Source organism: Patiria miniata, unplaced genomic scaffold (assembly GCF_015706575.1).
Source record: "Patiria miniata isolate m_02_andy unplaced genomic scaffold, ASM1570657v1 HiC_scaffold_29, whole genome shotgun sequence".
Lineage (NCBI taxonomy): Eukaryota > Metazoa > Echinodermata > Asteroidea > Valvatida > Asterinidae > Patiria > Patiria miniata.
Window position 1 is genome coordinate 953,702 of NW_024037068.1, and position 260,538 is coordinate 1,214,239.

General features: G+C 40.9%; 10 protein-coding genes and 1 long non-coding RNA gene across 14 annotated transcripts in view; 7 read left to right on the forward strand and 4 right to left on the reverse strand.

The window, feature by feature from the left end:
* The first annotated feature begins 32,865 nt into the window (after positions 1-32,865).
* LOC119736291 lies at positions 32,866-37,443 on the forward strand. Its single transcript, XR_005272301.1, has 4 exons — positions 32,866-32,912; positions 34,514-35,287; positions 35,833-35,911; positions 36,679-37,443. It is a non-coding gene; the product is annotated as an uncharacterized LOC119736291 (long non-coding RNA).
* Positions 37,444-40,723: 3,280 nt separating this feature from the next.
* Positions 40,724-51,989, forward strand: LOC119735368. Its single transcript, XM_038209065.1, has 6 exons — positions 40,724-40,789; positions 43,299-43,436; positions 44,511-44,645; positions 46,954-47,148; positions 47,891-47,995; positions 48,760-51,989. The coding sequence occupies exons 1-6, from the start codon at positions 40,783-40,785 to the stop codon at positions 48,921-48,923; spliced, it is 744 nt and encodes a 247-aa protein (XP_038064993.1). The 5' UTR covers positions 40,724-40,782; the 3' UTR covers positions 48,924-51,989.
* Positions 51,990-60,131: 8,142 nt separating this feature from the next.
* On the forward strand, positions 60,132-63,960 carry LOC119735825. The gene is made up of 4 exons (XM_038209762.1): positions 60,132-60,191; positions 60,965-61,090; positions 62,779-63,354; positions 63,712-63,960. Exons 1-4 carry the CDS (start codon positions 60,132-60,134, stop codon positions 63,958-63,960), a joined length of 1,011 nt encoding a protein of 336 aa, XP_038065690.1.
* Positions 63,961-64,913: 953 nt separating this feature from the next.
* LOC119735607 lies at positions 64,914-78,036 on the forward strand. The gene is made up of 6 exons (XM_038209373.1): positions 64,914-65,059; positions 67,424-67,522; positions 69,709-69,846; positions 71,630-71,854; positions 73,918-74,010; positions 74,531-78,036. The coding sequence occupies exons 1-6, from the start codon at positions 65,035-65,037 to the stop codon at positions 74,650-74,652; spliced, it is 702 nt and encodes a 233-aa protein (XP_038065301.1). The 5' UTR covers positions 64,914-65,034; the 3' UTR covers positions 74,653-78,036.
* Positions 78,037-85,457: 7,421 nt separating this feature from the next.
* On the forward strand, positions 85,458-92,979 carry LOC119735608. Its single transcript, XM_038209374.1, has 6 exons — positions 85,458-85,837; positions 87,164-87,268; positions 88,576-88,710; positions 89,820-90,017; positions 91,930-92,004; positions 92,540-92,979. The coding sequence occupies exons 1-6, from the start codon at positions 85,813-85,815 to the stop codon at positions 92,617-92,619; spliced, it is 618 nt and encodes a 205-aa protein (XP_038065302.1). The 5' UTR covers positions 85,458-85,812; the 3' UTR covers positions 92,620-92,979.
* A 3,595-nt stretch (positions 92,980-96,574) lies between these two features.
* Positions 96,575-129,051, forward strand: LOC119735708 (DNA ligase 1-like). 2 transcript variants are annotated; one of them, XM_038209590.1, is made up of 24 exons: positions 96,575-96,931; positions 98,395-98,460; positions 99,025-99,259; positions 100,360-100,483; positions 101,688-101,827; positions 102,245-102,359; positions 104,465-104,620; positions 105,040-105,229; positions 106,416-106,514; positions 107,272-107,501; positions 108,089-108,153; positions 108,364-108,465; positions 108,949-109,025; positions 109,712-109,803; positions 110,979-111,069; positions 111,787-111,988; positions 116,173-116,286; positions 117,595-117,762; positions 120,581-120,725; positions 121,548-121,630; positions 123,350-123,502; positions 125,139-125,336; positions 126,537-126,629; positions 127,080-129,051. In XM_038209590.1, the coding sequence occupies exons 1-24, from the start codon at positions 96,699-96,701 to the stop codon at positions 127,167-127,169; spliced, it is 3,261 nt and encodes a 1,086-aa protein (XP_038065518.1). In that variant the 5' UTR covers positions 96,575-96,698; the 3' UTR covers positions 127,170-129,051. The 2 variants fall into 2 exon arrangements, with proteins under 2 accessions (XP_038065518.1, XP_038065519.1); XM_038209591.1 differs by having other exon boundaries at positions 100,363-100,483.
* A 7,901-nt stretch (positions 129,052-136,952) lies between these two features.
* LOC119735952 (protein Tob2-like) lies at positions 136,953-142,476 on the reverse strand. Its single transcript, XM_038209927.1, has 2 exons — positions 141,978-142,476; positions 136,953-139,877 (listed from the first exon to the last, which is right to left on the reverse strand). The coding sequence occupies exon 2, from the start codon at positions 139,824-139,826 to the stop codon at positions 138,765-138,767; it is 1,062 nt and encodes a 353-aa protein (XP_038065855.1). The 5' UTR covers positions 139,827-139,877; positions 141,978-142,476; the 3' UTR covers positions 136,953-138,764.
* Positions 142,477-161,712: 19,236 nt separating this feature from the next.
* Positions 161,713-183,565, reverse strand: LOC119735997 (uncharacterized WD repeat-containing protein all2124-like). Of its 3 annotated transcripts, none has more exons than XM_038209983.1 (9): positions 183,488-183,565; positions 182,898-183,113; positions 181,446-181,626; positions 179,968-180,074; positions 179,123-179,272; positions 177,541-177,621; positions 176,446-176,658; positions 170,112-170,265; positions 161,713-162,453 (listed from the first exon to the last, which is right to left on the reverse strand). In XM_038209983.1, the coding sequence occupies exons 2-8, from the start codon at positions 183,096-183,098 to the stop codon at positions 170,146-170,148; spliced, it is 1,053 nt and encodes a 350-aa protein (XP_038065911.1). In that variant the 5' UTR covers positions 183,099-183,113; positions 183,488-183,565; the 3' UTR covers positions 161,713-162,453; positions 170,112-170,145. The 3 variants fall into 3 exon arrangements, with proteins under 3 accessions (XP_038065911.1, XP_038065909.1, XP_038065912.1); XM_038209981.1 differs by having other exon boundaries at positions 183,484-183,559; XM_038209984.1 differs by lacking the exons at positions 182,898-183,113; positions 183,488-183,565 and adding an exon at positions 182,079-182,164.
* A 2,635-nt stretch (positions 183,566-186,200) lies between these two features.
* On the forward strand, positions 186,201-219,000 carry LOC119735566 (sphingosine kinase 1-like). The gene is made up of 5 exons (XM_038209320.1): positions 186,201-186,855; positions 206,506-206,655; positions 212,294-212,388; positions 214,757-214,872; positions 215,690-219,000. The coding sequence occupies exons 1-5, from the start codon at positions 186,363-186,365 to the stop codon at positions 216,693-216,695; spliced, it is 1,860 nt and encodes a 619-aa protein (XP_038065248.1). The 5' UTR covers positions 186,201-186,362; the 3' UTR covers positions 216,696-219,000.
* An 18,614-nt stretch (positions 219,001-237,614) lies between these two features.
* On the reverse strand, positions 237,615-240,052 carry LOC119735999 (octopamine receptor 1-like). Its single transcript, XM_038209985.1, has one exon. It carries the CDS (start codon positions 239,738-239,740, stop codon positions 238,610-238,612), a length of 1,131 nt encoding a protein of 376 aa, XP_038065913.1. The 5' UTR covers positions 239,741-240,052; the 3' UTR covers positions 237,615-238,609.
* Positions 240,053-244,916: 4,864 nt separating this feature from the next.
* The window catches only part of LOC119736000 (UPF0764 protein C16orf89 homolog), a 16,939-nt gene continuing 1,317 nt past the window's right edge, over positions 244,917-260,538 (reverse strand). The window contains exons 2-8 of the mRNA XM_038209986.1: positions 256,994-257,149; positions 253,089-253,251; positions 252,304-252,412; positions 251,024-251,201; positions 249,938-250,072; positions 249,087-249,152; positions 244,917-247,151 (exon numbers count right to left, since the gene is read on the reverse strand). Coding sequence (XP_038065914.1) covers positions 247,039-247,151; positions 249,087-249,152; positions 249,938-250,072; positions 251,024-251,201; positions 252,304-252,412; positions 253,089-253,251; positions 256,994-257,149 — 920 coding nt within the window. The 3' untranslated portion in view covers positions 244,917-247,038. The remainder of the gene's footprint in view (positions 247,152-249,086; positions 249,153-249,937; positions 250,073-251,023; positions 251,202-252,303; positions 252,413-253,088; positions 253,252-256,993; positions 257,150-260,538) is intronic.

The following is a 260,538-nucleotide window of genomic DNA, read 5'->3' on the forward strand; positions in this document are numbered from 1 at the left end:
TCCCATTCATCCGCTATCCAACAAGCTATAGTTTGTCAAAATCCATCCATGTTAAGGTACATTTAGACCGAGACACATGAGGAGCCATGTCGGCTGGCGCTGACAGCCCTTGCTATGGGACTTACTGCACAAAAACGAAACTGGGGGCATCATGTGCCTACATCTGGGCTCACTCCAAAAGTTTCAGGTCTGAAGCCTTGACGATTTGTCGGCTTGTTGGCCATTCATCCGCTATCCAACAAGCTATAGTTTTTTCAAAATCCATCCATGTTAAGGTACATTTAGACCGAGACACATGAGAGCCATGTCGGCTGGCGCTGACAGCCCTTGCTATGGGACTTACTGCACAAAACGAAACTGGGGCATCATGTGCCTACATCTGGGCTCACTCCAAAAGTTTCAGGTCTGAAGCCTTGACGATTGTCGGCTTGTTGGCCCATTCATCCGCTATCCAACAAGCTATAGTTTGTCAAAATCCATCCATGTTAAGGTACATTTAGACCGAGACACATGAGAGCCATGTCGGCTGGCGCTGACAGCCCTTGCTATGGGACTTACTGCACAAAAACGAAACTGGGGGCATCATGTGCCTACATCTGGGGCTCACTCCAAAAGTTTCAGGTCTGAAGCCTTGACGATTTGTCGGCTTGTTGGCCCATTCATCCGCTATCCAACAAGCTATAGTTTGTCAAAATCCATCCATGTTAAGGTACATTTAGACCGAGACACATGAGAGCCATGTCGGCTGGCGCTGACAGCCCTTGCTATGGACTTACTGCACAAAAACGAAACTGGGGGCATCATGTGCCTACATCTGGGGCTCACTCCAAAAGTTTCAGGTCTGAAGCCTTGACGATTTGTCGGCTTGTTGGCCCATTCATCCGCTATCCAACAAGCTATAGTTTGTCAAAATCCATCCATGTTAAGGTACATTTAGACCGAGACACATGAGAGCCATGTCGGCTGGCGCTGACAGCCCTTGCTATGGGACTTACTGCACAAAAACGAAACTGGGGGCATCATGTGCCTACATCTGGGCTCACTCCAAAAGTTTCAGGTCTGAAGCCTTGACGATTTGTGGCTTGTTGGCCCCATTCATCCGCTATCCAACAAGCTATAGTTTGTCAAAATCCATCCATGTTAAGGTACATTTAGACCGAGACACATGAGAGCCATGTCGGCTGGCGCTGACAGCCCTTGCTATGGGACTTACTGCACAAAAACGAAACTGGGCATCATGTGCCTACATCTGGGGCTCACTCCAAAAGTTTCAGGTCTGAAGCCTTGACGATTTGTCGGCTTGTTGGCCCATTCATCCGCTATCCAACAAGCTATAGTTTGTCAAAATCCATCCATGTTAAGGTACATTTAGACCGAGACACATGAGAGCCATGTCGGCTGGCGCTGACAGCCTTTGCTATGGGACTTACTGCACAAAAACGAAACTGGGGGCATCATGTGCCTACATCTGGGGCTCACTCCAAAAGTTTCAGGTCTGAAGCCTTGACGATTTGTCGGCTTGTTGGCCCATTCATCCGCTATCCAACAAGCTATAGTTTGTCAAAATCCATCCATGTTAAGGTACATTTAGACCGAGACACATGAGAGCCATGTCGGCTGGCGCTGACAGCCCTTGCTATGGGACTTACTGCACAAAAACGAAACTGGGGGCATCATGTGCCTACATCTGGGGCTCACTCCAAAAGTTTCAGGTCTGAAGCCTTGACGATTTGTCGGCTTGTTGGCCCATTCATCCGCTATCCAACAAGCTATAGTTTGTCAAAATCCATCCATGTTAAGGTACATTTAGACCGAGACACATGAGAGCCATGTCGGCTGGCGCTGACAGCCCTTGCTATGGGACTTACTGCACAAAAACGAAACTGGGGGCATCATGTGCCTACATCTGGGGCTCACTCCAAAAGTTTCAGGTCTGAAGCCTTGACGATTTGTCGGCTTGTTGGCCATTCATCCGCTATCCAACAAGCTATAGTTTGTCAAAATCCATCCATGTTAAGGTACATTTAGACCGAGACACATGAGAGCCATGTCGGCTGGCGCTGACAGCCCTTGCTATGGGACTTACTGCACAAAAACGAAACTGGGGGCATCATGTGCCTACATCTGGGGCTCACTCCAAAAGTTTCAGGTCTGAAGCCTTGACGATTTGTCGGCTTGTTGGCCCATTCATCCGCTATCCAACAAGCTATAGTTTGTCAAAATCCATCCATGTTAAGGTACATTTAGACCGAGACACATGAGAGCCATGTCGGCTGGCGCTGACAGCCCTTGCTATGGGACTTACTGCACAAAAACGAAACTGGGGGCATCATGTGCCTACATCTGGGGCTCACTCCAAAAGTTTCAGGTCTGAAGCCTTGACGATTTGTCGGCTTGTTGGCCCATTCATCCGCTATCCAACAAGCTATAGTTTGTCAAAATCCATCCATGTTAAGGTACATTTAGACCGAGACACATGAGAGCCATGTCGGCTGGCGCTGACAGCTTGCTATGGGACTTACTGCACAAAAACGAAACTGGGGGCATCATGTGCCTACATCTGGGGCTCACTCCAAAAGTTTCAGGTCTGAAGCCTTGACGATTTGTCGGCTTGTTGGCCCATTCATCCGCTATCCAACAAGCTATAGTTTGTCAAAATCCATCCATGTTAAGGTACATTTAGACCGAGACACATGAGAGCCATGTCGGCTGGCGCTGACAGCCCTTGCTATGGGACTTACTGCACAAAAACGAAACTGGGGGCATCATGTGCCTACATCTGGGCTCACTCCAAAAGTTTCAGGTCTGAAGCCTTGACGATTTGTCGGCTTGTTGGCCCATTCATCCGCTATCCAACAAGCTATAGTTTGTCAAAATCCATCCATGTTAAGGTACATTTAGACCGAGACACATGAGAGCCATGTCGGCTGGCGCTGACAGCCCTTGCTATGGGACTTACTGCACAAAAACGAAACTGGGGGCATCATGTGCCTACATCTGGGGCTCACTCCAAAAGTTTCAGGTCTGAAGCCTTGACGATTTGTGGCTTGTTGGCCCATTCATCCGCTATCCAACAAGCTATAGTTTGTCAAAATCCATCCATGTTAAGGTACATTTAGACCGAGACACATGAGAGCCATGTCGGCTGGCGCTGACAGCCCTTGCTATGGGACTTACTGCACAAAACGAAACTGGGGGCATCATGTGCCTACATCTGGGGCTCACTCCAAAAGTTTCAGGTCTGAAGCCTTGACGATTTGTCGGCTTTGTTGGCCATTCATCCGCTATCCACAAGCTATAGTTTGTCAAAATCCATCCATGTTAAGGTACATTTAGACCGAGACACATGAGAGCCATGTCGGCTGGCGCTGACAGCCCTTGCTATGGGACTTACTGCACAAAAACGAAACTGGGGGCATCATGTGCCTACATCTGGGGCTCACTCCAAAAGTTTCAGGTCTGAAGCCTTGACGATTTGTGGGCTTGTTGGCCCATTCATCCGCTATCCAACAAGCTATAGTTTGTCAAAATCCATCCATGTTAAGGTACATTTAGACCGAGACACATGAGAGCCATGTCGGCTGGCGCTGACAGCCCTTGCTATGGGACTTACTGCACAAAAACGAAACTGGGGGCATCATGTGCCTACATCTGGGGCTCACTCCAAAAGTTTCAGGTCTGAAGCCTTGACGATTTGTCGGCTTGTTGGCCCATTCATCCGCTATCCAACAAGCTATAGTTTGTCAAAATCCATCCATGTTAAGGTACATTTAGACCGAGACACATGAGAGCCATGTCGGCTGGCGCTGACAGCCCTTGCTATGGGACTTACTGCACAAAAACGAAACTGGGGGCATCATGTGCCTACATCTGGGGCTCACTCCAAAAGTTTCAGGTCTGAAGCCTTGACGATTTGTCGGCTTGTTGGCCCATTCATCCGCTATCCAACAAGCTATAGTTTTGTCAAAATCCATCCATGTTAAGGTACATTTAGACCGAGACACATGAGAGCCATGTCGGCTGGCGCTGACAGCCCTTGCTATGGGACTTACTGCACAAAAACGAAACTGGGGGCATCATGTGCCTACATCTGGGGCTCACTCCAAAAGTTTCAGGTCTGAAGCCTTGACGATTTGTCGGCTTGTTGGCCCATTCATCCGCTATCCAACAAGCTATAGTTTGTCAAAATCCATCCATGTTAAGGTACATTTAGACCGAGACACATGAGAGCCATGTCGGCTGGCGCTGACAGCCCTTGCTATGGGACTTACTGCACAAAAACGAAACTGGGGGCATCATGTGCCTACATCTGGGGCTCACTCCAAAAGTTTCAGGTCTGAAGCCTTGACGATTTGTCGGCTTGTTGGCCCATTCATCCGCTATCCAACAAGCTATAGTTTGTCAAAATCCATCCATGTTAAGGTACATTTAGACCGAGACACATGAGAGCCATGTCGGCTGGCGCTGACAGCCCTTGCTATGGGACTTACTGCACAAAAACGAAACTGGGGGCATCATGTGCCTACATCTGGGCTCACTCCAAAAGTTTCAGGTCTGAAGCCTTGACGATTTGGCTTGGCTTGTTGGCCCATTCATCCGCTATCCACAAGCTATAGTTTGTCAAAATCCATCCATGTTAAGGTACATTTAGACCGAGACACATGAGAGCCATGTCGGCTGGCGCTGACAGCCCTTGCTATGGGACTTACTGCACAAAAACGAAACTGGGGGCATCATGTGCCTACATCTGGGGCTCACTCCAAAAGTTTCAGGTCTGAAGCCTTGACGATTTGTCGGCTTGTTGGCCCATTCATCCGCTATCCAACAAGCTATAGTTTGTCAAAATCCATCCATGTTAAGGTACATTTAGACCGAGACACATGAGAGCCATGTCGGCTGGCGCTGACAGCCCTTGCTATGGGACTTACTGCACAAAAACGAAACGGGGGCATCATGTGCCTACATCTGGGGCTCACTCCAAAAGTTTCAGGTCTGAAGCCTTGACGATTTGTGGCTTGTTGGCCCATTCATCCGCTATCCAACAAGCTATAGTTTTGTCAAAATCCATCCATGTTAAGGTACATTTAGACCGAGACACATGAGAGCCATGTCGGCTGGCGCTGACAGCCCTTGCTATGGGACTTACTGCACAAAAACGAAACTGGGGGCATCATGTGCCTACATCTGGGGCTCACTCCAAAAGTTTCAGGTCTGAAGCCTTGACGATTTGTCGGCTTGTTGGCCCATTCATCCGCTATCCAACAAGCTATAGTTTGTCAAAATCCATCCATGTTAAGGTACATTTAGACCGAGACACATGAGAGCCATGTCGGCTGGCGCTGACAGCCCTTGCTATGGGACTTACTGCACAAAAACGAAACTGGGGCATCATGTGCCTACATCTGGGCTCACTCCAAAAGTTTCAGGTCTGAAGCCTTGACGATTTGTCGGCTTGTTGGCCCATTCATCCGCTATCCAACAAGCTATAGTTTGTCAAAATCCATCCATGTTAAGGTACATTTAGACCGAGACACATGAGAGCCATGTCGGCTGGCGCTGACAGCCCTTGCTATGGGACTTACTGCACAAAAACGAAACTGGGGGCATCATGTGCCTACATCTGGGGCTCACTCCAAAAGTTTCAGGTCTGAAGCCTTGACGATTTGTGGGCTTGTTGGCCCATTCATCCGCTATCCAACAAGCTATAGTTTGTCAAAATCCATCCATGTTAAGGTACATTTAGACCGAGACACATGAGAGCCATGTCGGCTGGCGCTGACAGCCCTTGCTATGGGACTTACTGCACAAAAACGAAACTGGGGGCATCATGTGCCTACATCTGGGGCTCACTCCAAAAGTTTCAGGTCTGAAGCCTTGACGATTTGTCGGCTTGTTGGCCCATTCATCCGCTATCCAACAAGCTATAGTTTGTCAAAATCCATCCATGTTAAGGTACATTTAGACCGAGACACATGAGAGCCATGTCGGCTGGCGCTGACAGCCCTTGCTATGGGACTTACTGCACAAAAACGAAACTGGGGGCATCATGTGCCTACATCTGGGGCTCACTCCAAAAGTTTCAGGTCTGAAGCCTTGACGATTTGTCGGCTTGTTGGCCCATTCATCCGCTATCCAACAAGCTATAGTTTGTCAAAATCCATCCATGTTAAGGTACATTTAGACCGAGACACATGAGAGCCATGTCGGCTGGCGCTGACAGCCCTTGCTATGGGACTTACTGCACAAAAACGAAACTGGGGGCATCATGTGCCTACATCTGGGGCTCACTCCAAAAGTTTCAGGTCTGAAGCCTTGACGATTTGTCGGCTTGTTGGCCCATTCATCCGCTATCCAACAAGCTATAGTTTGTCAAAATCCATCCATGTTAAGGTACATTTAGACCGAGACACATGAGAGCCATGTCGGCTGGCGCTGACAGCCCTTGCTATGGGACTTACTGCACAAAAACGAAACTGGGGGCATCATGTGCCTACATCTGGGGCTCACTCCAAAAGTTTCAGGTCTGAAGCCTTGACGATTTGTCGGCTTGTTGGCCCATTCATCCGCTATCCAACAAGCTATAGTTTGTCAAAATCCATCCATGTTAAGGTACATTTAGACCGAGACACATGAGAGCCATGTCGGCTGGCGCTGACAGCCCTTGCTATGGGACTTACTGCACAAAAACGAAACTGGGGGCATCATGTGCCTACATCTGGGCTCACTCCAAAAGTTTCAGGTCTGAAGCCTTGACGATTTGTCGGCTTGTTGGCCCATTCATCCGCTATCCAACAAGCTATAGTTTGTCAAAATCCATCCATGTTAAGGTACATTTAGACCGAGACACATGAGAGCCATGTCGGCTGGCGCTGACAGCCCTTGCTATGGGACTTACTGCACAAAAACGAAACTGGGGGCATCATGTGCCTACATCTGGGGCTCACTCCAAAAGTTTCAGGTCTGAAGCCTTGACGATTTGTGGGCTTGTTGGCCCATTCATCCGCTATCCAACAAGCTATAGTTTGTCAAAATCCATCCATGTTAAGGTACATTTAGACCGAGACACATGAGAGCCATGTCGGCTGGCGCTGACAGCCCTTGCTATGGGACTTACTGCACAAAAACGAAACTGGGGGCATCATGTGCCTACATCTGGGGCTCACTCCAAAAGTTTCAGGTCTGAAGCCTTGACGATTTGTGGGCTTGTTGGCCCATTCATCCGCTATCCAACAATTATAGTTTGTCAAAATCCATCCATGTTAAGGTACATTTAGACCGAGACACATGAGAGCCATGTCGGCTGGCGCTGACAGCCCTTGCTATGGGACTTACTGCACAAAAACGAAACTGGGGGCATCATGTGCCTACATCTGGGGCTCACTCCAAAAGTTTCAGGTCTGAAGCCTTGACGATTTGTGGGCTTGTTGGCCCATTCATCCGCTATCCAACAAGCTATAGTTTGTCAAAATCCATCCATGTTAAGGTACATTTAGACCGAGACACATGAGAGCCATGTCGGCTGGCGCTGACAGCCCTTGCTATGGGACTTACTGCACAAAAACGAAACTGGGGGCATCATGTGCCTACATCTCTGGGCTCACTCCAAAAGTTTCAGGTCTGAAGCCTTGACGATTTGTCGGCTTGTTGGCCCATTCATCCGCTATCCAACAAGCTATAGTTTGTCAAAATCCATCCATGTTAAGGTACATTTAGACCGAGACACATGAGAGCCATGTCGGCTGGCGCTGACAGCCCTTGCTATGGGACTTACTGCACAAAAACGAAACTGGGGGCATCATGTGCCTACATCTGGCTCACTCCAAAAGTTTCAGGTCTGAAGCCTTGACGATTTGTGGGCTTGTTGGCCCATTCATCCGCTATCCAACAAGCTATAGTTTGTCAAAATCCATCCATGTTAAGGTACATTTAGACCGAGACACATGAGAGCCATGTCGGCTGGCGCTGACAGCCCTTGCTATGGGACTTACTGCACAAAAACGAAACTGGGGGCATCATGTGCCTACATCTGGGGCTCACTCCAAAAGTTTCAGGTCTGAAGCCTTGACGATTTGTCGGCTTGTTGGCCCATTCATCCGCTATCCAACAAGCTATAGTTTGTCAAAATCCATCCATGTTAAGGTACATTTAGACCGAGACACATGAGAGCCATGTCGGCTGGCGCTGACAGCCCTTGCTATGGGACTTACTACTGCACAAAAACGAAACTGGGGGCATCATGTGCCTACATCTGGGGCTCACTCCAAAAGTTTCAGGTCTGAAGCCTTGACGATTTGTCGGCTTGTTGGCCCATTCATCCGCTATCCAACAAGCTATAGTTTGTCAAAATCCATCCATGTTAAGGTACATTTAGACCGAGACACATGAGAGCCATGTCGGCTGGCGCTGACAGCCCTTGCTATGGGACTTACTGCACAAAAACGAAACTGGGGGCATCATGTGCCTACATCTGGGGCTCACTCCAAAAGTTTCAGGTCTGAAGCCTTGACGATTTGTCGGCTTGTTGGCCCATTCATCCGCTATCCAACAAGCTATAGTTTGTCAAAATCCATCCATGTTAAGGTACATTTAGACCGAGACACATGAGAGCCATGTCGGCTGGCGCTGACAGCCCTTGCTATGGGACTTACTGCACAAAACGAAACTGGGGGCATCATGTGCCTACATCTGGGGCTCACTCCAAAAGTTTCAGGTCTGAAGCCTTGACGATTTGTCGGCTTGTTGGCCCATTCATCCGCTATCCAACAAGCTATAGTTTGTCAAAATCCATCCATGTTAAGGTACATTTAGACCGAGACACATGAGAGCCATGTCGGCTGGCGCTGACAGCCCTTGCTATGGGACTTACTGCTGCACAAAAACGAAACTGGGGGCATCATGTGCCTACATCTGGGGCTCACTCCAAAAGTTTCAGGTCTGAAGCCTTGACGATTTGTCGGCTTGTTGGCCCATTCATCCGCTATCCAACAAGCTATAGTTTGTCAAAATCCATCCATGTTAAGGTACATTTAGACCGAGACACATGAGAGCCATGTCGGCTGGCGCTGACAGCCCTTGCTATGGGACTTACTGCAACAAACGAAACTGGGGGCATCATGTGCCTACATCTGGGGCTCACTCCAAAAGTTTCAGGTCTGAAGCCTTGACGATTTGTCGGCTTGTTGGCCCATTCATCCGCTATCCAACAAGCTATAGTTTGTCAAAATCCATCCATGTTAAGGTACATTTAGACCGAGACACATGAGAGCCATGTCGGCTGGCGCTGACAGCCCTTGCTATGGGACTTACTGCACAAAAACGAAACTGGGGGCATCATGTGCCTACATCTGGGGCTCACTCCAAAAGTTTCAGGTCTGAAGCCTTGACGATTTGTCGGCTTGTTGGCCCATTCATCCGCTATCCAACAAGCTATAGTTTGTCAAAATCCATCCATGTTAAGGTACATTTAGACCGAGACACATGAGAGCCATGTCGGCTGGCGCTGACAGCCCTTGCTATGGGACTTACTGCACAAAACGAAAACTGGGGGCATCATGTGCCTACATCTGGGGCTCACTCCAAAAGTTTCAGGTCTGAAGCCTTGACGATTTGTGGGCTTGTTGGCCCATTCATCCGCTATCCAACAAGCTATAGTTTGTCAAAATCCATCCATGTTAAGGTACATTTAGACCGAGACACATGAGAGCCATGTCGGCTGGCGCTGACAGCCCTTGCTATGGGACTTACTGCACAAAAACGAAACTGGGGGCATCATGTGCCTACATCTGGGCTCACTCCAAAAGTTTCAGGTCTGAAGCCTTGACGATTTGTGGCTTGTTGGCCCATTCATCCGCTATCCAACAAGCTATAGTTTGTCAAAATCCATCCATGTTAAGGTACATTTAGACCGAGACACATGAGAGCCATGTCGGCTGGCGCTGACAGCCCTTGCTATGGGACTTACTGCACAAAAACGAAACTGGGGGCATCATGTGCCTACATCTGGGGCTCACTCCAAAAGTTTCAGGTCTGAAGCCTTGACGATTTGTCGGCTTGTTGGCCCATTCATCCGCTATCCAACAAGCTATAGTTTGTCAAAATCCATCCATGTTAAGGTACATTTAGACCGAGACACATGAGAGCCATGTCGGCTGGCGCTGACAGCCCTTGCTATGGGACTTACTGCACAAAAACGAAACTGGGGGCATCATGTGCCTACATCTGGGGCTCACTCCAAAAGTTTCAGGTCTGAAGCCTTGACGATTTGTCGGCTTGTTGGCCCATTCATCCGCTATCCAACAAGCTATAGTTTGTCAAAATCCATCCATGTTAAGGTACATTTAGACCGAGACACATGAGAGCCATGTCGGCTGGCGCTGACAGCCCTTGCTATGGGACTTACTGCACAAAAACGAAACTGGGGGCATCATGTGCCTACATCTGGGGCTCACTCCAAAAGTTTCAGGTCTGAAGCCTTGACGATTTGTGGGCTTGTTGGCCCATTCATCCGCTATCCAACAAGCTATAGTTTGTCAAAATCCATCCATGTTAAGGTACATTTAGACCGAGACACATGAGAGCCATGTCGGCTGGCGCTGACAGCCCTTGCTATGGGACTTACTGCACAAAACGAAACTGGGGGCATCATGTGCCTACATCTGGGGCTCACTCCAAAAGTTTCAGGTCTGAAGCCTTGACGATTTGTCGGCTTGTTGGCCCATTCATCCGCTATCCAACAAGCTATAGTTTGTCAAAATCCATCCATGTTAAGGTACATTTAGACCGAGACACATGAGAGCCATGTCGGCTGGCGCTGACAGCCCTTGCTATGGGACTTACTGCACAAAAACGAAACTGGGGCATCATGTGCCTACATCTGGGGCTCACTCCAAAAGTTTCAGGTCTGAAGCCTTGACGATTTGTCGGCTTGTTGGCCCATTCATCCGCTATCCAACAAGCTATAGTTTGTCAAAATCCATCCATGTTAAGGTACATTTAGACCGAGACACATGAGAGCCATGTCGGCTGGCGCTGACAGCCCTTGCTATGGGACTTACTGCACAAAAACGAAACTGGGGGCATCATGTGCCTACATCTGGGCTCACTCCAAAAGTTTCAGGTCTGAAGCCTTGACGATTTGTCGGCTTGTTGGCCCATTCATCCGCTATCCAACAAGCTATAGTTTGTCAAAATCCATCCATGTTAAGGTACATTTAGACCGAGACACATGAGAGCCATGTCGGCTGGCGCTGACAGCCCTTGCTATGGGACTTACTGCACAAAAACGAAACTGGGGGCATCATGTGCCTACATCTGGGGCTCACTCCAAAAGTTTCAGGTCTGAAGCCTTGACGATTTGTCGGCTTGTTGGCCCATTCATCCGCTATCCAACAAGCTATAGTTTGTCAAAATCCATCCATGTTAAGGTACATTTAGACCGAGACACATGAGAGCCATGTCGGCTGGCGCTGACAGCCCTTGCTATGGGACTTACTGCACAAAAACGAAACTGGGGGCATCATGTGCCTACATCTGGGGCTCACTCCAAAAGTTTCAGGTCTGAAGCCTTGACGATTTGTCGGCTTGTTGGCCCATTCATCCGCTATCCAACAAGCTATAGTTTGTCAAAATCCATCCATGTTAAGGTACATTTAGACCGAGACACATGAGAGCCATGTCGGCTGGCGCTGACAGCCCTTGCTATGGGACTTACTGCACAAAAACGAAACTGGGGGCATCATGTGCCTACATCTGGGGCTCACTCCAAAAGTTTCAGGTCTGAAGCCTTGACGATTTGTCGGCTTGTTGGCCCATTCATCCGCTATCCAACAAGCTATAGTTTGTCAAAATCCATCCATGTTAAGGTACATTTAGACCGAGACACATGAGAGCCATGTCGGCTGGCGCTGACAGCCCTTGCTATGGGACTTACTGCACAAAAACGAAACTGGGGGCATCATGTGCCTACATCTGGGGCTCACTCCAAAAGTTTCAGGTCTGAAGCCTTGACGATTTGTCGGCTTGTTGGCCCATTCATCCGCTATCCAACAAGCTATAGTTTGTCAAAATCCATCCATGTTAAGGTACATTTAGACCGAGACACATGAGAGCCATGTCGGCTGGCGCTGACAGCCCTTGCTATGGGACTTACTGCACAAAAACGAAACTGGGGGCATCATGTGCCTACATCTGGGGCTCACTCCAAAAGTTTCAGGTCTGAAGCCTTGACGATTTGTGGGCTTGTTGGCCCATTCATCCGCTATCCAACAAGCTATAGTTTGTCAAAATCCATCCATGTTAAGGTACATTTAGACCGAGACACATGAGAGCCATGTCGGCTGGCGCTGACAGCCCTTGCTATGGGACTTACTGCACAAAAACGAAACTGGGGCATCATGTGCCTACATCGGGGCTCACTCCAAAAGTTTCAGGTCTGAAGCCTTGACGATTTGTCGGCTTGTTGGCCCATTCATCCGCTATCCAACAAGCTATAGTTTGTCAAAATCCATCCATGTTAAGGTACATTTAGACCGAGACACATGAGAGCCATGTCGGCTGGCGCTGACAGCCCTTGCTATGGGACTTACTGCACAAAAACGAAACTGGGGCATCATGTGCCTACATCTGGGGCTCACTCCAAAAGTTTCAGGTCTGAAGCCTTGACGATTTGTCGGCTTGTTGGCCCATTCATCCGCTATCCAACAAGCTATAGTTTGTCAAAATCCATCCATGTTAAGGTACATTTAGACCGAGACACATGAGAGCCATGTCGGCTGGCGCTGACAGCCCTTGCTATGGGACTTACTGCACAAAAACGAAACTGGGGCATCATGTGCCTACATCTGGGGCTCACTCCAAAAGTTTCAGGTCTGAAGCCTTGACGATTTGTCGGCTTGTTGGCCCATTCATCCGCTATCCAACAAGCTATAGTTTGTCAAAATCCATCCATGTTAAGGTACATTTAGACCGAGACACATGAGAGCCATGTCGGCTGGCGCTGACAGCCCTTGCTATGGGACTTACTGCACAAAAACGAAACTGGGGGCATCATGTGCCTACATCTGGGGCTCACTCCAAAAGTTTCAGGTCTGAAGCCTTGACGATTTGTCGGCTTGTTGGCCATTCATCCGCTATCCAACAAGCTATAGTTTGTCAAAATCCATCCATGTTAAGGTACATTTAGACCGAGACACATGAGAGCCATGTCGGCTGGCGCTGACAGCCCTTGCTATGGGACTTACTGCACAAAAACGAAACTGGGGGCATCATGTGCCTACATCTGGGGCTCACTCCAAAAGTTTCAGGTCTGAAGCCTTGACGATTTGTCGGCTTGTTGGCCCATTCATCCGCTATCCAACAAGTATAGTTTGTCAAAATCCATCCATGTTAAGGTACATTTAGACCGAGACACATGAGAGCCATGTCGGCTGGCGCTGACAGCCCTTGCTATGGGACTTACTGCACAAAAACGAAACTGGGGGCATCATGTGCCTACATCTGGGCTCACTCCAAAAGTTTCAGGTCTGAAGCCTTGACGATTTGTGGCTTGTTGGCCCATTCATCCGCTATCCAACAAGCTATAGTTTGTCAAAATCCATCCATGTTAAGGTACATTTAGACCGAGACACATGAGAGCCATGTCGGCTGGCGCTGACAGCCCTTGCTATGGGACTTACTGCACAAAAACGAAACTGGGGCATCATGTGCCTACATCTGGGGCTCACTCCAAAAGTTTCAGGTCTGAAGCCTTGACGATTTGTGGCTTGTTGGCCCATTCATCCGCTATCCAACAAGCTATAGTTTGTCAAAATCCATCCATGTTAAGGTACATTTAGACCGAGACACATGAGAGCCATGTCGGCTGGCGCTGACAGCCCTTGCTATGGGACTTACTGCACAAAAACGAAACTGGGGGCATCATGTGCCTACATCTGGGGCTCACTCCAAAAGTTTCAGGTCTGAAGCCTTGACGATTTGTCGGCTTGTTGGCCCATTCATCCGCTATCCAACAAGCTATAGTTTGTCAAAATCCATCCATGTTAAGGTACATTTAGACCGAGACACATGAGAGCCATGTCGGCTGGCGCTGACAGCCCTTGCTATGGGACTTACTGCACAAAAACGAAACTGGGGGCATCATGTGCCTACATCTGGGGCTCACTCCAAAAGTTTCAGGTCTGAAGCCTTGACGATTTGTCGGCTTGTTGGCCCATTCATCCGCTATCCAACAAGCTATAGTTTGTCAAAATCCATCCATGTTAAGGTACATTTAGACCGAGACACATGAGAGCCATGTCGGCTGGCGCTGACAGCCCTTGCTATGGGACTTACTGCACAAAAACGAAACTGGGGCATCATGTGCCTACATCTGGGGCTCACTCCAAAAGTTTCAGGTCTGAAGCCTTGACGATTTGTCGGCTTGTTGGCCCATTCATCCGCTATCCAACAAGCTATAGTTTGTCAAAATCCATCCATGTTAAGGTACATTTAGACCGAGACACATGAGAGCCATGTCGGCTGGCGCTGACAGCCCTTGCTATGGGACTTACTGCACAAAACGAAACTGGGGGCATCATGTGCCTACATCTGGGCTCACTCCAAAAGTTTCAGGTCTGAAGCCTTGACGATTTGTCGGCTTGTTGGCCCATTCATCCGCTATCCAACAAGCTATAGTTTGTCAAAATCCATCCATGTTAAGGTACATTTAGACCGAGACACATGAGAGCATGTCGGTGGGCGCTGACAGCCCTTGCTATGGACTTACTGCACAAAAACGAAACTGGGGGCATCATGTGCCTACATCTGGGGCTCACTCCAAAAGTTTCAGGTCTGAAGCCTTGACGATTTGTCGGGCTTGTTGGCCCATTCATCCGCTATCCAACAAGCATAGTTTGTCAAAATCCATCATGTTAAGGTACATTTAGACCGAGACACATGAGAGCCATGTCGGCTGGCGCTGACAGCCCTTGCTATGGGACTTACTGCACAAAAACGAAACTGGGGCATCATGTGCCTACATCTGGGCTCACTCCAAAAGTTTCAGGTCTGAAGCCTTGACGATTTGTGGGCTTGTTGGCCCATTCATCCGCTATCCAACAAGCTATAGTTTGTCAAAATCCATCCATGTTAAGGTACATTTAGACCGAGACACATGAGAGCCATGTCGGCTGGCGCTGACAGCCCTTGCTATGGGACTTACTGCACAAAAACGAAACTGGGGGCATCATGTGCCTACATCTGGGGCTCACTCCAAAAGTTTCAGGTCTGAAGCCTTGACGATTTGTCGGCTTGTTGGCCCATTCATCCGCTATCCAACAAGCTATAGTTTGTCAAAATCCATCCATGTTAAGGTACATTTAGACCGAGACACATGAGAGCCATGTCGGCTGGCGCTGACAGCCCTTGCTATGGGACTTACTGCACAAAAACGAAACTGGGGCATCATGTGCCTACATCTGGGGCTCACTCCAAAAGTTTCAGGTCTGAAGCCTTGACGATTTGTCGGCTTGTTGGCCCATTCATCCGCTATCCAACAAGCTATAGTTTGTCAAAATCCATCCATGTTAAGGTACATTTAGACCGAGACACATGAGAGCCATGTCGGCTGGCGCTGACAGCCCTTGCTATGGGACTTACTGCACAAAAACGAAACTGGGGCATCATGTGCCTACATCTGGAGCTCACTCCAAAAGTTTCAGGTCTGAAGCCTTGACGATTTGTCGGCTTGTTGGCCCATTCATCCGCTATCCAACAAGCTATAGTTTGTCAAAATCCATCCATGTTAAGGTACATTTAGACCGAGACACATGAGAGCCATGTCGGCTGGCGCTGACAGCCCTTGCTATGGGACTTACTGCACAAAAACGAAACTGGGGGCATCATGTGCCTACATCTGGGGCTCACTCCAAAAGTTTCAGGTCTGAAGCCTTGACGATTTGTCGGCTTGTTGGCCCATTCATCCGCTATCCAACAAGCTATAGTTTGTCAAAATCCATCCATGTTAAGGTACATTTAGACCGAGACACATGAGAGCCATGTCGGCTGGCGCTGACAGCCCTTGCTATGGGACTTACTGCACAAAAACGAAACTGGGGGCATCATGTGCCTACATCTGGGCTCACTCCAAAAGTTTCAGGTCTGAAGCCTTGACGATTTGTGGGCTTGTTGGCCCATTCATCCGCTATCCAACAAGCTATAGTTTGTCAAAATCCATCCATGTTAAGGTACATTTAGACCGAGACACATGAGAGCCATGTCGGCTGGCGCTGACAGCCCTTGCTATGGGACTTACTGCACAAAAACGAAACTGGGGGCATCATGTGCCTACATCTGGGGCTCACTCCAAAAGTTTCAGGTCTGAAGCCTTGACGATTTGTGGGCTTGTTGGCCCATTCATCCGCTATCCAACAAGCTATAGTTTGTCAAAATCCATCCATGTTAAGGTACATTTAGACCGAGACACATGAGAGCCATGTCGGCTGGCGCTGACAGCCCTTGCTATGGGACTTACTGCACAAAAACGAAACTGGGGGCATCATGTGCCTACATCTGGGGCTCACTCCAAAAGTTTCAGGTCTGAAGCCTTGACGATTTGGGCTTGTTGGCCCATTCATCCGCTATCCAACAAGCTATAGTTTGTCAAAATCCATCCATGTTAAGGTACATTTAGACCGAGACACATGAGAGCCATGTCGGCTGGCGCTGACAGCCCTTGCTATGGGACTTACTGCACAAAAACGAAACTGGGGGCATCATGTGCCTACATCTGGGGCTCACTCCAAAAGTTTCAGGTCTGAAGCCTTGACGATTTGTCGGCTTGTTGGCCCATTCATCCGCTATCCAACAAGCTATAGTTTGTCAAAATCCATCCATGTTAAGGTACATTTAGACCGAGACACATGAGAGCCATGTCGGCTGGCGCTGACAGCCCTTGCTATGGGACTTACTGCACAAAAACGAAACTGGGGGCATCATGTGCCTACATCTGGGGCTCACTCCAAAAGTTTCAGGTCTGAAGCCTTGACGATTTGTGGGCTTGTTGGCCCATTCATCCGCTATCCAACAAGCTATAGTTTGTCAAAATCCATCCATGTTAAGTACATTTAGACCGAGACACATGAGAGCCATGTCGGCTGGCGCTGACAGCCCTTGCTATGGGACTTACTGCACAAAAACGAAACTGGGGGCATCATGTGCCTACATCTGGGGCTCACTCCAAAAGTTTCAGGTCTGAAGCCTTGACGATTTGTCGGCTTGTTGGCCCATTCATCCGCTATCCAACAAGCTATAGTTTGTCAAAATCCATCCATGTTAAGGTACATTTAGACCGAGACACATGAGAGCCATGTCGGCTGGCGCTGACAGCCCTTGCTATGGGACTTACTGCACAAAAACGAAACTGGGGGCATCATGTGCCTACATCTGGGGCTCACTCCAAAAGTTTCAGGTCTGAAGCCTTGACGATTTGTCGGCTTGTTGGCCCATTCATCCGCTATCCAACAAGCTATAGTTTGTCAAAATCCATCCATGTTAAGGTACATTTAGACCGAGACACATGAGAGCCATGTCGGCTGGCGCTGACAGCCCTTGCTATGGGACTTACTGCACAAAAACGAAACTGGGGCATCATGTGCCTACATCTGGAGCTCACTCCAAAAGTTTCAGGTCTGAAGCCTTGACGATTTGTCGGCTTGTTGGCCCATTCATCCGCTATCCAACAAGCTATAGTTTGTCAAAATCCATCCATGTTAAGGTACATTTAGACCGAGACACATGAGAGCCATGTCGGCTGGCGCTGACAGCCCTTGCTATGGGACTTACTGCACAAAAACGAAACTGGGGGCATCATGTGCCTACATCTGGGGCTCACTCCAAAAGTTTCAGGTCTGAAGCCTTGACGATTTGCGGCTTGTTGGCCCATTCATCCGCTATCCAACAAGCTATAGTTTGTCAAAATCCATCATGTTAAGGTACATTTAGACCGAGACACATGAGAGCCATGTCGGCTGGCGCTGACAGCCCTTGCTATGGGACTTACTGCACAAAAACGAAACTGGGGGCATCATGTGCCTACATCTGGGGCTCACTCCAAAAGTTTCAGGTCTGAAGCCTTGACGATTTGTGGGCTTGTTGGCCCATTCATCCGCTATCCAACAAGCTATAGTTTGTCAAAATCCATCCATGTTAAGGTACATTTAGACCGAGACACATGAGAGCCATGTCGGCTGGCGCTGACAGCCCTTGCTATGGGACTTACTGCACAAAAACGAAACTGGGGGCATCATGTGCCTACATCTGGGGCTCACTCCAAAAGTTTCAGGTCTGAAGCCTTGACGATTTGTCGGCTTGTTGGCCCATTCATCCGCTATCCAACAAGCTATAGTTTGTCAAAATCCATCCATGTTAAGGTACATTTAGACCGAGACACATGAGAGCCATGTCGGCTGGCGCTGACAGCCCTTGCTATGGGACTTACTGCACAAAAACGAAACTGGGGGCATCATGTGCCTACATCTGGGGCTCACTCCAAAAGTTTCAGGTCTGAAGCCTTGACGATTTGTCGGCTTGTTGGCCCATTCATCCGCTATCCAAAAAGCTATAGTTTGTCAAAATCCATCCATGTTAAGGTACATTTAGACCGAGACACATGAGAGCGTCGGCTGGCGCTGACAGCCCTTGCTATGGGACTTACTGCACAAAAACGAAACTGGGGCATCATGTGCCTACATCTGGGGCTCACTCCAAAAGTTTCAGGTCTGAAGCCTTGACGATTTGTCGGCTTGTTGGCCCATTCATCCGCTATCCAACAAGCTATAGTTTGTCAAAATCCATCCATGTTAAGGTACATTTAGACCGAGACACATGAGAGCCATGTCGGCTGGCGCTGACAGCCCTTGCTATGGGACTTACTGCACAAAAACGAAACTGGGGGCATCATGTGCCTACATTCATCCGCTATCCAACAAGCTATAGTTTTGTCAAAATCCATCCATGTTAAGGTACATTTAGACCGAGACACATGAGAGCCATGTCGGCTGGCGCTGACAGCCCTTGCTATGGGACTTACTGCACAAAAACGAAACTGGGGGCATCATGTGCCTACATCTGGGGCTCACTCCAAAAGTTTCAGGTCTGAAGCCTTGACGATTTGTCGCTTGTTGGCCCATTCATCCGCTATCCAACAAGCTATAGTTTGTCAAAATCCATCCATGTTAAGGTACATTTAGACCGAGACACATGAGAGCCATGTCGGCTGGCGCTGACAGCCCTTGCTATGGGACTTACTGCACAAAAACGAAACTGGGGGCATCATGTGCCTACATCTGGGGCTCACTCCAAAAGTTTCAGGTCTGAAGCCTTGACGATTTGTGGGCTTGTTGGCCCATTCATCCGCTATCCAACAAGCTATAGTTTGTCAAAATCCATCCATGTTAAGGTACATTTAGACCGAGACACATGAGAGCCATGTCGGCTGGCGCTGACAGCCCTTGCTATGGGACTTACTGCACAAAAACGAAACTGGGGGCATCATGTGCCTACATCTGGGTCACTCCAAAAGTTTCAGGTCTGAAGCCTTGACGATTTGTCGGCTTGTTGGCCCATTCATCCGCTATCCAACAAGCTATAGTTTGTCAAAATCCATCCATGTTAAGGTACATTTAGACCGAGACACATGAGAGCCATGTCGGCTGGCGCTGACAGCCCTTGCTATGGGACTTACTGCACAAAAACGAAACTGGGGGCATCATGTGCCTACATCTGGGGCTCACTCCAAAAGTTTCAGGTCTGAAGCCTTGACGATTTGTCGGCTTGTTGGCCCATTCATCCGCTATCCAACAAGCTATAGTTTGTCAAAATCCATCCATGTTAAGGTACATTTAGACCGAGACACATGAGAGCCATGTCGGCTGGCGCTGACAGCCCTTGCTATGGGACTTACTGCACAAAAACGAAACTGGGGGCATCATGTGCCTACATCTGGGGCTCACTCCAAAAGTTTCAGGTCTGAAGCCTTGACGATTTGTCGGCTTGTTGGCCCATTCATCCGCTATCCAACAAGCTATAGTTTGTCAAAATCCATCTATGTTAAGGTACATTTAGACCGAGACACATGAGAGCCATGTCGGCTGGCGCTGACAGCCCTTGCTATGGGACTTACTGCACAAAAACGAAACTGGGGGCATCATGTGCCTACATTTGCATCCGCTATCCAACAAGCTATAGTTTGTCAAAATCCATCCATGTTAAGGTACATTTAGACCGAGACACATGAGAGCCATGTCGGCTGGCGCTGACAGCCCTTGCTATGGGACTTACTGCACAAAAACGAAACTGGGGCATCATGTGCCTACATCTGGGGCTCACTCCAAAAGTTTCAGGTCTGAAGCCTTGACGATTTGTCGGCTTGTTGGCCCATTCATCGCTATCCAACAAGCTATAGTTTGTCAAAATCCATCCATGTTAAGGTACATTTAGACCGAGACACATGAGAGCCATGTCGGCTGGCGCTGACAGCCCTTGCTATGGGACTTACTGCACAAAAACGAAACTGGGGGCATCATGTGCCTACATCTGGGCTCACTCCAAAAGTTTCAGGTCTGAAGCCTTGACGATTTGTCGGCTTGTTGGCCCATTCATCCGCTATCCAACAAGCTATAGTTTGTCAAAATCATCCATGTTAAGGTACATTTAGACCGAGACACATGAGAGCCATGTCGGCTGGCGCTGACAGCCCTTGCTATGGGACTTACTGCACAAAAACGAAACTGGGGGCATCATGTGCCTACATCTGGGGCACTCCAAAAGTTTCAGGTCTGAAGCCTTGACGATTTGTCGGCTTGTTGGCCCATTCATCCGCTATCCAACAAGTTATAGTTTGTCAAAATCCACCATGTTAAGGTACATTTAGACCGAGACACATGAGAGCCATGTCGGCTGGCGCTGACAGCCCTTGCTATGGGACTTACTGCACAAAAACGAAACTGGGGGCATCATGTGCCTACATCTGGAGCTCACTCCAAAAGTTTCAGGTCTGAAGCCTTGACGATTTGTCGGCTTGTTGGCCCATTCATCCGCTATCCAACAAGCTATAGTTGTGTCAAAATCCATCCATGTTAAGGTACATTTAGACCGAGACACATGAGAGCCATGTCGGCTGGCGCTGACAGCCCTTGCTATGGAACTTACTGCACAAAAACGAAACTGGGGGCATCATGTGCCTACATCTGAGGCTCACTCCAAAAGTTTCAGGTCTGAAGCCTTGACGATTTGTGGCTTGTTGGCCCATTCAACCGCTATCCAACAAGCTATAGTTTGTCAAAATCCATCATGTTAAGGTACATTTAGACCGAGACACATGAGAGCCATGTCGGCTGGCGCTGACAGCCCTTGCTATGGGACTTACTGCACAAAAACGAAACTGGGGGCATCATGTGCCTACATCTGGGGCTCACTCCAAAAGTTTCAGGTCTGAAGCCTTGACGATTTGTCGGCTTGTTGGCCCATTCATCCGCTATCCAACAAGCTATAGTTTGTCAAAATCCATCAATGTTAAGGTACATTTAGACCGAGACACATGAGAGCCATGTCGGCTGGCGCTGACAGCCCTTGCTATGGGACTTACTGCACAAAAACGAAACTGGGGGCATCATGTGCCTACATCTGAGGTTCTCACTCCAAAAGTTTCAAGTCTGAAGCCTTGACGATTTGTCGGCTTGTTGGCCCATTCATCCGCTATCCAACAAGCTATAGTTTGTCAAAATCCATCCATGTTAAGGTACATTTAGACCGAGACACATGAGAGCCATGTCGGCTGGCGCTGACAGCCCTTGCTATGGGACTTACTGCACAAAACGAAACTCGGGGCATCATGTGCCTACATCTGGAGCTCACTCCAAAAGTTTCAGTTCTGAAGCCTTGACGATTTGTTGGCTTGTTGGCCCATTCATCCGCTATCCAACAAGCTATAGTTTGTCAAAATCCATCCATGTTAAGGTACATTAGACCGAGACACATGAGAGCCATGTCGGCTGGCGCTGACAGCCCTTGCTATGGGACTTACTGCACAAAAACGAAACTGGGGGCATCATGTGCCTACATCTGGGCTCACTCCAAAAGTTTCAGGTCTGAAGCCTTGACGATTTGTCGGCTTGTTGGCCCATTCATCCGCTATCCAACAAGCTATAGTTTGTCAAAATCCATCCATGTTAAGGTACATTTAGACCGAGACACATGAGAGCCATGTCGGCTGGCGCTGACAGCCCTTGCTATGGGACTTACTGCACAAAAACGAAACTGGGGGCATCATGTGCCTACATCTGGGGCTCACTCCAAAAGTTTCAGGTCTGAAGCCTTGACGATTTGTCGGCTTGTTGGCCCATTCATCCGCTATCCAACAAGCTATAGTTTGTCAAAATCCATCCATGTAAGGTACATTTAGACCGAGACACATGAGAGCCATGTCGGCTGGCGCTGACAGCCCTTGCTATGGACTTACTGCACAAAAACGAAACTGGGGGCATCATGTGCCTACATCTGAGGCTCACTCCAAAAGTTTCAGGTCTGAAGCCTTGACGATTTGTTGGCTTGTTGGCCCATTCACCGCTATCCAAAAGCTTGAGTTTTTGTCAAAATCCATCCATGTTAAGGTACATTTAAACCGAGACACATGAGAGCCATGTCGGCTGGCGCTGACAGCCCTTGCTATGGGACTTACTGCACAAAACGAAACTCGGGGCATCATGTGCCTACATCTGGGGCTCACTCCAAAAGTTTCAAGTCTGAAGCCTTGACGATTTGTCGGCTTGTTGGCCCATTCATCCGCTATCCAACAAGCTATAGTTTGTCAAAATCCATCCATTTAAGGTACATTTAGACCGAGACACATGAGAGCCATGTCGGCTGGCGCTGACAGCCTTTGCTATGGGACTTACTGCACAAAACGAAACTGGGGGCATCATGTACCTACGTCGGGCTCATTCCAGAGGTTTCAAGTCTGAAGCCTTGACGATTTGTCGGCTTGTTGGCCCATTCATCCGCTATCCAACAAGCTATAGTTTGTCAAAATCCATCCATGTTAAGGTACATTTAGACCGAGACACATGAGAGCCATGTCGGCTGGCGCTGACAGCCTTGCTATGGGACTTACTGCACAAAAACGAAACTGGGGGCATCATGTGCCTACATCTGGAGCTCACTCCAAAAGTTTCAAGTCTGAAGCCTTGACGATTTGTCGGCTTGTTGGCCCATTCATCCGCTATCCAACAAGCTATAGTTTGTCAAAATCCATCCATGTTAAGGTACATTTACACCGAGACACATGAGAGCCATGTCGGCTGGCGCTGACAGCCCTTGCTATGGAACTTACTGCACAAAAACGAAACTGGGGGCATCATGTACCTACATCTGGGGCTCACTCCAAAAGTTTCAAGTCTGAAGCCTTGACGATTTGTTGGCTTGTTGCCCATTCATCCGCTATCCAAAAAGCTATAGTTTGTCAAAATCCATCCATGTTAAGGTACATTTAAACCGAGACACATGAGAGCCATATCGGCTGGCGCTGACAGCCCTTGCTATGGGACTTACTGCACAAACGAAACTCGGGGCATCATGTACCTACGTGTGGGGCTCACTCCAAAAGTTTCAAGTCTGAAGCCTTGACGATTTGTCGGCTTGTTGGCCCATTCAACCGCTATCCAACAAGCTATAGTTTGTCAAAAATCCATCAATGCTAAGGTACATTTAGACCGAGACACATGAGAGCCATGTCGGCTGGCGCTGACAGCCTTTGCTATGGGACTTACTGCACAAAAACGAAACTGGGGGCATCATGTACCTACGTCTGGGGCTCATTCCAGAGGTTTCAAGTCTGAAGCCTTGACGATTTGTCGGCTTGTTAGCCCATTCATCCGCTATCCAACAAGCTATAGTTTGTCAAAATCCATCCATGTTAAGGTATATTTAGCCCGAGACACATGAGAGCCATGTCGGCTTGCGCTGATAGCCCTTGCTATGGGACTTACTGCACAAAAACGAAACTGGGGGCATCATGTACCTACGTCTGGGGCTCACTCCAAAAGTTTCAGTCTGAAGCCTTGACGATTTGTCGGCTTGTTGGCCCATTCATCCGCTATCCAACAAGCCATAGTGTGTCAAAATCCATCCATGGTAAGGTACATTTACACCGAGGCACATGAGAGCCATGTCGGCTGGCGCTGACAGCCCTTGCTATGGAACTTACTGCACAAAAACGAAACTGGGGGCATCATGTACCTACGTCTGAGGCTCACTCCAAAAGTTTCAAGTCTGAAGCCTTGACGATTTCTTGGCCTGTTAACCCATTCAACCGCTGTCCAAAAAGCTATAGTTTGTCAAAATCCATCCATGTTAAGGTACATTTAGACAGAGACACATGAGAGCCATATCGGCTGGCGCTGACAGCCCTTGCTATGGGACTTACTGCACAAAAACGAAACTGGGGGCATCATGTACCTACGTGTGGGGCTCACTCCAAAAGTTTCAAGTCTGAAGCCTTGACGATTTGTCGGCTTGTTGGCCCATTCAACCGCTATCCAACAAGCTATAGTTTGTCAAAAATCCATCAATGCTAAGGTACATTCAGACCGAGACACATGAGAGCCATGTCGGCTGGCGCTGACAGCCCTTGCTATGGGACTTACTGCACAAAAACGAAACTGGGGGCATCATGTACCTACGTCTGGGGCTCACTCCAAAAGTTTCAAATCTGAAGCCTTGCCGATTTGTCAGCTTGTTGGCCTATTCATGCGCTATCCAACAAGCTATACTTTGTCAAAATCCATCCATGTTAAGGTACATTTAGACCGAAACACATGAGAGCCATGTCGGCTGGCGCTGACAGCCATTGCTATGGGACTTACTGCACAAAAACGAAACTGGGGGCATCATGTGCCTACGTCTGGAGCTCACTCCAAAAGTTTCAAGTCTGAAGCCTTGACGATTTGTCGGCTTGTTGGCCCATTCATCCGCTATCCAACAAGCCATAGTGTGTCAAAATCCATCCATGTTAAGGTACATTTACACCGAGACACATGAGAGCCATGTCGGCTGGCGCTGACAGCCCTTGCTATGGAACTTACTGCACAAAAACGAAACTGGGGGCATCATGTACCTACGTCTGAGGCTCACTCCAAAAGTTTCAAGTCTGAAGCCTTGACGATTTCTTGGCTTGTTAACCCATTCAACCGCTGTCCAAAAAGCTATAGTTTGTCAAAATCCATCCATGTTAAGGTACATTTAACCGAGACACATGAGAGCCATATCGGCTGGCGCTGACAGCCCTTGCTATGGGACTTACTGCACAAAACGAAACTGGGGGCATCATGTACCTACGTGTGGGGCTCACTCCAAAAGTTTCAAGTCTGAAGCCTTGACGATTTGTCGGCTTGTTGGCCCATTCAACCGCTATCCAACAAGCTATAGTTTGTCAAAATCCATCAATGCTAAGGTACATTTAGACCGAGACACATGAGAGCCATGTCGGCTGGCGCTGACAGCCCTTGCTATGGGACTTACTGCACAAAAACGAAACTGGGGGCATCGTGTACTACGTCTGGGGCTCACTCCAAAAGTTTCAAATCTGAAGCCTTGCCGATTTGTCAGCTTGTTGGCCTATTCATCCGCTATCCAACAAGCTATACTTTGTCAAAATCCATCCATGTTAAGGAACCTTTAGACCGCGACACATGAGAGCCATGTCGGCTGGCGCTGACAGCCCTTGCTATGGGACTTACTGCACAAAAACGAAACTGACCACTGCTGACTCCAAACTTATAAGAGAATGTAGCCACGCTAACTAGCTCCACATCCGTGTCAAAATAGTTGGATGATGAAGTTTTTGATGAAGAGGGCACTTAAAGTCGAGATATAGTAAGTCACGTCATAGCTGATTGAAGGCCAAAGTTAGGCAGTCGAATAAAAAACCGCAAAGAAATAAACTTGGCCAAAAACATAGTTGCGTCAATAAGTTTCCCATTCATATTTGGGCTGACGACTCCAAACTTGTGGGAGAATGTAGCCACTCTTACTAGCTCTATATTCAAATTTCAAAATATTCTGAGATTTCTGAAGAAGGGCACTACATGTCGAGATATAGAAAGTCATGTCATAGCTGATGGAGCGCCAAATAATAGGCAGTCAAAATGCAAAACCGCACAGAAATAACCTCAGCCAAAACATAATTGCATATCCCTAATTTTCTCCAGTTATATTTAGTCAGCCAACTCCATACTTGTGGGAGAATGTAGCCACATTACCTAGCTCCACATCCATGTCAAAATATTTCGAGATTTCTGATGACAACGCCACTGCCATATTCATGTCATAGCTGGCAGAGGGCCAACAGACTGACGGAAGGCAAATGGAGAATACTGCACAGAAATATAGTCGGCCGAAACATCGATACGTATCTCTAATTGTCTACAGGTATCTGCCGAATTCAAACGTGTTGTATAATGTAGTCACACTAGCAAGGTCCCTATCCATGTCAAAATATTCCAGAATTACTGATGGCAAGGGCACTAAAAAATGAGATATTGCTAGTCACATCTTAGCTGGAAGAGCATCAACTGATAGGCAGTCAAATAGATTGTACATATATTGTACATATATAACCTTGGCCAAACATGGATGCGCATGTCAAATTATCTGCAACTTTGTATTTGATCTGCGGACTTTAAATTTGTTGGGAACTGTAGCCACAATATCCAGCTCCCTATCCATGTCAAAAATCCGAGAATTTCTTTCTAAAAAGGGACTCATACTCGAGATTTAGCATAAGTCATATCATAGCTGGCCCAGGGTTCGCTGACAGGCAGTCAAATAGTGCACAGAATTAGTCTCAAACTAACCGCATATGGATATGTCAAATTATCTCAACAAAAGCAAATCATCCTATTGCCTTTATTGTCGTATGGCTTGGAATATACATTGAGGTAAGAGCCGTTATACAGGGTGAGTCAGAAAAGCGGAACCCAAATCCCATAAAATATATTTCATATTTAAAAGAATATTTAGCACCGACAACAATAATGACTGAAAAGCCAATTTCATAAGCTACTTTTTTATTTTAAAAATATATACAAATTGCTCAATCCGTTCAAAGAACATCACCATTTAAACACAATGACCCTAAAACCCGTCTCGTCCAAAAAAAGCCATTCATTGTGTGTTTTGACTGTTTGGAACAACAAAGAAAATGACACAGAATACATATATCAACAACTACTACCAACTGTAGCATATCTTTATTAACAAACCTGGCAAACAATTTAATGAATAAAATATACTTTTTTTAAAGGACGGGCCTTCGAAGGGATTCTGTTGAATATGTTTTATCGTTTATACTGAGATTTAATCGCCGGTGATGTTTGAAGAAAGATGCGACGACGATTCTTTCAATCTCATTTGGGGGGGACGAGACAGGTTTTAGGGTATTGTGTGTAAATGATGATATTTTCTAAACGAATTGACTAATTTCAGTTATTTTTTTTTCATCAAACGATACCTTGTAAAATTGGCTTTCCAGTCATATTATTTTGGGTGCTGCATATATGAAATATAATGTTTTGGGGTTTGGTTCCGCATTTTTTTTACTCACCCTGTAACATTATTAAAAACAATAATTCAGTAACATAAGAAGTGCAAACACTTACCAGACTCAGCAGTGTTGAAGAATTCCTTGAGTAGCTGCGACGTTGAACCACATCAGCTTTATCAGCCTGCCATGCATGATAGCGTCCGAGGGTCACAGGAAAATTGATGAACGGATGCCCGTGAAAACCCTATAGCTAGCAAAGGCAAAACGATCAAACGGGTTTTTTTTAAAGGTGTTGTTTAAACAATTTTTAACAATGTTCATTGCTTCCTTATTCAAGGCCACTATCCTATATCACTTCTCCAATAAAGGGCCATACAGAAGGTTAACACCTTGAGGCCATTTCTTTTTACAATAAGCATGTTGTTTACAAGGAAGAAAGTGAGCATTATCATGTCTAAAAAAACATCGGAAAGTCGAAAGACGCCGGTATACAAATATAACAATTAACATGTTTAATTTGAGGATGGACAGTCGATATTAGCTCCAACAAGTTTTGGAAGTTGATAAAATAGTTCCTAAGGCGAAATTAAAGGGGCACTGCGTCCTGAAAACCACGAAATGTGCATGTTTCTGGCTCTGGTTCAGTCAGTAAAATTCACTCAGGAATATCACACTAACTTCTGACCTTATGTGTAGATGACCTTAGTAAATAGCCTTACATGTAATTGTCCATGTAGTGCTTGAATGCCCTATCCTTGAATGCAAGTAGTGTCCTAGAGTTGACGACGTTTGCTGGCAACTTCTTCCATCCTGTAATTGTTCTCGGGAAGAAAGAGTTCCAGTAGGCTTCCTTGGTTGCATGTCGTTTGTAGAATTTTTGTTGGTGCCCCCTGGTATTTCTTGTGTTTCAGTTGAGGTGATCTGCTCGTGAGATGTAAACCAGCCCATGATTGATTTTGTAGAGCACTGATAGCCTTTGTATCTTCCTTTGCTCTTCCATGTCTCCCCACTTGATGTGCTCCAGGATTCCAGTGACTGTTCCCTCTTCCTATACTGTAATTTTTTTGTGCAGAATCTTGTTGCATATTTTGGACTCTGTCCAGTGTTACGGTATATTACACTCAGTAAGCAAATGTGATAGTACAGCACTTCGATGGATTAAAGTTCATGAGCCATTTATTCTGCCATGATTCGAGCAACTTGAGATTGTTTTGTAGAGTTGAGGTGTCCTTGTTAGGTGATATTTGTTGGTAAACCAGGCAATCGTCAGCGAATAGTCTCATTTGTGAAGTCAACTTGCATATTGCTCGGCAGGTAAAGTCAGCAGTAGTGGTCCGAGCACAGCTCCTTGCGGAACTCCTGATGTGGCAGAAGTCCGAGAGTCCATTGAGGTTTAATTAGAATATCGGGCACAAAAGGTTTGATGGTGGCAGCGAATAGGGGTGTCCAACTTTCAAAACCGTCACTCTTAAGTGACACACCCCGTGCTTTTCGGAGGGGGCACCACCTAAAGATCCCCGAAAATTGACTTTTAATTAGAATATCGCGCACAAGCACGGTTCCAATGCGAAAAGATAGTTTTCGAATAATTTATCAATGACCAGTAACTTAAGGATGAGAAATCCCGCGTGCATCCATGTCCATGTTTAAGAATGGCCTAATTAGCACTAATTATTTACCGTTAATTAAATTTTTGAGCACAAGAGCGAAACCTTCACTATAAGCTGCTTGTGACTATAATGCAAGATCCACAACTTTTAAGAATAGCTTTTCCCGTGCATTTTGTGCTTAAGAACGAGTTAAAGTTCAATAATTAGCCGCCTTCTAAGGAGCTTCTTGTTTTATGTGTTTAAACATTGAGCACAACGATCATTCCAACACCAAACGGTAGTGTACGAGTCAGCGTTTGCAGAATGTCAAGTTAAGAATAAACAACTCGTGCAAAATCTGCGAACGGCTTTATTTACCGCGAAATAACGCAAAACAGTAACTCTTTTTGTGTGAAATGACGTAATAGCATTGAGACATACGTATCAGTTTGCAAAACAGCCCCCAAGAATCGCAAAATACCGTGACAGTAATTTTAAAAATAAACACGTACCGTACACGTGTACTGTAAAATAACAGAGTGTTACACAGTTTTGGAATAACAACGCATTATTTGTGAATTATTCATTCTTTTTCAAAAACTTCTAAACCCCCAGAAACACTCCCACTTCCTGATCTCACGGTATTGTAGAGGTTCCGATTTATGCATATGTATAGGCCTCATTAGTACTTTTTGCATCAATCATTTAATTCATAAACAAATACATATAGGTTTCCCCCTACCTCCACTTAAAAGTACACATTCATTACAGTCCAATGGTCTATTTCGATCAAAATCAAAGAATGTCTTGAATCAAGAATCACTCTATACACTGTTAAAAATGTCCGTAAATTTACGGACTCCGTAAAGTGAAATATTCCGTATTTTTGCCGCAATTTTACGGACTTTCCGTAAATGCAAATATTAATTATGCTAATTAGCGTGATTACAATCAACCACATTTGACCTACACATAATAAAGTACATCTAGGCCTAAGTACATATTGTTATCTCACCCACAACCGTGTACACATGTCCAAACTCATGTTAAGGGTCTGTTTATTTTACGGAATGAAAAAAACTTTTCCGGAAATTTTGCTGCAGGAATACGGAACGGGACGCTATTTTTTTTTTTGCTGGCAGCAAAATTTCCGGAAAAGTTGTTTCATTCCGTAAAATAAACAGACCCTTAACACGAGTTTGGACATGTGTACACGGTTGTGGGTGAAATAACATTATGCTTCGATGTACTTTATTATGTGTTGGTGTTTGGGCCGATGTGGTTGATTGTAATCACGCTAATTAGCATAATTAATGTTTGCATTTACGGAAAGTCCGTAAAATCACGGCAAAAAATACGGAATATTTCACTTTACAGAGTCCGTAAATTTACGGACATTTTTAACAGTGTAGACCGTATATGAACCATTATACACATGAATGTATTGATCTGATGATATATGAAATATTGCGGGTTCATTTTTCGTTTTTACTTTCTTTTTTCAGAAACTGTGCGCCGTTGGTTGGAAAAGTTTAACACTCCATGGACAGCTGTAAAATGTGTTACATGCCCGTTTAGAACAGCGCTTCTTTGGTGTGTCCAATTCAATAGCAGTTTTTAAAGGGGAAAATCATCGATCCCGGCCATTTTGTATCATCCTTTTTTTAAGCCGAAAAGGACTCGCATCAAACTGTGGAGAAAATCCAAATGTCCCTTAGGGTCCCCGGCATACTTTTTCGCCATATCATACATCCTAAATATTTTGCTTGCTTTCAGGCCTTCATCGTAATTTATCTCTCTTTAATAATTCAGGTTCCGTCATGAGTGAGTCTGCTTTACTTACAGTCCATTCATGTATCAGGTAGGCTTTGATACATCGTCAAAAAATCTAAATACCATGAGAATTGACTAACTGGGCCATAACGCGGACATTTATTTCTTAATAACGTGATAGGTTGCATTATTGCGTAATTCGCAAAATCATGACTATCTCGAATATTTAGGCCGGCATAATATTAATGCATAATATCGCATATTGCACTATGTTACATCGCAGTATTTTGCAATGCAGTACGTGTGTAGCGATGCTTTCACGTGGTTGTTTACTATCAGCATTTGTGCATATTTCGCTATGACAGTATGTTTTTACTTTTTAAGCCATGCAGAAATCGGCAACTAACTTGCCGTTCTTAAGTGAATTTTGCACGGGATTTTTTATTTGTAAGTTGAAATTCTGCAAAAGCTGACTCATTCATTACTGTTTGGTGTTGGAATGATCGTTCTAATGAAAGACATAAAAAATAAATTTAGGCGGTGTCCCCTCCCAGACGCACGGGTATGACACTTAAGAATTACGGTTTTGAAGGTTGGACACCCAACCTACTCGCTGCCACCATTAAACCTTTTGTGAGAGACCTCAATGGGCTCTCGGATTATATGGGTAAAATAGAACAAGGAAATATTTGAGAGGATTTCCGACCAAGAGGATACCGCAGAAACGGCCACTATTAAGAGCAGGAATTTGAAATCCCCCAACAGACGCAAAATGCTTTGAATGTTGTAATTCCAGGCCTGATAGCAAATGGGATTGATTTCGCATCAACGCTGTTTCTTTCAACGGCCTCATAATGTACAATCTCCGTAAAAGTGGGGTGCAGAACAATGACTGCGGTATATAATGCCAACCTTTGGAAATTGCCCAACTATAGGCCTATTGGATTGAGAAAAAAAAACTATTGCCTGTTGCAGCCGATTTTTTGTTTGTTCACGCCATTTGCCCCTACTGTTTAAAAATATGGCCAACTCCCAGCAATGGCAAAATTCTTGAATTATTTTATTTTCACTTGGGTAAGCAGCTCCATGGGTGAGCTGGCCAAATGCAGAAAAGAAAGGAAAAGGTGAAATCATCGGAATCGTTCTTTTGCCGGCGCAGCTCCCAACTTTTTAACGTCATGACCCGCCCCTAAAAGGGTCAGACAAAATGGCATTAAATGGTTTTGAACTTGTTGAAGTAGGCCTAGGCTATATGTGTTGGGAGAGAGTGTACCCAAAATTGCATATGAGTCCGCCCCACTAGAGCCCATAGGAAAGGGTGCGCAGTGACGGTTGTTGCAACTATAGGCTTAGTACTAGTACTTTTTTTCCTGGTCGTCAGACAACATTGACATAAAAAAATGTTGATATTTACCCAACTGCATGAAGACCATGATTTTGGAAATTTTGGAGTTGTGAAGTGAAGCTTGAGGAAACTGAAGATCGGAAGCCTGCGTCTCCATCTTGTCTCTCAACATTTCTGACATCTTCATGATTTCCTTCCGACCCGGATACAGCCAAAGGTGTTGTATTTACACCGAAGCGGCGGGTAAGACATTTGAGAGCGCCTGCCACGTGCTTCTGGAAAAGATGTAAACGAGCCGACCGTCGCATCAGCAGGGCTGCACCACCATTCCTTGCAATTGGCATAAAATAATCATACGGCCATTGCAAATTGACATGAATTGGATATTTGTACATTCCACACGCACAAAGATGGAAATGTGGTCCACATTGTAATGTTTTGTAAAATTGGATACACACAACAATACGTATGAACCGCGGCCCGCTGGTCCTGTCAAAAGCGCCTTTGAAAACTTTATTAACTTGGGGCGCCTCGCGCGGATAGAGCGCCCCCAAGAGGCATTCAAGAGTTTTTTGTAAACACAGTATCTTTGGCCATATTGCGTCAGCGCGGTGATCATCGCTCGCTTTGAAAGGTAATTATGTTGTAGCATGGAGGAATAAAAACAGGCATGACAGGTAGTAGGCCCTAAGTAAAAACTCGATTATGAACGAAACAATCTTAAATCGAGTACAGCCTCTTCCGATCGGATAGGATGGGTTTACATGGACGGACATTAGTCGACATCATTCATGCGTATTGGGGAAAAATGTTGTAACCTGACCATGCTTACCAAGCCTGTCATGGAAACGTGGAAATCCGTGGTAGGTTATCGTGGAAAGGTGGCATTCCGTGAAAGGCTATCATGAATAAGTGCAAGTCTATGATTATGCTATTGTGGAAACGCGCCCAAAGATTAATTATTGCAATAAGCAATTGTACACAGCCGACAAACATGACAAAAAAGTGTTGTGTTTGAAAGAAGAGTCCGAGTTTTGAATCTTGATAGATCTCCGTGAAGTAAGTGACTGATTAATTAAGAGGAATAAAGGAAAGGAGAGGGTGAGAGTAGAGGAGGGAAAGTGGAGGATATAACCGTAAAGGATGCAATTTTTTGGCGCTTGAAAATTAATTAAACAAAACAAGTGGAGGATAAATTAAGTATGTTGGCCAGTTTCCCATACTGGTGGCTGTCTTCTTAAAGTAAACATGTAGTCATGACAATGGACATGAGTCATACAGGGACAGTGTCTTCAAGTGTCTTAGAAACCAACAAATACTCAAATGCCATCTTTCCCATGGTTGGGGGGGGGGGGGGATAGCCCCACTAGTGTGGCCGCGGTATGCTGCGCTGAACCTCTGGCCACACACCGTGGTACCACACACTACTGAGGACGAAGTTTTCATAAAATTTACAGGCAGTTTCTTACATATGGTTGTATTCTATAATGTCCCATCTATCACATCTGGGATGCTTAGGTGTAATGATGTTCAATTTTCCGAGATATTCTTGAATCTTTCTGGAGCTCATATGCACTCGTGAAACGTCTGGTGATGGCAGCCATTTTGAATGTGACAAGAGATGACCTCAAGCTGTGACGTCGCGTTTATGCCAATTGCTTGTCGAGCGAGGGCGCAAGTTGCAAATTTATGCGACGGCTGTTTCCAGTTCCAAATAAAAATTAAAATAATACCCTGCGCATGCACTGCGTGGGCTTCGATGTCGACGGCTTGGACGACGCGCGCGACACAGGAAACAGCCGTCGCATTTGCAACTCGCGCCCTCGCTCGACAAGCAATTTGCATAAACGCGACGTCACAGCTTGAGGTCATCTCTTGTCACATTCAAAATGGCTGCCATCACCAGACGTTTCACGAGTGCATAATGGGCTCCAGAAAGATTCAAAAATATCTCGGAAAATTGAACATCATTACACCTAAGCATCCCAGAAGTGATAGATGGGACATCGTAGAATACAACCATATGTAAGAAACTGCCTGTAAATTTTCCGAAAACGTCCTCAGTAGTGCGTGGTACCACGGTGTGTGGCCAGAGGTTCAGCGCAGCATACCGCGGCCACACTAGTGGGGCTAGGGGGGGTCGGGGGGAGAGATAAAGGGGATATATAGAAAAAAACAAGTTAGTGCAAGTCAGACTTTTCACTGAATTCATTTTCATTTTCTGTTTTCTTTCAGCAAGTGAAGTTAGCTTCCAATATGTAAAATAACTGGGATTTTTACACAAGTCACACAGCGACCCCAATAAAATGGAGCCTCTAAAATCATCAGACAAATCTGGCAGGCATAACCCACGTCGCAATCACTCCCGTCATAGGCACAGACACGGTGAACGTGAGCCCAAAGACAACATGAGGGACACTTCATATGATGGCAGGGACAGCAGGCAGTCACGTAGACGCAGGGCAGACTAAAATGATGATTCTCAGTCCAGAACCGAGAAGCCTCCCAGCCGGGGTAGAATGCCCGATCGCCAAAAGGATAAGAAAAGAGCCTATCATTCCTCCTCCTCAAGGTCAAGACACAGGAGCAGAGACAGAACCAGAGCTTCATCCACAAGAAAGGGCCCTTCAAAAAGCAGTGAGACGTCCCGTGGGAAGAAACGTGGGAAGAAACGTGGGAAAAACGCGCAAGGAAAAGAAAGGTTTCCAAAGCTTGGAATCTCTATGGGTAAATTCCTGTGCCTGAGAAATCAAGCGGGGATGTTGAACATTCCAGCAGACAAACTGATCTTAATGCAGATGAAGGATTGTCTAGAACTCACCAATGGGACGAAGATAGGACTTTGAGACCACAAGATTCTAGACACGAGTCTGGAAATTGTTCTTCAAAAGAACACCTTGAAGTAGAGAAATCTTCCAGGGACAACAATGGCATGTTTGACTGGAAGAGGCACAGACGGGAGCTGGATGCAATATGTTTTAGGGATGACAGTACACATATTATCAAAAGGTAATTGAGCTTTGGTGATTTCATGTCATGGAATTTGTCAATATCTGTGTAATATTGTGTGAAATGCCAAGGTTTTTGGTTGTCAATTTTCACTGTATTTTACCACAGGAAATCCGAAGATTAGGCGAAGTAAAAAAAAAAACATGTTTAGCGTCCCCGCCCGCTTCCTTTTGAGAGGCCGCCTCCTTTTTTTTTTTTTTTTTTTTTTTTTTTAAAGACAAAAATTGATAAATTTTAACGATCTCTAAGAAATCGTATTTTTAGACTTTTATACCGTGTATAAAGATGTTCGGTTCTGCATAGTTACATCATTTTGGTCTCATTTTCTGTTGCATCTTGCCCATAAGAAGCCAATATGTCATTTCCTGAGTCCAAGTGGCGGCCATTTTGAAAAAAGCTGGTAACCATCTTGAAAAATAGCCCGGCTGCGTTGTCTTGAAAAATGTGTCGGGCGGCCATTTTGGAAAAAAAAAAAAGGGCCTCCTCCTTCCTTTTTGTCAAAGAGGCAGGACGCTAAACATGTTTTTTTTTTTATTTTGCCATAGGCCTACCATGATTTTTGGAAGTTTCTTGAGCGCTACCAAGATTTTCAACTCAAGCTGAGTGCCAGTGAGCCACATCGAGGTAATAACTACAGTTATACCTCCAGTAATGCCCTTTGTAAATTTATGTTAAATTTCTGTATTTCATATCTCCCTGTACTGTCCTAGCATCTCTCTTTCCACTATCCCTGATAGGATAGGCCTAAATCTTTCAAGAAAAAAAATTATACCCAGGCTAGTGTCATTGAAGTGCTAAGCATGTAGATTTTGTAGTTCATATGTGTATTTTTGTGTTAAGTGACAATTGCATGGATATGAAATTGAGACACATCAATACTCAAATAGATAAAAAAAATTGCTTCAGCAAAAAAATTGTGTCTGAAAGTTTGTACAATCTTTTGAGTATCACCTTAAGGTGAAATTGTTTAGTGATACTTTCTGTTCTATTCCTGTGAAATTGTACCTTGCTAGTGCAGACAACGAGATATTTCAGTCACTGAAAAGCAAAAAAAGTGATTGACCAGCAAGAAAGGTACTGTCAAAGGCTTTAAAATGCAAGAAATGGGAACCGGCTTAAATATGCTATTCATTTAAGACTGACATCGCTATTGTTGAACAGTATAAATTAGGCTGACGTACAGCAAGTCATCCTTAGTCACAACTCTCTTGAAAGACTTGCTGCAATTGTTCTCATGTCATGGGTTCAAACCCTGCTCAAAACAGACTGATACTATGTCACCAATAAATATGTACTAAGCTTTTCCAGCACAAGAAAATAATATTTTACCAGATCTTTCTTTTTACATTTCCTTTTTATTTATTTATTTTTTTTTAACTTGTTTTCAACAGATGATGAAGATGAGTTAACCACTGAACGCATCAAGAAATTCAGTAAGGTGCTTGTTACGAACCCACTTATGCTATAATCCTTTAGTACGGTTTGCTCCTGCACTAGAAATTTTGGTATTTAATGAAATATGTTATGGTGGCTACGTGCGGGTAAATACCCTATACATGTATAAGCACTGACTGGCTTTTATTCGCTCTCAGTTGGTGCCCATGTACAACCATTATGTGCGATTTCCATTAGCGCGTCGTTGAGCCAGCATATCCCGCCGTTCCTACCGAGCTATGTACCCCTCATCGCTGGATCGTGGCCGAGGCTGACGGTACTACCGGACGGAGACCTGGACTGTCGTGGCCCGCCTGATGTGGCAGACCTCCTGGGCTTCAACGCCGACTATTCTGTGGCTTGGCTGATCTACGGCCGGGTGCGGAGATGTTTGGTTTGACGGTTTCGCTAATACCGTTGTGGGCACTGGCTGGGCAGGGCCTGTTCCTGCTACTGGTTCCTTATTGGTAATTATACTCGGCCGAATACAACTTGCCTTTGTTGTTTTACTTATTAACTCTATTTTGCCGGCTTGTTCTTTATTGTATTATGCCTGTTTGTGTAATTTGCTGCTTTGCTAATTTCTTTGTAATTCATTTTGTTTGCCTATATGATGCCTTGGGGTTCTTGCATGAAGTTGCAGACTAACTGAGAAAGTTTGTTGTATCACACACTGTCCTATTGATTGATTTGGGAGAATTAATTAAATTTTGTTAGTCATATATTGGTCTCCTTTTTGCCTTTGATTCAGAAGTCATGATTCCTGTTTTTATTACTTATTTCTTTCTGCCATGCGTTCCCCGCACGTAACAGAATCTTTAGACTGCGATACATGAGAGCCATGCCGGTTGGCACGGACAGGCCTTGCTATGGGATTTACTGCACAAAAACGAAACTAGTGGCATCATGTACCTACATCTGACGCTCACTCCAAAAGTTTCAAGTCTGAAGCCTTGCCGATTTGCCAGCTTGTTTGCCTATTCATCCGCTATTCAACAAGCTATAGTTTTTCCAAATCCATCCTTGTTAAGTTGTCTATCATGACCAATCACTAGACGCAATTTCAATTCAATACAACAGAGGTATTTCTCGAGTTATCGCTACAATCACGAGTGTTAGTGGGGCTGTTGAGGTCAAATATATGATACAATTGTGCACTTTGTGACTAAAGCACGAAACTTCGCATGTTGGTTCGTCATGCCATGAAGAAAATTTTCAGATGTGGAGACATTTCATATTTGACCTCTGGTGACCTTTGAGAGGTCAATGAACTTTACATACACTATATATAATAATTGTTCTTGAAAACACCACTTTCCTACGACCCCAGTCTATGTCATAGGTCTTCAGGCAATGGAAAAAAATGATCAGATGTGAAGCCGGTGAGCTTTTAAGAGGTTAATGACCTATATAATTATACAGTATTTATAGTTATTTATAAGATTAACACTTTAAACCCCAACTTTATCAAGACCAAACTCTAAAAGTTACGTGTTCATGCTATGAAAAGCATTTTCATATGAAGGGCATTTCATATCTGACCTCTGGTGACCTTCAAGAGGTCAATGAACTTTGTATGCCCTATTTAAAGATATTTATAAGATTTACTATTTAGAACCCCACTTTATCTATGACCCAAGTCTAAAAGTTGGCTCTTTGTGACATGAACAGAATTTTCAGATGTGTGAACATTCATATTTGACCCCTGGTGACCTTAATGAGGTTGATAAACTTTGCATACCCTATTTGCCGCTATTTATCATATTTAATATTCCAAATTCCACTTTTTCATGACCCAAGTCTAAATAGATCAAAACAAGTGTATTTTAAGTATTATTCTACAGCATGTCATGAATTCAGACCCCAAGGACAACTTTGTAATGACCTCTGATCTCCATTTCCCTTTTTGAAGGGTAGACGGGGGCAAAACAGAATACAAAAGGTATATTGGACAATAATCTCACTCTAACAATGACCAGTGGGCTTGGTAAAAAGGTGAAAAATGTGGTGAACAAAGTCCATCTAGATGGAGGCTTGGGTCACGAAAACAAGGCGTTTTGACGAATAAGTATAAAAAATAGCGAAAAATAAGGTATTTAAAGTTCATTGACCTATTCAAGGGTACCAAAGGTCGGATTATTATGACCCCATTATCTGAAAATTCTTTTCATGTCACAAAGAGCCAACTTTTAGACTTGGGTCCTAAAATAGTTGGGTTTTGAATAATAAATCTTATAAACATCTATAAATAGGGCATACAACGTTTATTGACCTCTTGAAGGTCACCAGAGGTCAGATATGAAATGCCCTACATGTGAAACAACAAAATCCTAGCATGAACACCTAACATTTAGACTTGGTCTTTTAAAACGTTGAGGTTTATAAAGAGTAAATCGTAACGACAAAATATGTATACAAAGGTCATTGACCTCTGGAAGGTCACTAAAGATCAAATATTTTTTTTGTTTCACTCTGATCTTTATTTTCATGGCCTGAAGACCTATGACATAGACTTGGGTCATAGGAAAGAGGTGTTTACAAGAACAATTGTTATAAATAGTGTATGTAAAGGTCATTGACCTCTCAAAGGTCACCAGAGGTAAAATATGAAATGTCTCCACATCTGAAAATTTTCTTCATGCCGATGATGAAGAATCAACATGCAAAGTTTCATACTTTAGTCACAAAGTGCACAATCGTATCACTCAACAGCCCCACTATGTGTTTATTTTGTTCAGACGCAGATTTTCAGTAGACGTTGACTTCAGTCAGGCAGATCTGTGTTCGATGCTTTGTGGTGGGTGACCACTATTTGTGTGACGTGCCCTCTATTGAAAGAAAATTCAAGTAGACCGCTCGACAGATTTTTATTTTCCATGCGAGACCACTCTTTTATTTAACGGGTCCTTTTTCTACAAAACTTTAAGTGGACCAAAACGTTTGGGTAAAATGCCCTTGCAAAGTAGTCCGACAAACCGGAAATTTAAATTTAATGAAACAGTCTTTATTTCTTCCTCTGCTAAACGAATGTGTTCGCTCGTACCCCCGCCCTACAACTAGGCCGCTGGAAAGGGCTAATCTCTTTGAGCTCTCATTGGATAGATTTTGCGTGACCTGTGACGTTGAATGCAGCACACATAATTATAGCTGTTTATCATACGTAGGGGGTACGAGCAAAACCGAATGTGTTGCTTTTGTTCCAAGAAAGTTGACTGTCGTCGACAGAAACGAGATACGTCCCAACGTTGGTGGCGCTACCCATGGGCGCCGCCAGAATTTTTTTTCGGGGGAGCACATTTTTCCCAAAAATCCTGTAGGCCTACTTTCTGTACCATATTATTCTCAATTGATCATTTTTTTTTGGGGGGGGGACATTAATTTAGCCACCCCACCCCAATTGACACCCCTGCAGACGCCCATGTTTGTTTAATGTGTATTAAACTAATAGCAACTATGACTTCAAGTTCACACCTCTTGTTTTTCCCCGTTTTTTCGGTTGCTATTCTGGGGGGAGGGAAGCGCCCTCCCCCTTGCCCCATCCTTTCGACGCCGATGGCGATACCCATCCGTTACCCCGACCTCTCCACCCCACTTACCCGGGTGAATGTATTAGATCGTGCATTATTCAATGCATGATAGAACGAAGCGAATGCACATTCTTTTTTTTTAGTTTTGGTCTATCCATACTAGAATATTCACGCTTGGTATAGAGCAAAAACTTATAATGTTTGTAGAAACAAGACAGCGTTAACAATTTCCGTTAACAAAGGGATATTCCCTTTGTCACAATTTACACACCCCTTTGGTACGAGTGGAAGAGGCTCCATCGTTCGTACTCGGCTCACAAGCCCCCCCCCCCCCCCCCCCCGGTCCCCGGCAAAGGGCGGCGCGTGTTTACAGTGTGACGTCGACGGTATGTCAAGTTCATGATTGCGCAATTACCGGCAGGGGAAGTCCCACAAACAAAAGCAATTATGCAAACGTATTAAAAACCGAACGAGTGTCGTATGACGGCCGAACAACACAGCGTACTTTCAATGAAACAACACGTATATTAAGAGATGACGCGTAAGTTCTATTTTCCGTTTGTGGTTTAATGGTGGGGTTTTTTTGGGGGGGGGGGGGTTGTGAGGCTGTTTATTATTTTATACTGGTTCCGGGGGTGTGTTTTAATGTGTGCCTGACTGATTGGTTGGACTCTCAGTAGTTGACTGGTTGTAGGCTGGTCGAGAGTGCCAGGTAGATTCCTCCGTATAGTCCGTAGTGCCGTAGACCATATGAAGATCATGTATGAAAAGTCTTCCAGTGAATAGCCATTCTGAATCTATTGAATATAATTACTTGTGCTCTGAAACACTGCAGTACTTCGCTTGTCTTGTTTCCAGTCGTGTCAGCCTATATACAGGGTGAGTAAAAAAAACACGAAACCCAAATGTCGGGGGGCTGTACAGTCCGACGCCTCATAGGTCCGACGCCTCATAAGTCCGAAATTTCGAATGAACTCTCATCAATCGCGAATTCATTGCGCCCGCTGTCGGTCTAATTGCGCAATTTGGATATATCGTCTATCTAGCCCCCCCCCCTCCCCCTCCCCCCCCCCCCCCCCCGCCACACTGAAAAATAATAGTAATAAAATCATTGTTAAAAAAGGTGCTCGTTTATTAAGAAACCCATGAAGTAAAATATCCAAACTGATTGGATATTTCCAATGTGAAAGCCCACGAGCGAGATGACCGCCGCCCGTCCACGAACACATTCTCGTATTATTCTTTTTGATGAGGCTTGCGGTTTTTGCCGAAGTCAATTGAGCGTGGCCGTCTGATAGGGTCTGCATTTTGTGTAGAATCATGGTATATCCGGTACCAACTTTTACGGCAATGTGTCAGTAATGGAATTAACAAAATAGTAATTTATGGGTCATCGTGGCCATTGTCACATGCATCGCGGGATCTCATTACCAGTCAGTAGCCGTGTCACGCACACAGCCCTGTTTGACCTCAGTTTCTCGTCCCGAGGTCAAGCACGCATGGCCCAAAAGCGTACGCGAGATTTTACGAGATTAATTTGAGACTACAGAAAAACACAAAAAGTACCTCGATACATGCACTGTTTGGCCAAGATGGCTAAATAAGTGAAAAGTTGAAATCGTGTGCTTTATTTTGATAACAAAATTAACTGCTTTTGACAAATATTAAGTGTTGTTATGGCCTGTCAAACAAAATCATATTTTTTATTAACAAAATCGAGGGCCGATAGTTTTTAGGTGTACATTCGATTCTTAAAAAAGGCCGAAACAAATGGCAAGGCTTAGTAGATAGAGGAAAGTATACGCTTCATTTTCATGTGAGACACGTGCAGGAGACTTCTAATGTTTGGTCCAAATCGTCGGTTGAAAAATGAAGACATTTGCGAGATTTCATGATTTGCAATCACATGTACGCGTGTAAACGAATGTAAGTACGCCGACGTACAAAATGTACATGTACGTTGGCCTGAAAACATTGTGAATAGCACGTTCGAAAGCGCAATAAATGACATGAATATTAAGCAGGCCCATACTCGAGCTCGACCAATCAGTAGGCGTATGGGTCACAAGGTCACACCGTGTTTGGGTTCCTCGCTCTATGCTTTACAATGGCGACCATCTTTTCGCGTTGTGAAAAATGGAAGTTGTTGGAAACATTAGGTGTACATCGAATTCTTAAAATATTAACGACATCACGTTCACGAGTTTTTTTGTAGATGAAGGTTCACTCTTTGATTACCTGAACATTTGGGAGACTTTCGTCGTTCTCGAAAAAACCCGGAAATGTCATGACCTAATTGAAATAATATCGTCAAAATGCATCGAAATCCTTTTTTGAGGAAAGAAATACCTTGATAGATGTATGAAGTAGGTCTTTAACTACCTAAAACAACTTTGTTTGTTTGGATCGGTTATGGTTTGCCATGAAAATTGCGAATTTTCTGAAGCCATTTTACGGCCATCGTTCGCTGGCCTGGCGTTGCTATCAGTTGTGTGGACGAGAAAATAGAGGAGCTACGCGTGACACGGCAACTGACTGATTACCTTTTTGTAGAGTGCCATTTACAATTTGAAATTTCCACACTTGGAACTGCGTATATAATCTGAAGCTCTCTCTCCTCCAACCTTATGCTGGTTTATATATTTTTACCCGGTTGGAAAGATATTCCAGGTTACTTTATGTGCAGATCCAGCAGAGTGTGGTTTAAATGTAGCTTAATGTAGCAGGATTTCTAGAACATCTTTTTGAGTTTTGGTTTTTTAGAAAGAGTTAAAAATAAATCATCAGCATAGCTTGTTGTGGTTAGAGATGGTGGAGCCCTCCATGTTTTTATTGCCAAGTCAAGATATTGTTTTGCTACTGGATATTTAGTGTAGGCCCTATTCTTACTTATTTTACCTAGCTTATCACCTCTATATAAAGTATATTTCTTACAAGACCACGATAAGAATAGAACGGTAAAGTTACCATTAAATTGCCAGCAGATATGTAGGACCTGATCAATAAGCAAGCCCTTTTATCATGTGTAGTATTTTGTCTTTTATCTGTAGATTCAATCTTTTGTCTCAAATCACCGCAAGTGGTGATTCCTCTTCTTTGTTGTTTGGTTATCGGGATTTGTTCACCTGTACCAGGGGATTTGCCAAGGCGCAAACTCAGAAATACAGTCGGAGAGAACATCGGTGACGGTAAACACATACATTATTATTGATCAACAATCATGGGCGTCGCGAGGGGGGGGGGGCAAGGGGGGCACTTGCCCCCCCCCCCCCGGCCCCCCGCTGGAAAAGCAAAAAACAAAAAACAAATGGAAGAAGAAAAAAAGAAAAAAAAAAGAAAAAGAGGCGCGAAGACAAAGTGGTGTAAATTTAATGAGTGGGGGGGGGGCAAAATGTCCCTGCCCCCCTCTAAAACTGATAAATCGAGAATGTGTAGAGAAATACAAGCATTTTTTGGCAAAAAAAAATGTTGCCCCCTCTAGAAAAAATCCTGGCGACGCCCATGTCAACAATATAGTGTCAGTTAGAAATAAGTGGATACATTTACAGAGCTATCGTCACAACTGTGGCTCCATAGATCTTGTAAGCAGTTAAATTTTGTGTTCAGAAAAAAAATCAATAGAGATGAGGACCACGCCTTCGCTCCCAAATATCAAACCTCCCTTTCCTGAAAGCTAGATCCGCCCCTGCTTGCAGACAGGCTATGAAGCAAATATTTCAAACGATTGTGCAATATTTCCGTTTGATTGTGTACATTAGTTTGTGTATTTTTGTTCATCCCTGTAAAGTTCAAGGGAAGGGCATGCCGTTCCGCGTAAAGGGCCAGGGTCCGCATTCTGCATGTTTTGCACAAACATTTCCCAGTACTATTGTCCTCAATTGAAAACCAGATCCAGTCACTCGTGGGCTTGAGATATCAGTGTGGATGACACAATTAGGGGAGAAATTTGGACTTTGGTCTTTTCTGATTTCCGTTCGAGATTTAGTTTCCTTGAACAAAATATATATAATCGAATTATTGGAAACAATTACCGTATATAATTAACGTGTGTTTAAACTTAAAATCCGTTAATATTTTTCCCAATCCTTCACCGCACAATAGTAGTATACTTGCAAATTTAGTAAAATGAAATTGTCGTCCAATTGTTTAAATTCTTCTGATGTCATGCACATTTATAATGTCACAGCAATTCTGTCTTATTCTGTCAAGTCAAATGTTAATGGTTTGAACATGGAATGTTTCTCTTGAACTTTTTGTTTCAGAGGAGAAAAACCAAATATGTAGTGACCATTTCGGTTCTCAAGAGTACATATGGGTTCCCGAGCCGTTAAATAAGTGTGAGCCATGCAGCTTTGCGTGTTCCAGATCGACAGAGGCCTATTGCGAAGCATGCCCAGGTAAGTGTAGCTATGAATGCTGGAATCGGAGAGATCGTTTACCATGACTATCAACTAGAACGTATACGACATCTGTGAAGTGAAAAGAATGACACACAAGAGGTAAAAGCAACAGCAAAATTCAGGCGCGTAATCTAAATTCATAGAAATTCCTTACAAATAATGCGAAGCCCCCTCCTCCCCCCCCCCCCCTTCCGCTCTGACACCCAAACAAATTATACTGGTAATAATGTCCGCCTGTGCACAAATACGAAAAGAGCCAGCTTGGTTAGGGGTTATTTGTACACTATTCTGTAATATAGTCTTAATAATCGTTGGATTTGAACAGCGCCCATTGAAAGTATGGTACGAGCCCTCCCCCCTCCCCCCCCCCCCCCCCCCCCCCTACTGATTTTCGGAGGCCAAGTGTCCGGAGGAAAAAACCTGTCTACATTTCAGAATTTTTTCCTGATGAACCCCCCCCCCCGCGAAAATTCCTGGATCCGCCCCTGATATCATACCAACAGACTTATAGAACGACATCAGCTAACGCACATCCATTCTCTCACAGCCTCGGGAATGAACATGATACTTTTATATTCCTCCAAGCCTCAAGTAAAATGATTGACACATTTAATACAGTTCTTTTGTGAGTATTGGAATGCTGAAACACCCGTATCCTGATTTGTTTCCTGAAACCACTTTGGTTTGGACATAATTATTTAGTTTTTGGGAAGGAAACATTTTGTGTGAATATTTTTTTTGTATAGCTGTTTTAGATAGGAATGGATTGTTTGCATTTTTGTTCATGATTATGTCTGTGCCAGGCGGTTCCATGGATAACGAGGAACAAAAGAGTATCCAATACGCACTGTCCCACAATGGGGCAAGGTCATGTCCATGGTCCAAATGAAACAGGTGGTTTCCTGATTGCGAAATGTTGCAGGGAGAATCCCTATTACCGTATTAGGACGTCCTTTGTATTTCTATGGTTCGCATTTTTGTTTGCCACTGAAGTAGGGTTGGTCGGATGAAACATAAAAGAATTATTATTATATTTATTTTTTTTTGCAGTTGCACCCGTACATAGTAAAACGAAATGATGCACAGTGGGTATTGTCTCCAGTTTTATTTATTGCAATGACTTTATCATGAGTTGATATCACTGAATGAAATAGTCATATTTGGCAAGATATTGTTGACTTACCATGGGCGGATCCAGGAATTTTCGCAGGGGGGGGGGTCATCAACCACAAATTCTGAAATGTACAGGTTGTTTTTTTCTCCGGACACTTTCCCTCCGAAAATCAATAGGTGTGTGCGTGGGTGTGTGTGGGGGGGGGGGGTGGGGGGGGGGGGGGGGGGCTCGTACCATAATTTCACCGGCGCTGTTCAAATACGACGATTATTTACACTATACATGTATTACAGAATAGTGTACGAATACCCCCAACTAAGCTGGCTCTGTCCGTATTTTGTGCACAGTCACGCGGACATCATTACCAGTATAATTTGTTTGGGTGTCAGAGCGGGGGGGGGGGTCGCATTATAATGTACACAGTCAGAGCTGGGGTGACCCCCCCCCCCCCCGATCCGCGACTGCTTACATTATAACTGCACCAAGTAGCTCACTAACGTGTAATGTTTTGGCTGTACACAAATGTAGTGACAACCGTGACATACTAGTAAAGGTATGACACCTATGATGAGAGGCAACATCCTCTGGGATTCCACTGTTCGCTATACGCCGTACTTCACCTAAAATACAAATCTGATAATCGTTTTTAATAGCTTTTCAAATAACACAGAGCCTGAACTTTATTTTAATAAATGAGGGATGGTTAACGTGTAATCGAGCAGTTTCCAAGTATTTCAGGGGTGAATTGGGGATATTTTTAAAGGGATGGAATGGCGGGTGAGGTCTTGAAGTCTAGGATTTTTTTAGAGGGAGGTGGCGAGGATGCTAACCTAAAAATCAGAGGGGGAAATTCATAGAATTCAAAGGCGTTATACAGTGACCAGAGAATTGCATTATGAATGGACAATTAGGGACGAGGGGGGTGGGTGGTCAGTTGAAAAAGCTTGGTCAATATCCGCCCCATTTTTTTCCTCTAAACACAGCCAAATTTTTGGTGTGATACAGACTTTAATTGTTACACTATTATAATGCTTGTCTCTTTCAATATTGCAGCTTAAAAGTGTTGACTTTACTGTACTAGGCTGCAGGAAATAACGCTTTAGAAACCGTTTTAGACTGTCGTAATTCATGTTATTTTGATTTTATTTATGTATTTATTTATTTTGGGGGTAATTTCCTTGATAAATGAAGGAGCCACCACTACACAGGCACCTGCGGAGACGACCTCCACGGCCCCGCCTACCCAGGCTGCTACGACGGTCCAGACCATCATGGAAGACCCGATTCTACCAACCGCATCTGATCAAGTTGTAACCGGGGGATCTGTGGCTGATGCAACCACAACCGAAGCAAGAACTGATGGGAATGATTTGCCATCAAGAAAATGTTTGTTCCTTAAAAATCGTATTCCTTATAAATGCCTTTTAGACAACTTAATATTGAAGTTTACTTGATTTAATCCAAATTTTGTCTTTAATGTGTTCTATGTAGGCCTAATATAGCCCGAACAGTGCACATAGAAGGTTTAAGTGGCAATATCCATACAGATGTCTGTGTTTGAAATTCCGAGCAAAATACATGTATGCTGTGTTGGCAACCAAACGTCGGTCGGTCGCATAAGTTTCCCACAAAATATAACTACCAAATTTTAATTTTCAAAAAAGCAAACAAAATAAATTGAATACTTAACAAACATTTCAAATAAAAGCAAACAAAATAAATTAAATGCTAAACAAAAATTGTTTGTAACAATTGGGAAAGATGTTTATGAACAGTATGTAAAATGGAGGCAAAATAATTATGTGCAGTAATATTATAGTCACGTGGTATTTATTACAAATCGCTATATATCTAGTTATATATCAAAAGTGTGGTGCCCATATGTGCCATCGGCCTCGCATTTTTTGGCGTCGCTTTTTTTTGGCGTCGCATTTTTTGGCATCACATTTTTCAGCTCTTGCAGGGCCCATCATTTTGATAAATTTAATGCAAGAATTTCATGCAAGATGATCAGAGCTTATTGTGCACTCGCCCTTGTTTTGCATCGAAGTGCTCTTGGAACCCTGAAGGTTCGCTTTGGCGATTTTGTTTTATATTCCATTTTCGTTGTGCTTTTTATTCTTTACAGTGAACGTCGGCATGGTGGTGGGCATTGTCATTCTGCTAGTAATTGTGTGCATCTTGATTGTGTTCCTGATCGTATGTGCACATAATTGGCTGAGAAACAAACGAGGTATGATGTTCGCACTTGCAACTTAACTATCTTCACCCCTTTTCACTAATATTTCAGCCGAGGAGCAGCACAAATCCAATACCAGTTCTTAAGATACTATTGGTCCAATTGTTTTTCGTGGGCAAATGGGTCCACTACTTGAAAAGAGTATTTAGTGTATCATTAAAGGCCTTCGAGCCGGAGAGATATACTCAAAGGCAGATCAAGAACATAATTTGGTTTTTTTGGGGGGGGGCCAAAAAAAACGTGGTCCCCAAAAAGTGGGTCCAAAAAAAAGTACGGCGTGGGATTCGGGGCCCGTTTAAGGGCCCCGAACATTTTTTTGATTCTAGATGCTCAGTGGTGCGATCTGAGGCAATTTCTGACCACTTTAACCATTTTTTTTTAAGGAAAAGATGGTGGTGTACTTATTGGCTGACTTAATTGCGATGTCACTTAAAAAAAAAAAAAATGGGTGTTTTTTTTTTTTTGGGGGGGGGGCATGGCCCCCTGGATCAGCCCTTGGATATACTCAGCACGATATATGACAGAGGGGTACAACACAATCTCCCTATACACATCCTAGACTAATGTTACCTAACACATCCCCCATTCTCAAAAGAATTTCTGAGATTCTAGTGAACACAATGATCAACGCACAAAGGAGGGGGACCGTCGTTCCATCTGTCGCATACTGCGCTACACTGGGGAGAGAGGCAAGCCCACGCATACACCCCAGTTACACCTTTTCTATTTATTCCATTGCATTCCATGTTATCATGAAGGCGCTGGAGAGCCAGAGAGTCGTGATGAGCCCAACCCAGAGGAGCTGCCATTGTCAGTCGAAGACAGCCACCCTGCATCCTCCAACCACCCGTGGTATTCAGACCTCAATGGCGTCACTGCCGACCCACGCCCAGTTGGCATTCTTAACGAATCGGAAGTCTAATACCATCAAAGGGTAGTCATTTTTTTTTTACACAACTATAGGGACCACAATAGAGAATTATAATAAAAGACACCATGGGAAATGACGTCACTTCCATCCTCACAGGACTAAGAATTTTAGACGCAACTACTCTGAACGTAATGATCTCGATTTCACCACACGTAGGCCTATTGAACTTTTAAAGAATTTTTTTTCTAAACTTTTTTTAAAAATTGCTTTTAGTCAATTTGACTATTGTTGGTTTGGATTTTTAATTTTTTTTAGGGAATACAAGTCCGGAAACCTGTCCTGCAACTCTTATGGCAAAGTAAACAGAATCCCTAGATATAGATGTGTAAAAAAAAAAAAAGGATGCGGAAGGGCGGATCAATGAGACAGGCAAAATGAAACAAAACTGAAAATCAAAAGAAAATTTTTAAAAACAAAGACTTCAGTGTTCTTTCGAGAGGGTGGGGATGGCTCCTGTAAGAAACCTCGAACAACCCTACCCTTCTTAGTACGAGGCATAGTATTTGCTAATTGCGATGCATATTATGTTGATGCACGGTCGGTACATAATTATAAGCATTACTTATTGAGAGACTTATACCGACACTGTGGAAATTGTCAAGATGACGACTACAGACAACTGGTCGAAACGGAGGCCAATGTTGCATGTTATGTACAGCTGCATGCCTCTGAGAAGAAAACAAATCGTCAAACGGGAGGTCTGGGGGATTGGAAGAAAAGGTAGACATGACACGTCTCCTATCCGACCCCCACTGGCCCAAGACGATACTAAGAGAATTTGAAGCAGTGGACCATGGAGGATAACTTGTTGTCCTTCAAATAGGCAAATAAGCCATATTGCTTCATTTTCTAAAGTGATATTATACGAAACTTTAATGCTGTTGAATAAACAGTATTATACAAGACTTACTGTTGAATTTCCCTCGGCTGTGCAAGCTGAGGGAAGGTTCAAACATTGTTGAGAGTGTACAGTCTTATATAGGCGGTATTTTAAACTGCACTTTTTGATGAAATCTGGAAGATAAATTTTGATTTTGTCGAAAAACTTTGCTATTTTTGTTTGCTTATATGAGTATGATAGGAATTCTATATTATTGCAATTGGCAAAATATGGAAATGGTTTTAGTTGCATGCTGTTGTTGTTTGTACGAGGGTACGTACTTATTTTGGTCTTGAAGTTTCCTGATACAATTTTTGTAATTGATGAAGTTTTGACATGGATTTCTGGTTACCTTGTTTCAAAACAGAACAATAAAAAGCTGCAAATGAAGAAACAAAAGCAGCGGAAAGCAAAATGAATTTTCAATCGCTCAAAAAACAAACAGAGGTGTTATCATTTTAAAAACAACAACACCAACAAACTTACAGCACCAGTAACAACTCTTCCCTTAATTGCGTTGGATCAGTTATTCGAAACTACTGTGGTGTAGACCTGTATATTAAATTTCTTAAAAGCGATGAATTATGCATTTTAATACTTAAAATGAACATTGAGCTTTGAAAAAGACAAAAATATTTGTCTCCATGCAGCAAGTTTGAAATTACAATGGCGAATATAAATGTTTTGTACTCTTCTAGACTGTCTAGCCTATAATGGTTCGAAATTAAAAAAATTAAAAAAAATCCCAGGAAACAACCACTGAAAGCTTTAATAAAAGTGTCGAATAAAAAAGAAAAGAAAATTTGAAATACGGAGGTAAAAAAAGGAGTTTCGTAAGGAAAATACGGACAAAAACTCATGTCATTTTTTTCTTTTCATTGTGAAAAAAAAAAACAGACAAAAGCGCTTGTACATTGCTTGTAGTAGACATAATGACTTGGTGTTTCTACAGGTTGGTGCAAAAAGAAGGAAACCACTTTTGACAGGAACGTTAACCTAATTACTTAACTTATTTCAACTGCTTATTTTTTTAATAATGTAGTGAAGTATAGCTCTTCAACCATACATGGTGAAAACATCTTTTACAAAATCGCAACAATAGTGTTGTTATGCTAATTTGAATACAAGTCACCAAAATCACTGTTATCCACGTGTTTTTTTGTCTTCAAATCAATCTCTGGAGCTCAGTCAAGCGGATGGAATAAAGCTGTCCGGGGACAAACATGTTTGGCGCATGAAATTTATTATCTCAGAGACAAAATATCCATTTGCAATCATTTTTTTCGGCACTTATGTTTAAAGATCAATATTTTAATACTATTAAATTGAATTTTTGAAATATGCTCAACAGTTGAAAATTGCTGTCTAAAGTGGGGTTCCTTCTTTTTGCACCAACCTTTTTACTATTTTTGAAAGATTAATCCAAGTTCAAGGAAGGAAATTGCATGAAATGTCTTTTTGCCCTGCAGTTTTTGAATCAGCCACGTTAATTTTTAAAGCTATTTCTTGATATTAGCTCTTTTGGGCCAATTTTAAAAAAAATCAATATCAAGCAATGTCGATAAATTTCGATAAAGATAATTTCATGCAGTCTTGTTTTACATCGCCTTCATTTAAAAAAAGGTAGAATAATGCTTCAACTAAAAAGGTTTAAGTATGACTTATACATGTATAATGCTCTTTTAGTTAGATCTGACCCAAGAGTAGAGTAGATACAGAGAGTAACACCACGCAAAATAATCATAAAAACTGTCCAGAATTTTTTTTTTTTTTTAACTCTAAAAAGTGAGAGGTACACGATTCGAAATTTAATGTAAAACGAAGCCTTACTTTGTCCTTTGCACCAACCACCATGCATGGAAATAATTGGTCAACTCATGTCTTTTTGGATGGAAGGAAATGTCTGAATAAAGGCCCTATCAGGATTCAAGTTGAGAAAGTTAAAATTTCAAACCAAATCATGGAAATCTTTGCTCAAAGTTATAAAATCTGAGGGGCGGCGCTAATAAAGAATTTTTTTGGTTAGGGGGATCTCTCTGTTGTCACAAAAAAACCTCACTGAACTCAATTCTTTTTATCCTCTTTTGTACATAGTTTTATAGCTTGCTTGCCGATGTAGTGCCACATTCATTGTGCAATATAGTGCAATTCTAATAAAATAATAGTGTAGCAGCCCAGTTTTTGAAATTGCTGTTGGTAATTTGTGGTTCTTGTTACAGGGGCGGATCTAGGAATTTTTGCGGGGGGGGGGTTCATCAACAACACATTCTGAAACGTAGACAGATTTTTTTCTCCGGACACCTGGCCTCCGAAAATCATGTATAGGTGGTGGTGGTGATGGTTGGGGGAGGGGGAGTATCGGGGGTATGGGGTGGGGGCTTGTACCATACTTTCAATGGGGGCGCTGTTCAAATCCAACGATTATTAACACTATATTACAGAATAGTGTACAAATAGCACATAACCAAGCTGGCTATGTCCGCATTTTGTGCACAGGCGGACATTTTTACCAGTATATTTTTTTTCAACGGGGGGGGGGGGGGGGGTGACCCCAACCCCCAAACCCTGGATCCGCGCCTGTGTTACTTTGCAATCCCTTTGGTTTTTAAATCAATACCGACAATCTCTCTTTTAGTTTCAGTTGTCACACTTGTTGTTCTCATCACAACTTAACTGATTAACATCCGAATGGCGAGAAGTCCGGGGGCTAAATTTAACACAAAACTTCAACCTCAATTTAACAAAAAAAATCAACACAAAACGGATTGAGCAGGGCCGAGGTTTCTCAAAATTGAAGACACATGTTGAAACTGTTTTAAGATATTCCTACAGTATCTTGGTGGTATATGGTAAAAACGGCGTTGAAAATAAAGCTCGTTCGAAAAATAGCAGCCCGGCCTTTACAGAAAAATGGTCACTGTCCATGTCTATGGCAGTCATGTAGACCTAATTACAATAATTGCAGTTCTTTGCAGTGCTATTGGTGTTGACCAGATCTCATAGGGCCTATACATAGACTTGAGTGTAGCCGGACTTGTTTTTGACCTTCTTTCTTGACCATCGCCATATTTCTTAATTTAGGCCATTTTTTTCAGCGCCGTTTTCACCATATACCATGCATGCAGGAAGATGCTGTAGTTTAGGAATATCTTGAATTTTTTTAACATGTCTCCCCAATTCCCAGAAATCTGCATCCCTGAAAAAAGTGTAACCGGTTTTGTTTGGACCACCCTGTATAATAATAATAATAATAATTAACACTTATATAGCGCCCGGATCCATAATATGCTCTTAGGCGCTGTACACATTAAAAAGATTTTAAAAAATTACAGCATAAATATGTTTAAAAAGGTGAACATGTAGATCAATACATACAATTACATTACAAGTCCAGTGAGGAAAAATTAGCCATTAAAAAAAACATACTTTTTCTTTTAGCATTTAGCCATTTAAAAACCGGTTTTGTGTGTGTGTGGGTGACTACAAATTCGTATCCTTGTGGAGACACACACACAATAGGGAACAAAATATTGTAAAGGTCTCCACAGGGCAATTTCTATAGATGAATAGGTCTCCACAAGGTTTTCACGAAATAGATATATGGGTTTTACTCAAAAACTAGGAATTTCCAAGGTGGGTTGATATGTCGCAAATGGAAGAGTTTTAGAAAAGGGATATTAAGTCCAAATTTCAGCCAAGGAAACTAATTCTGGTTAAAATAAGAGCATTTTGGAACTTCACTTTCAAAATTGAACACTTTACTACACGAGAACAAAGAAATGTCTCCACAAGGATACAAATTTGAGAAGGTGTGTGTGTGTGTGTGTGTGAGCGTGTGTTTTTGGTTTTTTTTTAACATACATTATAAACCCAGCAATTAAAAACCGTAACCTATGAATTAAAAAGCCTGCTTAAAAAGGTATAGATCAATACATTAAATAATTTACATTAAATTTATACGTTATAAACCCAGCCAATACAAAAACCCACTATCCTATGAATTAAGGAAGGCTTGCTTAAAAAGGTGAGTTTTCAAACCCGACTTAAAACTATGTACACTGGAAGACTCCCGTAGGTTAATTTCAAGCTGGTTCCACAAGTTCAAGCTGGTTACAAGTTCAACAAAGAAAATGCAAAGTTCTTGAAACCACAATACACAAAACAGACAAAAAAACTTGCAAAGACGACTTTAGTTGCGCAATCATCTGATTGCGAAATATATTTAGGGGAATCCTCGTTATGTCATCGTACGAAGGTGTACGAAGTCTTTCTGGGCCACTGATCTCTATTGTGGCCCCCGATAGTACGGTGCTCGCTGTGTATCATGTCTAGTATAAACGACTTTGGACGGTTTTCATGAGTGAAATGCATATACGCACTACGTTTCCATGCAGATGGTTAATGATGGACCACCCTAATGGGGATATCTTTCACTTGGTGGTCGAGGCACACTTTTTCCCCTCTGTTTTTGAACAATGTTCATTAGAACACTGGTAAATTAGAGAATACAAGTCAAAATCTTGTTTTATTCGGAATAAAAATAGCATGATGGAATTAACAAACCAAATTAGCTTTCACCCCTCGAGCAAACTATTCGCTCCAGGCTGTGTAGTCTGGTTCTCAGACCAAAAGATTCTGACTATTCCTGATGAATCTTAGGTCCCAACCTCGTCCCCAGGGTGTCGCGCAGTACGCGCACACCACTACCTGCTCTCTCACCCTGGTATTGGATTATTTGCATGTGCAAGATTTTTGAGCACGTGTGCAAATGAGGAATAGTCTGGTTCCTGCCTGTGCGTTACATTTGCGTTTGTTTTTGTATGCGGTGTCTGGGGTAAAACAGAATCAATTCGTCGCAGTGCGAGCATGGCATGAGTTACGAAAATACGATCTTAACGAGACAACATGCAGTATCACATTTCATATTAGTCAGAACAAATTGGAAAGGAAATTAATGTTTTCGAGAAGGCGTAGACGAATGATCGCGAGAACACGTACTGCACGTTGTGAATAACAAGAACAACATCAAGTATATGATATAAATTCATTTCTAGCCAATTGCGGTATCGAATCAGGATACAGGAAGAAAGTTTCCTATCCAGGGTTTACTACTATGTTGGAAATAAAGTAAGCACTGGGGACGAGGTTGCTTAGATCCGGTAGCCTCCGGTAATACATTGTATTACAATTAACATCACGATGATTAAAACGGGAGGAATACCTCCTTTTTCCGAAAATGTCCGAAGTTTGCTGAGTTCATTTCGTCGACAATCGGATAGCGCCCGAGTATTTCCGAGTATATTATAGTTTTAATTAACTGCTAATTGCTTATTAATTTTTTTATGAGTTGATAATTAATATTCATTGCTTTCATTAAGAAACCTTGAAGTTCAACGACGATTTTGTGCATCAAGTATACCCGGATCGTATGGGCGAACTTTTTGCTACGTCATGTACTATTTTGAATTTGACGATCGTTACCGAGATGTTCTAAAACTCGGTCTTCATTCGGCTCCGCCTGCTAACAGTGCTATAATTTGGGTGCCTAATTTTGAAGATTCCAGATCAACATTAGTCAATGCTATCTTACAGAAATATCAAACTGTATTATCATAACTGTATGAAGCAAGTGATTTATTTACAAATGTGATCAGAACATTAAAAGCTATCTATACTATAATTCCAGGAATCTCTGTGTGTGTCTGTCTGTGTGTCTGTCTGTGTATCTGTACGTCGATTATCTCCAGAAACGGGCACCGTAATGAGTTTAAAAATCGGCGGGTGTGTAGCTCGGGACTCCAGAATGTGCAGTGTCAAGTTTGAAGTGGTTTGGACCAGCCGTTCTCGAAAAAGCTGCAAACTAAATAGCCTTGGTCAAGGCGCTATAGTAATTGTTATTCATCCGGCCGTTGTAGCGTGGATTTACGTTTCTATGAAAATCGGACTCATTGGTAATACTGCGCATGCGTGAGTATGATGATTAGGAAAGTGACCGGTCACGTGAGAGGGATTAACCAATAAAATGGAAAAGGGGTCCGATTTTCATAGGAGTCGGATTTTCATGTGACACCGTAACGCGGTAAACGATATCTTCGCTAGCGCTATGCATGCAGTCATTATGTCTATGCATGCAGTGCATTAAAAATACAGCACGAACAGTGACCTCACGCGGCCACTATTTTTTATGCAAATCAGTTGGACCCAATCTAGCGCCTTGGTTGGTTCAATCGTCCTTGTGAGGTTTTGGGGGTGGTGCTCATTATGTTAATAGCCTTAGCTGACCTTAAATGTCGTTTTCTTATTGGTCGATCGTTGCATGGAAACTTGCATAGTGAAACGTGGCACCGTACATAATCCATTACACGTACACGTTGTGTGTCTCTGCACACGGCACCAAATGCACGAAAACTGTGGTTCCTGTCACGTCCGCAAAAGGCGAATAGCTGCAAATAATTTGATGACGTCCGGATTTACCAAGGTGTGATTGGACACTCCACATATAAGCCCCGCCTATACTTATCTGTATTCGCATACGAGGTCGTGCTCTAGAAAACCAGCGCAAAATTAAGAAAAACATAAAGCTTTTGCTGACGATTGAACCAAGGCGCTAGATTGGGTCCAAATGATTTGCATAGAAGTGGTGGCCGCGTGAGGTCGCTGTTCGCGCTGTACTTACACGGCATGCATAGCGCTAGCGAGGATATCGTTTACCGCGCTACGGCCGGTGTAGCGTGAATATCCGACTCCATGAAATGTGGACTCATTGGTAGTACTGCGCACGCGTGAGTACGATAATATGCTATTTTAAGGATCGTTTCGGGAGAGTGACCTGTCACGTGCGAGGGATCAACCAATAATAGGGAAATAGGGGTCCGATTTTCATAGAAGTCGGATTTTGCATGTGACACCGGGATGAATAACAACTATCGCCTTGACCAAGGCTACAAACTAAAGTCATATTTTCTGAGGCAAACGTGGCAGTATAGCCTAGACCACCACGCACTGATGTTCTTTTCAATTGGTTTATGTCATGTTTAAGCTAAAGCGTGCGTGCTCAATATGACGCAAACAATATGCAAAAAGGACGGGCACGCGCATATGGAGGACCAAAAGTGGACATCCCATTTTCTCCATAACGCGCATTGTAGGGCGATACCATTGTCCAGTATCGGTGAATAGCATCGCATACCATGTTTCCGTATGTACACGTACGTGGTGGCTGCACGGGCACATTATTTTTGCAGTCGACTGAGCGACCATTGTAGGCGGTCGGTCGACTGAGCAAACTTACTACAGGGCGATACCATTGTCCATTAGGGGTGAATATCTGCGCTATTTTTTGGCAGCTTTTTCGAGAACTGCTGGCCCAAACAACTTCAAACTTGGCACAAACTTTGACGTGAGTGTGCGTTCAACCTGTGAAAACAACACCATTGAATCCCGTGCGTTGTTTGCACGAGCAGTTCTCAAAAACTCTGAAAGCACGCAACCAATACCAGCCGCAAAGCAATTTGCGCTGCCCGAACATGCACATTTTGGACGGGCATTGCACTGCCACTGAGTGATAAAGCGAAATCGGAAACGAAGCCGAGCTTTGAAAAAGGGCCGTCAATGTCGTCATGTTTATTTGTAGCTAGCTAGCCATGGGGGTGCACACCTGTAAATAGGCCTAAACCCATCCGCCGAGCTCATGAATAAAAGTATACCTCAATTCTATATTAGAGAGTTCTGAGAGCCATAACATTGGGGTATTGAAGAGATATGGCAATGAACATCTGGCCCGGACTCGTGCTTCCAATTCTGAGTATTTTGGATACAATTGGGCTCGAAAGTGGCCATGGGCGTCGCGAGGGGGGCGGGCAATGGGGGCACTCCCCACCCCCCCGGAAAAGCGGGGGGGGGGGGAGAGGCGCGAAGACAAAGTGGTGTAAATTTAATGAGTTGGGGGGGGGATGTCCCTGCCCCCCTCTAAAACTGATAAATCGAGAATGTGTTGAGAAATACAAGCATTTTTTGGTAAAAAAACATGTTGCCCCCCTCGAGAAAAAAATCCTGGCGATGCCCATGAAAGTGGTGCTGTTTTACCATGTTGTGGAGGATCGTTTTTCAAGATTGCTACCATTCCGCTTTAGGGAAAGTAGTGGTCGTCTTCTTTGGGCGAAAATTTCTCGAAAAGACAATGGTCAACCCACCAAAAAATGTAAAGAAATTGAAAGATGACATGTCGATCATCATTTTTCTGTGCAGCTTAACGATAAAGGGGCGGGGGGGCCGAATCCGTCCCCCCCCCCCCCTCAACATTTTCCGTGATAGCTTCTAAAAAAAAAAAATTCGCGACCCGAGCTGTTATAACTTTTTAGCCTCGAGCTTTGCGCATCTTTTGATACCAAAAACATAAAAATCGGACCACGGGTTGCCGCGTAGCGAAAAAATTTCCGGCGCTACGTGCCGTGAAAACTGAATTGTCGCCTATTATTACGTCTTGTACACAGAGCATAATTGGCATTCGTACATATATATTGCCATTCCTACATAGTCATGAAATTTCTTGGGTATGTTTAGGAAGAGTTGCTCTATGCATGTGGCGAGTTTCTAAATTGTTCGTCACTCGATGGCCGAGATCTTAGGGGGGGGCGGAATCTGCCCCCCCCCCCCCCCCCCCCCCCCCCCCCCCCCCCCCCCCCCCCCCCCCCCCCCCCCCCTGAGAGAGATGGTCAAAATAACCCGGCCCTTTTAGGGTTAAAAACCTGTGAGAGTTCTGAGTATTTTTAAAAGATTTTTGAAGTATGGGCATTTAGCACTAGTGGCTATGGGAATTTTTTTGCACTGTTGCACGAGGCTGTTTGACCTACATTTTAGACGTGAGCGTTGGGAATAATTGTCAGGTCTAGGGAACCAGACCAAAGATCCTATAGCGCCGCAATCGGCGCTATAGGATCTTTGAACCAGACTATCGTAAAATGAATTATACCATGCAAGAAATGGGGTAAAACATTTCGCCACATGTGTTGAGTAGAGCTACAAGCACTACTCGTACATTTCCAACGATACGCTCTCTGTATCCGACACCATGGACCATGAGTATATCACTACTCCATAAAACTGTGTACAAACTAAAAATGCTTCTTTGGAGGGGAGATGAAATCACTACTCACTACTCCATAGCACGTGTACAAAAAAGTCACTACACAAGTCCTACACGGCAGGAAAATAACTACTCCATAGAACTGTGTACAAACTAAAAAAGCTTCTTTGGAGGGGAGATGAAATCACTACTCACTACTCCATAGACACGTACAAAAAGGCACTACACAAGTCCTACAGGGCAGGAAAATCACTGCTCCATAGAACTGTGTACAGACTTAAAAAGCTTCTTTGGAGGGGAGATGAAATCACTACTCACTACTCCATTGACACGTGTACAAAAAGTCACTACACAAGTCCTACACGCCAGGAAAATCACTACTCCATAGAACTGTGTACAAACTAAAAAAGCTTCTTTGGAGGGGAGATGAAATCACTACTCACTACTCCATAGACACGTGTAGAAAAAGGCACTACACAAGTCCTACACGGCAGGAAAATCACCACTCCATAGAACTGTGTACAAAACTAAAAAAAGTCCTACCGTACGGCAGGACTTGTGTTGTGACTTTTTGTACACGTGTCTATGGAGTAGTGAGTAGTGATTTCAACTACCCTTCAAAAAGCAGCTTTTTTATATATATATATTTGTTTTAATGTACAAAGTTCTATGGAGACTGATTTACGCAGTGGGCTAGTGGTTCACAGATTCTACCTCGTTCTCGATATTCACCTCGAGACCACGTGAGATAGCGCGGCGTGACCAAGCGTGTTCATTGTGCTGCTGAACCTCGCGACGTTCAGACGTGACTTATTGTCCGTGGCGAATAGTTTTCTATATTTTACGCACAGCATGGCTGGACAACCGACTTGAGCACGGCGAGTTGACCCTGAGCCCGGAGGATGAAGATCTGTTTGCTCTCCTCTCACCATCCTGTAAGTTGAATAGTCCTCGGGGCTCAGGGTCTCTTGACGGGCTCTCTGGGTTTCCACCCGCGCAGCCTGGTGGTGGCCAGGAATGGCGCACAAAAACAGGTAATACTGTTAGTAAAAAAGGGAAGTTTCCTCAGAATAAAAAACGAAGCTATGAGGAGAACACCAACGAGTCGCAGTTGGATAATTCCGAAACTGTACAAAAATGTTCCCCAGACATAATGGCTTTAGGCCAAATGATGAAAGGTGCAATGGAATCAATGCAGACAAGCTTCACTAAACAATTCCAAGAATTTACCCAAATGTTCATGGCCGTGCAGCCACAGTCTAATGACGAGGCTGAGAGCGAATCTGCTCACAAAGTAATGTCGCCGAAACGGCGAAAAATGGATGGTGGAAATACTAGCCACTATGACCATGAGTCTAGCGTTGCAAGACTACTTGAGGAAACAAACCCTGATACCGCCAGCACAACTGCTGCAACACCAGAAAATAATTCTGAACAAAACGAGTTACTTGCAAATATTGCACAAGATTTTCAGATAGATGAACAAACTTCTGATGCAGTACATGCCCAGTTGGCATCGATTGCAAACTCTATAATGCGGGACAAATTGTCCGACGACAAAGTAAAAGACATGTATAAAACCTATAACAGACCAAAGAACTGTGAAAAGGTGATCCCAACAAAAGTGAACAAACTCATTTGGGACAATATGTCGAGCAGTACCCGCTCCCAGGATGTCAAATTTCAAAAAATTCAGACATCCGTCATTAAGTCAGTTGTACCTGTGCTTCAGCTTTCGGAACAACTGCTTCAAGCATCCAAAAAGAAGGAGCTTGATAAACTTGACATAAAACCACTGCTGCGTAATGCAACAGATGCGATCGCACTAATGGCTAATGCCAATTATCAGTTGAATATGCGACGCAGGGAATTTATCAAGCAAGATATTAATCCCAATTTTAAACATCTTTGTGATACTACTGTTCAGTTCATTGAACAACTTTTTGGGGATGACCTACCCAAACAAGTCAAAGATATGTCAGAAGTGAATAAGGTTGGCTTAAAATTGGCAATCAGTTCCCGTGGGGGACGTGCGAGAGGTCGGTCGGGGCACAGGTCATATGACAGAGGTGGCCACCAGTACCGGGGCGCAAGAGGCGCTGCAGGCAGGGGTTTTTTGTACTCCCGCCCGTACAACAGCCGCCAATCTTGGCACAGCGGCAAGCAGTCGAACAAGAACAAGTAAAACAGGAGGTAAGACAACCTTCAAATCAATGCCAAATAGAAGCCAATATAGCAGGTCGTTTAAAGGACTTTATTTCGTCTTGGAGGAATATTACCTCAGATAAGCAAGTTCTTGATGCGGTTCAAAATTGCCATATTGAATTCGAGGAAGGGTGCCGCCCTTTTCAAATATGGCCGCCAACAGAAATTAATTTTCATGAGACGGAGAAAATAAGTCTTGATTTGGAAATAGACAAGCTCATTAAAAAGGGTGTTATAAAACATTCCTTCCATGAAAAGGGACAGTTTGTCTCCACAATTTTCCCCAGACTTAAAAAAGACGGCACTTATAGAATGATTTTGAACTTGAAACAGTTTAACAAATCAGTTGCTTATCATCATTTCAAGATGGATACACTAGTCTCTGCAGTGCGACTAATGAAACGCGACTGCTACATGGCCTCTATTGACTTAAGAGATGCCTATTATTCGGTGCCAATTGCCCAAGAGCACCAACAATTCTTAAAGTTTTCATGGCGAAATAAATTGTATCAATTTACTTGTTTGCCAAATGGCCTAGCGTCAGCCCCAAGAATTTTTACAAAACTGCTGAAGCCAGTTTATTCAACCCTAAGAAAGAAGGGCTTTTTATCAGTTGGTTATATTGATGACTCCTACAAAAGTTTACAGGGAGACACAAAAGAAGAATGTACCGAAAATGTTCGGCATTCAGCCTCATTGTTCACCAATCTGGGGTTCCGAGTCCACCCCGACAAATCCGTATTCGAACCAACGCAACAATTAACATTCTTGGGATTTATTCTGAATTCAAATAGTATGACTATTCAACCAACAATTGGCAAAGTTGAAAAGGTCTGTAACCAAATTACATCTGTGTTAAGCAAAAACCTGATTACCATTCAGGATGTTGCGTCCACTATTGGCGTCCTAGTAGCCTGCTTTTCAGGGGTTGAATACGGACAATTGTTCTATAGGAGCATTGAAACAGACAAAATAAAAGCTTTGCAAAACAGAAAAGGTGATTTCTCTGCGCTTATGCGGTTGTCTGAGAAATCCAAAGAAGAGTTAAACTGGTGGCTTACTAATATAGGGGGCAGTGTCAAACAAATTTCTCATGGAGAGCCAGACTTGGTTATTCAGTCAGATGCATCCAAACTTGGTTGGGGTGCGGTCCATAAATCACTCCATGCAGGAGGCAAATGGACAACCACTGAGGCTACTCAGCATATCAATTATCTTGAATTGCTAGCAGCATACTTGGCTTTACGTTCCTTTTGTTCCTCGTCAAGGAATGTCCATGTGCTTATCCAGATGGATAATACCACTGCAGTTGCTTATGTAAATTCTATGGGTGGTATAAAATCTAAGCCATGTAATGAACTCGCACAAAAACTTTGGTTTTGGTGTATAGATCAGAATATATGGGTATCTGCTTCTTATCTCCCAGGATCGCAGAATGTTGCTGCGGATAAGCAGTCCAGATTATTTAATGATAGGACTGAATGGATGCTTAAACCCAAGATTTTCAATCGCATTCAATCCCTTTGGGGCGATATAGCAATTGATTTATTTGCATCCCGACTAAATAAACAAATCTTGCCTTATGTTTCATGGAGGCCAGATCCGGGCGCTCTCTTTGTAGACGCCTTTTCAGTGTCATGGAAACCTTATTTTTTCTATGCGTTTCCTCCCTTCAGCATGATCGCCAGGTGCCTTCAGAAGGTAGATCAAGAAGAGGCAGAAGGGGTGCTGATTTTCCCGCTCTGGACAACCCAATCGTGGTTTCCCAAGCTCATGGCGATGTTAGTAGACAAGCCAGTACTGCTGCCAAGACAAAGGGATATGATGACCCTACCAAGCAGCGATCAACTTCATCCTCTACGGAACAAGCTTCGGCTGGTTGCCTGCCACTTATCAGGAAATCCTTCCAAATGCAAAATGTTTCTCAACAAGCAACCGAAATCCTCATGGCCTCATGGCGAGAGGGAACCCGAAAACAGTACTCTGGCTACCTCGAAAGATGGCTTCGCTTCTGTCGTCAAGGACAGGTTGATCCAATATGTCCCCCTGTGAACACAGTTTTGGACTTTTTGGCAGAATTATACCATTCTGGCCTTGGCTATAGTGCACTTAATACCGCTCGGTCTGCACTCTCAGCTACGGTAGTGACTAATAATTCCACTACTGTTGGTAATCACCCTTTAATTTGCAGATTTCTTAGAGGTGTATTTCAGTTAAGACCGCCCCCAACAAAATATACAGAGGTTTGGGATGTAAGTATCGTCCTAAGATATTTAAAGAGTCTTTACCCACTACAGGGGTTGACTTTAAAAGAAGTGACTTTTAAGTTAGTTACTCTAATTGCTTTGGTCTCGGCACAAAGATGCCAAACTTTTCATTTGATGGATATTAAGAATATGACAGTAACTGATTCGGTTTATACCTTCTTTTTTGCTATACTTAAGCAGAGCCGTCCAGGTCTGCCCAATGTTAAGGTTATTCTGAAGCCTTATTTGACTGATACAAGTCTATGTGTAGTTAAGACTCTGGAAGAGTACTTACGCCGAACAAGGCCTCTCAGAGGAGAGGAAAGTCAATTGTTTATTTCTCATTCTAAACCTCATAAAAAGGTTACCAAGGAAACCATAAGCAAATGGATTAAACAAGTATTGTCAAACTCTGGCATTGACGTGTCAGTATTCAAACCACACAGTACCAGATCAGCTGCAGTGTCTGTGGCAAAAAGGGCTGATGTTACTATAAATGACATACTAAAAACAGCAGGCTGGAGCACAGAAAGCACGTTTGCTAAGTACTATGACAAAGCTATTGTCATCCCAGCAACTGAGTCTTTTGCCAGTGCTGTACTTCAATTGTAGAGAATTACTTCCTTGCATAATATTATACAGTCCAAAAAGTCTGTTTAATATGCAGTTTTATTTATTTGAAAACACATTTACAACCTTCATGATGAATGTTTGCATAATAACGTTGTCGGTGTTGTTATTGTAAGAATGTGTAATTAGTATATGCTTCAATAAGCTTGAGAGATTAATATAGTGGAGTGATGAAAAACAGTTGTAACAAAAGCACTGAACGAGAAATGCTAGTAAAAGCAGGTGAATTCAATAAAACATTGCAGCAAGATTTCTGCTGAACTGAACCAGTATGAAGTTGTGTGAATACAAAGCTTCTTTCCGCTGTACCTGGCTCATGCATTATCCTGCTTTGAAATCTCACGTGGTCTCGAGGTGAATATCGAGAACGAGGTAGAATCCTAAAATTAAACGAAATGAAATTGAAGTTTGATTGGGATTCTATCGAGTGATCGATAGAACCGAGGGATCACGTGCCTTCCACAAAATGATAAATCATAATTATATTCCATGGTCCCACCCTGGTTGGGGGGGGATAATGTATTCGCCGTTAAAAAATGAACACGCTTGGTCACGCCGCGCTATCTCACGTGATCCCTCGGTTCTATCGATCACTCGATAGAATCCCAATCAAACTTCAATTTCATTTCGTTTAATTTTAGGATTATTCAGTGGTGTGCGTATTTTAGGTTGTGACCGGACACTAGTTGTGTAGGGTTCAGTAGCTCTACTGAAAACACCTACCGACCGAGAACCCCCCATTTCGTGCACCATTTGAATGGCGCAATGGCGCAATGGCGCGATGATCGAATCGGGAAAGAACCTCGTCGTGATTGCTCAATCTATCTAGAATGACATAGGGCCTAACATCCGTTTCGTCACACCGGATATCCTGACGAATTGCTCTCCCTATCTTGCGGTTAGTTTGTGTGAGTGACGATTTGTGTTTTTTTAATTTGCGGCGAGGTAGGCCTAGGCCCACTTAACTTAGTTTACAATTACATAAATTTGTGTAGTGTCAGTATCATATCATTACCAATACCTGATTAGCTATTCTTGCAGTTGCACGAAGTTGACATGATGGTGGATCTTCGCGTTAAAGGTAGGCCTATGTCATGTGGCGTAAAATATAAAGCTAAGATGTAGGCCTAGGCCTATGTAATTCCAAGAAATTTTAAGGAATTTTGGACGATCACTTGACTTTGTGTGTTCTCCCAGAAAATGAAATGGCTCAAGCCATGTAAGCCTTGATCGCACTCCTAGAATACAGTAGAAGGCTGTTTTCTGCATGACAGAATCGTCGGTACTTCTTACTTTTAGGACCCGTTCCTATATAGTATAAGGTTAAACAACTGACTTAAAATGACACTCAAAAGTAGCTGGAGTTACCCAGCCCTGAGTTTTATCATTGGGTTGTCATCTCCCCAATGATAAAACTCAGGGCTGGGTAACTCCAGCTAACTCAAAAGTGATATTTCTGGCGATCGTGTAGTGTAGGGCCAGGTTCCTATATAAGGGAACAAAATCCACTTTAGTTTAAAATTATTGGACCTACCAAACTAGTTAGCGACATTCTCAATAAACAGCATGAACAGGTATGTCATAGATAGAGGGCAGGGTTTAGATTTTTTGAGGGAAATTTGGGGGTAAAATGACGATGACAACACGCGACCCGAAAATAAAGATGGCGATCACCGCGCGATGTACCCTGAGCACGCACAGCGCGATGAATCGCAAGGCACAAACCGCGCAGGAAAATTGTGATTTCTACCCAGAGATCTGTCAAAAATTGCAAAACAGGTTTCATTAGAATTGAGAAAAGTCAGAACAGTTGGCAATAACACCTTCTTGAACATCGGCAGGTTTAATGTTGTAGAAAGAGGGCAGGGCTTTGACTTATTAAGGGGTTAAAGACGACGATGACAAACAGAAAATAGACTTAAAAAGCAAGATGGCGAACTGCAAAAAAGGGTAGGAAAGACACATTTTCTTTGAAAGTGCTTTCAATTTTACAACTTTCATGAGTTTATCTGAAGAAAAAAAGACTGCTTCAGCTAGCTTGAGAAACTCTAGCTGTAATGTTTAATATCGCATTTAAGCATTTGAGCTGGAAGTTACTCAAGCAATGCTTCAACCTGCCAAAGTCACTTTGGTACTGACAGTTATCTGTAAAAGTTATTTTTCAACAGAAGTGGCAAAAAATAGAGGTGTCCTAAAGATAAGGATTACCGAAGCGTCAACGCAGCGTCAACGTCTCCAAAACCGCATTCAAATTGACAAAAGCAGTGTTCAAAACTGTACATTTTGGACTAAAACCAATTGGTTAAATGTCTGAAAATTGCAATTTTCCATTCAAGAAAAATTGGCTCTCCGTGCAGCTCCGAGATTGGCAGAGCGCAGTCATGTTTCCTCAGGGGCAGTGAGGACCATACCAAATGCTAAAGTGGTGAAAGCATTATACAATAAATCAACAGAGGGCGGTCATTGCGAGTAAAGCAGCATACATGTACGTTATGATAATTTCACAATACCTGCACACCCATTTGGTGTAGTCCAGGCTCCTTGCGAAACTTTAGAGATCTATCATTTTGTCGCATAAAAAAACCCTATTTTTTCGTAAACAAAATGTAACCTCTGACCCACCGAAAATGTCTTTTAAGTCTAAACTTTAGGCTACAGAGTTCTATATCTTTTTTGTCAATTTAGAATGCGTTTTGGAAGTGTTGACGCTTCTATTACATGTATGTGTTGATGCTGTGTTGATGCTTACTATAGTACCCACACTAGTTAAAGCACTTAACATGAAGGTCTACAGTATAAGGCCAAATAAAAAAAAATTAGCATCCTACCTTTTAGTTTAATTCGGCCTAAGAAATTAAATTTGCAACTCAGTCGAACGAACGTGTAGCATGCTCGACAATCCATTACGACGATGTTGTTCTAAAGCCTAGAGGATTTTTCCACCTTTTTACACACATAGAAAATTAATACTGACACATCTAAAATGACAAACATGGGTAAATAATTGGTGAATAATTTCTGTTATTACGCACACTGTTGAATTGTCCACATCTGACACTGTGGAACTGCCCATTTATTAAAAGAAAGCTGGCACAGCCAATAGGCCTATGACTGTGAGTATGAGACAGGCTCCATGAAGATAACATTTACCAAAAGAAAAACAGAACCGGTCAAATATCCACTGCCTCAAAAAAGCAAAACATGATATTCAATTGCAAATTTTCCAAACCTACTGATTAGTGGTTATAGTGCATTGATTTCATCCACTGCCAAGTTCTATTTTTAGCCTTATGAACTGGTCATCATACTACATGTACTACATGTATTTTGCTTGTGTAAGATCTTAGTGAACCCTAACAGTCCTGAATCCTCCAAATTCAATACAATTTTGCACACCCCCTAGGGAGTTAAAGTGAAATGTTTCTTCCCTCTTGTTTTCATTCAGTTCGAATTTGCATCAGCCGTCCCTCCTCATGGCTATGGCTGTTACTGGTGTTTCATTTCATACTGCAATCCGCGACGCTGCCTGTAACTACACCCCCAAGTAAGTAACCAAAGTTTCAAAGAGGCCTGTGTGTGCTGAACTTGAAACAAGGCATGGCAAGCCTAGTAAAGCTGGTCTCACAGCACACACATTTCTATTCCATTGATTCATAATAGCTATTTGGCATATTCAGTGGCAGATTTTTTCATGTGTCAGTCACACAATTGGCCAGATTCAGCCCATTCATGGCATAACTCCAGACTGGGACTAGTCTATGTAATAGACCATGGCAAAATCTATAACATTTGAGCATATTCGCTGATTATAATTATGCAAGACAACCGCATCTTGACCTGTAGATTTTGACCAATCAGCAGGCGCTTTTTATATCGGGTCTTTGGTCATTCACCGCTGTCGCGTCATAGACACATGGAAAAAAAAAAATACCCTAGACACAGCAACAAAGGCTGCGGTCACGCACTCTGTATTATTTTATGCAATACGTGCCCGGCTGTTGTTGTATTACAAAACACTGCCAATTGGGCAATTCCATTGGGCAAAGAAAAGGTCCTCAGTATTTCACCAACCAAGTTTGCAGACTCAACTCAATTTTTAAAGGAGACATTTCTTCAATATTTTGCACGTGAGGGAAGTCAAGTGATTTCAACATGAGGCTTAAGAGTAAACTGGTGCAAGTCCAATCATGGTCCAACTATTTGTCATGTAGTTTTAGTATAGTGTCAATCAGTGTCTGATGGCTGACTATATGGAGAAATGTGTAGTAAAGAGACTAGCATGTTTCTTTTTCACAGTTGATTGATGCAGTACTGAAGTGGTGTTGGACTGATTGTTTCATGTGCCAGTCTATTTTCTTGTATTGCATGCTTTCAGTACTTTAGGTCTTGGGACTCTCATACACTGTATTGAGAGTCCCAAATTTTCGGATTACATGTAGCATAATCTTATACAATAGCACTGCCCGGCTTACAAGTGATGGTGAGTGAGTCAGTCATTTAGTCAGTCAGTCGGTCAGGTAGGCTATAAATAGGACTACATGATAGGCTGGCCATTTGGGAATTCAATGGGGACCAGCTAGAAATTTCACTTCGATGCCCCTGTGACCAGCATGTACATTTCAATGCCCAAAGATTTTTTTTTTACTTCAAAAACTTGTATATTGTACATAATGTCATGTAGTTTATATCTGTTTACCTGGTGATTTTTTATAAAGTGTTTGTAGCTGCTGGATATCTTCATGTCTCTCCGTCAGTCCCTCAGCCCGTTAGTTAGTAACAAACGTTGACATTGTCTATTGCTCCTACACATTTTGACCGATTTCAACCAAAAGTATCAGTAGCCCAGCCCCAACATGTCACATGACCAAACTGGGGTCAAACGTCATTATTGGGTCACTGGGTCCAAAAAACACTACTCATTCCAGAATTTACATGGCTCAATCACGTGACTCATGCATGAACACAAATTTGTTGGCCAGCAGCTCTTGAGATATTTTTGATCGAGCTTGTTACATACTGCAAGTATCCATCCAGAAGCATGGATAGGTCATTGGAAAGTTTTTTACATCATCTTTTGTTGACTTTTAGTTTTTCACGGAAATGTAATTTTATTCATAACATATCAACTAATATCACTTGATTCTTTCAACATGTGAGATGTGCCATCCACCAGTGACTCTATGTTAAATGTGACCTTTCATCACAACATGAGCTTAAAGTCAGACTATTTAAGAACTGAGATACCTGCATTTGTATTTCTGGAGAACAAGAGCTTTCGAATGGTATACAAAGTTAAGAAGAGTTCAGTAACGGAGTTCAGTAACGGAAAAGAAGACCACCAAGTTACTTGAGGTTGTACATGTTCTCAAAAATCAGTTGTACATGTACATGTACAACCGATTTTTGAGAACAATTTTTTATAGATGTTTGACAGAACAAAAATGTTGGAGAAAGGTAATACAGGACTTAATTGTAGAGATTATATTAACGTTCACCTGAAAACAAAAAACAGACCGCCCCTTCAAATTTTAGCTTTGCCCAACTGTACTGAGAAAATCACAATTTCCATTTTGTTGTGGCAGGTCACATTATCTCACATATGAGTTCATTGTTATTGCTATGAAACTTAATTCACAGAGGAATTGAGAAAGTTAATATCATTCATATTTGTACATTTATCTGCATGTAGATGTGTTATAAGGATATTTACTTTACTTTTTTTCCTCCCAGGAACTGAAGCTGACTTAATATGTCAATCCAAGTTGGGTGAGATTTTTGTCTATGACGAGGGAGTGGGGATTTGCGTCTCTTGCAGAAGTTGTCAGTGTGCATACATCACAGGGAATCCTCACTGTGTGAAGTGCGTAGGTAGGTCTCACTTTTCACTGCATTGAGATCCCAGTTGTTGTCAAGTTGATCAAATGTGATACCACAAGTAAGTCCACAAGTACATGACGATTACAAGCATATCGATATTGCTTGATTATTCAATATTATTTTGAAATCATTCGCTTATTTTTTTTTATAGCAATTTTTTAATCAATTTGAAATACATGTATCGAGATTTTCGATATTGAGGAATCATATCGAAAATATCGAAAATGCATCAGATTATCGTCAAAATAAATCTCCCGTGTGTGCTTTTACTTTGTGTTTATCGTTTGCTGTATAATGAAATAAAACTTGGTGGCAACTTGTGCTTGTGACTCAAAAATAAAAAAATTGCAAAATGCCAAGCGGTGTCGCTTTGTGCTCTGCATTCGCTGGAATTCGTGGTCTCCTCCAATGTAAAACTGCCTGTTCTGGACAAACTGTCAGTGCTGATGTTCGCTTTAAAAAGTTTGAGAAAGCCCTGGAAAATTGGGACTTCAGATTTTTTATTTTTTTTTATTGTTGTTGTTTGTTTTTTTTAATCAAAGTGCCATCTTTATTGTCTTTAACTTTTGCATGGGTTAATAGATATATCGAATATTCTCGATATTGGATTTCCGATATATACATTATTGACAATTCTGATATTGACGGTGCTTAATACAGGGTGAGTAAAAAAAAACAAGGAAACCCAAATGACGCCCCTATTTTTTTTAAAGAAGTTGTGTATGTAGCCCAGTCAAGATCTAGGATACAAAAGCCAAATTAGTAAGCTTCTTTTATTAAAAATATTGATCATATCCCTCATGTACATGTGTACTTTTCAAGTTATCGACTTTTACATGTAAACATAACATGGTTTTATATTTTTGTCCACGGATCACAATAAAGGTAAGTGATATTTCAGCAAAACGAAAACCATTCACATATAAAACAAAACACTCTCACCACCACACACATTGGCATCTATCATAAACCTTTTAATATCTGCTTCCAATGTTCAAACAACATGCTTTATAATGTCAGTGGAGACATACATGTACAGGATTATTCCGATATCATGATGCGACATGCTTTTATTTTACTGTTATGTCAAGTACAGTACCTTAACCCTGCTATGCCCAGTGCAGTTGGCAAAGAGAGTTATCAGACCTTTCAAAACATTTAAACTTTGCCTCCCTAAAAGGGTTTTGAAAGGTGAAATAGTGCTGGAACTTTGGGACATTTCGAAAGGTGAAGCAACTCTGTGGGCAAATTCAGTAAGTTGCATTTCAATACCTTTCGAAAGGAATTGAAGGTGTGGTAGTGCAGTAACACTAAATTCTGGAGGATTTTAAAAGGTCCAGCATTTTTTTCCCTCCAATTTGCCAGCACCCAGATTTTGAGGTGTTTTTAATGGTCTAACTACAGGAGAGCTATGTGTATCTGTGATAATAATAAAATAATAATAACACAATTTAAGCGCACATTTTCACAAGTGTCGATGCGTGACTAAGGACAACTCCAGAAGACAAATTTTAAAAATTGTGTTTGTGTCCAAAAATTCCATTACTTAAAAAATACATGGGTGATTTGAATGATTCTTGTACTAAAAGAAAGCTTAGTTTGTGGGCTTTCACATCCTAGATCTTGAAAGCCCTACATGCAGAACTTCTTTACAAAACAGGGGGCGCCATTTTGGTTTTCATTTTCTTGACTCACTGCTCGGACAAACAAAACAATACTCAGTTGTTGTTGGGAAATTGTTACAGCCGATATGTCCCTTTTTTATTCTGTGTAGACTATGGCATTCTACCCTGTCAAACTACTACTGCTCAGGTGACTGCTCAGATCACTGCCCCAGTCACTGGTACTCCGCTGCAGGAATCCACCCCATCCCTGCAGACGTCCATGCAGACCACAGAAGAGACACCATTGATGGCCTTTATGACAACTATGCAGCAAAACGATACTGCCGAGACCAATGCGAACAACGTGGAAAAGGCAACCTGGAGTACTGTAGTAGGTAGGAACGTTGTAATTTGTCCCAACACACGTCACGGTCGCCCCACAAAAATAAAAGTTCTATTCCGTGGTATTGCATTACATGTTTCTGCCTGTGGTGGCACACGAATACAATATGTGAGAATCTCCGTTTGTTCGCAATACAGAAGATGAAAAAACTTGTTTGTGATGCTGACGCTGCTAACACAAAGAAGCAAGTAAAATATGCTGGCAAACGATAAATGTAGGATACAAACATCCACACAATAATCCTTCTATAGATTGGGCGCTGTTGTAGTATTATTGTGTTATTCGTGCGAGAACGATGCTCGAGGTCCACTTTTTCGACCCCAAAAAGTTGGGATGTTTGTGTTAGTGGTGAATCTAGCCGTAAGAGTTCGCCTTTTGCGGACGTGTTAGAAATCACATTTTGTGCTTTAGTGATTGGTCACTGCTGTTTGTGTGCACTGTGCTGTGTAATACTAGATACACACAACGTGTATACATACACGTTGTTTGAAAACGACAGGGAGCGTGTATCATACTCAGTTGTGTCCGATGTAAACAATTGTTTTTTGGTTTTTTTTCGTCTTTCCTCGGGAACAGTAAGACATTAGGTTGGTTTCTTTTCAACCAGATGTTTGAAATAGGATAAGTAAACATGAAATTTTCAGGGATTTTCAGGACGCACCTTGCCCCTTTTAAGTAGCCTTTTGCCATGCCAATTGTGGTTCTACAGCGGCGAAGCTGTGGAGCTGCGGGTGAATGGAGCGAAGACCAATTCAGCATGCATGAGTGGCAAAGCTGTGAGGCCTTTTCTAACTCTATTATACATTTTTTGTTGCATTATTCATATTTTTTATGCAAATAAGTAGAGTGCTGAAAGGTTAACCAATCACAACGCGGACTTCTCCTAGTTGCATCCAGTTGTGAAAGGAATGTAAGCAGTGCAAATGTATTAAGCGGAAATAAGTTCAGAAAAGCAATTATTTCATACCCTCATAATCTCTTGAAATACTTTTATAAATAAAACAAACAAATGAAAGGACAATTACTTGAGCATAAGCTGGAAAAAATAGTCTCAAAGCTATTTTCCCAAATAAACAATATACAGATCCAAACTACACTGGTCGATTGTTGTCATGAAAATCGCCTGTGCTTGAAATATTTTACCGTATCCAGTGGGAAAAAATACAAATACATCATTCCTTGTACAACTCCTTCAATCGCCTGATGCTGTGTTACAACTGACAATGTAGTAACCAACAGATAATGTATCACCAACCGATAATGTCACACAAATTGACTGATAGTGTAGAAAATATTGAAATTGCATTGACTTTAAGGTCAAAACTGGGCTTCCAAATCAATTTCAAACTCAAGATATGGGTCCTTAAAGTTCGCTGCTCTGTCTGGTAATACCTGTTAAAGCCACAATGAACACTATGTATAAAGTGCTTAAAGGTAGGGTACATGCAGATCATTCGTTTGAAGCAACAAAAGTGCTCAATAAATGCTGTAGTATTCTGAGAAAACTATATTCTAGGATATTGGTTTCAATTTAAAAGTTGCCGAGACATGTTATTGTTTGTTTTGAATTGCACTCAAATTCAGCAGCCGGGTAACGATCCCTGGCGGGCCCGATTGCAGCTACGCGATGTCAAGCACTGAACTGACACCTGTAGCAATCAAACGCCAGTGGGCCTCATGGCAACACACACAAGCATACACCCATATTCAAGGATTTGCCAAATTACAAACAAACCGTAATAATGGAAATTTAAAAAAATGCGTCTAGAAATGGCCTTTTATTGTTTTCTTCAAAATTTCAGCATGCCAAAAAAGATTAATTTCACAAGAAAATTAGTGCCATTAATATCTGTAAACCAAATAAGCTATTCATGAATAATTTCATTAGTGACTTTTTGGATAGCTGCAAATGATCTACTCTACCTTTAAAGATGAATATAAATGAGGTAAGTATAGCAGTATTTCATTCAAGTTTGAGGGAGTCATATCGCAACATCTCTAGCAAACCTTGAAACAGATTTTATTTGAAACCTATTGTGCTTTGATCCCATATAGGCTTTCCATTGATAGCTGTAATGGTAACAGTCGTCGGTGTTCCTAGTCTTGTGTTTGGGGTTTTCATGTGGAAAAGGAGGCCTAGTACTAGTGGTATGTATCCAACATTATTTCTAAATTTTGATTTTGATGGCGCAACCAAATTTCCAGCACCAGTTATTTTTTTTCTCTAATCTAACACCCAGATATCTGATTATAATTATTATTTGTCAGTAGTTGTATTAGACCAGACCAAGGTTCCGGAAGTGATGCGGCGACGCGGCTTTTTTTATTTTTTTTTATTTTTTTATTTTTTTGCTTTTTTTTTCAAGCTTGGATTGTACAGACAAGGTGGGGTACTATTTTGCTTTTTTGGTGTCCTCATGTACATTGGTGTCCTCCATAATTTGCCTTGGTGCCCTCGATCATTTGCCTTGGTGCAATTTCCCATTCCTTGGTGCTCTTTGGTAAACAAATTTGAGGATGTGCAGCAATAGAGTGTGCTGTTGGAGCTACCGCGAAACATTTTGGAAAAAAAAAAGATTGATGCGCATGATTAAAATCAACAAAGAGCAAATGACCTACAATGTACATGTATGTACTGTTAACATGTATATTTTTGTCGTACTTTCAGGTGCAGCCCGCCAGCAGGTGCCTACACAGGAGACCGGCAAACGGGAACCTCACCCTAGCACCGACCTGACGGGTGTTATACCTCCTAATCATGAGTTTTCTGAGAACGAGTCCTGTGTTTAGGACAGGCAAATCCCTGAGGCTTCCGATTCCATATCTCGTAGACAGAGTCGCCGTTTGTCTTTTGTGTAAAAACAAACCCTGATCATGATATTCACGGAACTAAAACTATAACAGGGGCGGATCCAGGAATTTTGAATTTGTTCAGGCCTGTCATATTTTATTTCACGTCTCAGTGGCGTAACAAAATCATTTTTAGTTTGGGGTGGGGTTGGGGTGGGGTAGATTAAACTTTCGTTAAAAGCGCACTCGGAAATCAGTGCTGAATTGTAGCCAGATTATTTTCCCCGGACACCTGGCCTCCATACAATCAAAAAGTACATAATACGTGTGTCTGTGTGTGCTATGTTTAGGTTAGGTTGACTCTTGTCAGCACAATGACTTGAGAAATACTTTACTTAGGGAAGTTGAAATTTGGTTTGTAGGTTGTTCTTGATAGTCTTAAGGAGCCTGTTGCTTTTGGGGCCGACAGGTCAAAGGTCAAGGTCATTCTATACTTAAACAACAGAATATGTTGTCAGCACGAATGCTTGAGAAATACTTTATTTAGGAACTTCAAATTTGGTTTGTGGGTTGCTCTTATCCAATCTTATCAAGCCTATTGATTTTGGGTCGAAGGTCAAGGTCACTTTTGCTAAAACAATAGAAATGTTCCATTTTGGTTAGGGACACTGACTTTATAAAAACTGCCATCATGCCAGGGAGATTGCGCAGGTCTCACTTGCATTTTAATTCTTAAAAGTTTGTTTTTGCTTGCTCGTCCTGGTGTATTAAAGCATAGACCTAGAATGCATGCACAATAGATAAATTGCATAATGTTCATGTTGTTAATAATGAGTGTAATAGGCGCTAATAACACCTAGCCACTATCGCATCATTGTTCTTTGTTCTATAAGGCACAATGAAGCGATGATATATGCCTACCTATAAGTACAAAGGAATAATACTTGACATTTTTGAATGAACTGAATGCTGATAGGACAATCTTTTTCTGCCATGATGGTGTACTGCCAGCCTAGCTGCTTAAATGAATAGGGTGTGATTACCTTTCATTTAGAAACAAACAAACAAAGAACCCAACAAACGAACAAACCATACCCAAGAAAATGACTGTTGAAAGTGACAGCATCGAACACTAGTCTGTGTACTTTATACCCTTTTAGACTGGTGTTCCGAGTCACATGAAACTGAACTATTTTGAAGGTTTCCAACACATGAGTTACTTCATGTGCAAGTCTTTGAAAGATTGAGTGTTGGATCGACTCCTCAGTCTAGTCCATGGTAATTGTGACATAACCTTTGCCCATCAGATACTAAAATTTGTTTTGGTTGACTACAGTTTCCTTGGGCATCGCGAGGGGAGGTGGCAGGGGTGTGGGAAAATGTCCCCCTGCTCACCCTCGAAAAAAATTGAGAATGTTCTGGAAATGTACAGGGATCTTGGGGGGGGAGAATGTGCTTTGCCCCCACCCCTAGAACAAATACTGGGGACGCACATGACATTTGCTTGTTATGATTTCTGAGTTGGTGTGATTCTGGAAAGCCAGTTTATATATTTGAAGTCAACACTCTCATTGTCACAACCTATATTCCGTCATGAAAGTCACCCAGCTGCATTGGAGTTTTCTACATTTTGAGACAATGCTCAGTGCTCTGATGATCAATATCTTACATGACAATCCATGAAGTTGACTTTACTATAATGCAGTCAGCAGGAAGCACTAGCAGAAAAAAGATTGTCTTACATGCAACCAATATTGCTTAATCCCATCTCTGGGCCCATATAAGTATATGCCAGTTCAATATTTTCCTTAATTTTGATTTTAGAATTTATCTCTTTTTTGGGGAATTATTTTATGATCCACCCAATATATGAGTGACTGGTCACCAAAGCTACACATTTTTGCAAAATGGAAATCAAGAGGAACTACTAACATTTTCATATTCACTCAAATGTTAAATAGAGTGATATTTGAATATGCCCTATTTCTTTAAATTGAAAATTAACCGGTTAGGGGGAAAAAGTTCCTTTAAACTCTGTTTTTTGAGGATCCAGTCACAATATTAGGACTTTGCCTTTCTTCCAGTAGGTCCTGCGATGGGATTAAGTGGTATGATTGAGGCAGGTTTTGTCCACTTTATTACAAATTGAAGGGTATGTCTTGCTGGTTTAAGAACAGATGTGATGTCTTGGACGTAGATGGGCAACAGTTACAGGGGCCTTATTGAGTGGTAGTGTCTGTTTCTTGCAAGCCATTCTCCTTCCATGTTGTAATTTTGTTTGACATCCTGCAAAATGTTAATAGATTTCCTTGAAGACAGCAGTCTTCAATGAGGAACCTTATTATATTTATGATGGCAGACTCCCCGTGAATTTATCTCACAGGGTGTCATGGGATATTAATTAATAGCAATTATCAATAATGTTGATAATTGTTGAAAGATGGATTTACTTTCTTTTAACTTGTCTTCACAATAACATTTTCAAGTTGTGTAACATGGATCTGGTGACCTTCTTAAGATGGCACCAAAAGTTGCTTATACTGCAGTTTTGGGTTTATGCAACCTGCTCCAAGGCTGCATTCTTATTGTAACTTTGTTTTACTCCTTTTATGTAACCCATGCACACACAGCAATTTTTATTAAAACTCTTTGTTTTAGAGTTTATATAACAATTATGTAAACCTTTACATAACACAAAATAGGGCTATATAAGTGAGAGCAAAATAAGTCTAAGGCAATATTTTGAGACCCTTGGCCGGAAGGACTGACGCAAGAGACCAGAATCTTCAATTCTGCTGGCAAGATTGCCAGATAGTTTCTACCGATGGACCAAGACATGGAGATCGACCATCGAACTCAAAACTCAGCTTAACTTTCTGTAGCTGAAGTTTTGGATCTTGGCATGCTAAAATTGGCCAAGACTCGTCTGTGTACAAGGCAGTGCCATCGCTTCACTCAAGGCAGCAGTCCAAGAGTCAAGTCAAGTCAAGAGCTACGGCAACGAGACCGCATCCCGAGGAGTCGTCTCTTCACCAGTTCAAGCAAGCAAGCAAGCAAGCAAGCAGCTAAGTACATGTACATGATCATGAACTCAAATGAACAATCCAATGCCGGCTCTTGCTCTCAATTCAATGACAATGTTTCTACAATGTTTTGTAAACTGTTATCTGAGTAATGTATATTCACTGTAAATATGTAGTTGAAAAGGTTAAAAGAATATAACCGATAGTAATAGCAAAGTACCTTTCTTTTGTTTATGTGTGATGATTTTGTTGTTGATTGCCAAGCGCGCGGTCATTATGGATTCATGCGTAACACAGGGAAATACTTGCTTTTGGATAGGCTTGGGTAATTCCAACCCCCACCCCACCCTACCCCCCCCCCCCCCAAAAAACCCCAAATCCCCCTCAAAAACAAAGTAATTACTTTCATGACTTTGGAAATAGATTGTCGGCTGTAAATCCTTCCTCTTAATGACCATGTTTTAGTGATAGGTTTTATTGAACTTCTCCCTATTTTCCAAATAGTGTTTTTGCTATGGATGCAGGCCCATCGCCAGCCCTGAGCGACAGGGGGGAGCCATAGTACCAACTAGGGGGGCCCACTACCATAAAAAAAAAAATACAAAAATGCATATGTCTCTTGCTGGGGGGGGGGGGGGGGGGGGACTGCTCGCCAAGGGAGTCCCGGCCCTGTATGGATATTAGCCATGGGCCTGCATGGATATGAGGTGCGGTTTCGGAACAGAGTTCTTACTCGGGGCAGAATCTAAATCAATGCCCCCTCTTCCCCGCCCCCAAATTGGAGTTACCCAAGCCTATATCTTTTCTTAATGAAATATTTTGTAAAGTAGTAAAGTGCAGGAAACAGTTGGTAAAATGGTGAAATGAATTTGTATCCTCTTTAGTAGATAACGAGTTATTATTTTTATCGACGAATATCATCATGTTCGTGAATGTTAAGAATTATTGGTGTTGGTATACAAAATAAATACTGAAATTACAAAAATTCACTTTATGTACTCAGTAATTTTGTGGATATTGTTGTGTAATGTTGTGCTTATCTGTCTATTCCTGCAGTTCTCTAGTTAAAAATGTGGAAGTGTAAAAATCGATTTTATTAACCCATTTTTGTCAATAAATCCATTATTTTTGCCCCAAATCGTCCAAATAATACGTGTCAGAGTATTAAGTGAAATTCGTCTGGCATCAACTTGCCTTTCTATTGTTTGGGAAAATTACATTTTTTGCCCACATTTTATCAAAACAGAACTTATAGTTTTTTAACTTTTCAGCCGAAAAAATTCAATTTCCTTGAAAAACACAGGGCAAGTGCTTAATAGGCCATAAGACACAAGTCAATATCTGTCCAGATTTGCCATTCAAAACAAAAATTGTGTTGAAAATGTAGTGGAAATTATTATTTTTTTTTGCACTAAATGGATTATTAAAAAAAATAATAATAATAATTGGTACGGTGTACGACTATGACATCATGTTTACCTATAGCACAGACGGGCCTCTCTAGCTAGCTTTGCGTTGTTTGGGAAAATTTAAATTTTTGAACAAAGTTTTGATACTAAAAATGTTATCGGTTCAAGACAAATTAACAGAAAGTGAAAGAAGGTATTTTAAGGTTTAAATCGATGTATGTCTTGATCACCTGCGAGACTTTGGAGTCTATTTCCCGATCTTTTTAAAAGTTTCATTGATAAATATTCGACATGGATTCAATTCACACTATTTCACAACAGAATAATAAAAAGATGAACATTAAAATTGAAAGTCAATTATCAATTTGTCAAAAACAAATATTTGTAATTTTGAAAATATCAAACAAACTAACAGCAACAACTCTTCCAATGAATTCCATCTGATCTATTATTCGAAATTACTGTAGTGTAGACCTAGAATTTCACTTTCTTAAAAGCAATGAAATATGCATTTTGTACTTGGATCATTCTATAAATTAATGCGAGGACCAATTTCTGTGTGTCCCTGTATGTTACATCTGATATAAGATGTTTTAAATTCAGGACACATTCTTCAATGCCTTCTATCTCTGAGAGTGATTTTATGTAAAGCAAAGTACCTGCCGAACGAGTAGTAAAAGTTTGAAGTCAATTTTAATGATACTTGCGTGGTAATTTAAGCAGGTCAGATGTAACAGAGACACACTTTTGGACCCCAGTTTTATGGAATGACCCTCTTTTCTAATAAGCAATGATATTTGAAAAAAAAGACAATGAATATTCGCAGGCGCGGTTCTACGGGGGTGGTAGGGGGGCTGTAGCCCCCCCCCCCCCCCAATTTTGTCTAGCCCCCCAAAATAAATTCCATAAAAAAAATGCATTAGCAAAAAGAATGATTGGGTTGTTTATGCGAACGGTCTCCCCCTAAAGAAGAAATAGCCGTGACAAGGATGCATTAGTTAATATATTGTGAATGATTTTAGGATTTTATTGACGCTCCCCATTGAAAATATGGCATGAGCCCCCCCCCCCCCCCCCCCCCCTATTGATTTTCGGAGGCCTAAGTGTCTGGAAAAAGAACCGGTCAACATTTCAGCACGCCTCCCTGAAAAAAATTTTTGATCCACCGTGCTAGCCCCCCCCCCCCCCCCCCAGAAAAAAATATTGGTTCTACAACCGCGCCCGAATATTCGTCTTCATGCAGACAGTTTGAAGTTGCACGAATATTATTCGTGCAACTTCAAACTGTCTCATAAAAAATGGAAATTTGCGCTCAGATAATCTATATTCAGATAATCAGAAAACAGCCGATGGCTTTAAATAACATGTCGAATTAAACAATGAAAATTAAAGTTGGAATGAGGAAGTAAAAAGACACACTTTTGCGCTCAGATAAGCTATATTGTTCGGAACAAAAACATACATCAGAAAACAGCCGATGGCTTTTGTCGAATTAAAAAATGGAAAATAATAGTTGGAATGAGGAAGTAAAAAAGACACATTTTTTATGGGGAGACAGGTATGGGCAGATATTCAAGTCATTTTTTTGTATTCATCGTGGGGAAAAAAAAGAGAGAATAGCGCTTGTACATTGCTTGTAGACATAATGATTTGGTGTCATGTATTTTGTTCACGTGTAGTTTCCTCTATTAATTCTTCCATGAATTCACCGTACATGTACATGGGCGTCTCCAGGATTTCTGTCAGAGGGGGGCAAAGCACACCCCCCCCCCCAAATCCCTGTACTTTTCCCAGCATATTCTCGATTTACCATCATTTGTACATGTATGTCATCACATTTCTTTTAATTATCTTTTAAAGTATTAAAGAATTGTCCAAGGTCAAGTAAGGAATGTTGCATGAAATGTCTTTCCCCTGACCCCAAGTTTCTGCATCAACTACGTTCATGATATATTTTTCGCTTTATTTCTTGATGTATGTATCCTTGGCCAATATTGGGCCAACAAAAAAAACTTTATAAGCAAAGAAGGAAAAATGTGTTCTCTTTTCCTCTTGTAAGGAAAATCAAGATTTTTTTGTCTTACTTCGCTTCATTTTGAGAATAAAAATAGTGTAGATAAATGCTTGGGCAATTCTTGAATGCATTATTTGCTGCTGACCTTATTCATCCATAAATGCATTATATTGCATCCGCATTTTTTCAATTAATTTTTGGAAGAATAATTCAAGGTAAAGTAAGAAATATTGCATGAAATGTCTTTTCCCCGGTTCCCAGTTCTGCATCAACCACTTTTATTATATATAAAATATATTTCATTTTTTTAGCTACATATCTTCATACTTGGCCCATATTGGGTCAAGTTGAATCCAAAATATATGTACAAATTCACCATCAAGCAATAAAAAATGATGCGTTTCTTCTTCTCTTGAAGAAAAATCCAGATAATTTCGTGCAATTTTTGTTTAACGTCACCTTCATTTTAAAGAGGAAATAGTGTAGATAAATGCTTGAGCAATTCTTGTACAAGTTTAATTGACTAATTACTTTAATTCTTCCAAGAATGTCGCATTTCTTTTCCTATTATTGGAAATATAATTGAAGGTCAAGTAAGAGAAATTGCATGAAATGTCTTTTCCCCGATCCCCACTCAACCATCAACGTTTATTATAAGTTATTTTTTGAGAATAAGCCCATATCGGGGCAATTTTGAAAATTGAAAAAACATGAACATCACGCAAAGTGTTCCCTTTTCCCCATTGTGTGGAAAGTTCAGATGATTTTATGCATTTTTGTTACTTCACCTAATGGTAAAAAGTTAACGTAAGTATAGAAAAATGCTTGAGCAATTCTTTTTAGATGCACAATTTACTGCTTACACGTACCAAGGCCGCACTTTATTTGTATACTCTTCGAGATACAGTAGTCTTGTATAGAGAGTTACATGATTCAATATTTGCTCTTTGGTCCGAAATTTCAAAAGTTCACATTGAAAGGAAACTAAACTACTATTTTGATCAAATATTAAAGTTCTTTTTTGGGGGGGGGAGTGTAAAAATGTCTGAATTATCATGGCCCAAGGGATTAATTTGGACTAAAATTAGAAACAATCGAACCGAATCATGAAAACGTTTGTATATAGGCCTATAAACCTGCAAACTTGTATAGGTTTTATCATGAGGATGACTTAGCTCCCGTTGCCCCACCAAACCTTCCTGAACTCTTTTTTTTTCAAATCCTCGTTTGTACTTCCTTCTAATTCTCATAAGCCTGGCCGGTTCGCTTGCTATTTATAGAGTCACATTATCTTTGCGAATAGTGCAATAATTCTAATAAAATATAGTGTAGCAGCCCACTTATTGAATTTGCTGTTGGTAGATTGTGGTTATTAGTGTTTAGTTTCCAATCTGGTTTTAAACCCGTACCTATTTTCTTTTTTGGTTGGTCACTCCTTCTTATCATGCACAATACAACATCCGATTGCGGAGAGGTGGGACCAAAAATAGAACACGACCTCTTCAAAAACATTCAACACACAAAAATAGAATAGTGCGCTGATCTCAAGTTCAACAATGGAAATACAAAGTCCTTGAAACTATATAATGGACAAAAGCATTTAGTTATAACTAAACACTTTACCTAGAAAAGCTGAATTTGCTATGACATTTCGCAATATCAGATTACAACATAGGGGAATTTTCGCACATGCATCAGGCGCGGTTCTAGAGCCAATATTTTTTTTTGGGGGGGGCCTAGCAGGGCGGATCCAGATATTTTTTTCAGGGATGGCGTGCTGAAATGTAGACCGGTTATTTTCTTCGGACACTTAGGTCTCCGAAAATCAATAGGTGGGGGGAGGGGGGGGGAGCTAGTACCATATTTTCAATGGGGAGCGCCAATAAAATCCTACAATCAGGCACACTATATTAGAAAACAAAGTGCACTCTCCCACGACTATTTCTTCAGGGGGAGACCGTTCGCATGTACGTCACATTCCTTGTTTTTGCTAATGCAATTTTTATGGAATTTTTTAGGGGGGGGGGGCTAAACAATTTTTTTTGGTGGGGGGGGGGGGGCTAAAGCCCCCGCTAGCACCCGTATATATAACCGCGGTTGCAAAAATGTCTGAATGATAAAGGCCCCAGAAGGGATTAATTGTGACAAAACTACTCTTCAAACCAAATAATGGAAATGTTTGTCCAATCATGAAATTTGAGGGACGGTGCAAGTAGGGAAACCTGTAGATTTTTAACAAGAAGTCCTTCGTGAACTAATTTGTCTAAACCTCGTTTGTACTTCCTTCAAATTCCCATAAGCTATATATGGCTCGCATGCTGATACAGACATATTATGCTGACTTTGAATGATGTATGACAAGATGAATGCCAAAGGTCAGAGCGGCCCGAAAAAGACGTGTATAGCCTACGTACAATGTCTATGTGATTTGGAGGGAACAAAAAGTAGGGATATGAAAGAAAAAAATCAAAACAAAACAAAAATGTTTTTCGCAAATCGGCGAAAGAAAGCCTGCACTGACCGAAATTTTCTCAAATGAGGTCATTTTTCACTTGAGTCCTTTCGTCCGTCCCCTCCCCCTGCAATGACGGCTCCCCCGGCAGTAACCTCTGTGGATATGATCCGCCCTTGCTTGTTTGAAACACTGAACACCACTAAAAAACTATCACTTTGAGCTTAGAAAGTATCGCCAAGTTATGCACTCCATTTTTTATATTAATAATAAATTATCATGAAATGAGCTGAATATCTAGCAGAATAAAAAAAAATCTAAGACAAAATGTTGCCGATTTGTTCTGAACCAGCTTCAAGTTCAATTACATGTATTTAAACCAAGCCATTGGACCTAGTACTAGACAGCAGAGTGACCGTAAGGTCAGAGCCAAATTCTGCTAAATGCACATCAAAAGTCTGTCAGATTTATCAAAAATCTGCCAAATTCCCCAGAATTAATTACTCAAAATACACTATAAACACTTAAAATCACATGCAGATTGGTAGTATTGCCTTAATAAAGATTCAAATTACATAATAAATAATGTAGTCAAATAAAGATGTTGTGAAATTATTGGAAAATTTCGGGCAAAACGCGGAGTCCAGCCTTCGTCCGTTTCCCAGTGAACCTCAGCCAACCTCTCCCATTATTCAAGGGTTTGTTTGAAAGGATTGAAGCTTTTTTAAAACAAATGTACACTTTTTTGTTCAAATTTGCTGATTTTCTGTCAAATATAAACAATTTTTGATGAATTCTGCCAGAAATCTGCCAAAAAATCCATACTTTCAAATTTTCTGTCAAACTCGTGGTTTTTTTTTTTTAATCTGTCAAAGTTAGCCGAAAATCGGCTAAAACGGTCACCCTGCTAGACAGGCGTACGCCAGCAGATTTTGCTTATTGGGCTATAGTTAATATGGGTGTCGGACGCTTCGCCCCATTTCCACGTCGCCCCATGTCACTTCGCCCCTAACCACTTCGCCCCATCCCCACTTCGCCCCATCCCCACATCGCCCCATCTCCGCTTCGCCCCATCCCCACTTCGCCCCATCCCCGCTTCGTCCCATCCCCACTTCGCCCCATCCCCACTTCGCCCCAGTAGTATGAAAAAGGTGAAGGCTAGGGGTGCAGACCAAATAAACTGCCAAAGACCCCAGATAATAAATGCTCCCAATTCTAGAAACTTAAGAAAAAAACAAACTCTTTGATGAGGTGCTCGAGACGGATCGAGACACAGATGAGAGAAATGATGGCTCTATCCCATTCAGAGACGCCTCTCCTATTGGCTTGTTAATAAAATCATCAGCCGCTGGATTCAAAAGAATCCGTAGGTATGGGTCAGTGAGTTAAAAGGAACTCACTGCCTTGAGGAAAATGTTCCGTCAAAATTTGTCTAATATGTGACACTTACAACTTCATTTAGATGAGATTGGTTACTCCAACAGTGAAATTAGGATGTCAAAGGTATTGTCGTTCTCAGATAAGTGGGAGACGGGTTGGTATAGCCGGGTTGGGAACAATTAAAGTTTGATCTTTTACTTAAAGCTTTTTTTCTCGGTAGGGGAGAGCCTATAGCTTGAGAGGTTGGTTATGTACGTATTGTTCATTTGGTGATGGGCTAATTCTTTCCGTTGGTTAGCAATTAGTGAATCTGTTGAAATTGTTTTTTAAGCCAAAAAAAAAGATGAGATTTTTTTTGCACGTAACGGCTGGGGCGAAGTGGGGATGGGGCGAAGTGGGGATGGGGCAAAGTGGGAATGGGGCGAAGTGGGAATGGGGCGAAGTGGGGATGGGGGCGATGTGGGAATGGGGCGAAGTGGGGATGGGGCGAAGTAGTTAGGGGCGAAGTGACATGGGGCGACGTGGAAATGGGGCGAAGTGTCCGACATTCGTTAATATAGCCCTCAAGCGCCCCATATATCGAGTCGAATAATGGCGCGATGATCGAATTGGGAAAGACCCTTCGTTGTGTTGCTCAATCCTGAAATCGACCGATTTCGTAACACCATGCATCCATGGAGGTAAATAGTAGTTACTGGTTTTGGTGTGACGTTTCGTGTTTTTCATTTGCGGCGCGGCGCGACGCGACGCGAGCTTGGATTAAATTTTGCATTGCAAAAAGTGGGCCAAGACTTTTGACTTTTGTGTATTATCAATAGATCAATACATTACTATTAGACCTAGTATTATCATGATTATAGGCTATTCTTGCACGAAGTTGACATGATGGTGGATCTCCCCGTTAAAGGTATGTGGCGTAAAGTAAGAGTTAAGACGTATGTAATTCCACGAAATTTTCAAAAATTTTGGACGATTTGTTGATTTTGTTCTCCCTGAAAATGAAATGGCTTGTTCGAACAGTAATTTTGTTGATGTACTACTAATCTGTGCATGGTGCGGCCCCTAACCGGAACCGTACCAGCTAACGTCATGAACGTGGCCCCCCCCCCTTTGATTTTTTGCCATAGCGCCTAGCCCTAGCATGCCTAGCTAGAGCTCTTAACTGAAATTTCACAGAAAGTGAATTTCCATCAAGTTCTAAAAATCACGAGTTTATCCACGGCATCCATTACGAAGAACATTTTATTTTGCCTTTATTTTCCAATTTAATTTTGAAGTGCACAGCTCAGTGAACTTTTTGAAGGACCCCAAAAATAGTCAATAATTTTCTGACAAACTTCTAGTTGGGTATGTAAGTGGAGATAATTGTTTATAAGAATTCAGCCGATTTGTGCCCAATTTCCGGACGCCACAATTTTTGAATTTCAGATTAAATTTCATGAAACCAAAATTGTTCTCAGAGGTTAAATAAGGTACATTTAAAGGTACGGTTTCAGTATTTCTCTGAATGAATTTGAAGTTTGTCAACAAAGAAGTTTGGGTAATCCTTACCTTTCGGTCCCCGTTCCTATATAAGGTTAAAAGACTCACCAAAACAGCTGACTAAATGACACTCAAAGGAGACATTCTGATATTTCTTGACACATTTGAACAGTTGGCAATGACACCTTCTTGAATATCAGCAGGTTTAATTTTGTAGAAAGAGGGCAGGGCTTTGATTTATGAGGGGTAAAAGACGATGATGACAACCAAAAAATATATTAAAAAAGCAAATGGCGAACTGCAAAATAAAAGGTAAAAAGGTCACATTTTCTTTGAAAGTGCTTTCAAAATTACAACTAACATGAATTTATCTGAAGAAAAAAGACTGCTTTAGCATGCAAAAGTCACTTTGGTACTGGACAGTCATCTGCAAAAGTCAGTTTTCAACAGAACTCGTAAAAATAGAGGTGTCCTAAAGATAAGGGTTACCGAAGTTTAGCAACACTGATGTGGAAAGTCAGGGTAAACGTCAAAGTGCGCCATGTTAGGGAACACCACTATAACAAATCGGGATAGGCTAATGTCGTGAATGTAGGCTGATGATTGATGAGGTCAATGGCATAATTCATACACTGTATTTCATACTTCCTTTTTTGTTTGGCATTACATATGAATCATCATACTTGTACTTTGCTTGTGTAAGATCTTAGTGAATTGAGAGAAATGTTTCTTCCCTCTTGTTTTCATTCAGTTTGGATTTGCCACAGCCGTCCCCCCTCATGGCTGTGGTGGCTGGTATTCTGTGCCTGTTTTCTACAGTCTACGTCGCTGCCTGTTTCAAATCAAAATGAACCAAGTAAGTAACCAGTGTAAAGAAGGCCCGTAATGAACTTGGAAAAAAAGGATCCTCAGATGTTCATATATATTTCAGGAAAGATTTCCATATATACGAAGTTCACTAATTTTCCTCTGTATTGACTAACAAGCCCCCAGATAGCAATTTCATGTCATCAAAGTAAATTTGAGCAGTGAGAAAATATAAGCATTTTCTTAGAAAACACTTAGAATTTTTCAGTCCAATCTCATAGGGTTTGTACACAGGGTGTTGAGTGACCTTCAGGGAAATCTTCCATATTTCATTCCACAGTTTTTAAAAATATTTTTGTTTCGGCCAAAAACAAAATAATCGGTCTCTGGTCAGACCGAAGTTCTGGAATCGATGCGGCGACGCGTTTTTTTTTTGGTGGTTTTTTTTTTTCTTTTCAAGCTTGAATTGTACAGACAAGGTGGGTACTATTTTGCTTTTTTGTGTCCTCATTATACATTGGTGTCCTCCATAATTTGCCTTGGTGCCCTTTATCATTTGCCTTGGTGCAATTTCCCCATTTCTTGGTGCGCCTTGGTACAAGAATTTGAGGAGGTGCGGCAAAAGAGAGCACTGTTGTAGCTTCCGTGTTAATTTGAAGAAAAAAAAGGTTGACGCACATGATTAAAATTGACTTTTTTTTTTTGCCTTACTTCAAAAACTTGTTAAATGCACAGTATTATACCGGTACATGTATGTGACCTGACTTGTCACCACTAAATGAAAAAAAAAATCATTAAATGAAATAAAATATAAATGAAGAAGCCATTTTGCAGTACAGAGAGGCAAAGCCAACATTTGAAGTGTGATACTTTTTGTACCACCCGATTTAAATAAGGACTTTTCATCAACTAGCATGGACTACAAAGGCGGTATTTTTTAACATTGTCATTTTCTCAAAATTTAACTGCAGTCTACATTTGTACATGTATGTACAATGTATTTCCTTTTCTGAACTCAGTTACATGTAGGCCTGCCATCAGAATGTTGTTGTTCCGGAGAATCCAAATATAAAAGTTATCAATTCTATAAAAAACATCAGACTTATCATGCTCATATTGTTGTGTGGGTCACATTGTTTATCTCTGTTCATTTGATACTGATAGTGCTAGTCATATTTTTTTTTTTTTTGTATTTTGAGGCGTTTAACACATTGCAAGTTGTACAATTTAAGAAGTGGATGGTTTTTTAAATGTTATTCTGTTACTACATTGGTGTATGTACATGTAAACTTCACTCACCAAATTTTTGTCGTATTAATTTTTTTCCTTGTTTTTTACCCCTGAATGGAACTGTAGGTGATGAAGACAAAAGATGTTTTTCCAAGTTTGGTTCCAATTACGTATATGAGGAGGTACTGGGGACGTGTGAATCATGCCGCACCTGCGAGTGTGGTTACATTGCAACGAATCCGCACTGTGTGAAGTGCGTAGGTAGGTCTCGCCTTTCGCAATGGTTAAACAAAGCAAACACTTATCCAGGCAAGAACCACTCCAGATTGTAAGTTTCAGTTCATCATTTGAAAGACATGTACTGGGTTGCAAGACCTACTATTGGAGAATTTCATGCCAAAATTACAGAACTTTACTTTTATTATATCACACCGTAAACAACGTGCATGTTTATAGGGTGGCATGGGTGGCTTGTGCGTAAAGTGTTGCCTGTCGATCACCACTGTGGCCCGGGTTCGATTCCCGGCTCGGACCACATTTGTTGATTCTCGCCTGTGCCACGAGGGTTTTTCTACGGGCTTTCCGGTTATCCTCCTGCAAAAATCAACACTTTCGATGTCTGGCTGTGTTCCGTGGTCAAACATGGGTCGTGCATGTATGGCGACTGCCTAAGGAACCTTTATGTGCCTTCGGGCTTCGGCTAGACCACATTGTAGCTGCATTCTTCACAATAGGCCCCTCTCAAAGGACGCCATCTTTGTAGAAAATTACAAAGTTAAGTCTGCGTATTCAACACCATCAGGTGCATATATGTACGTGTTCTACATAGCCTCGGATGACGGACACACAAAGGGAGAACAATAGATCCTTTCAGTCCTCGGGAGTTGGGTCTTTTGTTGAAAACGGTCCCCTGAAGTAGGTTTGTGTGCTTAGTCTATGGGAGAGTGTTATATTACAGGGACAAAGGGAAACACAAAGCATTGTCCTCAGGAGTATAGTAAAACAAGAGTGCATGCGCCATTGTGTAAAATGTTCTAAACCTATGCGCGTGTTTCTCAAAGTTTCTTCGAAATATAATGCAGCCGATGCGCGTCACGAAAATTTGACGCACAAAATGCCAATGCATTTGGCAATCTGTAGGGTGGTTAGCCCCCCACCCAATTTTTATAATTACTCTCTAAATATACATGTACCCCAAATATTGTTTAAAAAAGTTACAGTTAACTTATGATTGCAGTAAAATTAACCAACTGTTAAAATTGCAGGTTACATTTATTATTTCACAAACTATATAGTTTTCCTGCACAAGCCCTGTTTCATGCTAACATTTTACAATTTCTTGCATTCCTGAATAACTTATTTTTGTTTAGATTTTGGAATTCTGAACTGCCAAACCACTGCTCTGGTCACTGGCACTACACAGCAGGAATCCCCACAGACATCTATGGAGACAATGATTGAGCCAACATCAACAGGGTCGACCACTTTCATGACAACAACACTGCCAACACTGCCAACATCCACTGCCGAGACCAACGAGGGCAACTCAACCTGGAAGATTGTCGTAGGTAGGAATATATTGCAATTTCAGTTGTTTAGCCTAAGCTGATTCAGTATTCGCTCGTACTCAATGCCCCAACAGGCCGCTGGACAGGCTATTTTTTTCTAGATCTATGCATTATGTAATTCCTTGAAGCCTTCATTGGATAGAATTTGTTTGAACAATAACACTGGTCAACCTAGCCCAACTGCCTCTGGCTGTACACTATCACAAGCGCTTGTAGTGCAGTACTTTGCTCCCCTACACACCGAAGCGATTTTGCTACCGATTTTGATCGAGATTATCTTCTCATCCAGGACAGAAATTTCCAAAGTTAGTGTTCCTAATCCTAGTCATAGAGGAAGTCGTTTTCGAAAGCACGTTCCTAATATCTAGAAATCTTCATCCATCTGGCCAAAAAAACGATGATCAGTCTTCAGCTTCCACGAATATTGTCCAAAAAATGTGTCAACACTCTACATGGGATTTCCAAATGTCGGACGCGTTGTAATGTATGCATTATGCAGGCGGGCTTGGGCAAGGTTATGAATATATGCATTGTATAGTTCATGACCTCGTGTTACGTCGGGCGCACGGCGCGGCTGACCATACAAACGCAAGGTCATGAACTGATTGTCGTTTTTTGGCAAGATGGATGAGGATTTCTAGATAAAAGACCGTGTTTTCGAACAGGTATGAGTTCCTCTATGATAGGTACCCTAACTTTGGACATTTTTGTCCTGGTAGCAAAATCGCTACATCACTTTTCAGTGTGTAGGGGAGCAATGCCACTCTGACCGTATTACAAGAGCTTGGGATAGTGTACGGCCAGAGGCAGTTGGGCTAGGGTCAACCCTTCGACCTGTGTATGATATGTGTGCACAGAACGTACATGCAATGGATGTGGCAATTAGTTCCTCACAATGCTTTGCGCGCCTGGTTTTTTTCACAAAATTTTGTGAAGATTAGCCCTCGTTAAGATTAACCCTGTTTACGGGCGACCAAAGATTCGGTATTGCAACTTAATGTAGGAGGTCAAAGGTCATTTGGGATAATCATAAATAAACCAAAACCTGCATTTGTTTTTGAAGGTTCTTTCTGCCATTGTCATCTGTTAGTGCCACATTTAACGTGTACTTGTGCATCATCTCTATCTCGAATGACCTTTGACCTCAACTACATCAATGAGCGGGAACGAAATGCCAAATTTACTTATTTAGGATGAAAGTGGAATCAGAGGTTGTTTATAACACAAGAATCTAACCTGTGGCATCTGACATTGCATATACTAGTGAAGTTCCTGTTCTAAATGTGCCCGTTCTGATCCGCCAAATTGCTTGGACTGCGTTAGACCTACAACGTGGCGGTATAGAGTGCAGTTCCCCCTAAAACAGTGCGCCGTATCTACACCTTACCGTTCCGTGATGCTCCCCTTCAAAAAATGGCTGAGGCCCACCTCACCATCTTCCTCCTTCAAGAAATGGTCAAGCCCATTCAGTCAACCACTTTTTCCACTTGTGTTAACCTGACATACCTGTGGCGCGGTAAAGTGCAGCTCCCGTTCAAAATGTGCAGCAGTGTGTGGCAGGTCTGTATACATGTTTGTATGATCTAGGCCTCCGAAAATGACGCATATTTTGCAGCTTTTTTGAAAACCCATCATCCAAACAACTTCAAACTTGGCACTGCACATTCACAATTTTCAACTTCATACAGTGCCCGGTTCTGGAGATAATCGGAGTACAGACAGACAGACACACAGAGATTTCCGGAATTATAGTAAAATCTAACATGCAAAGTGAAAGTAACAGCATTGATTCAACACATATTTGAATTGAACTTTTGTTGACTGATGGTTTCACAATCTCACCAAGTCAACTTGTCTTTGACATTTTGTTTTCTCAGTGTGCATACTTTTGCCTCCTTTTTTTTTCAAACAGGAGTGAGCGTTGGAGGTACCATTCTTGGGATTGCAGTCCTGTATGCAGTGTTGAAATGTTGTCGCTGTAAAAAAGGTGATATTGATGACTGAATAATTTCCAATATCTTAATTTACACCATTGTTTTGTTGTTGTTCTGAGATATGTGTGTTGCATCCAATGAAAGTTCAACCCTGTGAACTTGTGGCATGCTGCAGATTGTCTTTCATTTGCCCCTTGAGCATGTTGAGGGAAGATGCAAAATAGTGCTTGAGTCATGTGCTTTTTTTGCTTTGTTTTGTGGGAAATCTAACATACGTCCAACCACATGATGTACATGTACAAGGTCGTTGAGGTGGTGGTACCTTAGTTTGGTTTGTAATAGTTTTTTTTACCCATTGGATGTCACATATTAGGTGATGTATCACATTCACTTTTTCAACAGCAGCTCATTAAAGTGTCTGACATGTACGTCCAAATGTACCGAACTGCCCTTGGCTTTTTTTTTTTCTAGATAGAAAGTTGTGAAAACAACATGCGCATAACCATCTAATAAGTGCAAAAGAAGTGAGAGTAGGCTGAATTCAACATGTGTGTGTGTGCTTTTATTTTCTTTTACGTTATTTACTAGCACCCGGGGGTACACAAGAAACACAGCCCCCAGAGGAGACTCATCCGATGACAGGCCGCCCTCAGGAATCATCTGTCTAGGTTTGATCAAATCTGTCTCAACTGTACTAAGATGAGGAAGACAGCGTGGGATACCACCCAACTTTCTGCCAAATTACGTACTGTAAAAATAAGTTGACAGTTTTAACAAAGGGATTATGGTGGACAAAATATTGTGAATAAAATAAGAAAAGTTAATGTTCCTTCAATTCATTGTGCAGCTGTGCGCCAAACAACTCAGTAAATCATTAGAAACAAAATACCAAAATAAAAAGCTTGCTTGGATTTTACACAGTTTATGCATACCTGGAAGTTGACATAATTCTTTATGATGTTAACAGTTTTTGGTTCTTGGTAAATGCCTGTCTTACTGAAGCATGTACATGTAGGTCTAGAATTCATGTGCAGTAGATATAGATTGCGCAATGTTCATGTTTCTGTTACAAGTGTAGTAAGCTCTAATAACACCTAGCCACTATCACAGCATTGTGCTTAAAAAGCACAGTGCAGCGATATATGCCTACCTGAAGGTAAAAAGGAATAATGCTTGAAATTAGGGTTGTCCTGAATATTTCGAATATTCGATCATCGACTGAATATTCGAATAGCTTTTTGCCACTTATTTATGAATATTTGGAAAAAAAAATACTATGCATATACACACACTACTGTGATGTTACTCTATCATAAAGTTGCAGCGTTTCATTGTCACGTGCTACTTTTTTGGCTGACGGTAACTTTTTTGCTGACGGCTGTTCGTTGGTTCTATTCTTTTAGCAGGTAAAGCCACGGACAATTTATAGTACTTATTGAGTGTGTTCGATAACTTCTCCTAATAATCAAACAGCGTTCGATTTACCTCTCACATGACTTCTCGCGCTTACTCAAGCCTGGCCCAAGTAACCGACTCGCTGAGCCAGTTACTTGGTTAAGTATCCCATAAGGCCATGCAATTAAATATGGCTGCCAACGTGGCGTGCGCCTCAGGCCGTGTCCGAAACGGGCTTCCAGAGCTACGGCTACGTCTATTGTCAGCGCGTCCCCGCGTATTTTCAATGGGCGCGGACCTATACCTAGCTCTAGACAACATGATTGGGATGCAGCCTCATTGTCATGTCAAAGTTCAACTTTCCAGCCCTTGCACGAAACTTTACCTGAAACTGTTTGTTTATTTAGCTCCACTGCGCATGTCTGTCATCACGCGAGGAGCCAGGCACGAGTAAGCGGGGGAAGTAATCGAACGCACTCTATAAACTGACATACAGATCCGTATCATTTGATTGGTGGAACTCACATCACGTGACATTCATTATTCACTGCCATTCACGCCAGGGCTCAAAAAGTCCCATTCGCCCATGGGGAATGGGATTTACTAGATCATCCTTGTTCCATGGCGCAGTATTTGTGTGCAAATGCATGCTGGTGTGCACATTGAGCGACGCAGTGGCAGCTGGCAGTTTCGAATATTTGAATATTCAGTCAAACACAGTTTCGAGTAATCTAATCTTAATTATTCGAAAATGGACAGCCCTACTTGAAATATGTAAATAAAGTTTATGCAAATAGGACAACCTAGTAGAAAAAAGGTTGCCCAATATTGTTTAATCCCATCTCAGGGCCCTTACGCTGATTTTTTTTTTAATTAATTTTTAAATCTTGTTTTTTTTAATGTTGTTGACGAGTATGGTGACCCACTCAACAAATGAATGATGGGAATCAACAGGAACTGCCAACAATTTTACATTCATTCAAATCTTAAAAGTTGCGTTCCCTGTGCTCTTCAACAATTTTTTTTTTCTATTAATAAATTTTCATCTTATTATGTTTTATTTCAACCAATTAACCTCTTGTTTTCCCCTTTTTTTGGATGTCCGCCAAAAAGGTTTTGTTTTGCTAGAAAAACAGCAGTGCAGAAAATTAATCTCTATTTCTTCACAATGAAATTTAACTGGTGGAAAAAACACACTTCTTTGAAACCTCGTTTTGTGGCATCCAGTCGCAACCTTTTTACTTGACCACTACCAGTAGGTCCTGCGATGGGATTAAGTGGTACGATTGAGTCAGGTTTTGTCGGCTCAATTACAAATTGAAGGGTATGTCTTGCAAGTTATGATGACAATATATGAAGGGATTGTCTTGCTAGTTACAATGTATGATGACAAGATCAGATGTGATGTCTTGGATCATGTAGAAGGGAAACAGCTACAGGGGTCTATTTGATGGTAGCGTCAGTTTCTTGCAAGCTGTTCTCCTTCGTGTTGTAATTTTGTTAGGCAGCCTGCTATGGAATTAATAGATTCCCTTGAAGACAGAACAAGTCTTCAAGATGGAACTTTGTTGTACATGTGTATTTCTGATAGCAGACTCCCCGTGAATTTTTCTCACGGGGAAATGCTTCTCGATAGGCTTTGGTGACTCTGAATAAAAACAAACAGACTACTTGTACTACTCTTTGGAAGTAATTTAGGGAGTTAATCCATCCTTGTAATGATCATGTTTTATTGAGGCAATAACCAGTATATATTAGTGGATTTGATTGAACTTCCCCCTCCCCCTATTTTCCCGATATTGTTTTTGCTGTGGATATGTGGTGTGGTTTTGGAACAGAGTTCTGACTCGCGGGGCAGAATATAAATTAATGCCCTCCCGCACTCCCCTCCAATTTGGAGTTACCCAAGCCTACAAATGTATATATTCTTTTCTCAATGTACGGTACTTTTTAGCAAATAGTAAATGACAATCAGTTTGAGCAGTTGTAGGTACTTGCTGTACAAAACTTGGATGCGAAAAATATGGGAATGGTTGGTAAAATGGTGGAATGAAGTTTGATCCTCTTTAGTAGATAATGAGTTATTGTTTTTTCGGCGAAGATCGTTGTGTTTGTGAATGTTAAGAATTACTGGTGTTGGGGTACAAAATAAATGCTGAAATTGCCAGATACAAATTCACTTTATGTACTCCGTAATTTCGTGGATATTTTTGTGTTCTGTCTTGCTTATCTGTCTAGCCCTTGCAGTTCTCAAGTTAAAATTGTGGAAGTGTAAAAACAGGTTTTATTAACCCATTTTTGTCAATAAATCGATTATTTTTTGCCCCAAATTGTCCAAATAATATGTGTCAGAGTATTAAGAAAAGTTCCTTTTGCATCAACTAGCCTTTCTCTACATTGTTTGGGAAATTGACACTTTTTGCCCACATTTACCAAAACTGAACTTTTACTTTTTTAACTTTTCAGCCAAAAAAAATTATTTGCTTGAAAAAAGCAGGGCAAGTGCTTAAAAGGCTCTATAAAGACACAAGTCTATCTCGCCAGGGAAAGATTCCCATATCTGGCCATCAGTTTGCACCCTGTGCACAAACCCTACGAGACTGGTCTGAAAAAAATGTTTTCCAAGTAAATACTTCAATATTTTCTCTGCTAAATTTGACTTTTTTTTAGGACATATCACTTTCTGATGGCTGTCTTGGGTCTCAGGGCCCTGATGGCCATATACATGTATATGGGACAGAATCTTTTCCAGGCCAGATTTGCTATTTAAAACCAAAATTGCGTTGAAAATGTGGGGGAAGTTATATTTTTTTTCGAAGTAAATGGATTATTTTTGAAAAAAAAAGGTGTCTGATGACTATTACATTTATACAGGCCTCTGCATTGTTTGGGAAAAAATTTCAATTTCTGGCAGAAGTTTTGATATTGAAAAATGTTACAGAATAATGTTGATGACACAAGACAAATTAACAGAAAGTAAAAGAGGGTATTTTAAGGTTTAAATCGATGTATGCTTTGATCATCTGCGAGACTTCTGAGTTTAAAATTTAATTGGGGGATTTTATCATTGGTGCCGTAGGCTACATGGTGTGCACCCGTACCCGGTACCGGGCCGTAAAAACAAAAATAGCGGGTCAAATCCTGATGCACAGCGCCCTCTAATAATAAAAGTAGTCAGATCCCCTTCTTGGGAATTGATCACTGCGGTTTATTGCGTATGTCTACAGGGAATCCAACACACTTACAATCGTTACGCGCGGAAAATATAATTTCCCGCGAAAGTTAGCGAGTGATTGTCAACAACACAAGTACACCGTACACGTCCTTTAGTGGTAGGCCTGTTTGTATCTGAATGAATGGTGCACTTATCATCGGCAGCAGGGGATTTGTTTTCAAGCGGAGGGTTTGTGATATATTCGTCCGGCTTCAGACGCATCTATCGCAGTACAGAAGTACACGTTTCGCGGTACAATCGCAGTGGCCTTGCAGCTGCAGACGACGAAGTCTAACTGAAATTGAAGCGAGTTCGTTTGTTTTCCGGAACGCTCCTATCCTCACGTTTAACATGGCTCAGCGATCGATAATGTAAGAAATGGCATATGAATTAATATGATATCTGTTTTCACATTGCCACACTTGATACAATTCATTTTAATAAACAATTTAATTTACATGATTTGAATCCTGTTTTACGTAACCTATCAAAAATCATGCCTGTACTGGGGCTGGGCCAAGTTTTACCTGGCTAAGTAAGATAACACATGTAAGACTGCTGGTGTACCTATGCAAAGGTTGAAATGGACTAGACTTTGTGCAGAGCTTTGTGTGGAAAGAGATGGTGGCTACGTTGAAGGCATTGGAACATGAGCATGATGAGGGGTTAATGTCAATTAAAACTTAAAAGCACTTACTAAGATACTTATGTTAAATCATTGTGTCATAATTCAATTAATTGGACATGTTGAATAAATTGTTAAAAAACAAAGGATGTCTTCTTTCTAGTTTAAATAAGGCAGTGTATATTTTGCCGGAGACGGCAATTACCTTTAGTAAACGTTAGTTTGCCGGATATGCACTGAACATGCGCAGTTACTGTTTTTTTGTACATTTTCCGGTGACAAGTTTTAGTCTGGCTCCATGCCAACATTATCGTTGTTACCTCGTATTCACAAGATGGGATTCAGACCATTTTATAATTTCGGACTTTATTTCCCTTTTAAAAAAAATCCTCCAGAGCCACAAATCTGAAAAAGAAAATGTAATACTCTGCAAAAACTGTTTGAGACATGTCAAAATAATAAAAGAAGAATATTCTTATTTATTTGGGGATGAGAAATTTTTTTTTTAAATGTGGTGCGGTCGGAATCGAACGCGAGTCATCCCGCTTACTAGAGCCTTTGCTTAACCATTACATTTACACCAAACGTGCTACACAACTTTTGGTGGGAATTTAATACATGTTATAATTCAGCCCTATTTTAAAGAGTACAGCGCCCTCTGTTGATATGGATTGCCGCCGGCAAACCTTTAGTAATCGTTAGTTTGCCGTCATTACCTCCGGCAAAACATCCACTACCTTTAAATAAAGCCATTCCACATGCCCAGAATACCAGTTACCCTTTTGCACAAACTTGGCCCAGTGTAGGTTTTGACCCTTGACAATGACAGAATAACAATGAATGCTCAGTCATCTGTGGCCACAGACACACAATCAAGATATCATTGGAAAGAGGACACATTGGCATTGCACATGATCTTTAACTTATTAAAGAATAATTATTAGATTTTTTATACATTTTGTACCATTTTGTTTCCCTTTTATGATACACCCTGTCTTTGCCTACATTTAAATGTGCGCATGTGCAGCTCTACATATGTGCCAACACAAGAGTGGCTCTATGGCCGATTAAAGAAAGGCTCGGTATAAATAACATTTACAAACAGAAAATTGGTGTGGCTGTCTGGGTCTTCATCAGTAATACTTCAGCTATCCTACTAGGGTACACAATCAATACTTCCAAATTTTATTTGTTCTTCATTTTTCTCAGGTCGTTTTTTAGTCCGAAGCGGCAGATTGGAACAACTGACAAGGCAGCCTCCACTGGAAAAACAAAGTGAGCGGAAAAATATATGCAGTTATATATATATAGCAAGAGAGAGATTTTACACTGCCTGAAAAATAAACTTACAAATGTTTTGTTACTTTGAAAACTGTTAATAATCTATACACCAGTTTTGGTTGGGTTACATTAATCAGTGAAAAAGTATGCCACCAAGTTGTCATTGGTAGCTCCATGTGTGGTGTAAGGCCTACCATACGGTACCCTAAAACATATAACAGGCATGCAACTTTTCATCGGATCTGCTGATTTCCACGTTTTTTTTACTTCTCATGAATGCCATTACAAATTGATGAAAAACACTGTACGGAGTCTTGTGTGCTTTTGAATTTCCTCGTTTTTTTTCTTCTAAATTCCCAGTTGCATGCCTTTTATTAGGACCATTCATTTCAAGAAAATAGGTCTGAGAACTACATATGACATTATAAGAACTTGTGGGATGTCTGTTTGCAGGTACTTTTTGAGCTAGGAATAGAACATGAATTTCAGTTTCATTGTGGTCAAAAGAAAGGGAGTTTTAACATCATAACGGCATTGATTTTCTATCATCCATCAAAGGGATGACAGATCTCCTCTGAAAGTGAAGAACGGCACAAGCCTAGAATCGCCAGTTCAGCAAACGCACAAGAAGTCGCGCCGCATCCTTGACAGCGATGAAGAAGACAGCAGTGAGAACGTGGGCGGGACCTCGCCCACCAAGACCCCACCCAGAAAGACCACACCCGCAAAGACCACACCCGCTAAGTCCACACCAATGGAGGACGCGCCCGTGGAAGACACGCCCAAAAGAAAGGTCAGCAAACTATGGAAACTTCATTAGTACAGCATCTGTGCATTCTCATTACAAGCTTCACAATTTATCTGGAAGTTGGACTTCCAAATCCCACCTGGTCAATCAGCAGATCAGCATTTCTGAGATATGGTGGACTCATTAGGTTGCTTTTTGGAATGAGTGAAAATCTTTTGTATTTAGGTCAAAAAAAGAAATAGTTCTGCTTCCGGTTTCCCTACCTACCCTATTCTGAGAGCCCCTACCCTATTTTTTTATATGGGAAAAATGAGGAAAAAACACCAAAAGCCATCAATTTCTACCTTTTGCCCTTGACTACAAGCGGACGCCTCCATGTGATCGTACACAAAAAAAATGGGGAAAAAAATCCCTACCTACCTACCTACCCTATTTTCAAATGCCATGTAATTGAAAGCAGATGTATTTTTTTTGGGCCTTACCCACATTCATTACATGTAGCTCCAAATTTTCCCTTCCAAATATGTCTGTCATATCCCAAAAATGTAATTGTCTCCGTTCAACCCAAAGGTGATTAAGAGAGAACCCAGTCTCCCCATTCCCATTTGTTTTGTGTTCTTGGGCTAGACACTTTACTACAATTGCCTCACTCCATCCAGAAGTATGAATGAGTAAATTCTTTTGTATTTACCCACATTCATTAACTCTAAATTGTTCCCTCCTATTATTTCTGTCATATCTCAAAAAGGTTAACTTTCTTTGTCCAACCCAAATGTTATGAAGAGAGAACCCAGTTACCACATTTCCGATTGTTTTGTGTTCTTGGGCAAGACACTTTACTACAATTGCCTCTCTCCGTCCAGAAGTATGAATGAGTAACCGTGAGGGTAGAGACCAGAGTGCGCTGAGCTTGAGGTGCTGCAGAAAACTGGTCTCATGGCATCATGAGCAGGATAATTACATGTAGTTGTGAAGTGCCTTGAGTTATAAAGCACAGCATAAGAGCCACAATCTATTGGTATGTGTTCAAATGGCAAAACTGCTTGACAATTATTACGAGAATGGCGGAAGGTTCTTGTTGAAGCATTCAGCATTTAATTTTACGACATGAAATAATTGACCTTGTTTTATCCTTTTTTTATCAGCAGGCCACAACTGCTGAGCAGATGACCTCTGACCCAGTGCCACCATCACCCGTGACCCCCTCACAACCCATACCAACAGCCTCACCGATGTCCACACCAGGCAGTATTCCTCTCAGAAAAACTGGTACGCAATCTTGGTTTGTACCATCCGGATGATTGGGGCCAAATTTCACGACTCTGTTAACCACAGCTTTCCGCACTTTCGATCACCATTCTGTGCTTAACGCGATAAAAAAATGAGCTGACCCAGTAAGCAAAATGGACCACACTTTTTAGTTCATTGCCTGCACGGGGACCCATCATTTGTCAAGAAAAAGGTGAACAAGCCCAACATTTACAGATAACTTTTTCATGTTGTAATATTGTTTTAGCAAATAAACTAGTTTGTTTTACAGGCATGCAACTTTTCCTCGGATCAGCTGATTTCCTCTTTTTTCACTTCCAATGTTTGCCATTGAAAATTGAAAAACAGTGAACAACGTCTTGGAAATATTTGAATTTCCTCTTTTTTGTGACTTCCCAGTTGCATGCCTGTGTTTTAGCACACTCAAGTATCTTGATGCATAACGTTTCACAAATAAAGTATTAGTGATGAGCTGTGCACTTATAAAGGTGGATAATTCTGTTTTGTCATTTCTATAATTAACCCATTATTAAATGTGATACATTAGTGACCCCAAAAAAGTTGTGCAAGCAGACATCTTTAAATTTCTCAAAAAGTAGCCAACATCAGCATTTCATGTTGATGGAGCATATTGTTTGTACTCCTGTGTATAATCACAGCAAAAAGTTGGTGAAAATGCATTCACACAAACCAGAGACACAACAGATAATAAATGGCAATGTGTTTTTCACCCGTTCCAATGTGATTTGCACAGTTAATGAAAAGACCCATTGCAGCGTGCCGGTTGAGCGATTTCCAATGCAGTGTATAATTCCCATTGGAATGGTTGAAAAACACATATCCTTTTTTAATCTGTTACAGCTCTGGTTTGCATGAGAGGGTTTCCATGACATTTTCACTGATTATGCACAAGAGCATAATTAATGTGCTCCATCGAAATGAAATACTTGTGTCAGGTACTTTTTGAGAAATTTAACAATATCTGCTTGCACAACTTTTTTTGGTTACCCTGGCCTGTAGTACATTGTGTTTATTCCTTGAATCAATAAAGCCATAGAGAGCTGGGTTGGTTGGGGCAGTAGAGGGAGTAACAGACAGGGCGGTTTAGGGCGGTCAAGGAACCAATGGAACAGGGAAATCAACAGCAGGGAATTTGTACAAACATAATTTTGACAAAGATATTGCATTGTTTGTTTGTGAGCAGCGAGGAAACACATGCGAAAGAGGAAAGCAGAGGAACAGAAAGAGGAGGAGGGAAAGGATATTGCCACGCCCATCAAGGGGGAATCGGAATCTAAAAAGATCAAGACGGAGAAGTCGTTGACCCCAGTAAAGGCATCAAGTGTAAGGAACAGAGTATTTATTTTGCTTTAAGTTTCCTTGTAAAAAATACAAGAATACAACTGTTAATTTCAAGTGGCTGTTTTCAGTGATTAATTGGAGTAAAATTTAGCATTTTTAATGTGGTTTATCCTTTGAGAAAATGCTTTTTTTTTTAAATATTAAGTGATTAACAAAATCTGCCCCTTCTTGAAAGGAAACTTTGTGAAAAAAAAAATGTATTGAGAAAAGAGCTCTTGTCAAAATACTGTTTGCCTTATATATGAGGTCTATTTTGGTCAAATTACCGGTATATTTTGCGTAGCCCCACAACATTTGACAGGTTACAAACAATCCACTTGAAAATGAAAAGTCGAAAAATAACCAGGTAATTCCTTGTCATTTCCCAGCATTAAATTGAGGGATTTTTTTTAATTACAGAAAGCAGCTGAAAGCAGCACAGAAATTGATTCACCCGTGTCAAAGGTCAAAGACGAAATGATGGATGGAGTTGAGGAAGCAGATGACGTGACAGAGGCAAAGGCTAGCGAGGAAGGTGAGTCTGATGTGCAGTGTTTAAACAGTGTTACGATGAAGTGAAGTCTATCACAAGTCCAGCGACAAATAAATCACAAGCATTCGACTGGAATCAACCATGGGCGTCGCGAGGGGGGCACTTGCCCCCCCCCCCCCCCCCCCCCCCCCCCCCCCCCCCCCCCCCCCCCGCCCAACCCCCAGAAAACAAAAACAAAACAAAAAAGAGGAAAAAGGAAAAAGGACCAAAAAAAAGGAAAAAAGTGCGAAGCCATATTGCTGTTAATTTGATGGGGTGGGGGGGGGGAGGTAGGGCAAATGCTCCCTTTGGGGAAAAATTTGCTTTGCACCCCCCCCCCCCCCTCCCCCTCCCCTGGAAAAAAATCCTGGCGACGCCCATGGAACCAATAAACTGACTAGACATTAATGTTATCACCAGCTTCTATTGCAAACCCTTGTGATGGATTTGTGATGGATTTGTGATGGATTTGTGATAGACTTGCATAGCTGCCAACTGTTACTAATTTTTCGTAATTATTACGAATTGTTTGTTAAATTACGAAAATACGATTTGCCACTAAAACATTACGAATTTCCTATTTTCTACCTAATGAAAAAAAAATACTTGTAAAGTATCGTTTTTGACCGAAAACTTCTGGCGAAATGTCGCGATAATGGATGGACTGGTGACAAGTCTATTAAGAATGCAGTCAAGCACCTGATAGACATCAATGTAGTGTGCACAGTGGAGTACTTGAGGACCAGACTAAAACTATTTTTCAATGGTGTGTCATTTGTGTGCATCTCGTGAATGTGTGACTGTGTGTACTGTATGTGAGTACTTTTCAGTGACGATCGTGAGCACATTTGGTCGCTTATTGCCGGGTTGAGACCCATCAGTGCGAGAATTTAATCATGGAATTTAATAAGAGTATGGTTCGAATAATTGGTATTATAGTTTGAGTTTGTCACAACGTCCAGAAAAGATAAATCAGCATGCGTTTGCAAGGTATGTTGGCGGGATATTTCTATTGCATACGGTCATGACGGTGGCCCTAAATCATTGTGTGTAAAAACATTGATACGAACTCGAAACTCCACATCGATAGCATGCATCTCAAAAAAATATGCGCACATTTCATTATTGTTATTATTTATTTGACTCCAACAAACGAATACAGACATTAAAACAAAATAATTAAAAAAAAATAAAAAAAAATAAAAAATGTAATTTTTTTTTTTTTTTTTAAATCTTTTGGCCTACATTACATTATTATTCACAAGAAGAAGGGTATGCACACGTATGTATGTGTACATGTAAACCATGTACCTGTACTCGATGTTGGTAAAGCTTTTGATAAAACGAGCAGTTGAAAATGACTGCGCGGGTTGATTACTAATTGGGATTTTGAAATGTTGGCAGCTATGGACTTGTGATGGACTTGTGATACGCTTGTGAACACAATTGTAAACATTGCTCTTTCCCGTCATCTTTGGTCCTTCAACTCAAGTGGGATAGTTCAAAGCTCTGCATAGTCTTTTGTTTAGTTGTCAGATTCATTTTAATGGATACTACTATCAAAACTTCAAAATCTCTGCAAATTTGCTTGTTTTGTACAATGATAAAAAGTGAAAACGAAGTGATCCCATGCTTTTCTTCCTCACTGGAAGTATAAAGCATGCTATCATGCTTTTCCCCATGGAGGATTTGAAACACGCCGTAGGCTTGAGCTGTTAATGTTGATTGGTTGGTTGGTTGACAGTTTGCTCGGCCATATATTGTATTCATGCAACTCGAGTATTACAGCTTTGCTTCCGAAGGCCGGTTTTGATAACACTGATGTGCATGCGTCTAATTTGCATATTTTTGCATATTAGATCACGCCCCAGTCGTTTTCGTTTTCTGTACTCTCGAGTACAGAAAACGTACCAGTACGGCCCGGGTGTGCGCACGGACGATGCCATATGCCGTCTTCACAGGTTACCCGGCCGCCATTGGTTGTACCACTTGGTACTTGTTCGTCATCAAGAAGCAATCCGTGTTCGTAAATTGACATCGCTGTGATAAGCAAATCTATCTGTCCTTTATTTTGTATATTTGAACTAAGTTTTGATCATTTCATGCAGTCAAAGTTGAAGCCAAACAAGCAAAGAAGAAAGAGAAATCTCTCAAGGTCAAGAAATCTCCTGAGGCAAAAGACAAGAAAGCTGAGACGAAAAAGACCAAAACGCCACCGAAGAAAGGCTCCAAACGTGAAGTGCTGAAACCATCAACAAATAATGGTAACATTCCAAAATGCGATAGAAGAACATCATTTGAACCGGGCATTGGTGCATTCCAGTATTTTTTTAAAAAAATTTAAAAATGAGTCAGTATGTCAGTATGAGTCAGTGTTTTGTAGTTAAGTACATTTCCATGAGGAGTATCAGTACTTTGCCATGACTACGACTTTGAAAGGTCAATATGGGTCATTTGAGGTCATTTGCAAATGCACACAAAAAAATGCACAAAATTGGACTGTTTTAAGAACACAAAACATATAGGGATCGAACGCAGAAAAAGGGGACACGTGCGGTCCACGGACTGTGTAACAACACATTCTTTTTGCCAATTACTTTTTATTAACTCTTATCTTATTCTCTTTGTTAATAATATTAACAAGTGATGTACCGTAACTATCTATTGTTTTCTCATTTTGTAGATGAGAAGACCAAAACCAAACCAGAAAACTCAGAGGACAAGACAGAAACGGCAAAATCACCCAAAGTGAAGAAAGAACTTGCATCCCCCACAAGCAGCAAGGCAGCTAGTAAGAAAGAAGAGAAAGGGGACAAAGATGAGAAAACTCCTGTGAAGAAAGAAAGCAAAACACCGGCCAAGAATGTGTTTGGGTAAAAGAAATGCTGATTTTTAAATTGCCACATAATTTTGTAAAGCACTAGAAGGTCCACGAAACTTAACCCTATTCCAAAGTTATAACCCTCCATGCCGAGCCTCAAATGTTAGCATTCACCACTAGTGGCGGGAGAAACCGGAGATTTAAAAATCCGGTTATCCTTTTTTTTTTTCAAACCAAGTAACGGTTATCCAATTTCACCAGAAGCTCCCGCTGACGAGCTCACATTCATGCCAACAAAAAGTGATCAGTGAGGTGCCACACGCAAAGTCCTCAATGATGATTGGGTATAGTTTGCAGGATTCAATGACCTCTTGGCATTTAAAGCTATAGTCCATCATTTGCAGCCATCCGAAAAAGTAACTGGCATATTATTGTTGAAAAACATACTTGGTTGAAAGATAGTAAGTGGACTAAACTCCCTGTGAAATTAATCTTTCTGGCAAGCTATCATGTTGAAGTAATCAACGAAAGAAGGCCTTTCCAACGGTGCATCTTAAGACGCACCGTAGGAAAATTTAAATTAGTAGTTCGTTTTGTTATTCGGCGCAGCGCGCGCAAGCATTGGCACGACGCACACGCGCGCGCGGTTACTATAATTCGTCGGATCCGTGCGCGACATCGTGTAGCTGCAATCGGCTCAGTGAGAACGCGTCTCGGACGCTGAATTCAGGCCCAATTCAAAACATGATTCAGCAACCTTTGATTTGAAATCGAGATCCTGGAATGCTGTTTTTCTCGGAATATACAGCTGAAGCTGAGCTGAAACTTCATCAGGTTAGTTGCTCAGTATGCTTCATTAGATTTTGAACACTTTTGTTGCTTCAAACGAACAAATGCACAAATTACAAATGATGGACTATATCTTTAAAAAACACTCCAAAGCTGAAGTGGTGAAAAAAATGGGTGGGAACTCTCTGATCAGTCGAATGGGTAGGCTATTCATCAACCAAGAATACCACTAGTAAGTGAATTATGTTACAATCAGAGACTGTGGAGCAAATTGGGGGATGTTCCAGTTGTTTTCTTTAGCCTCTGTCCCAAAAAATGGAAGGCCAATACAAATTTAAGGTCGGTTTTGAATATCGGGTTTTTGAAATCTAAACTGAATAGTGGAGTTGGAAACCAATTTTACAAAATTTGGAACTATTTAAATCTTTCTTTATAATAATAATCCACAGAATGTTTTCTAAGGCAGCTACATCAGACAACATGGAGTACAATCCCGGGGCCTCCCGTTATCATCCAGTCAACGATGCTTGCTGGAAGCAAGGAGAGAGGTACTGTATATTGAACAATTGTTGACTGCTGTGATGTGGGATATGGCCTTTTTAACACCAAAGGGGAGGGGCGCATAGCACCTTAAATGAAGCACAGGATACCGATGTTGTGTTGTAGCAAACTTGAGGCACAGTAAAGATGGAAAATCGCACGCTGTTCACAAACTTTTCAGCGGTTATGCTATTACACGTGCATGCAGCAGGAATGGCATGTGCAACTTAGAATAGCGCATTATGTGCGGAGCGCGATATGAACCGTAGAGTATGGGATAACATTACACTGTTATTCAGTGGCGTCACCAGACTTTTCAGTCTGGGGGGGCACAGGGGGGGCACCAGCATTTGATGGGGGGGGGCACTTAGGTGGATACGGATCGCCGTCCTGGGGGAGGGGTCTAAGGGGAGGGGGTGCCCCCCTCCCCTTTGGAAAATTTTCGCATACGGAGGATGGGCTAGATGCAAAATGGTGCCACATTTGATGCTAAATTCGATCTGAAGATATCTCCAGAAATTGCTATTTAACCAACTCAGATGATGGGAGTTGAATATAACAAAATATATATATATTTTTTTACCAACCCAAATCTCAGATGGGGGGGCACTCGGGGGGGCACTAGGTTTTCCAGGGGGGGCACGTGCCCCCCCTGGCCCCCCCTTGGCAACGCCACTGCTGTTATTGCCATGGATCGACAAATCAGGATCAAGGATTCAAATTTTGCTTGAGATCCCATGTCCTGTACTTTGTGTGTTTTCTCAGGGTTCCATACATAGCACTGGCCAAGACCTTTGACATCATCGAGGCCACCTCCGGCCGGCTGAAGACCATCGAAATCCTGACCGACTTCCTCACGTCCGTCATGGTGCTGAGCCCCAAGGATCTGGAGATGTGCGTGTATCTGTGCCTGAATAAGATCGCGCCAGCGTATGAGGGGATAGAGCTGGGCATAGGAGAGACGCTACTCATGAAAGCTATCGCTCAAGGCACAGGTAAGACAGGAAATGTAAAATGATGTTATCAGGTGAAGAATTAGTGGCAATGACGTATGCTTGAACTCTTACCAACAATTGAATAAGGGGATTATTGTGTGTTGGAGCACTTGTAAAAGTGTGGTTTAAAAATGGTTAGGTGCCTTGCTGCCGATAGCCATAATCTGCGATCAGGACCTTAACCGATTTTTAACATCACATTTATAAATGCTCTAACATTTATCCCCATTCTTAAATAACTTTTCTTTTAAAATCCACAAAAAAGAAGAAAGTGGATAAACTTCCAATGATTTTCGTCTACAATTTTGCTTAATGTTCGAGGCCACTTAAATGCTTAAACAGCAGCGTTAACACTGACCGGTGTCTAAACGCTAGTTTAAGACTACCCGCATGACGAGCTCTTGACCAATGGGAATAGGTAAACTGTCTCAGGTTTTTTTTTATCAGAATTAAAAACTGTTGTAAGGGTATAAAAAAGGGGCAAGGTTGTTTGACAAACTGGAAAATGTATGGCTCTTCATAAAATACACTGAATCCATTGTACTGTTTGTCATAAAAATATTAATGAATTTTATGGACCATTTCAGGGCGTACGATGGAGAAGGTGAAAGCGGACGCAGCACAACAGGGAGATTTGGGACTAGTTGCTCAGGTTTGTCCAAACTAAAAACTTAAGCTGGAGTTTTTTCTTACAGCTATTCATTTCTCAATTTTAGTTTAATTAATTTACCCATTTGTGGGGGGGGGGGTCATAGCTGGGCGAGGATGCCAAAAACTTGTAATGTTTGTAAATAGGTCGTATTTTCAGGCAAATGAGGACACAGATTGAATCTTAGACAATCTTTTTTTTTGGAATTAACAGAGCAGCCGTAGCAACCAGCGTACTATGTTCACCCCGGCGAGACTGACTGTGCTGAAAGTCTTCAACACATTGAAGGAAATCGCCACAATGTCTGGCAATGCTGTAAGTTCACTCAACTCATTGGGAATGAAAAATTGATTACTTGAATTTACATTTCTATTGCTTATGCACAATGTATCGTTTTGTAAATTCTGATTATATCTTTTTATATCTAAACCTGTGAGCACCTGTACTACATTGTATTAATTCAATGAAGAATCCATAAAATCAATGAGTGCTTAGGCGGTAGCCCTGTGCGTGATACGATGGTCGTGACCAAACAAATTTATTGAAACATGGCTAGGACACGGGAAATTAAAAAAATTGTGGCTCCAACCTTGGATCACACTCACACTCCCATCCCCACCCTGTCCTCTTCCCATCCAAGCTGTGGCGTCAAGTTTATCACGTGCTTATCCCGTGCTTGCAATAAGAAGGTCTGGGTAGGCACTGTGTAAGCACTGCATAGACGTAGGAGACTTGTGAGTGAATTTTGTGAATTCCAGTTGCATGTCTGTCAGTTTCATATCTTAATCTTTGTTTCAGTCCATGTCTAGGAAGATTGACAAGATTAAGGGCCTTCTGGTTGCCTGCAGGGATTGTGAATCCAAATACATCTTCAGGTAAGATTCATTTTTGGATAATACTCAACATTTGAATTTTTACTCCTTCACGGCCTGTGACATTTATGAATATTGACACAATAAAAATGTTTTGCCAGAATAAGTTTTTTTGTAATTTATTTTTTTTTTTTCCTTCAAATTAACCACAAAAGGAAACTGAGTAGGGGCATTATGAATAATTTTAAAGTCTCAGTTGAGCTCAGTTGGTAGAGGACTGGTACAGCAATCCAGAGGTCGCATGTTCAAACCCAGCTACAGTCAATTTCTTTGTTCAACTTTATAATTAGTGCCAGAATAACTGTTAAAGTGAAAAAATACATGTATGGGCCAGTGGCTCTCGTCTATACAGAACTTTAACTTTTTATGCTTGTTTTAAACATTTTCGATTTGCTGCACATGTTCCAGGTGATTGAATGTATATCATAAATTTTGAGACGTTTCATAATTTAAACTTTTCTACCCTCTATACTGTTTTATTCAAGAAATTTATTGCAAATATGATCTCAATTCTCAGGTTTTAGGGTTAATTTATTTTCTTTTTAATTTCCTTACTTATCCGTGATGATAATATTTCTGTACTAGATTTCTTTGAGCACTGAATAAGTAGAGTTTTGTGTGGAACAGATATCAGCCAGTTTGAATTTAATCCTATTTGTCTGACTTCCTGGTTTTTTTTTCACTTGTAGATCATTGGGTGGGAAACTGCGAATTGGCCTTGCGGAGCAGTCGGTTCTTGTTGCTATTGGTCATGCAGCCGTCATTACTCCCCCTGGAATAGGTATGGACATTTTAATTATTACTTTTCCTCCCTCTGAAATATAATTCTCTCATAAAAATAATACAGTTTTCTCCGAGCGTTTGTGTATTTGCAAGTTTTGATTTGTAAGAAACTGGAAATATACCATATGTGACCCGCTCTGCAAAAATGAGTCTGATGTCGCATAATTTGAATTCAAGCTTTTGCCATTTTGAAATGGAAACAGTAAAAATTTGCTCAAAATTTGGATTTTTTTGTTTTTGTTTTATTTTGGTTGTTTGATAGTTTTAGTTCAAATATCTTACACAAAAATGTAAATATTGTAAGAAAAAGAAAAAAAATTATGAATCTTTGGTGCTTTTCTTGGTTAGTTACAGTGTATTCGTCATTTTTCAAAGCCCTTTTTCTCCATTGAGACACTTCTAGCTTTGCAAAAACTTTACAGAATGAAACAAGCACAACAATTCAACCAAATGTCCTAGAGAGGTCCATGATATACCAAATGAAAGCTTATTTCATTCCCATTTTATTAATGTAGTTAACTCAAAATGTCAGTTTTGCCACAACAGACTCATTTCTGCAGAGCGGGTCACATATGTGGAACAGTCATAGAATAAAAGCAAAATTGTATTAAAGGGAATATACAACATTTGCAAACATCGAAAAATAAAACTACCAAGTTTTTGCGAAATACCTTAACAGGATGTTGGTAAATGACAGTCTAAAGCATCCTGTAAAATTATGGCACCTGGTATACTGTCATTTTCAAGAAAAGTGGTATTTTTGTATCAATTTCCAACGCTGATCGGCCGATCAGCGTTGGAAACAACTGGCTTTTTTTCAAATACTGGCCCCAATTGACCATTGCACTTGTTTGCAATCGATTACAAACCTATGAACGGGTACGAGCAAGCTAGACTGGTTCCCTGACCTTACAATTCCCCAATGTATGTAAACTGCTCTGTTTCTTCTTATATGGAGTCAGGGAACCAGACTACAGGAAAATGATCGTTTTTCTTGGTTTTTATAGCATTTTCGAACCCAAAATCTCCAAAAAGTCAGTGTAACTATATTTGCTTTATATTTCCAACCCCCCAATTCCATCCATTTCTGAAAATTACAGCAAAAGCAAATGATGTATATTCCCTTTAAAGGTATTTTAGTTTTGGAAACGTCTTTGTTTAAATTTGTTCCAGCTTCGGATAGCGTTTCATCAAAGAGTAAAATATCAGATGCAATGAAGAAGAAGATGGATGATGCTGCACTTACCGTCAAGACAACATATTGGTAAGATGGGAATAATTGCCTTGTGCAACAAAAATGCTGAACTTATCTGGCAAACTAAATTGGAAGCCATTACTGAAGTGGTATCACGTGTGTGCCTCTTTGCAGAGGGCGCTCTTTCAAGAAAACGGAGGGCATTTTATATTTCCGGATCTCAGGTTGCGGACAAAATTCTTGTTCACATTTTAACATAATGTTTTTGTTGTTGCTTTTTTTGGTTTAATGTAAAGATAATATCTGTGAAATTTAATTGCCTATTAAAAAAAGAATGTCCGATAGTCACTCTTCAGGCGGGAAAAAAATTGCGTGATTACAGTACCAAATTAACCAACCTCAAAACTTTTTGGCCAAAAGAAGGACAGACCTTGCTACCTAACTACCTATCATTTTTAAGGCATGACTGTAAACACGCAATTATGTTTCTCTGCCTCTTCATAGAACTCTTTCTTGAAGTGTCATTCACGCCTTAACACTGAGTATAAGAAGCTTGTCATGACGAATGAGGTACTGAATAGTTTGATATGAATTTATCTTCTTGTTAGCTACATTGTGAAGTGGGTACACAATATGAGGGTGGTAAAAACTGTAAGCAGGGCAGTAAAACTTTGGTAAAGGGACTTGGAAATTTACAGGATGTCCCATCGTTTCAAAACCCATTGTGGAGAACACTGATTCTACTATTAATAATTCCACTTGTTTTGCTTCCTGAACATTTTGTAGTGAGCTTCCGAACTACGGCGCGATTATACCCGCCATGCTCGAGCATGGTTACGAAGCCTTACCCAAGCACTGTAAGCTGACCCCTGGTATACCCCTGAAACCCATGCTGGCCCACCCCACCAAGGGGGTCTCCGAGGTGCTCAACCGCTTCCAAAATATGGCCTTCACCTGCGAATACAAGTATGATGGAGAGAGAGCACAGGTGAGTTAACAATAATGTCAAAGTTGAAGCCAAGTCCTCAAAGGTCATTCCAAACTTATTGAAATGAATTGTAGCAGTGGCATTCTTTTTGCTTTGTCCATCCCCTGTAACTTTTGACCTAACTTGTGATTTCACTTGAGAATGACTTGTGCTGGACTTACAGGCTATAGGATAATTTGCTTTTCAGGCATTTTTTTTATTTCCAATAATAATATCACTAGTAATCTAAAGAAAATTGTTCAAAACCTAACCTGTTGAAGTGGGGTGCTGTGGTCCAATGGTTACGGTGTTCGACTTGTGTGCCGTGGTACATGGGTTCGAATCCTGACCGTGGGAACATGGTGCTTGTACTCTTGAGCAAGGCACTTTACCATTATTGCTTCGTCCTTCGGATGGGACGTAAAGCCGTAGGTCCTGAGTGTTGTGTAATGCACATTAAAGAACCCAGTAACACTTATCGCTAAGAGAAGGGGTTTTCCCCAGTGTTTCTGGCAGTGGCTGCAATATGCGCCGCAGCACCTTGTAAACCCTTATAAGGTGCTACATAATGGGTCTCATATTTCTCATAAACTTTATTTACCTTTCTTTAATAATAGACATATCTCCAGCGCCTTGAGTACCTAATAGTTGGTAGATACGTGCGCTATAAAAGACTCCGATATTATTATTTATTCCAGCTCAGTGGATATTAATTACACTTTTTCTAGAAAACAGTGAAAACCGTGCATAACCTTTTGACCACAAAACACAATTTCGTCTCGGCACTCTTTCCAAAAATTTAGCCGCTTGACTGATCATTGGAACTCGCCTACATTTCTTGATTTCCTCTAAATGACATCAAACCAGAGGGAATAATCTCATGGGGTAATACCAGTACAATCTTTAATTCAAGTGAGCTTTTGATAATAATTTGTTAGGTAATGTAAAGCTGTCAGATTCAGGAACGGATCCCGGGAAACTTCGTGTGAAGTGTAGGAGGGGAATTCAGTCTTGTACCAAAAACAGTGAGGATACTTAAGTTGTGTGATGTTACAAAACCTCTTCCGACTTTATTACAACTGTGCCACAATTACAATGTACATCTTCTCTCTTCCATCGCCAAAAACCAACTCCCTTCCATTTTTAATCACAAAAAACGAATTTCTTTCCCAAAATATTATTATCGAAGTATTTTAGCGTACGCACGCGTGCACACGCATGCACCTATGTAACGCAGCTGTTCACATGCACACCTGTTCTTGTGCGCACTGTTCACGCGCCATGCATAATTATAATTACTTTTCACATCACTATATGCAAATGATCCTACATGCCTTAACTACCATGATGAAGAATTTAGCATTTAAATATGTTCCCAGTTTTGACTTCAGTGTTAACTCCTGATTCCCTTGGACAAAATACTTAAAAGCCATCCGAGCACAAAAATGTGATTTCATGTGTGTGCTCATAAAACCTATTAGATGGAAAGGAATTTTGAATGATGTTGCTCTAAAATGCAATCCCACAGTGCAATAAATGTGGCTACATACGAGCGTTTCCTATTACTACGAAACCTGTGGCGCATAACGTGTCCGCACACCTGTTCTTTGTGAAGAGCAAAGTGACATGCTCATTTACTGGTTGGGTGTTCTTGGCATATCAGCTATTTTTGGCATATCAGCTTTGATAATGAAATGGGAATCAGGTTGGCATAGCGGTACTTTCCTCGCCTTCCATTGCTGTGACTAGGGTTCGATTCCTGCCCGGGCCAATATGTGGATTGGGTTTTCAGTCCCTGTCTGATTCCGTGGGTTTTCCTCAGAATATTATATACTCTGGGGTTTTCCTCCCACATCTAAAACTGTAACTTTTTTTACACTGTCTTTTCTTAACTTGGCCCTATGGGAGACCAGTGGATTCCACTGAACGGGCTTCCCAGTTAAAATAATAAATAATAAAAAATAGTAAATAATCTTTGTGGAATACAAATGCAGATATGAAAATAGCTGGACAGAAAATGCACAAACATCGATGCACCCACCAAGTTTCATTAAGGCCAGTTAGCAATATTATACAAATATTGAATGCTTCGAGTGGTGTAGTAAAACTAGCTTCCCGAGGTGATCCATGGACCATTCTATTTTCCCGATGCGAAGCCGAGGGAAAATAGAATGGTCCATGGATCACCGAGGGAGGCTAGTTTTACTTCACCACGAGGTAAAGCATTCAATATTTGTTTTATAACACTTCACCCACAGATTCTGCTTGATTTCAATATTTTAAATTATTTAAATCTGAACACAGTTGAAATAAACTTCAATTGCAATACAAAATTGGTGGAAAATGTATTTCTCTCTTAAAAACTACCCCTTCACGAAATGTTTGAACCCAAGTCTGCGGCGCGCTCTCTATGGAATAATACGCGCTACGCGCAACGCGCACACCAGCATGCATTTGCACACAAATACCGCGCCGTGGAAATAGTACTTTGGTTGCTAATGGTATAGTACTTTGGTTGCTATGCGCATAGTACTTTTGGCCGTGCACAGAAAGATAGCAAAATTAGAAAGTGACATGTGACTCGCTCTCGGCCAATCAAGACACAGAATCTGTGGGTGAGGTGTTATAAAATAAGTTATATAGATCTCGGTGTTATGCATTCTTGCATTGCTGTGTTTAATCATCCCTGTCAGATTAATGTTTTTTGAGTGGTCGGGCACAACCCGACCACTCTTTGGATTTGTTGCGATTAATCTTTCTTTCTTTCTTTCTTTTCTGCATAGCACGTTTCCGCGGGTTTTCTCCTAAACGGTATATGATATGAACTTGTAACTTTTAACATATATTGAACCTCATTTCGAGTGGTGCATATTACACTGACGTCACTATGACGTCATCGGGTGTCAAATTACAAGCGATTTTCGTTGAAAAAATGACGATCTTCTTTCATCTATAACTCTTCAACAAAATGATCAATTATGCTCCAACCTTGTAATCAGATAAACCATAAATTGATAAACATTTTTTGTTGTGTAGGTGAACTCGCTTGACCTTTACTTCCGGGTCTGCCGGAAGGTCAAATTTAGGTGAATTCAAAATGAAGACATTAGCCTGAAATCGAAACAAAGCACAATTTCTTCCAAACGGTTTACGGTATGATCATAAAACCTACTGTGAACTTGTACCATGTTACGAAGATGTTATAACTGTTGTTACGTCATCATGACGTCATCAGGTATCAAATTACAAGCGATTTGATTGCACGATTTGACAAAATACTTTGACCTATATCTCTTGAACTAAATAGGGTATATTGTGTTCGTTTTTTCGTGAGGTTGTAGACGGTGCCTTGAGCAACATTTCTTATTCCCGGGCACAAAACTGCTTGACCTTTACTTCCGGTGTTACCGGAAGTGCAATAGAAACTGAATCTAACTCTAAAACGGAAACATTTTCGTACAGACAAATACATTACGGAAGTTAAGTGAGGAATGCCAATCACATAAACATTATTTTGACGTCATCCACGAAAGGGCGCCCTCCAGCGGCACATGGAAAACAGTTTAATCTTTTAAAACGTTAAAACCCTCAATCAAATTTTTATGATATAATTGCCCCTATATATCCCGTGAGCAACCACAAATGAATTTGCAAGGTTTCATAATCATGACGTCATCGGACCGGAAGTTACTGTAGGGAGAATTCAACAATGACCATTTTATTTTTAAAGTTAAATCCATCATTTGATCCCTGTCTCATGACTTTGTTTTTTGCCCCCCCCCCTCCCAAAAAAATGACATCTGTTACACTTAATATTGACCTTTTGCTTCCAAATACTGTGACGTCATCAAACTGGAAGTTAGCTGTTATTATTACATACATTTAATTTCCATATTTCCATGCGTTATTTTTACTTAATGATAAACAAGTGTCCTCCCTTCCCTGTTTTGACTGATGACGCCATCAAACCGGAAATAACTTGTACTCAAACTGTTTACTGAAATTTATCATACCTTAAAAGACGCATTCTTTTCGTAAAAAATAATTGGTACTGGAAATGTTGAAGTTCTTGGTCCTTTTTTTCTGACATAAACATATTCATAACTTAAGTGGACAATTTGTATAATGAAATGGTTGTCTACCCGACCACTCTGCGTTTGTAACAACAAACGCGAACCTCTAGTTTTATTTTTTTTTTATTTTAGATCCATCTCCTTGGAAATGGTGAGATCCACATCTACAGCAGGAACCAGGAGAACAATACTTCCAAATACCCGGATATTATCAAGCGCTTGCCCAACGCCTACGATTCTGAAAAGGTAATTAAAAAGTCTGAAATGTTTTACTCACATAATGGTTAAAAATTATAAAATCTACCAATCTGCAATAAGAGACTTAACAAAACAAGTTTGCTGTTGTGTTTAGCCGAAGACTAAAAAAAGAAATTATCACTTAGTTCAGAAACTGTGTTATGTCAGTTTTTTTATTGTGATTTTTAACCCTTAAGCACTTGTATGAAATTGTATGACATTTTATTTACTGCTCCATAAATCAATAAAATCGTAAGAGTGCTGGGGCGGCTTGAGGCAGTATGAGGATTTACAGGTAAGGCAGTTTGAGGCATTAGGAGGGACAGTGGGTCAACAAAATATATCCCAAGAAGATTTTATTACGGCTGTGCATCGGAACCGGGTACTCGAGTACCCGACTACTGATGTCAGGAACCGGTGCCAAATCATGGGATCGGGTACCCGTAACCAACTTTACAAAATACTAAGTAACTTCTCAGACAATGAAAAAGAAAGGTTTTAAACGCCATTTGTGGGGAATTTTCAAAATGAAAACCAGGCTACGTGGAAAAGCAAAACAAAAGTTGTGCATTTTAATGTGTGACATATGGCGCTCTCAAAAGTTGCAGTTCACACCGTGAAAAAAGTCTCCGGTTTCTTGTATGGAGCTTGCCCAAAAAGTGGTGCAGCGACGCGGCTTTTTTTTTTTTTTTTACCTGATTTTTTTGCTTCAAATGTTGGCTGATGACTGCAAATGGTGCCGGACTAAACTTAGTGCAAATATATGGGAGTCCAGAGAGGCCACATAAAGCTTATTCTCGACCATAACCCAATCTAAAAACACGTTAAAATTGTGCAGCAGCAGGATTCCAGTCAAACCAGTGAGTTTGGCGGTTTTGAGACATCATCTTTCATTGAAAAAAAACTTTTTCATTTTGCCGACGCCCATGGCTACGGTGACGCGCGCGCATACCAGAAACCGGAGACTTTTTTTTTTTTTGGCCTAAAGCTATAAAGCTCTTCAGACAACTTCTGGGATTTGAATTTGGGGGTTGGGTTTCTTTTATGTGTACCTGGGTACCCGTGTTTACCTCAGTAGTGTACTGGTTCCGGTACTACACATAAATGCACACCACTCGATTTTATATGGGCAAACAAAACAGAACAGCAAGTCAGTCATTGATTAGTCATTTGTACAATAGGCTGGCCCATCGGGTCCAGCAATAGTAGTCTAACATACTTTTATGCAATATAAAGACATAAAATTTTTGTTTTTAAGTTAAGAATTGTGAGATGAGATGAGTTTTAACCGAGTTTGCCCTGAATTTAAATACCCAGGTGAAGACATGCGTGCTTGATGCTGAGGCAGTAGCATGGGACCGGGAGAATCAACAGATACTTCCATTCCAAGTCTTGAGTACGAGAAAACGCAAAGATGCAGCGGAGGCTGAGATTAAAGTCCAAGTCTGTCTCTTTGTCTTTGACCTTCTCTTCCTAAATGACGAGGTAAGAGGATTGACTAAAAAAATATTAGCTTTGCCAACTAATTTGGTTTGGTTGGCTTGTTTGCTGGCTTGAAATGAGCTGATACACAGGCAGGCAAGCTAATGATTAAATGGATGGGTGATTATTATTAATATCAGGCTTCCAAGTAGTTGCAATAATTCAACATATGTGATGCGATCAAGCTACATGAGTCGTTAGTCGGGAATTTTCATTTGGAGATACAGGCCAAAATAGGGCCACTTCATCACATCACTTCATCACATCTCTTGGTGTTCCAACTTCCATAATATTTGAACTAAAAATATGTAATAAAAAAAAAATTTGACCGGGGTCAACAAATGACTCATTTAGCTTGATCGCATCACATATTGTACACTTTGGGGAAAAGAACCCGGATTTCTATACAATATCATTTTTGATATTGTATGGTCATCCAGGCATTTTATGGTATCGACATGCATTTCCCAAGTTCCTGCTCAATCAAAGTGTAGAAACTCACAGTTGTCAACTAGTCAACGGAGCATAGCGCGCAGTATGGACACACTAGCAGGGTATACGCACTGAAAGATTACAGCTGCGAGCGGAGCGAGATTCGATTTGGTAATAATTTGACGAAATTTGGAAACTAAACATGCTGAAAATACCTTGTAAGCAACCAAGATGACAGTTAATATTCTGCGAGCGTATGTGGCTGAGAAGAATCTACCGACAGATTATGAGTTAATGGTTACGAAATGGTTACGCTAGCGGGTATTTTGTCGAAGTTTTTATATTTATGTGGAAATGAGGAAAGCAGTCAGTGATTATTACAAGACAGCATCATGAAATTTATTTCTTTCAGATCAAGTCAGGCTCATATAAATAATAATATTGGATGGCTTTTTTTCGGGGGTACAAGAATATATTGCACTTGCCATAATTTTTATACAAATTTTATACAATTAATGAATGTTTGTGAGTGCAATGGTAAGAATAATTTCATAAGCATTCCTTCTGTCGACGAATGAAAATGTTCTTACCATTGCACAAATGTGAAACATTCATTATTTGTCTTATACAACACCTGAATAAATCATCTTGTCATCTGATTGGTCAGAGCAATTGACCGTGAAATGGAGTTCTATTTACCGAGAAATAGAACTTCTATTTTTGCCGTGCTGCCATGCTGTGTGTTGGGACGAATAATCTAATGACACGTGATCAACGACCAACCAGTCAGATGACGGGCAGGTGTTGTACAAATTCTTGTATCCCCTTCAAAGCCATCAATATTATATAATTATTTCAGGCTGCCCCCCCCCCCCCCAACTTTTTTTCCTAACTAGTCATTTATTTTGGAATAGCTGACCTGTTTCCCTACCACTGTAAATACAATTTTTGGCATTCCCTTAATATTTAAGTCAATAATTTCAAGGTCTTCTCGGTTTTTGTTTCATTATTGTGAGTATTAACATTTCTGCTTCTCTCATTGCAATTACAGAACAGTAGGGCCAGCAAATGTTTACATGCATAATAAAGACACATTTTATTACATTTTATGACGAGATCATAAAATCTGTCATTAATTGCTTTGATGAGTTTCAATAAGCGAACATACACGCATTTGTTTTACCTCTATGACTTTTATTTAAAGTTATCAACAAAAATCATTGCAAGCGTCTGTTTTTTTTATACTTCATTAATTTTAAGTATATGTTCATCTTTCTGCAGTCTGCATAAAAGCCTCTTTGATTCACTGTAAAAGCATGAGAAGTTGGTAATCGTGGATTAAATGTTTAATCCGGAGTCATTCTGTCTACAGACACGGATCTATATTTGATTTGAAGTGGTTTTTGGAGATACATGCATATCAAGGAAAACTTGCTGGCTTATTCTTTTGAGAGATGAACTGGCTTTAGTGTTTGATATTTTTGGAAATATTAAAGGCCTGAAGTTTTTCATCTGTTATATCATGTCGTAATATTTTCATATAGTGACTTGTTTTTCTTGAACTTGGGAGCTTTTTAGGAAAAATAGAAATTGTTGATCCAAAGACCATTTCACTCAAAAAATGACCAATTAGAATCCAGCCCGCGCTCATGAATGTACAGGGTGAGTAAAAAAAAAAAAGCGGAACCCAAACCCCAACATATGTAGCACCAAAATTAAAAATGACTGGAAATTTCAGAAACAACTTTTAGATGAAAAAATACTGATATTGCTCAATCAGTTCAAAGATGTCACCATTTAAATGCAATGATCCTAAAACCTGTTTTAAAAAAAGAAAAAATTATTGTGTGTTCTGACTGTTTGGAACAACAAAGAAAATGACACAGAATACTTGTTTCAACAACTGCCAACAACTGTAGTACACAATATCTTTAATAACAACCCTGCTTAATAGGCAAACAATATGATTTATAAAATCCACTTTTTTGAGGACAATTGTGACGACGATTCTTGAAATCATATTTTTGGACGAAAGATGTTTTGGGGTTGTTGTGTTTAAATGGAGATATATTTTGAACGGATTGAGCAATTCAAGTATTATTTATCATCTTAAAGTAGTTTATGAAATTGGCTTTCCAGTCATTATATTTTTTTCATCTAAAAGTAGTTTATGAAATTGGCTTTCCAGTCAATATTTTTGGTGCTACATATTTTTTTAAAATATGAAATATATTTTTTGAGGCTTGGGTTCTGCTTTTTTTTACTCACCCTCCTGTACATGAGGTACGGTTATATCTTTCTGATGGTAGTCTTGGCAAAGTTTTGCTTAATTGCAAGCCTGAAGAATAGGACCTTTGTGGAAGCATTCATCCCTTGTCTTTGATCCTAGCCCTTAGTGACCAAGACCCTTCGTGAGAGGCGGGGGTTGCTCCATTCTCACTTCAATGCCGTGGAGGGAGAGTTCATGTTCGCCAAGTCCATGGTTTCCACGGATACGGAAGACATTGCTGCATTCTTGGATGAGTCCATTAAAGGTATGATCTAGAATGTTACCTCCATTTGTGTCATGACCTTTGACCTTATAAACCATCTGGTTCAGTTTTATACTGCAAATTAAAAGTTCTCTTGTTTTCTTCCAGTTCTTTTAAAATCCACTGAAAATTTGGAGTATTTTTTTTTGCGGGATTGAGGACATTATAGCATGACCACTTTAAGGCCAAAAAAAAAAGTCTCCGGTTTCTGGTATGGAGCTTGCCCAAGCTTGCGGCGACGCGGCTTTTTTTTTTTTTTACCTGATTTTTTTGCTTCAGATGTCGGCTGATGACTGCAAATGGTGCCCGATTAAACCTAGTGCAAATATATGGGAGTCCAGAGAGGCCACATAAAGCTTATTCCGATCATAACCCAATCTAAACCAGTGAGTATGGCGGTTTTGAGACATCATCTTTCATTGAAAAAAAAACTTGTTCATTTTGCCGACGCGCATGGCTACGGCGACACACGCGCATACCAGAAACCAGAGACTTTTTTTTTTGGCCTAATGTACACTTTATTTTAGTTTAGGAGGATTTGGGGATTGTTCAGACCAAAAATACCAAGAGAATTGCATTACATGTAAATGAGTAAATTTCGAAAGGAAATTTCCAAAAGAAAACACAACAATGTATGCAAAACTAATTAAATTCCTGGCAGTAAAGTTTCCTCTGCGAACACTGAGCTGATATACGGCTCATAATGGGGCTCACTGGAGACAGCGTGCCAACACTTCACCTTGATTATTTCAATGTTGCAATTCTATCCAATTAAGGCAGTGTATGCTTTAGAGCTCTTGTTACAATGTTTCTTTTTCTTTGTAGGGAATTGTGAAGGTTTAATGGTGAAGACATTGGACCAGGACGCTACCTATGAAATCGCCCGCCGCTCACACAATTGGCTGAAAGTGAGTGAGAGAAACAACATGCTTTATCAAATTAGGTTTTGCCCTTCACTGACGTTTTTAAACTCTGTATTCTCAGTGTGTTACCTCCCGAGTGAAAGTTGGAAAAAATCACTTGGGTGGGACTCGAACCCACGACCTTCTGCTTTCTAGTGCAGATGTCTTACCACTCGACCACCGAGCTAACGGGATCGGTTGGCCAGTTCGAATCTGATGTACATAGCAGCTTTCACTCGGGAGGTAACACACTGAGTATACAGTGTTTAAAAACGTCGGTGAAGGGCAAAACCTAATTTGATTTATATCACCCGACCCAAAATTCCATCTTATAATAGTTTATGCGGTACCCGCTGCTATGTACATCAGATTCGAACCGGCCAACCGATCCTTTTAGCTCGGTGGTCGAGTGGTAAGACATCTGCACTAGAAAGCAGGAGGTCTTGGGTTCGAGTCCCACCCGAGTGATTTTTTCCAACTTTCACTCGGGAGGTAACACACTGAGTATACAGTGTTTAAAAACATCGGTGAAGGGCAAAACCTAATTTAATTTATATCACCCGACGCAAAATTCCATCTTATAACATGCTTTATGTTAACAGACATCCGTAGATAATTTACTTTATTGCGAGTCACCAAAGCTTCCCTGACCTTTCACACAAATATTGCACAATGAAAATCAGCAAGAACAATTATATATTTCATACAAGGACAATTCCATGGTAAGTCACGTTACATGTGGAGAGGGTCTTCCGTCAATTCTGTGCTGTTAGTCTATAAAGTCAAAGCATTGAGGGTGGATTTTTCTCACAAAAGATCCCTTGAAATTAAGTGACTAAACTACACAAAGAAAGGCTAACAGATTGAAGTCCTGTTGGTTTGGCAATGCGTGGTTTTTTTCGTATTACCCATGTTACAAGAAAAGAACATGGCAGAAACTTATATATCCTGCATTTGAATGTTTCCTCATCCGGTTCGTTAGTGTGACGTCACCTCCAGCACTTTCTGCATGAGTGGAATCGGAAGTTAACGCAACTCGAGCGTTTGTAGCCAATGTGCGCTAGTCACCAATGGTGGGCGCGCGTGTATGACGTTTTTACTAACGAACCGGATACTGATGAACAAATCTTTTTCATGTCCTTACATCATTAGGGTGTAAGTCATACTTTACCATTTCAATTATTAAAAAACATTCAGTCACAAAATCTGTAGAAATATATTTTTAGGTTACTCGCATTACAGTTTGTCCACCCATCTTTGGTAAAAGTTAAAACATTATCAACTAAACATCAAACCCAAAAAACTCTGTTTTGTATAAAAGATGCACCTTTCTCTCTGCCTTAAAAACTAACACGCAATAACATTTGCATTTTGCATGTAAAAACAAGGTGCCAAATTGAAGACCTAAAGTCTGTAATTTTAGCCAAAAAACCTATTATTGTTTACCAAAAAATACACAACCAAACCCCATCTCTCTGCCACATCACTGCAATGAAACGTCTTGTCTGCTTTCATTTGATACCACGTTTGAGGTTGCACTGCTTGCAGTTTTGAAGATTTCATAAATTTTCCATTTTTAAGCCTTGCCGACATTCTCATGGAAGTGCTCACAAGTAATGTCTACATATGTTGAAATGAGAGCAAAGTATGATCTTTCGACTGCATTTGAAAAAAAAAATGAGTGAAAAAAAGGCTCATTTCGTTGGATCTGGTTTTTGCTTGCAGTTGAAGAAGGACTACTTGGAAGGTGTTGGCGACACCCTAGACCTGGTGGTGATTGGTGGTTACCATGGGCGTGGCAAGAGGGCGGGGACGTACGGAGGCTTCCTATTGGCTTGCTATGACGATGAAAACGAAGAGTTCCAGACAATCTGTAAGGTGAGATGGGGCACAAGGAAAAAAGGGATAAATAAAAAATGAGTTTTCTTTCTTGATGAATGGGAGGTTTATGGTAACATCATATGAATGATATCTCTTTGTGTGTTGTGTGGTTGTGAGAAGAACCAGTTGGTTTAACACTGTTTTGTTTTGTTTCATTTTGAAATACGGATAGGGTCATGGATGATTTTAAGAAGTTTGAGTTCTGTTTAGGACAGAAGCTGAAGCATCAACTCTAGGTTAAAGGTTCAGCACATAAAACCAAAAATTTTGAATAAACATTCTCAGGCTAGATTTGGAACTTGATTTGTGACTCTTCAGTTACTTTTTTTCAGGAACCATAGTCAGATCTTGAAAGTCCTCGCTCTACTGAGGTATATTGAAGACCTTTCTGGTACCAAATGTGTAAAAAAACTGTTTTACTTATGGCTGTACTAGAGAATTTCAACTTGGCTGTAAATCTAGACATGCAACAGTCAATATTTTAATCCCAGAAATCTCTATTCAGATGGCCTCCACTTTCTCAGTTTGTAGTTTTAAATTTTTTGTCGACATTTAGTATACAAATAATGAATGTTTGTGAGTGCAATGGTAAGAATAATTTCATGAGGTGATAGATGAAATGTTCCATTCCACGAGGCCTCGTGGAATTATTTGTTTTATATAACACCTGAATAAATACTTGTCATCTGATTGGTTGACTTTTAACATGTTTAAAAGCCAATTTATTCAGGTTAAAAACTGTTTAAAAGTTTGACAAGTTCAGAGCTATCATATTTAATTTATGCAAACTGTTCAACAGGTTGAGAACCATCATATTCAATTTATCTCGATTTAAAACAGCGCCACCATCACCGGCAGCAGTGACACCGTGCAATGGAAGTTCTATTCACCGTGCAATAGAACTTCTATTGCCTTGTGCGCTGCGCGCCGCACGCGCGCCGCACGCGCCGTGTGTTGGGACAAATAATTCAATGACATGTGATCGACGATCCACCAATCAGATGACGGGGATTTATTCAGGTGTTGTTTAATTGATGTTAATAACAAATATGTTTGTGAAGGGCAGAACCCGATATTGAGGTAAATCGACGGCTGTTTAATATTTATGGTTTTATTCATGCTTTACAAACCCTAGCCCTGCCATACGCAACACAGTGCATCAGGTGGAAAAGAACTGGTGCACTTTGATGCATTCAGCTACCAAGACCAGTGCATGAATGGCCAGCTCTGAAACAATGAGAGCTAAGTCCCATTGAATAATGCTACAGTTGTATCCTGCTGCATTCCGTGACCACCGACTCTGAGGCAGTGTGGCCTTAAAACTTTTCCCCCTGATGCATCTTGCTACATTTGGCAGGCTTGTCACTTAGTCAAGTGTTGCATGTTGCTACGTTTGGCAGGGCTCTAGCAAACATACCCTGGAGGGTTAGGGTTTAAGTTATTTGGCTTTATTGAAATTTTGTTCTCTTGTTAAATCCGTCTTTTCTGCCTGTAAACACGGAACTCTTAATTTTGTACCCCCAGTTCGGAAACCTTACAGCATACACGATTGTTCAGCTTCCAGAAGTGCTACACTGTCCTGAAGCCACCTCTTGTTAACATTAATTACTGTCTCATGCCTTTTTCCCTCCAGATTGGCACTGGTCTGAAAGACGAAGAGCTGGACACCCACAGCAAGTTCTTCAAGGCCCACGTGATTGACAAGCCCCGCCCATATTACCGTCACGACACGAGCCACATCCCCGATCACTGGTTTGACGCCGTTCAGGTGTGGGAGGTCAAAGCGGCCGACCTGTCCATCTCGCCGACCCATCGCGCGGCCATCGGCATTGTAAGTCAACTTCTTGATAAAATCAAACATAAGAAAAAAACACGAGTAAAGTCGTAAACAATATGTGGCATGTTCTGTCAAATGGGGTTGTGTGGCCAGGTGGTTAGGATTCGTGACTCACAATCAGAGGGTCAGGGGTTCGAATCCAGTTGCTGACCATATGTTGTGTCCCCCGGCAAGCCACTCCACCTCCACTTGCCTCTCTCCACCCAGGAGTATAAATGGGTACCGGCATTAGCTGGGGAGTAACTTGCAATGGACTGGCATCCATCCAGGTGGAGTAGAAATGTTCTTAGTCATTTCATGCCACTAAAACCGGAGAAAAACGCCGGCCTAATGGGCCATATTGGCTCACGACAGACTTTATTTACTTCAGTCAAAACCAGATGCTTTACTGTAGATCTTGAAATGAATGCAGATTCAGCTAAAGAACATCCTCTCTCACCAGGAAAGGCTTACATCATAAAATGTGCTGGCAAACTGAATCTGAATCTCATGCCATTTTCACACTCACCGTCAGCCAATCAGAATCTCTGGGTAGACTTCTTGACATATTCCTATGCACTGAATATTCAAGTCTGGAATCGCAGGTTCAATTTTGCTAGCCAATAGGAGAGCGCTTGTCAGGACAGCCATTTATGTGCTAGGAGGTCAATTCTGGGTTAGCTTTTGTGAAGAGCTATCTGATTGGTCAGAAATTATGTCAGTCCATATTTGGAAGTGTTCATGAATAATTAATCTAGCGTGGTCAAATAGGAAATATTTGGACTCGGTTTGCCAGGGTATCATCTTATGACGTATGCAAAGTGACTTCCCTGGCTAGCGAGGATGCCAAAGCACGACTTTTCAGTTTGCATATTTGTTTTCCTTATAATTGTTGAAAATACATTGTAAAAGTTTTAGACCATAATTTTGCCTTAGAAGGTGATTTTTTTCCGATGATTTGTCAAGAAATTCACAGCCCTAAACTTTAGCAGGCAAATTCTCTGTTTTCAACTCTGTGACATCACAAATTTCAAACAAGCACAATTGTGCCTATGAAAGTCTGTTTTCATAAATTAAATTGTCATTGTAAAGGGAAGATCCATATTTGAGCAATATTTAAAACTTTTTTCATCCCAGAAAAGTACACATCACATGGTGGTGTACCGGTTAATATATCGCATTTGCCTGTCATCCCCATTTTTTCCATTCTCCTAGGTTGATCCTGAGAAGGGCATCTCCCTGCGATTTCCTCGCTTCCTGCGGGTCCGAGACGACAAGAAAGCGGAAGAAGCTACCAACAGTTCACAGGTTAGTAGGTCAAGGGTCAGGACAAAGGCAAATGTGTAGTAAATCTTCGTATGATGGATTTGTTAAATGTTAGGCATGCTGGCAAAATGAGACAGAATTCGGCAGAGGACAAAATGAGGGTTTACAAGTATTAGGAAAGAGAATCAAATTCTCCTGAGGTTGGGGTGTTTGCATTAGTAAGATTGGAATATTTTTACTCATGATTATGAAAATTAACTAATGCTTTGATAGGAGCGTCTTAAAATGCGAAATATGGTTTCCACATTGTGGTTTTTGCTGTTTGAATTTGAAAGCCCTGTAAAATAACAATGTCTCATTGCATTATTTTGACACTTCTCATCATCTTGTTGTAAATTTTGCAACAACTTGTTCTACGATAACAAAATCTCAAATAGAACAAACAGAAGAAGTTTGTTTACACTTTCTTCTTTTTTTCCTTTTTCTGATCAGGTTGCGACTCTCTACAACAACCAAGACCAGATCAAGAACCAGAAAGCGACCGGTGTCCTGAAACCCAAGGCCAGTGAAGACTTTTATTAGGCAGAAAAAAAGTATGACACAAAAACAAAATAGAACAGTTCTTCAAATGGCTGTGAATTTGTGCAAGTCTTAAAATTGCAGCGCTGTGTTCAGTGAAATACTAGGCAGATCAGGTTGGTCTAAAGACCTTTTGGCCGGTTGAATGAAAACATGTGCAGTGCTTTTGGAAATAAAATAGAGGCTTTTGTTCTTCAATGACATCGTATCATTGTAAATACTGTAAGCCCAGAACTGTATGCTCAGCACTTCTCTGATTGCGTATGAGAAAAATAATTTCAAGCTTATGTGGGTGGGACTCAAACCCATGACCTCCTGCTTATTAGTACAGATGTCTGACCACTCAACCATCGAACTTGCCTTCGTCAGTTATCAGATTAAAAATGATACATCGTTGGGGACCATGTCAATTGAAGGAGTACTACAACATTAAAGTTGCGTTCTCCTTGCTATTTTTGAGATTCATCCTGAAAAGATAGATTCCTTTTCTAAATTGCTATTTTTCTAGCAATACAAAAGTTAATCAATTTTAAATGAGACATCTACGGAAAAGAAGCGTCCCATGTTAAGTTATTGAATTATAACTTTACAATTTCAAATTACTGGCTGCCAGACAATAATTGCATTCTCGCGGGGCAGGCTGGTTTCCACCACACAACCAGTATCGATAATGTACAGGCCGGGAACCAGCCTGCTCCCAAAGTGGATCTGTTTGCACCCAAAACAAAACAACATTTTTTAGAGGGTTGCAGACGACCAATTAAGGAAAGAGGGACATTTTTGGTTGAAATAAAAAGTATATGATTTTGCAGAGCACAGGGAACGGAACTTTTGAAAAACAAATGGACAAGTAAAAAATATTCCATTTGAAGTCAACGGTTATATTGACAATGTTGATAATAGATGTTTTTAAACTGAAGTAAAGCCATATTCAGTTATTTCTCCCATTAGATTGGGTAATGAATGAATTTATTCAGATGAAGGTTATATTATGCACTCTAATTCTAAATTCTTCTCAGCCAGTTAATATTTGGCTAGGTAAAACTGTTGGGTGTTAATTCCAGATGCATAGATTTTTTTTATTGATACAAAAATCTTAAAATAACCCTAAGATAATTTCAGCTTATCAGCTCACACTGAAACTTTAGGGCCCATTGCAATTCATATCCAGTACAAGTTCCAGACAAGTTGCGGGTAGAATCATTCACTTTGTCTGGAAGAAGCTCGGCATTTGTCCCAGACATGTTCCGAGGAAATTTTCTTTAGCAACTGCTTGACTCCTAAATACTGACAACTCCATTGTGGGAAGATTGCTGGGAAGTTGTTCAGAATCCTGCAACTTATACCCGATACAACGTCCGGAACTTGTCCAGAACTCGTCCGGATATAAATTGAGACTGGCCCTTAACCGAATGTTGATGTTGTTGGGTTTTTGTGAGTTCAAGCAACATGCATTTTGATATTTTATAGTTTTTGTAAATAAGTAGATTTATTAAAAGAATTATCCAACCAGTCCATTCGATGGTGAATTTACAAAGCACTCAGCCCGAGTAAAGATTATAAAGGCTCAATGATAGTTTGCCTTTTAAAAACTATAATGGAACTGTTGGTTAACGATGAAATCAAATAATAAAAGATTGATAGTTGCTGAAAAGGTTTTTAACCAAAAAGTGTAAATTTTAAGGATTCATTGAAGGAATTTTGTGTTTCAAATGTGAAAGATGGACACTCATGCGATAGTGTAAGCCACATTTTCGGTATTCAATTTCAAGCAAAAACTGAATTGTCCTGTTGTATATTTTGATGAAACATTTGAATATTCCTGCATTTCAGATAATTCTGTGGTACTCATTAAATTTCATTTCCAATTCCAAAGCAGGAAAAATCTGAGAAAGTACCTTGGTGTTGTTATTCAAAACAACTTGGAATAGGACAAACAGTCTCATCACGCAGCAACCAAAGCTACCGAGGTGCTAAATTTTGTGCGAAGAAATTTTTACCAGTGCTCAAAGACTGTCCAAGAAAACCTGTACCAAACCATTGTCCAACCACATTTGGAGTATGCCTCAGCCGCTTGGAACCAAGGAACCAAAAAAAGAGGGAGGCTCTACAAAAAGTCCAACGAAGACCAGCCAGGTTCGTGTGTGGTGACTTTAGAGCCAAATCCAGTGTGACCAAGATGCTCATCAACCTCAATTGGAACCCTATTGAGACTAGGCGAAAGACGCAACGACTAGCCACACTCCACAAGATTCTTAACCAGCACATCGACATTGACGCCAACTTATACCTCAGACAGAAAACTATCAGATCCAGGAGAACCCACAACAAGCAGTTTGAAGTCCACCATCATACATCTACCCCCTTTATCCAGTCTTTTTTTCCTGAAGCCATTTTACTTTGGAATGCCCAACCACAGCAATCCGTCAACATAATTTCCTCTGCAGCCTTCAAAAGCTCCATCCAAGACCAACAAAGACTTAACAGGCCCCCGCTAGGCATCGACTCTTGTCAACTTCCAGTTAGTTCCTGGTGGACCGTTCAGGTTTTTGATGTACAAGGTACAAGAAGCCAGAGCTTTTTGGTGGTTATTTATGTATAAATGTTGAGATGAGCAGGTTTGCTTTAGTCCCTGTATGACTGGAAACAGGTTCTTTTAGAAAGTCAGTAAAAACAAAAATCACAGTACTCAATTTTTTTTTCGGAATCCAACTGGCATAGTTTTCTTACAATATGCCCACGGTGTAGATGTATTTCCAGGCTCATCTTATTTCCTTTGAATTGAGTCCACGCTAATGAGGAAGTCTAACGACTGCAGCGAACACATGATGCCAGCAACGTCATCACTACGCCAACAGGATCTTTTGTGACTTCTTTTCCAGAAAGCTTCTAAGGAAACCCTGTATATGCTAGGATCCCTCATTAAATCCTTGAAAATAGCATCAGCATTTGCGTGATGATGCCTCCAGTACAAGAAATGTAATCCTTTTAAAGACCATCTCACCATCTCATTTGTTTAAATGACGTAAGATTGACGTTCAGAACTTTTGTGACGCAGTACCCAGCCTTGTTACTTGTTAATTGCGTTTTACAAATAAGGTCATATTTTGCTTATCCTGTTTTTAAACTGATTTCATGAATAACAGCCTTAAAAATAAACCAATTAAATTGTGACTTGACGGGACACTACTCCAACAATAATAAATACCAATGTTCTTTAAAAAGTGCACAGAGGCCTATGCACCATTTTCCCTCTCAAAGTTGTTTTTTTTTTGGGGGGGGCCTTTGGAGCACATCCCCCCCCCCCCCCCCCACCCACATTCTGCTCAAAATTCGGGGAAGGAACAAACGAGCGTTCAAATTTTAAAAACAAATTGTATGCCCCTTCCAGAATAATGATCACCCCTCCTCCCCCGAGTGCCAGTTACTATCTACTGTGTATGATTATTAATCTGGTTCATTTGGTCAATAAAAGCATGGAGAAAGGAAAACATAAACCTCATCTCCCAGAAAGTATACGCTCGGTTCTGTCGTTACCGGGAATTTTCGAGAATGCAGTGTCGAACTATCGTCGGAGTCGATCCTGTTTACGTTAAGCAGAGTTGTAATGACTCGAGTCAATGACTCGACTCGAGTCCGAATCGAGTTTTGGCGACTCTACTCGACTCAACTCGAGTCCCTAAGGGTAAATTACTCGACTGGACTCGAGTCACTGCGAGCAAATGACCTGACTCAACTCGAGTCCCTCGTCAGTCCCTCGGGGTCGTATCATAAGTCCGACGCCTCATAAGTCCGACGCCTCATAAGTCCGAAATTTCGGACTTATGAGGCGTCGAAACTGGATTTTAAACACATTTGCCAATTCGTTGTTTCATCATTGGATTTCATCATTGGGTGATTTCTTATAAAGCTCTTAGATTCGATCGCCTGCTAAATGTGTGCCCTCCTTTTTAAAATTAAATAGATCCATGCCCACTTTTAAATATTAATCAGAAACAGTTTTGTATAATGCAATTTGGTTTGATGTCAGCGATCAGCGAAAAAAAAAATTCTAGACCCGAAGCCAAACCAGATCTTCTTGTTAACTGTTAGTACAAAGGATTTTCTCTCTTGTCCTCATTTGTTATTATAGAGTTCAAAATTTCAAATAAGTGACTCGAATTGACTCGAGCTAAATATTTGACTCGACTCGACCTTCTTGACCTAATGACTCGACTTGAGTCACAAAAATCAGTTACTCATTACAACTCTGACGTACAGGCTGCAGTTAACCGACATATTGTGGTCCGTCGGACAAACCCGGTTGTTCATCACGGTGACTGCCTTATTTTCTATTTGTCTAGAGGAATCACTGGTTGAATGGTAATCCTGGATGGCCGCCCCCGCCTGCCTTAAAGATGTACGTGTTATATTCCAGTTACACCCGGGTTTTTTTTATATAAAAACTAATACTTTTCTATCAATACAAAAGTTGCTCACATTTGAACTGGACATTGATCCAAATTTATCGGCCCTACTTCAGATAAAGGCTGTCTTTCAGATAGTTTCAAATGCACAAAAATAGCAAAAGTATGGGGGTTGGTGAAAAAACGTGCAAGTTAGAAATTAAGCAGAACCAAAAACAAACGAATTTGCTGCAGAGCAAGGACAGTACGTTACTGACAGATGAGTGTTGGGTGGGCAAAACTTAGCAAAATTGAGCTAAACAAAACTTTTCGAAATCACCCTGGAAAGGACACATTCAACAGATAAGCAGCGCCCGGATTTTTTTCTTGCATAGATCCCCTCTCAGAATAACCCCTTAATTGAGAACTTGTGTCAGGATAATTACAAGCAAGGCAAACGTGCGTTTTAACCTTATCCAGCTGCTTATAAATGGCAAATCACCATGGTTACTATACGAGTGCTTGGTAACAATGACGATCTTGTGCCTATTTTTTGCAAGCTCATCCTTTCAAATGCATCTTGTTTCTTCCGTTGGCAGTCTGCAGTAATTAAAATGTACGCTTAACTATTGGATTTATTTTTTAAAAATATCTTTTTTGATATTTTGATTTTTTAATACTGAATTCACATAGGGTCTACAAATAGACTGGTATAACAAAAAAACAATGGCCTCTATGAGATGGCTGTTTTTGCGTAAGGTCTTGAAAGGTTCCTTGTTTGTCCTCAATGTAATTTGCATTGATATCTAATAACAAATATTGTGTTGAAAGTACATACATAAGTGGTTTGAAGAAATTGAAAATTTGTCTTTTTTTGCTAAGTAGATCCAGATCATAATCAAAATAAAGCTTTTTTTAATAAAAACAATCTTAAATTAAATTTAGGTGGGACTTTGTCGAGCCAGAAAAAAACTAAGTTAAAGAAATCGCCCTTCTTGAAGATATACTAATAAATCTCCAGTTCTGAATCGGAACTTTGAGTCCCACTTTTCGTATTTAATGATTGATATATATCTCCCTTTTTACCATAAATTAAATTGACCAAGCTAGACGCCTTAAATCCGTAAGTAGAGAAGTTGTTGACTATGGAGAGGAGCGAATATCAAGAGCGCCCGGGCCGATTCTTCGAAACTCGTAGGTGTTCTTGTCCGGTCGACAGACGGTACGGGGGCCCAACCGTATTATGCCGTGTATGCGTACTGACCGAGTTGATTACTAGCACAATGGGGAAATGCACGAACTCATCTACAAGATGCACCGAGATGTTGTTGACTCGTCTTGGGTTGTTTGATGTCACAGACGCCCCCTCACTTCTTCCCGCGATCCGCCCCCATGTTTTGGGGTTTCTTTTTAGTTTTGGCTTGATAAAGAGGAAATGTGTGCGACCAACCAGCTAGAGATATCCTACGTTTAACAGCTGTTTCTTCTGATTATTGATAGCCCCATTTTTTTTTTTAAGGAACACTCTCGATGTGTGTTTTTTTTTTTAAAGATTTGCCTTCTTTTAAAGAAGCGATAATTAATGCCGTCGGCGCTTGAGTGTCTTAATAAAGAAACAGCTACCCACGTGTTGACATTTTGGCTCAGTTGAGGAGGGTTGCTAGTTGAAGTTAGCCAACGTTTCTTCATGAAAAAAAAAGAGAAATTTCCATTACCCTTTCTCGTTCCCCAAGAGCGAAACGGGCAAATTTAATTTTCCAACATACTTCTCTTTCCTGACATATCAAAAATGTCAGTTTATACTTCGTACAAACCTGAAAGGCATGGCTACGGGGTGGATAGAACAATCCATTTTCAAACTCTTGAAGCCGTTCGCGAAATTTGTATGTCCCCTCCCAGACGTGTTGCAATGTTGATATTTGAGCTCCGCCCACTCTAATTCCCGCTACCCTGGATTTACGGTTTGTGTATTGCAAACCGTTTTAGTTTCGATAGTCCTGACATTCAATTCTGCTAAGCTCTTGCAGCGTTGCATAGCAGGAACATCTCTAAAACGAGAACATTCCAGACGGAGTCTGGTATTATAAATCCCATTGTTTGGGGAGTTTTAGGTGCGAATGAAATGAAATGAAATGAATGAAATTCTTGGCCCTATCAAGACACATATCTATACTTTACAAATTCTGCATTGAAACATCCTTGTGGTGGAGTAATGTCATGTGCGAATGCGCAATAGTTAATTCCGTAGAAAGTCTGAATGGATTTTCTTTTCATGAGAATTCTTGGCCCTAATCCTCTGATCGTTGGTCCTGTAACTTGCTCATTCCCTGGCAAAATTCTTGACTATCAGTCTTGTATTCAACTGGCCTGCGAGTTATCTTGCTGCCTCGTTAGTGAGAAATACACGCCGCATTTTTAAGACCGAGACTCGGCCATGCCGTGCGAGGCTGACACTCGGGTTTTCATATCCTTCGGAAAGATTCGAACCGTGCACCTTGCATTTGGAGGGGATTTTCTGAAATAAAAATTCGGAATTCCGACTTCGAAAACTTGAAGAACGAAACTTTCTAGCTACAAGTGTCGACAATGTAACTAAAAGGTTCAACGAATCAAAATTATGTCGACCGTGCGCGCATCCATTCCAAATCAGGCCCAACTCTGAAGAGAAATATTGCTGGTGGATTTTATCATTTGAGCTGGTCACTGGATTCTTGCAGACTGGCAAGCCGACGGTGATGACGACAGGGACCAAGGAATTGGGGCCGGTGGTTCTGAATCAATTATTAAAGGTGAGTCTTCATCCTGTAGGAATTTCAAAACTAATTGCTTCTGAAAAATTGATCGATGCTGGTTTCAAATGGTCAGACGACGACTGAAAGTCCGAAAGAGTAAAAGGGGAAATTGCCTGTATTTCTTTAGGTCTTTCTCGGAGTTGTTGCGCTATGTCCAAAATATAAAGTTGCTGAAGAAAACTGGAAGATTCATTGATGAGTTCATGATTATCTTCCGACTTATCTACTTCAACTTGTGATATACGAAATATTTAGTCCCTTTTATTGTATGTGTTGGTCATGTAAATTTAAATTTTCACAAGTAAAAGCGTCAAAGTTGGGTGTTTTTGTGTGTTTTTGTGTGTGTGTGGGGTTTTTTTTGGGGGGGGGAGGAGTTCACAACATTATCAATGACCTATCAATGAGTTAGTGCCTCAAGTTACATTAACAGCAACAGCGCCCTCAGTTTTCTCGGAACTGTATTAGGATTGTAAATAATGCCAAAAAAAATCGCTTTAAAAATTTAACGAACACCACAAAATCTGAGAGTGTCTAATTAATAATCATACAGTTCAGACGAGTGCAATTGCCAAATTGCAGCTTATATTAAAAATTAATGGTCTGCACGGAGCTAGCCCTGCTCTGTCTCTAAGCGCTTGCAGTGCATACAAACTCGTCAGAGGAATAAGATAGTTCACCGTCCTTTCTTTGTATATGTAGCAGCTGGATTGAAGTTGTACATATCCATAATGCACAGTGTAAGACATCAAGTGTAGAACAAGTGCATAATATTATTTACATCGACGTATGAAACTCGGATGTTTTCGTCTATTCGGCCAGTAATGAAATGAATCAGGTGATCAATTAATTAAATGCTTTGGTTTGAAGAAAAAACACAATATCGCTTAAGGTAATGGTTAAAGGTTTTCTGTTGGGGGGGGCGGAATTCAAAGAAATACCCACATTTTGGCAATCCAACCATTTCATGATTTTTTGGTAATGTTTCAAAACTTCGTTCATTGCATTCACACCGCCCTCACTTGACACGAAGCAGTTAACGGCGAGGTACTGACTTCTGTAATCACTCATTATTAGTGCAATTTTGTCATGGCGGTTAAGTACGTTATGGTGTTGTAATTTGTTCCCGCACTAATGGAAGTTGGTTTTTCATTTTAAAATGAAAAACAAGGTCGCATGGACAGCAGCATAATGACAGTTTAGCTGTGAAAACATTAGGCTATGGCAAATTGCACCAATTAAGAGATGTTTGTCACTGTACAGTCAATGAATTGCATATGTTGGTGGCGTTCAGATTCCGAATCGGTTTGAAATTCTTAATTGGGAGGCTGAAAAGCACAATTTGAAATGTTCAGTTGTCGCCAGCCCTCTGTTAGCAAACAAAACCTGGGTCTACGTCTCAGCATCGCTCACAATTGACGACATGTGATTACAGGCCGTTTCATTGTAACTCAGGTGTAAAGATAACCTTCAGAATTATCTGTTAGATGGGTCCGTTCCCATGGAAACACTTATGTCACGCGAGTCGGACGCACGGCATCTTCAAGTTGTAATCTTTGATTAAATTTTGCGTGGCTGGGCATTTCGTTCGAAGCCTACGTACGTAAGGACCTTACGGTAAGACATGCGTCTGTTTGCATATATGGAAAGAAAAAAAAGTGCCACACTTCGGTTTATGCCAGTTGGAGGTCGTTGACTCGACTGCAGTGGAATGTTAGTGCATTTGTTCCTCGTCTACACATCTTGCATGACTGGAACTACGATTTGAAATAATTCCAATTACGTTATCCGAGGAAAGCGCACTGTGTTCAATATGTCATGTTGTCTGTAGTATGTATGGTGCTGCTTCCCATCTCATTACATATGTTTTTACTGTGCGCTATAATGTTATGGTGTTGGCAATTAATTTGATGTAAAGAATTTGTTGACAACTTCAGTTTTCCTTTTGAACTTAATTCAGTGGAATTCCAGTAAACGAATTTTTTCCCCCTTTTTTTTAAGAATAACTGCCAAAAATGAATCTTAAATTAAAAAAGAGGGAATTCGGTTGACTATTATATGTCCGGTGGAGTGGATCTGGAGGGTTTCATAACTCAGAAACTGTTTAAATACAAAACAACGTAGTGCTCGCGTAACATGTAATGGCCGATGTAAAGAAAAATAGTGATAAAACTACGATCGTATAGCAAAGGCATAATGTTATGTTATGTGAAGGCATGTCTATATAACACCACGAAAGTAACAGTAATTTTAAGACGGAAAAGCAATCTTCATTTTTAAAAACAAAATTTATTTTAACTTCTGTCAGTTATAAATAAGTTGATCAAGCCATGTACAGATCACATGCACCACGTCATATCGTCTCTTATTGCACAATACAAACCTCGTGATCGAGTAATACATGTTTTTCATAGAATATTACCAAAATAGTAAGAAATTGCATTTAAAACCTCAAAATCTAAGTTTTTCAAATGAAAGTACTAAAATATAGAAATTTGGTATCAAATACAGTAGATTTGTGACATCTCATGTTGTGTTAGTATATAAACAAAGTAGCTACTGTTTTGTTTGATGAGATAAATCTGCAATTTATGTTATTTTTTTTTAACTTCATCTTTTCTCAGTAGTCATGACAAACGATTCCAATGTCGCGGCCATTAAACATAGAAAAATGACAAATGACAAAAATCCCCAAAATACCAGACAAAATATGATATAAACATTAAAACAACGCTTTGGTATTTTTTTTTTGTCATGCGTCCAAAATATCAAAATATTGTTACTATGGTTACGCAATATAGAACCTCTGTGAATATATATATCGCCGGTTCCATTAACAATATCGATAAGAAACATGGTAAACAAAATAAGTGGAGTGTTTACTTTGTATTCATACACAATATTATAATATGTATAACAGTTACAATATCGAGTGCTAATACGGTACGATGTGCTTTTTTTACCAAGCCATTCGGTGCACGAAAACCATCCAAATCTGATGTCCCACTATCACTTTTTTTTTTAAATAATGTCAATTGTGGCAACATTCGTTCATATCATTCTGTAAATTAGACTCCAAACGTTACATTCACAAAGGTATCCTCTTCATTATAAATTCATCTTGCAGCGAAGAAATCGTGGTGCAATAAGGGTGTCAAATTTTTTTTCGTTATCAGATTTTCAGTGAAGGGTTTCTCATATCTTTTTTTGAAATATCAATCATTTTATCTCCCATGTGGAAGCAATGCAAAGCAACCGTTACAGAACCCGTTCCTTCGCTACAAAATATTTTCCCTGACATTATGAGCCAAATGCGAATCGGGGACATTCCACACTGTTGACTCTTGAATGTCATAAACAAGTGTGTCAATTCATATACCATGCCACCGCTATCCAAAATAGAATTTCGCATATCGCATGAGTGCATTCTCTCTCTGTTGGATTGTTGAATGAAATGGTCGTTCATAACATTCTTTACGTTCATTCAAGTCCAATCTGGCGCACATTCCAACGGCTGTTCTATGAAGTCGTTGAAATCAACACGATTTTTAAAAGTTTTTGGGGGTAAAACAGCCGTATGGACGTCATTAAAAAAAAGTATTGGTAACAAGACTCGTATGCCTGTACTATAATGCAAAACCATTTTTCATATCAAACCTGTCACGGTCCTTTCATTATCACCAAGTGAAGTCTCTCGATATAAACAGGAATACTGCAAGGCTCTTTGTAAGAAACTGATGCAAGTTTAGGGACTGACAGAGTCAATAGTGGAATGTGTTTTCTCCATCAGATAGGAAACGTTTGGACTTTAAATCTTCCTCATACATTCCTGCCATGCTGTGTGTAGTGGCACAAAATATTTGCCCCTATTTGCCCTCCTCATACCGCATGTGATCTAGGATCAAGACAAAAATAGCACTTAACACAGATTCTCGGTATAAGTCACTCGTTAATTTACCAGTCTACTGCTTATAAGTCATGTCAATAACATGAACAATTCTGAATGCTTATACATATTCAACTTAAAAAAATATGATACTTAGATTGAGAAAGAATGTAAAAATATTATCATTGTGAAAATTATTTACTCGATTTTTGTACATCTATATATTTGATATCAATATTAATATAAAAAGCCAATTGAGTCAAAAGGGCTCAGTGAGATAGCACAGCCGCTTTGGCTGAGTTGCATTCTGAAAAATGTAAAAGTGACTTTCCCTCGGCGCGAGAAAAATGACAAGATTTGGCTAACAACTGAACCTTTTGTACATGAACTGTTGCTTCAGTTCGAGTTGCTATGGTTACAGCGACCAAATTAAAGACAATAATTAGTGAGTATTTCATGATTATCTTTATATGGAAGTTCATTGTTTTTTGTCATCATCAACTAGCTGGTTGTGACCCAGACGTCTCTCTGGGAGTTTTCAGTTAGCTGCGATCAGAGACTGGTGGCCATATTGGTCTGTGGACGGTAGTGAGGCATTCAAGCTGTCGTACAGCATCCAAGACTCATGGGCTTGTGTAGTGGGGTTGGGTTGGGAGTCGAACCCCGGACCAGCGGTGTAAGACTGGGGAGCTGTGGTGGTCTCGCCCCAGTAACCAAACCCGTCATCTTTGCTTTGGAAGAGCGGGAAATCCCGGCCTCCCACGGGGGACCGTTGGCTGCGGAATCCCTTCATTGCCGAACGCTGCTTCATGTAGTTGGCGAACTCGGTCGGGGAGAGCTGCTGGAAATTGACCTTCTTGCCCGCCGACTTGAGCTTGGTGGAGCCGAACTTGGTCTGGGCGAAGGATGCCGCAGTGAAGGTAAGAGATGAGGGTCTGGAGAGAGGGGCTGCTTGTAGCCGAGGCTTGCCTGTGACTGGGGTGGGGGTGGGGACGACAGGGGGCATCGGGTGGAGAGCCTGAGGGTGGGGGAGGTGCTGATGATGGTGTGGAGTGGGGAGTCCCAGTGGCACCATCGGCTGGAACCCCAGAGCAGACACTGGCGATAGTGAGATCCCTCTCATGGAGGAACTCAGTGAGTCCATTGTCATGGGCAGGAAATCCTCAGCCTCGGGGTTGAAATTGAACTGGCCCGAGCCGGTCAGATCCGGCTCGCTCTGGACGTGGCTGGGCCCGGCTGCCTTCGGGCGCTTCTCCTGGTAGATGACAGAGACAGTTCCCTTCTCTCCCATACGGAAGGACACCTCTCCGGGGTCCACCCAGATGCTCAGCTCATGCGGAAGTGCCTCGGTCAAATCTCCGGTCTCTAGCCCACTGCGCTGGATAGCCGTAGCCACTGCCGCATCCATCTCCCTGGTCCCGATGCGAAGACACCGATATCCCGAGCCTTTACAAGGCGACTCCGGGTACCAGTGGCCGTTGAATTTGTTGACCAGGGATTTGTCCAGCTCTTCGGCGAAGAGGTCCTGCTGTTGGCGGGGGATCTTGGAGCAAAGTTGCTCCAAGATGAAGGTGATAGCGCATTGGATTTCTGCCTTCATGTTGGTTGGGGTGGTGGGGTATAATCAGTGATGACAGACTTCAGCGTAAACCTGCAGTGAGAAGGACGAAAAAAAAATTCCCAATAAATAACTGACAATCTTGGCAAATATAGCTATTTCCATCATTCAGAAAATCTGCTGTCATCCAGCAACACGACTGTATTGATAAAGGGCTCCCTTCATGGATGACAGGATTATCAAGACGTTTACAAGGGGACAATGCAATAACATAATCATGACCAATGTATGACAATATCAATACCGGTATCACTTTTCATACAGTGACCGAGTGCAGCTTTTCCCTTTCATTATTACAGTTTCACAACTCCAAACCAATTCGTTTACTTTCCTAACCATTTTAAAACCCTTTAAAAGTTATTTTACCATATCTTTAAAGTTTGTGAGTAAGCCATTAAACCTGACCTAGTTACTTCATATGATTCTCATTCGCACGCGGTGCAAGGACTACCCTGGACCCATGACACATCGCGACAACCAGGGACACGGACCTATGCATGTGATTCACTGCTTCCCTACCCCCCCCCCCCCCCGGCCCCCCTCGGCCCGCCTCCCCCGGAGCCCATTCACAAAATGACTCTTCCCTGGATTAGCCTCTGACACGTGCCCTTTACAACGCTCCCTACCCGGCGGTAATGAGCAAGGCACGACGCCACAAATGAAAAGAGACTTGAGTGGGAGGCTAAGAAATGACTCGGCCGTCCAAAAACAGCCCCTCAAGGAAGCCTTATTCATCGGCGCTTGTCTCCGAGGATTTTCCAGCGCCAGGTTTGCTCATATTAAAGGTCGCATGCAGTGCCAACACATTTGGAAATTTCACTAGAGTTAAAAAAAAAATTACCCGAGGCTTACGGTAGCCATGATGTGACAGAGGTCTCTGATCGTGACTCGTTCAAGGTGATTCTATTTTTAAAAAGCTGTTATATTCTAAACGAAGTTGCTTGCAAATTTTCTATCAATGTTTTGTTTTCAACATTTTGATCTCAGAGAATGTACACGAGTGTTCGTCAATTCTGTAATGGATACCTAATGAAAAACAACAGATCTTAATCATCCAAAAAGGATATCAAAAAAGGATATCAAATGATTTCATTTGAATTCGGCATGATCACTCAGTCATAATACATTAACGCTTTAGGTTACTACAATAAAATTAACACCCCGCGGGCCAAGGGAAAACCGATAGCAAATAAATAATGTTTTTCCTGCAGGTTAATATAATTTCCTTAGACATTATCAGCGAAACAGCACCTTCAATTTTAAGCCACCGTGGATAAAATCAAATCAGCCTGTTGATTTTTTTCTCCATATAATACACAAACCATAAATACACCAATGTAAAACAGCTGTTCCTTTGTTGTCGTGTTACTGAAATCCATCGCTCATTATTACAGACAATATTCGAACTATGTCACGGCAAAATATTATTCCAAAATGCTATACACACAGTATGCGCTCCATATGGCACAGCGCATGAACGCACAAAGCGTGGGAGTATTTTTTTTATCCGACCATCGTAACGCAAATCCACTGTAGCTAGCCGCGAGCTAGCCGGAATCCCTGCGTGCGGTCGACTATTCAACAAAATATTGGCCTTCCCTCAAACCCACACACACACAATTAGTACCTTCAACACTTTGATGCGAAAATCCCGAAGTATAATTCAAATTCATTGCAATCATTGATATATATTTTTATATTTTAATAAAACAGAATCCAATTCAATACTGAGAGGAGAGTATTATTATAATGCAGATAATAATCGATTTCTATTTTTATCCAAGTTTTACCGTATATTTATTGTGATATGATATTGACATTGATTTAAAAAAAAAATCGTTTCAAACATAGCACTCCAGAGTAAATTGAAAGGGGGCTGGGGTTACCCCAAATATTTGTCACCTTTTTTGTAAAATATCTAAATGCACCATACATTAGCGAGGATGCCCATTGGCCGCATTACTGGAAACAACATAGGCTATATTCAAGAATTGCAACAACAATTTATAGGCCCATTCAGAAAAGTATAAAAACAAAGCAAAGTATGAAACGAAAACATTGTAAACCCGAATGCAAAAAGAGAGTAACAAAAAATATTGAAACATTAATTTTATTTTAAAAAACAGTACTCACTTGTTTACAGTTCGAATGCAGAGATCCACACCGACACGAAAGCACTATGGATGGAACAGCTGCGATGTAAGTCGTGAAGGCAGGGCGCGTGTTTGTGTGATATTCCAAGTGTGTGTTGCGGTTTTTTTACGTTGTCAGTGAGCGTACTGACGTCTGGCCATTGAATGTCACCTGCATGGGAATTGTGCCTGTTTTTATCCACTGTCGCTGGCCCATTGACGGGACTACTTTATTAATAATTCGCGAGTGACTACACCATCTGGACTGTGACACAATATACATGTACTTGTGCGTTATCGTCGAGGATAACGATTTTAAAGGTTTGTTTCAACAACACACGAGACCGGAAAAGAGATTAACAGAACACAAAGGCCCCTGATTCTCGGAGAACGGACGGCAAAAGCTCGACAAATCGTGTGAAAGAAAGCAGGGCTAAGTAGTTTTTTTAATGCGATGTTTTAGGGGAAGTTATGAGGTAGCGGATTAATACAGACCTGCTTTGAAATCATGAATATGCAAAGAAGGAAGGAAGAGACACTGTCAGTGATTGGTCGTCGGGAGCGGAAGCATAATTTGACAATTATCTTGTTATGCTGACGTCAGTATGCGGTGTTTTCAAGCCGTGTGTGATTGTTGTGTGTATACCGTGAGGATGGGGGTCAGCGCGGGCCGTCGGCGGCCCGTGTGCATGCCGAGCAGACCGCAGCACGTGCTGGGCAAACACCGGCTGAAATCCTTCTCACCGTGATTACTATGCTAATTCGTGGCCCGCGCTTGCCACGTGCCACGGGGTGCAAGTGCGGGGATTGTTTGGGGGGGGGGGGGGGATTAACAGGACGATGCTGGGAACAAAGGTGGGAACTTCCGCTTAGGGTACATGCCCGGAGGCACTGGGATGGACCATAGAGCAAGGAACGGACATTGTTTGCATTGTCAAACTTCCAAAACACTGTCTCCGGAACTTGAACACATTCGCTCACTTCGCCTGGTATACACGAATTCATCTGCAGCCCATCTGAACAAAATCCTTTTCCGTCTGCCTGTATCCGAGAGCTTTTCCAATCTTTCTTATTCTAATTATAAGGTTGAACAAAGAAATTGACAGGAACGGTAGGCCTATGAACATGCGACCTCCGAACAGCGTACCGGCGCTCTTATGAATAAACCAGCTCTATATTATGATTGAAACCATTTTTTACAATATCTTACAACCATCTTAGAAGTTAGATAATAATTATACCTATTAAAAACTGCACCTCTGTAGGCGAAGTCAACCCAATCCATGCGAATGCCATATGGTGAAACCTTGCCCTAGATGTTGGTACGTACCAGTATACTGCAGCGATATTACTTCCGTTCTGTGGATAACTCGTTAAAATATTCACCTCCTTTGTTTAATTATTTCAAGGTTTTCATCAAGAGATCGATATCGATGACTATCTATCACAATATTGAGGGATTCTGTTAACATCCGTCAAAAATAATTCTATGCAGTTTGATCTATACGCTTAGCCGTATACATTCATGTACATGTATTAATGGGTATTGTTTGTTCAAACGAGGTGTGGAATTTATTCCAAAATCAATTTTGGAAAATAATTGATCGGGTGTGTACATGAAGTGAGTTTAAGTTTGCTTATATAACTTTCATTATAATACTTGCCATCTTTTTCACCATCTCGTCCACCTGTAGTTATTATTTCACCACAATCACCAACCATGTCACCATTATCATACCCATCATCACTTCTACTATTCTCACCACAATCACCGCCACAACACTACTGTTATGTTCATTTTACATCTTAAGATCTAGATTGTCAAGAGACTTGTAATGTACAATTACTGGGAATCGATGCTTGTCCATATAGTGTTTATTTGTAATTGTTGAGGCTCAAAATGACCACACATTCATTTTAAAGATGTTTTTCAGTCTCTTATGACTAGCATCTCCGAACTCGGTTTGGAAGTTTTTAAAAAAAAAGAGAAATCGATAAAAAATAAACCAACCCCCTCCCCCCGCTGTGCGAAGTGTCAACACAAATCTTTAGGAGGTATTTATGGGGCTTCGTTTTCTGCAGGGACAAGTCATTGACATCATTGGCATTTCCCGAATTATGATCTTGAGCGGATGCGGCGAGAACCCGCGGCGAAATGCACGCAGGAAGAAAACAAGGTTGTTTTCAATTCCGCTCTGCCTTGAAAAACAAGTAAGTGCGTAATCGGTGCGAGGGACGACGTGCATCGTAACACGATTGCCGGCCGGTCTGACGTCAGTACGGCGTTCCCGTATAGACGCGGTCCTCGGCGCGAGCCACGACGGCCAATCAATGGCCGGGTTATTTTTAGCCGCGTGGTATTCGCCGTGTGTGGATACGAGGCGAGCAAGCAGCGCGGGGAGTTATGAGGAGGCAGTGTCTCCCGCTGATGATGTCAGAGGACCAAAGATGTGCGTCTGTAGTGAGTGTATATCTCTAAGCCATTGCTGGGTTATTAATATCACGGTCTATGGGCTTTCCAGTTGTTGGGTATAAATATCATTTAGCAGGCCCGGTTTACGGTTCAACGGAGGTGTATTTCTAGGCCAACGGGCCGTTATTATTGGGCACGGACAGGGACGGATTCTTTTTATATCCGGCGGAAGCAGAATTCCAAGAAGGGACTTGTTTGTTTGGAAGATGGGAAATAGATTCATGAGTGTTAGGCTACAGGGGGACAGAGGATTACCTTTAAGTGTTGTAATGAAAGTGTCTATGCGCTGGCTAATGCGCCGTTAATGAAAATTTGTGACAAAATAAACACAACTCATCTCACGTAAGCTCGGCCGATAAAGAATTAAGACTATAGCTCCTTGCATGCTTGACAAAAACCAGAGGGAGAAGTGTTGACATTAACGTGCACTATAGGTTAGTACATCTTAGTTACAAGTGCCTTTATATCAATGTTCTCTGCAATTCTTCCACAAATCGATCAGTTAAAGTGATTGCTATTTTGGGAGGTTTTCAACACAAGAGTTTTCAGGAATTCGATCCTCTAAACTGGAATTTACTGAGTTGCCCATGCATATCGTTTGGAAGGAATGGACGTTTTGACAAGACCAGTACACAAACCACATGCTGAAAAAATATTCCACCTCTCATTTTCCCCTCCTTCGCCAAATTGATTCAGCCACGCCCCATTCCTTTATCTTTAATAGTCTTTGCTCTTTGTTACCACGCATCTTCTGCGAACAAAGCAATGGGCACCATTTTCTCCATGTCGATCCTGTCTTTGTTGGAAGAGAACGTCAATTTTTTGTTTTTCTGTCTCGATCATTATCACTCTGCTTCGCTGCCATGCACGTGCCAACCAATTACTTTTAAGTGTGTGCTCCAGCGTTATAATATACACTGGTCACTTTTTTTTCAACATCCGTGCATTATCCCTTCGCACAAAATGCAAATTTGTTGGATGTTATCCCGCCTGAAGAGTCAATTAGGCCTGTGTAGAGGTGAGGCGTGGTCTGGATAGGTGGCCTGGACATAAAGTATAGCCGTATGGTTGGTCCGTCTGCATGCGACCATAATGGTGATTACACGGGGTTTCGCAGAGAGGAAAATAAGAAGGAAAAAAAAAAGGAAGGTTGCGGGTTCTTTGTTCGTCACAGCTCCCAGAGTTGTGCACAGTTTGGGAATCCCAGATGCTTGGGGAGACATTTTTTTGAGGTGAGATTCCAGAAACTGGAAGATTTATGTGGAGCTGAAAGTTACAAAAAACTGAGAGACACACTAGCAGGCGATTGTTTCATCCTGGGTAAAAAGGGGGTTATTACTGTACTAATTCAGGAGGTCAGAACCTATAGTCGGTTTCCATTTGGGGTCTATTTGGTGTTCTATAAATTATTATTTACAATATAAAGACTGATTCGAAGTCAATGAATGTGGTGGATTCCATGTTCGCATTAGCAGTCAGGCTTTGTCATAAGAGCCATCACGTATTGATGTTACTTTTTTGCGTGGGCAGCTCAACTATCCGCCTCCAACAACATTATTGAGTTATGAATTTAGACTTTTGAAAACTTTGTGCACAATGACCAGAGCCTGCAGTTCTCGCTTGAAAACTGCGTCGTATAATTATAATTACGACAAGTTTGAATCCAACCGCGAGAACTGGGAGTTTAAAAAAAGCGGTCCAACCATCTGGCTAGCTAGCCTAGTGAGATGAGGCGGGCCTGGGACCGCGTGGCCGGGCCTAGCCTGCGTGCAGGGGCCGGCTAAATCCAACGACCCAGTTAGCTCCGCACCGCTCGCTTAATAACTCCCCTCGCCCACTTCTATTCACCGCATGCCAGCTGACAGCAGCCTGTATATCGCGAATGGGAACATGCATCGGGACAAAAGACGGTCCGCATTACAGAAGGATCATCACCACTAGCTCCCAACGCCTGCAAACTCTGTCAGATTGTTGACCTTTCAGGAAGCTTTTTTCTCTCTCTCTCCCAATAAATCCTATTTTAATCAGCTTTTCTCCAAGCACTCCTTCTGAAAGGACTGGGGGAGCGGAAGGGTCAGCTGCCGGCAGCTTCAGGCCTACTGTGCCCGCTGGGGGCTGCACCCTCTAGGGTATTATTCTTCCCAATCCGCAACAAAGCCAACATTATTCTCGTTAGCAGGCTTGAACTCTTCTCTTTCTCTCTGACACTGCAGTCAAAAGCCAGTGCCTTTTAAGGTTTATGTCGGGAGAGGACAGGTGCGGTTGTGGCTTGTCCATTTGGGAAAACGAATTTCGTGGCCGCCTTTAAAATGGTACTTATTATGTTTATCCTGAAAAGTTTGCCGTCACACGCGTGTTCTCAACAAAGTCGCAACTATCGCGTTTTAAAAATAAATTCACACTCGCTATACGCGGCACCAGCAGCTGCACTTTTTTTTCGGCAGACAGGTTTAGAGTTCACATGGAATGGCTTTTCGTGAATTGCAAATTATCTTGACTGAACTAAAAAAATAATCCCTGAACAAAGGGCAAACTTTGTACGGGTGAAAACTGACTCCTGCGCGCGTTTTTCCCAATGAATTCCTTGTGTTCAAATTGACATTTTTTTAAAACGTATATCGCTGTAATATTTTATACTCAAAGTAATTGACCTTTATAATAGTGTATACGCTAAGGAAAAACTGCGTTAAATTTTATTAGAGTTAGACGAGGTAAGCATTGTGCTGTACTTTGTGTATAATTTCAAAAACTGAAAGAATTATCTTCAGATAATTATCTCCCGCTTAAATGTAGACGTTATTTGACGCTGGAAAATATCACTGTCCTTTTAAAGTCGTTTCCGCAAAGACGTACTTTAGCCTCAATAAATGCACAGGGTTTTTTTGCAACCGCGTATTTTCCGTTTTCCCAAGATGTAAAATTTGGTTTTTCTAATTCTCCAAACGGGATAAGAGTTAAGTCTGGGGATGTCTCACAGGAAGAAGATTATTTAAAAATGCTAAAAATTCATACTATTCATTAGAATCGGGGGTTTACGGACTTGTCGTGAATAGTACTCGTTGGAATGAGTCATGATTGGAGACGATTCATATATTTATGAACAAAATGCGTCAGTTTTGGAGTATTTTAAATTGGGTGACCTTATATACTAACGGGCACTAGCATTCGTTTGGATTAAAGGAACACGGGGTTTGGAATGTATGCATCTTAATTTCTGAATTATGTAAACCTAGTATTGATGCGTTTAATTCGTGTGGGGGATTAGCTGGTCGACTTCCAGCTAATCCCCAACAATTTCCAGTATAAACACTATTCAAATTACCAAGTAGAAAGTTCACAGCCTATAACCTATTGAGGTTTCAGCTCAGTGGATATTACACTTTTCGAGAAAACAGTGAAAAAAACATTCACAACCTTTTGATCACGAAAAACGATTTCGTTCATAGCACTCTATATTTCCACAAATCAGTCAATTTATTGTTTACTGATCGTTGGAAATCATTTTCTTGATTCTTTCTAATGATGACAGCAAGCCAGAACATGGGCGTCGCCAGGATTTTTTTCTAGAGGGGGGCAAAACATATTTTTCCCAAAAAGGGGTATGGACATTTTGCCCCCCCGCCCCCAACCCGTTAAATTTACACCAATATGACTTCGCGCCTCTTTTTCTTTTCTTTTTCTTTTTTCTTTTTTTTTTTTTTTGCCTTGCCGGGGGGGGGGGGGGCAAGCGCCCCCCTTGGCTTGCCCCCCCCCCCTCGCGACGCCCATGAGCCAGACGGAATAATTTTACGGGGTGTTTATGATACGATTTTTAGTCCAAGTAAGCTTTTTGATAATAAGTCGGTAGGTTTACCTTTGGGATAAATGCGTGATCCTATAATTATGTCTTCAAATCGTCATTTGTTTTTTTCCCTCAGAACTACATGGGGCCTTAAGCACGAGTTGGCCATTTTTGTCGAGTTCCCTGAATGTATTTCGTTAATTGTTAACTGTTGAATGGGATGGGGCCAGACTATTTATGCAGGCAAAATGCAGCCTCATTTTACTGTCTTTTTTATCTGGCTTTAAACATTATAGGGAATGTTTAATTACAAATTTGAAATTATTCGTTTGAAGCAGACTGGAATTAATTAGTAATTAACTTGCTTTCATTTCTCTTCGCAAGTTCCAAAAATTAAGATTTTACCTCACTTTCAATTCAATATGGCCGACTCGACCATAAGGCCCATAGCAGCAACACGTTTTAGTCAAGCAGGAGTGATTTTCGTCCCATTTTACTTATCAAACCTGGTTAACATCCACAGTGTCATTCGATATGCACTGCTTGTAACTGGTCCTCGGCTGATTTCGCTTAGCCTCTAAATTTACTAAATTTCCTTTCTTTCTGTTTATTTTTTGGCAGCAGCAATGTGGGTCGAGATCAGGTTCAAACATACCTCTCCACACTAATGTTGAAGCATCATAAGGCATCACATCGCAGATTTGCGTTGAGTGCTTATAGAGCGAACTGCTCGCCGCATGGCCATGACTTTGCTATCGACTTGCGGTGGGATGCGTCATCGTGCATAAAGGTTATAGCATGCAATGTAATGTGTTCATACAGGGCCAAAAGATCACGTGCGTACATGTACATTGACTTTGGATACCTCGCGCACTCTAACATTAAAGAGACGTCATTGTTTTGTGTACATGTAGGCCTTTTTTAGGGAAAGGGTAGAATTTTGAGATGAACTATACTTGAGTTGATGAGTCGGAGGGGAAATGTATAATACGGCGATCGTGTAGTGTAGGGACCGGTTCCTATAAGGGAACAACATCCACTTTAAAATTATTAAACCGACCAATCTAGTTGGCGACACTCAATAAACAGGTATGTCATAGATAGAAGGCAGGGTTTCGATTTTTTAAGGGAAAATTTGGGGTAAAATGACGATGACAGCGCGGCGACAACACGCAATCCGAAAATAAAGATGGCGATGTACCGTGAGCACGCACGGCGCGCTGAATCGCAAGGCACAAACCGCGCAGGAAAATCGTGATTACTACCCCAAGAAACTGTTCAAAATTGCAAAACGGGTGTCATTAGAATTGAGAAAGTCTGCTTTTGATTGTAAAGGTGATTTTTGAACAATAAAAAAACATTTTTGACTCTAATTTGTTCAAAACAAAACAGGGGCCCTACACTACACGATCGCCTATATTATAGGACCTCATAAATTACACATTAGTCTAGCCATGTAGAATAGCTGTTGCTTTTTTGCTATCTGAAATAATATTTGCATAATCATCTCGCCACAAATGCTGTCTGCACCTCCACAAGACAGCAAAACATCACAAGAGGGCGTGTTCTTGAATCACAGACCCTGACCGTGAAAAAAATAAGTGCAACAACTGACGCCGACATTCTGGACACCAAATTTGATGTCCCTCGCGCTCAACTCATACAGAAAGAAGAACCCATGTATAGGCCTAAAATAACGCATCACTGCACTGGGAAACCATCTTGTGTCCAGACTGAGGACTCAGATGTCACAACTCTCCCTGTATAATACACGGCTCCGTCAGAGAATGTGTACAAAGCATATCCTGCTGCCGGATTCTCCATGCGTTGAACGTGGGCCCAAGATTTGCGATGTCTTTTATCTATAGGCCTACGCCACCACATTAAAAAGTGCACGGTAAATTTCGGGCGAGCGAACACGTGAAATCGTACGAGCTCGTATTCGATTGCGCACACGGCACTACGATCGCACGAGACGAGATAATTAGTGCCAAAAACGTCTCCCTATCACAGTATAAAGGTTCATCTTGGTAATATCACTTTCTTGAACTATAATTACATCGGGGCATAAACAATTCTACCCCACCAACACAAAATGTGTAAACTCAAATCGTTGGAAGCAAATTAAAACCATACCGGTACACATGAAGTACATGATGTACGTGTAAGACTGGCAAAAAAAAAAGATATCGCAGAAACCGGTCGTCGTGGCCGAAAACTTGACATTTCAGAATTTAGGCTTTAAATTACAGTCTTGTTTTCCCCCAAAACACACAATCTGCATCTGTAAATAAGTGGAATAGCTTCCCGTCTCCAGCGACCAGCCTAGCGCCGTAAATAAGCCCACGTTCCGTGCATGGACTTGGATAAATGGACTAAAACCGTCATCTTTATATAAACCGCAACGTGTGCGTGGTGGTCTGACGTCATGTAATGACGTCATTGGGTGTATTAAGGAAGGCGCATTTGGTAAGATCTACCACATATTGATTTTTTTCTCTTTTCTCTGGAGCCGAGGATATAAAGAGGCTATTTAATGATTACTTCACGGAGCAACTTATTTCAAGATCAAAACAATCCAAAGTCTGATTCTGAGGGCTTTCAACGAAAATTAGAAAAACCAACAGTGCTTCCGGCAGTAATAATACAGGGCGAGTCAAAAAAGGAAACCCAAATGGCATGACCAATTACGTAATGAAGTTCTGCATGTAGCACTATCAAAATCTAGGTTACGAAAGCCCAATTAATAAGCTTTCTTTTAGTATAAAGACTCATTCAAAACACTCATGTACTTTTCAAGTTACGGAATTTTAAACACAAACACCGTTTTAACGATCTGTCGTTAAAAAGGCAAGTGTTCTTTCAGCAAAACGAAAACAATCCACACACATGTGAATTATATTCTTTTTGCTGGAAGAACACTTACCTTTTTTTGTGATCCGTGGACAGAACTTTAAAACGATGTTTGTGTTTAAAATTCCGTGACTTGAAAAGTACATGAATGATTTGAATGATTCTTGTACTAAAAGAAAGCTTATGAATTGGGCTTTCATATCCTATACTTTGAAAGTGCTACATGCAGAACTCCATTAAAAAATTGGTCCTGCCATTTGGGTTTCCCTTTCTTTTTACTCACCCTGTATTTCAACATCATTCACAAATTGTTCAAAGGGTGAACGGCTTTTTTTTCCAGTAACTGACAAGTTACGGTATAGTGATGTCACCATTTGCGTCACTTGGTCCTTTTAATTTCCCCCTGCATTTCCCAAATCGTTAAACGTAGCGCGAACGCGTCAAAACCATCACTCAGACGAGCTCCAAAAAAAGTCTCCAATTTCCTACCCGGACACGAGAATTCTCGGGATGTGGGAATTTTCAAATCATCTGACGCATTTCACCGAATCTTCTGTCATCTTTAAGAGAGTTACCCACTCAATCTTGTCTGTTAAAAAATACCGATACAGACAAGGAAAAGAGGGAAAGACTTTTTTGCTTTTTTGAAACTGTGTACCAGATCTTTGTTCAAGTGGTTTACTTATTATGCAAGATTAGGAAGGCATGTTCAATTGTAAACAGAACGCTTGAATTCGAATTTTCGGATATTCAATTTCAAAGAAATCTAGCTTATAATGGATGAGTTTTCAGTTTATGTAGGTTATGTGTAATCACTATTTGTCACAACTTTTCTATGAAGTTACAAAATAATTGTAAAACATTCAGCAAAACAAAAATATCGCAAAATTAATGGTTGAAATAAGTGCACGCTAAGCACATATAGCACTGAAGCTGTGTAAACTTGAAAGCTTCGCTGATTAAAGTATGCTATTATGTTTGACTCGGAGAGACTGCTTAATTCCAATGAATTGTGCAGTTTGATGTACCGGTAGGTTGGAGCCAAACGCGTTAAGGTATTTAACAGACAAATATATAAGCAGTCAATGCAGAGGTTCTCCGTCCGTATACCATGCTGAGCCACTGTATAACATACGGCTGCTGATGATGTACGTATCCGTACTCACCACGCAAGCCCGCCGCAGAGCTGCGTTCCAACTTGTGCGATGCACGTACATGTACGTTAGTATAGTCTGTACGATAATGCGAAATTGCTGTACAAACGTGTATGATATACGTACATCCGATGAAGCCCCGGCGCGGCCGGATCGGATACGTAACGCAGCTATAGAAGCACCCAGATCTAAAAATGAAAAAAAAAACGGTCCCTTGACTATTTGAAATGTTTCTTTTACAATGTACTAGTATACTATAGGTAACATTGATGCTTTTTCGTAATTTTATAAAATGATCCGATTTAAGGGCTATTAATTTATAACGGACATCGTTCCACTGACCTGTTCAATGTTTCGTTTGGTACTGGGGCAAAAACACGAATAAACACTCTTTGTTTTCAACCGTCAAAAGTGCAGCTCGTTGGTCACAGGGCATGCCATTCGTGCCGCCGGCTATGTCGTGGGATGTTACCTAGCGTTACCGAGCGCACACACGAAGCCAATGACAGGGTCGCGCCCGTTAATAACGAAAAAAAAAGCCATTTTCCATCGATGGTTGGTTCAGTGCGACGTTCGCGAACTGTCGTTGCGAAATTATGGTAATTCCCATTTTATTGAAAATGACAGTATACACACCGAATTCACAGAATGCTTGATATTACTTGGCTATATATTTCACAATATATTGGCAGTTTCGTGTGTGAATGTTTGCAAATGGTACACAATATACCTTTGAAACACCTTTAACTCAAACGCAGGCTTGTTAAAGAATGAGGGTTTTTTTTAATCTTGATATTTCGGGACCATTAAAATCGATTTAACATCCAGCACGGAAGCAGTACCAATTGCTCTTCAGAAATTACAAACGGGCGCAAACACCAAAAATGTATTTTATCCATTCAATGTTTTCTTTCGAAATGTCACAGTGCGCCCTATAGGTGGGAAATAATATCTCCCATTCGATGTTCTTCAGCCGCAATTAAGGTCATCCCAACACAAATCTCCCACCAATTTCGATATCAATTACAATCCAAGCAAGATCTTGAGATCTGTCCGGGATACTGGCTTATTATCCCCGACCAAATCTCCCAAAATGTCAATGCCAGGTCCCTAAAGCGTCTCCTGGGCCGAAGCCACGGTAAACACCGGTGGAAAACACTGTCGGGGCTCGGTGAAAAGACACACCGAGGATCGAGTGAGGATAGAAAAAAAGTAGCTAGAGACTAAAATAGAGAGAGAATAGAATGGAGAGAAAATGTATTGAAAACGAGGATGGTAAAGGTCGTATGAGTGGGAGTACTAAGGCCTCAAAAATAGCGACAAGACGGACAATAACATGTTTTGCCGAGGATGATGCGGCGATGGGGGCTATTGTCAGATGGGAAATGGATATGGCCAAAAATTGTCGGTTTTTTCTCTTTTGGTTTATTTTGTTTTTAATACATAGAAGGACAAAACTCTATACAAAGAAATGTGTGTGTGATAGGGGGCAGCGGTATTTAAGGCAGAATGCCCTCGGGGAATTTGGGGGCTGTTAAGGAACTTACAATGACATTGTTGGACTCCAAATGTGAACCTGTATGGTGGAATTGGTGACAAGCTTGAGTGTAAAATGATAGGGGGATATCTTCCTGCAATTACGCTATGCACAGACAGGTTTATAGCAGAAAGACTGGCGTAGTCGAGTATTTGCATTTCATTTTCATTTCACAATAGAGCACATGACCGAACGTGCAGTTGCGTGGTTATAGACTCGGGGCCTGCACGACGGTGGATCAGATAATTCCTAACAAATTGAAATTCTCTAGTTTATAGAGTTCCAACGATTTGCAAGACAATACAAGATTCCACAGCGCTCGAATCGATGGATATTTAATTCATCAAGTTACAGGTTCCACGCGTCGAAAATCGTATCCAGAAAACATGCTCGGCTACACACCTTTAAACCAATTTGATGTTAAGTATGTATTCGTCATTACACCAATGAAACCACCTCTTAATGCTGTCATGATCTTGGGTTACCCTCTGATGCGTGAAATTGAAGGATTAAACCGAGTTGAACAACCAATTTTTAACCAGGTTTATTTTAACCCGGGTTATATACCTTCTCATCGTTTATACGAAGACCGGAGTTGGTATAACCTGGTTTCAGATGTCGCTATCTTTTGACATTTGTTAAACCACGTTTCAAGTAACCCAGGTTAATCTTAAAATCTCACAACCGTTTTAGGTTTAAAACGCTTAATATTGGCTTAGGACCAACGAAACCATCTTAACCAAGGTCTGAAAACGGGGTTCAAGGTGTTGCTTATCAGCATCTTGAACCCTCCACATTGAAATTGATATATCAAGTTGTGGGTTATGTACATGTACATTGGCCAAGCAGTGATATCATTATGTACTTTATGTATGGCAGGGTGAGTCACCCAAGTAACGCGGTCTAGACAGGAAGAAGCCTGCTACAAGTGTTTGTCACCGTACTATTAATATACCATAAGGGCCGGCTGGAGAAAGAGACTAGCCTGCTCGAGAAGGAGACTAGTCATTGCACTTTTCTGCCTCGCACTCATATTGCCAGATTGACCAGGTACGAGAAACGGCAAACTTGAAGGAAAAAACCTGGACAAATAGTTTCCCTGCATCAACAAATTAAAAGCAAACTTTAAAAATAAGACGGCATTTTCGCCTTGTTTCATACAACAAGAACATGTGGAAAAAGATAGACATTAAAAAGAATTCTCCTTTTATTCTTCTAGTTCGATACCTTGGTCTGTGATATAACCAGTAACATAATTACAATCAACCAAGAAAAACAAAACATTGCTCAGTTTTGTTTTCCTTTTAAAATGAAACTTTTAAAATGAGCTTTGTGAATACGGTTGACGTTTCTAATAACACACAGCCAAAACTGCACTTTGTGTACTAAAAACAACACACCTTTTCTTTTCTAATTGGCACAATATTTCCTCCAAGATTCTGATGTTCTCTGATGTCACAGCCATTTTGCTTGAAAATAATAGAATTTTGGTCAAATTACGTTACATTTCAACTCTGACCCTACACCTGTCACTTAAGATCATGTTTTAGAGACCTTTTGTCTCTCATCTGTACAGCAGGCAGGATTTGTAACCCGAAGTTTTTTGTTGCATTTTACATTATTACCTCCGCCAATGAGGTTATGTTTTCATCAGATTTTGTTGGTTGGTTGGTTGGTTGGTTTGTCTGGTAACAAGATACATGTAACTCAACAAATTATGGAAGTACAAATCGATTAGATTTTGGAAGTGATCCGGATCTGGGTCTGGATCCAGGATTTTGTTTAAGGATTCTTCACCAATTTTATGTGAGTATTTCTTTTGGGTGTACTGACAAATAAGGCGGGGAATTGTTTAGCCTTGGCGGAGGTTTGCGCTCTCTAAGTGCTTTCTAGTTTAACATGAACTTGATCATTCTGGGGGTGTCTCAAGTCTTTTCAAAAAACCAACTTCATTAATTGTTTTTTTTTGTTGATCGAAATCATTTCTGGCGGAATAATTCACAGGCTGTAACCCTATATATCTTCACTTTGAACAAGCTTTTTCCCCCATAAAATCAGCAGGTGCGTTTCGGGGTAATTAACGATATTCTACCGCCTTTAAGATGGATACAAAATAGCCTTAAGTTTTAACTGTCTCCAAACGCTGTGCAAATATCAAATGAATTATTCAGCAAGCTTTTGTATGTGTAATTCAGGATATGTGCAGTAGACCTTTCATTGCGATATGCAGACGAGCCATCTGCCATATGGAACGGAAAAATCATGCCACCAAAGCAAAAGCAGGGCATTGCTTATTTGCATTCAATAGCAGTGAAGTTTTATCATGGCACCTGTTGACGTGCTCGTTGGAAAAAAAAACACATTTCAAACTTGAATAAGTAACACATTCTTAAAGGCATATAGGATCATTGGCTTATGTATTTTGTTCTTACCGATATACAACCACTCAAAATCCAAGAAGAATAACCTGAATAACAGAACCTGTTGAAGTTTCAGCTAAGTCACTACACTTTTTGAGAAAACAGTTAAAAACCATGCACAACCTTTTGATCACGAAACACGATTGCGTAAATAGCACTCTATATTCCAAAAATCTTTCTATTTACTGATCGTTGGAAATCACCTACATTTTCCGATTTCTTCTAAATGACAGCAAGCCAAACGGAAGAATTTCAATAGGTGTTTCATACCAGGACGATTTTTAAAAAAAATAATCCAAGTAATTTTTTGGGTTTGGTAATAATTTGGAAGGTTACTTTTGGGGTAAATGCAAATGATCCTACGCGCCTTATATCAGTCCTCAACCTGTGCACTGCAAAAACTGAAGTGTTAATTTAACACCATTCGGTATCTATATAGGACAACACCAGATGGTCCTATATAGATACCAATGGTGTAAATTTAACAGAGCATTTTTTTGCAGTGTGGAGTCTACACAACATCCCATTGTGGGTTGATTAACTCTGTTGGATTTTTTTTTATTATCTTTACCACGGTAATAGTAATTCCCATTCTACAAGGTTTGGGATTCAAATTCTATGCATAATTATAGAACATTTTAGATGTAATGTTAGCAAATTCCAATACAGAGATGTGCAGCCAGTTTCACAACACACTAAGATCAAGTTAGGAAAATAGGACTCCTACTTTTTGTGAAAACGGATCTTCCAACTATGCATTATACATAATCAGGACGTGTACACTGTACATAGCAAGTTTCAAGGTGTTTTGTGAGATGAATGCAACACCCTACATTTTCTTACATTAGCTAATAAACTTATAGGTGTTTCGCAGGTCAATGAAAAAAAGGTCAATTTCTTGGGCACAGAATACATCTGAATACAGATTTTCAAAAGTAACACAGTATTTCACCTTGCACTGGTTACCTCCGCCAAGGAGGTTATGTTTTCATCGGATTTGGCTAGTTTGTTGGTTGGTTGTCGAAAAGTTATGGACTGATTTGCATGAAAAATCTTTTAGGGGTGGTCCAATTGGTACAAGTACAAATCGATTAGATTTTGGAAGTGATTCGTATCTCACCTCTGGATCCAGGATTTGTTTTAAGGATTCTTCACCATTTATGCGAGTATTTCTTTTGGATGTACTGACAACATGGCGGGGAATTGTTTAGCCTTGGCGGAGGTTTGCGCTACCTGAGTGCTTTCTACACTCAACCAAAAAAAGAAAGTCCGCCGCCCTTCCAATACTTTTGTGTCTAACTCAAAACTACTGAGCACCTCTCGCTCAAATAACGACTAATCAGTACAGAAATTCCTTAGCATTCCAGCCATACTCTTTATTTGGCCCAAAACAGTGATAATGCGTACCGAATTTATGCAATTTATGACAAAATGATACCGAAAACAGTTGCACTTTTGTATACATGCAAGTTGTGGTTCACACTCGCCTTGCACGTATACAAAAGTGCAACTTTTTCCGGTACCATTTGTCATAAATTGCATAATTTTGTACACATTATCACTGTTTTGAGCCAAACAAAGAGTATGGCTGGATTGCTAAGGAATTTCTGTACTGATCTGTCGTAATTTGAGCAAGATGTGTCCAGTAGTTTTTGAGTTAGACGAAAAAGTATTAAGGGGGGACTTTCTTTTTTGGTTGAGTGTAGTTTCCTACGGTGTACTGCACTGCCGCACATATCCATCCACCAAGTATGCATGAACCTATGTGCATAATGATGAGATACATGTACAGTATGTGCCATCGCAACACCACATACATGTTCATCATGTGCAAGGATTCAGCTCAACTGGAATTACCATAATGAATATGTAATATCATCCGCAGACTCCGTCATTAACAGTGGGATTCCCCATGTCCCTGACGCAAACCGCAAACAATACGCCAGCAAAAAAAACAGCTGTGCCAGTCCATGCTAATGAGTAATAGCATGTTCAGTTTATTGATGTGTTTCAACATCAGTCCCAATATTGATGGGGGGAATCGTGCACACACAGATGGATTGCCTGTGTACCAGACACGGGTTAAAATAATTGTTGATTCAACAATTTTGCCGAGAGCGAAGAAAAAGTGGCTTGTTAAAAAAAGGAGAGTTTTTAGGTCTGAGCACAAATTTGATCATGGCAGCAACAATTAATACACTAAGCTGTAAAAAATGAAATTAGGATTGCCTTGTTGTTCATAAATGCACATGTAGGTTAACAATGTAGGCCCCACTGGTAATTCCTGTTGATTGCAAATGTGTATGTATTTGTAAGGTAAGGACAAAATTCACGTAATTATGTGCACTTTCGTTGAGCCATATATCAAGATAGAGTTTCATACTGAACTCTATACGCACCATATGGAAGCAAAGTTATTAGACCTTTTAACAAATTTGGTCAGTAACACTCCAAAGACAATGCTATGCAGGCTGAAAATGAATCAATGAAGAGCCTGGACAACATTGGCTTCTTTCCAAAATGCAAACAACTGATAACCATTTTATTTTTAACTGAAGTTCATGTACCTTTATATTTCATCTGGTAAACACTCGGCATCTATTTGCATTCATACAAAAATATGCTAATTGATATTTTTGGAGGGTCGGGGGTATTAGTGTTCTTCAGAACAGAAGTTCCATGGAGTACTGTAACAGACTTTGTCTGTTTGATAAGGAATAGTTTGATAGGGAATAGTATAGTCCAAGTTTCAGTGCTCTGAAACTTGGTAGGTTTGTCGAACGGTTTTGACCCTTCCTTATTGACCTGGTTCTGTTTTTGATGGAAGGGAGCTGCGAGATTTGGGGTGATTTGTCAACATTCTGCCATTTTGGAATCCCACATGATAGATGTAGCATATGGTGCATTGTTTATCCGGGGGGGGGGGGGGGAACCCATAAAAGTCCAATTTGGATGTAAACACGAACAGTTTGAACTGGCCTATTTAAATAGACTTTTGCGGAGCGAAAGTAGACAAATGCATGATGATAAACTTCACAAAAAGTGCATTAAGTACTTTGAAAATCTAAATAACTTTGCATGTAAATAACATGGCAATGAGACAAACATAGTGATTCAATTTCGTACTCTAATTACAGTCGTAGAATGGAACAGGGACTATTTGGTAGCTGTGAGCATATGGCACTGTGATGCTATACAAACTGGCATGCATAAACCTAATTACTACACAGGAACTAGCATAATATCAACACATTGTAAAAAGGAACTGTTTAACAGAATATATACATGTAATAAGGTTGAAATAGCAAGATAGAATTCAAATATGTGCGAAATTATACACATCAATAGCAAAACAGACTTTTAAACATTTGGCAAGATTAGGAAAACTTAAGTCTGTGGGTCACCTACAATGTACATAAGACTTTTTATTCCTCAGAATCTGCTATCCATGGACAATGCATGATCTTCTTGGAAGTCTAAGCAATGTACAAATACCGGTATAGGCACATTTTCCTCGATAGGCACTTATTTGAAAAAAAAAGGAAGGACACACATACAAGTACATGTAGGTTTGTGAAGTGAAAATTTAAAAAAAAACCTTCGTAACCTGTCGCACTATACACCAATCCAATTTTGAAATGATGGTGATGGTAGCCATTAAGCGCCTATCAAATGCCCCCCCCCCCACCCCGCCCTAGGTCCGATGTCAGATTTGGTCACGTTTTTCATGCCCCAGGGTGGGGCTTTTGTTCACTGAAATTACATTGTTAACATTGGCGTACCACATGGAAAGGCAATCACTAGTGCGCCCACGTATATGTCGGGGCATGTTCGGGGATTGTCACTTAAATTTTGCCCGAGGGGTGGGGATGTTTTCACTTCAAAAGTCACAATCCCCATGTCTTGGGTGGGGCAGCCGGGGGTGGGGGAGGGGTGGGGGAAACAATTGATAGGCGTATTACTAGGACACTTCCATGCCTGACACCCATCACACTTTCTGTACAGCTCCAAATGCCTCAATAATGGGGAGTGCATTATGACAAATGCCAAAGCGAGCTTTGGAGCATCCATGGAGGAAAGCTAGCCCAATAATCATAAACATGGGCAACTCGGATTGGTCTATGTGCAGGTTTTTCTCATGATTACCACTCCTAGGCTTTCCTCCCCGATCTAAAATTAACTTTTTCCTTCCCCTTTCAGAGTCTTGGCTACTCTTTAAAGGGAATGTACATCATTGGCTTTTGCTGTAATTTTCGGAAATGAACTATTCAAGGGGTTAGAATAATAGATCAAATATTGTTACACTGACATTTGTGAAGTTTTGTGTTCGAAAAGGTTGGAAAAACCAAGAAAAACAAAAATGTTCAAGTAGTCTGGTTCCCTGATTCCACAAAAGATAAAATGGATCAATTTATAGATGATGGAAAATTGTAAGGCAAGGGAACCAGTCTAGCTGGCCTGCACCCGTTCATGAACATGTAACCAATAGCAAACAAAATTTGGACTAAAAAATGGTAAATTTGGAGCAGTAGTTGAAAAATAGTTAGGTTTTTCCAACGCTGATCGGCCGACCACCGTTGGAAATGTATACAAAAATACAATTTTCTCGAAAATGACTTCACACCAGGTGCCATAATTTTACAAGATGCTTGAGACTGTCATTTACCAACATCCTAGTAAGGTATTTTGTAAAAACTTGGTAGTTTTATTTTTCGATGTTTGCAAATGTTGTATATTCCCTTTAAGATTGGAATTCACTTTCAAGGGTTCTTGGCCCGTGCAAAACAAATAAACAAACAAAGAACCCAATAAATTCAAAAAGCTAAAAAACACTGTGACACTCTGTCTGGAGTGAGTGCATGAAGTAAGGAACACATCTCGGTATCCATTAATTACTATGTACAGATAAACACCACCAAAAAAAAAAAGAAAGTCCACACTCATTGGAGGGGTCATAATTTTGAATCTGATCGTTTTATGATGATGTCATTTGTATAGACCTTTTGGGAATTTTGTTAGCTACATTTTGATACCCCATTTGCTACCAAAGACTGTAAATTGTCCAAGATTGACAACGGTTTATGAAAAATGATGCAGTTTAAAAAGTTGAAAAATTCAAAGATTATGCGAGGAGAAATTGCTAAGCGTAACCACACATGCCCGTAATTGGCCCCTATCGACTGCACGGTGCCCGAACAAAGCGGGGGCCTTTCCATTCGTGTGCCCCCATGCATGCAAGCACTGTGTGATGAAATTCCCTGCCATTCGTTGTGGGCAGTGTGACATTGTCATGCAGCAATTTCAACTAGCGCACTTTTTAAATTTGCAACTTTTCAAACTGCCTCATTTTCATACACCGTTGACAATCTTGGACGATTTACAGTCTTTGGTAGCAAACGGGGTATCAAAATGTAACTAACAAAATTCCCCAAAGGTCTATATGAATGACATCATCATAAAACGATCAGATTTAAAATTATGATCACTCCAATGAGTGTGGACTTTCTTTTTCTTTCTCTTTTTGCAGTGTTTAGTTTAACCTCAACAGTAAATGCTTGTAAAATTTAGTTGTCCCTTTAGTTAATGCTGCATTCACAATATTTCATCCTGAGTAATTGAGTAAACCAGTTTTTGCTTACACTGCAAAAGAAAAAAAAACTGACTGACATTCTCTTAATCTTTCAATTTCAATTTAACGTTTTTGTTTATCTTATCGAGCGGAAGTTGACTGTATACCCTGGTATTTTATTTTTGTATTTTTTTTTAAATATTAACTGTGCATGATGACTGTACATGCAACTCGATAACAATATTTGAATACAATATATACAACTTTTAGCTGCACCACAGAACCATATGTTTGACAGGAACACAATTCAGGGCAATTCTTTTGGTACTATACTGGGTATAGTTAAAGATTTCAAATTACAAATATGTACACAATATAGATCTCTCTTAGACACATATCTGAAAAAATGTCAATTGTATAAACTGGACGGATAATGAAATTTATGAATTCACAAAACATCGAGGGGACGGAAAACGCATTCCTATGAAGAATTCAACCACCGTTTTTTTTTGCAACAGCTTTTCCAAACTTAGAAATTTCTTCCAACATTAATATATACACTCACCAAAAGGTAAGATTCTTGACTGCCATATCACGGACTACCAGCCAACTCAGGAATGCTTTTGCTCACTTCTGTTGAACCCTGGGCCATCATTCTCCTGCATGTAATGTTGCATTGCCAAATCAAACCTACGAGTGTAACCAATCAGAAAGAGATATTTTAGGGTTAAAATTAAGGGTTACATCTCTATGTTCCGACACCCCTATGTTCCGACACCCCTATGTTCTGACTGCACATACTCCTATTCCTCACCCTAACCAAACATAGGGGTGTCGGAACATAGAGCAGTCACCAAAATTAAGGTCTTCATGATATTTGCCATAATTATGTAAATGTGATTATGCAGACAGCAGGTTTGCCAAAGCCTGACGTCCTTTTCCTACAGACTTTTTTCACTAGTAGAAGGGTTGCATAGCATTAAAGGTAAAATACAACATTTGCTTTTGCTGTAATTTTCAGAAATGGATGGGATTGGGGGGTTTTAGTATTTTATAGCAATTATTGTTACACTGACTTGTTTAAAGCCGTAAATACCTACGTTATTTGTTCCCATATTTGGGTACATTTTATATTTTTTTAATATTTTGAAAAGTATATTTTGGTGATTCTACTTTAAAAACACATCCTTACTTCAATAACATTTTCTGAAGCATATAAGCGACTGAATAATTATGTGGACATAGTAACGATCCAGTTAAGCAGTTTGTGTGTCCATCAAGCCCACCAAGAGTATATCACAAGTCCTTTCACAAGTCCAATCACAAGGGGGAGGGGAGTAACTTAAACAAGGGAAGACTTGTGATGTCTTATCGTAATTATGATGGACTCGACTACAACGCTGCATGCCCCAAACTCTACCTTAACATCCATCAAGCACAAAAATGTAAAGGCCAGTCTCTTCAAACCTCAATATCACATGTTGACAAAAACATATCCCCAGAACAAACGATGAATTATTTATCCAGCCGTCCTTATCAGTAATTAGCTGCCCAAAGAATGGAAGAGAAAAATTTCATAAACTAACATGTTGCATTTCCAAATTCCTTATCCTTCCCACGTAAAACAGAAGGGTTTTTTGCATACAGGCCTCGCCAAACAAACCCAAAAAAAGAGAAAAACATCGGATCACGAACTCCCCGTTTATTATAGCTATTCATAAATCAAACAAATTAGAGAAAACATGGGCAGATATTTTTAAACTGCACGTTTAGTCACCACAATCAGTGATAACCATGGGAACACTTCAACCTCCAAGCAGCTGTTATCTAGATAAGCCATAGCAAGCCTTCAAACTCCATAAACATGAGAATTAGAGTCAAAGAACGACGCAAGAGAGCTGATTAAAAAGATTGTATATTATCGCACAGCAACTGGGCTTATGAAGAATGCATGTACGTCAATTCCATAAAAAGAACACAACCGGTACAGACAGATAAAAATTTAAAAACCACATGTACATTAGCTGGATTTTATATTTTATTGCAGAACCATGAAACCTGAGATCCAGTCTGAAACTTTGTGTGGTTTGTATTTTTAGGGTAAGGTCGTTCATTATGTTAGGCCATCTCCCAAAGCATTAACCCTATTACAGTTTAACTTCTATTTACTTGTTTTGCTTGATGTGAGGGATACATTATCATGGGATCCGTGCACAAACAAGATAGAGAGGTTTTTTTTAACACTTTCGAGAGTCTTATGGACGGGACACACTGCACATGTGCGTCCAAGTTCTGCATTCAATAGGGAACATTGAACAATAGAGGACAACAGGGTCCCAAATTCCTGAAGTGTTCTTTCAGCAAAACGAAAAGATTTCACATATGGATGTGTGTGAATTGTTTTTGGTTTGCTGAAAGAATGCACACTGTTTTTGTGATCCGTGGACAGAATTTTAAAACGGCGGTTGTGTTTAAAATTCAGTAACTTGAAAAGGACATGAGTGATTTGAAAGATTTTTGTACTAAAAGAAAGCTTATGAATTGGGCTTTCATATCCTAGATTTTGAAAGTGCTACTGTACACGCAGCACTTCACCAAAACAATAGTCCCGACATTTGGGTTGCTCTTTTTTTTGACTCGCCCTGTATATTATTAAAAAAATGCACAGCTGTATTAAAAAAAGGGTCTTTCTTGAATGCTATTGCATGAAATTTGACCATGTAATTATAGCCTTAATTGCAGTGAAATCCACGATAGGATTTTCATCAGTTTGCTCATGCTGAACACCAGGCTGTTGCTTTCACAGGTCAGATGTTGGACTTGCCTATTGATTGATATATCCGGAAAATTTAAATCAATGTATGGTCATCCTAAACAGAGGCGAGTCTTTGATAGATATTTGACAGGATTTTATTGATTGGGGGAGAAAGGACATAGTTTCTCAAATTAAAAAAAAAAGTCAAAAAAGTGTCAAAAGAGTGCACTATAGACCTTATTCACGAGGAAGCCATTTTGGATCGTGTTCCCTGAATGTATTTAATAAATTGTAAACTGTTGGATGGGATGGTGCCAGACTATTTATGCGTTCCAAGCCTCACTTTCAATTTTTTTTTTAATGTGGCTTAAACCATTGGGGTATGTTTAATCTCAAATTTTAAATTATTGAACAGAGCAGAATGACAATAATTTGTAATTAACTTTATGTCATTGCTTTCATTTCGCAAGTTCCAAAAATGAAGATTTTATCTTGCTTTCAATTTAATATGGCCGACTCGTGAATAAAGCCTATACTGTACGCAGCATACAATTACATACATGTAGATGATAGTCTTTGGGATGGAGTAATTGCACAAACGTAAACCTCCCGTACTTGGACTAAAATTTTCATCCTTTCCTTCGTATTTGAGAATCAGATACTACCACAAAATCAGTGATTTGGGGTTCCCCAAAAATATTAAATATTATTCTGTTTATATAATTGATTCCTTTGTGTACCATGCAGATTTGTACGTCACAGAAATTTTCAAAAAAAAATTCCAAGATACAGATCGCCGAAAAATTTGAAGAAAAAAAGCAAGAAAACTGAACGTTTTATAAATGCTGTGTAACCAGTCCATCCAGATTTATGCATAATTGTGTCTATAGATATTATGATAGGAAAGAACATAATATCTAAATTATAATTTCTCTTGTCACTGCAATGGCAATTTGTGTCATATTGTATCATTTGTGCTTATACATCAAAGGAACACTGTAACTTAATAACAGTCGAAGGCTAACTTCATCTGCTTCATTTTTCTAATGTACACTGCTTCAGCAGGTACTTAATAGCGATGCAATTCTTCAACCCAATCCCAATTATTTTTTTTGAATTGTAACTCCCGGATGAATTTCTTGCATGTATGCACACAACTATGTGATTCTTGTTCCAAACACTCCCACACACAACCAAAACTGGAATTTGTATCCTTGTGGAGTCATTTCTTTGTTCTTGTGTACTAAAGTTTTCGAGTTTGAAAGTGAAGTTTCAAAATGTTTTAACCAGAATTAATTTCCTAGGCTGAAATTTGGACTTAATATCCCTTACATAAAATACTTCACTTTGCAACACACCTTGGAAATTCCTACTTTTTGAGTAAAATCCATTTATCTATTTTGTAATAACCTTGTTGAGACAATCTATCAGAAATTGCCTTGTGGAGACGTACATGTTTACAATCTTTTGTTCCCTATTATGCTCATGTCTCCACAGGGTACCGTGTACCAGATCATGCACACACAAATGCAAATTTTTGGCCTGTGCACATGTTTTCAAATGAATCTGTTTTTAATGTTGTACATACATTACACTTCCGTTTTGAGCACACTCAAAACAGTGTATACAGTGCTGAGTAGCATATGGCTCTTCAGCATGCAAGTCCGTTTTACTGGAAAGAATTGTCTCGCAACCTTGGTTGAACGTCACAACCCCCCCCCCCCCCCCCACCCCAATCAAACAATAGAACCATTACGTCCAGGGCATTTCTGAATAGCGCTCAACAGGTGTCTCCACTTTGATTGGTGGACTGGCTGCCATGGTAACGATCGATAGTTTGCTTCCGCGCTGTTCAATAGTCCACCAGCAACGCACATTCCATTGGTGTTTTTTTTATCACATCTAACGCAAGGCCATGCTTGGTAGACAAAGTGCTTTCCAAATGGGCTTGTGTTTTTTTTACTTGGTTATAAATAATTGAATATCTGGTATCAATATCTTAATATCTGTTCAGTAACGAAGGAATTTCTGTTAATATACATGCATTCAAATGTAAGTCCTCATTTCATCATTTGTTCCCTTTAAATTTAGGCATGCAACTGGGAATTTAGAAGGAAAAAAACAAGGAAACTCCAAACTACACAAGACTATTTTTTCAATTTGTAACGGCATTCGTGAGAAGTAAAAAAAAACAAGGAAATCAGTAGATCCGAGGAAAAGTTGCATGCCTGTCAATTGGTATGTAAAATTTACATACCGGTATACAGAAACTATACTGCTTGTGTATTTCATCCTTTGCTTCAAGATACACAACTACATGTGTATGTAATGTACCGTCATATACATGCAGTGCTGCATTTCATTCATAACAAATTTTACACAATACTGCTTCCTCTCTATAATTTACTAACAAAAACTGTTTGCAACTTTTAATCGTACAATTATGAGTTTCAAAACAATTTTGCACTTTTGTATGGCACTTTGGGATAGTGCCAACTATATGCATGCCTACTCAGACTCAGTGGGTACAGCACTGGCATTGTATTTTATAGGTTTATGGTTCAAATCTTGATTCCAGAGAATTTCTTTTTTAAGAAAAAAGAAACCATTCAAGGTGCTACAGAGAGCTTTCCGTAGTTTTATTCAACACAGTTGGAAATTTAAAGACGCAACTCGGGCAAGTGTTTGGAAAAACAACAGATGCAGTTTACTTTTCTTTTGGTGTTTGTGTTGAGTTATCATTAATGTATGCATTTGAAATGGTATCTTAAAGGCATGTGTAAGATCATTTGCGCTTCATGCATTTTGTTCGTTTCCAATAATAACACCACTCAAAAATCCATCGAGGAATGTTCAAAGCCCAACTTGTTTAAGTTTCAACTCAGTTGATATTTCACTTTTCGAGAAAACAGTGAAAAAAAACATGCACAACCTTTTGATCACAAAACACGATTTCATCTATAGCACTCTTTATTTCCAAAAATCAGTCAATTGACTGAATTTTTGAAATCACCTACATTTCTTGATTTCTTCTTAATGACAGCAAGCCAGACGTAATAATTTCACGGGGTGATTAGTACCAGTACATGTATGATTCTTAATCCAAGTAAGCTATTTGATAATAATTTGGTAGGTTACAAAAATGCAAATGATCAATTAATTGCCTGTATATGACCTGAAGGCCTACTCGGAAACAACTCATAAGAGTAAACTTATCACAAACACAAAAGTGGTTGGCACACGTGGTTAAAAGTACACAGGACTAATTTCGAATTACAAACAAAGCTGTTGCATTTGTTCATGGGAGGAATGCATCGTGTGTCTGAGTGCATACGTACAGAATAATGCCCAATGTTTTGCTGAAGTTGTCATCGATAAGAGTCATATTTTGCACTTTTTTTACTGCAGCAGCATAAGCACAGGTTTATTACTGTACAAAAACATCACATAAAAGGTCGGGAAACTATGCATGCATATGCCAGCCTTTTATCAGGTACAGTTTGGAAACTACCAGTACACGCAGATACACAGATCTAATTTCAAGGTAGCGATTTTAATGATCAGTTGAATGACTTTACGCATGGTTGGCTTCAAACAGGAAATTGACGTGGACTTTATACTGGTAGGTACTGTCTCAAAACGCACAGGCAACAGGGAATTTGGATGCTACTTTAACTCAAATGAACTGATGTTGAATTTAAATTGGTTATTAATAGAATCTCCATGCTTACAGGCAGGTGGTTCGTGTACATGTAGATATATAGCTTTTCTTGTTGAGTACATGTACAGACAACATATGTACATGGATGCTTGAAAACTTCACAAAGGATGCAATTTAAGTTTTTAAGCTGCATTTTCTTGTATTGTTGAAGTTTAACTGCTTGTTTTTGTCACACCAAATTACATACATGATGTATATAATTGAGTTTGGAAAGTACTTACATGTACCTTCCAGGTGCAAGAGCTTCAGAAATTAGGCTTTGCCCTTCACAAATATAATTTATTTATTAAGCATTAAAGGGTACCGGTACATGAAGAACATATTTTGTACTAGCGAGCTATAGTGCCATGGGTGCTTTAGAGGAATTCTTGGTACCAAGCAACCACGGAGACGGTTTATGTTGCACATTGCTTCGTTAGTCGCCATTTTGAATCTTGCGCTGATCAACGTCTCTGGTAGACTATGGAACATCCCCTTGCAGGTACAGCACGGGTCTATATGCGAGCAGATTCGTTGATTAATTATGCAAGACAAGACTGCGTCTTAACCTCGAGATTCTGACCTTCAGCGGGCGCCTTCTACATTGTATCTGGTCTTCCATAACAAGTTGTTGTATTAGTTTTATAAAAACATGTCAGCCAAATTGACCGATAAACAGCTCCGTCCACATCTCTGATTGCAATGACATCCAATTTCTAAAGTCGACTCTGATTGGCTGGCACACGGGGTCGCATAAAATTTGCACTGCTCACATGTATCAGACGTTGGTTATGGAGAGGGCTCTGTTGGACAATGGGTGATACTCAGACTACCTCTCGGGAAGATCCTTAAGATCCATGATCCAGATCAGGATCTGAGCAAAACATAGGAAGGGATCCCAGATCCCATCAGGTACTGTGGGAAACAAACAGCACCCGATTTCACCAAGCACTGCGACACGTCGCAACTCGAGTTACGACGTGTAACACGTCGCAACTCGGGACGCGTCATATCTTCCATTTCACGAAAGTTGCGATGTGTCGAACGTGTCGTAAGTTCCTTGACAACAGCTTAAAACACGTCGCAAGTTACGACGTGTCTAGTGGTCATCGCAAAATAAGAGAGTCATTTCTAAGCCAGTTTTATGCCATAAACATTACTTTAACGAGATTATAATACCGAGGCAATGTGTATAAAGTTGTAAATAGAAAATTCATTGAATAATTATGAATTAGACCGGAATATTAGAGTTGAAATTTCAAAGTAGCTATACAGTCCAATGAGAGATTGTTTTCCTTCAAAATTGCATTGCACGGCTGCCATTTTGTTTTACGTTTTAACAAATTTCGAGCTGAGATCCGACGACTCTTTGTTGAATATCAGACGACTGTTTACTGTACACTGACTAAATACATTAAACAGTCACCGAGTTGTGATATAAATACACCTACGACGCGTTGCACTTACGACGTGTTTTGTGAAATGGATCGCAGGACGCGTCGCAACTGCGACGCATCGTAGAGATACGACGCGCCGCATCGCTGCGATGCATCGTAAGTTACGAAGAGTTTGATGAAATCGGGTGCAGGCCCAATAACAATAGCAATCTGCCTAACTCTCTCCCTCGATGTTCCCATTGACAGAGCTGCCAACATTTGCATCTTGCGATCATAGAGATTGTGTACCCACAATCAGGGAGATATTTAGAAAATTACATTCAACATAATAGGGACAAAAGTTTCCATAATCAGGGAGATTTTCAAATTTGTTCATCAGAACATGGAAATATTGGTTCATTTTCAGGGAACTTTCTGCAAATCAGAGAGAGTTGGCAGCTCTGCATTGAGGTGTGCTTGAGCAAAGAGTCCACACTTCTTGAAAGACCAAGCTTACCCTGAATCTTTTGAGTCTCTCAGCTCGGGGATTTCTACGCCAGCTGGGCAAGCTTTACAACTGGTGAAGACCCGGCCACTGCGATGTATCGACCCCCGTCTGTGCTGTCCAATGCCTGCACGGCCTTGCCATCAAGATCAACATGGCCAATCAACTGAGGAAACAAAAAGCAAATAAAAACGGTGAATGTGGTCTAGTTCCTGTCCCCTACATTTACTGAATTATGAGATTACAATTCCAAGAATCAAGCCTTAGCACGGAGGCTGAGTATTTCAAATGAGCCCCATGGTTCAATAGTTATGGCGTCCCACTCATGTATGATGCTATGCACATGGGTTTCAGCCCTGACGGGAGTACATGTGGTTTGTGTTCTTGGGCAAGACGCTTTACTACAATTGCCTCTGTCCACCCAGGAGTTTAACCGAGTCCCTGCGAAGGTAGAGACCAGGTTGTGCTTATCTCAAGCTGCTGCAGAAAAATGGTCCCATGGCCTGATGAACAGGGTGATAATTGTGAAGCACTGTGAGAGTCTGGCATAAGGTGCTACAGTATATTTATAAACACCACATTAGACGAGTATTTTGACATGAAGGTTGGCGACTCCAGACTTTAGCAAGTTTAAGGCCATCAACCTTTGGTTATGAAATAGAAGGTAGTGAAAATTAACCAATATATGGTCCTGATTAAACATTAAAGGTAAGTACAAATATAGATCATTTGTCATTCGTGCATTTCTTTTGTTTAAAGCAACAAAAGTGCTCAAAATCTAAAGATGGGTGCTTAACAGCTAACCTGATGGAGATTTAGCTCAGTGAATGCTGTATGTTTCGAGAAAACAATATTCTAGGATCTCAATTTCAATTCAAAAGTTGCCGCGTCATGTTTAGCACTGCGCCCGATATCAGCATCTGGGACAAGTTCTCATTCAGCCGAATGCAGCTGCGCGATGTCACGCACTGAACCGAGGTAAAAATAGCAACCATGCACGTGTGTGCGTCGTGTCAACACTTGCACGCACCCATTCACGAATTTGCCGAATTAAAAAACCAACTACTGACAGAAATTCCCAAAAATGCGTCACTTGACTCATCTTTGGAAATGGCCTTCTTTTATTGTTTTCTTCAAAATGACAGCATGCCAGAGGGAATAATTTCACAGGGAGTTTATTGCCATCACTATATTTAATCCAAGTAAGCTTTTCAACAATAAATTTGTCAGTTACTTTTTGGAAAGCTGCAAATGATCTACTCTAACTCTACCTTTAAAAAATACGTCAAAAAAATTGTTCAGTCATCTACATGTAAATTACCCTTCCCACGCTACAGCAAGTTTAGGGGCATCAACCTCTGGTTACGAAACAGAATGTGAATGTACGTACTTAATTTACGGTTAAGTACTATGTATGATACATGTGCACTTACAGAAATGACTAGCATGTGGGAAAAACTAATCAACTTTTTCTCAAAATAGACATACATGTACCGTACCTTTACCCGCAATATGAAGAGTCACATCAAACTGACAAGAAACTAAGCATTGGTTCAATGTCTTTAACTATGATGAAATAAACTGGTCAGTCTTTTTTGTTGTAAATAACTGAAGTAAACTTAACATGTAACTGGAAGTTTGTCAAGCCACTTTTTCACAATTTTTTTTTTTTTTTAAAGACATCCTGTTTCTCCGACGCCTGCCATTTGTTTCGACCATTCAGTCTAGACACAATGATTGTAACTCTTCATTTGCACAAATCTTCCTGGCAGACGCCTGGCTGTTCATTTGCTCACTTAAGCCACAGGCGGGCCGCGTCATAGACCTAAAAGCCGATTTGTTATTCCGCCGGTTCACCGCCGTACAACGGATGCCTCGGGCGTACGCGTGATTCTTACCACCAAAAAAAATATGACAAATCCCCACTGATCACAAAGTCAGTGTCTCATTACTTTTAGCATTCTCGACAAATCAAATTTGCAAAATGAGAAATTTGATCGTGGACAGTTTGTACATGTAGTGTTGTCTAAGATGAGGTGATAATTGGTGTTCTAAGTGGATACTACAAATTTCATATGAAACTGGTTTTCACATGGAATGAGTACACTGACAAAGAATGTGTAGTAGTTTCACACCCAAATATCAAAGGATAACAAGGGTCACACTTTGTTTACATGTGCGCTTTTCCATGGGGCTTTTAAACTGTCATGCCCACCAGGCTCCCATAAGAAAGCACAAGTGTAACCAAAGTATGACGTCATCAGTACATAGGCTTATTGTATTGTATAGGCTTATTGTCTAAAGAAGGGTGCTGAACAACTAACCTGATGAAAAGTCAGCTCAGTGAATGCTGTAGGCCTATATTCCGAGAAAACAATATCGTAGGATCTCGATTTCAAATCAAAAGTAGCTGAGTCATGTTTTGAATTGAGCCCAAATTCAGTGACCGAGACACGTTCTCACTGAGCCGATTGCAGCTACGCAATGTCGCGCACTGAACTGACAAATTATAGCAACCGCGCACGCGTGTGCATCGTGTGAACACTTGCGCGTGCTTCGCTGAATAAAAAAAAAACCGAACTACTAACAGAAATTTCCAAAGATGCATCTTTAGATGCATCGTCTGAAAGGCCTTGTTTCATTGATTTCTTCAAAATGACAGCTTGCCAGAGAGAACAATTTCACAGGGAGTTTAGTCCCATTACTACCGGATATCTTTAAACCAAAACTGCTTTTCAACAATAACTACGACAGGTACTTTCTGGATAGCTGCAAATGATGGATTGTACCTTTAACTCCTCAGTCCCACCCTACCCCACTCTTAGTTGATGAGATACATGTATTCAGGAAAATAGAAACTACACCTGCTGTTTAATTCTTGTAGCTTTTCAGATATTGCATGTATAGCCTCTCAAGTTTCAGTTACTGTTTCTGTTACTTGCTTGCCCAAATACCAGCTTGGAACTGGTGATTCAAATTCATGAAAGACTAACTTCAGTGTTTGCACAAAACCACAAGCACACCCACACGTAAGTTCTACCGCTAAACTGTGATCAGTCACGGAATCTCACAATTTAAAAAAATAACAGTCCTTCTGATTTGAGGCGTGCGATCACACCCCCACCCCACTGCACGCCTAAAAGCTTCCCAGAAGTGCCATTAATCGCATGCCTGAATCCCTCTATACGGCACACCTTGGAATACATTTACGGCATAATTATACCTCATAATTTGTGGGCAAAAAATTCACCAAGATGAATATTATGAAATAAAATACCAAATTTTTCAGTCCCAGTTTGGACCACAGAATCACAGGCCTAGAAATATCACACGCCTAGAAAAATAACATGCCAAGAAAAATCCAGGTTTGCCATTTTCCACACGCCTGTGAATTTCAAATCATCAGGACAGAAATTTAGCTACCATAAACAACTGGAAAACATATGTCAATATTACCTACACTAAAAATATATCTTTTTGAGATTATGCAACTGACGCACTAGCATAATAATTGCATAGTGCACTGCCATAAACCTAAAGCCGCATACACCATGCTCCTCAAAACAAAAAATTGTTGTCTTTCTCAAAACAGATTTTCAATTTGTATGTTTTGTTTCAATGGAAACACTACTTTATTCCTCTGAAAGAGGGCTTTCGTTATAGACACAAATGAACCCGCCCAGTGAGATCCAAATTAAGGTATTGCCTGGCAGCCAATAATTCAGAATTTTGTGGAGAAACAATTCAATAACTAAACGTCGGTGCCTTTTTTTCATTCGATGTCTCATTCAAAAGTGAATAACTTTTATATGGTAAGGAAACTAGCAATGGAAAAAAAAATCGATTTTTCGAGGTGAAACTTGAAAACTGCACGGGAAACGCATCTTTAAGGCTGTTTGTTTCAGTCACAGATTTTCACATATGAATAATAGTCTGAGAAGGTTTAGCTGTATGTGGGTGTATTTTTTGTATTGGGTTAACCTTTCTAAATCTCAGTGAACTGCTTTGAAGGAGAAAACTCAGCTAGAGCACTCCACTACACCCACTTCGCTCCTCAATATTGTGTTACCGTTGACTAATATTTCATGATATTTACCGACATCGTACTTGTACATGAGGGGGCCGGAATAATGCATTATGTGATAGTCCCCAGCATTTAAGGACCCCTTGCCTTACGAAACCCAGCACAATGTGGCAACTTCATCAATTGTGTAACACGATATTGCCGCGCGACCAAAACACGGCGGGGACCCGACAAAGTACAAATTCAGCCAAACGAAATCTGAGAGATGAAAATCACCAAACCCAGGACGTTTTCAATGAAGTACATGTATTTACTTTTTCAATTTGTTATTAAAAAGTCTTCCCGACTACCTGCAAAATATCTGAAATGGCACATGCTTAAAATTGTTGGGGTAAGTTGCACTGTCTAGAACGGGCTCCAATTCTTTGCTTGAAAATGGTTTTGGAGAATTCAAGGGAATTCAAAAGGGCGAATTCTGTGTGAAAACCAAGCAGTATAAGGAGAAAATGTGAATTTATGTCATGCAAGCAAGGAAAAACGAGGCTAAATTCAGGCATGCAACTGGCAATTTTGGAAAAAAAACCAGGGAAAATCCAAACCACACAAGACTTTGTCCAGTGTTTTTCAATTTGTAATGGCATTCATGAGAAGTAAAAACCGAGGAAATCAGCAAATCCAAGGAAAAGTTGCATCCCTCTTAATCTAATTCACAAATAAATTGGAAAAATGTTCAGAAATGCATGTAAAGTCATTAAAGTATTCAAAAACATACACATTTTTCGCTCAATTTTTGCACAATGAAACAAGTTATCATTGTATACACATTTATAAGGAAAAGACAGTTTATTTCACTGTTGTCAAACAAACATCAGAAATAATGTAAAATAAGAAGACTAAACTCCAGACACTTCAATGTTAATATTGTTAACAAACTGACGACAAAATCAGCAATAACATTTTACCATGCTAATAACATGATAAATTGTCCATGGATCCGAAAATGAAAATGTACACATCCAGCTGTTGAACACTCGCACATCAACAAAATATGCAAAACAAGATTCCTATTTACTCATTCTAGCTAGCTGACTGTGCAATTTTTTCCTTTTTTTCCCCTCTTTTTTTTTTTTAGTTTGCTGTAAATTATCATACTTGATCCGGCATCACACGAAAAACAATTATTCCCCAGATAAATACACAGGCACAGATGTGGTATCACACACGCTGTGCACTTTACTTTAATGTCACTGCAAGTCACTTCTGTCACTCAATAGAGGGCGCTATTTGAAACTTGCAGCACAAAGGGAGAGCAAAGTTTCAACAAGAGAGGGAGCTATTGCATGTCATTGTAGCTTTTTTGAAAATAACTTCTTTACTTTCAGTGCTGGAATATTTATTTCTAGTTAGGCAACGGCTGTGATTTAGATGCCGAGACAAACATTGTGTGAATAAACTCCAGTGTAATTACAGTTATACTACAAATTCTATGGCATAATTTTGTCTAAAACTTACAAATTATCCAGACACTATACACTTTAAGGGCACATTAAGTAAACCCTCCTGCTGTTTGATCAGCCACAGACAGTCAAAAAATCAATCCGCTTCCCCTGCCATGCCTTTTACACTGGCTGGTCATCAACAGTCAGATCATATTTCAAGCAAGCACTGTGTCTAGTCAAATGCAGTCAACAGACAAAATCCATCAGCTGGCTTATCAATCACCTACAGTCAAACCATAGCTGTATCATGTGATTTAAACAGTCACAGCCAGTCAATCCTGCCTTATGTAGGCTGGGAGCTCTTAACTGTTGAAAACAGTCACTTGATTGATTCTGACTGGAAGGACAACTTTGCACAGAACGTATGTTTGCATAGGAGGGTTTTAAAACCAATCTATGTTTGTTTATTGTTATCCCATGAGCGCAAGCGCAACACAGAAAATGTAAATCAAATTATGTAGTACGTCTTTATCGGGTGGGGGGGGGGAATTGTTTTTGTGTCCCATATGCAACATGGCTGAAGGTGGAGTGGCATATGGGCTACAGGTTCACTTCTTTTTCTGTGTTACAGGAGCACGAGTGGGATAACAACTTTACTTCACGTCAACTTGATGCCCAGTTCAGATGGAATGCGTAAGCGGAAAGCACAAGAATCTAAAACTAGTGTGATACGCGTAACTAGCGCAACATCGTCTGTGCTATATGGGATGTTACACTGTTGTTGCCATGGATCGACCAATCAGGATCGAGGATTCAAGTTTTGTTGAAGATAATATTCTGTGGTGTACTCGTGCTCGTGTGATAACTAATAGCACAACCTTACCTGGTTAGTCGTTCTGTCGATTGCTTGGGCATTGCACGTTCCACTCCCCCCTGCCAACACGACATTGTTATCGCAAAACTGGGCACAGTAGAGAAACTCTCCTTTCTTATCGGTACCCGAGAGGGGGACGGACTGCTCAAGTCTACCCATGGCTAGGTCCCAGACCTGAAGGGCGCTGCTGGCAACCCAAGATGCAGTTAGAATCTTACCAGACTGGAAAAAAAGGCAAAGCAAGTTATTATAAGACTGCATCGGTAAAAGGGCTCGACTCAATTCATAATCCGGGCCAATTTCCGAACAAGTTCCGGGTAGAACATTCACTTTGTCCCGAAGCTCTGCATTTGTCCGTAATCCGTGACGTAATTTTAATAGTTGTCACACGATTCCGAAGAAAGTCGGGAAAAACTGCTTTCAAAATGGCAGGCAGAGTTGATTCAACAACTGTTTTGTGTCCGAACAGAAATTATACTCATGTACAATCAGTCGTCGTAACTTGTAATTATCCTCGTCCACCATTTTTAAATTTAACCCTAACTGCCCTGAATCCTTCAAAATCCTCTTTGCCAAAGTGGAGGAATTTGGAGGATTGAGGTTAAAGTGGCAAAAGTGCGTAGGCCGGACCTTGTGTTGTTTTTGCTCAGCCATGCATAAATATAGGCCTGGATTATGCTTGAAATCCTCCGTACTGCTCCAGGATGTCACTGGCCAAGCCTCAACATATTGACAGTCACTGCCGCAGGATTTTGCAGGATTCAGGCAGTCGTCACCCCTACACAGACCATATCCATGAAATAATGGAGGAATTTGCAGGATTGAGGCTATATATGCTATTTTTCCATGATGCCAATTGGAGGATTTTGCAGGACCGAAGCTACATCCTAGCAATAGGGAGTTAGGGTTAAAACGTCGCGCAGCTATGCCAACTTTCATGAAATCGATCGTAAGTTTATTGCGCAGCTGCACAACTAATTAATTGCTTAGATCCTACAACAGGCATAAGATACGCACTGTTTCGTGAAATCGGCTGCAGGTCAATGTGGTAATAAGGGGGAATCTATTTCAATGAAAAATTTCCAATTAGAAACACCAACATACCTTGATATCAATGCCACTTCCACATACATGCGGACCGCCAATAGTTCCCTGCACACCATGACTCGTTCGTTTATCCCAAATCTGTCCAAGAGAGATCACAAAAACATTCAGTATTTCTTATTGGTAATAGCGGACCCAGTAAGTTTTATCAAGCGACGTGCCCCTCGTGCTGGAGTTCTTGTGAGTGGTGATGAAGCAACAGACAGGAGTTTTACTCAGTCTATGGCGTTGTTTGAAACAGGCACCAAGAGCTAGCTAGGCCTACATAATAACATGTATTTATAATTATAACACCTCACCCACAGATTCTGTGTCTTGATTGGCCGAGAGCGAGTCACATGTTACTTTCTAATTTTGCTATCTTTCTGTGCACGGCCAAAAGTACTATGCGCATAGCAACCAAAGTACTATACCATTAGCAACCAAAGTACTATTTCCACGGCGCGGTATTTGTGTGCAAATGCATGCTGGTGTGCGCGTTGAGCGTTGTGCGTAGCGCGTATTATTCCAAAGAGAGCGCGCCGCAGACTTGGGTTCAAACATTTCGTGAAGGGGTAGTTTTTAAGAGAGAAATACATTTTTCACCAATTTTGTATTGAAATTGAAGTTTATTTCAACTGTGTTCAGATTTCAATAATTTAAAATATTAAAATCAAGCAGAATCTGTGGGTGAAGTGTTATAAAACAAATATGGAATGCTTTATCTCGTGGTGAAGTAAAACTAGCCTCCCTCGGTGATCCATGGACCATTCTATTTTCCCTCGGCTTCGCCTCGGGAAAATAGAATGGTCCATGGATCACCTCGGGAGGCTAGTTTTACTACACCACTCGAAGCATTCAATATTTGTATAAGAGCACGTATCCACCATAAGTATTGGTTCTCAAGGTGCTACATCATTTATTACCCTGCTCACTGGGCCAATGAAATATTCCAAATACCATCTCAGCTCCCTGGGGAGTATATAGCTCAATGCTGCCAATTCGACACAAAGCAGCTAAAATCAATCACAATAACCATCTCTGCCCTCACAAGTACCCATTTACTCCTGGGTGGAGAGAAGCAATGAGTGACAAAGTGCCTTGCCCGAGGACAAACGCACCATAGCCACAGGCTGGACTCGAACCCACAACCTGCAGAATAACCCGCAGACCGTGAATACATAGTATAAATACATTTTTTCGGGGGGAGGTTAATCATCCTTACTCGCAGCAGAAGCTGAATTGCGAAGGACGCAGCTACAACATGGTTGAGCCAAAGGCATGTAAAGGCACCTTAGACAGCTGCCATATGACCAATGTCTAACCACAGATCGAAAGTGTTGATTTTTGGGAAGGGAGGAAAACCAGAGAACCGGAGAAAAACCCTCGTGGCGCAGAAGAGAATCAACGAACAACCTCACTTTTTCACATATGACTTGAGCTGGGAAACATACCCGGGCCAGAGCGGTGAGAAGCGTGCACTTAACGCACTGCGCCACCCATGCCGACCCTCCGCGTAGTAATAGCCCCCGACAAGAGATCAAGCACATGACCTCTGATGCTTTCGCAGCCACTTGCATAGTAATTTTGACTTCGCCTTTACCTTGAGACAGTTGTCCCAGCCTCCGGTGACAAAGATACTGTTGTCGTCTGGGTGGAACTTGAGAGCAAAGACCCGCCTGCCATGGCCCAAATCGTTCTCGTCCTCACTCACTGGCAGGAGTTGGTTGGAACCCTCGTACGTTTGTAGTAACTGGAGGGAGAAATTATCAAATCTCAATACATTTGTGGCAATTGTGTACTTACGGGCCCCTATTTAATTTTGGTCAAGCTAAGAGTCAAAAGTGTGAATCTGATTTGATTTGACCAATCTTAATTAAAGGTAGGGTAGATCATTTGTCGTTTGAAGCAACAAAAGTGCTCAAAATCTACAGACGGGTACTTAACAACTAACCTGATGACGCTTTAGCTCTGTGAATGCTGTATATTCGGAGAAGAAACAATATTCTAGGATCTCTTTTTCAATTCAAAGTTTTCCCGAGTCATGTTTTGAATTGAGCCTGAAATCAGCATCCAGGAAACGTTCTCATTTAGCTGATTGCAGCTACCCGATGTCACATGCTGAACTGATGAATTATAGCAACCATGGCAACTGTGCGCGCGTGTGCATTGCGTCAACACTTGTGCGCACCCATTCACGGATGCGCCAAATTTCCAACGATCGTTGCAAATGGCCTTCTTTCATTTTTTTTCTTCAAAATGACAGCATGCCAGAAAGAATAATTTCACAGGGAGTTTAGTGTCATTTCTATTTTTAAACCAAGTAAGCTTTTCAACAATAATTTTGTCAGTTACTTTTTGGATAGCTGCAAATGATATACTCTACCTTTCATTATCATCTGATAATGTTAGCGCTCTCTCTAAAAGTCTGAATCAATCAAGTTTTACCTGATTTGTTTGGGCGTCGTATAGCCTGATGCACAGATCCTTGCCTGCTGTGGCGTACACATCCCCATCCAAACTGAAGTCTATCGCATTGATCTCATTATTCTTTTCTAGATAGAGTATGAAAATCAAAACAAAATTTATTTCTTTCTTTGTAAACTCCTAGCCTGAAAGTAGAACTAGGGAAGCAATTAATATCCCAAGCTCAGGGTGACACAAAGACTGCCATCTATGCGACAGTATACAAATATAGCATGGTTTGAGGTTGGATAGTCAATATTAGCTACCCGAGGTATTGGAAGTTGACAAACTAGTCCCGAGGCGAAGTCAACTTACAATACTGAGGGGAGCTAATATCGACAATCCACCCAAAATAAACCACGTAATATTTGTTTTACTATACCTCATACATATTCAGTTGCTGAATTTTCTCGTTGCAGTACGCAACCTTGGCATAAAATCTTCAGAGAAACTTGTCCAGCTCACCAGAAGAATATTGGTCAACCTCAGAAAAGTTCAGTTCTTTTGCAAAACACAAACAGTTTCTACCGCATTGAGGACAACTTTCTTTTAGCAGGGGAGACGTCTTTATTGTCCAAAATATTCTCCAGTTCGGCATCATTGACTTCGGGAAAATGCTGATTAACATTTTTACGTGTGCTGTCATCTTTTCTGATGTGCGTAGCTAGGGAGATGTTTGTGCGTACTACACCCGTGCGACATTTCCACGATTGCGTCGTAAAGCGCATGTGTAATGGACTATCGTACGGGTAACCAATGCGATAGTCTACTACGTATTCGTATTTACCCAGTGCGTGAATACCTGCGTGCACGCTTGGTAAACAGCAAAAGTAGCGGCCGGCACGTGATGGTGAATGGACCAGTGAGAATTCGGCTCTCGGTCATGAATATGTATGAGGTATAGTAAAAGGGACTGTAAATCAAGTTTCGGACCGTTGGGAACACTGACAAACCTTAAAGAGGTTGTGGAATGCTCGAAGACCTTTCCGTCATTTTTTGGGTATATGTAACGACTATTGTTTCTGTCATGAAATGGGTACAAAGGGTACATTTGAGAGCTATTTTTCAGGTCCTGTTTCGACCCGAACGTGCAATTTGTGTAAAAGTCGTCGTTGCGGGCAGCAAACAAAACACAGTAAATCGTGACGTAATAAACAGGACTCGTTTATGCTACTCTGCATTGGGAGTCCTGTTTATCACGTCACGATTTACTGTGTTTTGTTTGCTGCCCGCAACGACGACTTTTACACAAATTGCACGTTCGGGTCGAAACAGGCATGACAGGACTTGAAAAACAGCTCTCAAAAGTACCTTTTGTACTCATTTTATGACAGAAACAATAGTCGTATTTATTTCATCACACCTTAGGCTACATATACCCGAAATATGACGGAAATGTCTTCGAGCATTCCACAACCTCTTTAATGGATAGACACAACACTACTCTGTTGTTTTCTCACCTTTGTTGAACATTTTCTTCTTTGTTTCTTCTATATCCCACACGTTGATGTTACCGTCGGCACCCACCGACACCAGCTCGTTTTTATGCTCGGGATGAAAGCTTAGCCCCATCACCGGTAACTCCATGCGACCTCCCTTATGTAGGCTTTTCACCATCTCACCCGTATTAGTGCTGTACAACTGGAAAAACAAAAAACAAAACAGTTATTATGAAATCCTAATATTGCGCCTTTCGTAGAAATGCTAGTCTTACTTAGTACCACTGCTATTGGGGGGGGGGGAGGATAGTATACAGATACAACATGGTTTGTGGGGAAAAAGTGAAAACCAATGACCCCGAGGTGTTGGATGATTGGGACTATCTTCGCCTCGGGAGATAGTCCCAATCATCCAGCACCTCGGAGTCATTTCCCCGCAAAAAAAAACAACATTGTATCTGTTTTACTATACCTCATAAATATTTATCAGGCAGCTGCGGTATTTCATTGGTCCATTTCACCATGTTTTTGATCGTGCAGTATTTTGATAAACTGAAACATTTATTTATTTTATTTTAAGAGACAAACAGAATAGAAATTTAATGTTGTGTCATTAACTGTACCATTCACACAAAACACTGGATTTATTATTACATTGTATTGTCCAAATTTCACCCAGTTCTTCCTCCGTAAAATCGCAAAGCGAGCACCATGGGTTACCATTGCCGTAATAGACTGGCACAACTATCCTCACGGGTGATCACCACGGTACGCACATAAAGCGTCTGCGTCGTTGGTAAAAAGATAACACAGTACTGGAATAAATCTAAGGCTGCTCTCCTTGTATGCGCCGGACGCCCGGCGATCACTGCAGCTCTGCGAGACTGCCGCATTGTACCGCATGACCGCGCCAGCTTGCCTTGCGCTCAAATACTGTGTCAGACGAAACAGTCCAGCAGTGGATGTTTCGGAAAACAATAATCCACCACCTTGGATCCATCATTAGAACAAAAAAAGTGCCTGCGTCCTCCTTTTTTGAAAAAGTTTGTACGAGAAACTGTTTTTTTTATTTGGCTTAATTGCACAGTGAGTGATAACGTGCTTGGATCAGTCCTTAACCAGCTCGTGCCGGGAAAACATTTGTATTTTGACAAGAACGGAACGAGGCGCGGGATTACTATTCACTCGACCTCAATGCCAGGCGGGTTGAAGCCATCACCCTCGGGCAGCACACTCATATTTCCGGCCTCGCTCGCTGCGAGCGCGTCGCTGACAGATAGTTCCGGCCTCGCTCCCTGCATGTTTATCTGTCATCCATTTTGAACCCCGCAAAACCTTTGCGCGAATACACGTCATCCGGCGTGAAAAGAGCCAGTATAGTATCGAGGTCCCATTTGAGGGGCTAGCCTGCATGCCCAGACACCGCAGCTAGGGCTAACTTTAATAGTTGGGACCACAAACACTGCAATTTACCAGGACTCCCCCATTTCCACAGCCGATTGCCAGCAAATCGCCATCGTGAGAGAACTGCAGGCTGTACACCCCTGAGAAGTAGTCAGTGATGTCGATGACTCGTAATGACATCAGCTTGGTGAAGGTTGCTTGTGGTTTGGACTGCTCACTGTCGATGGCACGACCAGCGCGGATGGCTGCTTCAAGTCGTCGGCGAGCCATGATCAACTATGTGCACTGCAGGTGAGGTGATCAAAACATTAATCATGCACTTTTTATCATCAAGATCCATATGAGCAACAGATACAAATTTACTTTACATTAATTTCTGAATCAAATAAACACAAAACATACAAGAAAAATGCACAAAGATTTAACATAAAAGGACGGAAAATGAAACTATGCACACCTCCCCCCCCCCCTCCCCCTTCCATGCCTTGCATGAATTGGTGATCAGTCCACTGGCATGTCGCACACACTACCCACCATAAATGTGGCTGAAATACTCCGTACTGTACAATACGACCTGTATTATTAGTTTTTAATGCTGAATGTTTCAGAGTTGTAGGAGTTTAAAACCAAAAGATCATCATGATCATCCACTTACTTACTGAGAATCGTTCACACTTTGCCGCGTGTACGCCGTACTCGACGGACGGTCGATCGTCGTCTGTAAACAAAACTAAAACGTACTCTCTGAAATGCGTGTCGACGTGAAAATCAATAGAGGTCGCTCTTGTGATTTTGCAGTAGTGTCTGTGGATAAAATAAAACCACAGACACAATGCATGCAATGCGCGGTGCACTTTTAAACAAAAAGAACACAGTCCGTTGTCGGGCAATAACTCAAGCAACACAAGATGTATTAAATTGAAATTTCGTTCAGTGATTTTTCATGGTGTTCATCATTTGGAGATTTGTGTAACATTAGTGCATTTAATTTCATGAGAAACCATCAAACAATAAAGAAAATAATATGACACGAACAATAGTGTTTTAAACCGTTTAACGCGAATACGATCCGAATGTCACTTTTCATGGAAAGCACCACATTCACTTTGCAAAGGATTTGCTGAATTGACATTTTGATTGTTTCACTATTCTGCAAGGGCACCAAAAAAAATTATGACTGGTAAGCCAATTTAATAATGAACTTTTAGATGAAAAAAAAATACTTCAATTGCTCAATCCGTTAAAATTATATCACCATTTAAACGAATTACCCTAAAATCTGTTTTGTCCACAAAATGCGATTTCAAGAGTTACAATTGTCTTCAAACATCACCAGCGATAAACCTCAGTTTTAAAAGTTACAAATATTAAACAAAGTCATTTTGAAGACCCGTCCGTACCAGTGTTAGCCAAAGCAGGGTTGTTAATAGAGAAGTTGTTGAAACAAGTGTCATTTTCTTTGTTGTTCCAAAAAGTCAGAACACACAATAAATGACTTTTTTGGACGAAACTGATCTTAGGGTTAATCTAATCTAATCTAATGTAATCCTGCACCATGTTCCGAAGGACGTTGGCTCCACGAATGTTCGCTGAACTTCGCTCTCCACTCCTGTCTTGCGCTCTACGGTGTGCCAGGTAGAGGGCGCTGTTAACCTTGATGTCATTTTCCCATCTCTCCCTTGGCCTACCCCGTCTATTTTCCCAGTCGTTGTTTCTAGAAGGATGCGTTTTGAAACACTGTTGTTTTCCATCCTCACTATGTGGCCAAACCAGGCAAGTTGGGTTTTATAATAATGTGTAATAAGGTGATTAACTCCGGTGGATTGCCGTCAGCCGAAAATCTCCTCCACACCTCGTCATGAACAAACATCTTAGGGTTACTTCGTTTAAATACTGATAAAATGTTAACGTGTATAGAGCAATTGAAATAATTTTCTCACTTGAAAGTAGTTGAAATGTGCTTCCAAGTCATAATAATTTTGGTACTACATACGGTACGTATTGTATATGAAATATATTTCTTTGCCGTTTTGGAGTTACGGTTTTTTTGGACTCGCCCTGTAAATGTCAAACAATAAACCATTCATATATCAAGAGCCTGGCAGAGCAGTGCAGAAGAGAACCGTTGCTGAAAGTTGGCATCACGTGACCACAACATCCATAAGACTTGTCACATGTCACATCGTCTATTGCCAAATTTAGTTTGAATTAACGTGCAGGCCTTTATCATTATCAAAACACATGCATCACTAGATTTTAAAGTCATTTTGTGACAGTCACAAAAATATAAGTTGGGCGTATTTTACGAATTGGAGTTAGGCCTATATATCTATTGACGTTTTTAATTTTATGGCAATTATGTGCCGGGTGTGTTTTTTTTTCAGGGGCAAAAAAAAGACACAACGAACAAAGGCTCGGTATCATTATTCCCAGTGAGAATATCATTACCTCAATTCTTATATTCAGTTAGGGTTGGTTTCTTTTTAGTTCAATTCGATAGATTTCTCCTTCAAACGAACAGTGCCTTAAGTTATCCGCGAAATAATGTAAAAGCGACACTCTTCACTCTTTCTTACCAGAAGTATTGTTTCTGTTATGTGCTTCGCGCTAAAGATTATTGGAATTGTATTGGGGTTGGAAAGTTGATAATTGAAAACTTCACATATTGAACCACCTCCACGTAAGATTGGACTGATTATTGTTGTGCAAACATGCAAGGTCGCAACTTATCTAATGCTTAAGTAAAATATTAGCAATTAAATAGTAAAAACTTGAGGGTGCAAAGCACCTTCTTCTTTTTTAAACGTTCCGGCATTGCTCTGTCACGTAACGTTCTGAAATGAGCTCTGAATTAAATACAAATTTCTATTGCGCCACACGACATACGTCACGAGTGACCCTGAAAACCGTCGAAGGTTGTGCTTGAAAAATCAGCACCAATTGTTATTTTGCTGACGTTTGAAGGAGAAAGTGACCCAAAGCGAGCGAATGAACAAAAAAAAGTAATTGTTTGCTTGTAATGTTGGTCGGCCTTGAGCGGTTACAATAATTGAAAACGATGACCGCCATAAACGACCATAACATGCATGAACTCAGGTGAACAAAAATTCACAGATTTTACGATACCGCCCTCAGGTGTTGAATTACGCTATAACTTTTACGTGTAGATGATACTTTTTACCTGCTTTCTACTAAACCTTGACAGCAAAATTGGTATGTGTTGCTGGCAATTTTTGTTTTGTTAATTACTCTCTATTTGTTTGGTTTTAAAAAGTTTTTCCCGTTTAGGATTTTAAACTTCATTTGAGAAGAAGCGCCCCTCCTTACTCGAACTACACGTTGCTAATTTGTACTGAGAGAAAGCCGGGTGGATCACACGTGACGTACTACTAACGTCAACACAACAAAGTCAGAATATTCAATGATCAAGTATCCGCTGCAGTCGGAATCCAAAAAAGGAACGTAAGTTCCGAATTTTGTCACTTTTATGTGAAGAGATAGTTGACTGTATCAGTCACAGTACAGAGAGAAAGCATGACTAGTACTGAAGAACTGAATTGTTCCCGGGAAGAGCAGCATTTGCTACGAGACGACTTCACCTTGTTCCCAGGCAAATGCGCAGCGGTGCGGGTAACGCTGTACAACGACCGAGTCGTGGTTGAGAAACGCAGGGCCAGTGATGGGCAAAATGGCCGCGTCACTCCCAAGGCAGACACGGTGCGCCTGGCCGATGTCATCGGATGTGAGTGCGGTCGGGCTAGGAGCACCTACGCATCCAACAATTCCAGGCTTTCCCTCACTAGTCTGACCACCAAGAAACCCCCGAACGACACGGCTGCCGCGTTCCTTTGCCTTCATTCCTACCCGTATAACAAGCCGGCCGCCAGTGGCGGTTTCAGAAGAAAACGGGACGTTATTTTCCGAGTGAACAAGTACGATACTCACGAACAAAATTTGGAAATTGCTCAGAAATGGAGGTTGGCGATACTTCTCATTTTGAGAAGAGTGACTGTGGAAAATGAAGAAGGTAAGACTTCTAAACAAATAAATAAACAAATTTCAAATAAATCTAATTAACATGATTAATGTCCTCTTAAGTCTTATTAAATCCCTCTTGGTCTGTCCTCAATTTCATCCATTCTCTGATTTTCCCTCATTGCCAGTGTGCCCCCCCCCCCCCAATTAATCCCTCTTAATCTTGGTCTATCGACTCAATCAAACTCACATTTATTTCCATATATAGCAAATGGATTGCCGAAAATTAGAAGTGAAAACGTGCTCCTTAACAATGATGGTACTTTATAATGTAGGCCTAGGCCTACTTGATATAGGCCTACACGTTAAAGAGGGCACTGTGCGATCTGCTGGCTTACTTGTAAAAGAAAGCTGGTGCTGGCCAAATATCCACTAGTAGTAGTATTTGAATTGGTACAGAACGAAAACTTAATGTTTTACATTGTAATAAATAGTTTCTTGCCAAGATTTTTTTTTAATATTAAAGAGCCTCAACAGGTATTCCAAGATCGTTGATGGATTCTTTTTTCTTGACCCATGTAAGAGCTGAATATATTGTGTCCAAAGAAACCGTAATACATACATTTTTTGGGGGAAAAAAAAAGACATAGGCCTAATGAAATATATTATATTAACAATACAATTACAAAATATTTTGCAAATGTATGAATTTAAAATTTAAAAAAAGGATGCTGGTGGGAAAAAAGGAAGCAGGCGGGGACAAGAAACTGGTTTTAAATATTTTTACTTGGCCTAAATTTAATGGATGCATTAAAAAATATGTAATTTCAGTTGTTTAACCCTAACCGCCCTGAATCCTTCAAAATCGTCTTTGCCAATGTGGAGGAATTTGGAGGATTGAGGCTACATGGCAAAAGTGCGTTACTGATTTCGTAGGATGCACTTTGTCAAGGTCTTGGGCCGGACCTTGTGTTGTTTATGCTCAGCCATGCATAAATATAGGCCTGGATAATGCTTGAAAACATCCGTACTGCTCCAGGATGTCACTGGCCAAGCCTCAATATATTGACAGTCACTGCCGCATGATTTTGCAGGATTCAGGCAGTGGTCACCCCTCCACGGACCATATTCAAGAAATAATGGAGGAATTTGCAGGATTGAGGCTATATGCTATTTTTCCATGAGGCCAATTGGAGGATTTTGCAGGATTGAGGCTACATCCTAGCAAAAAGGCCTAGGGAGTTGGGGTTAATGTCACTCGTTGCTAAGTTTGCACAGAAAGATTTCCATATCTGGCCATCACTTCCTTTTTTCCTTAAGTGACTACTGACCTATCAGTATCACAGCATCAGCCATCAGAAAGTGATATAATAATAATAATAATAATAATAATAATAATAAACAGTTCTTATATAGCGCATAATACAATTAAGTCTCTATGCGCTTGTGCAACTGAACAGGTGAGTTTTGGGACAGGTGGGACAGGTTTTGATATGGTTAGGAAAATCATTCCATAGTTTGGGAGCAGTGAATTGAAAGGCACGTTGATTATGATTTGGTGGTAACTGGATAAGGAGTAAGAAGATCTTTGGAACTAGAGCGGAGGGTCTTGGTGGTTGATATTTGTTGATTAATTCTTGGAGGTAAATTGGGGCCTAAAAAGTCAAAATAAGTAGGGACAATATTAAAGTATTTAGTGAGAAAACACTTAAAAAAATAATGTCAGACCAGTCTCATAGTCATAGTGTTTGTGCACAGGGTGACAAGTGATGGCCAGATATGGGAGTCTTTCCATTTGTACTTCAGTTTGATATCCATAAGTTTACGTAGTTTTAGTATGCCCTGGTACATACCCAGGTACATGTACATTTACTGCACTTTTTCCTGCTTCCAGTACCGGTACCTAAAGGAATCCTTGAAGTTCCCTTGCAAAATGTGTGCATAGCCAGGCTATGAAATCAGGCCCAGATGCATTGAGCAATCTCTCGTAATATCAGTGATTTTATTTACCTAATATGATCAGCTGACTCACAGGACCCCAGGGGCTGTTATCAGGAGACAACCTTGCATCCTGCCTCAATCATGCGTTGAATTGAGTCCACACTTAAAGTACTTAGCCAGTAAATACGAAAATCATGTCATGTTTTGCTCTAATCTGTCATTCATGGTTGACTTCATGTACCGCTCGCTGGCTCTAAAGCTTATTGATAATAATAATAGCTAGGGCGAAATCTGTGTCACAGAACTGGAGTGGATTTTTTTTTACATGTTTCCTTTAAAAAGTGTCACCCCTGTAACTAAGCTGTAACACAAGTGTGTGTAGGCGGGAATTGGTAAGACTCACCAAACACTATGCAGCTGTCTTCTGACAAACATGGGATTACACTTTTTAAACATAATGCACAATTAGGCCTAACACCCCCCCCCCCCCCAAAAAAAGAAAACAGCATGCATTGTAGGCCTACTGTGCTCCAAGCATTGTGTCAGAGTCCCTTCCCTAACAGTCCTGAATCCTCCAATTTTAATATGATTTTGCACACCCCCTAGGGAGTTAGGGTTTTAATGCCTTTTCACATCACGTAGATCCTCTCAACCCGGGTGGAACTCGACCCTGGGTAAGCCCAGTGCCGCCCCGGGTTAACTTTTTTGTAGTGTTCAAGCCCGCGTTCAACCCAATATCGTTTCACACTTACTTCATACAAATCGAGCTCATTTCACTTGGTTATATTCCTACTGTTTTGAACCTACATGTAGTATGCGAGAGTATTAACTCGGGTTGAAAATCCCAACCCTGGTCTGGGGCAGGGTTGAGTTTAACCCAGGGCGAAATCAATCTCAGGATTGACGCAGGGTTGAAAACTTCAAGTGTGAAACGCTGCATGTTTTTAACCCTGTGTCAATCCTGCGTCTACCGGTACCCCGAGATTTGTCTAGTGTTAAAAGGCTTTTATTGGGATTGTCGTGCTCTGTTGCACTGGTTCCTGGCTCCCGCCTCCATATTTATAGTGTGTGTACCCCCCCCCCCCCCCCCCCCCCTTCATGCCCTTCTATAATTGGCAAATTTCCAATGAGCATTAGAGTTTGCATATTTCTGAAGCTATTAAATGGTTGACAAGGTTTCACTGCCCCTCACTGGCTGTACAGCATCTTACAGAAACAGAAACGGCATACTGCTAAATAGCGTATTGGTAGGCCTATATTGTACAAGTACAAATAATTTTTTTTGAAAAAGGAGTTGGTCATAATATGGCATTAAAAATGAGTATCAAAACTGCTTAAAGGTTTCATACTCAGCGCGAAAATGAATGTAAACATGAATTTGTGGTGTCACAACAAGTTTTCATGCTGCAAATTTGCTAAAATTTGCAAAGCTGAAAATGTTTGAACTCTGGGCCAAGTTTGCAGTGAAAGTTTCATGACATCAAGTTCAATTCGCATTCCCATTTGCCTGAAGTACTGGTACATTGGGCATTAATTAATAAAAAAATATTGTGTGGATATGGTAACCCGACCTACGGTACCTAGACCTGGATTTTTATTGGCAAAATTGCCAACCTCAAACTTTTTATTGCCACAATTGGTCAAAACTTTCAGACGTTTGCATCTTTCAGACGTTTCATCCATTTTTCAGATTTTATTTTAATGGACAATGTCATCCCTGAATTTACAAAACATTAGTCGTAGCGCCGCAGTACTTGATAAGATTTGGGGTATATATCAGTAGTTAAGTTTTTACTTTTTCAGTGACTACCTGCTATAAATAATGTCAATTGTTGTAAATTCATCATGTCAATCACGCCGGTCTTCAGACATAATGGGCAGGCATCAGCCTTCGTGAAATGGCTAAACGTTAAAACGTTTAAACGGTTCTTAAAACATTTGCTATTAAAATGTTTACAAATTTAAATTTTAAAGCAGACATATATCACTTGTTGGTGTTTCAAAATTGATTGTCTTTCATGTGGCTCTGGGCCAGTTAGAAAATTGTAGGAATTGTTCAACCACATGGAGAGGCTTTGTGCATGCTTTAAACTTTGAAATCAAGTGTTTTGTACATGTCCTGTAGAAGTGATTCAGCATTGTGTAAAACGTACAGAATAAATTCAATGCAAATTATGAGATTTTTCATGAGACCACAATGAAAAAGTTCGGTAGCCAAAAATAGATTTTGTGCTCTCATGAACTCTTGTACATTGTACATGTACTGCAATAACTACATGTAGTGTACCGTACCCTATTACTTGGCACACAAAAGGAAAAACAGATTGTAGCCTTTTTTCACCTTCCAATAGCCATTGTTCAACCACGTGATTTGTGAATTTGTTGAAAACAAATTGATCTCCTTTACAAAAAGTGCACACTATCACCCCACATGATGACCACACACAACCTTTGAACTGTAACCATTTACATTGCTAAGTGCGGATTTCCACTCGTACAGAGACAACAATGGATGGAGCTATGTACCTGTAGTTTGGAACAATTGTTTTCCCAGCCACCAAAGTGCATGACCAATGTTATTTTGTGATCCAGACACTCCTATTACAATAATATTTTGGCTTATGATTTCTTCTTCTATACATGTGATGTACAATACATACACCTGTACTTCATGAACATCAATGCAGGTTGTGGGTGTAAATAATATCCCCTAATACAAGATCAGCCCCTAGCCTTCTCCATAAAGCTAGAACACACACACACTTATCGACTGTCAGAAATCAAGGACATCTATTGTGAAACCACCTCAAACCAATGACTATCTTTAGATCAAGGAATCATTTTTAAAAAGACCTTAACCCTAAAAGGGCCAGGGCGCCACCCCCCCCCCCCTCAACTTTTTCCGCGAAAGCCTTGAAATGTTTTTTTTTCGCAACCCGAGCTGTTATGACTTTTTAGCCTTGAGCTTTGCGCATCTTTCGATACCAAAAACATAAAAAATCAGACGAGGGGTTGCCGCGTATCGAAAAAATTTCCGGTGCTACGCGCCATGAAAACTGAATTTTCCCATATTTATGTATACGTTGTGTACACAGCTAGCAGAATTGACATTCGTATGAATAATTAATTAGCCATAATTCCAAAACCCATAGTCATGAAATTTCTTGGGTATGTTCATGAAGAGTTGCTCTATGCATGTACCGAGTTTCAAAAAATGGCCAAGATCGATGGCCAAGATCGATGGCCAAGATCGTGGGGGCGGGGGGCGGATCCCCCCCCCCCCCTCCCGGCTAACAGATGGTCAAAATAACCCTGCCCTTTTAGGGTTAAAACAATATTGTTGACAAACTATACATGTATGTACTGATTATCATGCATCTAAATGAATAGGCCTACTCAATTTGAATTAGTCATTCCGCGGATTAAACGTGTACCGGTGGTTTATATATACAAATGTGATTATTTTCGTTAATTTCTTTTGAACTTAATTGCTTCATATTCACTTGATAATGGCTAGTTTACTACTCTAGTTCAGTGTATTTCTATAGATGCTAACTTGTAATCACCAAGTCCCAGGTCTTGCACATTATGTCTGATGATATGAAACTGCAATAAACCAATAAACCAAAGTTCGCCTGGAGAAGGATTGTACATTTAACACTACTGAATTGTTGGGGGCTAAATAAAACTAAATCATTAACAAATAAAATCTGACTGCGGCCTGGAAAAAAAACTGGAAAAGCTATGGAATTTTAGTTTCAATTTCCAGGCCTGGAAAAAGTCCGAGAAATTTGTAAAAATGACTGGAAACACCATGGAATAGAGGTGGGAGGCTCTTGCCTATGTCTACAACCTAGACAAGAGAGCAAACGTTCAAGGGGTGTTTGGAAGGAGGGGAATATGGATCCAGCCATTTCTGGTAAAAATTGAAAAGAAAATTGTCCTGCAGGCCGTAGTCTTTAATTTCCAATGAGAAAACACATTGCCGCCTTGCTCCTGAGTGCCACCAGGTGGTGCTTTTTCTGTCCGATTGTGTTTTGTTTTCTATGAGCGCGTATTTGGTGGAGTGGAACCTCCCTTCTTTGACCCTGTCCTACTGCATGCTCTGTAAACTTAAATTTACACATGTTCAGATTGAAAATGTACATGTACGTACATGTACATGTACGTGAAACTCACACACTGTGCAATATCAGTGTGGTCCCCGGTGAAATACTGTCTGGATTTCAGTTGATCTAATCATTGATAGTCAAGTTCCAGGGTTTGCGGTGACTCAAAGTGTGACAAAGTTTGGTCACCTCCGAGTGAAAAGATACTGCAAAGTTTGAGAAGCCATGGAACTTTTAATTCGTTATCTGACTTTATTACAGATGGCTTTGTCTATAAAAGGTAATGTTTAAAATAAAAGCCATTCCAAGTTCCAAAGTGCATTGCATTGCCTTAGAGATAGTTGTACTGTGTAGCAAAGGAAATTATGAATCTTGCAGATTGGTCTCAGATGGACGTTGATGCCAGAATTCAACTCTTGGAACCTTCCCTCCAACCTTCCACTATATGTCTTACTTATTTTCTTGGCCTGAACTAGAATTTAGATAAAATTAATTATTCTATTTAGACGCTATTGATCATTGTTTTGATTAAAGCTATAGTCCATCATTTGCAGCCATCCGAAAAGTAACTGGCGTAATTACTGTTGAAAAACAAACTTGGTTGAAAGATAGTAAGGGAACTAAACTTCCTGTGAAATTATTCTTCCTGGCAAGCTGTCATTTTGAAGTAATCAACGAAAGAAGGCATTTCCAACGGTGATTCTTAAGAAGCACTGTAGGAAAATTTAAATTAGTAGTTCGTTTTGTTATTCGGCGCAGCGCGCACAAGTATTGGAACGATGCACACGCGCGCGCGGTTGTTATAATTCGTCGGATCAGTGCGCTACGTCGCGTATAGCTGCAATTCAAAACATGATTCAGTAACTTTTGATTTGAAATTGAGATCTTAGAATGTACAGCTGAAGCTTAGCTGAAACTTCATCAGGTTAGTTGCTCAGTATCCTTCATTAGATTTTGAACTCTTTTGTTGCTTCAAACGAACAAAATGCACAAATTACAAATGATGGACTATAGCTTTAATGCAGGTTCAGTTTACATGTAATAGTGAAAATACTGTAAAGATCACTGTAGGTGAAGAAATGAAATTTACTTTAGGCAAACATATTATCAATTAGTTTTAATCAAGATGTTACGTGAAAAGGGAACAATTAATCAATCAAAAACTTGTTTCTTTCCATTCTTGGATTGAAAACCACCATAAATTATTGCTTAAAACAATGACATACATTTGTAGAGTGCTTTTGAAAACATCCCTCGAGGATTTCCTTCTCATGTTTTTTCCCCTACATCTGGACAATTTTAAACCTTTGTGCAAACATTTTGTAAAAACATGTTCATCATCATCATCTTCCTATACTGTGCAGAAACCTCCTCTGGAGTATACTCGCACATTGTGCAAACAAGCAGATACTATATGCAGACAGAACTCAAGGCATAAAAAGACATAGTAAAAACAGCTATTTTGGGACAGGTTGAGATACAACTCAGTCTGGTCTGGAAGATATCCAGGGTTATAGTGACTCAACAACTTACTTGGGCAGTGAGTTCCATATATGGCTCGCCATATACATGTAGTGTTTCCCCTGGCTAACAAACTGAGCCAGGTGGTAACAATTGGAATTGATGATTGAAACAACATTTACAGTCTGCAAACTGAAAACAATGCAGGGCTCACAAAAATGCATGATGATTCCAAAAACACATCAAAATTGTGAGTTCTTGATGCCGGTTCATGTACATGTACATGGAGGTCAAGGAAAATGTTCACTCTAATTTTTTTTTTCAATTGATATTTCCTTTATTGAAATCTTCACAGCAAGGTGGTGATATTGGCCAAAAAATGAGCGAGGTGGTCACTGAAAATAGCGAGGTGGGCGGCCTCGTGTGGGCAGGGGAAACACTGGCTCGTCATAGTGTACACAAATGTACACGGAGCCCTATGAATTGTCCAGTGTTGAACTACAAGCAGTATTCCAAACGAGCAGACTAGCACTGTGTCCATCAACCCATACACGTGGCTCAGCGCGCTTCAGCCATGCTACAAAGAAGTGCAGCAATTGAAGTTCAAAGTCCTTTATTACTTAATAGGAAGGATTTCCTCATGCACCTCAGTAGCTACATTGTACACCTTTTGAGGCTCTGAGCCATGTCATGGGGCATAATTATTATCATAGGAACACTAATGCGCTGCATCATGGGGCTGTGGTTTGTGGGTGATAGGGTAGACCATGGAGGAGTGGGTAGACAGTGAGTCATGCATTGTACCCTAGCATGGTGTTCAATTGGTTGTGACTGGTTGTGTTATTGGTACAAGTACAATGTGTGCTAGTTATAGGAGGAGATTTGTTTTACTTTTTTTGTACCGAGGTACACTTACCGGTAATTGCTGAACTGTGTTTCCTGTCATTTTTGTCCAGTGTAGATTGTGTTTCTTGGAACCTGTTTGTTAGGCCACTGATTTGTTCCATACGTCTTTTTTCAGTTAAGGAAATTAGGACATTATATTCCATTTAAATCATACAAATGTGCAAGTGAATCTGTTCCCCACTTCATCGTGTGTGTTTTTAAAGGGGCACTAGGTCCTGATATCCCCGAAAATTTCACCTTTTGGATTGTTTAATTATATCCTATTTCAAATATCTGGTTGAAAGGAACCAACCTAATGTCTTACCGGTCACGAGAAAAGACGAAAAAAAACCAGTTGTTAACATTGGACACAGCGGAGTACGAATTCATACGTTTTTCCTGTCGTTTCAGTCAGTGTACGATATACATGTATGCACATTGTGTGTGTCTAATACATAACGTACATTTGTACGTATACAGCACCGTGCTCGCGAACACAATGCTCACGAGTCATAATGTGGTTATTTACACATCTGCAAAAGGCAAACACTTTACAGATGAAATCACAACTACCGTAGCACCCAAACAGCTCGACTGTTTGGGGTCGCAAAAGTGGACCCCGAAAGTTGTCCTCGCACGCATAATGCAGGAATCACAAAAACGCCCATTTTTTAAAGGATAATTGTGTGGATGATCCTACTTATGTTCTTTCCGATCAACATCATTTCGTTCAAAGCATGGTTTGTAGCCTACATGTATGTAATTGGGCTGTTCCAGGACGCAGTGTCCCTTTAAGTCGATGTCTGTTTGCTGAAATGGTTTTTTGGTCATTCATTTTGCTAAAGAATTTAAAGTATAGGACCTACTGGAAGAATAAACAATTCCCTAAGCTGTGCCCTATCATAATTTGTTGTCAAAAAGCTAAATTGTTTTTCAAAAGTCGAGTTCCATTTGTTCTGTTCCTATTTCTTGTGAGGCAAAAAATCAGTAGGTTGCATGTTTTGGGTTTTTTTTTTAATATGAAAAAGTCCCATTTCCTTGATTTGGAGTTTAAAAGAAATGACAAAAAGGAGCTATATAGGGGATGACAGCAAATAAACACGTTATCTTTACTTTGGGCTGTCTCCAAAGTCATTACTGCACCTTCCCCATAACAATCATTTTGGCATGGGTTCGCACCTACCGGTACCAGTATTGTCCTCAAAACACAATAAAAGTGCTTGTACGGTACCGTACATATTTGTTGTTGCACCCTTGGCCTATTTACAAATGTATTGAGAATTGAGTCATTGTGTACAATTTGATAATTTACAAAACATGTAACGATTTGTTGGCACTATTGGAAGGGATCTACATTTACCAGTACATGTGTAGTATCTTACACTGTAGTAAGCGTGCTTGCTTTGTTTAATAAGATTACAGATTTATTATGTAATGCAGCCAAAACATGATAATGTAACAACAAGGAAATGAACACGCCACATCCAATGTTGCCTTTTGTGTATATACACAATGTCCATTGGTTCGCTTTTTGCAGTACTGTACGTGTACATTTAACATAATGTACATGTGCCATACGTGCAGTATGTACATGTACCTTCCTCTTTTGGTTTTGTGGGTTTTTCCTGGAGGAAGTAGTAGGGCTTTCCTATTGAATAATTACAAGGGAAGTGACTCGTTGGAAACTTTTTATTATAGGCTTTGGAGTTTGGTAAGCTCCAGATTGAAAATGAACAGATTCTAATTTCGGAATTGAAATGGTGGTCGACCAGCTCTTTTTTTTTTCTTTTTTTTTGGTAGAATCGACTCCCTGTAGTAAGGCCAAGTAACCCAAAAAAAAGTTTCTCATCCGGGCGTTTTGAAAAAAGCAAGGAGGTGGCCTTTTTTTTTTTTTTCTTAAAGGGAATATATATACGTGTATACAACATTTGCAATCATCAAAAAACAAGTACTACCAAATAATCACGAAATACCTTGCTGGACTGTTAGTGAATGACAGTCTAAAGCATCCTGTAAAATCATGGCACCTGGTGTGCTGACATTTTAAAGGAAAGCAGTATTTTTACATCAATTTCCAACACTGGTCGGCCGAAGGGGTGGTTTGGAAGATATTTCCACCAATTTTGTACTGAAATTGAATTTCATTTTAACTGTAAATCAATTGACAAGGATATCAGTAAACTATAAAACAAATAGGGCCTATTGAGTGGCTTTAAATTGTGAAATGAGTCAGGAGGAATATTATTGCTCGGTAAAATCTGGACTTTTCCATTTCACAAGGCGAAATCTAGTTTTTACCTTGCGATAATATTCCTCCCATGTCACTTTGAGCCACTCAATATTTGTACACCATTTTCTTGACGTCCATTGCCAATACTTCTGTGTCCAAAGTAACCCTCACCCTTTATACCAGATTTTGAACTTGAATACATCTGCAAGTTTGCTGAAAACAAATAAAAAGACAAAATTTATTGTAAATTGTATTGATTAAAAAAAAAAAAGGAGGCGGGGTGAGAAAAAGGAAGCGGGCAGGGACGGGCAAGTGGTTTATTCAATTTACATGTAGTTCCTCCAAGAAGAATAGATTCTAGCAACTTCAAAACAATTTTTTTCCAGGAGGGACATGATAATGTTTTGGAGTTTTTCCACTGCTTCTCATGCCTTGTAAATTTGGAGTCTATTTTTTATGAATTTTGTAACTCAAGGACGACCAAAAAAAAAAAGAAATTGAAATCGCCCAAGCCTATTGTTCACGTATCTTTTCACATGTGTACAACCTCAATTCAGAATGGTCAAGATGACGTACACGTACTGGACAACCTTTCTATTGTGCATTTTTCAAAGCCCTTTTTGCACTTGTCCTTGGCCCACGTGTAGGTGGAGGCCAGAAGAACAAAGGCATAGGCGTACCTGATGCGGTGGCCTGTTTGCAAAGGTGCAAAGCAAACAACAAATCTGTAATAGGTTTTTGAACTCATAATTTGTATGCATTTAATTAAAAAGTTGGGCCAAGACATTGACTTGAACAGGCTTTGAACCTGCAACCCCGGTAATTTCTTCTCAACTTTATACACTGTAATTATTATGTATAAAATTTGTATACATCTGAGCTTTGAACAGCCTAGTATAGTGGGAACTAGCATTTGATGGCAATATGGTAAAAGATTGAACATGTTTTATAGGGTCGCTCTCCATGATGTAGTGTACCTATTGTAATGTCTGCACATCCCATAATGAATCTGATCTAACTTTTAGTGTACACCGTCATATTGCTGAATTTGAAGGTTCTGCTTATCATGGTCAGTACAACTTGGTACAAATTGAAATCGCCCAAGCCTATTGTTCACGTATCTTTTCACATGTGTACAACCTCAATTCAGAATGGTCAAGATGACGTACATGTACTGGACAACCTTTCTATTGTGCATTTTTCAAAGCCCTTTTTGCACTTGTCCTTGGCCCACGTGTAGGTGGAGGCCAGAAGAACAAAGGCATAGGCATGTACCTGATGCGCACTGGCCTGTTTGCAAAGGTGCAAAGCAAACAACAAATCTGTAAAAAGGTTTTTGAACTCATAATTTGTATGCATTTAATTAAAAAGTTGGGCCAAGACATTGACTTGAACAGGCTTTGAACCTGCAACCCGGCAATTTCTTCTCAACTTTGTACACTGTAATTATTATGTATAAAATTTGTTTACACCTGAACATTGAACAGCCTAGTATAGTGGGAACTAGCATTTGATGGCAATATGGTAAAAGATTGAACATGTTTTATAGGGTCGCTCTCCATGATGTAGTGTACCTATTGTAATGTCTGCACATCCCATAATGAATCTGATCTAACTTTTAGTGTGCACGGTCATATTGCTGAATTTGAAGGTTCTGCTTACCATGGTCAGTACAACTTGGTAAATGAGATTCTACATTTGGATCTGGGTCATTATGGCATCATATCTTCAGAAAATACAATGTACATTTTATAAATAAGACGTGATATTTTTAACTCTGATGTACATGTAATGTATACCGGTACCATGAATACCCTTTAAAAAAATCCTTGCGCGTTGTGTTTAATTTCAACTCAAAATGTAAAAAGTAAGATAAATACATACAGATACGGAATGGAGAACATTCACCAGTGCCTCTTGAATTTCTCATCAGCATCTTTTTTTTATGGATAATATATACACGGTATATACATGTATGTTAAATTGTATTGTGATATGTATGCACGATACATGGATGCACATGCCATGCCTGCAGGTGAAGTAAATTTTGTGTACAAGTGAAGATGATTTAGATATATTTCAACATTATTGATAAATAATGATATTTGATACAGTATTATTTGATACAGTATTATCAAAACTGATGGCTATTCCCATTCACTTGTCCTATTGTACACGTACACTTGGTGCGTGGTACACATAATTTACAAAAGCACAGCAAATATCTTGTGATGGTGTGTCTAACCAGTGCTCTTGCAATTTTAGCGTAGTTGGTGCACAACAACTGACCTGAATCATACAGACAGGTCTACAGTGCACAGCTCAATTCAACCACATCTATATATATAAGAGAGAGTTTAACTCGGCCTCCGAGACGATGTTTGCTCATGAAAGGATCCGAGACCGCGGGCTCCCGCGGCGCCAAAATCGCTCCACGTCCGTGGAAAAATACGGAGGGTGTCTTCCGCCGGGTCGGACACTTCGGGTCGTCCTGATTTTCCCGTACGGACCGGCGATCCTTTTCGTCTATTTTTCGTGACAGCATTTTGCACAGGAATTTTCCGTCGTGTGCGCTTTCACGTTGACTGCCTGGCCGCCCCCTGTGCTGGCTTTTCTGCGAGTCTAGACTGTGCGAGGTCAGCGAGGTCAACGTAGGGGTTTCGTTTACGTGTTCTACTCAGCCGTACTGCCAAAGCGTTCACCAAATTGTGATATGGGGTGACCTTGGTAAAATATTTTTTCTCCATGGTGCGTGGCCACCGAGTGCCCCTATTCTTTCATATGCTTCGCTTGCCGCCCCTGCGCCGAGTGCAACGAATACTCAGAAGGACTACACATTAAGTATGCCTTGCGCGGTCTGACCAATCGAAAGTCTACACTGCGTAGTATATCCGGGCTATGCAAAACTGTCGATGGCAACGCGTACTGCAGCCTGCTCCACACCCTGGAAACGAGGTTGGGTCTACGGTGCTCGCTATTTGCATGATTTGAAGCACAAGCATGTGAGTGACGTGTATAGTGCTCTGTTGCTTCCATCGTGAGTTAATACAGCTCCATGCTTCCACCAAGGCTGAGCGTTGTGAGTTCGCTGCCCGCCACAGTGTTGCGTTATAATTTCGGGGGCCTGTCTGGGATCAACGAAGGATCGATGCATTGCTTCAAACATCGCGATCTTAAAGACACCCTCCACATTTTTCCACGGACGTGGAGCGATTTTGGCGTCGCGAAAGACCGCGGTCTCAGATCGTTTCAGGAGCAAACATTTCTCGGAGGCCGAGTAAAACTTGCTCTTATATAGATGGTTGACCCAAGTTGAATAACAGTTGACTCGACAAGTTCCTCGCAGACAGTCTTGCAAATTGTAAGACGTTCAAGTTTACGTTTGTTGAAGAGTCCAATATACTGAAACTTAATTATGACCTTCTTAATCAGCCTTCGCCTGTGTACTACGGCAAGCCTTTCAAGTACGTTTTCTCACAAATGCCACTGCCTCACAAAATGCCAATTTAACAGACCAAAGGGAACATTTACAGACTGTTGCCATGGTACATAATTATCATGGGCGTCAATCGGTGGGGGACGGGGAACCCCTCCACCCCCCCCCCCCCCCCCATTTTAAAGCGGTGGAGACTTTTTTGGCCCCCCCCCCCACTTTTCTTCCCCGAATAAAAATTGTAGCTACTACATGTATAATGATTCCATTACTCAGAATAGCTGATTCAATGACACCAAACTCGAAAATGATGTTTAAAAGATGATCTTCGTTTTCCAAATGCGACTGCCTCACAAAAAGCCAATTTAACAGACCAACGGCAACATTTACAGACAGTTGCCATGGTACATAATTATCATGTGCGTAAATCGACGGGGGACAGGGGAAACCCCCCCCCCCACACACACACACACACACACCCCCACATTTTGAGGGGGGACATTGTTTGGTCTCCCCCCCCCCCCCCACACTTTTTCTTCCCCGAATAAAAAATATTGTAGCCTACAATAATGATTCTATTGCTCAGAATACATGTAGCTGATTCAATTACTCAAAACTCAAAACTTTCACAGATGATCTTTTGCTCAAATTGGTTTTAGTGATCAGAAATTGCCTCAGATCACACCACAGAAATTGATATTCTTTAACTGCATGTCTCACCAACTATATCCCCCATTTACATTTAACTCCCCACATTTTCATCCCCAACACTACGCCCTACCCGATCTATGATCGGGTAAACCAGCTTGTGCTATATATTTCTTTATTCTTAATCAGTTGCATGACCGGTATTTATTGGGATGCATAGGGCCTATACGTGTACGTGTATATTGTCAGGTACAGTACAACCTGTAAAAATTGCCCCCCGGTGAGGTTTCTGTTAAGTTATCACATCAGCCTATTTTTATTTATTTTTTTAAACACAAACGTATTTTTGGTGACATGTATTTCAGGTAAAAACCTTTATGGAATCTCACTGTGCTGTGTTGACAAAAGGGATGATGACGTTTCAGAATATTTTACACCTTTTCTCTACTTAAACTTATAAATTAGAAATTGCTTGACAATTGCCAACATATTGAAATAAAAAAAGGCCTATTTGCAGCTTCAATTTAAGAAGGTTTTTATGTGGAAAAGTTGCAGTGAAGGATTGTAATAGGAGACAATATTTGCGATACGTGTAAATGTATATAGCCAAACTTTAATTCATAAGGATGAACGTTTGACTTGGTCAAGTGGGTACGGTACTTACTGTAATGTGGAGTACAATGTACATTGTAGTGGTGGGATTTAAATCCAGATTTTTTTAAATTCGGTTTGAATTCCACTATTCTGTTTCGATTTTGGAAACCGGATTTCGAAAACCAACCTTGAAAAAAATGAAGCCTCCCATTTTTTGTGACACAGGCTAAAGAAAACAACTGAAACGTTCCTCAATTTGCTCCATGGTCTCTGATTGTAAGTGGGCAATTCCACACTAATGGGCCCAAAAGTGTGACATTTTAGAAGACTTTGAGTTTTGATAATAAAACTAGGATTTTGGTCTCATAATTTTTGCTGTAAACATTGCAAGCTTTAAACAAATACCGGTATCCTCACCTGCAAAGGATATGGTTTTGTACCGGTATTTTAGAAAATACGGTGGATATTGTTTTTAAAAGTATTACGTATGTAACAAAGGACAGACATTTTACATAAAGTTTTTACATGCAACATGTATCCATAAACTTATCTAATTGGCCCATTAGTGTGGGCATTCCTAACTGCTTCACTTGCTAGTGGCCTCCTCTGTGTATCCATGGAGGTAGAATTACACCGCGTTCCCACTTGAATTGGAAAAAGGTGGATCAGGATCCGGCATTTTGGTGTGATCGTTATCTTACCGCAACGAAACCGCAAGTCGCGTTCCCACTTATGCTTGATCCACCTTTTCGTACGGAAATGTTGGGTCCGAAAGGTCACTAAGTTCGGAATTACGCGCGCTCTGTGGGAGTGCCATTGTTGCATGGTTGCATGCCAGGCCAGGATGGGTCAGTTTTCAAACAGCACTATCAGAATTCACAGACAAAAATTACGCGAATTCACCAACATAAATCACGGATCCGTAGAGGATCCGTGCGTGCATAAATTAACAGGTGAAATCCAACAGAGCCGCTCATTGTGTGACATCACGGCAGAAACCAATGCATCGATAAGGGATTCCCTGGTTCTGAAGCTTCTCATTGGTTAGAAACGGTCACATGATGTACTACGACATCATTTTCCAATTTTCTATAATCAATACTTCAGATTTGTCACCTCCGTACGTACCGCGGCCCGCGTTATCGGCACTATTCTCATCGCATACTCGTAAGCTTTTCCATGATTCTGTGCCAAAGTGAAGTCTTTTGGTGAGTGCGGACTCAGAGTCATTTATGGATGGAAAAATAAGTAAAATTTCAGGAATGAAAAAGGTTTAGTAATGGACGAACACGCAACAAAAATAAGGCCTATATAGTGTAGTTTTAGGATACCACGTGCGCTTTTGCATGCGGTGCAAAAATGCTGAACTACGGTGCTAGCCCGTAGTTCAGCGGTTGTTTATTGTGCATGTTGTATACGCTGGAAATGTTCACATGAGCTACACGCCTGAAAACGTGTTTCTTCGTTCATGAGACCGCAACATTTTCGCGCCACTCGTGCACCGGGCGGATGTTAACAGGTCAAATTGCCGGATCAGATCCACCTTTTGCGTTCCCATCTGATCGTGATCCGGCAATTGCCGGATCTGATCCACCAATTGGGGGATCTGTATCCTGGTCCAGAGGTGGATCAGAAAAGGTGGATCTGATCCTGATCCACCTTATAACGGTTAGCGTTCCCACTACACACAATTGCCGGATCTGATCCACCAATTGGGGATCTGATCCGGCAATTTGGCAAAAGGTGGATCAGATCCACCAATTGGTGGATCAAGTGGGAACGGGGTCTTAGATCCTTGTCCATTTCACTTACCAGAGAGTTCCCATCACATTTTTTCACCATTACAGCTCTGGAGTGTTTTTGTGAAGGCCCAGTTGTCATTGAATCCTGCAAACTGTACCTAATTACCATTGGATTATTGGGAGGGCATTGCATGCACAGCACTTCACTCGTTACTTTTTGTTGGTTTGACTGTGAGCTGGACGGGAACTTCCGGTGAAATCAGAAAAAAAATAGGATGACCAGATTTTGAAATCTCTGATTTTTCCCACCGCTATCTTGGAACATTAATAGAAATTGCATGAAAAACCACTGGATTGACAGTCTACATGTAATTCATTCAGAGAAACCAAATCGTGAAATTGAAGCGTGAATCACTGAACGTATAATGTAGCAAATCAAGTGGGTACAATTGCAGAGGGTATACATGTAACTTTCCAACGCGAAATTATCCGACAAATTAGAGCAGATTCGCTCACTTACCGGTACATGTAGGCCCTATGTGATTTGAGAGCGACATCTCGAAATTGACTGTGTGAGATCATTTTGTCTGAACTGCAGTTTTTGTGTCTTACATGAACATGTAGTTCTTCAACAGAATGTTGCAGGGTGACTACCGTGGGTCATTCTATAAATTTGGGGTCCACTTTTTTCCTGTCTGTGTTACATCTGACAGCTATGATTTTGAAATTCTTGATACAAGTATGCCGATGTCCTCCAATAGTGATTAAAAGTGAAGCATCCGAACTACGAAACAAATTAAATTAGTTTGAAGTTATAATTTTCGGTGACACTTGAATGACAAATTACAAAGTTCAGAGGTAACCAGGTAACAGGGACAGGAAAAGTCTCAAACTTTGGACCCTCAATTTATAGAATATAACCCACACACAGCTACCGTACATACATAATAATTACTTCAAATTTACATGTAAGCTGTCAATGTCATTATTTTGGGCCTTTTTTTTGCCTTGCTTTCTTTTCCTTATTTTACCCACAATGTTTAGTTATGGCTTGCACACACACCGGTATGTGCACACATTTTTTGCTCTTCGTCTCTATCATGCCCTAATGCTGCATTTGCACAAACATGTGTACGCTTTTATAAATCTTGGTCAAAAACTAAATATAGTCACTGTTTATTCTGTGCCACTAACAAAATGCTTATTAGGCCTACTGAGCTTTAGTAAAACATTAATGAAGTTAATGAATGCTTGTATATAATCCCTTAAAGTGACCCAGGTTTTTTTTTAATTAGGATGTTTGACTTTTGACTCGTTATGTAAGATTCTTATGTACCAGGGTACACATGTTTTAATATTAGTTATCTGTATAAAGTCAGGTAACCACAGAGCTTATTCATCATAAATACTCTCTGTTCCCTAGCTACAGTGTACCAAGGAATTTAAAATGGAAACATTTTAGATCATTATTGGCCTTTTATCAGCCTCCTGAACATGGTGCTAAAACAGCTTGCACGTTATTAAATTAAACTGTATCCTATTTTGTACAAAGTCTGAACAGGATATAGAGTCAGTGCATAACAGTAGGTTGAAACCTGTCCTGATCATGAATTTAAATTAATTAACCCTACTCCCTATGGGTGTGCAAAAATCGTATTAAAATTTGAGGATTCAGGACTGTTAGAGTTGAGTCCATCCATCCTCCTTTTTTTCTTTTCCTTTTTACTTTTACTTGTGGCCTCATCATACATGTACCGGTACTTATACAGTACGTGTTCAAAATATTTGCAAGATACTAAAAGGGTGCACGCCACCATAAACCTTCAAATTAGTGCGCGCGAGCTCATTAATATTTTGTGACCCCACAGTTAATTTTGAATAAGAGGTCCTTGCGGCCTATAATTGGGATAGATTGTAGAACTATTTAAGTCAATCAAGTACTTGTGACTTGTGGCTTCTAACTCGGGCGAGTTTATTCGAAAAAAGCCGGACCTGTGGGTCTATTTCGCATAGAGGCGGGGGAAGGGGGGGGGGGGTTACATTTAGACCTGGGCCCTGGGATTAAGAATCATTTTAGGGGTGGTTTTGGGGGAGGGGAATATAAAAAAAAAAATTACCCGGTTACCACTATTAAAATTAAAAGGAAAATGTTTGGGGGGGGGGGGGTCACAATCTTTAATTTCCAGGGAAAATATTATGCCACCTTGCTCCTGAGCATCACAAGGCAGCGCTCTTTGTGTACGATATTGCGTTGTTTCCCTATGAGCACGTATTTTGTGTGTTGGAACCATAAGCACCCTTTGTGAAAACCTGACATCCTTTGGCAGCGTTTATAAGCAAAATGTACTCACACAGGCATGATGAATACTGTATTGTGGACATTGAGATGAAAAGTTCTACTTGCGGCTGAAACCCCCCCCCCCCCACCACTCCACTCCCCTCCCCCCCCCCCCCCCCCCCCCCACCACTCCACTCCCCTCCCCCCCCCCCCCCCCAAGTCTTAGGTCAGGGAACAGGCCAGACATTGTCCCGACGACTGCACAAAACTTGTGTGGGAAAAAAAAGGTGAAGTGCACTCTACAGGATTACGTACCGAAGTAGATTATACTTCTTGAAGATACTGTAAGATATAACATGATCCTTTTGTTTTTCTCTGCAGATATTTCAGCTGCTCGTTTGCCACCTGCTAGGAAGCTGCTAGTGTTAGTCAACCCTGCCAGCGGGCGCCGCAAGGGCGTACAGATATTCAACAAGCAGGTCGTGCCCATATTCCGAGATGCTGAGCTTGACTACGACTTGGTTGTCACAAGTAAGCCTCTGGGAACATAGAATTATTCATTCTTTTGGCCTGTAGTTGGAGTAGTGCCAGGGCATGCAGTGTGGGGGGTTGGTGGTGGATGACAACTAAAATTGAAGGTTTAAAATTGGAAGTTGTTTTCCCAGTGCTCTTCAACAAATTCCATTTCTTTTTCTCCAAAATTTGTTGCAGTCCGTATTTTTTATTTGTTAAACAACAATTCCTAAACTCCTGAGAGTTTTGCCCTTTCCTATTGGTCAAAAGCCTGCCACACGGGTGGTCATAATAATAATACCAGAGTCTTATATAGCGCACATACCGGTACAGATCTACATGTATCAACAATTGGGTACTCAAGGCGCTGTCAATTACTGGTATTTTTAAAGACAGATAAATGAAGTTTTTTAAAGAAATATGAGACCCACACACCTTTACAAAGCGTATACAAGGTGCTGTGGCATATAGGCCTACATATTGCAACCACTGCCAGAAACACCGGGGCAAACCCCTTCTCTTAGCGATAAGTGTTACTGGTTCTATAGCGTGCAGTACACAACACACAGGACCTACGGCTTTACGTCCCATCCGAAGGACGAAGCAATAATGGTAAAGTGCCTTGCTCAAGAGCACAAGGACTATATTCCAGTGTTGTAGTAGAGTACTTACATGTACATGTACCTCGGCTCGGCCCAATATCCGCGTCCATGCCCTAGAGCAGGTTATGTGTAAATATATACAAACTCTATGTATGAGCCAACTTGTTTAAAAATGGCCAAGCACATATTTATTCCCCTAACCAAAAGGGCCCCCCCCCCCCTCAACTTTTTCCTTGAATTTTTTTTTTCATGACCCGAGCTGTTCTGACCTTTTAGCTTCAAGTCTGGCGCATCTTTTGATACCAAAAACATAAAATTCGGACCAGGGGTTGCCGCGCAGTGAAAAATTTTCCGCCGCTACTCGCCTTGAAAACTGAATTTCCCCATATACAAAGTGTACACAAAACAGAATTACCATTTGTGCATGCAGATAATTAATTAGCCATAATTCCAAAACCCAGCGGGGACTGACAGCAGTGGCAAAGGGGGAGGGGGGTAGTGCATAATGGCAGAATACAATGGGCTAGAGATTTTATCAGCAAAATCGGGATGCTGATAGAAGCAAAATCTGGACATCAAAAATGGATTATAAATGTGAAATCGGGAACTGGACAAAAACTCTTTTTTGCAAGGAGTAAATAAAGCCCGGCTACGCGCCTGACTGACAGGAAAATGACGTTGGATTCAAACTGCGGACAGTCAAGAATCATGCCATCATTTCATTCAGTCTCCATCCTCCATTCATTTTGATCTTTAGATCCTCATAGCTCCTAGATCCTCTGTACATTGTACCCTGTATGTGGTTCCGTTGCCATGCATGATTGGCCAATAATCTTGCAATTGATGGCAATTAATTTGTTGTTCCCCTGTCAAGGGCAGTGCTTGTCAATGTAACCATGGCAACTTTGAATGTGAATGACGTGTACTTTTATGCAAGGTTTCATATTTCATATGCACACTTGTTTAATGTACATTTTCCTTTCATGATGCATGAAAATAATACTTGGCCAGATCTACGTACACATGCACATGTGCAAGTGTACAAATGTGTACTTTGAGAATTATTGAACAGGATATTATATAACGTATTGACTGTTGATGTGTATTTTATGAATGGCATTAGTCCCCGTCATGCATGTTGTGTTTGTACACGGAAAACATGAAACAAATACATGCCAAAGCAGGAAGCGAGCAGAATATATTTATAACCCACTAGTGTGGTATATTGAAATATTAAGTGGAAGTACAGGTTTCACATTGTACTTAAAAAAATGAAAACTGCAACTTAAAACCAAATCTGTCTAAAAATAATTGTGATAGCAACTAAAATATAAATGAACAGGGTACAGTACCGGCTACCGGTACCTACATTGTACCTGTACGTACAGTGTACATGTTTATACATGTACCGTAGGCCTATATGTACGTACGCATATTAGTTCACATTGATTGTGTTAAGCTTTTAGTTTTAAAGGAAATCTGCTGATGTACATTGTGTAGATGTTCAGTATTACACAAGAAATGCATTGAAATTATGCACTTCATGAGATACATCTTCATGATGTACGTGATGTACGTGTATTAAACGTAAAAGTCAGATGTACATATATACATTGTAACACAGGAACAGGAAAAAAGTGGACCGCAAATTTATACAGGATGGTACCAATGTAAACACAGGAAAAATACACGGCCCAAAAAGTGATTTAAAAAGTAAAAAGAATAGATGTCCAGGGGACTGCATGTACATACTGTACATGTACAAAACATGTTGGCAGGACAAAGGGAGAAGTGGTGGCATAGGCGAATCCGGGGGGGGGGGGGGGGGGGGGATGGTAAGGCGGGTATTTAAACCCCCCCCCCCCCCCCCCCCAATAATTTTTAAATAGTGCCCTTTTTTTTGAAGCAGTGCCTTTTTTATCTGAACAAGTAAAGTGCCCTTTAAAAAAAAAAAATGGTGCCCCTGTTGTGCCATCGGCCGTTCCGGGTGTTTTTTAAAAATTTCACACATGTACCGGTATCGCCCTAAAAAGCACTGTAAATCGTCTGTTTTGAACAGCGCCCCCATCGACGGATGGCGCATATCCGGAGAAAAAAACGTGTGTACATTTCACCACGGATGTGCAAGTGCCCTTTTCACGAAATTCCCCCCCCCCCAATAAAAATGACCGTGCTACGCCACTGGTTGGGGCAACTAAACAAGAAGGGGGAACAAGATTAAACAAAATTTAGGTCTGAGGAACTCAAAAATGTCTCGTTTTGGAATGCTTGTGGCGTGATTTACAATGAACAATGTATAGTTAAGAAGAGGAGGCAGTGAGGATAAACTTAGAGGCAGAATATAGCAAGAAAAATACCGACGACTAAAAAACAAAATGTACATGCGTATGTCGCACTGCAGAATTTCGGCATGGAACGATAACTTGGTAAATTAATTAATCACTGTGGCAGTTACTTGGTTACATTTTGTCTGTTCCATTAATTGAAAACTGCTTTTCCAAAATGAAGGCTTTCCCTCTTGGGCAGGCACAAGGCCACGTGCTATAAGTTGTAAGCAAAAATACTCTGAATCCACATGTGAAATGCCTCCACAACATTGCACAAGGAAACTTGTACGCATACTGGTATGTCAAGAAAATGAGTAAATTTGAAACTTCGGTTGTCAGGCAACTTGGCATCATATTTATTTTCCAAACATAAATCAGTCACTTGATTTAAACAAAACTCTGCAAAACCAAACATGAAAAAAGGAGAATTGAAAAAATATACCGGTACATGTACTTGGGGGCATACACAGAACCACGACTAGTGAAATGAAATTGAAAGGAAAGGAATTGAGTAAAATTTGACAAGGTGAAACGGTGGCAGAAGCGCACAAAAAATATTGGAATAGGAGGCAGTAGGAGTCAAGCTTGGGTAATGATACGTGTATGTATGTAAATGTGAGGAATATTTCATCCATCTTGGCATCTCACAATCCTCTTTTATATTCCTGCTGCATTCTGGAGATGAATAATTTACGCGTGCACATAGTGCGCTTCCCGCCGAAACCAGACTGCCTGCGCGTCAGAATCATTCCATTCTTAATCAGTTTCAAAACTCTCCTCTCACCTGTGCTGTGCGGTGTCTTTGCCTTATGAAAATGTGTCTGCTGCATCTTAATTACACCAACCCTGGGCATTAATATGCCTCCCTGTGCATGATGCATGTGATAAGCATCAATGGGTGCAGCTTTAGGAAACTGACAACTACATGAACTAATACTCGACGTGTATGTGCATATTCACTGAGAAGAGCACGATACGCAGAGTGCAGTATGGACCATGCTACCGGTACATACTGTACATGTACAAACATGTACATATGTATGTGATAATGTTGTTCCCAAGTTTTCTTGAAGACTAATATTTATCGTATACGTAAACCCCTCTTGTTTAATAAAACTACAAATTAATTTTTAAAAATCAAAAAATAAAACTACCGGTAAATGATTTCTTCTACATACATGTAGCTTCAAATGTAGGGACAACCATGCTTGCACTGTACATTTTCAAATGTCAACAACCGCAATCGTAAACGTAGCAAAAACGATGGCACCAGCATGTCGGGATGTTTGGCAATAATTAGTATTTTTTCAATGACGATCAGATCATCAGTTACAAGGTTGTTAGATAAAATAACCAAGTGAAGTCCATTATTTTCCAAATTTGATTTTCTTAAGTATTGCATGGCTCATAAAATTGTGTACATATGGAAACTTTCAATAGTCCATGATATGATCAGGTTAGCATTGACATGATTGAGTCGTACCCTGATAACGTCATGTTTTGTCAGCTTAGTTTTTGTTCAGAAACATCAAGGATAATTTGGGTACATGTACCGGTACATGAATTCTCTAGACAGTAGATATCACCACCTTTGCCCAAAATCCTCCCCTTGTAAGTGCATACATTTGTCTGGACATATGGACTGAATCTTTACATTACCGTCTGCTCTGCAAATGGTACTTGCGTGCACATGTATAGAATTGGCACATTTTTTACGACAAAAATTGCAATTGCATGGATATTGGCATATGGCTTAATAATTTGTACTTTCCATTTAGGTACATGTATGTACTTTACATAATATCCACAAATTTACATGTACATGTAATTTGCATATTATGATGTGCACAAAATTTAAAAATGTGCATGTACAGTGCAAGCATGGTTGTCCCTACATTTGAAGCTACGTAGAAGAAATCATTTACCGGTAGTTTTATTTTCTGATTTTTTAAATTAATTTGTAATTTTAAAAAAGAGGGGTTTACGTATAATTATCTTTAAGCAAACTTGGGAACAACATTATCACGTACATACATGTATGTGTACAAGTTCGTGGTTGATATTGGTTGGTTGTCATATTGCCCTCTTGCTGTGGCGGGTTATCGCATGTATCTAACCATAACAAAGTCCAGCCCCTAGACTACAGTAGATGGTGCTTTGTTACGACTTTTGAGATCCCAAGAGGGAGGGTTACATGTATAGCCCAGGTTGGACTCTTCCGTGGTGTACACCCGATGGAATCCAGGGTATGAACTTCTGCTGCCATAGGGAACAAAATTATAACAAATTGTTTTCATTTTTTTACCTGATGGAGCAAGCTGAAATTTTGTTAACATATTCATTGTGTCCAGAATTACAAGATGCTTGGTTTAGAAAAAGTAAATTCCGTGGGCGACATGTTTAGCAAAAATAAATCGCAGATGCACGCTTTCGTCGTAAACATCCTCAGTACAAACTTCTGGTGTGAAGATTTACGTATGCTTATAAGCAACACAGCTGCTATGCATTTCTTTGCTCAACTTTAAAATCACTGTTTCAAGGATAATGTTAGATTCAGCAGGCTGCCGATGAAATGTGTGTTTGTGATTTCAATCAGTTTTTTCTCCAGATTGTTCCCAGAGCTGGTAAAACCCAACAGACCCCTCCCTCAGCTTACCAGTTTGGAAATGGTAATACAAAGTTCCAGACTTTTTATTGTAAGTTTGCATTTCTTTCTTTGTGTTACAGATAAGCAGTTTCAAGCAACGGAGATGGCCAAAACTTTGGATCCTAATGAGTGGCAAGGAATTGTCGTCGTAGCCGGGGACGGGCTTGTCTATGAGGTAGGCGTAATCAAATGTTTGCACTTTTTCATTTGTACCCAGCATTTAGAGAATTTGTTCATCATGATCGATCCATTCAAGCCTACAATCCCGGCCAATATGGTTGGGACACTTCCTGAGCCTGCCACGGTCACCCACTCCCCCGCTCCCCCGGTCAATGTTGTTCTCTCCAGCTGATGGAGCACACACCGCGCAATGAGAGACAATATTGAACGGGGGCCGGGGGGTAAGGGGCCCAGCAAGATTTGGCCAGGATTGTAGCTTGACTAGTTGCCCCCAAAAAATTAAGGGGTGCGAGCAAGGGTGCCAACAAGCAAGTTGACCAGCCCCACTATTAAGTTTGACCACTACAGCATTGGATCTCACACAGTTTACAAATGGTTTAGCTCAGACTTGTCAACTGTAATTTTTTCCTGTCCGAAATTCTTGAGTGTTGCACGGTGGGTAGGTACTTTACCGGTAGTTACAAATTTGAATTTTAGTCACAAACGTTAAATGAAGATTTTCAAATAAAATTTGTAATAAAAAGCTGTATCCTGTCTGGATGATGCACACTTGCTTTTTCCCAGGATTGCAGCATTGCTTTGGGAGTGATCCTTGGCTACATGGCATACAGGTTTATGGCTTCTGACTAGCGCCCTTTGAACAAAGACATTGACAAACTGGGGAACTGCCAACATACGGCTCAGTTGGTGGAGCACCAGAACAGTAGTCCAGAAGTCGCAGGTTCAAAGCCTGCTCCAGGACAATTCCGTAAATTCAGACGAACATGATGTCAGACCAGAGTTGTAATGACTCGAGTCAATGACTCGACTCGAGTCCGACTCGAGTCACAATTTTTGGCGACTCGACTCGACTCGAGTCCCGACGGGTAAATGACTCGACTCGACTCGAGTCACTGCGAGCAAATGACTCGACTCGACTCGAGTCCCTCATTAGAATGACTCGACTGGACTCGAGGAAGGCTAATAAGACTCGAGTCCCAAAATAAAAACAAACCTTACTTGCGAAAAATATTTGCAATGACTTACGCTGCGCCGTTCGCGTTGCCAGTTTTTGTTCACGTCACGTTAATGTTCGCGAATAATGTACGTTTATATACAGCGGCAGTCTGTTTCCTTCCTCCATAATGAAACAACAAACATACACCGTGTCGCGGACTCCCACCTTGTGGTTCTATAGCATGTAATGCTAAACCCGGAACCAGACATAAAACGCATTTCTCAATCCGTGGTTTCATCATTGGTTATCCGGCGATTTTGAAGTTCTTAGTGGAACGCTGGCTAAATTCATGTCCCGATTTCACAACAACAAAAATGGATACGGACGGGCCCACCTTTAAATAATCAGAAACAGTTTTGTATAATGCAATTAGGTTTTAACGTTGTCGGCGATCAGCGAACAACAAAATCTAGACCCGAAGCCAAACCAGTTATAAGACCGAAGTTTCACATCTTCTTATCTGTGACGTGAGCTAGCAATGGAAACTGTTGGTTGGGTACCATACAGCATACTTTATGTCTTTGGATTTCCGTAATAGACTGGTGCCTTGTATTCTTTCTCTCTTGTGTTTGTTGCTTTTTATTGTAATTTAATGTTCAAATATTTGTGACTCGAATTGACTCGAGCTAAATACTTGACTCGACTCGACTCGACTCAACCACACTCTGTGACTCGACTCGACTCGACTCGACCTTGTTGTCCTAATGACTCGACTCGACTCGAGTCACTTCTTTAAAATGACTCGACTCGACTCGAGTCACAAAAATCATTGACTCGTTACAACTCTGTGTCAGACACCTTAATGAGCTGCTGTTGGAAAAGTGAATGCGATACATCACTAGTAGTAGGACATCTAATGCGTAGTAAAAAGTACAGCATGGTTTGAGGGGAAGTACTGGTAGTGGGAGTTACTGGTCCCAATTTTTGGTGCTACCAGAAAAAAATTACCGCAGGGCAGCGAGCTGGAACTCACCTGGATGACGTCACCTATCATGTTTACTTCCCAGCCGTGCGGCTGAATTGGCCAATGATGCGCTCCAATTTGATCATGAATATTTATGAGGTGTAGTAAAAATAAATTATACACCAAACTTAGGTACCACCACCCTAACGACCTTGTACATCGTGTGGTTGGACCTACCGTTATGTTGGATTTTACTGTCACTTTCTTTGTTCAACTTTAAAATAAAATAATTATTATTTTTACATACATGTACGTGTACTTGACATACATGTACCGGTATCAGTGACAAAAGCCTTACACTGATTTGAGGTAACGTAACGTGCAACAGGTTTGAGATAATTCAGATTTTTAGCAGATTGGCTGTACTGACTATTAAACGTTGTCTTTGTGATTGTTTCTCAGGTTCTGAATGGCATGATGATGCATCAAGACCCATCGTCAGTCCTCAAAATCCCCATTGGTATCATACCGGCAGGCTCTGGCAATGCACTGTTTGCTGCAGTTATGTCCAAAACAGGGTAAGATACCGGTAGATCAAAACGTCTTTTTCCCAAATACATGTAGGCCATAACACCTAAGGCATGTTCACACTACCGTCTCGCCTGCCCATGTTGAAATCAACATGGGTCCACCATGAGTGAAACCTCATCCGATCGAACATGGGTCGACAAGGCATACCTCATACATGTTCATGATTGAGAGCCAAATTCTCACTGGGCCATTCACCATCACGTGCCAGCCGCTGTTTTTGCTGTGTACCAAGCGTGCACGCGAGTGTTCACGCACAGGGTAAATACGCATGCATAGAAGACTATGGCATGGGTTACCCGTGCAATAGTCCATTACGCATGCGCGTTACGAAGCAATCGTGGAACTGTCGCATGCGTGGAACTGTCGCACGGATGTAGTACGCATCACACATGTAGCTATACACATGAAAAGATGGCAGCACATCTAAAAATGTTAATCAACAGTTTCCCGGTGTTTGACCTGGTTTCAACACAGAGATTGTGGATAGTGTCAAAAGGGCCTCTAGAAAGCTCTATAAGAACTTGGGTCACATCTTGTTGAAACTGAAACCTTCTAGTGTTACACTCTTGCTGTGAGATGACTGGAAAGCAATCCTTTGCATTGCAGCCACCTTTTAATTGCATACTTTTGTTCCACACTGATTTGCATGAGCAGACCTCTTGTTCATTCTTTTTTGCTTAATGAAAACAACAAAACCACCTGAGAGATGGTTGCTGAGTGCCTAGCTAGAGTGTCTTGCGTCCATTGTATCCATTGCTTATTAAATTAATCTTTTTCCCCCCTTTCTTGTTAAAATACATGTAGAGAGCAATTGGCAAAACTTCCTCCTCTTCACGCAGCGTTTTTGCTCTGTAAGGGAGGTCACCACCCCATCGACCTGGTCTCCATCACCACCCCGATCCGTCACATTCATTCCTTCTTGGCCCTGACCTGGGGCATCATCGCCGACATCGACATTGAGAGTGAACGCTTCCGCTGGATGGGCAAGCCGCGATTCACCATCGGCACCATCATCCGCGTTCTGAACCTGCGGCGTTATCACGGGGCGCTGTCCTACCTACCCGCGGAGAACCAAGAGCAGTACGAGCATCTCAGGATTCCAGCCGCCAAAAAGAAAGTCAAGAAACGTTTGCCGCGCCCCCATAGCACGATGGACACGACCTCTGAAGGCTTGGGCATTCCTAAAGCCCACCTGCCTCGATTCAGATCCTTAAATGCCGATCTCTCCAAGATTGAAGCGGGGAATGGGCTAGCCTTCTCAGAAGAGTTCATCATGGAGGATGATGATGTAGGCAGTGATGATCCCGAAGCAACTGAATCGAATCCGCTGCAAGCCAACGGATTTATACCTGGACCGAACCACCCTGGTAGTAGTAATCCTAGTTTAGAGCCATCCTCCCAATCCTCCTACCTACCTCCAAAGGTAACTGACCCCCTCCCAGAAGGCTGGACCACTATTGAGGGGGATTTTGTGGGCATTCTTTTGACCTACATGTCCCACATTGCCGTGGATGTAGAAGTCTGGCCGCGCCGGAAGTTTGACGAGGGCGTCATCAGCATTCAGTTCATGCATTTCCCGCAGTCGCGTCGGAACATGGTAGAGTTTGTGAATGCCATACAGACGGGTAGGCACCTGACCCTGCCTTTCACTCGGTCACTCTTTGTCAAAGCGTTCCGTCTGGTGCCGCTCACGAAGCCAGGTATTCTCACCGTAGACGGGGAAGTTATAGAGTACGGTCCGGTTCAGGGCGAAGTACTGTCCAACAAACCGCATATCATTATCCCAACTGACCAATTTCAAAGCACATAATGACCAAAAAAGCTTAGACAGACTTTCGTGACGTCACAATTTGAGTGCCAGTCAGCTGATGTCTGCGCACGTTATGTGTACATGTATAGCCTATTGCGCACTGCTTGCGACGCCCTTCTGACGTAACAATTACATGTGAGACACAGTGATTGTGACGTCATGAAAATCTTAACTTGGATTGTGACGTCATGAAAAAGATAATTTTGTATACACAATTATAGTGTAGCTGATCATCAAAAATGTTAGTCATGTTAGTAGCCAAGCATTATATTTTCAGCAAGATATTGTAAATGTGCATGCATTACATTGAACCTTTACGTTGTTGGGGTTCACAAGCAACTACATGTATGTCTGCCCACTAATGTGCTGTTAGTGGCAAATGGCAATGAAATGTCTTAGGAAATGCATTACAACATGTATGTTTGTGTGCAAAAATGTGAAGTAAATCTACTTTTTGAGCAAAGCCTTTCGGTTGCTACATTATGTCATGGTGATCACTGTATTGCAAGATGAAATGTACATGCGGGCAGAATTTGCTTGCTGGTGCAAAATTTATGTATTCACTTCTTTACTTTGTATACACCTGTAAATTGTACATTAATTTATAAAAATCTTGATCCATCCACTGATTAAATTCTTGGCTTCATTTACCCACACTCTCTGTTAACCAGTTCGCGTCGGGATTATTTTGGCATGATCGGAGCCAGGCATGGGATTGGTTTCCATGAAGCTCGATGCCGGACGGGTCATCTGCAGGTAGCACACCCTGATATTTCCGACCTCGCTCGCTGCGAGCAGGTCGCTGACGGATATTTTGCCGGCCTCGCTCGTCGCGGGTTTATCAGTCATGCAATCTGAATTTCGGAAAAACTTGTGCGTGTATACACGTCCTCCGGCTCGAACTGGTTAAGTACATGTACCACCATATAATTTGGCGGAAAGAATGAAGTCTACGCAGTGAGACCCAGAATGACAACACTTGGTCGAAAGATTGTCGGGGTTTTTTTGAGAAACAAAATGCAGCTTTTTTATAAGATGAATTTTGCGTCAGAGAGATGTAAATTGTATATTGAGTTTTTTACCCTTCGCTGATGTATTTTATGAACACTCTTTACTCAGTGTTGTTCGAGGGATTGCGAGAAAAAAATTCACAAGCTTATTCGGATGGGACTTGCACCCACGACCTCCTGCTTACTAGTGAAGACGTCTTACCACTCGACCACCGAGCTTGCTGGGATCGGTTGGCTGGTTCGAGTCTGATGTAGCAGCGGGTACGAGAATCAAACTTTGTGAGACAGTATTTTTGAAGAACTGTATCGCAAGCTCTCGGACAGTGTTTATAAAATACTTTGGCAAAGGGCCAAAAAAAACACCTCAAAATAAAATACATTCTAACTGATAGTAATAACAATTTCAGTATTCCTTTTCCTTGTATTCTTGTACATTTCCCTTTAATTTTAATCAGGAAATGACAGACAAAAATTTGCGGAGTTGTCACAGAAAGCTGACTTGAAAACTCTAACATAAATATTTTGGAAATACTGTCTGCCTAAAGTGCAAAATAGAAACGGGGAATATGAACCACAGTGCAGAGTTTGATAAAACGTGAGTATATGTATGCTTGCAGGTTAAGAGTTGGTTTAGAAGTGTACAATTTAGGAATGCCTATATCTTTCAGATCGAAATCAAAGAAGAGGGTACAGTAAAAGTCAGTAGGTGTCACACTTAGAAGTTAAGATTTGTTTTTGTTGCGAAAAAAAGTCTTTGGGTCCTTGAAGATTGTGTTAGAAAGTTTGTTTTGAATTGTTTGAATACAGTGTTTACATGTTTTTTTGTGTTCCAAAGTGAATTTTTTTTTAAAGATTCTGGACGATATTTGTATAAATAAGCAAGAATTTACTGTGATTGAAAACTAGAAAATTGTCCTATTTACTTGACTTCAGCAGTGGTGGAATTGAAGTACATTTTATGCAATTGTAACGCATTAGCTCAAACGGGCAGTAGGAATATTAAAGATATTGAAATAAGTGTTGAGATATGTTTGGTTATTTATTATGGAAATCTCTATGCACTATTTAAGAAATAATGTGTTACAACGTATGTATTAAAGGGAATTTGGGGGAAGAACTTAAAGTATATAAGGTAATCTGTGTTTATATTTTTTACAAGGTCCATTTCGATATGATTCCAACGCTTACTTCATTGATCAATGTCAAAGTAAAACATACACATCCAAATCACACAGGGGTGCAGTAACTTTAAATAAAAAGGGCATCTTTAAATAAAACCTACTTAGTTCAACGTACATCTTATACATTTCTTTGTCGACTTCTTTGTTCAACCTGATATCGAATACAAGCGAACCAATTTGGTTTTCTTATTGTGGTTTGAGGATTTGTATCCAACAGAGATGATCTGATCTGAAGACGTGTGATGTTTACAGGTTCACCCTTTCACTGAATGTACATGCAGAACCTACATGTACCGAATCATTCTCAAGGGTTCTGGTAAAAAGTTGGCCTGTTGTGGCTGGTCCAGTGGCTGTGTCGTAATCAAGTCATCACAAGCCATCACAAGCCGCCACAAGCCAACGGCTTTCCTTTCATTACAACTGAAAGTAACTTGTGACCTGGCTAATGACTTGTGATTGATTTGTGATGCCCTTGTGATTAACTCAATAGACCTACAAATAAGATCTAATGACGTCACGCTTTGTTTAGACATGCGACGCCCATGCTAATGTCTTGGGAATCATGTGTCTGCGCTTTCCTAAGAGAGCCATGTGGGACGCGTCGAACCTGGCTCTCAGGAAAGGGCGCAAGTAAACAAAGTGTGACGTCATTAGGTCTTGGGTCCATTTCAACTCTGGTGAGTTTAGAGACTTGTGATGTACAGTGTGTACTTGTGATTAACTCAATAGACCTAAGACCTAATGACGTCACGCTTTGTTTAGACATGCGCTTTCCTAAGAGAGCCATGTGGCTCTCATAAGAAAGGGCATAAGTAAGTGTGATGTCATTAGGTCTTGGGTCTATTTCAACTCTCGTGAGTATAGAGTCTAAGGGGGAGAAGCCTTGAGTTCTCTGTTGTCTTCTTTCTTGATGCTGTTACGCCCGAACTAGACCATGGTCCCAAGTTAGGCTGGGACCGTCCCAACTTATGTTGTCTAGTTGAAGCACCATAGTTTGGACAGGCCCAAGTTAACTTGAGAACAACCCAACTAAAGTTGGGAGCGATGGTCTAGTTGGTGTGTAACAGCATTATATGCGAGAATTCAGATTGGTTCTTAGAATGCGGGAATAATGAAAAAGTGCATCAGTTTACTGTTAAATGTAGACTTATCAAACGTGAATGGCGGTAATTAAGGTGATTGTGTGAATGGGAAAGTTTTTCTCAGCTGATCAAGTTGTTATGATTATTTATTGTGGTATTTATTGTGGGCATTATTTATGAGTTCTGTGCTAAATGTGTTTGTGCAACTTATTAATTAGATGTGTTTGTTCAGCGAAATTTTTTGAAGGACCAATTCTGTTATTAGAACGTAGCCTTGCAAAAGGCAATCTCTGTTTTTTAGCCACAGGTGAAACTGAAAAGGGCACATACCATTGAAACAAAACACATCGTAGGGCTGTCCCGAATAACCGAATATTCGATTGCTGCACACACATTTTAAACGGCCCATTTTGCGTGCAACTTTTGACAGGTGCGGCATGCTGTTGCAGCTGGCATGTGTAAACTTGAACACCGAGTTTTGAATATTTGAATATTTGGTTTAACTCAGTTCAAATAATCGAATACAAAATTATTTGATTATGGCAGCCCTAACACATTGTACTGTCAGTGCATAAACAATCTGCACGTTGGTGTGTAGTAGTTTGTCACACAGACAAGATGTAACTGGTATAAACCGCGCATGTGCAGTGCTGTCTGTATATCATCCACCAAGCTGTTCATACCTTAACTTTCAAGGGTTATCAAACCGCATGGAAATACAGTCACTGGGCTCTGTTCTCTTCCTTCAAAATCCTCTAAAACATGGTAAATTTTGGAGGATCTGGGAAGTCAATTAATGATACTGTTCAGCTCCTAAAAAAGCAGCAATTTTTATCAACTTTTCTGTAACCTAACAGTAAGCAATGCTAAATTGTCGATACCATTCCTGAAGGGGAAAAAAGATTAAAAATCTTATTTTCTCTCTGCTTTAATAACATAAAAGGTTAACATTCTAGGCCTTCCAGCCTTTAAATCGGACAAAGTGGCTCAGAGTTTAGGATCATTTTGTTATCAGACTTAATTGCAATTTTTGTATCAAAGAAATTTGTGGCAATGCACAACTCATGTGTGTGAGACTATAATACCTTCTGCGCCTGAAAAAAAATTAAAAAATGAATATTTGTCAATTTTTGAATATTGAAGTTGTATTTGTCAGAAATTGCAATCAAAAAAAGGCTATAAAAATGAAGCTGTACATTTTATGTAAAGCTGATTATTATATGAGCGCATGGTCTGTGATTTGAATGAAGTGCGTATCTTTTTGTGCAGTAATGAATTTTTATTGGATGATGAAATTGCATACAGCTGAGGATAATGAATATTCAATGACGCTTTGCAGCGTGCCCGACCACTCCCTGGTGCCAGGAGAGTGGGACCATTTCTGTGAATTAATGTAAATTTTATGAAATATTCACTTGTTGGGGTAATACTTTGGTGTTGCCATTTATCTGTATCAGTGTATTTTTGTCAACATGACAAATGTTGCTAAACCATAGCAGTCAGTATATTTTCCAGATTTATTATGTTGCAATTTTGTAAATTAAGTTCAACAGAGAGACCGACTGGAGTTGGTTCTGTTTCAATGCAGCTTCGGTTAAATGTGACTTTGTCAATATTCATTTATGGTTATATCATAATACATGTATATGGTTATGTAAAATTTGAGGCGGCGTGCTCCGTGGTGTATTGAAATGTACAGTGGTTGCAATTACATTGTAGTGTTAATCTCGATGAGAATGATTTTGTTTGATGTTAGTAAATCGATGTTTGCATGTGCAATGGAGTACTCTTAGGGGGAGTCCGGATGTGAAAATGGAAGTATATTACAAAGAAGTTGCTAGTTGATTGAATGATTTAATATTGGGTAAATAAAATCACAGTTAGCGCATTGTTTTAAAAAATATGGGGAAATGTTGGTATCCAGGGATTTATGAATGGAGTCAAGCATCAAGATGGCAATAGTCCACAATTAAACATGATTGTTTTTTTTGGGGGGGGGGTCTCTTGCTAGGATGTGACTGGCCCCACACTATTTCACCGTACTTTTTCTTTCTGACATGAAATGTCGGTACCGCGGGGGAAAACAATGTTCCAGAGGATGTTGGCAATGTAGTTTTAAAAAAGGGAAAATATGCATATCACTAGTAGTGACTAGAACACTGTGTTAACAGTTGGTGGGACCATTTTACATTATTCTAGACAAACTGCCACTATCTTTGAGATATGGTGGAAACAATAGAAGGCAGCTATTTGAAAGGAGTCAAGCTTTTTGTCTTTATCAAAGTTGGCCCACTCCAACCAAAGAGCGCCCTTCTAATGTGTCCGCCATATCTCAAAATGGCCCATTTGCTTTCAAATTGCTTGTTGCGTACAGAAAGTGGTCAAAGTGCAAAGGGTTTGCATGTATTGCATATGGTGGACTGTGGACATACAGGAGGGCGCTGTTTATTTTCAGTAAATTTAGGTGAATACAAAATAGTGCCCTCCCATGTCTACATGTACCAAAAGACTAATGTATATGACGTCGGCCAATAAGTGGCTAGATCGAGCAGGAAGGAGGACACTCATCAGGTCTTACGATTTTTTTCAGATGAGATTTTTAATTTCCTTGTGAAGATACTTAAAGGGGCGGGGCCACACCCCTACCCTCCAATTCCTTCCCTCCTTCATCTTTTGAAAAGATATACTGTCCATGCTATTAGTAAACAAAATATGATTTGTTTCTCTCCTTGCGAATTTCAACTTGTATTTGTGGGTTTTTTTGTGGGGGAGGGGTGCTTTTGTGCACAGATTCGCATTGCGGTAGAAGGGTTCTCTGTCCCTATATCGATTCTGTTAAGGGGCGGGAACCAGTCTACCCTGAGATCACTGGATAATTGTGGGGCCACAAATAATTCAAAATATGTAAATAAAAAAAATTTAAAAAAATAAAAATTCAAAACTAAATTTGGGCCCTTTTTTCGTTCAGTGTCTCAATCACAAGTGAGTGACTTTTGTATATCTAAGAAACTAGCATTAAAAATAAGTGGGGTTTTTTTTCTGGATAATTGAAAATAGCAGCTGCTGCATGTGCATGGACGGTACATCTTTAATGTTCTCAAGTTAATTTACTTATATGTGGAATCTCTATGTAGTAATCAATGTTAGGCAGTGGCTATGAAGAAATACATCCAAACTCAAACAACATTGGGCAAATGCTGCTTGAGTCTCAGTCTCTTTTTTTTCTCTGTGTACATTTGTCAAACATTTTATTTCCACATAATTACTCTGGAGTAAGAGTCAGTACTATACTACGGAGGAATGTCGGACACTTCGCCCCATTTCCACGTCGCCCCATGTCACTTCGCCCCTAACCACTTCGCCCCATCCCCACTTCGCCCCATTCCCACATCGCCCCATCCCCACTTCGCCCCATTCCCACTTCGCCCCATTCCCACTTCGCCCCATCCCCACTTCGCCCCATCCCCACTTCGCCCCAGCCGTTACATGTAAAAAAAAAAAAAAATTCTCATCTATTTTTTTGGCTTAAAAAAAACAATTTCAATAGATTCACTAATTGCTAACCAACGGAAAGAATTAGCCCATCACCAAATGAACAATTCATAACCAACCTCTCAAGCTAGGCTCTCCCCTACCGAGAAGCTTGAAGTAAAAGACCCAACTTTGTTCCCAACCCCGGCGGCTATACCAACCCGTCTCCCACTTATCTGAGAACGACAATACCTTTGACCATGGAGGAATAAGAACACCCTAATTTCACTCTTGGAGGAACCAATCTCATCAATGAAGTTGTAAGTGTCACATATCAGACAAATTTTGACGGAACATTTTCCTCAAGGCAGTGAGTTCCGTTAAGGAGAATACACGAGAAAGTGTGGATTCGTAATTTAAGAATTCACGAGGCGCGAAGCGCCGAGTGAATTCGTAAATTAAGAATCCACACTTGCGAGTGTATTCTTCGACTTAAACCATTGCGTCGAAAGAAGTATTGGCATTAACAGTGAGTGGAGATGAAAAGACTTGGGATAAATGTTGCAACCTGACGCCACTTCCGCGATTGTGTACAAAGTCTATGGAGAGTCAATAATTTTTTTAAAGTATTTCCTAACAAAATTGGAAATATTTCTCAGTCCCAGATTCATGTCTTATCATCATTTTTGCAATGAATGCCCTTCATTGAGATGATATATGGAGAAAAAAAGTGGCGTCAGGTTGCAACATTTGTCCCGGCTCCTTCCGTTGACAAATTAGACGATGATTTCTTTCTGACTCGAAGTAGGTTTTGCATGCAGTGACGGCGGAGAATCTGACAGGGAAGATGCATTGGTAATTGCGGAAGAAATTTTCACGCAGACGGTCCTATTAATGCTCATTATTTATAGAGAACAATTGTCCGACGTGTTCAAAGTGTGGATTCGTAATTCCGAATCCACACTTTACTAAAGATTCGTCGTTCCGAATCCACACTTTGTGACCAGCGTAACAGATTCGTAGTTCCGAATCCACACTTTTAACAATAGTGTGACGTCATAGCAATGGTTTAATTTTAACTCACTGACCCATACCTACATGTACGGGATTCTTTTGAATCCAGCGGCTGATGATTGTATTCACAAGCCAATAGGAGAGGCGTCTCTGAATGGGATAGAGCCATCATTTCTCTCATCTGTGTCTCGAGCACCTCATCAGAGCGTTTGTATTTTTCCTGAGTTTCTAGAATTGGGAGCATTTATTATCTGGGGTCTTTGGCAGTTTATTTGGTCTGCACCCCTAGCCTTCACCTTTTTCATACTACATGGGGCGAAGTGGGGATGGGGCGAAGTGGGGATGGGGCGAAGCGGGGATGGGGCGAAGCGGGGATGGGGCGAGGCGGAGATGGGGCGATGTGGGGATGGGGCGAAGTGGGGATGGGGCGAAGTGGTTAGGGGCGAAGTGACATGGGGCGACGTGGAAATGGGGCGAAGCGTCCGACACCCCTACGGAGCGCATGTCGGTGTAACATGAAATTTTGACAACCTGAAATACATACTCACTGGTTGTATTGCGCATGCCTCAGAGGACAGAATTAAAACAGGGACACCGACAAGTCACGTGTGATAGTTAGAGTCCATATTAAAGAGAACAGATGTCAACATTTTCATATGGCAACGGCATTTCATGTGCGCTTGCGTATAGTGGGACCATTGACCTAAAAATAGTCATGCAAACGATATCCAATTGTCGGAAAATAATTTACTTCTTTTTTGCCTATTATAAAAGCTTTCGCTGATCATTTCAATATGGAATTGGAAAAACTCCCCATGTCCCGTCGAAATAACTTTTCCTCCGCAAGGGCGGATCCAGAACACAATTTTTGGGGGGCACAAAAAAAAATTGGTCCCCTCAAAAAGTGGGTCAAAAAAATTACGGCGTGGGGTTCGGGGCCCGCTTAAGGGCCCCTAACATTTTTTGGATTCTAGATGCTCTGTGGTGCGATCTGAGGCAATTTCTGACCACTTTAACCAATGTTTTTTTGAGGAAAAGATGGTGGTGTACTCATTGCCTGCCTTTTTTGCGATGTCACATTAAAAAAAAATTGGTTTCGTTTTGACTTATGAGACCTCGGAGCAATGAGGCGTCGGACCTATAAGGCGGATTAGCGGAATAAATAAATGTTATGCCTCATAATTATGTCCGATGCCTTGAGGCGTTGGACTTATGAGGCGTCGGACTTATGAGCGGACCCCGAGTCAGGTTGGCGTAGTGGTACTTTCCTCGCCTTCCACTGCTGTGACCGGGGTTCCAATCCCACCTGGGCCAACATGTGGATAGGGTTTTCAGTCCGGACCTGATTCCGTAGGTTTTCCTCAGAATATTCCTCTGGGCCCTTCCTCCCACCCCTAAAACTGTAATTTCTATTCATTGTCTGTTCTCTGCAGGTTTCTTCAGGCTTTCGATGAAAACTTGGTTTCATTACCAGATAGAAATAAAATAAATAATAAAATAATCCTGTACGATTTGGGGTTAAAAGTCTTGCTTAAAAAACGGTCGATAGGTAAACGGCAAGGCGCTGTCGGACGAACATTTAATTCGAATTCTAGTCCAAGAAATTCTCCACGTTAGTTGTCACCAATAAAGTATCACCAAGTCCATGTTGGTTTGATTTAAAATTGTACATAGACCGACTTTCGTTTCCCTTCCTCGTTCCGAAGTTTATGGGTTGACTTCCCGTTTGTCGTACACGTATCCTGTCTCCCAGGTCTCTTTTTTGTTTGTTTATTTTTGCAAAACGCAAATTTCTTTGCTTTTGTTTTCCTTTAACTTTTTTTTCCTGGTGAAGTGGACATTCCTGATCCCATACATTTTGTGTGTGCAAATGAAACCTGCTTGTGCATGCTTGTTACAATTCCTAGAGGGCGCCATAATCTTGGACTGGGCGACGGATGATATTCGACAGCCTGGCCGAGAGTACAATAATTGTACATTTTAAATAATTTAGTGAAGTAGGCCGATGCTCAATCGAGCGCACGATTGAACATATACATTTTGAAGCCCGAATCTGGTGTAGCGTCGCAATGCGTGATGAGCACTTTTTTAGCAAAATATAGCTGGCTCTTTTGTTGCTCTAAATGACTTCAAGATTTAAGATTCGACCTAGACTAGTTCCCAGCCCTTCCGTTATGGATTCTGACTTCGATTTTTTTTCAATAACAAATGAACTTTACGTTATAGTATTGTGAAACAGTTCTCTCCTTTGTGATGATTTGTTTATGGTCTAAATCTCATACAAAGGCTTAACACTGAGGCCATCGGCTTGCGTGCTTGATTATTAGAAGAAAAAAAATATTCAGCTGGCTGACTTTCACACGAAAAAGTCTTTGTTTTGCATGTGCAGCTTCTCTTTTGATCAAATTTTGTCGAAATTCATTTTGTTCCGTCAGACACGTCATTTTTGTTGGAGTGAACTTGTAATGGTACTGGGGGATGGAAGACAGTTGCTTGAATCTTCAGTCTGTATACACTGTGATCTTCAATGGTTCAAAGTTCTCTCGTACGGTATAGAATAAAAATACATAAACAGTTACATTTTGAAATGTACAAAAAGGCAAGAACATGCGACGACATTTTTATATATCAAGTGAGACAAGAGTTTATGTACCATGACCCATATGTACCGGTATTATCAAATTAAAAATACAATACAAACATAAACGGGTGCGAGGCAGGTGAAAAGACACGAGCATATTGGCATAAATGGGATTATCAAGTGCCAGGTTATACCTTTTTCAACAGGGATTTCCTCTTGAATTTAACGTTTTTCCAGTGATAGTTGATATGTGCCTAAGTTGAGAGAATGAAAACTCATATACGTTTTGCCTAAATTACAAAGGTGGAGGTTATTCACTGTAACATAAAACGATATGGTCTGTTGAAATATTAAATGAGTATCGGAGAAAATGGGGCCTGGGTTCATTTCTAAGCAAAATTGTCATAAAATCGAAAATTAATTATGCGAGAGATTTAATTGTTTGTCTGCCCATCGACCTTGTTGCGCTGTATAATAAATTATGCTAAAAATGTCGTACATAACACATGAGTGAAGGCTGCAGGCAATAATAACCGCAGCTTATCGGCGAACCGTGATGAGTATGCCTTGACATATTCCCCCAGAAGTCTTGTTAACAAAACAATGCTCGATCTACTTCACATCATCGTGCAATGGTATTATGAGCCGTAAGATTCGACAGCAGACATCGTACTAAAATAAATGGATGTGGTGAGTGCAGAAAACAATACCATGTCGTACCCGTTACAAATTCAGATCACCGACACTCATGCATCGCTTCTGTCTTTCCAAAGTCTTAATTTGCTTGTGTGTGTTGTTGTTTTTTTAAGAGTAAATGGAGGATGTAAATTGCTAAGGCCCTACCCTAATTTTTTTATGGGAAAAATGAGGGAAAAAAACCCAAAACCATCAATTTCTACCTTTTACCCTTGACTTCATGCAGACGCCACCATGTGATCGTACACACACAACAAGTTCCCTACCTAACTACCTGCCTTATTTTCGAATGCCATGTAATCGGAAGCAGAACTATTCATTTTGCCTAACATAGAAATCATGCAAGTCAACTTGTGTACATGCATACTAGACAATTGCTGACATCGATGGGCGTCATTTATCATAATATTTTACGAATAGCATACACTCCTTTTACCCTAGTTCATTTAGTAAACAATTGCAAGTCTGAAACCTTGAATTTAACCTGAAATGTACATACGTCATAGCTCTTTACAACTATGCGTGTTTGCGCTCTAGTGGAAGAAATTGTGACATCGTGGGGAAATAAATGCATGACATCATGCATGTCCCTTCTGGGCTACCATACATGCATTTTGCGCACGCCACAAAATAATTTCAAAAATTGCTGCGGCATCATATGTGCAAGATGTCAAAATGAGTTAGACTGCAATGATATTTGAATGGATAAAAAGAAAGAAAATAAAATTCAAGGCTATACAGTTCAAACTGCTTTTCAGTCAGTCAAATAGTTACCTCCAACGAGATCTGTGTTCTTCATCCATGTTTAAAGGGAATATACAACATTTGCAAACATCGAAAAATAAAACTACCAAGTTTTTGCGAAATACCTTAATAGGATGTTGGTAAATGACAGTCTAAAGCATCCTGTAAAATTATGGCACCTGGTATACTGTCATTTTCAAGAAAAGTGGTATTTTTGTATCAATTTCCAACGCTGATCGGCCGATCAGCGTTGGAAACAACTGGCTTTTTTTCAAATACTGGCCCCAATTGACCATTGCACTTGTTTGCAATCGATTACAAACCTATGAACGGGTACGAGCCAGCTAGACTGGTTCCCTGACCTTACAATTCCCCAATGTATATAAACTGCTCTGTTTTTTTCTTATATGGAGTCAGGGAACCAGACTACAGGAAAATGATCGTTTTTCTTGGTTTTTATAGCATTTTCGAACCCAAAACCTCCAAAAAGTCAGTGTAACTATATTTGCTTTATATTTCCAACCCCCCAATTCCATCCATTTCTGAAAATTACAGCAAAAGCAAATGATGTATATTCCCTTTAAGCTCAGTAGTTTTAGAAATTTTTATTTTTGAACGTCGTCAGACTACACACTCTCGTCAGCCAATCAGATTGTGTTCGTAAACTTTGTGAGAGTTCCTTACGCATGCATGCTGAAATAGTGAAATATTCTTAATTCTTGATCCTTGATCATTGATCCCCATTAATGTAGATCTATGTTCTTGATCTATAGCCTACGCGGTCAAGTTCTGGAGCTTGTTAACCAATGGGAGGAGGTGTTACTTGAGCCTTTGGTGTAATTTTTAGGACAACAAAATATGGCGACCGTTGGGCACGTATGTGAACGAAATGTCGAGGATTTTTATCAGAGTAGACATCCCACATGAACATTTGAGTTGTAATTCATTGCCTCTTGAATGGTAGATATGTGTAAGTTGGATGGAGTGATGACCGGGTAAGAACATGTGCTGCAGGGTCGCCTACCCAGTGGAAGCAAAATGTCCAGATGTAGCTCGAGCTCGGTAGGTAGGTACATATATAGAGAGTTGTCCGTATTTTAGTTGCCGCCATTGTCAAGCTCTTTTTGAATGGGCCATTTGAACACGTGGGTTGAACGAAACTTGAATAAATGCTGTCTCGAGGTTGCATTTGCATGAAATGGTGACATTCCAGCTTTACCTTATACTTTGTTAGTCCTAGACTCCTTCGGTCAAGAATGAATGAATGAGCACTTTTGTCTATTGCTTTCAAACAAAACAGAGACTTTCGGAAAGCATTCTTTTTCCACGTTGAGCCGCATTCAGTTAAGTGATAGGCCTACGAGCTGTCCAACCATTACACTGTCACTTCACATTGTGAGTTGATAAGGTGAGGCCCGTGCACTCGGTCTGCAAGGATGCACATTGCTTTGGCAGCTAAGGCCAGCAATTATTAATCAACCGAAATTGAACAAAAACGTTGTGTACGGTACAGTGGCGTAGCCACCGGGGGGGGGGGGGGGGGGGGGGGGGGGGGGGGGCGTGGGGGGACGACAGCCCCCCCCCCCCCCCCCCCCCATGAAACCTTGTCGTCCCCCAGTCGCCCCCCCTGGGATTTTGATTTTCTAAAAAAATTATCATTGATCGACATGACGCCCCCCCATGAAATGTTCCAGCCCCCCCCCCCCCCCCCCCCCCCAGTCTCGGGAACAGCGCGCGGTGACCAATCATCAATGCAAAAAATTGTGGTTTCTTCAACGTCCGCAAAAGTCGAACACTTTACACGTACAAATGAAATCACAACTAGCATCCAAACAGCTCGAATTTATGGGGTCGCAAAAGTGGACCCCAAATTCGTTCTCGCACGCATAATACAGGAATAACACAAAAACGCCCAGTTTTAAAAGGATAGTTGTGTGGATGTTTATATCCTACTTTTAAAAGTTATTTCCGATTATCATCATCTCGTTCAAAGCGCGTTTTGTAGCCCAATTGGACTGTTCCAGGACCTAGTGTCGTTTTAATGATAGGATATCCCGCACATGACATAGTCTGAGTATCACCCGTTATCCACGGAGCCCAGACTCCTGTCTAACGTCTGATATATCAAAGCATGCAGATTTATGCGATCTCGCGCCTCAGCCAATCGGAGTTGACTTTACTAAATCGTGACTCCATTTCATTCCCAAATCAGGACTAAACGTTTGATTGGTCAATTCGAATGCAGTGTTTTGTAATGCAACAACAGCCGGGCGCGTTATCGCGTAACATGATAACAGAGCGCGTGACGCAGGGCTTTTTAATCCATTGTCTATGATGCGCAACGGCTGAATGACGGAAGACCCGATATAGAAAGCGCCCGCTGATTGGTCAAAATCTAGGAGGTCAAGAGGCGGGGTCTTGCCTAATAAATCAGCGAATCTGCTCACATATCATAGACCCATGGCAAATAGACTACACATCACATGACACAGACTTGTCCGAAAATTTGGGACTCTCAATACTGTGTATGAGTATCCCAAAACTGAAGGTATTGAAAACATGCAATACAAGAAAATAGATTGGCACCTGAAACAACCTTTCCAACACAGCCGACAGTACTGCATCGATCAACTGTGCCAAAAGAAACATTTGGCAAGTTAGGAACTAGTCTCTGTTTATGTTTATTGCACATTTCTCCGTAGTCAGTCACCAGACTAATGACAGTCTTTTCAAACAGTTGGACCATGTTGGATATGTGCCAGTCTAGTCTTTAGCCTCCTTTTGAAATCATTTGACTTCCCTCTCATGTGCACAATACTGAAGAAATGTCTCCTTTAAAATTGAATTGAGTCTTCAAACTTTGTTGGTGAAATACTGAGGACCTTTTCTTTGCCCAATGGACAAAAGAGTGAGTAAAGTTGGTCTGATTTAGTTCTGCACGTTTCAGAACACTCCAAGTCCCAGTCTGGGCACAGACGTGCAGTACTAGCAGCATATTCATTAAAGGGAATGTACATCTTTGGCTTTTGCTGTAATTTTCAGAAATGAACTATTTGAGGGGTTAGTATAATAGGCCTATATAAAATATTGTTTAACTGACATGTTTTGAAGTTTTGTGTTTCGAAAATGCTTGAAAAACCAAGAAAAACAAAAAACGTTTAAGTAGTGTGGTTCCCTGACTCCACTAAAGATAGAATGGATCAATTTATAGTTGTCGGAAAATTGTAAGGTAAGGGAACCAGCCTAGCTGGCCTGCACCCGTTCATGAACATGTAACCAATAGCAAACAAAATTTGGACTGAAAATTGTAAATTTGGAGCAGTAGTTGAAAAATAGTTAGGTTTTTCCAACGGTGGTCGGCCGACCACCGTTGGAAATGTATACAAAAATACCAGCTTCTTGAAAATGACTTCATACCTGGTGCCATAATTTTACAGGATGCTTTAGACTGTCATTTACCAACATCCTAGTAAGGTATTTCGTAAAAACTTGGTAGTTTTATTTTTCGATGTTTGTAAATGTTGTATATTCCCTTTAAGATCCCCCTGTGTGAGTGTGAGGGGATTTCTGTCTTTGATCTCAGATTTGAAGATAGTTGGTGAGTCCCAATATTATCTATCGGTTAAGCTACAGTTCTTGGCAAGAATGAACATTAACAATCGTTAGCAAAGAAACCTAACAATCCTTATGTGTTGGTCAGTCACACATGACTGCAGTTGTTCAAACTAAGGTATCAATGGGGTATCATCAATGGGAAACTGATAAACCACTCTTTCAGATGCAACCAACCACCTTGACACTGCTTTACATACTGATCTGATATTTCTGATTGCATGTTTGATACATCCCTCCCCGTAAAGACGCTTTTGTTCAATGGCGTCGGGAATCCGTAAAAAGAATGAAAGATCCAGCGAAGGCTCAAACGTGTTGGCAACAATCTGTGCATGTATCCGACAAGGTCGGGAGAATAAGTGCATACATTCAAGCGTAATTTGCAGGAGGTTCATGTGATCATAACGTCGTTACATCACGTCATGTGCTTGGTTAATGATTGGATTGGCAAGCAAGATATATAAATTCACCCGACTCGTCTGAAATAACCTTCCAGTCGAGGGGAATCGAAGTATCAAGGGAACTGTTGTTTCGTTTTAATGCTTAAACGAAGACGTGATGTAGTCAGTTTCAGGGAAGGATGGGGGGGGGGGCAACGGGGCCATGCCCCCCCCCCCCCCTCAATAAAAAAGAACCTTTTTTTTGAAGTTGCAATAAATACAGGCATTGCGCACACCACCATCTTTTCTTCAAAAAAATGCTTAAAGTTGTCAGAAATTGCCTCAGATTGCGTCACGGAGCATCTAGAATCGAACAATTTTTCGGGGCCCTTTTGGGACCCACTTTTTGAAGTACCATTTTTTTGCCCCCTCCTCTGAATTGAATACCAAGATAAACGTCCAACATGAATGCTTCTATGCGTAATTACGGTTAGAAATCATTCTGTCAAAAATTATAGCAAGACAAAGGGCCACCTAGTGTATAATGCCCATAGGCGGCCGCGAGAGCAGGCCCGGATTACCCATTAGGCACAGTAGGCACTGTGCCTAGGGCCTACGAAAAAATTGGGGCCTACGAAAACTTGGGGGAAGGCCTACGAAAATACCGCAGTGTGCCATAAAACACATAGGCCTACCCACACACACCCACACGCGCAGAGAAAAGTTTTTAAAAAAGTTTTAGGGTCTCTCTCAGAATGTCGTTCCCCAACGATTTCCGTCCCTGAATAAAAAATATGTAGCCTACATTTGATTCTACAACTCAGAACAGCTGGTTCAATGACTCCAAATTCGAAAAAGATGTTTAAATGATGATCTTGTGCTAAAACTTTGGCAGTCGTCTAGAATCCATTTTTTTTCAGGGGCCCGGGTAAGCGGGCCCCGAACCCAGTGCCGTTTAGGCTTCGCACTCGCACAATTAGTACTGATCAAGATACACATATAATTATGTACCACCCCCACTTTGAGAAGCGAATGACGCCCTCGAGAATCGGTGCCAGCAGGCTGTTAGAGCTAGGACGTAATTTAATATAGCTCTATGGCTAGGACCTATACCAGTTTGGCCTGGCTTGATTTGTACAGCCCCCCCCCCCAACAAAAGTGTGTTCTGGTGTACCCCCACTCCCAATAGGCCTAATTTATAGCCACAGTTTTTATTATGTGGGTTTTTTAGACAGGGACATTTTCCGGTTCTTATTACATGATTTCCCTAGTGTATCCAACTTCAGGCGTTGATTACTCATAGCATTTTGCCAAGTTAGGTCACAAAATATGCCCCCTCGAGATGAAAATAAAACTGCCCTCAAACGTACATGAAAGCATTATGATCACGTTTAAAACTGATCTCCTCTCTTGTAATGCAAAAGTGCCCCTTAAAAACACAAATACCCCTCGCGCATTAACAAGATTGTGAACCTTCTCGAGCTGGAAAACTATCCCTCGCAAACTCGAATGACCCCTCTCGCAAAAAAAAATTGTGCCCCTCTCAAAATGGAAAACTGGCCCGTAAGGAAATAATACTGCTCCTTACACTTTTAAAATGTAATGCAAACATTTTAAAAAGTGTATATCAATGTTGGTAGTAAATTTTGCTCTGGGTAACATGTATTCCTTGCAATGTGAACGAAAATAGTTACACAATAATGTCTCCTCTTTGACGGAAGGTGCCTTTTTTCCTGAGCAAATGCCTCTTTTTGCTGATGCCCCCAGTTTTAAAAACGTTCCGCCGCCGCCGATTGGCGTATTACATGAGCAGGTTTTAGATTTAGATCGTTCAGTCACCCAAGGTTCATGGGTTTGCTTTGTTCCATCTCAAAGGACTTTTCGTGACCGTAGACTTGAGTCAAGGCGTATTGCAACCCGGACACGAAAAAAAGACCATGCGAGTGGCAGGCTCGTTGGCTCCGTGCGCCGTCATCAGGGGCGTAATTCCCGGGGTAGGGTGGGGGTGGAGGTATATACATTTGAAATTGTTAGTTTTTTCCGGTAAGTAGTTTCGTAAGCGTATGATTCGAGTATAAATTTGCCTTTTTCTTTTCTTTGTATCAATATAGTGTTTTTAGTAAGGCGGCAGAACGCTATACCCGAATTTATAACCAATTAGCTAAAGTTGTTGAATGAGTGGGCCTTGTTTTGTCGACCGTAATTTGAAAAACTGACTCTCCATGGCAAACTCTTGGTGGCGCACTGCATTGTGAATCACCCGAATGTTATGATTTTGGTCATCCCCCATCCCCCCTCCCCCCCCCCCCCCCCCCCCCCCCCCCCCCCCCCCACTCGCCAGCACGGATTTACGCCACCGGCCGTCATTGCACTCGCGTGGTCACGATTCTACTCATGCCACCGGATCATAAGGGAGCTGAATTAGAATCAGACAAACAAAATTCCCTCGTAAAAATGTGTAAACGGGTCAGTAGTTTGATATAAATATAATGAGGTAGGGGAAACTTGCTAGAATTTTTCTCAATCATAGCGATATGTCAGTGCTGGCCGAAACAATAATTGATGGACAGAATAAGGACGAGCTTATTAGTAAGGTTAATTGCTCCTAGTGACTCTGAATAGTCAACTGCTGGGTACATAAGAATGATTGTAGAAAAGAGTTACGTAATAGCATTCGTGCGTATAGCACGATGCTGATGCATCTTTCGTGCAGCTAGCTATGAAACACAAAGTAACTCTCCCACTTCGGCAATAAGGATTATGTTTTAAACGCAAAGAGAAAAGCACCTAGTGAAACAGCCTAGTTGTTAAGCTGTCTGACAGCAGACCCAGGGTTAGGGGTTCGAACCCGCTGGGTGTCATTTTTTTGGGTTTTGATGCCCGTGGCTCTGTCATTTAAGAGCATTAATTTCCCGTCGTCATTTACCAACAGCAGTTAGCTCGGTCGGTCGGTCCAGGTTGGCATCTGCGTACAGGTACGGGGTTCTTTTGCTGGCTCGGCAGCAAGGCTTAGGGTGCCACCTCGTTTCCTCCCTTTATGGTGCCTGACTTTCGAGTTACATGGATGGACAGGGAAGGAGGTGTGGTGGGCCGGGTACCGAGTCCCGGAAGAGTTCTATATTGGAAGTCGGTAAGGGGCTCATTGAGTTAGGGTCATAAGTCCGACTCCTGAAGACTTGGCCATCGCCACATAACTTTTTGTTTTATTTTCTTTCTTTTCTATAGGAAGACAATTGCAAGAATGATTGATGTGTTATATTGAGAGCTTCTACGGTAATCGTTCGAAATTATTTTTTTAAATTGCTCGAAAATACAAAATTCAATCCAGCTATAATGTTTTCATTTCATTGTCGCAAAACTGCATGTACATGCTCAGTACCTTTGCGCATACCTTGTTCAGGCCTGTTCCCTGATCCCAGACTGCGGGGGGGGGGTCTTTTAATCCTATAGTGGAATTTTTTATATTCTTATATTTTTTACATGCTGTAGATGTCAACCCCCATATTTGAAGCGACTTCGCGCGGCAACTTGTGCCAACATGACAGAATGTACAATCTGTTGACATGGGTTTCAGAACCGGATTTTAGCTTCGCGGAGTTTTGAGCAGCGGTGTTTATTATTTACATTCTCCACTTTGTTCTTATTCCCTCTTCCTTTCCCACTTCCTTCTCCATTCTTCGGAACACTGGTGCCTAGGGCCTACGAAACGGGCCTGCGCGAGAGGGGGCTCAGCTCGCCGCGCTCTATTACACACGGCCATCACAATCAACACAATCATAAGACATACCTTTTACAGTCAAACATATATCTCAATCCTTTAATTTCACTGGAAATTTGGTCTTCAAAAATCATTCCCCAACCCCCTAAAACGTTAGAACCATCATCAAGCGAAAGTTGCCTCGGAACCCCAAAAAAGAGCTTTGTGATTGTTTTTTTTTTCTTCGGTGATTAGGATAAATAACTGAATTAAGATCAAATGGCAAATAATGTGTACTCGAAGAAAAGCATTCAGAGCGATCAATGTGGAACGGTGCGGTCGGTTGCATGTTGCCTAATCCGTGCTAAGTCTTATTTCTGCATGCTTGCAAAACACTGATAATAAGTGCCTTTTAAAATCCTGCAAATTATTTTCAATTCATTAAAGACACGACCAGCGGCGGCGGAACGGGTTTGAAACTGGGGAGGGGGGGGGCATCACCAAAAAGGGGCACTTGCAAACCCGTGCTGAAATGTCGACACGTTTTTTTCGCCGGACACTTGGCCTCCGTAAAATCAATGATTATATGCTAAATATGCATTATGTGCCCATTTTCAGGGCCTATTGTATGGGTTTTGGGACTTGGTTTTCATATTCCTCGTTTATATCAAAAAAATCTATACCATTATGCGGAAATGGTAACTTCTAAGAAATAGTAAGATACTTTAAGGGCACTTTTGTTTTATCTCGAGGGGGCACTTTAATGCTCGAGGGGGCACATTTATGGCCGCAAAAAGGGGCACTTGGGAAAATCTGGGGGGGGGGGGGCCCATCCCCCCCCCCCCCGGTTCCGCCGCCCCTGGACACGACTAGCCTTTACTTTCAACTACGCGTCACTGGAGGGTACTGAGGGCTATAATTCTAATGAAAATTTCCACCTGAAAGTGCTGTAAAAGTGACGCATGTTACTGGGATGCAATTTGCAGGGGCACTTGGAGAATTCTCTTTTTACCTGGAGGGGGCACTCAGTGCATTTTTAACAATAAAGAGCTCATTTTGCCCCTTCCAAACTATGATTATGGGAAGGGAGAGCAAAGTTCCCTAGCAGGATGTGGACCTTTAGTTCTTTGATGCTATTCCTTGAGCAATACATGAACAAGTTGTCATCTTCGGTGACACATCAGTTTGAAAAAAAAATCTGAGGTCGGTTTACTATGCTTTTATGATTCTTTGAAGTAAAAAGGGTTGGATAAAACACTGTTGCGCATTGTAATTTACCCAGTATTGGTATGAAAGTACCTCATATTGTGTTGCATAGGGTAAAAACTGTCAAACTATTGGGAAGAATTCGCTGTTGTAGGCAGTTGATAATTCGACCAGCATTGGTCGAATTATCAACTAATTGTGCCTAACTTTTTTTTTACAGTGTAATGACCTAAGTTGCGTCTGTGTTTGGAAATAGTATGGGCGTTGTAAAAAAGTTACTCGTGAAAAAACTTGAATTAAAAAGAGTGTCGCATTTTTATTCTTCAAACGATTAAGCAGCAAAGACATTTCAAGACAATATTATGCAATAGTGTAGAATTCATTTTGTGCATCCACATGGAATCTTTGGTTTTCGAAGTTACAAAAGCTTACTAAGGTAAGTGTCACATAATTCACAAATGATATCCAAATACATGAATTTTCCATAATGTTTACGCCTGAGTTATTACGTTTACGATTGTGTCTTAATAAACAAACAAACATACCAAATATATGGAAGTTTGGGAGCTTACTTAAAACTAAATGGATAGTGCGACATTGGTTCGGATGTTACGTCCTCCAGTTGTAACAGAACGATGACATAAACACTTTGTGACATTAGATTGTTATTAAAACTCGCTCAACCGATGCGCAGACACATGGCACAAAACTGTGAATATTGATACGTGCACCACGCCATGAGGCCAACAGATCAGACACAGCGTATAGAAGAATAGGAGGACCGTTTTCAACAAAAGCATGCACAAAGCTCGAGGATCGAAGGGATCTTTTGTTCAGTCTCCCTTTGTGTGTCTGTCCTCTATTGTAAAGCCATACATGTACGTTCACGATAACTAAATCACCAAATTACCAACGCATTGTTTTGAAAATTGATCGGCAGAAACACCTTTCAAAAAAGGCAATTTGGTGCATTGTGACGTGTCTTCTAACAGTTAGCTGTACATTGAGTCAAACAAAGAAGGAAAACAACAAAAGGTATTACGGTTACGGGAACATTGAGAACTATTGTTCTTGTCAGTGCATGATGTAGCATCAAAGTGATCTGTCTATAGTAGAACGTAGGCTTGTTTTTATATATATTTTTGGTGTGGCCAAATTCCCATCCAGTATAATCGTCAGTGGTAGATAAAATGTGGACCATTATCTTGCTTGCCCCATGCAGGCATGGTGTAAGAAGGTGCTATGACTGAAATTCAATTCGCTCTGTAAGTTGTGTCACCGTGTTGGTATCATTGTTTTGGACCTGTGTTCGCCTTCTGTGCTCCGTATTGCTCATGCGGATGGTAGCGTCTTGGGATGACGTGGCAAACCCTGGGAATATCCGACCCCGGCAGAAGAGATTGGCAAACGCCCGGCGAAAGTCCCGCCGAAATATGGCGTAGACGAAGGGGTTAGTGGCGCTGGCGAGATAGCCGAACCAGGAGGACACCAGATAGAGATAGGGCGGCAAGGCACTGGTGCTGGTGAAGATCTTGATGAGTTTGGTGACACAGAAAGGCGTCATGCAGAGGAAGAAGATAGCCACGATCAGGGCCAAGCTCTGAATTACCCGCTTGTCGTTGATGAGTTTACGGGCGTTTTTCCCGCCGCGCTCCGCCGGTGCCGCCGCTGCCTTCTGCCTCGCAACACGGCAAATCCTCGTGTAGCAATAGGTCATCACAATGCCAGGAATCAGAAAGCATACAACAAATGCCACGATGACGTACGTCAGCGCCCCGTCCTGACTGTAGCTGTCCCAATCGATGGCGCACACCACCTCCCAGTAATCGTAGACGACCCAGCGGTAGATGGCTGGAATCAGCGCAAACACACACCCCTGGAACCACGCGTAGCAGATGCCGATTTTGGTCACTTTTGGCGTGATTATGTTCATGTAATGCAGCGGGTGAATGACAGCGTAAAACCCGTCAATGCTGATCATGGCAAGAGTCAACATGGATACGATGATAAACCAGTAGTTGAAGGCACATTGGGCGTAGCACCAAAACATCCCAAATGGCCACTGGCCTGCAATGAGTGACACCAGAGTGCTAGGCATGACCAAAGTTGCATTGGACAGATCCGTCATGCTTAAGTTAATCAGAAATATACTGGATGTTTTCTCTCGCAATCGAGGGGTCTTCAGCACGGCCATGATCACAGCTATGTTCCCAAGAATGGACAGGACAATTATGATCAACAAAAAGACGGCAGATAGGACTGTCCCGAAGACATGGCGCCTTTCAACGTCGTCAGCGAATTCACCTCCCGTCAACGCTACATCTGTGGTGTTTTGTCCCGTACCAATCGTGGTGATCTGTAGACGCTCCATTGCTAACTGACAAGTAACTCACGCAGATGCCTGATGCTTATACGCGGCCGTCTGCATTCTTAGCCAATCAGCTCATTCTGTCATCATCACATGATAAGCACACGGAGGAGTCACTGATAACCCACACTTGAATCAACAGTCTTCCGACTCAGCCTTCAGAACAGTCTAGCTTCCACTTTGGTCTTCATTGTGTTTGATTTTATTATGTCATCATTTTTGCTCAATCTTATCTTCGGTCTGCCTAGAAGATACCTTCTTGATGATCTGTCTTGGAATTTTGTTCACAGCATGGGTGTTCCCTCTCACGCATGATTGATTGAAATTGGCGTGGGTAATTTATAGTTAATAATCACCTCGTTTCGCTTGAGTGAATGTGAACACCGTGAATGTTACAAGTAAATCATTTAGCAGATCCAGAGACCTAGCTTTAGGTAAAGGTTAGGGAACGCAGGTTTTAGTTGACAGGCTACAAAATGTTGCTGTTGATGCTTTGTGCTGCTTCCCCCCCCCCCCCTAAACAGCTCACGCATGCAACTGCTGGCTGTACCTTGCATCATCCTTGTATAAGGTGGAATATCCGCTAATAACGGAAGCCACATTATACCAAAATGTGGGCTTGGAAATATATTCATATACTCAAAGATAAAACAAATAAATTCCAAAGATATACAAAATGTTCTTACTTACCAAATACCTTAAGATTCTAATCATGCACACTTCAACCCAAGTTTACGAAGTATTTTCTTTGTCTATGGGTTAAGCTTACTAATGAAAATATTTAAGCCTACATTAATCAAGCCTACAATAATAACATGTTCCTGTTATGAGCTTGTATGATTTTGGAGCGCTTTTAATAACCACATCAATATAGGATCCACGAGATACATTGAGGTAGCTCTCCACGAATATTTTCTCTGACGTCATCATTCCGGAGGGAGGATAGGATATCACAGTAAGACGGGAACAGCGCATGGAAAAAAAGGAGTCCGCACCTTTGTTATGGAACCTGCGCGAAAGATTCTGCCGTACATTTTCAAGTATTAGTCTCTATCAATGTTCAAAAATCGGAGTTGCATTTGTGATGTGTACAAAGTTGTTTCGTGTATTCAAGAAAAGAACTCTGCACAGTTGGAATTATGGTATTGTGTTAGATGTTTCATTACATGTTAATAGTTTTGTTTAGGAATTCTTATGAAAAGTTCGGTTTTGGCTCTTTAGATTCTGTGGCTACAAGACTGTCTTCCCTTAACTCAACGGAGAGCGAAACATGTTCAATTTTGAATTTTGAAATCAAATGAAGTATTTCCGGATACGATAGCCTTTGCTGCCCTTCAATCGTGATTTAATACCAATTGTAATTACGAAGCAACAGCTGGTAAAAGAACTACCTACGCAAGACATTTCACAAGGATTTTCGGTACGTTTTTGATGTCATTCACGACGGAGGGAAATTAAGTCAATTTAGCTTTGGCTGGAGTACGCCGACATTATTGTCTTCATGTTGTTACGGATATTGTGCCGCATCGTTGACCATGAGCTGTGAAGATTGAACAGTCGTGGTAGGCGTTAGTGAGGTGCCGATGATTTCATTTGATGCCAGGACAAAATAATACACACATTCTTTTCCCTTCTTTTTTTTTTTTTTTCTTTCTTCTTTTATTATTTTGTATCTTAAATAAGGCCTGTTGGACTCAGCAGTTCGTTCTTTGTGACGCTCATTCACCAGGGCCAAATTCATAGCTCTTCTAACCATATAATATGGTGCTTACGATCACAATTTGTTTGTGCTAACCGCGCTAGCAGAGAAATTCTGTGCTAACGCTGTAAGCACAGAATCGTTAGTTACGAGATGTACGCATGCGCATAAGCAACAAATCCTCGTGAATCCGAGAAATACAATTACCGGCAGCACACGATTTCCTGCTACAGTAAGCAGGGATTTTTAGCCAACGGTAAGCAGAGCCAAGAAATTGGGCCCAGGTGAGTCACACGCCGGTTCGCGAGCTGAATGTCTTTTCTTCACGCACTTATTAAGCTACGGGAGTGAACCAGACGCATGCCTCACTTCGGTCTCTATATAAAGGCTCATTTTAAGCTTAATGGTGGCGAGCTTCATCTTGACTCCCCCGGCTGAAACGTGAACAGTGAGAAATGCGTCGCGTGCAGTGTGTGGCATTTCATCTCCTTCCACCCTGACTCGTTATCTTTCACACGAGTCGCTGATTTCAAAATTAATTTCATGTATAGCTCGACGCACGGCTCGTTTCACTTGGCGGGACATTGTTGTTTTTCGAAGAAATTCAATGACAGTGCATAAGTTCATGGAGCTGGTCAGTTATAAAAACGGAAGATTTCAACGAAGGGAAACTGAGAACTCATGACATATTTTAACAGTGCAGGGTTAACGCATAAAGGCTTGTGACTTGTGAACACAATTAATGAATTGAAATAATGTCTAGGTTTAATATTGAAATTGGCAGGCTTGATGGAGGAGGTGGGACGCAGCTTCGCAGGGGCTCCTGTGCAACATCTGTCCACTGAATCTTGGGAGTTCACCAAACCTTGGGATTATTTTTCGCGTGGAGCCACGGGCGATGGAAGAGGTGGGCGGGGTCTCGAGTGATATACCCCCGCCCCCTTAATCATGAATTCCCATCTACACTTCGCTCGTCCCAATAATCCAAGGTGCTGGGACCGCTATCAGCCTGTTGAACAAAAAATGTCAACACGGGAGAAGCAAAGCATTGTGGGTAGCTCACCTGGTACAAAAAAAGATACGTCCTATTCTTTCGCATGGGTCGTGAGAGGAAGGCTAAACCCCGAGTTGGGCGTGGTCAAATTGTATAATATACAAAATATAGTGGAACGTCGCTATAGCGAACATCGTGGGATCCACAGAAATTGTTCGTTATAGCGATTCAGGTTTCAGGTTTTCAGGTTTTAGGTTTATTTCCATACTATAAGGTAATTAAGTTGAATAATATACATCAGGTAAACATTTTAACGAAACTTTGAAATAATAGTATGGGGAGGCCAGACAAGAAGCCGAAGCTTGTACTAGGTCTGCCCCCTTCACAAAGAATACATGTAGTTATACAATTCATGAATAATCATAGGATATATCAATAATATGTGATTACATTAAATTCACGAGCTCATGCAAAACTTTACAAAAAAGAATAAGTTACTTGAAGTAAATTTACCATCCTTGGCTTAAAATGTGTGGTTAATAATTTTACTTGGCAATAAAGTAATAATTTTGCTCTTAATCACCATTGATATTAGCCGTAGTGAGAAGTAGTTTTTTATAATACAATTTACATGCTCTAATTGAGGTCATTGGGCAGAGAGATCGAATTTTATTCCAAAGGAGGGGCCCCTGGTGTCGTACAGTTGAGAGGTGTAGGGATGTTCTAACTTTATTAAGATGAAGCTTATTTGACGACCTCGTGTCGTAATGATGAATATCCGTGTTCATTACAAAAAACGATTTAATATTCAAGGGCAGTATGTTTTTTTCAAATTATACATTAGAGCACACAATTTATATTTATAAAGATCATATACAGATAAGGTGTTAACTTAACAAATAGCGGGGCAGAGTGATCCTTAAAACTAGAACCATTAATCAGTCTTAAAGATTTCTTCTGTAAAACGAGCGATCGTTCGGTAAAGCGATTTTCACATTAGTGGCGCCCTGTTTTACTCATTGTTAATGTGTAGTTGCATTTACAAACCACGCGCGGAGCCGCCAAACTTGTCTTAATATTTTCACTTCCGTAGCAGAACTTCACCAAGTACGTCCTGGTAGTTACTAGAAGACGACTTCGAACGCGTGCAACTTGTGAATTATGTAATTACACAGTTTTTAATAATAGCCATCTGTCGCTCTCCTGTTGACATTTAATTCCAACAACAATGTTCGGTACGTTTTGTACACAAAAAGTGGGAGCCAAGGCTGATGTTCTAGCCGAATGTTCGGTATAGCGGTATTCGCTATAGCGACGTTCCACTGTACATCAAATGAGAGTTCAAAGAAATAAGAGGTATCAGACGCTCTTAGATACGCTGCCGAAGTATAGCGTCACCTCCCCTTACGATGGATCTTGGGGGAACGGGGGCCAGGTCCCCCCCCCCCCCATTTTTTTTTTTTTTTTTTTTTAGGGGGGGACATCCCTCCCCCCTAAAAAAAAAAGAATTGTGTTCTGGGTCCGCCCTAGACCTCCTCCGCAGCTCCTTGAGAGGCATTGTACAACAAGCCTCCGGGGTGATCCGACGAGCGTTCAGTTTCCGGCCCCGACCGGGTTCTTGAGTGTTTTGAAAAAAGGAAGCTCATTACAGCTTTTTCTGATTATGAAATGTCAAGATTACGAAATCAAAACGAAGTGTAGGGCCTGATGTTTCGATACGGAGGGATTTTCTCAACGGTAAAATGACATGAAAACAGTAGCTTACAAAGCAAGAGACACACGAGTACGTTTTGTGATTTCAATACTTCAGGTCATTTTAATTAATCAATGAGCAGCTTGCTGCGGATTTATTAATTTTCCAAGATTACGAAAAGTGTGTGATGCATCGCTATGCAGGGTGACCCCCAAAAATGCAACCCTAAAACATTTGCCTTTTAAAAACAAAGGGATCGGTGGTTTTTTATGTTTTGGGTATCGGGGTGAAGCCGAGAGCTTGTTCTTTCAGACACTGAAAAATCATGTAAATAGCTCTTTGGGTTGCTAAGAAAATGCCAATTATGTAAAAGTAGTCATATTTCATCATGTACACAGACAATCGTTGTGGGGTTTTTTTTTTGACAAGGCCACTGTAATATGTTTTTCTCATCCAACTGATTTTTAACGCCTTGTCATCGGCAAAATCAGCAGGTAGGCCTATTACAAGACTCGTGGGGTATCCAATATGAGACAATCTGATATGTGAGAAATGTAGAGAAGCTAATCACTGGAGCTGGGTTTTTAAAATTCTGTTTTTTAACATCGCTTGCATGGTGATTATTGAAATGTGTTTTTTCTAACAAACTGCATGTCAATGTTACAAATCCATATGCTGTTGCGTTATAACAAAAAGAAAATACCTTTGTGGATCCCCTGCAACCGACTTATGGACAAAAGAATAAACAAAAAACAAAAACAAACAACAAAACACACTGAACTGTACACTCGTCTTTGAAAAATATATATTGTTTTTAATATGCACTACGTTTTAAGCTATATATTCCTAATTTTGCGGGAATTTTGACCAGGATGCGACTCATCCAAACCTTGAAATTCCCCCAGTTTGTTATTTATCCTATTAGAAGGTCCTCATTGTGCCTAAGAAACGCAGATATTATGAACTGTAACCAGACACTAACTTTTTTCGGCATGTATGTACAGGGTGCGCTATCTGGGCTGGGTAAAGTTGGGTAAGTACACAGTTTACCCACTTCTCATAGTGCCATCCTATTGTGTCCATTACTTATACGTTTCTGCAGTGGGGTGTCAGGAAGTGGGCAGGTTTTTTTGGGAGGGGGCTTCAGAAAATTCGACATTTGACATTAGGGGGCGCTGTTTATGAGACCAACCCATAAATTCAAGTAACCAACCCATAGGTTTGGTATGTACATGTATACCACTAATATATGTGCATGTGACGTGTAAATTGCTGCGTTTAGACTACATATCCAGCAATTTCACCTGCTACCTATACGTTTTTTTTAAATAAAATACAATAATTTTTGACTTTGTTTGGGACACATCTCCCTCTTTTCCTTTTTTATTTGTAGTGGAGAAGTTTAAAACACATGCCGTCATAACACTCTGTGAACCTGCAAGCTTTATAACACAAGATAATACTAGCTGACATTTTCCGCGTGCAAGACCAAACCCTGACGGGGTACACAAGGGACCAAATCGACTGAGACAACGGAAATGAGTTGTCGGGATTATGGAACAAAACACGCACAATCAGACCCAGTGAGATTACTCTATTTCTATAATGATAGCTTTCACCTCGCTTTAAGGCAATTAAACTACGTAACGTGTAAATTACTGCGTTTACATAAACTACATATGTGACCTCGTAACCCCCACTGGTTATTACCATACTTTGTTCTCTGTATAGAAGCTGTATCCCTTTCGGTATGACAAGGGGAAGGACGGCAGTATAATTACTAAACCCACCTCCTGTTTGCCGAAGTATTTCTGTCAACAAAATGAATAAGCAGTATACAGGCGCAACTCCCCCCCCCCCTACCCTCACCTCCGGCAAAGTACATGTATCTGACCTGAAGCCTTAGTGAAATTTTGTGAAGTTTTGCCGTCTGTCCTGTAGTCATCTTGAAAAGAAGACAGGATAATTATCTTCAAGTATAACACAATTGAAGTTTCATTTTTACCACGATGAAAACCAATCTCAAATCTGATATTAGCGCTAGACCCCCACCCCTTCAGTCTTTCGCCATGTTCTATAATTTTTGAACAGATTTGCTGATCAATTATGCAAGACAACCGCATCTTGACCTCTAGATTTTGACCAATCTGCGGGCGCTTTCTTTGTCGGGTGTTCGTACATTCACCTGTTGTCGCGTCTAGACATGGATAAAAAAAAAAAAACCCGCTAGACACGGCAACAAAGGTTGTGGTCACGCTCTCTGTATTATACGCGACACGCGCCCGGCTGTTGTTCAAAAACATTGCATTCGAATTGACCAATCACAGTTTTAGTCCTGATTTGGGAATGAAATCACAATTTTAGTACTCCAATTCTGACTGGCTTCTGCGCGCCTTTTAGTGCATAGGCTATATCAGCATGTTTAGACATATCAGACGTTATACAGGAGACTTGGCTCCGTGGATAACGGGTGATACTCAGACAACGACCCCTCCCTCCGCTACCCAATTTCGTAATTTCTGTTTCAAAAAAATTAAAGAATGATATCATTCATCATTTTATTTTGTCATTTGCCTCCGATTTTTTTCCAAGATTCATTTTCTTTAGTAGCAATACCATGAATATTCAGTTAAGGTATAGTTTGAGTTTGATAAAACTCATGTGCTTTCCAGTGTCACAAAATGACGCATATAAGACATTAATTATAAAAAAAAGTCATAAATATAAACCACACAGGCAAAATGGACTTCTAAACAAACATGCGAAACATATTAATTTAAATATTTATAAGTGGATTAACCAATCCTCGCATGAGATTGCAAATCTCAGTTTTACTATGGCCTAATTATTTCTTCAACGTCTTCCGAGTGGATTGTTGTACGAACAATGCCCATTGTTGCGGGCCAGGAAATAGTTCAAAGGCAGTTTGTCACAGTTTCTCCCGTCGCCATGGTATCTATCAGCATCCGTAGGTAAATTGACAGGAACCCCGTGCCCACTGCCGTCTTGTGCATCAGACAACCAGTCCCTTGAAAGGAAAAAAGGAGAAGGAAATCATTATTAAGTCAATGCAAAAAGGATGAGGCCTACTGTATACCAGTGGTCTTTGTGGCTATTTTCACGGAAGCCGTAACATATTTGTCAACGGCTATAGCACGGAATTGCAACATATATATATATATATATTCCGAATCTATATCAGGTTTTTAAAATGCTGCACCGAATCAAGCGCTTCGGGCGGCTTGAATCTCGCGAGAAGTTGTTGTTGTTTGGTTTTTTCTATTTTACAAACCAAACATTTTCTTAATTTTATTGTTTTAAGTTAAATCCAACTTTTTACTGAAGTATGTATTTCATTTTTTTTCTTTATGATTCATTGCTATGGAGGATTTTGTTTCGGTTGACAACTGACGCATGCACAACGAACGATTTCCGTAAATATGTTAACAGCGAAATAAATGGTTAAGCGACGAAAGATATCAACCATAATGATAAAGTCAAGTGGCTGAGCTGTCCGTTAATTTTCGTTCGGGAAATAAATTAGCTCAATAATACTTTCTGCTTTTTCGGAAATTTGGCACAGAACATGAACATTAGCCTATTGTATTTATCAACTGACATTGCTTCAATTTGGAATCCCGTCACTGACATGTTGTGTGTTAATTGCTCTTGATCTTTAAGGCATAGTCTTAACCTTATTCAATTTCGATTTTGTTTTATAGTTTAATTTCCGAATACAATCACCAGTCCGTCCCACTTCTGACACAAAAGCTGTTAGTGCATTTCAAGCATTAAGCCAAATACATCACACACAAAACAGTATTTTTGAAAGACTAAAAAGAAAGCAGAGAGAAAAATGATCTTTGTTCGTTTAAATTTTGTTTTATTTTTAATTTCTATAAAGAGAGAAACTGTGTCAAATAATTCTCTCCGAAAAATTTGCCTTTAAAGCTCTGTAGCTGTCCAATGACGCAGCATTATTTTTTTAACAGTTCATATTGGGCGCTCGGGAGAACGAGTTCTCGTCCAATAACCCTGGCACGACATTATGTCAGTTTAGACAATGACTTCCACCATTGTTAACAATCGTGCCAGGCCATACCCGTATTTTTTCTAAAAATAATGGGACATGTATCCATGGCAACCATGCATGACTACCTGCAGCCGCAGATAAATATCGTCGGCTCATTATACAAAATGTATTTACCTCAGAGAATTGTTACGTGCCTATGCGGTCGGTCGGAATTGACGTCGTTTTATTTTACTTTCATTAATGACGTAGATTAAGAAAAGGAAAGGACAGTGAAAAAATAGTTGAACAGGTAAGCATGAAGAACTAAACAACGTCAACTGGCATATCCCGGCACGTTTTGTTCACAAAAAGCAGAAAAATTTCAAACAAAATGAGCCAGCGACTAAGGTTAGTTGTGCGACTAAGTAGGCCATCAGCCTCAGTCCAAAATGTTGGTCACCGGTATCAAATGAGGGGAATAATCGTCATAGCGATTCTTGGCAAGGTATACACCTCCAGAGTTGGAAAATATGTGATAGCATTGCAGCGGTGGCAGCTTTTTGGGTGTTATCACCCTTTTTTCAAATTGTCCATCAAAATGTCTGTTACCACTCTAGGGGCGGTATACCTTGCGCATGCGCACTATAATCATTTATGCCCTGATTTGATACTGACCAAACCCCAGGCTGATGGCATAAAGGTTAGTTATGGACTAGATTCCCTTCATTTTCACAGTGCCACAATGTCAGCCAACTTACCATGTTTCCTTTTTAAAAATTCTCGATCATATTATTTTAGTAGTAGCAAAATTGTCTCGTGTACGATGCCGTTAACCTGTTTAGCGCCCTCTTACGTTCGCACTATTGGTGACGGGGATGGGAACATAATTAATTGTTGGCGGGACTCGAGTCTCTTTTTATCTCAGCTCATCTTTTATCACTCAAGGCTTACCGCTAACTTCATTTTCTCGTCTTCTTATCCTGACGTGACCAGACACATCGGCATTCTTCGGATCATCTATGAAAAAAAAGTGTTATTAACAAATTTCGGAATTGTATTGAAACAGTCTGACATATCTTAGGCTTTCTTCGAGACGCTCGTGATCAGTGATCTTCCAGCGTTAACTGTCTGCGAGGGCGCACTATATTAGCTGCTGGGCGTTTAGTACGTTTTCAATCACACTAAATGTCAACGACCTGGAGATTGGGACCCCCTCTCCTAAACATAAGCTGACACCCCCACCCGTGCACCCACGTTTGTTTATGGTGTAAATCGAGGATATTTATTTGTTTTCCCCTTTCCTTTGTTTGTACTCGCAACAGCTCTCATTGGTTTTGTACACGTTTTCCAATCGAGGTCGTCCTCGATTTGGTTCCTAGCTGTCCTCGATTCACCGATGATATGTTACACTTGTGTGTCCTCGATTTACACTATAAACAAACGCAGCAAGTTGGGCAGCCAGTTGAAAGCACTATACAACCATGAATACATAATCGTTTACTATGTTGAAGTTCGTAGAATCTGTTGTAATCTTGTGCGAGTCACCATAACGTTTTATTTATAAGGACAGACTTGTCAGAGCGCCACCTGTTGGCTTTAAGTCCCAGCTTCAGTAACATATCGATTATTTTCTGGTTCAAAAATCTGGGAATTAAAGTTCCTTTCAAGATCCCAAGGAGACCCCGTTGTCAAATTGTGCTTAGCCCTACACAGAATACACATGACATGACGCCTTGTAGCGTCATTTCTAATGTCCAAAATCAGTTATCACACAAATTATTTTTTGGTTCCGCAGGATTTACCGAGATCCACGTCAGACGCATGAGGGCGGTAGACATCATTTTTGAAGCAGCCACTTGCATCCTGCCAGCTGAGCACAGCCTGTAACCATGGCAACCGGAAGAAGTCCTCGTATCCCTTCAGGCCACACAGAAGCACTGAAGGTACAGAAGAAATGTATAAATTTGATTTGACGGCGATTTTAATAATCAAGATCACAACTATACACGCTTTCCAAATTTACACTTCAAAATTTCCTGACCACATTGCCTGTAGCACAGCAGATGCCATGGCAACCTTGTGCATCGCTGACTCGTTTTATCTATGTGCCGATGTATCGTTTCTATATTGTAGTTTTTGACTCCAGGTACAAAAGACAACGTCAATGCACACACTTTAATAAAAAAATTAATCTGCCAATACAAATTGGCATATTAAAGTCTTAAAAAAGAGTCTTTGGTTTGCCCAAAGTTCATAGGCTTTAAGTATCGTGTTAGGATAGGATGATCATGATTTCTCACATAGATTATTATGCTCACGCATGATACAGTCATGTGAAATGGTTATGTTCCCCGTATTTTTTTTTGGGGGGGGGGACAAGCCTACATGTGTGGCATCGCTGGTTTCGGAGAGGTTTCGTGTCCAGAAACACAAATGTTTCCTCAGATTTTCATCGGAAAAAATATCATCATGTGTGGTTCATGACGGTGGTAACGATTTTAGGCTAAAGTGTAACTTATTTAGAATGTATCTCCCTAAGTAGAGAGTTTTGATACCCTTCCGTTTAAGGGTTCGTAGCACTGGAAGGTCCAATCCGGGTTTTCAACTTGTATACATTTTTATGTCGCTCTATTTTGACATGGGGTGGAGGGATAATTTTTTCAAAATGGCGAAGGGCTTCAGAGCTACCGTTAGGGGCGATCACCCCAAAGTCATTAGTAAGTACCAAAACAAAATGAACAGAAAGTAAAAGAGGATTACATAAGCTTAAATTTGATAGATGATTCAAACGCTTTGGTAGTGCTGATGATTTTTTTTCCTCCCCGGATTGATTGAAGCGAGGGTATTAATCATTGTTGACCATGACATTTAATTGTCTGCACCAATACCTTGTTCCATGAAGAGATCTTGACTTCCAGTCGGGTACCCTTCTCCAGCCGTCGCCTCTGCCTCCCTCAAGACGTCAGAGCAGAAACCGTCCGTGAGTGAGTCCAGCATCGACCCGCCTGTTCTGTCAGTCTCATCAGGGGTATGGAGTCGCTTTATCATGTGAGACTCACAGCCCATCTCGAGAAAAAGAAGTGGGGGAAGATGTAAATCGCTATGAAATATTTACAGACAGAGCAAATTTAAAAATGATTTGGAAGCAATGACGAATGAATGAAAAAATAATTACATTTTAAGTGAATTCAATGCGCACGGCTCCAGCATGCACTGTGGCATTGGACAAGCGCATCCATTGTTGTCCACGTACTCAGTGGGCGGAGCCAAACGGATTGGTCAATGGGAGACTTTTGAGACGCTTGGTGGCAGCAAACACGTCTGGTCTTTTTCAATTTTTTTGCTACATTTTCAAGCTAATGTTTGCACGCTCAAAAATCTCTTATTCCTTCGCATGTGACTGGCCCCAGGTCACTGTTTATACAGAATTTATCAAATAAAAGCTCAAAAAAATTAGCGCTCACCAGCGTCCTTGGGTAAGGGCGATGGGAACGGGCGAACACGCGCCTTAGCGGGAAGGCACCACAACGTACGCCCTCTTCAGGCAAGCTACTTCGCGTGCATATAAAATAGTAAATAAGCCAATCACGATTCTCTTCACTCCATATACCAACCAGGCTCGCTCAGTTTGTTACCGTTATTCTCTTTGTTATGGGAAGTTATTCCAGCATGCGCCATTTTGGGTGAGTCTCATCTTTCTCCAAAGTCTGCATCAGGGACACTCGAAATCCGCATCCGAATGTGCAGCGTACAGAAAATAAATAAGTTTTTTTTGTTTTTGAATAAAAAAGAAGACAATGTATCGTTAATGGAGCCCATATGTTGATTACATCAGTACCAATATGCTATAGTTTGAATGGGGTCCGGTCACCCCAAAGACGTTATTTTGGGGTTAAAAACAAGAAAGAGGAATCAAGTTTACATTGAAGTAGAGTTCGATAAACCGGCCCAGAATATGCCGATGTAACACCGCCCTCATTCGTTCACAATAATGTGCCGTCCATTGGAAATTAGTAGCCATGCCGTTTTCCAAACCCCGGCTTTGTGTGCGTCTCTGGCTTCATTCATGATGTTTGGATATGGGGCTGGAGCCGGAGACGGAGATGATGCCAGGGTTTAGAAAACAGCCCTATGCAGGAAAATGAAGTCATTTGTAATATGAATTTACCATTGATCCCACTGTGAGGTACAGGACCTGGTGGCTAAGCGAGTAGCTACGGTAGCCTCGAGGCGTCATCGCAAGCCAGCAAAACGATGTGATGCTGCACGGCTCGGTTCTGTATAATAAATGACAGGAAGCATTTTTTTTACGAAGGCCGCTAAATGTGTTCCAACCACCGGTTTAAAAAAATTCATTTTATCTGTATGAGCCGGAGTCCCGCAGTCTGGCAAAACCCCTCCTATTGTGGTGGCCACTTTAAATGGTTTGACACCATTTGATAATGATAGACAGAAGAGTCTGTGGCTAGACTAGTGTGTATTGATTACCACGTCCACAGACAGCCTGGTGGGAGTGTTGGAACTTTTTTTACAAAGGAAGTTGGATTTTTCTTACTAAAAGTGAACTTTTTACTGAAAGAAATGGTGTATCAATGGCACAACTGCTAGAAATCTTTATTTTGAACCATTGAAAGTTATAAGGTCCACGGTTTTTATTTTATTTTGTCAGTTATTAATATACGATTGACTGCTAAAAGTGGGGCCATGTAATACTATGTGCTGGGACTTTTTTTACCCCAACAATCAACGCCCACCTCACCCCCACTAACCCACCCCGCCTACGTCGGCTGCAGGCCTGGTAAACAATTAAGGCATTAACACAAAAGTGAACGTCAGGTTGCGAGACTTCCCCACTCATTTACGCTACTTAAGTCCCTTTCTGAAAACACTTCCTGGAAATAAGAACAATTTGATCATTTGGTGAGTAGGAAGCAACATAGATTGAATACTGACTTTGTTCCGAGGAGCTGGCTGATGCACCGATCTGTCAGCGGTTCGCTCAGGGGTTCCCATCCCTCGTCTTGCCGTGGGGCACTGCCCAGAGACCGGTCCGTCTGCCGCTTCTCCGCCGTACTCCCAGCATTCCAGAAATCGCCGCTGATGAGCAGGCCTAAATCTGGAAGGAGAGGGGCTTTTTATTATGTTGCTACCTTCGATACGCGTCATTGTGAATGCTTTAAACATTTCATTATATTGCATGTGAGTTACAATCAACAATTACAAACATGTACATTTATTGACAGTTTTTAAATTTATAAATTTTTCTTTTGTCGTACGGGAATATTTTGTCACTAAACGTCAAATATTTTCTTTCAAAGTTTGTATACACGTGCTTTTATAAAATTTGATTTTATTGTCCGAACGAAATTTAAAGGAATATAATGTCCTGTAACAAATAAATGTGTATGTTTGTTTTTGCAGGCCTTTATACAGTTTTAAAATGTGGTTTTTAAATGGCGCGCTTCAGTTCACAAATTGTGCACACTATTCAGAACGAACTTAGGAGCGTCCCGCTCTTAATTTTAAAAGTTGAGATTAATTAATTAATCACTTGTCGTGGGCCGATTTTCTTCGTGCGATGTCATATTGGCCACGCTCATAACTAATGTAATGCTAGAAAATTATTGATTCGATTTGAAAATCTATTTTCAAGTGCCACACCCAACAAGCACGTATACACCAACTTTGAGGGGAAAAAACAGTGTGGGTAAAACAGAATAAACATAAAGACCAAAATGATTAAAATGGCTAATTTATGATCCGGCGAGGAAACCTTTTTCTTCATTTTTAAAGCTTCATAGTCTTGAAATTGCATGCTCTATAAACCAATCCGGGCACGCGGTCACATCTGTCACGGAGGCCCCCTTCAATGGCGATAGCATTGTGCTAGCTATTGTTCAGATAATTTGTCAAGGGGCAGTAGCTTCGTACAACTGACACAATGCTTCAGCCGCTTCTTGATCGCTGTTCCTGGATTCGTCTTTAGTTTCCGCTTATTTGAGAAAAGACATGTATTGCTAAAACAACGCTGTGTTGAATGAAGAGGCTTGGTGGATTTTTTTCCGGGAGACAGAATTCTCCAATATGCGGGAGGAACCATGGGAATGAATAATTGTACACAATTATTGAGAGAATCACCCAAGGAGTCTTAAAAGTAAAAACACGCTTATGAACTCGAAAAAGTGGGCAATAATAATTGTTACCTGTGTGTAATTATGTTTAATAAGGAGGCCTTTCCGCCCTTCCTTCCTTGTACTGAGGAAATTACGTGACCGGGTCTTTCCTTATACGCCATGCCAAAGCTATATTATGCTCGACACTAACGAAGCCACTACACTAATAAACTGCAACAGTCGCGGAGAATGATAATATACGCGAACGGACACTGCAGGTGCATTCACTTAGCCCTTTTCACTAACAATGTTGATCGGCCGAAGAGACAAATTGATGTTTCCCATTTATACAGGGCCGGTCCGCGTGCCTCGTCCCACCTGATGCTGATGATTAGGTTTTATCATCAAGCGGGGGACGGACCACAAATTGCATCAGACAAGCAGCTGCAGTAGCACGGAGAAGATATCGAGGCCGTGAACTGATTCTCCATACGGAACGAAAAAAGGGCGTTTGACCCTTTTTTTCCGGGATCCCATAAATAGTTAGTTCGGTCTTTGTTCATAGTCTTGTTTCATGTGGGTGTCAACCTGCACTTTATCCCAAATATATTAGCAAATTTCACACACTGCCTAATACTGAGTAAATTGCAAAACTAAAACCTTGGAAAAGTAAAGAGAATTCTCTGAGTACGGAATTAATTAAAAACAGAGTGATATATCTTTCGATGTAATTATCATCTCGCCATCTTTATTGGCGTCATTTGAGCCGATTGTGAATCGATAAATGCTATATTACGAAGGTTTTTTTGCATGTCGAGTTTCCAGTTACAGGGATAAAAATCAACGAAATTTTGGAAAATTGAAATCTTGGCAACTACTTCCAGTTGTTTTAGGCCAAAACAAATAATAGTTCTGCTTCCGTTTACCCTACCTATCTTATTTTGACAGCCCCTACCCTAATTATTTTTGGGAAAAATGAGGGCAAAACCCGAAAATCATCAATTTTTACCCTTTTTACCTTTTACCCTTGACTACACGTAGACACCTCCATATGATCGTACACCAAGACAAAATTCCCTTCCAACCAACCCTATTTTCAAATGCCATGTAATTGGAAGCGGACGTTTTTTTGGTCTTAGTTCTTGCATAATTTTCGGCTGCTTTAGTGATATATAGTCAAGTCGTCAACAACACAAAATTGCAATTGCTTTTCTAAGGATGTTGGAATAGGCCTATGAGAAGTGAATCTGCTTTAGACAAATGATTCTCGAATCCTCAACTCGGAGGCTTTCTGTTACCGTGGACCTGTATTGTTTTCAATGCCTGGCGAATACCGTCCCTTCTGAGTGTCTTTTCCCCTTTAATTACACGGATAAGCTTTTGATAGGATTATTATTCTCCAATATCAATGGGAAAAAGCGCTGTATATTGTACGGATGCTTTAAAAGGAAGATGCAAGCATTGTGCGGTAGCCTTGAAAGGCCATTCCTGAGTGGTTCTTGAACATGACAAATGCCCTTCTCTTTTAGAATTCATCCTCTTAACTTTCCAAATGTCAACCGTGATGTTAGAGTTTGCCATCATTATGCAAAAACCCTTTGTGATTTTCCCCTTACTCTAAAAAAATTCGCCCAGTATACGGGTACAAAAATAAATAAAACCGAGTGACTGATTAGTGGATAGTGTTGTGTTTAGTCATACTAAAATATGCTTTTCTTAAGATTATAGAATTTCATCTCATTCACATGTTATGCAACTTTGATGAAATTAATTTATAATCATTTTATGTAATCATTCTCGCGTTTTTACACATGGCTCTTTTATGCTGCCACCCATTTTTCTTTCGTTTATCATGATATCCCTTCAATTTATTTTCTGACTGACAAAGTGTCAAAGGTCATATTAAGCTGCTTGGGTTCAAAACTTTCATAGGCACAACTGGCTATTTCGTTGTCACGAAAAACGGCTTTAACACTGAAGTGAATATGAATATGGAAATTCGCATGAGCAGCAAAACCAACGAGACCTCGAAATACCCTTGAAAATTGGCAATATGCAGATTGAAAATAAAGATGAATGGGACATTAAAGGGTCCATGCAATGTAATTTTGTTATTGCAGTCCTTGAAAATGCACCTTCATATCACATTTGACCTTATTTTAAATTTTTGTTTCGCCATTTTCATGGGTATTTTGTGCCTTTTGGGGTTATTATACTAAAGTGAATATCAATATTCATGTGCAAAATTGTGATGTAATTTCAGGCAGAAACCTCAATGTTACAGCTATTTTAGCACCATACGTTCTTTGGTGACTCGTTGCGTCAGTACATGCATGTAGAGCCAGTGAGCAAACTTTTCTTAAAGATGTTTTCAATGATCAAATGTTTGGGTTCAAAATTTGAACAGAAATCCCCTAAACTGAACAGTGTCTTCCTGAAATGACATCACAGCAATAGCGCCCTCAGTTGTACGGAAAAACACTATTGTTTTAATGTTTGAAGAATTAAATCCACTTTTCAATCATATTTACCAAAAAAGGGATGTCAAATATTTTTCGTACATTTTAAGAGGAGTAGAAAGTTGCACGAAATATGTTTCTAAGAAAAATTCACTTCATGGCCCCTTTATTGTGCACTCCAAGAACTGCATTATAACATTCTATTATAGGCCCTTGCAAATATTTTCTGTGCTTGGAAGATTTCTGTGCAATGCAGAGCAGCTCGATATTGGGTCCAGTATCTCACCTTTGTAATCCTTGGGATATTGCCGTTTGACCACAGGGATGGCCCGATCGCAGATGGTCTCTGCCTGGTCAGATAGTTTCTGCAGCTCGTCTTGCAAGGACTTCAGCTCTGGTGGCTTGGCCGCATCCAGCTCAGCGAGTGCAGCTTGGAGTTGGCCTGTAGGCATAAGGTAACGCTAAACCAATCACATTTTATCAGTCAATTCAGTGCAGTGTAAATGCGCGCAATAATATTCATATTTTTTATGCCTGGCCGGCATTGACCCAAATGTATTTCGCCCTATACGCATTACTTCTTCACATCTCTCTTAAGCCAAAGTCACAACGTTTACAGCAAGCTTGGTATTTTAAATAATTGGTATTTTACGAAAAATTTGTATCGCAGGCTTCTTGACTGATTTGCGTCGTTGTCAACATTGAAATCCTGTTAAATTGAATAAAAGGTTTCTAGGGTTTATTACAAACAATTGGAAGTTGCTTATACCCCTCAGTTCTTAGAGGCAAAACATTCTTTGAAATAACAGCTTCCATCCAAAAATGCTTAAAACGATAAAATTACAACGATGTCCTTTGCGTTTGAGCCATTAAAAATATCAATTTAGCAGCAAACCGAAGGCAATATATCCTGTACCCGATGATCGTTTTATGCAAGCTTCAGGGACAAGCACAAACCCTTAGAGATTCACTAACGATACCTTTCAGAGCGCCATTTTGTACCCCGAGTTAAAAGCTTGCCCCGAGTCGACTCATCAACCTGATTTAGTCCCGTGTTCCATCGCCATGGAAGTAGTGTTCCGCTCACTCCTAAAATAAATCTCTCTCAGAGAGCAATGTCTTAAAGATATACTCTCCATGCTCTTCAACACTTTCTATTTTTTTACTCCTGATAAATCTTCGACTTAATGATGTATGTTCCCAGTCATCCATAGTCAGGAGGCATATATTCGGAATCGTGACCGACTGGTCCAAAGCACCAAACTTGGCAGATAGATTTTAATAGCCTTAAAGATAATATTTAGAAGGCGTGACACCTGAAATTCTTTTGGGAAGGGTGCCTTATTTGCATAAATCGTAATTTTTTTGATCGCCCCTGTGTAGTACATGTATATATTTTATTCCCATATTTTGGTGTGTTTATTTATTCATTTATTTTTGAAAGGAGGTGTCCGTAAATCGGGCTTAACATTAGGCGAAGGGTTGCCTAACGTGGGGACTTAAACAAGTTCACATAAATTATGTTGGTGTTTTTTCGTGCTCTTGATGTTGTTTATTGCCTGTGGAAATATAAACTGAATTGATTGAAACATTTTCAAGCCATGACTAGAAACGTAAGAGCTCCATAAAATCGAAATTTACACTTGTTTGCGGCATTAGCTTGTGCTGGTAAATTAGTGGAGAGAGTGAGACCACGAACCTGTATCACACCGAACACATTTCACATGCAAACAAATAGAGACTAAGTCTATTTTTTCATAACACATGTATTTGTAATGTTCATAAATAAAATCTGATTCTGATGAAATTAAACATTGCTCCTTGAATACATGTAGTCACTTCTTGTTTGCATGTGGAACGTGTTCGTGTGTGATCAACAGTATGAAAAAACACCCCCAAAAAATTAGCCTCACATGAATATTTGTTTAGATATGGGCGCTGATTTGTCCGGGCCAGCTTTTTCGGGGACACATTGTACATCAAATAAAAAATTAAATAGCCATCTCAGAAAAGAACATTTATTTTCCGGTGTGAATAGCACGGACAGTTATCTTTCAGAGCGAGAGAAAGAGAGCGCGGGTGTACGGATAAGACAACCATAAGCGGCGGAGGATCGCCAACTCTTCGGTCTAGCTCCGGGGCCGCAAGAGTTTTTAGTTGCAGATTTAGCGGAAGGTGCAGCGGAAGGGATCAACGCACCGCCGCAGGGTCGGGTTGGCATTCTCTCCGTGAGATTAGAGTGGGGGGTTTGGGTCGTGTTGACGGTAAAAAGAGAGAAAGAAGGAAAACAAATGCAATACACCGATGCGGAAAACCAAACGCTATACGGTCCTTGGGGGCTTACGATGCGTAAAGTAAAGGCTGTGACACGACAACATTGCAATGCTTGTAGAGACGGAGATATTTGGAAAATGAGGTCTCTGTTCAGCGAAGTCAGAATGTTAAAATTTGAAATTTCGAAACTACTGGTGTGTAAATGACGCCTATATAATAGCCGGAAAAATCAGGGGCGGGTTTCATTTTTTGGAGGCGAAGGGGTTAATAACAATAATAATGACTTTAACAATGGACCTCCCTTAAATCCCACACGATTGTAAATTGCTCAGGATACAGATTTCATTATAGGTAGAAACTGATAGAAATCAGGGTTTTGCTCAGGATTTTACTCAGTATATGTTATCAATTAACTTGATTAAATACTCTCCATCTAAAGATGTATTGAAACTAAAAGTGGTAGGCCTACACATAATTATATGACCTAATTACTAGATAGAGCGGACTTTTGCTCTACCGAGCAGAACACGATCTGACTTTTGTGGGTTTTGTCTTGCCAATCTTTTCTTCCATATAGCTCTCCCCGAAAGGCACGGATATGAAATTAGTTGGTATTATGTTTTACCAAATAACATCGAACTTAACATTTTGAAACATGAGTCATTTTAAATTGGAGATGATTTTGCCCGTGATATTTTGCATCTTTGCACAATTACGGGCTAGAGCATATATCAGGTTGATTTTGAGAGGATTTAATTGTGTGTTACTGTTGAAAGAAGAACAATGGCTAATTGTTTCTAATTTGTATAATAATTTCTCATTGTTTAAATTAGAAAACTAGTCATATAAGAGAACATTTGTTTGACATATAAGAAAACATTTGTTTTGATATAAACTTTCAAACAGTCAATTAATTAAGTAGGCCCCTATTTCCGGTAAAAAAAAAAATTTATATCGGGCATATCTGTCAAGATAGTTTCCGTCCAGATATGAATTTATCAAAACAAGCATCTTGCTTCCCTTAAAAATGCAAAACTTAAAGACAAACCGGGAGACAGGTTTCGTGTTTCGTACATCAAGCTTCCCATTTTACTCCATCGTATCGAATTAGGCTCGCGTTTCGCTAAAATACCGCGTCGGAGGGGGAAAAACGTCGATATGCATTTTGCTAGAAGAGTGAGAAATCCCGGCAGGCGTAACACGATAGCATCGTGTAAGGAACGTAATGACCACTATCTCGTAAAGAACTACATGCAGTATATAACAAGACAAGTAGAAAGAAAGGGTACATCTTCAAATTGAGAGGATTTATGGGGTTTCTGTCCGACGTTGTCAGCGAAGCACAAGTCGTTATCAACTACTGAAGCCCTGAAAGACATTATCTTGTCCAATTTTCATTGATGATGGCACGAAAACAGACAAGATAACGAGATGCAGTGGGTCGGCGTTCAAATGAAAGATTTTGACTTGGCCAAAATTACCTGCTCAACAACTATTTTTGTTCAGATTTGCCAGTCCGAAAGTAGAAGTAGGGGTAGTGCTTACTTCTTAATCTGA

Coding starts and splice junctions, on each gene's coding strand:
- LOC119735368 (XM_038209065.1), top strand. Junction 43,437..44,510: donor CGGAGAGAACATCGGTGACG/GTAAACACATAC, acceptor TTTTTGTTTCAG/AGGAGAAAAACCAAATATGT. Junction 44,646..46,953: donor CTATTGCGAAGCATGCCCAG/GTAAGTGTAGCT, acceptor TGATAAATGAAG/GAGCCACCACTACACAGGCA.
- LOC119735825 (XM_038209762.1), top strand. CDS start 60,132: ATGTTCATGGCCGTGCAGCCACAGTCTAATGACGAGGCTGAGAGCGAA. Junction 61,091..62,778: donor AAGAACAAGTAAAACAGGAG/GTAAGACAACCT, acceptor TCCTCCCTTCAG/CATGATCGCCAGGTGCCTTC. Junction 63,355..63,711: donor AATATACAGAGGTTTGGGAT/GTAAGTATCGTC, acceptor CCTCATAAAAAG/GTTACCAAGGAAACCATAAG.
- LOC119735607 (XM_038209373.1), top strand. CDS start 65,035: ATGATGGTGGATCTTCGCGTTAAAG. Junction 71,855..73,917: donor AACCTGGAGTACTGTAGTAG/GTAGGAACGTTG, acceptor GATCCCATATAG/GCTTTCCATTGATAGCTGTA. Junction 74,011..74,530: donor AAGGAGGCCTAGTACTAGTG/GTATGTATCCAA, acceptor TCGTACTTTCAG/GTGCAGCCCGCCAGCAGGTG.
- LOC119735608 (XM_038209374.1), top strand. CDS start 85,813: ATGATGGTGGATCTCCCCGTTAAAG. Junction 87,269..88,575: donor TTCAAATCAAAATGAACCAA/GTAAGTAACCAG, acceptor ATGGAACTGTAG/GTGATGAAGACAAAAGATGT. Junction 90,018..91,929: donor AACCTGGAAGATTGTCGTAG/GTAGGAATATAT, acceptor TTTTTCAAACAG/GAGTGAGCGTTGGAGGTACC.
- LOC119735708 (XM_038209590.1), top strand. CDS start 96,699: ATGAATGGTGCACTTATCATCGGCAGCAGGGGATTTGTTTTCAAGCGG. Junction 104,621..105,039: donor GAAACCATCAACAAATAATG/GTAACATTCCAA, acceptor CTCATTTTGTAG/ATGAGAAGACCAAAACCAAA. Junction 109,804..110,978: donor CATTACTCCCCCTGGAATAG/GTATGGACATTT, acceptor AATTTGTTCCAG/CTTCGGATAGCGTTTCATCA.
- LOC119735952 (XM_038209927.1), bottom strand. CDS start 139,826: ATGAAGGCAGAAATCCAATGCGCTATCACCTTCATCTTGGAGCAACTT.
- LOC119735997 (XM_038209983.1), bottom strand. CDS start 183,098: ATGGCTCGCCGACGACTTGAAGCAGCCATCCGCGCTGGTCGTGCCATC. Junction 181,627..182,897: donor GTGGAAATGGGGGAGTCCTG/GTAAATTGCAGT, acceptor TTGTTTTTCCAG/TTGTACAGCACTAATACGGG. Junction 180,075..181,445: donor GAAGAAAATGTTCAACAAAG/GTGAGAAAACAA, acceptor TACTCTATCTAG/AAAAGAATAATGAGATCAAT.
- LOC119735566 (XM_038209320.1), top strand. CDS start 186,363: ATGACTAGTACTGAAGAACTGAATTGTTCCCGGGAAGAGCAGCATTTG. Junction 186,856..206,505: donor GACTGTGGAAAATGAAGAAG/GTAAGACTTCTA, acceptor TTTTCTCTGCAG/ATATTTCAGCTGCTCGTTTG. Junction 206,656..212,293: donor CTACGACTTGGTTGTCACAA/GTAAGCCTCTGG, acceptor TTTGTGTTACAG/ATAAGCAGTTTCAAGCAACG.
- LOC119735999 (XM_038209985.1), bottom strand. CDS start 239,740: ATGGAGCGTCTACAGATCACCACGATTGGTACGGGACAAAACACCACA.